This window comes from Calonectris borealis, chromosome 3 (assembly GCF_964195595.1).
Source record: "Calonectris borealis chromosome 3, bCalBor7.hap1.2, whole genome shotgun sequence".
Classification (NCBI taxonomy): Eukaryota; Metazoa; Chordata; class Aves; order Procellariiformes; family Procellariidae; genus Calonectris; species Calonectris borealis.
Window position 1 is genome coordinate 43761785 of NC_134314.1, and position 288358 is coordinate 44050142.

The 288358-nt window shown below is 37.5% G+C and overlaps 1 protein-coding gene across 4 annotated transcripts; it reads right to left on the reverse strand.

Moving 5' to 3' along the window:
* Positions 1–55536: 55536 nt before the first annotated feature.
* Positions 55537–217085, reverse strand: EPHA7 (EPH receptor A7). 4 transcript variants are annotated; one of them, XM_075145509.1, is made up of 17 exons: positions 216722–217080; positions 212285–212349; positions 207140–207809; positions 160673–160828; positions 159460–159795; positions 95015–95139; positions 91415–91583; positions 87257–87365; positions 86507–86562; positions 82478–82603; positions 78046–78231; positions 77419–77480; positions 76162–76371; positions 74947–75096; positions 70775–70968; positions 69512–69667; positions 55580–55775 (listed from the first exon to the last, which is right to left on the reverse strand). In XM_075145509.1, the coding sequence occupies exons 1-17, from the start codon at positions 216816–216818 to the stop codon at positions 55580–55582; spliced, it is 3063 nt and encodes a 1020-aa protein (XP_075001610.1). In that variant the 5' UTR covers positions 216819–217080. The 4 variants fall into 4 exon arrangements, with proteins under 4 accessions (XP_075001609.1, XP_075001610.1, XP_075001608.1 ...); XM_075145507.1 differs by lacking the exon at positions 55580–55775 and adding an exon at positions 67489–68333 and having other exon boundaries at positions 82478–82591; XM_075145506.1 differs by lacking the exon at positions 55580–55775 and adding an exon at positions 67489–68333.
* Between the last annotated feature and the right edge of the window lie 71273 nt (positions 217086–288358).

The window sequence follows — 288358 nt, forward strand, 5'->3', positions numbered from 1 at the left end:
TTTTGAAATTCCTTACAAAATTCATCAGTATCAACAGTAGGCAGCTACTTTAACATTAGAAAAATGGCTTTTCCCAGTGAACAATTAATCCTAAAATAAAATGAAAAGTTTGTGAAGTCTGTAACAGGTTATTCATAATGCAGTTTAAAAGTTTAAAAGTCCTTGCCACTGATAACCTACAAGGTTTAAATTTGCAGTGTGCTCTTATAGGTTATTAAGATGCAGTCCTGCTGGCATTTACATATTGTTGTTTTTTAATCCTCATATAGCACTTGGAGTGAGAAAAGAAATTTTAAAGGGGAAATAACCTACATGTTAGTTTGAGACTGACAGCAGAGCAGGTTGGAATTATGTCTGGGCCAATGTAAACCGTTACATAGAAATTGTAAGTTACCTGTCCTCTCCATGCTTCAGAGGTGTTTTCAGGACAATATATAATTCTGTCTGGCTTGATTCTTACTCAAATACATTTTGCGCTTGAGGCAGGGTAGGGGCAGAGAATTTGGGAAGTGACAGAGAGTAATAGTCCAGTTCACCTTATTTTTACTTCCTTGCAGCAACTTCCACATTTCCAGTTAAAAACATGAAAGTTGAAAGCAAATAAATGAAGAAAAGAAAATTTCCACGGAAATCAGATTTTTTTTTACTCCAAGATGTCCTTAAGTCAAAACCCACTTTTTCATTACAGACCAGCTTAAAGGGGTAAAATAATAATAATAAAAAAGATCATTCTAACTGGGCAAATTGGGTTTAACCAACATAATAAATGTTTTTTACTTTTCTTTTAACACAGTTATCATAATAGAAAAAAAATTAAAATCTCTTTGCATCATCTGAGTAGACATCTGTTGCACAGACTCTGAAGTCAAAGAATTTCAAAGCTTTTATTTGCATGCTAAATTTTCCTTTTTCCTAGAAAGTCCATGAACTTGAAAAGATGGGAAAATTATTTTAAAAGAGCATTTTTAAAAAAAATCTTTCCTAAAACAATTCACCATTAGTCATATTAGCACACCAATACGTTAAAATGACTGTCTGTGAATCTTTCCTACAAACTGTTCTGAAAGGAAAAAAAAGTTATTTAGATCATTCTCATTACCATCATCTAAACCACAATAACACGTTGAATAACACCAAACCATTCTTCCTAACTGCATGCAAACAAATAACAAAGAAATTCTCCCCGCTGCAAAGAACTTGCAATCTCATTATAAGACGATAGACAACAGATGGATGCAACAAACAGATGGAGGAAGAATAAGGTAGCAATGAGATGATTATAATCAGCATGATAAGCAGTGATGCATACCAGCAAACCGGCTGCCTAGCTATTATCTATGTGTGTGTGCATGCATGTAAAATTAACATAAATACCATTTGCGTTATATTAATTAATTCAAAATGTCTGATATTGCCAGTTTAGAACAACAAGGAATGCAGACTCAGGCAGTGAGACCTTGATGACCCTCAGGTAACATTGGGAAAAAGTATTAGAGATGCCCGATGATACTAGCTGATGAAAGGGTAGAAAGGACTTTCAGTCAGTAACTGGTTTGCTGAACTTTTGCAAAGTGATCATTTCCATGTTACTGGAAATTATAAGGTGAGGAAGGGAGGTCGGATCAGGAAGATTCATCCTTCTAAGTTTTGTGTTTGGTTTCTTTCCAAATCTAAGCAAAGAAAATGAGTACTAGAGATAGGTGAATGTGTCTTGGATAGGAGATATGCTATGTGAGCAGGCACAGTTTGAATGGTTTTATTGCTAAACATCTGAAGCCATTTTGTTAGCTGTTAAAACAGAATTTTGAACAGATTATTCTACTCAGAATGGCAGAATTATTTTGGAAGACAGTGGAATAGCCTTGGGAAGTATTTGATCCATGTTCTCTCTCAAAAAAAAAAATTTTAAAAAGTCTTCTAACATTTAAGACCTGAGCTTCCACAAATATTCAGATGGCAAATACTAGTGGAGAAATATGGTTGTATCTCATTCTCTTTGTTGTTGCAAAGGGAGATGTCTAAGGGTGAAAATATAAATTTAAATGTAAATTTATATTTAAATTTATATGAAGCAGATAATTCTGCATAGTCATTTGATTTCTGTGTGTTACACAAATAATTGTCAGGAACAGTGAGCTGCAGCCACCTCTGGCCTCATGACAGCTTTACTATCACAGGATGGCTGAGCTTCAAGAAATGTTATGGAAATGGCAAAGTTCTGCAAACTGCAGCACATATTTTTGTAATTAATTAAACAGTGAAAAACTACATCTACAGTGTACTACAAAAATTATTTGCAAAAGATGTTCCTTGATGAAGTAGACTATATTCTTCCCAGTGTGGCATTCAAGGAATAACTTGAAGGGTGTTACTTTTACCTTTTTTTTAAATTCCTATACAAACATTAACAATATGCAATAATGTGGATTTGAAACAGATCTTCTGGTGATGAAAATATTGCATTTGCATTTCCAAGGGGATGACAATGAACAGAAGAAGGGCTACTTTTAATTTTTCACGCAATTTTAATTCTGACTGCTTAAACAAGTATATATTTCTCATGGGTACTTCAGGACTCCGAGTGTTGATGTTGTTAAAATTCATTCCTTTTCTTAAATTAAGCCAGTTTTTTCATTAAAAAAAAAAAAAAAGACTATGAGGAATTGGATTTCTAATCCATTACAAACCAATTAAAGTAAATTTTTCAAATGGATTGTTGTTAACATTCTTTTATTAATGCAATTTATTGCTGGCAATATTGTGGGGTTTTCGTAAGAGCCTTTATTCAAAAATTATCATTTTTTCTACAGTGTATTTCATTTTACCTGTAGATATAGGTATAACTGTGATTTTAATAGCCATAACTACAAAGAAATAATTACTTTCAAACAAAGGGATTCTTTAAAGACATGTCACTTTAATAAAGTCTTCACAGATTAACATGACGGGGACATGTGAACACCTACTAAAAGCACAAAGGTATTAAGAAAGCTTTCTGTAAAAAAAACCTACATAGTTTCTTCCTTTACACATGCAAATGAATGTAAGTCAGTCATCCTGCCACTGTTATTTGACTTCATTGAATTAAATAGATAATTATGCATACCCTAGCAGCCACTGATCTGAAGGAGGGCAAGCAGGAAGTTACAAAAGGTGGTCCAGACCTACCTGAACGCTGTGAATGGTTCTTTGCCTATGACAGAATTGTATCCATTGGAGTCTTCTGAAAATGTCCATAGCACTTCTGTAGACATGTAGGTTAATTAAGCAGGTTCTTTAATGAAGCTTTCAGTTTCTTGCTGATACATTTACTAGACTACTATGCTTGATGGCTTTGAGATCCAGATGTCAGTCATTATTCAGGTGAAGTGAAAAGATCATTAAAAGTATTAAAAGTTAAGAAGATGTTAATGTCAAAATTTTGTAATATTCATGCAATTTCACTAAAATGAAAATTACTTATTTTTTGATGTAGTGGTATCCGAAGTAATAGGCTATATTAGAAAACAGCAGCTTGTCTTTTATTTGAAAAATTAAAACACTTTTACTACTTCATTGCTTTGAAATTTTACTTTCCGTGTTTTCAATATTTTTGTCCTTTTATAACAGTAAATATTAATATTACTTTTAAAAATTCCTCTTGTGTCCTAAACCCAGAGAAAATAATCTAAGAACTAATACCAAAAAAAAAAAAGAAAAAGAAAGAAGGAAGGAAGAACTATAAACAGGAAAAGAAACTGAATAACTGTAAGGATGAAAAAATATGCTAGAAAGACATTTGCTAGGGACATTCCTGAATATTCAATTTTGTAGAAATATTATACAAGAGACTATTGTAATATGCAGTTCTTTAATTCCAGCTGCTGCTAGGGTTTGAATATGCATTGCTGAAACAGATGATTGCCTTCTCTATGAAGGGAATACAATGCTATAAAACATTCCACCGTTTCCAGATTATGTTGAAGGAGGAAGAGTATTTTTAGTTGAAGCAATATACCTTTCTACCATTCAGGGATGTTGTAAGAAGTACTGAGTTTTTCACCTATTCTCTACCTATCTAGTTCATGCCACCAGAGGAAATAAATCCCAACTCATTCCAGATCAAGGAACGGAAGTGGAAAGGAACAACGTCTTTGCTCACAATGTCTCTGGCATATATTTATGGATGAAGATCTTAGATTCATTTCCTTGTGACTCTGCTGAGAAACAGAGTAGAATCATGGATGCCCTTTAGTAAGCAACACACATCCTTTCTGGAGTTATACACTCACAGATTCTTCATAACTTTGCTTGTTATTATGCTAAATTTCATAAATTAAACAAAATATTTCATTGATTATTTCCAGTATTCACAAAAGTCTAGTATCAGCCGCAGTTAATTCAAACTTGACTTTCTGTTTCATATCTCTTGAAAAATTCTCATCTTTTGTATCTCTGAAGAAAGAGAAGAGATAGAAGGTCATGAGAAAGTTACCAAGATTTTCACGTGTTTTCTCTTTCAGATTTTAAAACTTGTTTTACAGATTACTGACATTTTAAAAATTCATCAGCTTTAAACAGCAAATTAGCTCAATTGGAAATATTTGATAGCTTACAGGTTTGCTGACTACATTGCTTATATTTCATGTTTCTGACTGTTTGATATAAATCTAACACAATCAGATCACCTAAAGAGTCTATTAATTACCATGGCTGTCATACTGCAAAGAAGAAAAAGTACCAAATGAAAGGGAGCAATTGCAGATATTCAAACATCAGTGAAAAATGTCTTGCAATATTCAACCAGGGCTACAGGGGTTTGTTTTGGTTTTGCTTTCTAAAGACAGCACTAAAACTGCTGTAAAATGTTAATCTGATGAACATTTGGTTTAGTGATATAAGCCACAGCTATTGTAGAGTTAGGACATTAAGATGATAGACCATTTCATGGACACTTAGAATGGAAGCTAGAACAACAGTTTTGAGTGCTATATATCCAATTATGTTTTCCCTCTCTATTTCTTTTATTGTTCCTAATGACCTACTCACAGTCTATTGGTATTCCACAGTGATATCAGAAAATTCTTCTCCTTTCCCTCTATCTTTTGAATTTTTGAGGATTTTACTTATTCCAGACTAATTTGAAATATAAATCCAGTTTGACTATTCTGAGCAAGTAGCATCATGAATTTTCTTTTGTTATGGTCTGTCAACAGTAAGCATATGATTATAATAAAAAATGGAAGAACAGGTACACAAACAACAAAACATATCCCATCTGTTGTCAGGTCTGAACACTGTCAGCTTAAAAAGATACTTAGACAGTACTGAGAGTCATGACACCTAACAGTTAAATGTCTCAAATTCTTAGCATCGAGTTAGGCTCTCAAGCTGCCTATATATTGTAGGATTGTTGCTGGGTACCTAAGAATGAAACGTACAGCTGATGCTACATCAAGCAGAGAAAAGACCAGGTGAGACAAGAAGGCCACATCTATAATTCTGTCTTTGCTGGACTCTTCTTGTAGCTGTAGCCTTTGGTAAGACACCCATGGGAAACTGAAAATCCCTTCTGAAAATGTAGATCTCTTCTCAGCTTAGACATTTAAATCATGCCACTGAGCAGAGTTGACCAACACTTACTTTTTATGGCAAAATAGTAAGAGAAAAGAAGGGAATGGCTGAGTGACAACTAGTGCCTGATAGGTGAGTATAGAGAAAACCTGCTGTGAGAGCAGAGAGTTGAAATATTACATGCTTCTTGGCCCGAGGAAGTGCAACCAGCTGCAGAAGGATGAGTTAGTATAGGCTACCTAGCTCACCATACCCTGTGCACTGCCTGCTAAAACTCTCTAGCCAAGGAAGAAAAGGTCACAGGAGACAGTGAGAAGGACATAGCTCTACATCCCCACAAACAGGACTCTCACGTCAGAGACGGGAGACCTCTCAGATGTCAGAAATGCTCCTTCACCAAAGAAACCTGAGACTAAAAAGACGTGTCTTGCCTGTGCATGCATCGTGCTGCAGATATCGCAAGGCAGGGGCACTAGTGGCACGGAGTGTCCCTGCCCAGCCCCTCTCAAGGGCTCCTCCCACCCTGCCCATGGCCCAGGACCCCGTTTCAGCCACCCTGGGCCATCAACCCCTGCCCCAACAATGCCGCAGCAGGGCCAGTCTCCAGCTCCCCACAGCCCTGCCCTGCCCGGCCATGGGCCCTGTCGAGTCAGGCCCATCTTCAGTCTCACATCGCAGCCTGGCCTCGGCCCATCCCCGTCCCCAAGGAGGTGCCCAGTGACCACGGCTGTGGCTGCTCTGGTGCCCCCAGCTGCCCTGCTCCTGGCTGGGGTGGTGGGACAGGTCCTGGTATCCCCTGGGGAGATCCCAACCACCACGGGGCCCTGATGGGGAGCACATCTGGACTAGGTTATACTTTAAGTGAAACAGCTGTCAAACACCAACTGGGCTTGGAATGTCTCTAAAACTGGATATTGGTAACTATTTTTAATGTCATTTTGCACTGTTTTGAAAGCGAAAGTTGAGAATTTGTAACCTCATATGCCAAGAAAGGAACTGACCTACTCCTCCTTCCCGGAGGAGGGTGCCAGTTGCTAGAAAGGTACACAGAGCTCCTACACTGACATCGGGCTTCCTGCTCTGGACTTCTCCTTTTGGTGAATTTGACCATGGCTGGCTATGTTTTGTATTGCTGGAGTGCATTAATCCAGGTAGCCCAGGGAGCATGCTGGGCACAAGGCTGAAGAGCTTGTAGATCTAGGGCAGCTTAAGCGGCTGGTGAGCACCTAGATACTCCCATCAGATAAGAGGCAAATGCTTCGGGGCCTGATTTGTAGCAGAATCTTAAGTGCCTAAGCAATTTGTGAGCGAAAATATGCTCCCTGAACAGGATAAGTGTTGGTCTTACAGACTTAGAGATCTAAATCTTGTTTTGGATCTTGCCCTCAATTCATACCTTTAAAATGCTAAATGGTCTGTATCCAGGATAGCTGTTCTTCAAGAGGCACATCACTGCTGACAACTCTAATCCTCATGTCCAGACAAAAATCTCCAAAGAGAAAACTTTCCTCTCCTAGAGAGACATAACTTTAACAGAACTGATCATGTTAATTACTGTAATTATTCTTCAAAAGGAGTTTACTAGAACAACTTCCCATGGGAAAGAAAACCCACTTTGTCAACCTTCTCTATCTTAACATAAATACACATAGTGATAACGTAGTTAATAAATGGGAAAAATGTTCCCACATAGTTTTGTTTTTGAGAAGCAGATGGCGAAACAAAGGTGATTTCTAACTTAGTGCACTTACACAAGTTTCTCAGATATTGTACTAAGTCTGCACAACTGCCTAAGTAGGATACAACAGCTCCAGTGATTTATCTGTACTGAAGAGTGTACGCAGCGTATCTGGTAAATGTATTTGTATATAGCCAGGTGTAAGGATGTATAGGAATAACTCCCTGGATGAGACTGGCAAATTAGTGGAGTTAGGGTCACAGAGGACGTTGGGTAACCTTTCAGAAAGTTAATTGTTTCAACAACTACTGAGTCCTGTGGATGCCTTTGGAAAGTTGGTAGGTCCTAGGATCATTTCAGGTGTGAGTAAGAGGGCGGGACTTAGTCAAATCCAGGTGACAGGCAAACTGTCAAAGCAGTGGTGTAAGGCATAGAAACATAGAGAATGGAGTAGAGGAAGGAAATAAACCTCTGCAGTGTTTATTCCTTGGAATATAATCCAAACAATTATAGGAAATGAAACTTCAAGCCTTTCAGTACTTGTTTATTGCTGTTATTGGTGACAAGATAGAAGCTGGAAGGAGCAGAAGAATCAGTAAAGGAAAACATTACTAGCTGAGATATTTGTTTAAATTAAAGGTGTGAAAATATATCTAAAAAAGAATTATCTTTCATGTACATTCTAGGTAGTTTATATCTTTGCTAGAGAAGAAAGCTTTTCTTGAAGCAATCTTTCCTTAGTGTCCTGGTTTTGACTGGGATGGAGTTGATTTTCTTCCTATTAACTGGTATAGTTCTGTGTTTTGGATGTAGTGTGAGAATAATGTTGATAACACACTGATGTTTTGGTTGTTGCTAGGTATTGTTTACGCTAGTCAAGGACTTTTCATCTTCCCATGCCCTGCCAGATGTGCAGGGGGCTGGGAGGGAGCGTGGCCAGGACAGCTGGCCCAGCTGGCCAATGGGCTATTCCATACCATATGACGTCATGCTCAGCATATAAGGCTGGGTGAAGAAGAAGGAGGGGGGGCATTCGGAGTGATGGCGTTTGTCTTCCCAAGTAACCGTTACACGTGATGGAGCCCTGCTTTCCTGGAGATGGCTGAACACCTGCCTGCCGATGGAAGTAGTGAATGAATTCCTTGTTTTGCTTTGCTTGCGTGCGCGGCTTTTGCTTTCCCTATTAAACTGTCTTTATCTCAACCCACAGGTTTTTCTCACTTTTACCCTTCTGATTCTCTCCTCCATCCCCTCCGGCGGGGGGGTGAGCGAGCGGCTGCGTGGTGCTCAGTGGCCGGCTGGGGTTAAACCACGACACTTAGACATAACCATGCCTTCTCTGTCACCCTTTTAGAGAGAGCCTCAGCAAAAGAAAAGTTTGCTTCTGAACCTCCTAACATATTCTTCACCTTTATTTAAAAAAAAAAAAAAATCACCAACAAAAAAAACCCCAAAACACCAGGACCTGAAATTCTTAAAGAACACACAAGGATTTTTTTTTATAGTAATAACCTCATGTGTAAATGCAGGCTAGTGTGCAAAAAGCCCATTAAGAAGCTGAGTGCTAAGAAGATTTGTGATCGACTCCATTTACCCCTGAAGGATAGATGATTCTCCACAGAATACATTGACCCCTTCCAGGCTCCAGAAGCTCATTCAGCGGTCTTAAACATGTCTGTTTGGAAGTTCCTTCCCACCAATATAGCTTAGGAGCTGAGGGGGAAAAGGCAAGGCATCTTTGTCTAAGGCTTCGATGCACTTAGACTTACCACAATTATTTTCCTATTTAGTTTGTTCAGTTGTTGGATAGCTCAGTAGGTAAAGCCAAGGATTAAAAAGCAAGAAAGAAAATAAGAGGTGGTCTGAGATAGGCTGAGCTGTAGTCTAAACAAGGAGAGAGTGACTGTGCATTATCTTCATGTGAATGGAGATTCCTGGGATAATGCTTATGGCTCTTAACTGCAAAAAAAAGACTTTGCCAATAACCACCTATTGTCCTGCTTTTGTCAAGACTGAAATAAGAGAAGACGGGCTTTTCAGGTCTGGTGTGTGAGGATGGCAGGGTGGAATGCAGTTGGATTCCAGCTGAGTGTTTGATGTCTTCATTTTTGAGGCCTCTTCTGAAAAAGAGCTGGCAGGAAAGTGTGGCCTTACATAGAAAAAGGGCAAGTCCTGGAGCAAGAAGCTTCCCTAGTAATGAGTAGACATCCAATTCTATTATAATAATGTGCTTTCATTGCCACAGTGGAGCTAATAGAGTTGTGGTGACTTCACACCTGCTGCAGCCTGGAAAAAAAAAAAAAAGTCACCATGAAATCTCCCAGAAGGCTACTGCTGTCTACAGGCAAGAGTGCAAGAGACAGATAAAGTGTCTGACAATGACATATTGCTTTAAGACTGCAGTGAAATGACCAGAATGCTGTAGTATAATCTCCAACTTCCCTGCCTCTGAAAAATCAAAAAAAGGCAAGAAATGATACATACCATTCTTTTTCCTGATTATCTGCAGAAGCACTAGTACTCCATCTGAGAAGTTTAATTGGGATTTAAACTCCTCAAGATCGTGTATGCCTACTCAATTCCATATCTGTTTTTATTACTATTAGAAGAGAACCGTTATAGTCTCAGAGTTTACATTCACTTTCAAATGACAATTTCTTTTAAAAAATGTCAAGATCAACGAAAATGTTTCCAATGGTATAGGACTGCATTATTGTTTTTCTCCAGATTCCACTGATAAAGACGAGCTTGGTTTTCTTAAACAGCAAGATGCCATCTTTTTGACAGATACAGTATGTAGTTATGTCACAGCATTATGATGAACCTTATAGGGAAGACACAGCAGGGTCAGAGAATTTCTACATTCCCAGCACAGTTTCCATGAAAGGAATGTTTACATGACCCACAGCGCAAAGTTTAAATATATGCAGCAGTTTTGCTGTTAACTCCTTGAACTTGCTTGCTGAGCAGCCTGTGACCAGCAAAATTCTACTTGACTTGTTACGGTGTTAGTGTTAACATTTTCCTGTCTTGTCAGCTGTTTTGGACATCTGCTGTGCTCTATAAAATGTCTGCACAGGGATGGTTGGGGGGTTTTGTTTGGTCTGTTTGAGCGGCTGAGGAACTTAAATATTAGTCTGTCCTTTTGTTTATGTTGGTTGAGGGTAGATAAGAGAAGAGCCAATGAAAATGAGTAAGATTCTTGCTTGACAAGTGTTGTATTTGCCTTTTGTGACTCCTTTTCAATTCTGTAACATATATGTGCACAAAGCACGGGATACGTATGATCTAATGTTTTGTTAACATGTGGTTTTACAGCACTGATTCAGAACTTATTTTAGTGATACAGGTTTTCATAATCACAGTTAATATCTTTTGGCTTAGATAGGATTGTTTTATGCATCAGGAACCTGCTATACACTGGAGAAATTAAACTGGCTAAAATGCCTTGAATACTTACAGAGCACTTTACGTTATTCTCAATGAGGCATAATTAAAGCAAGAAGGCAGAGTAGATAGGATACTAACCAGTGACTGGTTGAAATTTATGCACAGAACATAGGCCAGACCCAATTGTGTTTGCTCATCATGCTACAAAATCTTATTTTCCCCTCAGTCATTCTGAGAATATTCTATCATAGTTTATATCCATAGTCTTTAAAGCAATTTTACAAGGGATATTATTGTTCCTAGTCTACAAATGGAAAAACTGAGGTACAGAGAAAGGCAATTATTTCCCAAGTCCGAATGGAGCAATTCAAGACTAAGTCTGAAGTGTTAGCCACAGTAGGATCAAGTCCATATTCACTGACTGGTTTAAAACTGGTTAAAGCATTAGAAGCCACATAAACACAAAGATGAGTGTGGGCTTCGAAACTGCCAATAAATCACAGCTGTAAGCTTACAATAGCTTCTTTATTGCTGTGATTAAACTATTAGAGGTGCCTGTGCTACCCTGTTTTAAAGCTAACTTGATTATGCTTATAACATATTACCCTTGCTTTTGTGGCTGATATTCCAATTCCTATCCACGGCAGAATGGTGCTTCCTTAGGAGCTCTAATTAGATTGCAAGTTTTGAAGGACTTTCTGAACAAAACTCAAAACTCTGGGGAACTGCCCATCACAGCCCTAATTTTGTGTCAATGTCCGAAACTTCCAAGTGTTTTTTAAAAGACAGACTGATTAAGATTGCAAATAACTAACAGAGCATACTTGAAGATTAAAACGTTATGGCTTTGATTTATTAACATTTCTCAGTTGAAGCATTTGACTTTGCTTAGAGGCTTCTTTCTTTTTTTTTTTAACTTGTTGGCCTGCAGTTAAATTCAAGCATGTTTCATGCATTTGCAAAGACTGATATGATTAGAGTTGTATTCACAGTGTGATGTCTAGTGTCTTGGATGTGCCTATTAAAGAAGGGTTACTTTTCAAAATGTGATCTCTGTTACCTCTTTAAAATAATTTGTTTTCAAACATGAAGTAAATTCTTCCCATTTCTTTTTCCTTTGCATGAGCGTATATGGCAATTATCTCAAACAAGAGAGGCTAAATGTATTTTTTTCCCCTTTTTGCATTGACTGTGTTTGAAATGTCTTCATTAGTAGCAGAGAAACTGCAACTTAGCTATACAAATATACTGTGTTGATCCTTCTCTTCAAACATAAATTTAACTAGGATTGTCTCCTTAGTTATTGGGAACTCTCTCTATATGCATATTATTACTTCATTGCAGACTTGAGATCTTCAACAACTTAAAATAAATTAAAAAAAATATGCTCTATGACTCACCTTTTTAAGCATTCTGCACTAAATCAGCCATATCTGAAGTCATGAAAATTAAATAAACATTTGTCCATCTGAATGCAAATTCTGAATGAATGTCAACGTATACCTTCCTTCTTCCCCACAGTAAAAATGGTAAGGTAGCAACTCAGTCATGCAGTCAAGTTGAGATATTGACAAGATAGGCTGAAAGCTCAGCAGTCAGATATGAGGGAAATGAGGCGGAGGATAAATCTCAGTCTTAACTGTGCTGCATGAATTAGCTTAGCAACAGAAGGGAGGGACTGGGTATTCTTTATGACAAAAATGTCAGAGATGGTCAAAGGAATGCTGCCAAGGAGCATTCCTACGGACGGCGCAGCACAACAGCAGCGACACCAAGACAACTGCCTGGCCAGTTGCTAAAGGTGAACAGAAAGCACAACGGGAAAACGAACATTTTTCACAATCACTTTTGAAAGAAAAGCATAAATGTTATTCTTGCCCTGCAATATTTCCTGCCACACACCTGTCTCAGACCTGCCAAATTACCTGGATTCACCCTGTGCTCACTTAGATTTGTTCGTTTAGATCTCTGGTATTTCAGGGACTGTTAATCCTGGAAACTCACAGGGAATCTCGGGTTTTGATCTCTCCACCCTTTCAGCATGTCCCACAGATGGATATGACAGCTGTTTGCATCTGACAGATTAAATCTGGTAACTGAACTTGCTGTGTGTGCACTCAGCCAGTCCTTGAACCAGAACCCTGGAGGTGTAGAGAAAGCAGGTTTACCAAGTGAGTCAAAAGGGAGCCTTCCACTAATAGCTGTGCTAAGCTTCTCTCAGTTTGAAGTCAGTTATTTGCAAGTCTTACAGCAGTTCTTTGACAAGGGAGATTTTTTTCCTGTGATGAAACAAGAAACAGAGCTGTTGTTAATAAGAAGAGAGATGCTACACTTTGCCACACCGAAATTATGTGCCTGTTTTATTGCAGCAGGCTCATGGCTGTGAATGATGTCATTAGTACCTCACTATAGAAATGTGACTTGTAACAGGACTTGAGAGGAAGAAAGGAGTTTGAGGGGTTGCTTTTTTCCCCCCATTTAATTAAATTGACTGAGTCATTATAGAATTTTAAAACAAGACAAAGAGCTTCTGTCTTTGTCATCTGATAAAATCTGGTCAAGGCTCGTAGAAGCCCAAACTATTCACTACAGAGGTGCAGCTATCTACCTTAATTGCAGCAGTATTGGGGCTGAGAAGAAATTAATAATTTTAAAAAATAAAACCTACTGTTAATTCCCTGAAATTGTCCATTCAGGCAGGTTTCAACATTTGTTGACGGTTGGACTCGATGATCTTAGAGGTCTTTTCCAACCTGTATGATTCTATGATTCTATGATTCTATGATCTCTGTCATAGCTTTTAAGGAAAATGTTTCCTCTGACCTAGGAATAAATAACAATGTTTTGACTAACACTATTGGGTTATCCACCGTATTCTCACATTTTACATGCACTGAAAAGCATCTGAAATATGACTGTGCTGCTTAAAATATTCCAAGAAAAATACATACTCAATTCCAGTCAAAGCTAAGTTCCCTTTTTTTTTCTTCGGCCTCACCTGCCTGACAAGGAAGCTACGTATTAGAGAAAAGTTAGGAAACTTAACCCAAATGATTTCTGTCTGTGCATTCTTCTGGTAACTAATGCAAACTCAGGACAGGCATACCTGAACAATGCAGCTGCGGCAGCCGTGTAGTCCTGAGCCTAGCTTCTCCTTAAGGGACTTGCTCTGCCTCACAAAATCTGCAGGAATTAATTTATGCTTCTAAACAGATTTCTGGCAACAAATAAGGTGGACTTTTGTGACTATTTTGATGTTTTCCACCTATCCGCTTAGGAATGCTTTGAGTTTTATGTTGCATAATGCCTAAACACTAAACTGGTGAATAGACTAATTTTTTTTCTTCTTTTTTTTTTTTTTTTAAACTGATATAAAAAAAAAAAAGGAAATAGAAAATGCTGCTCTCTAAGGGTTTATAGCCACATACAGCATTGGTAAGGTTGATGTTAGAAAACTGTGTGTGCAATTCCAGTATTCACACCTCTGAAAGGAGGTTAAAATTTGGAGATGAAGTAGCTTAATCCATAGAAATTATTTGCAGTCTAGAGAAAATGTCTTACAGTGAGAGATATAAAGGGTTTAATGTGTTGATTTTTTTTTTCAAATGGATTTTTTATCTTACAGATATAATCATAGATGGAAAATATAGGGTACTGAGGGTTTTAAAATCTAGTAAAGCAAGCCATAACAAGATTTATGGTTGCAAGAAGAAGCCAGAAAAATTCAGATTAGGAATAAAGCATTTTTTAAAAACAAGTGGCCATGATTAATGAATGGAACAACCCAGCAGAGAAATGAATTCTCTGTCTCTCAACATCTTCAAATCAAGAGAGGACGCTTTTTTGGAAGCTATGATTTTACTAAATACAAAGCATGTTTTAGTCAAACAAGGACTGTTGGCTTCAGTACAGGGGTAAAGGGTGAAATTTAATGGCCTATAATAAATGAGTAAGGCTAGATGGTCCAATGTTCCCTCTGGCCTAATTTTTATTAACCTCTTATTCTCTTATATGTGTGTTCAAGGAAAAAAAAAAGGTTAAGATATCATCTAGAAGTTGTTCTATTTTTTATTTTATTTCAAACATCTTCTTGAACTAGATGAACATCTTTTTCTTCTTTTAAAAAAAATGTATATATGCACTTTATTTCAGTAGATAAAATAGAACAAAACTGAGTTTTGGTTTCCCCAAGCCAAAAACAAATTCAGAAAAATCCTGCAACTCTTTGCTGACATATAATGTCATTCTATCTGCAATCTACAGAAAATTATTGTCTGTAACAATAAAGACAGTCATAATACAAGCAAAGTTGGTTTTTTTTTATTTTGTGAAATGCTAGATGCTTGTTCTTCTCGTTATTGCATTAGTCTTCCAGTGTACATTGAACATCAGATCACAGTTTGAGCTACAGCTGACTTGCCACATCATTAGGTTTGCTAAACCTCCACTGTGTTTGTAAGCATAGTCACTGTGCAGAGGATTCAAAAAGATGAAGACAAAGCATGATGGCCGGGATTTTGTAAAGTACATTATGGCATTGGCCTAACTGTCATTCATTTGAAATCAGTTGAAGTTGTGCTATTGATATCATAGGTAGTATCTTCAGGCTGCTATCAAATGCTTTTAATAAAAAAAAAAAAACAGCAGTTCTGCAGCATCTTTCTTATTTTTGAACTGTATAGTATTAAATGACAATAATGTATCAGAGGGAAACTATGACTAACTGTAAATGAGAACATTTATTGAATTAAAAGGAACTAGTGATATGATGGCAAGCACAAATATAAACCTTTAATTCCACACTGCCTCTCTGAGACTGAAACTACTATTACTGTAAGCATCAGAACAGTGTCTCCTTTTTCCCTGAATTTTAAGTGGAAGGAGACTAAGAAGTTAGCACTGCTAATTCAAAAACACCTTACCTTTTTCTCTCCTCTCTATTGTTCTCCTATACAGTCAGCAGGAAAGATAATAACATGGAAGCTTGTCAACATGACAAGAAATCCAAATGCTTTTAAAGACAGTTAATAACTGATGATACAAGTCAAGATAAACATTGCCCTGTTCCTCTCAACTTTGGGTTATAGATAACTCTTATTAGATGCTTACTATCCCACACAGCTCTGGCTTTCACCTGTTTTCTAGGCCAGGCATTTTTTCCTGTGCTCCTCTATTAATTTTCTGATGTCACAGTAAAATTCTTGGAGCATTGGATTAATCTTTCTTGCCAAGTTTAATAAGAAGCAATTATTGCCAACGAGTAAAAAATGTTCTATGTTCATGAACATGCTTTTTTCTTCTCTCATCTTGCTAAATGAATGTGTGCTTTTTCCGGCAGTTCTGGTCCCAGGTCATCCCAATAAAGATTGTGATATAAAAGTGAGAAATTTAAGAATAAAATGTATACAAAATCCTTATCAACAACAATAAAATTCAACAAGAAGAAGAAAAAAAATTGAGCTACTTGTATCTATTTTTAAGGTGTAATGAAGGGTGACATTTTAATGCTTTGCAGTTCACTTACACAGGTAAAGATGTTCTGATCAGCTGTGGCTCGATAGGGCATAAAGGCATAAAAAGAAATTACTCTGCAGAGAAATAGATAATGTGCAATCTATTTAGGAAGAGCAATCAGTTGGGTAAGGCCTTGATCGTTGATTATAATTCAGCTAAAATCTAATTTAAATATTTCATTTGAGGGGCAAAATTATTCTCTCAAGGTTTTTCTGTGAAATGAATTTTTTGGACGTGCCCAAATCACCTAAGAGTCTAAATCTTTTGGTTTATGTTACTAAACAACCTACATGCCTCTGAAAATATTACCCAGGGATATTAAGTAAGTGCCTTTTCTGTATTTGTTATGCATTTCAGTTCAGCTTCTTTTTCTTTAATATGACCATACTGAGAGCTGAGTACTGAATTCTATAAGCCTTTTATTATTGCCAGGGCCAATATAAGAGAGATTTAATAGCACTTGGAAACCAATTTTTATATATGTGGCAGCATAAAAGAACAGATTTTTTACAGAAAAGGCAGCATGTTTAAAATAAAATACAAACAATAAGAATACATTATAATGGAATGTCTGGAGGGAATGATGCTTCCTTTTGATCAGTTTTTAGATGAGGTTATCCTCTAAATCACAAAGGAAAATATCTGAATTATTATTCTGTGGTTCTTTTTCACTAGCTTCATGGTCAGATTTAAATATTCCAACCTCTTGTCAGCACTTCAGCTGAACACTTCTGTTACATCTGGAAACATCAAGGATGATGATCATTTGCTTACATGTCCTATCAAGAGAAAAAATGTCAGACGTTTCCCTGCGTCTGGGGTGAGGGACACGGAGGAGCTATGTGTACTACTTTCTGTTGATGATGTTGGGCTGGGATTAATGATAAATGATTAATGAACAGATTAGTCAAGCATCCATTGGGAATGGGGTAAATGCATTTGGAGCAGAAAGATAGTGTAGGTGACTCCTCAAGGTTCTTTCTAGATCTATCTTCTATTGTTCTATGATAACACGTAAGTCCTTCCTCACTTTTTGTTTTAGGCTTTTGTCTAAGGGGACGTTTCTATTCAAGGTCATTTCTCTAGAATGATATGCCCCATGATTAATTGCTCTAAAATAGTACTAAGCTGGCTAAAAGTGGAAGTATACAGGCCAAAATTTCAGCTACAAAGTAAAGTGCTTCTGCTCACTTCCCTGGAGCTGCTGCAGTTCATAGCAGCTGAGTATATGGATCCCTTACTTCAACTTTCACCTCCAAAATGTAGTGAGCTCATTCTCAATATTTCAAGTGCCAGTGTGGATGAATTCCAACACTGGAAGCACATTTGAACTGGCAAATGGTAAATGGCTGCCATCAGGCATAAGCACTTGTTATATCAATGCTTTGGCACATTATTTATGGAAGACTTATTCTAATGAATTCCATCCACACCCACCAGATGTGCAATCCAGGATTATGCCAGCTGTTTACCAGAGTACTTGATGTCCAATAATATTATGAGTATAACACGACATTCAATTTTAATGTTGCTGAATAAGGAAACTTTGTCTTAATATCTTTGTAGAAAATGAAAAAACAATGTTCTCACATATCCTGATTCAAAATGTTAGTGGAATGTAAGCTGGTCCAGCCCTTAAGCAAACACATGTGTTTCTGTGCATACGGCCAACCCCAATTGAATCTGCACAAGGCTCTCTGGTATTCATAACAAATAAACCTTATACACAAAGTCTGTGGAACAATAAAACACCAAACAAATGATAAAGGAATCTGATTAGCTAAATAAACTATCTGTTTATTTAAAAGTATTTGCAGGAACCAAAGCACAATTTCTAATAACATTTAATGATTTTGATTCACATTGAGAAGATTTCCTGTGTGGTATCTCTGACAAATTCAGGCTTTACCAAACATATGTGAAAACAGCAGAAATGAGTTCTGCTTTTTTTTATTATGTTATACTTACAGAAATAAGCTTTCCTTATTTTTTCTTTTTTTGTTTTGTTTTGTTTTGTTTTGTTTTGTTTTGTTTTGTTTTGTGTGGAACTATACCCTACTTGAAATGGTATGCCATTGCAGAACACCGAAATAATTTAATATTAATCATTCAACATCTTGGGCAGAAGCATTTAATTTTCAGGTTCATAACTTGTAACGCATTGGCTTCATGGTTATTGTATTTACAAATATAATAATTTACCAATGGGAAGAATGATTCATTCTTTTAAGATCTATTTAAAGCTGGGAAGGTAACAAAGACTTCTTGAAAGCGTTATGCTTTCTAGGATGATAAATATTTGTGATAACCTGTTTGGCTTTATAACTACATAAGACATTGACATATCAAATTAGGAAGAAATACAATGTGCTGATAACAACCCAAATATACGTATATGTTAAATCTTCACAACCTTTTTTTTGCAAAAAAAATTGTTTATATGTCTTTATTTAGATAATGAAAACCACAAAGAATTCACACAAGAACTGCTCTCACAGAAAAAAAAATCAAAGTGTTGTGTCAGTTTACTATACTGTTTTCGTAAAAGAGATTTTATTTTAATTAACTATGAGGTAGGCCTTTTAAAAATTCCTTTTCCTTCAAACTGCTCATCAAATGAGGACATACTAGGTCTTAATCTCAGAAAATAGAGTCACACAATTCATCTTTTTGTGGTTCAAATATCACTAGATGTGCTAACATTTCCTGTACAGGACTTTGATTTGTTAAATTATCTACTCCTCTGAACACATATTGTTAATAAGAAAGAGTAACTCTGCTGCTGATGTGACTGCATTGAAAATTCTAGTTTTTGACATTCCAGCTTGCTATTCCTGGATGTAAAGCATCACACAATGATGTAACAACATAGCCATATGCTGGGTATACATGTACTGTTGTTGTTCAAAGATAGGGCATGAAGACAGTTATAAAATATTACTTTGTTTATCTTTTCTTATAGAATAGTAGTAATACTTGTAATCTATTTTTCTAGTCCTCTTTATTTCCCCTGTGGGCCTGATTCTATATCAGGCCCATAGGTTGGTATCCTGAAAACAGCTTCAGATTAACATTTCTGTGTTGTAGTATACCATTCCTAGGCTTTCATCTGTAACAGCTTTGTTAGAAATCCTGCATTTCAATGGTGTGTGATAGATGGACAATACCTGGCAATGCGTATTAATGTCTTTTATTCTGCTTCTGGTTGCAAATATATATGTGGAAAAAAATGAGAGACATGAAAAATATCTTTCATTATCAAAACAGAATTTCCTCACCCCACTTTGAATGAGCTTTATTCATCAGTTTTTCCCCATTGTTTCATTGGCACTTCTGGTCCAAAACTTACTGAAGTCAGTAGGTTTTGAACTGGTTCCTAATGTTCCAAGGTCATGAACATCTTTTCTATTTTTGAATCTCATTAGAAAAAGAGTATTGTATATTAAAAAATATCTTCACAAAAAAAAAAAAAAAGGATTGGAGGTAAATGTAAATCCACTCATCTGAAAATTTAGTGAAACCATACACTATACTTCATTCTCCAACATTACCAACCTAGAACATGCAGTTACTTCTACCATATACGTACCTGCTTTTCAGTCATAATTGAATAATCATGTATGTTCAATTTCTGCAAAGCACTTTGAAAGATAACATCAATGCTTTCAGGCTTATTGGAGAATGTTATGACTTCCCCACTTTGCTGAGTAAGGAGCACTGTGCATTTCCTAAGGAAACATCCAAAAATATGGATGTGTGTACGATGTTAATAGAATAACATTTGCATTTAACAGTGAATGCATTTTTATTGCTTGGGTTTTGGTTAACCAGAACAAGATGAGGCCCAGGATAATAAAGTCTGAATTAAAAAGTGAGAGCAGGTTGAATAACATCTTGCTGGTAGGTTTTGAGAACAGAAACTGAGTGAATGAAGATTGGGGGGAGGGGGGAAGAGGAAGGGAATCTGGTTTGCAAGGTATTTCCTATTACTATTTTTGGTGAACCCATGTAATGCGTTCCTGATTGTCTCCATCTATTTCAACAGGTTGCCTGGAGACAACTTAACCCGTTGTAAAGACCTGTATACGATCTGTGTCCAAACACAAAAGCCTCAAGCTCACTCCAAACTCTCCAAGAATACTGGCAGACAGTCCTTCTTTGCTAATCATACCATATGCAGGTGAAAAGTTGCCAAGAGTCAGACCAGACCAGAAGTATCTCCCAGTCAATTATGTGATTTCACAGCACTTATTTTTAGAAGCCAAATTTTAATAAACAAATTGTTTTGCCTTTTGTCCCCATCGACTTTTCTCCGTCTTAACAATGCAAAAACTATCCCTTTCCTAAAACTTCTCTCTTTGGACACATCTCCAAACCTCTGACATGTAATAGCAACTCATTATTCATTCTTGTTTCATTGGCAAGTACATCTGCTGGCAGCAGCCAGAGAAAACTGGAGCTTCTGTCCTCATAAACTTTCCAAGTGTCTGCTAGAAAGACAGCATACTCTCCCATATCTAGATATTACCAATCATATCTAAGAATATAACACAAAAATAATGAGTGCAACAACAAAGAGGAGGAAATGATGTACCTTATGTGACCTTAGCTAAAATGTTGTTCTGTCGTCTTCTTGAAGGGATTACAAAAAGTAATGCAATTTAATAGGCTTGGGAATTTTTTTGCCACTTCACGGTGGAGACAAAGTTGACTTAACAGGTTAGGTGTATCACTAGGTGCATTTTAACTAGACATGAAATTGTTGTGATCTATAGAAAAACATCTAGCCTTTCAACAGTAAGAAATATAGTGTGGACATAAATTTAGTGCACTTGAAACCTGAAAGCAGGCTCACAGCTTTATGGCACATTATATAGATACAACCAGTGCTTCTAGGAATTGTCACCAGGACATTGTTTATATGTGCTTTTATCTAGCTTTTATCTGTTTTTTTTATAATGCCTTTATCTTTGTATATACATGTATGTGTGTGGTATGTGTACAAAGAGGAAGAAAGAGAGAAAGAACATGTTCTAAGCTTACACAGTTACAGTGAAGCCTCATAATCTTTCATTAATATCTCATCACTTGCATCTTTCCCAAATGTAGTTGTGTACAAAGAAAAAAAAAAAAAAAGGAAAGCAGAAAAGCAGCAAGAAAGCAAGCAAGCAGGCACACTGTGATAATTTTTATAACAACTTAGAGAATACTCTCTCCTCCATAAAAATGAAACAATAATTTGATAGAAAATACATGCCTGTTGACACCTAACATTTCCAGGGAAGTATTTATTGTATAGTCACTGTGAAACAGAGACAAAACCTACATTTGTGTATTCATTTGCTCTGTCATGAGAGTGAGATGCAGCTTACTATAGAAAAGAAACATTTTCTGGCCATTTATTTAGATTGTATTATGCCTCCTTTGTATGCAACCCAGTCATATAAATACCATAATTCTACAGTTAAAGTATTGCCAATATGTATGAATTGTGTCACCTCTAAAGAAGAAGGTTAATCTTTTTTAGAAGAAGGAATGTATTAAGTCCTCCATGAAGCCAGTGTTAAACACAAAAAGCAAAGTAATACACCTGCAAGTAGCCTCCTAAGCATGGGGCTGGATCAGGGCTAAGTTGATGCTCTTTCTAGACTTAACCAACACCCACTCACGAGTGGGATATGTGTGGTCATTCACAAATTAACATAGATTCCTCTTCACTATCTTTTCCTTTTTTTCTCATGTAGGGGGAAAGAGTTTTACAGATTTGTAGAGGTTTACAAGTTTACAGGTGAAGAGGATTGCAGATTTTTCTCTACCGTTCAACCTCTCGGAACCATTCTCACCTCTTTCATTAAATGTTCAGCTGATTAGAGAAATATTTAATTGATTTAGGAATGGATCAGTAAGGAAGCACTTCTTTATTTATTTATTATTTTAGTTGCTGGCTGATACAAAATTAAAAAAAAAGAAGTCTGAAAGTGATTCAAAAGGAAAAATATTTCTCTTGTGTGGTGAAATTTAAAGCTTAAAAAAAGTCCTTTATCATGCAGGTTGACACTCAGACTGCCTAATTCCCTCTAATCTGATACTCAGATAGAATTTAAAGCATTTATGTCTAAGACTGATACATTCCACCTGAGCTGGTGGCATGAAAATCTGGACACCTTTGGTTTGGAAGATAAAGTTCATAATGTGCTTAAATCTAAGTTCTAACATATGTTTGAAAGTAGCACCTGGTTCCCACCTAACCCCCTTTATGATTCACAGATGGGCTGGGAAGCAACTACTCATTTGGAATTCCCAATACGAAGATATGGTTTAGCAAGACAATAAACTCAGACAGTCTAGAGTTTTAATTAAAAGCTACAGCCAGGTGAAGAATCTTACTGCAATTAATTCTGATAATTCAAATGCTTACACAGAAATATATGGACGCCGATACTAGAGCTTCACCACTGTAAGGGGTGTCAGAGGTACAGCTCCTGCAACCAGGAGAGGGACTTAAGTACCAAATAACAGGCGAGGCAGGACCAGCTTCATCTACATCTCCCTGTTGAACCTGAGCTACTCTGGGTGAAAGACTGCAAGAATTAGTGATTCAGAGTGCAAGACAAAGAGTGTGGCTGATACTCTAATCCTTAAGGCATGCTCCGGGTTAGGGACACCTGGACTCCAATCCATTCCCAAAGAACATTTATAGATTTTAAAGAATGGGTCTGGAATGTAAGAAAATAATGATTCCCTAAATAGATGTTAGAATTTAAGTCACTACTTTCCATCCTTACTCCACTAAATTGATCTCTCTTATGTTTTCACAGTCATGTCCGGATTTATGCCTTGGCTACTGTGCAGAAGAAAGTTATTGTAAAAGAATTATCTCCTGGGTTTTCTCCTCCCGCTGCTGGTTTTAAAAGAAAATGGCAGCCACTTCTGCATTCTCTGTAGTGCAGGTTTCCTAATATAGGTGTGCAGTGGACTGAAGTGAAGAAAAAAATTGCTTTCTAGATTTTGATTGGGTTTAAGACGTAAAGCTGCTCTGGCACATAAAAGTAGAACTTATGCTGGGAATGCAGCGGCATCTGAGGAATGTTCACTTCAAGCACTAACGTGTCTATATACTTTGGCACTCTGACAGTCAGGTATCGGTTGAATGTGGGTTTTCAGGATCATAAATTTGGACCTAGACACACCATTCCCACTTTATAGACTTTTTCATGTCTTACCTTATGAAAATGTTGCTCACAGCTGTAAGGAAAAAATATATATCTTTCCCTGATATTTATATCACTGTATTATTAACAATGTTGATTAAAGTGATCCTCTAGTTTGAATTTTAAACCCTTTCTTTTAATTAATTAAACACCCTTTTTGTTTCAAGTCATATAATGTTTCTATCTTGGATAAATATCATGTTGTCTTATATATTGATTTACAAGAAGATATTGCTGACCATCTCCAATTTTGTTGTTGAACATTATTATGAAGTCAAATCTGAAAATAGTTCAATTACTTGAAATAAATAGTCCAATTTCGTGTTTAATACACTACTGTGCCGATGTCTTTGATGAAAAGTGTTTTGCTTTCTCTGAAAGAAAAATGCATAATCCCAAATCTGCAATCACTGAAAATTACTACAATTCCATTTAATGCACTTAGTTTCAAAGTTGAAAAAATGAGAGAGATTCCTTTTGACAGGTTCTGTTCTAAATTAAAAGACTCATTCCAATTTAGAAAACATGAGCATTCCTTCAGAAGGAAAGGAAGAGCTCAGAGAAAAAGCCCGACATATCATGCTATAATGCACCATTGTCTTAATACCATCAAAATAACACCAGAAGCCACTCGAGGATTCTCTGCTGAGCTGTAGAGGCTTGTTCACCAACCCCTAGACATTTAAATGGAAGAAAGACATCCCCTGTAAGACCAGCTAAAAGGCTGTGACTTATTCTTCCTTTCATCTGACAGACTTGTCTTGGACATAAAATGCAGTAATGGATCTGAAAAATAACAGAAAGCTGCTGAAAATTACATTTATACATATATATTATGTGTGTGTGTGTATATATATATATGTGGAAGCTGGATCAGGTATCACACTGAACTGCCCCTCTGCCTGCCTCACCCTAGCTACTGAGCTAGATTTTGGTGAATAGTGCTATGTGTTTTCTTGAAGATCTTGTTTGTGCAAATACAAAGGGACAGATGGAACAGGTTTATCAAATACATGAACTGAAAGTAAACTAAACCATTGGGCTGGTTCTTTCACCTCAGACAAAACTTGGTCTTTGCTGTCAACCAAGTGAGATGATGTTGAAGCCAATGTTTCAAGCAAATCAGTCAGCAGACAGTCCGCAGCTTCCTAGTCATGCTTCCTTCATCAACCTATATCCCATCATTCTGCCCTTGGCTTGGCTAGTTTTTTTGCTACAGGCTGGGAGTAAGGGAAGTTCTAGATATACAGCTTCTGCTTTACAGCCTGGAAGCAGTCAAATAGCCTGGGGAAGTCTGTGGGGAAAAGCACTATGGTTTCTTATTTCACTGCAAGCCATGATACAGCTATGCACTTTGGACCTTAAATGATAAGTGTGTCACATACATTTGTAAGCATGCCTTCACAGCTCACTTGAGAAGTTAAAAGCTGCTTGACGCCTGTATATGGGATACCCTTTTTTCATTATTTGTACCATTGGCCTGAATCCAGTTCCCTAGTGCTATCTTTCTTTTCCCTTCCTGACTATTGGGCAGATATTTTCAGATCATGTCTTCTGATGGCATACTAGTCTTGCAGTTCATTTTAACGCTGAATGCTTAGGAATCCTTGCCCATACAAGCAGTTAAAAGTGTGATAAGAGAGAGAATGGGGACAAAACATGGGACTACTCACTCCCACAATGCCACCTGCTTGTTTTAGTGCTATGAAATTGCTTTTTACCTGTTTTTTTCAAATAATTCTGTGGTGATCTTATAATGGAATAATATTCTTAAGTCCCTTCAGACTTGGAAATAATTGTCGGCTGTGAGGTTTTTTAATGAAACTTAACCAGTCTAGAAGTCTATGTTCTTTTCTTTTTTTTTTTTTTCCTCCCAGTCACATTTTTATAAGAGTAAGACTTAGGAGCGGTGATAGAGAAAACTTTTATTTTTTATGAGAAGGTAAGAGAAGAATAAATTGAATGGATTACCTTTGCAAACAGATGTCTGATTACAATCGATGCTCTGGGACTATCACTAGTGTTAAGACCAATAAACAATTTGCTAATACCAAGTTCTAACTCTCTAGCTGCTAATTTTAAGTAGAAAAATTATTTTTATTCTTAATATGCTTTTCTTTCACTTATGTGCTTTTGATATCCTTTGCTGAGTGAAAAGGTAAAATTGTGCTCCATTTAAGTCTAAATAGGTAATTTTACTGTATTTTTTATCCTTCACTCAGTATTTATAGCTTAATTTTCACTTTAATTATTTTTTTCATATTTGAATAAAAGAAGAAGTAAAATAAATTCCAATATTAAGACTAGAGTTATATTATATGATCCTAAAGGAAAAAAATTTATTTAGATCTCACATTTTTTTACCATGTGACCATATGCCTTTTGACTGCAGCTAGGTTTTTTTTTTTTTTAATATCTTTTCAGTTAGCTAGATTTGTACTGTAGGGAAAAATACTAAAAGAAACACATTAACAACACTCTTCAAATTTAGGTTCTTCAATTTTTCAATGCCTCTCATGAAATCTGAGTATATACTGAGCTTCCAGTAAATCAGTGACAGGGTAACCTGTGAACACCAAAAAAAAAAAAAGAAAAAGAAAATAAAAAAGAAAAAGAAAAAGAAAAAAAAAAAAAAGAAAAGCCCTTGCCTTGAATAATCTGTTCCCAGTAACATAGAAACCAATTTTATATCCTTTATTGTCTCCCTGTCTGTCTTCACCTTTAAAAACAGGAATAATGAAATAAAACATAAAAATAACAACAAAAAAAAATTACTTGCAGAAACTAGAAGGTGTTATTTATATTTAGAATAAGAAATACTGTTGTACATAGATTGTAGACTTTTTAATTATATCTGCACATGGGTGTCAGGAAGATTAGTTAGCTGATGGTTGTAAAGCTCTATACAATTGTTGAGTGTTATCTAATTATTCCTAGTCATAGAGAGCCTGATGAATTTCTGGTTTTTAAAAAAATGTGAAAGATTTGTTAATGAGTCAGCTATCTATCCTAGCAGAGAGACTGGAAGTTAGACCTATAGAAGAATGGTTTTCTGACACACTTTTAATGGACTGGGAAGGACAACATACCTCAAAAAGGGAATGCATAGCCAGGGAAGGCATTGTGGTGGAGACAAAGAAGGACAAAATCATGGAGCTGTTCCTCAGAATAACAATGCACATTGCCATTGCCCTCCCTGCCCTGCACTCCTGCCATCGTTGGTGGGAATGCCACTGTGCATGATGACAGCTGCAAAATGGGCAAAAGAGCCGACAGCCAACTGAAAGAGTCCAGGATACTTTCCTGCAGACAAGAATCCAGAACCATTTGAGAAGCCGTATTTTTGCTCCTCCCTGGCTTCCATCCACTGCTGCAGGAAAGCACGTGTCTCCCATGGATCCGGTGTTAGATCTACCAGCACATATAAATGTCTCAGCTGTAAGAGAGTAATAGTGTACTACATGTCCAATGCCTTTGCATGGGCTGGCAGATATGACAGGAGACCTATGGATTATTGTCTTCCTGGATGGATACTAGGTATTCCAGTGCTCCTAAAGTGCCTCCAGGCACCTGTGTTTTAGCAATACCTAAGAATCTAATCTAAACTTAGCAGAATCATTCAGCTCCACTAAGTGAACTGACAAGATTTCCACTGAGTGTAATACAATCTTGTGCTCTACAGGTGATATAGAGACCTTAAGATAGACACCTAGATTTAGGTGTCTTAGTCTCAAACTGAATCCCACCCAAATTGTTTCTTCCTTCACTAAATGATGGCATTGGATATCCAGTACATAGATACTCACACAGATACGTATTGTTTGTCTCATCTTTGTTGTTGAATCATGATAAAAAAATAAGTGTTATTAATAGAGCTCCCCTATGCAGCTTTTTCCTGCTGGCTGCTGGCAGAGCTGTCCTGCACAGCATTTTCTGTTTAGCTGACCACCTAATGTTTCTGTGTAATCTCCAAATCTGCTAGGTAATATAGTTCTTGGCTGCCCTGTGTGAATCTTTTCTTGGTTGAACACCAGGACATGCATGAAGTCAAAGGATCTCACAATGGGTTCCTGGGCACCAGCCATGCTAGCTTCTCTGCTTAATGTATTTTATTTTTTTTTATTCTTTGTGGAAAATTATCAGCTGTAGCAACCTTTAGTAAGAGTCAAGTTGCTTGCAAAAATGCTGTCATATTCTTAGGTATTAAAAATATTTCCAGAGGTTCCATTTTCCTGTTTTTGTCCACTGTTATTTTGTCAGCTCTTCTGAGCTTTGACTTGCCTATTGGGGCTGCTTTCAAAGTACCTATACGCTTCAATTATTCAGACAATATTTTGTAGAATTCTGGCTTCTAATGATTCTTCTCCAGACATGCCTGAGCATGATGGCAATCTTTGGCTAATTATAAGACTATATATCTAAAACTATTTGGGAGGATACAGCTGCCAGAATCGGTAAGTCCTATATTATTCAGTCATGTAATATATTATAAATGACTCTCCTGGCCATCCTCCAACATTAAAAAAACCATAACCTGGACATAAAAATTTGTAAGCAAAGGAACTACATCAAAAGATAAATAGGCTAAAGTGGATGTGAAGTGCAAGAGAAGGGAGAGTCTGGAGGTCTGACAAAAGTTGAATAGTTAGGAATATGTTTGTACATACCTTAGAACAAACAAATTCATTCCAAGGTGCCCATGCTCCTCCTCCAGTATATAAACTCTTTTTAAAAAATAATTAGAAAAAAAAGTTATGTGTGATAGCAAGACACTGACTGTCTAAAGAAGACTTAAACATTTTAAAATATATCCCTAATCATCCTATCAGTCTTCACACATATAAAGTCTTCTTATTTTTGTTGTTGTGTATGTGTAAATAGGAAGGAAATAATCATCTCATTTATTTTTGAAAATAGATCATAAACAATCATCTTTTATGTGCAGTAGAAGAGGAGATGATGTACAGGTGAGGCAGAGGAATCTACCAGAAACAAAGATACAGATAAAGAATGATGTGTAGAGAGAGAAATGTAGAAATGCTGAGAAAGTGAAAGAACAGAGGAATTTTTTTTTCTCTTTTGCTAACTGAAAAAAACCTCAACCTCGAGTTAATTAGAAGAGGGCCACAACATCTAATAGCCAAAAACTCCCAAGTTCCAAACCTACATCTGAAAATTGCTGTAGCAGTAGGCAATTCACTTTACCTCTCTGAGTTTTCCCATATGTAATTTGAAGATAAGTATTTATTTGCCTCATAAGAGCTGTATGAGGAAAATAAGTAAATATGTGTGTGTAGTTTGATGTTGAAAAGTATTTTGATGTTTAAACAGGATTTGTTTATTTTGTCTTATATGTCTCAAATGTTTTTACTGCAGTTGGTGTAAACACAGTTGTGGTGTCAGATATTCTGATCCAAAACTGTCCCACAGGAACTTTTAACTGAGATTTAAATTAACCAAAGGGGATCAAACATTGTCCTCTGAATGTAATAATCTCCGCCTTGTAGAATTATGGAAAAGTAATTTAAAAGCTGAATATAAGGATGCCACACCATGTTTCCCAGTTCATTCTTGCATGTAACATTTCATGCAAATCAGATTATGTTGTTTGACTTAAAAATTACTGGGCCAGATTCTCAGCTGAACTGAAATCAATGGAGTGGAGCTGATTTACACAAGCTGTGGGTCTGATCCATGACATTTATTTAACTTATTCAGATGTCCAAAAAAAAAAGAAAGAGAACTTTCTTTCAATGTAATCTTTTTCTTTTTCCCCTTCAAACTAACATTATAGCTGTGGTTCATGGTAAGCAACATTAAACTGACGAGATCCATGCGAAACTACAAAGGGCTGGAGTTTGACTTCAGGCATAACTCTGAAGAGTGTGCCCACCTCCCACCACAACCACAGGAGGCATTGTAGCTCACAGACCCAATTCCTCCCCTGTTTCCTTTTACATCCTAGGAGTTAATAACTTATTTCTGGTGAGGCTCAACACCGAATATTTATGGTCCCACTGTGAGTTGGCTCAGTTATTTTGGCTAGGGAAAAGGGGAAGTGAACCACTGCTATGATTGTCTTCCATTTCACATAAAGCAACCTGGCCTCATACAAGGCCTGTCAGGTCCAGCAGGAAAGAGCAATATAGATAACAATGCAATCTATATGCTTTGGAACTGCAGCAACAGTAAATGAATAAGTAAGGCATGGTAATTTCTTCAACTTCACCATGCTCTCATCATATATCACTAGTTGAGAACCAGGCCAAGGAATAGTGTATAAAAGTCAGTTGAAAAAAGAGAATTTGATCCTGACTGTTCTTCAGTTTCTCTGGGTTTTCTTATTGTCTTCAGATTCTACTGAAATTGAAGGATCATTATCATAGAGATTTTGGAAGGAAATTGCAAATTAGGGTCCTAGAATTTTAATTCTATTTCCAAATTTGCTTACATAATTACTGTGACTTTCATAGAATCATATCATAGAATCATAGAATGGTTTGGGTTGGAAGGGACCTTAAAGATCATCGAGTTTCACCCCCCTGCCATGGGCAGAGACACCTTCCACTAGACCAGGTTGCTCAAAACCCCATCCAACCTGGCCTTGAACACTTCCAGGCATGGGGCATCCACAACTTCTCTGGGCAACCTATTCCCGTGCCTCACCACCCTCATAATGAAGAATTTCTTCCTTATATCTAATCTAAATCGACCCTCTTTCAGTTTAAAGCCTTGTCCTATCACTACATGTCGTTGTAAAAAGTCCCTCTCCAGCTTTCCTGTAGGCCCCCTTCAGGTACTGGAAGGCTGCTATAAGGTCTTCCCGGAGCCTTCTCTTCTCCAGGCTGAACAACCCCAATTCTCTCAACCTGTCTTCACAGGACAGGTGCTCCAGCCCTCTGATCGTCTTTGTGGCCCTCCTCTGGAGTCGGTCCAACAGGTCCATGTCCTTCTTATATTGGGAGCCCCAGAGCTGAACACAGTACTCCAGTTGGGGTCTCACAAGAGCAGAGTAGAGGGGGAAAATCACCTCCCTCGACCTGCTGGTCATGCTTATTTTGATGCAACCCAGGATATGGTTAATTATTATAATTCAATGGAAGAAACAGGGAGATCCGTATTAGTTAGGTGGGTTACAGAGATAGCAAAAAAACCTCTTTTTGGTTTCTGGAAAATGAATAAATTCTTCATTGGATACATGTATTTTTACCTCACTTACCTGACCCACCTCCATTGGGATATCTTAATTATAAAAAATCACTTTTAATAAAATGTTTGTCACCCAAACTTTTCCTGGCTTTATTTTTTCTTTTCTTTTATTTTTTTTTCTTTTTTTCTGTGGGGCCTCTCTTTCTCTACATTAGTCTATGTTGTTGTAGCTAACAGCTAGAGACAAGTTCAACAGCTGGTGTAAGCAAATTTTATTTTGTGGAACATCATGTAAGTATTGTTCTTGCTTTGCTTCTGTATAAAAGTTACATGGCAATAACTCCTTTATTAAATTGTAGTGAGGAGCACGTACATTTGTTCATCAGATGGCAGTGAAAAGCAGGAGGGACCCCAAATCCATTAACTGAAGAACTGAATGTATAAAATTTACTCAGAAACTGCTCATGTTGTTTGGATCTATTTAAAAGGAACACTTACAGAAGCAGATACTTCTAGCTCAGGAGAAGTGAAACTTAATGAAACAAATATAAGATGCAGAGATAGGAGTTCATGAATTCTAATCCATGTCTTGAGATAAATTGAAGAAAATTAGACAGATGTCTGGCCAGACCTCATTTGGAAAATACATTTTTGAAGATTCTGGGGTTTCTTGTACTTTGCCATATTTGAATTAAGACAACTAGAAAATCTGTTGTTCCAAATCACTTAACATGTCCGCATGACCGCTCTACAAAATCTTAGCATTTCTTCATTTTATTATCATGGGAAAACTCTGCTGGGAAGTACTTCTTACTAGTTTTACCCTGAAAAAGGAGATTGCACTGGCAAGGAAATCAATATATATGGGTATGAATCTTCCAATAAATCTGTTGGAATAGAGAACAATTTGCATATATATTTTCAATTGAGAGCTATGGAGTTCACACAGCTAAATTAAATACTTCTGGAATGTATTTGTAAACAAAAAAAATTTTCTTATGACCTGTATGTCAAGTAGTGGTTTAAATGTAATTATTTACAATTTAAATGTAATAAAATGTGATTGCTACCTCTGGAGTTTCTTTTCCCTGAAATATAATTTTTATTCTGCTAGACCATGAACAGAACAGATGCAGCACTCAGAAAGGACGATTTCTGGACTGTGTCTGAACCGGGCGACTCACAAGTGCATGTGAGTTCATGGTGCGTGTTCTGGCCATGTCACACACCTGCTTTCTATATCCTGGCTGTTGCAAGAAAGAAACCCGGATATACAAGACCTTGGTATGTTCTAAGCAGGTCCTTATGGAGACAGGCAGCCTGATCCATCAGGAAAGTTTCCATGATTGTTCCTGTAATTTGGAGATGAATGAAAATCTCAAATCCACCAGAGACAGACATAGAATAGTTAGTTCTAGTTGTTCAGATTTGCTGTGAAACACCAATTAAGTAGTTGTAACCTCTTCATGTCTCCAAGTTCAATCCAGAAATCAGAATAGCAGTAATGGTTTTCTCTCCATTTTGTGTTTTCTCCATATTTAAATTGTTACCTTAAGGTTTTTGTATCCGGAAGAGTGTGCATATATGTGTGTGTGTGTGTGCGTGCGTGCGTGTGTGTGTGCACATGTGCATGCATAGGGCTAGGACAATAGTGCTGCAGCACACCTTTTTAGCAATAGAAATAGATATAAATATTTATTAGTATGAGAAATAAATAATTTTTGTCCAATTGTAAAAATTTTTTATGGACTGACTGTTGCTACTCTGGCCACATTAGCTAGATCCATGTTAGCAAGCTGAACTTGGCATAAACTTGTGCAGTGATGCTCAATCATGCATATAGATTTCTTAAAGGCCTTGTAAAGATTCATCCTTACACATTCGTGGAACCATATACTCTTCTAAGGGCACTGTCTTTGCTTTAGACAAAAACAGTAGAAAAAGACTCTTTATTAACTTGTTTGTCTTTGGAAACAATTTTCCATCACAGTTGCAAAAATAGTAAATGACTGTATTCATACCATGTTCTAGAAGTGTCAAATATAAGCATTACAGATACTTTTGTACCCCAAGTCAAATAAAGAATGAGAATTTTGGATCGTCTTGGCTAATATTTGCATACCTGGCCAGCTCTACTGTCAGTGAAAAGAAAAACATTCAAAACCTAATTTAAGCAAACAGCAAACAGCTTACTTTGGGAGTCTAACTTAAATATCATTCTTGTTCTCTCCATTGACTCTAGAGTCAGTAGATAAGCCAAGCTGAAAGACTTTTTTCCCAGAATCTGTCATCATGATGCTTAACTGAAACACCTCTGGAAGACTAAATATCGCCTACAATACATTTTTTTTCCTGCATAAAGGGCTTTCTGAGTTTTGTTTGAACTTATTTCTTAATAATCTGCTTATGGTGTGACTCATATTAGCTGGCACACTAACAAATGCCCAGTTCTTGAGATTTAATTTTCCCAGGCAAATCACTGGTATGCACAAGAAATAACAGTACATTTATTTTTTTATTTATAGTAAAGTAAAAATTCCATTCAATACAGAATAATTTGCATTTAACTAAAAATGTTTAAAAATGTGTAAATGCCACTGCCATATCTCTTCTTAATTTTAATGTTAAAATCTTATCTTTAGGAGAATCATGTAGCTCTTTTGCCCTTATTTTTGTAGAGTACATAATATTGTTTGCTACTGAAAAAGAAAAGCTGGATGGTTGATCCAGCTGTTAAATCATGTCTACAATGTATCATAAACAGCCAAAAGATATAAAGCAAGAATCTAATTGACCAATACTTGGGTAGTGTGTGACATTATGTAGCTGTTTTAGCTGGCTTTGTAACATCACAGAAATCTATAACTTCATACTTCATGAGTCAGAATCAATAAACTTGCCATTACAGACTCCAAAATCAATCTTGCCTTACATGCCCCCCCCCCCTTTACTTCCTCCTCTTTTCCTTCTGCTTCCCAGCAAAACAAAACAAACTGCTGTGAGAATTTATAATCTTTTGAGTTAAGTAAAACAGATGAATTAGGAATGTGGATGCTATGGGCAAGGTCACTTACCATCCTCTTCGGGGCTGAGTGTTGAAACAAACACTTCAGAGCCAGCACCTGCACCCAAGCTGCTATTCCACTATAGCCACAGTCCCTCATTCGTCTCTCATTTTTTCAGGTTATTGTGACTTAAGTTTAACATTATCAGCCTTAGGCAAATGAAGACTTCAAGCAGAATTGAGAAGCCAAGCCCTAATTTATCCTGTAATGTCTGCAATTCCTCTGTTCTTTCAGAGAACTCATTTTACAATCCTGATCTCCAATATTGTGATTATATCTTTGCCATCCTACTCTACTTTTTACCTCCTCAGTTCAGGATTCCAACCTTGTAGGTGCTACACTTCATCTACTTACCTCTTTAACCATGTATCCAGATGTCTTAAAGCCTCTACCATACAAATGTCATTGATCTTCCCTAGGAATTTCATAAGCTCAGTCATTGAAAAAGCAATGTAGGGCACTGCTGTCATTCTAAAAATGTTACTACAGCAGTTGTGTCATGAGAATAATTTTTGTAATGTTTTTTTGACCTTGTAGCACATGCTAGATGATTTGAAATCCTTACCCTTTCAGTAAGGAAGAGTAAGCTCCTTCAGATATCCTACAGAGAAAGAGGCCGTTCATGGGAACAGCATCCCTGGATCTTTGGAGGTCCAAGAAATCACTTACCTCCATATTCTTAAGGTTTGTCCTGGTTAATAGAGAAAAAGGGAAAGAAAAAAAAATGTGAATATTACCAACATGTAAACGTCCAAAATGATGGTAAAAACTGTCCCTATGTTCCTTTCAAAGGAACACTCAGTGCAAAACTAGTTATTTTGTTACCAATGACTTGTCTTGCCATTTAAATGTCTGAAGGAGTCATCTCCAAAGAAGTGCATGAACCATATATGAAAACAGTTTTAACAGGTGGAAGTATGGTAAAAAAAATAACCTGTTTGAATAGGATAGGCCAAAATCTCAAAAGCAGACAAGAAAGGTGATATGATCTTTGATTTGGTTTATTTATAAAGTATGTCATTTCAGTATTCTTCATCAAGGCAATTCTGCTAATGGATTTAAGATTTTATCTTGCAAAATGAATATATAAATAGTATGTTTTGCACATCATATAGTTCCTGGCACTAACTGAACCCCAACAATCTGAATACTAATCTCTCTGAGCACAGATTTCCTGTATTTTCCTCATTATTTATTTATGTCTCCAAATAGTCCAGACACCGCTTAGGATGTGGTTTAATAACCCAGGCTCATGCTGTTGAGCTATTAGTGCTCTTGTAGAGAGCATTTTTTGGCATTTATTTTGCTGTGTCAACCCACTGGAGCACTTAACAAAGGTTGGTAAATGAGAAGTTTGAGAAGGGAAGGAGAACAGTTAGCAGGTGTCATGCATTTGCAGAGCTGCACTTGCTACATTGAACATGTAATCTGAGAAAGATATTGGCTTAAAATGGCAGAGAAGAATGAAAAGATTATGATGTATAGCACAATTATTTTTTCTTGGTTTTTTTTTCACAGGTCTGGCATCATTTTTGCCCATTTATAGGAAGGGCAGAGCAGTTCCTCCACACAAGATGCCATGTCATCCTTAATTGGCTTCTCTGATCTTTCTGAAAAGGGGATGTGGATTCTTTCCAAGATTAATAACTGTGCATCTGTTAGTATAACAGTGAGGCAGATTTGTGATCAATAGACCTACACATGTATTTGAAGAGATCAGTGGCACTGAATGAATCTAATCATGTAATTACAAAAAATGGGCCATTCTACAAGTCATCTGTGTCTCTTTATTTTGATGGTATTTGATTCTGCTATATATTTTAAATGCCCAGAGTATCACTATTTCCTTTCCTTTCCTTTCCTTTCCTTTCCTTTCCTTTCCTTTCCTTTCCTTTCCTTTCCTTTCCTTTCCTTTCCTTTCCTTTCCTTTCCTTTCCTTTCCTTTCCTTTCCTTTCCTTTCCTTTCCTTTCCTTTCCTTTCCTTTCCTTTCCTTTCCTTTCCTTTCCTTTCCTTCCCTTCCCTTCCCTTCCCTTCCCTTCCCTTCCCTTCCCTTCCCTTCCCTTCCCTTCCCTTCCCTTTCCTTTCCTTTCCTTTCCTTTCCTTTCCTTTCCTTTCCTTTCCTTTCCTTTCCTTTCCTTTCCTTTCCTTTCCTTTCCTTTCCTTTCCTTTCCTTTCCTTTCCTTTCCTTTCCTTTCCCCTTTCCTTTCCCCTTTCCTTTCCCCTTTCCTTTCCCCTTTCCTTTCCTTTCCTCTCCTCTTTCCTTTCCTTTCCTTACTATACCTTACCATACCTTACCTTACCTTAATGAGGACATTTCCCAAAACTATTTCTTAACAAGAAAGGACAACTGCTGAAAGATCAGTCATAAATCATGACTTCCTATAGCTGAACAGACAATTGAAAGAAAATTGCAGAGCATTTAATGAATTTTTGAAATTATTTCTACTGTTTGATAGAAAGATTGCCTTGAGAATGGCTCCATCTCTTATAATTTCTGGATTGACTCACTTTCCTTCCTCTAATTGTCCACCAACAGTAGTACTGGTGTGACAGATGTACTCGATCCCTTAACCAGACTGGTGGTGGTTTGGTGCAGGCTCTGGAAGAAGTAAAGGTCTGAGTCATAGCCAGGCCATGAACTCCTCTAGTTTCAATCTATTCTCTGAGAACCCACAAAGGAGCTGAGTGGCATTGTGAGCATCGATGCATATGAGCTTGGAACACCGATCATGTGATCGACACATGAATAGCAGATGGCTTTTCCAAGACTCATTTATCAAGGAACAAAGAAAGTTGTGGATACATGGAGTCTCATGCATACCTTTCCCATCGCATGTAATTTAACTACAAGCCAACCACTTTATTCCATAAATATGACAGCCTAGGTAAGCTTTCTTTGAGCTTTCCCTGCTAGGCAACGTGGCTGCATGGCGGTGATCTCCCCTAGAGCTGGGACACCTCTCAAGGTTGCTCCTCAAGGCAGAGAGACCTTTTACCAATGGCAAATCTTTAGTAAGTGGCCGATATCATGCATAACCTTGCAGTATGGTAACTTTGATTTTGTCTTGTTAACTTCGATTGCATGCTGAATGTTAATGAAACATTACATAAATTTTGCATATATAATCCCTTAGCCACAAACCATTGACCAAGTCTGAGACTAGGTTAGGACTTAGCCACACCTAACCTCCATCAGGAGTTTAGAAAGCAAGGGGGTCCACTCTGAACCTCATGATTCAATGGGAGGGTCCTCCTTGTCCTTTTGCATCCCTGGTCTCTCTGTGAATCATTCCAACTAGAGTGTAACTCAGTTTTCCTTTGTATGTTTCTTCCATGCAGTAATTAATAGAGTGAACCTTGCCATTGAACTTTGGTAAGTCACACTTTTACAACATCATATAAAACCCACTTTTGCTAATACCTTTGACAGTGATTCTTTAAGCAATCTAAATCACTCACCCACAACAACTGGGGTTGCTACACAGATTTCTAAAAGTGAAAACAATATTGATAAATGTTTCTGACGTGTTTTGAGCTTTTTTTATTGTGGCAACATCTGAAAATAAGAGGAAGTATGATGCCAGTCAAATTAAATGAAAGATCTCTAATTAATTGCAATAAAACATGGAGGGGAGCTTGGACCAACCAGTCCTCAGTAGACCACAAGCAGGTTCTCCTTTAACCACTTTGGAAACTCTTCAGATTATAGAACGTTTTTAGTACAGACCATGTTTATTCTATTTTTAGTTCTGCCATCAAATACTGGTAATGCAAGCATAGAAAAGGAAGGAACAGTGTAAAAGTGTACATTTTAACAACAATGTATGCAACAATATTAACTTTAAAAACTTTAAAAACAAAAGGCTTGTTCTCTTATGTATGATACAATGGTGTCTATGCAGATAAAATTGCCACTGAAGTACACTGCCTGAGAAACAACTGCAGAGAACTTCACAGCCAACTCACACCTATACTACCATTTGGTATGAATCATACCTTTCTTGCACAGGAGAGGAAAGTGCTGATAATAAGATAAGGTTTTGCCCTAATTTTCTAGGGATGAACTACTTGTCTACATTGGATTAAAAATCTGAGCTCAAAGAGAATGAAAGGAACTCGTAGGTCTCAGTATTTCCCCTTCACACCAAAACACAAACCATCACCCGTTGTTGTCACCAGCCTTTAATAACTTTAGATCTTTTTCCAGTCTGTTAGGAATGTGAGAAAAAGCCTCTGAAAACACATCTCCAACCTTACATACATGTGGTAAAGGCAATGAACCAACACAGCTAAGCAATAGGTATTTTGTTTCTTTCAGGAGACCTATAGGTTTTGTGAAAAAAAATTATCTTCATCCCACTTTGCACAGAAGGAAGAGGTAATTATGCTTTTCAGTCAATGAATGCAAGAGAAACTGCATATGTATATGAATTCTGATGTTCCTTGTGAGTTATTTTGGCCATGGAAAAGGGTAAATTTAGACCCAAATGAACATGCTATGCCACTAACAGCGATTTATCTGCTTGCAAGGAACAATAATAATTCAAAGGAGGTGAAGAACAGGTCTAGCTGAGCATTCTGGAGGTGTTATCGCTAATTAAATAATAGTACTAAGGTAGAGATATTTGTCAGATTAGAAAAAGGTAAACCTACTGACATAACACCAATAAGAAAAGGGTCAATGAGATAAGTAAAGCTGAATTATAAGACAGTTGTTTGGTTTTTTCCCCAGTACTACACAGGGAGGCTTTTCAGTAAAGGCTAATCTTTATCATCTTTTCACAGCACAAGGAATCTTTTATTTTTATGCCAGCTCTATGATACTTTGTACCAAGGTTTGATAAAGCCTTAACTACTTTCAAGAACAGCAAGCATTTGGCCTCTGTGCATTGGTTTTTTGACCCTTTGTGGTGGCCTGCTTTTAACTTGTAGCCACGGTTCTTCAGAACAGTGTATCAGTTTTCTTATGTTTGGGGTAGAATCTTGATGAGAGTGAAGTTTCATCACTTCTCCCTGAGGATCTGGCTTTTTTCAAAATGTAAGTTATAAGGCTTCATACGTTGTCCCTGGCAGGATGTTTTCTAAGCAGAATGTCACGATTTGCAATATGAAAACAGTTTCCCACCTGCTGAAATTGCAGTGGTGAAGACATGAAAAATATTTCACTTGTCACAGAAAACGTATAGAGAGATTTTCTTTGCCAGTGGTAGGTTCAGATTTGTAAGCATATGAGTAACTGTTGCTGACCTTCCCTAGACTGCTCAGGAACTTAAAGGTCAACATGGGTTTATGTGCTACACAGAGTAGCTGACACCTACCAAGGTAACTATAGTGACTTATTTTTCACTTGATACCTACAACTTGTACTGATACCTACAGCTTGTACTCTCCTTTTTTTTTCAGAACAGCATCCCTGCACAATTTTATGAAAAGAGGAATGGTTTCTCTTTCTGATTCTCATCTGGGAGGAGTTAATATTTTTGTTCTTCCCCCTGCATCATTTTGTTGAATGAGCCATTAAAATGACATGCAAGAGCTTGAAGTTAGAAGTGCTCTAAATAATGTATGTCCAGTGATATTGCTCTGCACAGCTGCCTGGGAGATATAAGCTTGATTTCACATCCCAATCTCATATTCCTGCCCATTTAAACAGAAAACCCATGAATAGTAACTAGTAATTAATAACCCTCTTCAACTTGTCATCTCCCTCAATCCCTGAGAGAGATATTGCTTCCCCGATCAGCACAATAGAAATTGTAAGGAAATAACAATGCAGTTGTGGATGGTATTATCTTTTCTGTGGTGTTCCTTAGCAGCAAGTTATTGCTGGAAGTCTAAGAAAAACCTTTGACCATAAAATGAGTTAATATGTCCTCCCTCCAGCATTCTTAGGACCCCGTTTGGGTCTGAAGAGCTATTACAGAAGAAAACTCTGCATATTTTTCCCCAAGGAAGCAGGTTTTGTGAGCCATTTATAAGAATGACAGACCAGGTTTTGATCTGCCTCATTGATCTGTCCATTCTTAAGTTCCAGTATTAAATATTGGTCCTCAGCACCAATGGCTGTGGTATCGTGCAACAACTAGGTCATCGTAGGAGAAACTCTATTCCAGAATATAAAATAGACCCAGAATAGACCCAACGCTTCCTGTCCCTCTGGAATGGTAAGATCAAAACTGCAAATATGTCACTGCCTGCACTGCTTTTCTGGAGCCCACCAAATCCAAAGGAAAGTTTGAATTTTTATTGCTAGTTCACTACCAAGTACCTTGTGACATTGAATGATTATTCTTCATAAATAGATGTAAGCATATTTGAACATTCCAATGTGATTATTACTTTTTTAAAGGAAAAAAAAACTTTGTTGTATATATAGATAGAGATTGCTATATATATTGGGTTTTATATATAAATATTTATTTTTGTGTATACAGATCATAAGATGCTGGTTTATGTTATCATTAGGCTCATTCTTATTGCATTGCCTGCCCCACAACTGGATTTTCAACAGATTTCTCTGCTGAACGTTTTGAGCCATATACTACTGGGATTCCATATGTATACAGCAGTCTGCCAATGCACAGTGAATTGCAAATTTGGGAATTTAATAAGAGCATAATGAAATTACAGGAAATATTTCATGAAAAAGACTCACTTTTTAAGAACCATACCATGCCCACAATATTTTACATTTTTGTGAAAATGATTATTTGAGTATGAAAATACATCATGCTGTAACATTTTGAACAATTCTGACTGTGAAAAGAGTATGAGTTGAACAGTTAATCCTAAATTTAGCAATAATATATAGATTTTTGGCAAAAACTGGAGCAAAGAAAAACAGTGTACCTTTAAGAAAATTTATCACTTCTGTCTTATTTTTCATTACAAGGTCTCAAAGTGCTTTATAAACATCAATTAAATCACACTTGTCTCCTCATCTACTTCAAATGAGTAAACTGAAGTTCAGAGAGATTAAAGGGTTTCTCTATAATAAAATAGTTAATCAGGGGAAGAGCTGAAAATAGAATTCAAGAGTTTGGATGAGAAGACCATATTATGCGAAATTTTCATAATGAAATAAAAAATGTCTTAAATATCAAGGAGATTGTTTGTTATAAATATATAATTAGATCTAATCTAGTGAAAACAACGTTTACATGCTAGTGGGAACAAAATTTATCTTTGTGATGGAAGTATTCAAATCATATTTGGGACTGTTTTCCAGTAATAATATTCCTGTCTGTGGGTGAAAATAGATTCTTGAAAATTGTTTGTACATCAAAGAACAAGTGAGAATTTATGGTTTTATATATCCGTATCTATGTATGTGTATACCAATATATTTATATTTATATATACATATAGCCAATAAAATCATGTTATTATAGCTACAAATACAGGAAGAACAATGGGACTGAAAATGTTACCAGACAATGACAATTTTCATGCAAAACGACACAAAATCAAAATGGTAAATTTAATCCAGCTGTAATCTTGACCTTGAACCCAGAGACAGAAACCAATAAGCTGCATTATTTCAACTGAACACTTATTTCAGTTGTCAGATACGTGAGCAGTTGTTTTGTAATAGCTATGATTTCTTTTTAGAAAGAGCATTAGTTCTGCAAGTAATGGCAAGTAATGGCCAAAATTAAAACAATGAAAAATATTTAGGTTATTTATTGTTTTCTATACTGACAACAGCAAGATCCACTGGAACCTTTGGTGAACTTAGAACTAAGGTTTCAGCATTTCACAAGGTTCGTGATGTTTTTGTTCTTGGAGATTTATTTGGCTGTATTATATCTGGCACTATCTGGTGAACAACTAACAACATAGCACAGCGGTGACTGCACGCTGCTGTCTCTGTTCTCACTGTGAGCTGGGCAAAGATTCCTATTTTATGTATCCTTAACGATTTGTTCTAGTGGTGAAAAAAAAAATCTACTAAACTTGTCACACACTGACAACCGCAAAAATAATATTCAAGAAATGTTTCTGTCTTGTTAGTTTTGGAAAGTTATCTGAGAAGTTAGATGTGTAAAGCAGACGTCTCGCTGATTGTTTGGGCTTATCTCATCGAGGCCTCCCAGAGTCAGCTCAGCACGCAAGTGTCAATGGCCTTAGCTGCAGATACCGGGTAAGGATTTCAGTGTGTTATATTGCAATCTCCCTTACACCTTGTCATTTCTATCTTTCACACATTTTGCTTGTTTCATATCTCAGTAAAATTTCAGCTTCCCAGGCAACTGCCAGCTGCTGCTGCAATACGGCTGGCACCTTCACCCTGATCCCGCCACAGTCAATGAAAAGTTTCTCATTGGTTCCACCAAGATCTGGATCAAGGTTTTTGTGTGGAAAAAAGCTCATTCAAGATTGTCTTCTGTAATAATCCCAGTAAATTCCTCTGCCATCCTCTTGGTCAGATGGCAAGCTTAAAATCAAATTCCTGTTTGCCAGACCCAAACAGCTGAACACAAGCCATTTCTGATGCACCTGCAAAACTCAGCAAAAGTCAGTAACATTACATTACTAGGATAAGGGAATAAACAGATGTTTTTTGGTTTCGCTTTTCTTTGCTGCTGCCTGCAAGTCTTTGTCTATTTAATCAACTACTTATTACTATGGGTTATTTGATAATATCCAGAGGGAAAAGTTGGTGTGTTCAAGGGTCTCAGGTGAGCCTTGTTCTATAGGAGGCAGAAAATATATTTATATACACACGCATATATAATACTTCTTCTGTGACAGTCCTTCCATTTGCAAAGAACAGGGAGGTAACTTTCTTTATAAGAAAGTATTGGGAATTCTCATTCTGAAATTTACTATTTCTGTCATTCATGTGGGTGGAATTCATCTCATCTAACCTTCAGCCTGCAAGCTTAGCCACGTCACCTGGGGTTTATCTATAGCCATGAGAAAGAAAAGCGATGCATCTAATTCTAAAACAAGCAACTCAGGTAAGTGAGCAATTCTAAAACAGGCAACTCAGATTCACCTTCTAATGAACCTTGTCTTTCTGCATTAATTATAGTACCTAAATAATTAATTTAGGCCAGACACATAGATTCTCTGTCCCACTATTAATTTTTTCTTCAAAGAGAAATAAGACCTATTCTAAAGACAAACTTCAATAAATCTGTGAATGCATAAATTTATGTATATGACTAAAAGTATATGTAAACATAAAATATATAATATATAAACACATACATAGGTGTGCAAATACACATAAACACACATTTACGTAGTTTTATATACATATATACACATATATCATACCCATACCTCCTGTGTCTATATATGTGTGATCAGTTTTTTTAGATGGCTTTCTATAGCCAGTCATTCTGTTTCCCTAAATGTTAGTAAGTAACCTATTCACCTGTCCTTGTAGCCTCCTAAGTATTTAATTAAGAAAATTACATCAATGATTAAGAAAGGAAAGTGGTCATTCCGAATTTGTTTCCTTTTTTATTTGGTCTTCCTTAAAAAAAAACAAAAAAACCCTTCACATTTTGTATAGTTGTCTGTTTGCTTGTCACTATATTGTATTAAAAAAAAAAAGATTTAAAATCTTGGAAGGTTTTCCTTTCAAATATCTAATATTCAACACATTTTAAAAAATTATTTTCTTCTTTTTATAGTGATAACTGTAGTGATAATAGCGTCACTAGATTCATTTTGATGACACCAGTGTTCTTAAACAACCACAATAAGGTCTTAAAGTTCATCTTTTGTTAAGAAAATTCTCATGACAGAAACAGCTCATTAGTAGGATGATAGAGAGGGACAGGAAATGCACAGTAAGATAGCAGTCATCTTTACTTTCAAATTGATATTATTTTTGTACCAGAGAAAATGATTCAATTGAAAATTATTTTATGCAGTGGTTTTTCATTTTCAGTTATGTATTTGAGTTAGATTTGAAGCCGACAAAGCAAAGAGCTACTGAGACACTGCAGTTAAAATCTCCCATAAATGTATTTAAATTCGGAGAGTCTGGCATCCTTTTTTGCCTTGCATTTTTCCTCCAGATAAATGCTAACCTTTTACGAGATTGTTATCATTATCAGTAATTGTTAACAATAATATTGTTAATACTAATTAGCAAAAATGCTCCTATGCCTAGAGAAAAAATAAGCATAGCTAAAAACACAGGCGAGGTGCTTGTTAGGAAACTGATCAAACAAGTTTAATTATGACCTCCAGATAAAGGGGGGCCATTAAATTATCACAGATAAGACAGACTCTCAGTCACTGTCTGATGATAAATCACAGCTAACAACAGCAAGGAAATCAGAGCTTGAACTGCTAATCCTTTTGAGGTTTGTGATGAGCACCAGTTCCCCTACTGTTTTGCATCTATTTATATTGCACTCCGAACCCCCAAATGGCCTCTGCTTATCTGCAGCTCTAGATAATTTATGCCTATTGGTGTGTCACCTCACAGCAGAGGCTGTTATCAGGAAAGAGGAGTTTTAGGAAATCTGATCCCCTGAAATGCTAATCCTCTGGAGATTACTGCACATAAACAAGTTTTCTGCTGTGATTTACTTTTGTTTATTGGTAGCAGAGATTAGCACTTTACTATTGCCATTTCAGACAGCTGCTTAGTTTGGGAATAAAGTGATCATTTCTTGTGCAGGATTTTCACATATGAAGCTGTCCTGGGTCTAGCAGTCAAAAGGCAAGATAGTAATTTTTATTTATACGTCATCTCTTAAAAAGGTTTGTAAATATTTTTACTACATGAAAGGTTGATCTTAAATGCCTCATTCCTTAGACCCTAATCCAGAAAAGCACCTACATTTCTGTGTAATTTTAATCATGTGGGTGATCATAGTAACTTTGATGGGATATTCTTGTACTTATATTCTAGGTGTGCTTAAGCGCTTTGCTGGATCAGGCCCCAGCAATGAGATGCTCTCTGATTTCATTCAGCTATGATGGCTACTTTCTATGCTGAAATGGTTACTGATGAGAAAGGATATATGATTAGGAATTCTATTAAAAAGCTTTTTCCCTATCTTAATGCTGTTGAACTGCTAAGAAATCTTGTCTTTTAGCATTTGATGGGGTTATTTGGCTGGTAGTTAAATGTCGTGCTTCTTACTGCTACAGACTATTCCTAAATGAATAACTACCAAAACCATCAAATTCAAACATGCCTATTAGTGTAGCATAATGAAAGCTTGAACTGCAGGCACATAATGCTGCTGAAAATAAGTGGACTAAACACATAGTTGCTAAGAGTTTCCAATTTCCTTTTTTGTTGTTGTACTCAAGTTCAATAGTCAGACTGGATGAGATCACACCAAGTGACATGACTGATTACTAATTAGCCAAGCGTTCTGATGGTAGCTGTTGGTGGCAGCTACCGAGATACAGTACTATGAGTCAGAGAGATAAGGAGAGACAAGAAATTACGTTGACCTTGAGATTTCATTACATTTAATGTCACCTAATAGCACCTGATATTTTTAATCCTGGTTACATTCTCCTCGCAAATCCATTCCCACTGGCAATCATGATTAAAAAAAAAAGAAAAATATGATTTTCAGAACTTCTGCACTGTTTTCTGCCTTGGGAATACTTCAGTATAAAAATGCATATGAGGGCAGCCTGGAAAGTGGGGAAAGTATTCCCCCCTATTTTCAAGGGTGGCAGAGGGACTATTTCATTATTTTAAAGTACACATTATATAATTTTGAGGTTTTCTCCTGGGTCCGTTGGGGGAATGCAGTTAGTCAGCAATTCTGTTAATCTTCTCCAAAAACATGGGAGTGGGGGCGTAGAAAAAAAAGATGTTCTGAAAATAAAAGCAAAAGATGAACACACAGATAGGCAAGCAACAATGCAGATTACATCTCTGAGTGCTTGTTTTTTCTTGGATTTCAGAAAATTACATCTTTATACACATGAAAGTTTCTGTGTAATTTCAATTGAGATGTCATGCAAAGGCAAAGTTTTCCTTAAAAAGTTGTTTGATTCTGAACATGCCTCTAGTTCCTGAGTAGAGAAACAAAGATAAGATCTTTTGACTGGCCTCTGTACATCTATTTGTGTATGTGTGCTTGAATATCTGTGTGCACCCATGGGTAGGTAGAGAAAATTTCTGGTAAACTTAGAGAAAGACCTTTTTAGCTTTTGCCTAAGAATTTGGTCTAGATCTACCTAAAGGTTTATGCACAGCTTTGGTGATAATTAGGATATGATGACACAAGTATCTAAATCCTTCATTTTCTTTTTTTCTATTCAGCCATCAAAATGGATGTACAATTGTTGATCACCATACAGATAAAATATTATATTGAATGGACTAGTGTGACAATTCCTACACTTTTATTTGGCAGGAGGGATAATATTAATATGTTGTACTAGCTTTAGACTTAATTTGATTCATCTACAAGAGTCTGCTCTTTTCTTTTGCGGTGAGCCTTGCCTATTGTTTCTATAAGTTATGCTTAAACTGTGTTTTCAACAGACATTAAAAAACTACAGCATTAAGTTTTCAGAAAGAATGTGCTCCATATATTTTTACAGATTAATTGGAAAATTCTTGATAATATAAATACTTTACAGTAAGAAAATTGTAGATCTTCTTAAATTGCGTAAAGAAATTTCTGCTGGCTCTAGTTATTGAGATACAATTTTGAAATGGTGTTATTGTTCTGGAGATAGTTATTTCAACAGTGGACTACAGCAGGGTTTGAAACATTCTTGGCCAAATTAGCATTAATTATGGTTGACAACAGTGTGTCTTCTTTTAAGTTTCACTTAGCTGAAATATTTAATGAAGCATAGAACCAACTCCTTGTATTTATTAGAAAACGTGCCTCCAAACCGATCATCTCAATTTGTTTTACTTGATACTTCAGCTTTGATAAGAATTTCTGTCCACAGGTTAAAAGTTCATTTCTAATATTAAAGTGGGGAGAATTCCCTGGCTACTCATCTACACCAATGCACGCAGCATGGGCAACAAACAGGAGGACCTGGAAGCCATTGTGCAGCAGGGAAACTATGATATAGTTGCCATCATGGAAACATGGTGGGAAGACTCGCATATTGTGGGAGTGCTGCAATGGATGGCTATAAACTCTTCAGAAGGCATATGCAAGGAAGGAGAGGCGGTGCGGTAACCCTGTATGTTAAGGAGTGTTATGACTGTCTAGAACTTAATAATGGTGACTATAGGGTTGAGTGTTTATGGGCAAGAATCAGGGGAAAGGCCAAAAAGGCAGATATCATGGTGGGAGTCTGTTGCAGACCACCCAACCAGGATGAAGAGGCAGATGAAATATTCCATAAGCAGCTGCGAGAAGAATCACAATCACTAGCCTTTGTTCTTATGGGGGGCTTCAACTTACCAGATGTCCACTGGAAATACAATACAGCAGAGAGGAAACAGTCTAGGAGCTTCCTGGAGTGTGTGGAAGATGATAACTTCCTGACACAGCTGGTGAGTGAGCCAGCTAGGGAAGGTGCCCCTCTGGACCTGTTGTCATGAACAGAGAAGGACTTGTGGGTGATGTGATGGTTGGAGGCTGTCTTGGGCATAGCGATCACAAAATGATAGAGTTTTTGATTCCTGGAGAAGTAAGGAGGGGGGGTCAGCAGAGGGCAGAATTTGGCCTGTTTAGGAGCCTGGTTGACAGAGTGCCTTGGGAGGCAGTCCTGAAGGGCAAAGGAGTCCGGGAAGGCTGGACATTCTTCAAGAAGGAAATCTTAAAGGCGCAGGAGCAGGCCATCCCCATGTGCCAAGAGATGAGCCGGTGGGGAAGAAGACCAGCCTGGCTGAACAGAGAGCTTTGGCTGGAACTCAGGGTTAAAAAGAAAGTTTATGACCTTTGGAAGAAGGGGCAGGCAACTTGGGAGGACTACAAGGATGTTGTGAGGTTATGCAGGGAGAAAATTAGAAGGGCCAAAGACCACCTAGAACTTAATCTGGCTACTGCTGTAAAAGACAATTAAAAATGTTTCTATAAACACATCAGCAACAAAAGGAAGGCTAAGGAGAATCTCCTTCCTTTATTGGATGCGGAGGGGAAACATAGTGACAAAGAATGAGGAAGAGGCTGAGGTACTTAATGTCTTCTTTGCCTCAGTCTTTAACAGTAAGACCAGTTGTTCTCGGGGTACCCAGCACCCTGAGCTGGAAGACAGGGATGGGGAGAGGAATGAAGACCCCATAATCCAAGGGAAAATGGTTAGCGACCTGTTACACCACTTAGACACACACAAGTCTATGGGGCCGGATGGGATCTACCCAAGGGTACTGAGGGAGCTGGCAGAAGTGCTCACCAAGCCACTTTCGATCCTTTATCAGCAGTCCTGGCTAACCGGGGAGGTACCAGTTGACTGGAGGCCAGCAAATGTGACGTCCATCTACAAGAAGGGCCAGAAGGAGGATCCAGGGAACTACAGGTCTGTCAGTCTGACCTCAGTGCCAGGGAAGGTTATGAAGCAGATCATCTTGACTGCCATCGCGCTGCCTGTACAGGACAACTAGGTGATCAGGCCCAGTCAGCATGGGTTTATGAGAGGCAGATCCTGCTTGACTAACCTGATCTCCTTCTACAACAAGGTGACCCGCTTAGTGGATGAGAGAAAGGCTGTGGATGTTGGCTGCCTAGACTTTAGAAAAGCCTTTGACACCGTTTCCCACAGCATTCTCCTGGAGAAACTGGCTGCTCATGGCTTGGATGGGCATACCCTTCGCAGGGTAAAAAACTGGATGGCTGTGCCCAAAGAGTGGTGGTGAAAGGAGTTAAATCCAGTTGGCGGCCAGTCACAAGTGATGCTCCCCAGGGCTCAGTATTGGGGCGAGTTCTGTTTAATATTTTGGACGAGGGGATTAAGTGCACCCTCAGTAAGTTTGCAAATGACACCAAATTGGGCGGGAGTGTTGATCTGCTTGAGGGTAGGAAGGCTCTGCAGAGGGACCTGGACAGGCTGGATTGATAGGCCGAGGCCAACTGTATGAGGTTCAACAAGGCCAAGTGCCGGGTCCTGCACTTGGGTGACAACAACCCCATGCAATGCTACAGGCTTGGGGAAGAGTGGCTGGAAAGCTGCCTGGCAGAAAAGGGCCTGGGGGTATTGGTCAACAGCCAGCTGAATATGAGCTGACAGTGTGCCCAGGTGGCCAAGAAGGCCAACGGCATCCTGGCCTGTATCAGAAATAGTGTGGCCAGCAGGAGCAGGCAGGTGATCGTGCCCCTGTACTCGGGACTGGTGAGGTTGCACCTCGAATACTGTGTTCAGTTTTGGGCCCCTCACTACGAGAAGGACATGGAGGTGCTGGAGCATGTCCAGAGAAGGGCAATGAAGCTGGTGAAGGGTCTGGAGAACAAGTCTTATGAGGAGTGGCTGAGGGAACTGGAGTTGTTTAGTCTGGAGAAAAAGAGGCTCAGGGGAGACCTCATCACTCTCTACAACTACCTGAAAGGAGGTTGTAGCAAGGTGGGTGTCGGTCTCTTCTCCCAAGTAACAAGTGATAGGATGAGAGGAAACGACCTCAAGTTGCACCAGGGGAGGTTTAGATTGGATATTAGGAAAAAATTTCATCACGGAAAGCGTTGTCAAGCATTGGAACAGGCTGCCCAGGGAAGTGGTCGAGTCACCATCCCTGGAGGTGTTTAAAAGACATGTAGTTGTGGTGCTTAAGGACATGGTTTAGGGGTGGACTTGGCAGTGTTAGGTTTACAGTTGGACTCGATGATCTTAAAGGTCTTTTCCAACCTTAACAGTTCTATGATTCTATGATTCTATGATTCTATGATTCTATTCTATGAAAGTGCAGACGGTATGTGTATGCATTTGTAAGAAAGAGAGAGCTTCAGCATAAAATAAATCAAGACCCTAAGTGTCAAAGAAAAGTCACTAACTTAGGCTGTTCCTTTTATTTTAAAGACATCCTTTTTATATTCCTGCAGTTTTATAATAAACTGAGAATTCCTGTATTTCAGAGGTTTGGAAATCAGTACTTTAAAAAAACGTTAGATTCCATAAATGATTTCAAGTTGAGTTCCCAAACTCTTGGAAACCTTAGTACAAAGTTATGTTACAGGAAAAGTTTTGCTTTTACAGAACTAGAGAAGATGATTCTTTTTTTTTTTTTTTTTCTCCAAAGCATCAATCATTTCTCAGTTCCTAAAATTCTGGGGGTTTGGATTAGGACAAAAGATTGAACCAAATCCATCTTTCAATAATGTAAGTATAGTTTACATTCAAAATGCAACTAAAAAGACAGAAAAATCTTAAGTAAACATGGGGCCAACAACCAATGAAGTGATGCAAGAACAAGTCCAAGTGAAGGTAAAAGAAGGGCTAGAGACTGTACTGAAAAAGGGTGTGGACATCCAGTCTTTGATCCCAGTCTACGTAGAAAGAAAAGAGCTAGAAAGGGCTGGTGACATGGGCTGTGAACAAGGACTGAGCATTCCTAAAGGACCTGGTGTGAACACACAATGGCAGAACTGGCAAAAAAGTTCATCAACTTAAAGTTATTACTTAGAATTTTTGGGCCAAGTTTAAAGCCACAGCCTTTCTACCTGTTCCTTCCTTTGTGTCACCAAGTATATTAGATCTCCCAGAAATAGCTTTACTGTTATTTGGCATCAGTGCATAAAAATCCACTTTTTTTGGCATTTTGGCGTTCTATATAAAAAGAGCTGTAGCTGCCCAGTACATACCAGGAAAGACTGGCTGACCTGGGATTTGTTATGAATTTTCCTCTAATCCCAGATTTCTGTTTTATTTTATTGCTGCCTGCCATTGTTACTCAATTAATATCTGTCAATTAAAATGCAGAATCCATTAAAGTTAACATCAGCAATACAAAAAAATGCTGAAGCAGCAGAGAGACTGGGCCAACATATATGTCTAATAAACTGATAAAGTAAGAAATTAATTATAAATGTGGGAACTAGCCTATATCATTATAGATACTTATAGATGATAGAGATAGAGATAGCAGTCATTCAGGGCTTATTAATTTTTAAAACATTGCATGGCAGTTTGATTTGATAGTTTGTGGAGTCTCTTAATTTTTGGCTTATTCGTTCCCAAAGTTCTACTGATTCAGAGAAAGATTTACAGGCATTTACACTGTAATGGAACAGATGGAAATTCATAGCACTTTCTCTAGGAACATCACAAATCTCCTCTGACAGCTAGATCTCTTTTGTCACTGGTCAGCTGAGTATAGCTATAGCTTTTGAAAGAATTACTTTTATAACTACAGAAAAATAAACACAGTACTACATATTTCTGTGGGTTTTTTTAATACAGGCAAGTGGAGATGTTTCTAAAAACCAAATAAATAAATAAAAAAGCTCTTCATTCCTCCTCTCAAGTATCCAAGATGCAACTCAGCTTGAGAAACTCTAAATGTCAGTCATCGCCCACTTATATTGCCCACTTATTTCCCTCACTATGTAAGATTTCTCATATGTTATGAATACTAATATCTCATAGGGTCTACTCACCTGTCTACAACAACATACTCTCAGTATTCACATAAGGTAACATGGGTCATGGCATAATCCTTGTGTAGACAGAGAATAGGTTTTGGAGAATTACTAAAACGCCATTTCAGTGAAGTTAACGCATGGAACAAACAGAAGTGATTCCTTTTTACACAAGCAAGTTTAGCAGATTTGCTAAGTCATTCTCACTGCTTTCACTGGTATTGTAACACAGACCCCATCTTGGACCTGCAATGAAACAGATGTGGCTAAATGCAACTTTGGGTGCTCACACTGACAGGGTAGTTCACTCAGCTGTTGCCTAAACCTGAAAGTTCAATATTTACCAGGATAGAGAGAAAGAGTGGAATTGGCATTGTAGTTTGATGCTAGAGCTCACTGCAGGGAATAGTGGGATAAACAAGAAGAATAGCTACTGTGGGAGAGATGCTGAAAGTCTCACCTCGCAACACCCTGTAGTCCCATGAGTAAGGCAGTGTTGAAAAATACACCAATATCAGTACACCATTCACTTGTTTTATTTCCCCCATCTGGCTATTTCTCCAGTTCACTCAGACTGTTCCCTGCTCGGTATGCCAGAGTTGGTGGAAGCTGTTGCTAAACACCCAGCTGTCCTCTTTCAGTGTAGAGGGATGTGCCTAATCTGGGTTTATAGCTTCTGCGGGAAGGCAGGACACCTAAGAGGCCAAAGGCTATTCCTAAATGCACTTTATGGATCTAGCCCTTAGCAGTTTTTCACTCTGAAGGTTGTATAACCACTCTGTCAGAATCAGTAGGCAATAAGACGGTCTAAATTCTACTTTTAAGGTTTCCAATTAATAAAACATAAATGACAATAGCTTGAAGGTTTCCCTCCTCCATCCTGAAAAATGCAGAAGTGAATTATAGTAACTGGATATTAATTGTGTGCAAAGATTCCTGGACTGAGGCATGAATTAAAACAAAGGATTTAAGCAAAAGTACTTTTATTAGTAGTAAAGGGAAATGTGATATCTAAGAACTGTCAGATGAGAAAGTTTGATACAAAATGATTTTTAAAAGTTAAATCAGAAGCTGCCTGTAAGGAACTGCAAAAAGATTTCACAATTTTAATGCCATTGGCAATAAAGTGGTGATGAAATTTGATAAAGTAGAAAGAAATGCACAAGGGAAAAATAAGTCTAACTATACACACATAGGCAGGGACTACAAATTAACTGTTGTTTGAGAAGAAAAAAATAATGAATTAATATTAGACAGCTCTCTGAAAACATCAAGTCAAGCACTCAGTATCAAGTAAAAATGTGAAACAGGATATGTGGATGATTAAGAAAGAAACTGTAAACAAAATATAAAACATATATATCACTGTATAAATACACTGTATCGCTATATCACTGTATAAATACATCGTACACTCTTATGTTGAATAATTCATGCAGCCCTGGTCATTCTATTTCAGAAGAAAGAAGAGCAAGACAGAGAAAGAAAGAGAGACAGAAGGAGGAAGTAAATTCACAGAATCTAGGACAAATTCAGACTATTAAACATAGTGCATCCCCTGATTTAGGAAGCATTTGAACTGTACATATTGGATACAGAACCCTGAAGATGTCTGGAAGTCAACAGCTGAAGGTGTCCCTAATCTGTAGGGGACAGTGGAGGCCTCATAACAACACGACTGTACCCCTACCAAGGCAGGACACCTGCCAGGTACACAGGGCTACGTGGACTTGTGGTTTGAGTCAGTGCAGCTATTCTTACTTTATGCACAACGAAGTGTTTTCTTGGAAAAGCTGATAGATAACAATAGGAAAAGATTGGCAGGAAAAGTATAGGCAAGGTTAAAAAAAAAAAAAAATTATAGGCAAAATAACCATGTTCTCCTTTACTCTCAGGATACGTTGTAATACTCTTTTTTTTTTCAGCCTTTTTCTTTTAACACCACGTGGCTACTGAGGTAGCTGGTATTAAATCCCTTCCCAAATCATGCATCCAGTTCAGTGTCTGAACTCAGAAGGTAGGTCAAACTGCAGTTTTCAGAGGTTACGCCACCTTTCCCAATTGAAATTATCTTTTTTTTTTTTGGTAGCAGAGGGTGGGAAGGTGCCACTGAGCGGAATCCTCTCTCAAGGCTAAAAGATAGGTACACACATCTTCCATATCTGCTATCATGCCAGAAGCAGGGGCAAAATTATGCAAAATCTGGAGCTTGGCTAAATATAATTAGTAGAAATATTAACTATGTTTTGATATTGCTTTATGCTGAGTCTATTATTGCAAAAAGTTGTATGCAAGTGATTTAATGAGTTCTTTCAAATATGTAAAAATGATATGTAAAAAATTCTGTATTATGGGGAGATATTATGATACTGCTTTGCAATCTCTATTTTTTAATGATACATGGACTGTTATAAAACTTTGAGCTACATTTGATTGCAAGAGGAATTTAAGCAGGTAGATTTTGTAAGTTGACACCATGGCTATATAATTTGAATCCAGTATTATTTCAATAACGGTGGAAAGAAATTACTGAGGTGGGCCTGATTCTTCAAGCACTGCTGAGCATTGTGTTAACTCTCTATATCTGGTATGTTCTTTAGTAGCTGAAGTTTCTACATTGACAGAGTAGGTCCTGTAAACCTCATTGGTAAAATGGTACTCTGAGGTGACAAGAGTTTAATTAACTTAAGCAAAGTTCAAATTGAAGACAATTAAAAAAAAATGTGCTTGGCCACTGCTGTCATTTGAGAATCCAGTAACCCACCATTTACCAAAATCTTCAAGCAAATGATGGACAAACCCAACCAGTTAAGGATTTTTGGTAATATTTCAGCTATGACTTTCAATTGTCTCCTCCTCACCTAGATGAACTATTTGAATCCTATCCAGAGTCACCAAGATATTCTTAAATGAGGCCATTGTCTCCACTAGACAATACTTAGATCATTCCACTGCTAGAAGAGACTAAAAATGGGCATCATATTGATAAGGTGTCACAACAACCAACTTGATATCACTCTGGTGTACATTCAAGATGAATGACTCATGCAAAGCTGTGTTATCCTGAAGGAGAAGAAAAATTTATCCAGTGCTGTCCTCTAAAACTTGTAAGAAAAAAGACAATGTGTAAGTACCTATAGTACCCTAAACATCAATACTTTGCGGTCAGAAGTACCAAGCAAAAAAGGTCTATATATGCCAAAGTAATAGAATATTCCATTACCAGCAGCAGTCTCTCAACTGTCATACCAGTACATCTGCCAAGCCATAACTATGTCTAAAAACAATTTCACTGGAGACAGAAAGATCTGAGCCTTTCCAGTGTGCTTTCTGATAAACTTTCCCAGGCAAAATGGAAGAGCTGTGAGGAGGAATTAAATGGAGACATAGTCTGCAAAAAAGTGACTTTTTGTAAGCAGATCTAGTTAATAATTCTTAAAGAAGTTGGCAAAATGCCTTTTCTCAGGGAGACATAGAAACTGGTTTTGCTCTTTGCAGCCTAATCATTAGACATGTCTGATCACCGAAGCAGAGGAGAAGGAAGTGAGGAAGAGATTAGACTGGCCACTTTGCAGCTTTCTTACTCCTGAAGAATTCTTACCTTGGAAATCAGGGTGGTTTAAAATGTCTGACAGACTGAAAATTTTCCAGTTTCCTTCTAAAAACAACACCAATTTTCTAGAAGAAAAAAAAAGAAAAACCCAATCCAATATAATTAAAATAATTCCCAATTTTATCAGAAATTTGCATGAAAAGTTATAAAATGTATTTTTTTCAACGAGCAAAATCTCCCTTATGTTTTTCTGTAATACTGACATGATTATTTTCGGCTTTAAAAGAAACTGCTCAAATATTTTCCTTCCCTGTTTCCATTTCACTGTGAATGTTATCATTTCTGCTTCTTTCTGATCTACAATGAAAGGACATTTTAAAATGTCCTGGATTGGCTGGAGTGTTATAACTCTGCTGAGTATTTCTCAGCAAGGCCTATTTGTAAGCAGTGGCAAAGGCTCCCATTGATTTCTCTGTATGAGAAAGACTAACAGGATGTTCTCTGCCTCTTGCTACCAGCAGCAGCATCAGTAGGAGTAAATCTGTATCATCCCAGCTTAAACTTCTTCCCCAGCAGGGTCTTTGGAAATGTTTGATTTAGCTGCTTCTCCTTCTCCTTTGCTCTTCTATATACATATTTTGTATATAAGAGGGGAGCTAGAAAGAAGATGGGGAAGCAGGGTTATATTAGTGTGAGGAGCTTCCAGGGCAGGCTTCCAGGGCAGTTTTGCTGGCTCTTCTCTCCCTAGCAGCATCGCCATGTCCTGCTTCGCCATCCTCCTGAAATCATCATGCTCTTCAGATGCGGTCTTTCATTCTTGGTATTAGACATAATCCTCAGTTTGTCAGGTGTGTGTTCTGGCCTTTCCCATACACCTCTGTTTACTCTTCCTCCTGTTGCCAGTCTGTTCCTCCCTTCTTCTCCATTCCTTTCCATGCTTCTTTTCTACATTTCCATTCTCTAATCCCAACTACAGTCCTTATGCGCTTTAAAAAAATGCCTCATAGCGTTCACTGTGCCTCCAAACCAATCTCATGATCTTATGGTTATAACTCTTGTTTTGCTTCCCCTTTCTGCTTCCTTTGTCTCCTGCCATTATGTCATTTCTATTCAGGCTGTCATCTCTTCTGGAAAGGGATTTTTCTTGTTCTCTGTTTTGCAAAGCACCTGGCATGTTTTTGATTCTGTCAAACAAATAATAACAACAGATATGAAAATGGCAGTGCAGCAGAATCCTGATATCAGGAAGTAATAGAGGCAAATTACACTATCATTGTCATTGCCATGTATACACCACTACTTGACAAAAATTCTCATCGACTAGCTAGGTAAACATCAATAAACTCAAAGATTCCCAAGCAAACACCTCTAACACGAAGGAAATGTAGTTGTGTTTCACGCTGGATCTCAATGAGCCATAGTGTTATACTTGACAATTTCAGTATTGGAAATAAAGGAAATAAATGAATGAGGTGCAGTTTTTCAGATGGGTTTTTGGGTATAAAATTAAGGGAGAAGATGTAGATAACTCTTTAAAACAGAGAAGCAGGAAAAAGGTGGAATGGGTGTGTTCAATTTAAACTCTGCTTAATTAAAAAAGAATACACATGGTAGGTAGATTCTAGCATGTAAACTAATAAAGTAGGCTCTCCTTTAGCCTAACTGATATTATCAAAAGTTCTCAGTATTGCTGAAGAATCTTATAAAACATTTTAACTGACTTGTCTCAGTCATTACATGATGTTAGGCATCCCAGGACAATGTTTATGTTACTTGTGTTGCCAAAAAAAACCCGAGAGCTTAAAAAAGAAAAGGAAAGAAAAAGATGTGGATTTTACTGTACATTTAGTGACAGGCTAGCCATATGAAATCTCTAAAACAATATAGCTTTAGGACTAATGGATATAGGCCAGGACTGAGTAGAAATTATTTTATATATGGTTAGCAATCTCTTAACTAAATTATTTGAAAATTCTTGAGAGAAAAGCAATTTATTATAGACATTGAGACAAGCCAATGTAACACTAATACTAAAGAAAAATAAACCAACAGAGGAATGTCCCCCTGCCATACCAACCAATATTCTTATAGCTGATTCCAAAGTAGTATCTGTCATTCCAGCACATGGCTTAGATTATTTAACAGTGTGAATCAAAGGGAAGATACTCATTCAAGAGAAGAGCATTATTAATACATTGTAGCATGCCATACATCTCTGTCACCAAACTGGACAAAATGGGAGCAGATGTTTTATGATAAGCTGAGAAGAGGATCTGACAATATTAATAGCCATAAAGTCTGAGGCTTAGTTAAAAAAAAAAAAGAAAAGCTAGAGGAAGCGATCTGATGGAGGGACAGAATGTTTTTTTCTGTCTCTAGTGTAGTGTCCCAGGGACTAATTTTACATGAAGGGAAGGTATTAACTAAGCTAAATCTTGCTTCTATTAGGTTTTTTTGCACCTGCCCTTTGGAACCCTAGTAATGCAAGGAATGCATGAGAAAAGAATGCAGCAAAAAGGAACTCCGAGGAGAAATCCTTTCCAAAAGGAAGACTTTTCTGACTCTGATAGTTTCTTTTTACGATTTTGAAGGCAAGTCAGTCTTTGAATTGGTAAAAATGATTGACATGTGAATTTATTCAAAGCTAAAGGCAAATGGTAGTCACAAATAGCACTTACATGCATAGGTATTTAAAACCTCAGGTTACATTTATATTGGCTCTGTCTCCACTGACATTTTTTGGTCAGCACCAGGACGAAGGTCTCTGGATCAAGAGATTCATGAGACAGTGTACGTATACCTGGGACTGTGGCATGGCTTTACTCTGGGCCGCACCTGGTTCTCACTGCCAAGTACTGGTTTCACCAGAGCAGAGACCAGGTGCAAGCTAACAAGTACGAAACATCAACAAATGGGAGATGAGGATCCCTGTGTGACACATGGCAAATCGATTTGATAATTTCCTTGCATCTGTATAACCTAGCTATTCATTATCATAATGCTTCATTTCCAGCTGCCCTGCTGTCCAATGTAATTCCAGGCCTGAATTAGCTACTCTATCTCCCTGGGAAGAGATGGAAACCTAAAACAGTTTGGAGAAACTGAAGGCCAGTCAAAGACAGTGGATAAACCAGCTGACAAGCCCTGCTGAGGTGAGGATAGGGCTTCAGTTCTTGGTTGGGATATCTATATGGTCAGATTTAGTACTCATTTACCCAATCTCTGATGCATGCCGAGGCCATACCTGTAGTCAATAATGGGACAAAACAAGCACATGCACAAGTTACCACCCACACCGTAACTTCCACAGAAAGGAAACACAATGAGAACTATTCTCAGAGGGTCCTGGATATGCCATCATGTATCCAGCAGTAAATCTGGATGCGTCCTGAGGAAACTGTTTTCAGGAATTCACATCCCAAACCTTCTCTGAAAGTAGATGCCTAAATTCATCCTTTCAACAGGAAACACATGTAAAAGAAGGATCAAAGAGATCATATGCATTTTATCTAAGAGTTGAGCAATGGCAGAATGATATGGGAAAGTGCGGTGCCTGCACACCAAGATATTAGCTCTTCTGGGACATGACAGGCCACTCAACCTCCTCCATGAAAAAACTCCGTTGTAGTCAGAACAACAGTCTCCTCATTCCCAGAGAAGTGTTCTAAACACTAATTTCACAGTAAGAGGGAGAGGATTTCTGGAAGGGAAAGGTGCTTCAGGAAGGGAAGAAATTGTACAGTGCAGGAAGGAATTTCAGAGGTAATTTTGGATTAGGCTTAGCCTAGCCAACCTTTTCCCAGTCAAGCAGCTGCAGCTCAAAGTGTTTGCCAATTCTGCCTTCCCACACACAGAGGTTGAAAGTATCATGTTGGCCTTCTTGTACCACCTTCCCACAGCCCAAATCTGTAGTCAGTCTTACTCTTTCTATGCCTTTCTCACCCAAGTGATGTGTAAAATTTCCATGTGTTCTCAGAAAAGAAGTAGGCCATTCATCAAATCACAAAAAAATAAGGTGAGCTTTCCTGGAAACAGAGGTAAAAAGATGCCAGATACATTTCCATCAACTATGTATCCTGAACTATGGGTAGCGATGATTCAACTGTCAATAAGCATGAGGGGAGTCAGTCTGTTGGATTGCTCTGGCATTTATGCTAAACAGAGAGAGAGAGTGAGTTCAGTAACAGCTGGATGTCACCTCTGTGAGATATGTCCACATTTTCAGCAAATGGCTTCTACCAATTTACATCATATTCATCTGCTTAATAGTGCTCACTGACCTTAGCTAACAAGGACTTACATCACCAAAAGGCCTTAAATACAAAAACAATAGCAACAACACAATAGAACTTATGGTTTAAGCACTACCAAATATAATATTCTGTTTTGCAAAAGTATGCTGCGATGGCTCAATGACAGACGTGCAGATGCATAACTGCTTGCTAAAATACGTGATTTCTGTTTCTTTGGTATCTAAAACGAAGCACTGTTAATTTAGAACTGAAAATTCAACCTTAAATATCATGCAACCACTTGTAAAAGCATTATGAAATATATAATATCCATTCCTCTAGGATTTTAAATCTAAATAACTTGATAGTATCTAATGTTAAAAAAAAAGATAAATTCTGCTTTACACAATCCTATTTCAAAACACAAGTGTAAAAATGGTATTAGTTGCTTTGAAGGCTTACTTTATAAGGATTTTTTTTTTCCTTTTCCACAATTATTAAGATACTTTGCTATACTGAAAGATAATATTTCTAGGGAATATCTTCATTCTTTTTCAGCAAATAATTCAGAAGCAGATAACACAGGTAAAACATTAGTTTCCATATGATTTTCATTAATCCAGCTATATTTATTTCATAAAATCCATAAGAAATAGGTTTATAATAGTATAAAAGACTGAGAAGAGACTTTTCTCCCATTCATTACAGGGAGTATAAAATCACAGAAGGTAACTCTTTCCTCCCACTGCCCTGAAATAGTCCCCTCACCAGGTGTTTTGATTTCTGCCGTGCAGCTCCCTCTTAGATTATATTGCCAATAGAAAGATTTGGATATTATTTTAAACATACTCCATTAGCTTGTATCATTGGTGTTACTGGGCAGTTCACATGTAAGCCTGGCTGATTCAGCTCTTCTGTATTCACACCCCACCCCACCCCCCCATACACACACTTTGCTTTGTTTTGTTTTGTTTTTACCAACACTAATGACTTCTGCACTTCAAGTGCAGATCACTTGGAGTGATCTCCCTGTTTGTTGATTGTAGATAGACATTGCATTTGTTGTTGCTGGGGTCTAAATGTTCCTTCTTCACTGTCATCTTCTACTTACCTCCCAGTGAAGCATGGATGCTGCTAGGTAAGTATTAATGACTAATGGCAGCTGGGGAGAAATGGAAGTAGAGCATAGCGCAAAAAAGCCTCAAAAGCCAGAGGCACCTCTGCACAAGGAAACAACACGGACACCTGCAGAGGGACTTGGGTGTTGTGATACTCAAGTAACTACCACAGGAAAGATACTGTCTGGGGGACTGGAATGTACACCTCCACGTTAGGCAAGCAGTTTCATGACAGATGAGGCAGCTTATGACTGAGATTTGCAGCAGACAGCACACAGTCTATCTGGGATGCTTTTGGCAGCAAGTAGGAAGCATCAGAGAGGATTTGTCTCTTGCACAAGTTTAGGTAATGTAGGCATTGAGACAATTATTTCTCTTGAAAAGAGCACTACAAAGAAATGCCTGAAAGCTTTTTTTTTTTTCCCCTCTTCCCTGCCTTCCTTCCTGCTTTTGGCAGTGGATAAACTGGAGTGTGTAGGGAATTTATGTAGTAAGGTGCAGCCTTTCTCTCCACAATAGCAATCAATCACTTGTTGGTAGTACTGAGGTCCAGTAATATTAAAGGAAAATCCTTATTAGGAATCACTCTCAGTACCTTGCTGGCCCAATTTCTTCCTGTAGGCATATTGGCCTGGATTTGAATCTAACCCTGTCTTCTTCTCCAGCAGCCCATGAGGGTACAAACACTGACTACTGGGGAAGAAGACACTGCTATTTTGTATAGAGTAATGTAAGGGAGGACTTAAGGGTCTACTTCAGTAAAAGAGCCAGGAGAGAGACCTGGGATGAAATGGGCTGAGGGCAAGGGCTCTGCACCGCAAAGATCCTGAAGGAGAATCACAAAGATTGCCCAAAGCCACCCACAGGTCCACCACCTCCTCTCAGCCTCTCCTTTCCCATCCAGAGAGTCCCCTCACTCCACCCAATCCCATTCTCCTCTTCTGTTGTCTGGATCCATCTTACTGTTCCACTGACCCCACATGGAAGCACCAGTGCTGCCAAGACCAGACTGAATAAATGGTGAAGTCTTGGTCTAATTCTGTTACAGAATCAGTATCTTATTTGTTTATTCTTATGGACTCACAGATTTTGCATTTGTGGTCTAGTTTCAGTGAGAGTGACAGAGGATATCTGCTACCCAGAAAGCTCTGTACTTTGCTAATTAGAGTGTTTTACAGGGTGTGAAAGCTGCACACACAGACTTCCCATAGACCCACCTCTTTCACTTTCTGAACAAAATCCTAACCACCACTTAAAAACTGCCATTTCTGAGTGGCCTTCAGGAGGTATCTGAATGATTTTACTAAGTTTATTCCAGGCAAATCAGATTTCTCATGTAGTTTGCTATGTGCAACCTCAGTGGGAAAACACATTTAATTTACGACTATGACTGAAAAGAACACCCTGGAGAGAACCAATCTGAGATTCCTGCACCTTCTTACTCTTAAGCTACATGTGCATTCTTGGCATAGGCTGGTTGGTCCCTGAGGAAAAGAAATTGAAACCTGTTTTCCAGCAGACATCTTAAAAATGGACATGCAGCCCTTCAGGAAGCCAGTGGAAGCTGGCATAGTAAGACAGGTTGAATGATAGTCAAGAAATTGCCTGAGTAATTTTCCTACAGTCATGAAAAGCGAGGGATCAACGTGGATACATTCTATCTATCATTCTTCAGTCTAGCCTCTTTCAAGCCAGATTTGGGTGTCCTAGTAAAACTAACAGATGTTTTTTTTTCTCAGTAAGATGGCATCTTTGGAGCAGGAAGTTTGTTTCTTAATGTAAAAGATAAACTCATGGTTTTCTTGGTAAATCTAAGGAAATAATCAGAAGATAATTTCTACTGCACTTGATAGACCTTACAGACCCCTTAGCATTCCTTCCTTTTTTTTTTTCTTTGGCACAAAAGAGGAAGGCTTTAGTTATGGACTTGGGGCTGTAATGTCTCCAGTTTATAAATTACTTGAAATACTCAGAGTCATGGAACTCTAATACCAGTAGCACACATAAGTCTTTGGGCATAGCTGTGGCTTAAGCACTGAGTATGTTTTTCAGTGTTAGCCATATTATGATTCATCAGATGACCTCTAAGTTGTAGTTTTTCATTATTAGTATCAATTATTATTAGCAGCACAGCTCTACAATTGGTTATTTGGTTCACTTAAATACAGAAGCCTTGGTCCATGGATGAATAGATTTTCTGTTCCTGATTTAGCTCTTCTGGCACTAAGCATTATGTCTTGTTTTGTCCAAGATTCATTTGGCTGGCTACAGAAGTTTCGCATGGCTGTATCGCATCTTTTTTGAAGTCTATCAAGACATCAACTATTTTTTGACTTGTGGTTCTTTTTTGGTCACTCTAATTAGACATTAATTTCACCCAATTTGTATAGTATCAGTGCTAAAATCTGCTATCATTACCCTAGACTTAAAGAAAACTACTCTAAAACCTTCTGAGAGTAAATATCATCAGAGTTCATGTTTTATTTTCAGGTTTTTAGTGTAAAATTCTCCTTTCATGTCTCTTTCAAGTCGCTTGAATGAGCTGTGTATTACCAGTTGCTTTCCCATCTGTCTCAATTTACTCTTTTTGACAAATTCCAATCTGGCCTGAGGAAAAATCAGAGTACTGAAACCACTCCACGCTAGATTATTAGGTATATTTTATTAACAGTGCCTCTTTACTTAAACAAAAAATCTCAACACTCCTTAATTCCCCTGCCAGCAATGTCTTGCAGAGCCCTGTGACTTAGACTCACACATTCTGAATGGCTTCACACCCCTCTCTTTCCATTCACTCCCATCTTCTGACTTTTCACCAGGTACAAAAGTGAGGGTTTTCCTCTTTAACCCTTAACCTTTCATAATCTCACTGGACACAACCTACACGGTCTGTACAGCATATAAACTCCACATGATTCCTTTCACTTTCAAGCTGCCTGACCCTTACCCACCCTGAAAATGCACTGAGAATTTCATGGGTATTATAGACACACTAATTTTGTCCCTTAGTCTGTTCCAACAGACTTTACTCTAAATGCGTGTGTTAATTATCCTAACTTAAAAATCTCGCAAACCCAAATCCAGAGAGGAAAAAACTCCCACAAATGTAGCTTGCATTTTGCCACTACTCTTCTGTCAGGATATTGCAGATTTTATGCCTATGGTTTAATCTCTTATATTTTTCAAATTCCTATATGGAATGTGTTACAAAATGGTGAGCCCAGTCATACTTTGGGTTTCACAGTTCATTTGTTGGATTGTGTTTTTCTTTCTTTGTTTTCATGTTTTTTTTCCCAAACTTTTGTGTTCCCTCCCCCATCCCTCCCCAATCCTTTTTGCAGGAAATGTAGTTACAAAACTGCCTATTCCCAAGTAAATAGAAGGCTGCACTATGCAAACAATAAAGATCTCTGTTTAAAAGTAATTGTTGGCTAGGTTTGACAACCCTTAAGGGAATAGGAGAGAAAATATACGCTGCTGCCCAGAATTTCTTGTTTTACTAGAAATTAGTTTGAGGCTAAGACTTTTGAGTAGTCTTGCGAATCCCAAATCTACCATCTGCAAGTCCATTCCAACTTAGTGGGGGAAAAAATTCGCCTGTTTCTACATATCAGTTAATTCATCAGAACAACAATCTTAACAGGTCCTGAACATGCAGAAACCCTGCTGTGCTAGTTGCTCAGCAAATCATAGCACCAACTGCCTGAATAACCCTGCAGCACCTGCTGCCAGAATTACTGCTAGGCAAGAATTTGTATCGTACTTTTCTTAAACTGGGCTTTTCATCCTTTCTGGGAACTGTTCTCTTCCACAAGCACCCCAAATGTCACTTGTTTAAAATAAAACAAACAAACAAACCAACCAACAAAACCCACCAAAAAACCAAATGCATATGATGAACATATCAGTTTCTAACTGTATGCAGGGAAGTAATGCATTAAGGATGTGTTAGATCTAACATGGCACATGTATATTTTTAAAAGGTGAAATGACCCTTTTTTGGCTGAGTTGGCCTTCACTCCTTGCACACAGCCAGTGGACTGCTTCATGCCATTACCGGGCAACAGAATGCCGGCTGAACCCGTCCCTGCGGCAGGGTGTCTAGGCATGGCTTGATATTATGGCTGTAGTGACATTATCACCATCTCAGTAGTAACCCGAAAGTCGCGGAATGTAAAACATTCTCAAAATTGCTATATATTAATTATTTAGAAAGTTAAGGACAAATTATTATTTTTTTATTTCAACTACTAACCAATAAATGTAAAAAAATACCAACCACAAAACAAAAATAAACCCCTTCATCCCCCACATTAAAGCAATAATTTTTGCAACATTCAAAACAGTGGAAACTATTTACCGTATATTACTATTAGTGAAGAAAAGCAAATTTAATTTAAAATCGTTTTTTCAAACTCCCTCAGTGGATGCCAGATACCTCCAGCTTAAACAAATATGAAAAACTCATTTTAAATGGAGAATAATACAGACAGAGCTCAATTATTGAGATATTAAGGGCAACATTCAATTTGAGATACATTTAAGCATCTTTGCCTCCTGGAGATTTTTACATGACAAGGCTTTAGATAAACATGGTTTTGCAAACAGCAACTATCATATCTGATCACATAACCTCTGGACTGAAGCAGTATGTCAGCAAATATTTCTGATTATTTAAAATATTAAATAACTGTAATTTACTAGGCAGGTCTTCCTCAGAACAATCACAAATTTTTTCAAGAATTAATACCCATATACAAAAAGCATTTCGATGATCTGTTACAAATCTTTGAATAATAAAAAAAAAATCACCTCTCTCTGTAATAAAGCCCAGTTTAAATACATTCCAGGACATACTAGTAGTGGAGGAGCTGCCTTTCTACAACACTCAGCTTGCGGGGGAAACTGTAGCAGCCAAGGACATATAGGGTAGGAATCACCTCACCTAACTTTAACTATCTAGACATTAGATGCCTAATTTAAGCTAATCATCTGGGTTCCCTCTACAGGTAATGGAGATAAGCATTCCCAGAGGGAGATTCATCCTGCTTGTCTTAGGCATCTCTCTTTTAGATGCTTGTAGATGGATAAAGTCAAGAAAGATCAGCCTCACTGACAGCCTGATAATCTGTCTTTAGCGATGCACAATTTCCAAATTCAATGAAGTTAAGCCAGAACTGAGATAATTTCTTTGTTTCATCATTTAGGCTTTAATTCTCGCTCTGACCCAACATTTTCTTCAGTTTCTCCCATGAACATCAACTTTCTCTGGCACTTTATTTTTCTTACACTGGACTATTTTTTCCTGCAACCAACGTCAATATGTTGCTGCTCTACCAGTTACAAATCCATTTACATGCATGTGCTCTAAATTGCAGTAATGCTCGGAACAGATAGATACGATAGGAGTATTGATAGCGATTGTGCTTTCTGGGTCTACTCTACCACTTTCAAATGTGTAAAAATCTGTGGCAACATTAAGGCAGTCAAGGTATATAGATGAATGCTAAAATATATTTACTATTCAAAGAAGATGGCTTAAATTAAACAAGGAAAAATACGGAAGAAATACCATTAGGGCCCTCACTTTTACATGTGTGAGCCCAGGTCACCACACATGCTTCGAGGCCTCTGTGCTTCAGAATATTGAACAAGTCCTAAAGGCGAAGCCTGGCCTCAACTCTTTTGCATTTAGGGTTTGTGGGTTCTCAGCAATACCAGCATTGCTGCATCGCACCTTTAATCACCAAGCCCTTAGAAACAATAGCCAAGATTTGTAAGGAAGCAGGTGTCTGAACTTAGACTCCTAAATTCATAGCTGCGTGCCTAAAGCAGCAGCAAAACTGACAAGCACCCTGTGCAGTTGCCCACAGATGCTCACCCCACTAGTGAGGCACTTAGCATTTGTCATAACACAAAATGGATGTTTATTAATTAAGAGTGTTCCAATGGCTACACGAAGCGCCTTGGCTGAGTGCTTGCGTGCACTAATTTCAACATCGGGCATGCCGTCTACTCTGCGTCTTACTTCTACAGCATTTCTAGAAAATTAATTTTAATAGTTAAAAAACCATCTTGAGCCGGATACATGAAAATAACTCCATTTCTACTGAATGACAATCTAATACGAAATAAGAATATTCACCTTTTTTTCTTACTCTGCCCAAATCCAGGCAATAAATTAGGCTCCTCAGCATGACTGTAAAGTGCTGTGAATTGTATAAACAATCATATATGGACACTGAAAAATAAACCTTATGCACATTGCATTATAGTTCCAAAAATATATTTACAGTCTATTACAAAGATTACAAATGGAAGTGTCTATGTAACGGGATTATGCTAGTTAAAAGCTTTTTACAGATTTTCTTCAACAAAGGCGGGGGGACAAAAATTAGTATAACCAAACTGATTTTTCTAATGAAACAAATAAATAAAATGACAAATATAACACTGTACAGTGATCTAAAAAGGGGGAGAAAAAAGGAGGGGGAAAATGATGCATTTAAGTTTTTGATAACTATCTTTGGTCCTAAATGTGGGAGAACATATTATGTAGCACTGAGTATACATGTTTGTTTGTGATGCTCTGCAAGTAAAATAGAAAAATATAGTGCATTTTCAATGTATTCAGAGCTCACTACACATAAATGTGTGTACAAAACAAGACAGTATAAATAAAATTTACAAGTTTTACAAAGGAACATTTACAGGGTTTTTCTTTTGTTTTTATTTTTTTTGTGTGGATGCCCACGTTATCAAACAAGACCAATTTATGACTGATCCCCGGGATCTTTCTCTACCAAAATCAATAGAAGCAGCCCAATTCTCTTTGGAAGTACAGCATTTCATTGCTGGGGTAGTTCACAATTTTCAGATTTTTTTTAGAGCATTTCTCTCTGGTTCATATACATTCCTGCAATATCTGTAAAGACACTGTTCATTATTGCTTATGGTAGTTAAATATTTTAATCAAACAAAATTCATATATAAGTAAATGGTGTAAAAAGATATTCCATTGAGCAACTACTCTTGCATCTGTGTTCCTGATGAATGACTGTTGTGTCTGTGTGAGCACACACACGCATATTTGTTCAGAGTAGCAAAAGCTTGTAAAAACTTGAAAATTTTGAACTGCCCCTTGCCTCATGCTCTACAGTTCTCATATAAAATCTATGTCCTTATTCTGACAGCTGGACTGTATTCGACTTAAACTCATATAAAATATATGCCAGCTATTTCTTTCAGATTTGCTAAAAGCAGAGTATTGAAAAAAAATGTGATGTGCTCAGATTAAATGGTTTAGGTAACACTGGAGAACTGCACCCGTGTTCTGAGACATGCCTACAATCACTTGTCCATTCAATGCAGTGTCTCAGCAGGTTTACAGTTGTAGATCTACATCTTAGAATATATCTCACTTTCACTCTAGTCCATTAAAATCATCTTGCAAACAATTTGCTAAAAGTGCCTAGAACTACTTAGGGGTCATTATTGCTTTTCTTTTTTCTTTTCTTTTTTTTTTTTTTTCTCTTTTATTTTCTTTTAAAAGATAGTATATGTGTAACCTTAAAAAATTCTTTAAAAAATATCAGAGCTCTTGGCAACTTGCATTTTCCTGACTCCCTGCCAATTAGCTAGCCATGTCAATACGGTGCTGATTTAACAAAAGTAAATGGCACAAAAGGATACCAAAGTTTGGACAGATATACATTGCTTGGTCATGCTTCTTAAATCTCTAGGAACTCAAATAATCCTTCAGAGGTACCCAGTGTAGTAATGTGTCATAGAATTAGCACTAAAAATGTCCAAAGATATAAACATCATACTAAAAGAAAGTCTTTATGAAGAATAAACACAAATTATTAAAAAAAAGATTCAGAAATCACAGATTTAAGGAAAATATTTTGTTGAATTCAACAATAATATCATGATTTTATCTGACAAATATATTCTTTTTTAAATTTTTATGTACATTTAAAAAGTCTATTAGATAAAAAGGAGGTTAGAGAGCTCAAGGTGTTTGTATGTTTATTCAGGTAGTACTTTGTTTATTGTCACTGCTGTTTTCCTTGCCACCACTGGTGGATCCTAATTCCCTTTTCATAAATTCTGGTGGCACTTAGGAGTTCAAGTCTGTAGGTGCTTCTTGTAGCTCTTCTATTCACTGCAGGAAGGACCCAGGAAATCAAGTGTCTTCTAGCAGCACTTCATATATACTGAAGGCCAGTGCTGTTCTCTCAGTCTGTCACCTCCCTCATAAGGGAGAAATGTCTATCACACTTGGATGCCAGTGCCGTGTAAATGTAGCATTTGTGCTCTCATAGTCTGAATGCTGCTCATGATTTTCTTTTGATGACCAACCAACGTGATCCCTAAACTCATCACATCCCTGGGGAAGATAAATGCGTACATTGTTAATTTTTCAACTTAGACTGCTATTTTATGGTATTCAACTGTGAGTCAAAGCTAGTGGCCTGGGCTGCAGGTTTCTAACATTGAAGCTACACTGGAACCTCAGCTCAGTACTGTGAAGTTCATATAGGAGCTGTTCAACTTCTCAGCGACGAGTGCAATTACATGGCAAGTGTCATGTAATTACACTGCATGTGTCTCCACATCTGAGAATGAGGCCAGTATGTTTTGCACTACGATAATCTTTTATTGTGGCTTTTAAGGACACCCAAAGAAAGAGACACTTCTCCTGTAAAATACTTCGGGTGGCTTTCAGGACAAAGTTATGTATAAATACAAGATTTTGGGGATCACATTCTGCTTCCTAAAGAGATGCCTAGAGAAACCCTTTGCATATTGACCCATACCCATCATGCAAATGAAAGAGGAGCAGCTGTTTCAATTCCACTGCTGCTAGTGCTATGGTCCTAGTAGAAGCTTGTGGGCTCTGATGACAGTTCCCAAGCTATCGGCTGAGACCCCTAGTGACACCAGGCAGATAAGAGTAGGGTTGCTTGAGAATATTGTTTAGAAACTTCTTTAGAAAAACACTGCTCTCTGTAAGAGGAATTACATGTGTCTGGCAACCACCAGGACAAGAACATTGTTTGCAGGGTGCCAAGAAGACCTGTTTAAGATGGCAGCACCAATACAGGCCATGCTTGCCTTCAGAAAATTGTTTTGCTTCTATAGACTTTTATCCTGATGCAAAGTCATTTCTTGCAGGACACAGACAGCCCCCAGCCAATTAGAAGAAAATTCCACATCTTCCTAGTACACGTCTGGAAAAAGGTACCAATTAGGTAGTGGAGGCAAAGTGGTTCTTTTCCTATACATACATATTTTGAAATGGGCCACATTCTCCCTCAAATTCTAGCCCCTTGATGTTATTTCAAGTGGTCTCAAAAGCAGGGAAAAAAGTGATGCCACACATAGGTAGCAGGATATTTGCCCTTTCATGGATGCTCTAGTACAACATCATCAGCTGCTAAACCGGCTGGCTTAACCCCAAGTACCATGTTTGTACTCAGGGTAAAGTTTTGGAGTTGAACATTGTGTATTATTTTACCTAGAAATTCCCTAAATGCAAGTTAAACATGCCCAGTACTAACTTACTCAATAGTCATCCTGGCAACTGATTCAAGAGAGTTGTAGCCTGCTGCTGTGAAATTATCCTTATATCTTTCCATCTTAATAGCTTGTAACCATTCGCCTACGGAGCAGAAAGTGGTAAAATCGGGAGTGTTCTGGTCCAGAAGAGGGCTAATTGGTCTACGGAGAAGGAAAAAGGAAAGTAAGTTGTTTCCAAAGAGAGTAAAACATCAGGGAGTATTTAGCAAGGTGAGAGTCAAATAAGTTTGGGGTATTAAAAATGTCAAGAGTAGAAAGTAATAGGCCTTTACACACAGTTTAGATTATTCTGCAAATAGCTCTTGACTACTCTGTAGCTCACAATATGTATTTCCTAAGTTTATTCACGTAAAAGATGAAAGGTCAGAGTGAGCAAAATCAGCCTAATGGACTATTACCAACAGAAAATCAACCTTATTACCTAGCATGACAGTAGCTGCAACTAAAGTTGCTGAGTAAAATAAAGATGCTATTCTTTTAAGCATCTTAGAAAATACAGTAGTAGCTATTCCCATTGTTCAATTGGATGGGACAAAACAAAGACAAGGAAAGAGCAGAGACACAAAGTAAGTTGCTTAAGGTCACACAGCAAATCAGTCAGTAGAAGAATCGGGAGCAGAACACAGGTCAGTTGATTCCCTAGTGCAGTGATCTAGCTAGCGGATCAAAAGATTACCATGATTAAATAATTCACCTGAAATTTATGAAGAAGCCATTAAAAGCTACACCATGAAACACAATGAGATGCAATCACTGAAAGGAGTTAAAGCCAGGAAATGAAAGAGAAAAATCTAGAGTGTAGCAATGTCAAAGTACGTTGGCCAAGCATGAGTATTATTACTTTTTCTACCGTAGCAGTTCCTACGGCAAGGGATGCATCATATAAAACTACAGTAGATGATGATCCTTGCCCTCCAGACTTTGAAATTTTAAGAAACAAGGAAAAGAAAGACTGCTAGTGGTGAAAGTGTGGAAAGAGTGATGAGCAGGCAGAAGTTTACTGAGAATTGTATTAGTTCCATGATATTTACTTTCTTTATTTCGGTTATTTTTTAAGAAAGTCCTTTTTGGCTTTGTTCAGCATGGTAAAAAAGAAGGACAAATGAGGACGGGAAGAACAGGGAACAGGAGGAAGGAGGAACTGAGAGACACATGGAGTAAGTGTGAACTGGAACCAGCCACCAAGCAGAACATCCAGAACCCAGCCACGCGCACCATCATACGAATGCACACTAAAGCTTTTCTTACCTGCTACAGGTTCCCAGTGGGGTTTTCAAGCTGTTTGGGTTTCTAATCATTTTGTCCAGAATACCAACTATCTGCTCAAACTTTGGCCTTTCACCACGTTCCTTCTGCCAACAATCTAGCATCAGCTGGTGCAGTCCTGCTGGGCAATCCATGGGTGCTGGCAAACGATAGCCTTCTTCAATTGCTTTTATAACCTAGTAGCCAACATAGTTAATCATTTTTCATCGAGGGATATTTAAGAAATATATATTGCTACCCAGTTCAAGAAATAAAAGAAGAAAAAAAGAATCAATAAACTAAAATTTGCCATCAGCATTGCAAAAATATGAGTCTGTTGTTTTGACACTAGCCTTCATGTTTTCAAATAATTTCCCCGACTTTATCTTTGGGCTTATTAAGCATATGCTATATGTGCAGAACATAGCTATATTACCTAGTCAAGTGAGCAGCAGGGAACAACAATTAAATTCACCAAGGGAGCAACAGATAGATTGATAAATGGAGCTATTTCAGAAAGCATTATTACTTGCCCCAAGGCTTTTATGAAAGAGTGTGTGGTAGAAGCATCTCACTTGTAAATGGATAGGGATCTGTGCATACACATATACAATACAAAAAGTCTGAAGAGATTATGAAAGGATCCAAGAAAAATGTTTAGCAGACAGAAATTGTTAGGGAAAAAAGTTGTATTCTATGTCTAGCCACGTTACATTAATGATAAAGTAGCAGAAATGTGCCACGTGAGAGAGGAAGACCTGGCTGAATGTTTTTTTAATATATCACCTAAACAGAAAGTTAGACTTAATAAATGATGCTGCTAGATGATGATATGATCAAAGGAGAGCAAAAATGTCTGAACTAAAAATTACATCCACCCGTTGACTTCCTTAGCCAAGTCAACTCCATTTCAATTTAAGTAAAAAATAAAAATGGGTAAAGTAAAATCACAGGAAACTGCTGTAAAGCTTGAGGGTAGGATAAGAAAGCACATCAGAAAGCAAGGCAGATAAGAAAGGCTTGTGAAAGAGGGCTAAAACACCGTTCATGGGGGATTTCAAGTATACTGACATTGACTGACATAGCAGCATTAGAATTGCTAAGGAAAGGTGCTTGTTCCAGAAGGGTAGTGCATAGGACTGTCTTCTCCCTTGGTTTGTACAGAAAGCAAGACCAGAAGCCGTTCTGGATTTAGCCCTAGGAAGTAGATCTGGTATGATAAATAATGTTGGTGAATACCCAGGGTTCAGTGAAAATAATAACCTCAGATAGAAAATATTCCATAGGTTGTGTGAGAAAATGCAAAAGCAGTGGACTGCAAAGGAGACAGAACTGCAAAGAATACAAAATGACCTTCAAAAAGCTGGCTGAAATCCCTGATTTTATCAAAACCTTTTGCAGAAAAGAAATTTTGTGAAAAGAAGAGGCATAGCCCAGTGGTAGGGCACTTACTGCAGGTTTGTGTCACAGAATGTCCTTCCGACCTCAGGGAAGTTGCCTCATCTCCCTGGGACTCAGCTTTCTATGTGCACATTTAGAATGACAGTACTGTCCTACAACTCAGAAATGACTGAAAAATATTCAATTCCTGCAGTAACATCCACACCTTGAAGAATGAGTGCAGTGACCTTTTAGAGACAGTGAAGTTATCTGTCAGACAGGGTGGGGAGAGAGGATTTCTGCAGAAGAACAGAGAAATTGGAAGAAAAATACTGTACAGGAAAGAAAACATTAAAAGTAAAATTTAAGGTCTTTTAGATCAATATCAATAGGAAAAATAAAAGAACAGCTCCTTATGCTTAGAAGTAGCAGTGGAAGAAAAATGAAAAATAAGCTACAGTGTGTATAGGACAACTGGTGTGTTATGAAAAGCAGTGTAGAAATTTCTGACCTAAAAGGTAAAAGGTATTAAACCCTTTGTGCATACTACATATCATTTACTACAAACGAAGCAGTTGCTTAAGAGGTCAGAACGCAGAGACGATCAATGAGGAATGAAAAAGTAGATAACACCAACAGCAACACAACCACCAAAATATCTAAGACTCAGAAGCGGCAAACCATCCAGATAAGACTATATCCAAGAGTGTAAGGGATAGTGAAAACATGAATGAAAGGATCACGAACAGGACTTTTCTACGTTCACTACAATCTGCAGAGAAACCTGAAGAGAGGTGGGAATCAAGATGATGATATTATTTTTAAAAGGTTTTGGGGATACTGCAGAATCAGCTTCTTTGATGTGTATTCTGAGCAAGAAGGATGAAACTGGGAAATATAAAATAACGAGTTAGCTAGAGATGGATGGAATTGCTGGGAATATCCAAAACATTGAAAAAACATTGTAAAATATTGATAAGTCTAGCAGGGGAATAGGGTAAAGTGCAGCAGCTTGAGAGTTACTGTTACCAGCAAGGATTAAGCTGAGGGAAGCCCACTGCTCAGAGAAGTTGGGGGGACTCTATGTATATCATCTGTGCTCAGCCCGCTGTGCCTCTGCAGGAACTTGTAGGATGAGTGTTCTTCTGGTGCACCCTAGCTCCAGGTTGCTGCTAAAAGGAGGACTTTTGCTTAAAAAGAGATCGCAACACAATAGATCCTCCATCAATCTAAAATAATGACTTAACGGAAGAGGGGCAGAATTAAAGAAATGCCATCTGAAGATCCAAAGTCAGGGAGACATATTTTTTAGGAGATCTCATCTGGTCTATGACTACACCCACATGCACTTTTAGGCAAAATTATACACTTAAGATATATAAACTGCCTGGATGTATATGCAAAATTAGAAGACACACATTTAGCATTTTTTATTCCAGTTAAATACTCCCATTGGTAACTGTGAAGGAAAATAAATAACTAATCATAAGATGATTCTAAATTTTTGCATCATAGATTTATCTATGGGATTGGTAGGATGTGTATAAGTTTTGCTATGTTTCAGGACACGCTTGAAGATCACAGCACACAAGAATATTTGAAATTATTTTACCAAGCAATTGATGCATCTTTTAACTATGTGTTATTGAAGATTATTATGTAAGATGCTAAAAAGAGATGAAACTGCAAGAAGTGGTAATTAGTTGTTTTATGAAAAAGGTTCATTCATGCGCTTTAGCTGAAGTTTTCAATAGAGGGAATACTTTTCAAAATCCAACAAGAAGCATGAAGATACCAGCATTTCTCCCCTATTTAGAAGTTTTTCCTTATTGTTCCCTGAAAGATAGGTAAGGTTTGCCTTTGAGGTATCTTATATTCCTGTCAGACTTCTTTTATGTTTGAATCTAGTACAGAAGGAAGGTGTCAAAAGAAATGAAACTCTACTGGGTGTCTAGGGAATGTAAATATTTCTCTTTCTCTGCCCCAAGGACTTGTTTGCCCATATTTTGACAGTCCATGAAATCTTTGACACTGAGACCTGTCAAATATTAACAACTTTGCACTGTGCCAAACTGACTCATCATTTACACTTTTATCTTTTTTTTTCAACTTTGATGTCGATCATTCAATCAAAAAATAAAATAATAATAAAAAAACCACTCAAGCCCCCAACCTGAAGAACTTTAAATGACATTTTTTCTGACATCTTTCTCACCTGCATGGCTTTTTCCTGTGTACTTTCTCTATTAATAGATACTCTTGTCATAAATCAAGATTAACACCCATCTGTTCTATTACTGCTGACCTGTTGCTCTGGGTCATATTTTATGCAAACAAGGGTATTGTTAAATCAGCATAATTAACTTGAAAAAGCCAAAGTAGGTCATTAACTGCCACTCAGATTTTTAACAACTTTTTTCAACAGTTTAATCATTGCTCTGAGGTCAGAAACCTCAGAATTATTTTTTATTGGAAAAAAATTAATTCCTTCTATGCTTAAGTGTAATAAAGTGAAGAGCACATATTACTATTTTTGATGTTCTAATTTTACTTGATACTTGGGACAAAAACCTACAACACCCACATGGCAGAAGAACGATTTAGAGAATTAGGTAAAAAGTGAAAGCTCTGTAACTTTTTCATTTTGTGAGAACCCTACAGTATTTTGATAAATCTTATTTCTAAACCAACATTTTATGCATGTATAGTGAAACACGTATGTATGTGTTTACAATATGTATTTTTTGTTTTTCTAACACACACACACGCTCACAAACAGACAAAGTATAACCTACATCTTGATTTGACATGTCCCAGTAAGGCCGTTCTCCATAAGACATTACTTCCCACATAACTATTCCATAACTCCACACATCACTGGCTGATGTAAATTTGCGGTACTGGATGGCCTCTGGAGCTGTCCATCTCACTGGAATTTTTCCACCCTATGAAAAAAGAAAGAAAAGAAGAAAGTTTTCTTTTTTCTCCACAAAATTGCTCCATCATCTTCTACAGAGTGCATTTATAATTATTTCCATCAACATCAAAAGTGGCACTTATATCATCTACTATGGTTGACCGATTGCAGAATTTTCAAAGGAGTCTAAGGAAGTTTAGGCTCTTAAAACACTTGGACCATAGAAACTTAGATACCTGTCTAAGCTAAGTTGGATGCATTTCTCTGGAAGTGCTTACCTCTCAACTGATTTTATGGGGCTACTTAGATGTCTGATTTACATTAGTCATTTAACTCCTGGCTGGCTGAAGCTAGGTGAGGGGAATCTCCTCCTGTGCATATAAATCCCGTTGACTTGTCATACGGTTCCTCTGAAATCTTGGTCTGACATTTTTAAACCAGAATCCCACTTAGAGCCCAGCGGCAGGAGTGACAGCCGTGAACGCTGGTGCAGTTTCCTGGATCCCTGTGCCTGTCGGAGCAGATTCCAGGGGCCCCTCCTTCCCTCAGCATGAGAAAATAGGTACAGCAAGGCCCCACGGGTGGGAAAGTGGAGCTGGCTTAACAAAAGAATAAAGAGCATAGTGTGCCCGATGAATGCTTATTTAAGAAAAGCGTCCCACCCAAAAGCAAGGGAAAATACAGGAGTTGAGCTTTGTCACAGTCTAGCCTCAAGCTAGTCAACTTTTTGGTGAGATAAAATCTAGTCTGAAAAACAGTAATAGCCTACAAATATTTTAATTGACTCATAGTAAATGAGATGATTAAAATTTTTATGGGTAAAACTTCCGTATTTGTTCAAACAGAAAATCATGAGGAAAGGAATAATGAAGATACTGTGCAAAATTTTTAGAACTTTACCAAATAAAAATGTATGTTCTTACAAAAATATCAGTCCCTAATTACAGCCAGATTTCTGCAGAGACTCTTTTCCTTTTGACTAGTTAACATTTCTCAAGCAATTAATCTATTGCTCTTATCTATACTCTCTAGAAGATATGCTCTTCTTAATAACCACATCTCAAAACTACTAAAACCCATCGATTTCTCTTACGGTAGTAGTGTAGACGGCCTCTGGATCATCTTCTATAACTCTGGAAAGGCCAAAGTCTGACACTTTACAAACAAGGTTGCTGTTGACAAGAATATTGCGTGCTGCAAGATCCCTGTGTACATATCCCATATCGGCCAAATATCTCATTCCAGCAGCAATTCCTCTCAACATTCCCACTAGCTGAATGACTGTAAATTGCCCATCATGTTTCTGGAGGGAAGAAAGGAGCAGCAATTCTTGTTAGTATAGCTGAGAAGAGAAATAAGAATTAGTTTTATAACTTTAGCTTTCTACTTATTTATTACTTCTGTGGCAATTCATCCTGGGGCAAAGAAACTCACTTCAAACACAAGTTTTATTTTCTTCAGAGATAAAGTAGAACATCCAGTTAAGAAATGTGTAAGTAGTTAATGTACTAGAAGTAACAAAACTTGCTAATCACTATAAATTTCTGGCTAAGTCATGGCAAGCCTCTTCTAAGAGAGATCACCTGATGCACAGCCCTTCATCTCTCAGCATAATTATCTGTATCAAGAAAATATGAACTATCTCATTTTGGAACCCTAGCCACTGATAATTTTATTCATAGCTTGGAGTTTATCAAACAAACATAATCTTTCTCTTCTCCACAGAGTGTTTATACATCATTTCACACTGTCTTGTACACCTGGTAAGGAGTCAGAATTGGCCAGTTCAGAACACACACTCAAAAAATGCTAAATTGTTGTGAACTTGCATTGCTTTTTCCTTTGTTCTCTTAAACACGACCATAATTTAGGGATTCTTGTATGCTGATTTCCACCATGCTGACCCAATAAAATTCTGCTCCCAAAAGTCAGAAGATTGGGCTTCAGGTGTCAGTGGTTTCAACTTCAGCTGGTGGCGATAATAAAACCCGTCATGTCTATGCCACATTAAATCACTTAAATTCCTAGAATGTTCCCATGTGATCCTGCCTGATCCTCTCATTTCTGATATGATTTTGCTGAAATGATGTAGAGAACTGCTAGTATTTGTCAAGCTCCATTTCAGCATGAAAACCATTTTAATTATATGAATATCATGCATGTATACATATATACACACAGATATATAAAACCATATTTTTAAAAGTGACAATATAAAATATAATATAATATAATATAATATAATATAATATAATATAATATAATATAATATAATATAATATAATATAATATAATATAATATATATGTCATTTAAAATATGTTTATATATGTTTTCATTTTGGTACTCACCCTAAGAAATGCATCTAAGGCCCCATTCTCCATGTATTCTATTACAATCATGACTGGTTTCCCTGAAAGAAAAGAAGACAGATTTTGTTTGAGAAACTGTAAAACAAATGGAGTGCCTTTTTTTGATAAAACACATGTTATTCCTTTGAAGGACTGAACCATTGAGACAACGAACATTTCTGAGGCCTCCAGCACTGTTACTGAGCTCTAATAAGTTCTTAAATGTCTGCATGGAACATGGTCAGGATTCGCAAAATTAAACCATACAAATCAAAATGTCAGTGTGTTCTTCTAACTCCTGCTGTGTGAACAGGACTCTGGAATAATGACACTTCAGATAATATGAAAGGACATAAGAAACCTTATCTCCCTGCATGGTCTTTGAGGCTAAATGAAACTAGAAAAATAATATATTTCAAAGTACTTCATCTTTTAATCATGCGTGCATCTTAATTTTTTCCTCAGGTTGTAGCATAAAGTAAGTATTGCTTTAGTTAGTTACGCATCAGGAGAAAATCCATTAGGAGTGTGCAGCCTGTTTATAATTTGAATCTTTGACCATGAATAAGCTAAAGTAATTTCTGCCATTATGCTGTTATTTGACTGACAGATCGAGCCACTGCTTACCTCTAGTAACGACCCCTTCTAAGTGAACAACGTTGGGGTGGTCAAACTGTCCCATGATGCTCGCTTCACACAGGAAATCTCTCCTTTGCTTTTCAGTGTAGCCAACTTTCAGAGTTTTTATGGCTACTGCAACATCTCTCTTGCCAGGAAGCTTTAGACGCCCACTGCACACCTCACCAAACTCTCCTAAAATGAAGTAGATCAGTGCTGAATTACTCCGACTATAATATCAGTATTCTTTCTAGGCTGTGATTCTAGCCACTTAAGCATGTGTTTAAATTTAACATGTGAATGTTCATATTTGAAATGGATTACTTAGGAACACAAAGACAGGCATGTGTTTTAAATGAATTGCTGACTAAGTACCTTACGAAGTAAACACTTCATGTTAAGCCAATCTACAGGACTGTTATTTGAATCTTTTAAAAGACTTGTTATTAATTTGTTACATTTTTTCAAAAACAGGAAATAAAAATGAAGTAGCTTTCATAAGAAAATACTATTACAGAAATAGTAATACCATTTCTAAGTGAAAATGTCATTCTGTTATACATGGTTTCCTTGCTATCTTTAGATGTGATGGGGTTTTTTCTTTTAAAAGGCAGCTTTTTTAATTTAACATCGTTATGGTGTTAAATGAAGCACTACATTATTACCTTCAAGCAGGATAATTTACTTTGCAGATTATGAAATGAAAGGTGTGACTTATAATAATTTTGTTACATTAAACAAACAAGAGCAAATGCTGGAAGTTTGTAGAAGGCTTCTAAACTAACAGACAATTGGAACTTGAAGAAGCATGTGGAAAAAATGGCCAAACAGCCAGCAAGAATACCAAAAAAAAGCCTCAACAACCATAATCTGGGAGACAAGTAATTGGACTCCATTGGACAGGAAAGAGGATGGAATCATGCAAGATGTGGAGCTGAATGGCAAAATATCTATCTCACTATTATTGAGATTGTGAAAGAGTCAAGGATTGTCCCTTGCCTCAGAGCTGTGTCATCAGAGAAAGAGAAACCCCCTATTCTGTAGCCAGGAAGAAAAATCTCTTGGGATATATAGGAGAAAAGGGTAGTGACATATCTTATCCTGAACAAAAGGGAACATCTCTTTAAAAAGAGAAAGATTAATCACAAAAACATTTAATGATCTGGTAGTTTGCAAATTTATCTGGAGTATGGAGATATAGATCCAAGTCCCTCCTCCAAATCAAATCAAGCCTGAAATTTCTCTCCTGCATACCTGTGGAGTGCCTTAACATTAAGCTATTGAGTATACACAAGTATGCAGGCACACCTACATCCAAGACAAGTTTTAAGGCGAGTGCTGAAAAAAATGATTGAATTAGGAAAGACTAACACAGAGTTTGATTAGAGAATCCTTTTGGGACATAGGCTGAGGTCCTGAGAAACCTGGTGGGATCAGGACTTAAGTGCACATATGCACTGGCAAGGTGTCTGGCTGGCAGTGAAGAGAGAAGTATGCCTGGAAATGGGGCTGAATGCCTAAAGAGGTAGAAATTGAAGTGTCCTAATGGATGAGTTCTGAGAAATCTTTTTTAGGACACCATCACTGTTCCAACACTACTGTTCTCCTGTCACCCCCAACAGCGGAGCTTAAAGAAAGAAAAAAGCAGTGCCTGGGCCTCAGCTTCACGGTTCTCCAGCCAGAAGGGTAGAACTTTGGCCAGACCTTAGTATTTCCTACCGACTTGTTTGGGCAAATCTCCACTCAGCATGGCTGGTTTTACGAATCTCATAGGAGATGACTGCATACAGAATCAAATTTCTCCCTCCTGTTCTACCCTAGCTGAAATAAGGTTAGCTCCAATCAACTCCATATACCTCTGTTAACACCATGCTGTACTTGAGCTAATTGACCAGACAGAGTACAACTGTTCCTGCCTGCACAGGTGAGGTGTTAGCCTCAACCATCCTTGGGCACTGGAGTTGTGGTCTGAATATCTATCATCTCATAGCTATGAATACCACGAGGCATAGCTGTTACATACATAACAACTAGCTGCTCATGCCCTTCTCTTGGTGCCTTAACCTCCCTCCTGCACTTCATTAGGAATACGGATGATTATAAATGAATTCACCACTCACCTCACTCACAGCTCCTAAGTTCCACAAGAACTTACTAAAGGATAACAATTTTCTCTAGCAGTACCTTCCAAAATTGTTTTTGTTCCAGGCCGACAACAAGATGTGAGTATGTGTGTGTGTGTGTGTGTAAGTGATACTTCAGAGCCAGGTAATTAGGATACTTGGCATGGGAGACACTAAGGCTTAACTCCTTTCCAGTTCTCTGTGATCTGATTTTGACTGATTTCCAAAAGCAGATCACTCACACTCAGGCAAACCAGAAACTTGAACTTGTATGTTATGCGTTTCAGGCCAGGATGCTAGCCAATGAACTACTTTTATTCCCCAGAAAATAGTATATTCAGCTGAAATGATGCCCAAAAAGGATCCAGAAAATATGACAAGATTGGGAATACTGCACAGCCACACAGCCACTAGCTCAGCATGTCAACAAGGAAGAGGCTGAAACAAAGGATGTGTGGTATGAACAAGGGCTCAACATAGTGGACACCATATTCTGTAGCTGACAGGTGGCCGCAGCGGGATGGTAATGAAAATGTTGGCAAGGAAAGCACATATCCCTCATGCAAATTGAGCACAAGCATACTCGCGCCCTGTTTGTCTGAGAGAGACATGGCACTATTCAATAGTTGATGCGGCCAGCACTGCTGATGTATATTGAGACGGCTAAGTAGCCTTCCTGGTGCTGTCACTAGTAAAAATTCTATATTCTTCTTTGATGTATGAGTTTCAGCTGCTTCTTCGGGACTTTAACATTCTGTTGTTCGTGGACTGCATTTCATTTCACTCCTATTTGCTATCTACATCAACAGGTTAAAGCCATAGCTAAACCCCATACGCAATACGCTTTCACCATAGGCCTTCTAATTAACTTTCTTCAGAATGACTACCAACACACATTAGTCTTTTTGCTATCAGTTATATTTGCTAAAATGAAGAATAAATTCTTCTGCAGTCAACAAAACTATCATTCTGGAATTACTTTGTCATAACAGTGAAAATACGTTTTAAACTATATACTTTTTGCAGCTGAATTGTTTTCAGCATTTTGCTCAGAAAGCATTGGCAAAATCCAACTAAACATATCTTTGTGCTCTGAACTGTTGCTATGCTGATAGTTTTTTAACTCAAAGCAAAAGATAAAGCTCAGTAATTTTTCTACGCTAATCTTGAATTTAAATCTTGTGTATTGTGTATTTATTAGAAGAGATGCTGCCATTCTAGCATCACAAAAATTACTAGTTAGCAAGGGCTGGATTCTTATGCTCTTACTCATCTGAAGGAATAATTTGCTCAGCAGTATTGTTAATTTCAATGGTACTATTCCTTGATTAAGACATGATTCAACATGAGTGAGGTTACTTTAAAGAGGCATTGTGAATTCTAAGTGTAAAGATTTTTTTACAAGTAAACCAGTTTATTTTAGAGATATTTCTTCTTCTCTTTTTAAATAGTATCTCAGTATGTAATTTACAGTGCATGCCAAACTACAGGGTGATTTTAAAAGTATTCTACTAATACTTTTATAAAACAACAGGAAAGCAAAAGAACACTTCCTCCAGGAATCCAAAGTATTTGATATTTTTCTTACCCAGGGAAACTTAATTTCACTACATGGAGTAGTGCAATAAAAATGTCACATATCTTATTAATGCAAACAAATGAAACTGCCTTTTTAGAGCATGAAACACCATGGCTTAAGTAGGTGGTAGACAGTTCAAGAGGAGAAAAGCAATGTAATGCTGGTGCAATTACAATCAGTCATGAGAAGTTAAACAATAACTTTTTGTATTCATAAAATATCAAAAAGAAAAATGGTAGAACAAAAAGCAGCCCTAGGGAAGATTTTGTTATACAGAAACAAGACCTTCCCAGTCTCTATTTAAGATTTTGTGCTGCAGCCAGTTTTCCTTACTCACATGAACAAAAATTCAGAGGTCAAAAAGCCCTCTTGCAAAAGGAAAGTGAGCAGAATTTGCACTCATGCCTAACGCCTTTACTCTGACAGTAAATAACAGGCAGCAAAACTGCTCCCCTCTCCCCAATTACATTTTTAACAGCAGATACAGAATTAGAAACCCACAAGCTTTCAATGTCAAGCAAGACTCTTCATTTACTTATTTATTTGGTTTTTGTTGGTTTTTTTCCCCGCTTGTTTTTACATTTTAGAAGCGAGTGCAGCTTCATTGCTCTTAACCACTCTGGCAAATGCAAAAAGTTCTTCTATACTTGAGGTATAATTATTTGCCTGTCATTATGATGTATGAGTTTCGATCCTGGCTAAATGGAACAGTTGAATCAGGAAGCCACGGCAGCCTTACCTGCACCAATCACACGCTCAATTTTAATACAAGAGGCATCTAGCTCCTTGGCGAATTGATGGACAGCTCTATTTGGGTCCTCGTAGGTTTCAGGGTCAATGTAGGTTTTGGTGCCTGGAAATTTAACTGTAATGATGTAAGAAAGCATGACTGTGATGAAGCAAAGGCACTTATTGTGCAGTCAGCCCAGGAATTTCATTATGCAGAGTGCTCCTTGGAAGAGTGAACCTGCTTCCACACTGCCTGAGTCAGAGCCGCTCTGAGAGGCAACCTTAGTTTTAGGCATCATCTGCAAGCATGCTGACACAAGTACACAATCCCGTCTCTAAAAATGACTAACATTAGCATCTGCATCTCCACCTTGAAGTGAAAGAAGTAATAAATATTAAATAGTGCTCAATGGAATAAAATGCAAGGGCTGAGTGGGAGCAAAAATAAAGCAGGGGAAGGGGTGTAAGAGCAGCAGAGGAGGTGAATCTTTCTTTTCAGTGTAAGGACAGTTTAACCTCTTTTCCCAGGTTGCGTAAAAAGCATTTCTTTACGTTATCTCTGTCTTCTAGTGGGATTTGAAAGGCTCCTCCACCTACTTCAATTTGCTTAAACTATTGAATATAATATTATTTAGAGACTGTGGCAATAGCCAAGCTAAACTATTCACAGCACTTAGAATTTATATCCTTAGGTATGTTTCTTGCACTAGAATATGAACATGAGAAACACTTGTAATCAACTTGTAAAGGCACAGGAAGGGAAAGTGGGCTCTGTGGCACAATTATTCCCTTTCTCAAGCATTTAAGTGAATCATATGCAGCAACTTGGTTTCTGTTCCCTCTTTCTCAAGTACTTAGTGCAACTTAGGCAGTGTAGCGCTCTGGCCAGCATGTAGTTTTTTCCCTTAGTTTGCTGCTGATTCAGGAAAATTATTATCTTCCCTTCTGGTGAAAGTAGAGCAACCGTGGAAATCTATTAACCAAGCAATTTTTATGAAATAAATTTGGCTCACAAGGATTACAGTCCTGAACTTTAATTAAATCAGTGAATTAAAACTCAATATGAAAATGCAAGAATGTTCCTCTACTAATTGATATATTGATATACAAGAATAGGATCAAAAGTCAATACAAACCATAAATAATTTATAGTTGCTTTGTAATCTTTTAACTGAACATAAAATATTTTAAATTTGAAAATATATTGGAAAATAGCTTAGTAATCATGTGTATTTACATTTCAGATGGTATTACTAATCAAAAAAACCCTAAACCCTCATAAAAAGGAAAAAGCTAGAGAAATTGTTTAAGGAATGTAATGAATTTACATCCAGAGAATTTGAAATTTTGCCCAGATGTTGTATCTGCCATATTACGTATTTAAATTCTTCCAATTGTATTGATAATGCTGCAAATTTTTAAAATCATAAATATTTATTTCTTAAAACCAAAAAGGACCAGGGAAATGAGAAGAAAGCAATAGGTTAACCTCCCATAATAGTGCTTTCAGGCAGGGAGATGGAGAAAGAGCCATCCTCTTGTGTTTGTGATAAGGGGCCTGAATTGGAGGTAACCTTGCGAATCTCAAATGGGCCTCTGATGGTTCTTTATTCAAGCTGTCATAAAACATTTTGACAGGCCAAGGCTATCCTGGCATACCAACGTGAAATAGTGCTGGCCTGGATTTGAAGACATTGTTAAGGAGAAAATGGTAGGAGGAAACCAAATATAAATCTGAATTGTTTGACTAAACTCCTCTATTGTGTTTGTATCTTTAAGTGTAGCACTTGAGGTCACAGAGAGTTGAGGGAGACCGAAATGAAATATATGATACTCTATTAAATACAGTGCTTTAAAACCTGCTTTTAAAAAACGGTTACTTGTAAGTTTTTGTGTTAGGAAGGAGTTTGTTGTAAGTCACGTTTTTGAAAATCCAATCTGGTACCTCAGCACGGAAGAAGGTTGTCTAGATGTTATGGAGCAAAAGGACCCCAAACTGATATTCACATCTCTGTGACCAAGCTGGTGACTAAGCACTGGGTTCCATCTCATTCTGTACATGGTTACCAAACAAAATTAAACTAAACCTTCAATCAACAGACAATGAAAAACTAGCTTGGCAAAACAGTGATTTATATTTGGTGTTATGATTTTAAAAAGACTGTGTATGCTAACTGTTCTGACTGATTTACTGGATAAGCAGATTTCTTGAAAGTAAAATGAGGGAAACGAGCACTTATAAAGGCTCACCATTTCTGGATCAACTATTAATCATTAAGCAGAAGCTTTCATATTAATTCATTTACACTTTCACTGAAACAAAATACGTCACAGATAATGGAGACGAGGAAATGAATTATTTAGCTACCATATTCCTATTGTTTATATACTGAAATACAAGAATACATAGTTGATCTTTTCCTTCAAGGACATAATGGGTATTTTAAAAGTGAAAGCAGTAGCTCTTCTGAAGACGTGAAAAGCTTATAATGCATCTATGAGAGGCAAATTTCAAATCCATCACTCCCAGAATAGTAACATTTAAGTAACATTAGATTTTTGATGAATTCTTTAAAATCAGTTGCATTGCAAAGTGCACGATAAATAATTCTTATCTCATTATTATTTTCCGCCTTTCTTGCACAGATTATGAATTGATCGACTAAAGCCGCAATGATGTCACTACTTAGTTTAATACTCACTGCATTTAAACAAAATTATTTAGGTAGCAATGCATCTAAATTCAGGCAGCATGAACAAATACCAGCTGATCTGTTTTTTTCAGGGCAGAAAGGTGAAACGGAAACCTTGATCTGATTTTGAGTGGAGCTTTGGCTAGAACTACTCATTTAAAGAGGCGTGCATTGAGAAGATGCTACAAATTTGTGACTAGTGGCTACTTCATTCTGCATGTGATAATAGCTCATGATTTTAACATATAAATAAAATAAAGTAAAATAAGATAAACCATATGGCTTAAAAAAAAAAAAATCTGATGGATTTAGGCTACAGCTGCAACTATTGGTAGACAACAAAGGCTACATACAGCACAGCATGACTAAATGGTAAGTTCTATTGATATAAGAGTTATCACGTATGGGAGATGACTGGAAACCCAGGCATTGTTTTGTGTCAGAACCTATATTCAATTTAATTCTATTATGTGATTTTGCAATTTTGGATGCTCAAAATCAATTTGCTACTTAGTTTTACCATACTTTCTGAGTTAATGATTGATTCTAAAAGAAATTCAAACATTTTTAATTTCTCATGTCAAGATGATGCTACAACTGAAATGAGAAAGGGCCAAAATAAGAAAGTTTTTTAAACAGTATTTTGGTAAAACTGAAACTATTCTTGCATAAGCCTTCCTTTCCCCTTAAATTTTCTGTTGTCATTAACCCAAGAAAGATGTATTTTATTGAATTTTCCCAGGGTTCTAGAATAAGTTCAGATGGTAGCTGTGATTTTAACAAAAAAGGTTTTAGGTACCACTCTTAGTTAGGCAAGTGATTCTAGAACAGAAAAGAGTAAAGAAGTAGCTGACCTTTCCTTTCACATTAAATATTCTATTTTTAAGGACTTTATGTTTTGTAAATATTGATGATACAGTATTCACAATAGCAGAAAACAGCTTTTGAGCAGAACAGCTTCATTGTTAGGGTGATGCATTGACCCACACTTTCTTAATCTGGAGTTTGCCTGAGGTAAAGATCATATAGCCACTTAGCCAAAGGTCTCTCAAATACTGCACCTCAGAGGGATCATTAGGATGGTGTGAAACATGTATTCAAAGCAACCAAAAGGAAAAAAAAATGCAGAATGAAAACAACAGTGTATCACACACATGTATAGAAATAAAACCATCTGTGTGAGCACTGTTGACTTTAATCTGCATTCTTTTTGTGTAGGTCATGCTATTTACACAGCATTTTTGAATTTCTTATGGCTTTGTCTTTCATGGAGTGTTGTTTTAGTATTGTCTACACTATTGCAGTTGGGAATTTTTGAAAGGGGGGGAAAAAAGCAAAACACTTACAATGAAAGTAAAGTTCTTCATCCCCTTCTTGATCAGCTTTGCTATAGCCACAATGCCTGAAAAGAAAGACGCCAGTTTTACTGGTAAATAATGATTTACTTCCTCACATGTAAAGTCCTGACAACATCAGTTCTGCAGGCTGGGATTTTCAGGCACTGAGCACCTAACTCCTGTAGGCCCTTTGAAAGTTTCAGCTATAATTCTCTTGAGGGCAGAGTTTTAAATAAATCATGAACAGTTGCAATCAAAAGGCTTTTGTATCAAATACCAGTTGGGACAGGTCCTAAAGAGAAAATTCTACTTCTGGTGAAAAGCTTCTACGGATAAAACAGAGGATTAAAGAACTTGAAAGTAGAACACAGTTTTACATGAGGGTATTCTTAAACTTACTGCTGTGCCTCTTTTTCTTGCATGTAAAGTCATTTAAAGGCTGATCAGATAAAGTGTCAGACTTCTCCACGTGAGAAAACTGAACAGAAAGAGGGACTTTGAGGAGTACAGGTAAAGAATCTGCTGGGGGTTCCTTTTACAGCACATTTACATAGGACAAAAAGAGCATCTTGATTTAAGTGTGTCTTGCCAAAGTAAGAGGACGAACTCTATAATTGATAATGGGATTTAAGTGAAAATTGTCCTTACTTAAAATGACTTCTGTTTCAGCTTTGCAAATTACCACCCCTGATTAGACTATGTCTCAGGAGTTCACAAGAGTGGGGTCAGATGCGCTTATGCTTATGCAAGGTGCAATACCTTCGCCCGATGATGAATCCAAACACCATGAAGACCAGAATGATGGTTCCTGCCACAGCAACCACAGCTATGATAATAACAGGATTCTGTTCACTGGAAACAGCTGTGGCTACAAACAGAGCACAGAGCAGAGATTAGTTTAAAATTATTCCCTACAAAGGAACTGCAAAAAATTACGTCAACCTTCATGAATTGCAGACTGTTAGTTTACCTTTTCAGTTAAACTGAAACTATTAAATTGATAAAGTTAGTCTGAAGAAGGGCCTCCATTGGAAATTCATCCAAAGGCTGGATGAGTTAATGATCGTCTACAGAGAATATAAAGAAGCTATGCTGGAATTGACTTAGTCAAAGTGGTACAGCCATTAGCTGAAAGCCAGCACCAGCCACTTCCACTCCCTCCTACTGCTGCGCTGCCTTCTGTTTTGCTCAGTGGTTGCCTCCTTCCTAAAAGGGAAGTCCTGGGTATCCCTGTAAGGGGGGACGGTAGGAGAATAATCCCTGAAGAGCTCTGCTCCTAGCCTCCCCCCTAAAACCTGTAACTTTGATGGTACCCAAGGAAATAGTGTCTTAACTATAAGAATGTTTGAGATGAAACACTATCTATTAACACAGATTTCCTGGTTAGCATATTTCTATCTCTTACTGCTATTAATCATTGTAAGTCGTTATTATTCTCATTTGTTTCTGTTAGCAACGAAAAGGTGCTTCCACATATACAAAATGGAATTCTCCATGCTTCAGAGAATTTACGTGCTAAAATATCCACACATTATTGCTCTCTTTATTCAGATATGTCAATGCTATTTATATATGCAAATGTATGCATGTCACATTAATGTAAACTGAGGATGTAAATACTTAGCCCGAGAAACCTCAAGGTTTGTTAAACACATTTCTCGTCCGACCTCTAATGAGGGTGGCCATATACTCAGTCGCATTAAATGAGTACTGCTCTGCTGAACTCTATGGAGCTATGCTGGTTTGTAACAGTGAGGATCTAGCCCAGGAGACTGAGAATAAAGGAGGAGACATCAGGCAGTGATGCTGAGCAAGGCACTGTGAAAGTGTGTCATCTGGAAGTAGCAGAGAGATAAAAGAGGAAAAAAAAAAGGAAACCCAACTGATATAGCTGATTAACTAAATTGTAGATGGTATGTTAATATGGTTAACTGATGGTAGTGGTAACTGAAGAGGAATGTCTACATGAGGATTTTATGGATTCCACAGAATCAGGTTCCTGTTGCAGACTTCAGAGGTTCCTATAGAAACAAACAAACCCCTTCAATTACAAAAAGCACAGGGTCATCTTTAGATCCACTGGCTACAAGTCACTTAACATAACTTTTAAATACTTCAGTGAATCAAAAGATAAAATTACCACTTAAGTGGTAATATAAATAAAAAATAAATCTATGGATTTATATTTTCTTCCTGAGGGACTTCTGCCTCTAATAACCAGCAACGATTCCAACAAAAAAAATACAATGATTAAAGTACTTTGATCTGTGGCAAACACAGCATAGAATAGAAATATCCTGCCTTTATAAAGCATTTTTCTTCATAATTTTGAAATTTTTACATAAATATGTATGCAATGCCAACGTGTATGATATCTGCAAATACAGGTATAAAATATGCATATTTTATATATCAGATAATATTAATATAATGGACATAGCTCCTCAAATATTGAAAAGTGGCCATGCAGTTTCTATTACAATTCAGAAACCGGAGCATAATAAAAAAATCTACTTAATCAACAGCACCAACCAAAAGGTGCCAACCAGTTGAAGTGCCAGGAGAAATTCAGGTAGGCAACATGACTAGCTGACTGTGATGGTCACTATATATACTTACATATACATATGTGTGTGTATATATATATACTCTCATGAAATATATATTCTTAAAATACTTTGACATATTTAAAAGCTGCATTCAGAAATCCACTGGAAAAATGAGAAGCCAACGCCTCTTAACTGTAGCATAACACTGGTTTACTACTCACCGGTACTTCACTTGAGGTATATTTCCTAAAAATGACCCAAAAAAGGTCTTCCTTTAAAATGTTAAGAAAAGACTAATTTGATTAGCCTGCAAGTTCTGATAAAACTACAAATAAAATATGAGAAGAAAATATTTTTGTGTAAAACAATTCTAGAAGAATTTAATGGAATTTACTTTTTACTAACAATTTAATTAATTCTGAAAACCATATATGGAAAATTGTGGATGCTTATTCTTGATGGGAATTACATTCTATAATGTCCTGTCAAGATAATGGAAAATATGCCACTTTTAAAATTTTCTTTAATGAAAGCATAGGATATTTTGCATGGCATGTGAAAACACAAAGCTGGCCTGTGATAAGCGAAAAATCTGCTGTGCATACTGGACAAGTATGTTGCTGGTTTATATGTTGTTTTTCATCACCTGAGTCAGAAAAAGGGTACACGAGCATGGTCAGTGATGCATTTATTCTAGGATTTCCTAATCTTCCATATGTCAACCAAACCCCAGTCAAGACTGTTTACTTCTGAAATTATCTTTGCTAATCTTAGCAGCTACCAGTATGCTTACATTCAGTATATAAAAACTACTCAGGTAATTAAGGAAATGTTGGGGAAATATTTTGGTCGACAAATTTTAAACCACTGTGGACAATAAACTAGCTAATTAGCAGAAATTTATGACAGATTATGACTTCCAATTTGTTTTCCAGAAATCTACTCAAAATAAGAAATTACTTCTGGCTGTACCTCAGGTTCCCATTCTGCAAAATGGGGATTCTGCTACTGACTCTTTCTAAAGCAGAACTCTATGGATGGAAAGCATGCTACCAGACACAGAGCTAATAATATTAGTAATAACAGTTTATTGCTGCTATTATGATAATTACTATCTCAATTATGTCTATTAGACATGTGCTATTATTCATTATTGATAGTTTTCGTATTCTGTGTGGAATCAAGGTGGTATCAAGACTTAACTACTGTGTTTTAAGAATACCCACAAATTGTTCAGGCAACATCTGGCTGCAATTAATAAGATGCAATAGTGTGTGTCCGCACCTTAGATATGCTGCACAAAGCGCAGAAAGCAGAGTTGGCATCTATACCCTTTGAACCTGTAGGCTATGTATCCTCAGCTCCAAATCTGACTGACTTGCTGTCAGGCAAGTCGACCTGAAGCAAATGACCCAAAACAGAGTAACCAAATTTGGGTCTGCAACGGAGCAGTGAAGCTGCCAGGGACACAGGCAGTTCCCAGCTCATGGCTGCCAGGTCTTAGTGATGCTAGAGTTTCTTTCTGAAGACCCAAAATGTGGAAGATTTTCTCTAAGCATGCATGCATATATCTACATTGGTGAGGAAAAAAGGTATCAGTGTGACAAATAAGTGCACAAGATTGGTTTCAGCATCAAGGAAAGAACAAGCTCTCCCAAAATGTTATCGCTCTGCTGAGATGTCACAGCCAGATTCTCTGGTGTACTGGACTGAGAGAGTTTGTACTTCAGTTTCATACTTTCCATTGTGAGGGGTTTTGAGAGGTTGTTTTTTCTTTACACAGCTTACAACTTATTACATGAGCCTTAAGGAAACCTAGTATCTTTGAGAACTCTGTTTCTTTACTAAACCAAGTTGAAACTAGCCAATGAACTCAAAAGACACTAAGGATGGACGTACAGCTTAAGCAAAACACAGACACAAACAAAACTATAAAGAGTTTTTTCAGGAAATCAAACGGAGAAAATGGCCTGGAGAAGCCTCTGTGGGTTGAAATCTCCTCTTCCCTCCTCTCCCCAGTTACAGAAGAATCTAGGAGAGTTCTTCAGCTCACCAATACTCACTTCTCTTGTGGGAGGAAAGAGGTGTGTATTTGAATGAAAAACAAATTTCTTTGTGTTAGGAGGACATCAGAAAAGAAGAACCTGACATGTTACAAAACTTCTCCAGCTAATTATGAGTGTAATTCGTAGTTCCATGGTAAAAGAACTAATTGAAGTTCATCCTTCAAATACGGTGACAAAAATCCACCTTCATGTGGAACTTCATTCTTTCTAGTTTTAATAATATTGCCTATGACTCTTTCCTTTCTTGCTTTACTTACTACTTCTACTGAAAGTGTTAATTTCCTATAAATCTAATTGTTTACCTGTGGCTTCTTCTAGTGTGGCAACATCCAGTCTTGGGCTGTAATTTCCATAACCAGCAGCAGTAAAAGCACGGATCTGGAAAACATACACTGTTCCTGGCTTTAAGTTATTAATAGAAGCTGAAGTGGACTTGGTTTTCACTGTTGAATAGGTCCTCTCCCTTTGATCCTGGAAACAATAAGACAAAAGATTAAATGACATTTACAGGTCAGATTTTATCATGGTTGCACATCAGCAACTGACAGCCAGCCTGGGTAGTTTATTTCAATTTGTTGAATGCTTTTTTTCCAAACATAAGAAATAAAGTGTACTCTGTGGAGTATTACAAAACACTGTCAATGCAACAAGGAGCTCTAAGTGTAACATAAAATTCAAATGGGATGCTTATGTTGTTACTCATAAAACATCCAGACATAAAATGATTGCTTCTTTGGCTCTGATTACATTTTGTGAAATTTTGGTGAGAAAATAGCTTGACCACAGCTTTCCACGGGCATCTGCGGGGTCTAAACAGTTCAAAGACAGGAAAATCTGTTCTTTCATGGTCAAAACACCTTCCCGTGTTACCTTCCAATACCTTTTAAAAATACAATACTGCCAATGTATAACTGGCTGGATTTTGCACCAAATTCTGAAGTCCTTAACTCTGTTTTCACTTAGTTTTTTTCTCTGGCTTTTAGTCTTTTTTTCAGGTTTTGACTCTATGGCATCAAGAAGAGCCCAGGGAAAGAAGCTCAGTATGACACCCCCAAATTTGAAGCTGTAACATTACAAACCCTATGAGTAATAACTCACTTTCAAATACTATAAAAGCTGTGTCACAGATCCTTACAGTATTCAAAAAGTTCTACTTATTCATCACATTTACTGATCCAGATTATCTTTCAGCATAGATATGTGCAGTCCTGTTGATTTTCGGTGGCAGATGCAACCCTGATTTGAAGGGCAGAAGAGATGAATTAACCAACCATCTGAATGCACCACATGACCAGAGAAGCATGAGCCGTACGAGGCAGTGCTAATGAGATGGATACAGAGGGAAGGAATAAATCTGTAACTCATTTCAACAGCACTTTGCCAGCTAAAAATGATGGAAAGCCTTCCCCTTCGCAGTCAGTAAAGCAGCAAAGGCATTTGCTGAAATACAGGGTTAAATACAACATACATGATTTCTTTTCTGAGATTCAGTAATGGCTTCTCCTGGGTCTTGCCCAGTCTGTCATTTGAGCAAGCCCACCGGCTCGGCTAGCAACGATTTTTCCTATCTTCTCCAAGAGGGTTTAAATCATCTGTAAGTGAGGACCATGGTGGAATGTATGTTGGTATGTGAGAAAGAACAGGAATGCTTGAGAGATAGAAACAAGTGTAAGGAAACCGTAAACAGTCAGATTCGGGACTGTAAGCCACAGTGGAATTTCAGGGTTTGGGTTTTGATGCATAAATAAGGCTTATTTGAATTGCCAACAGTTCTTGCATTCAAAATAAATAAATAACAAAGAAATAAAAATAACCTGCGCTAGAAATCTCACAGGACAGGCTTACTTGGGAGATTTCAGGCAGTTTCCATTCCAGCCCTAGCCAGAAGTGAGAGGTGAAAAAAACACTTATCAGAATATTTCAGAACCACAAAAATGTTTGATTTAAGTTGGCTCTAAAAGGAGCTGAAAGTTCAAATCTTTTTTTTTTTTCTTTTAAATTAATGGAACAAAACTTAAACTGCCTCTCTCGTTCTGGGCAAGAAGCTTATGAAGTAATTTTCAAGCTGAACTGCATTATTTTGGAAGGAAGGCAAGCATGTAAGTATTTGTGTTGAAATTGTCTCACTGAATTAAAGGTATATAGTTCAGTTTATTTGTGACTGTTCATAGGATGAGCTTCTTATTCTCCTTTATTAATTTCACTGTAATAAGTATAATACTGGTAGGTTTCATTCCATTACAAAAGAAGTTTAACGTCAGTTCTTGTCTTTGCAAACATAAGAAACTGGCAATGAAATTCTGCTGTTTATGTGAAGTAACATGAATATACAGGGAAAATAATAAAATTCACATTCTAAAAGTTATCATTTTATGAAAAGTCTATTATCTTGAGCATTTTTCTGTCATTTTCTACTACCCATTTAAATTATTTATTTTATTGTTTTATAGATTAGAAATTACTCTGCATATTAAAAAAATCCAAGTTTTTTGGTTTGTAGTTTGGTTTTTTAAGTTTTTTTTTTGCGTGGAGAACAGTTTGCCTTTGGTAAATATGTAAACTTTTTTTTTTAATCTATGGACTTTATTTGTGTGTCTGCACACACACGCATGCTTGAGGAACAAAAATTACCTGCTAAAATTAGTAAAATTCCCTTAAAAGAATTGTTTAGCTATCTGTACATATCTAGTAAATTTTGTTATGAGTCATTACAATGAACAACTTAAACTGGGAGTTAGCATCAACAAATAAACATTCCTTTCCCAAATCATATAAAGATCTTTTGATAAGTATATTTGTGTAATTCAGCACTGAAAATTAGATGTGACACTTGATATTAGATCCAATCTGGTCTGAATTTACCTAATTTTATGTTACCTAGTAAGCTGACATGCTCTTTTTGATATAGTGGTGCTATTACCTTGTTTGCAGAGATGAAATGTCTTCACAAGTGATCACAAAGGAGCTCCTTTGTTCATTTCTTTGCATTTTAATTCTTTCCTTTTCCTCCCAGAATGTTTTATAAAAATTAGGAATATGTTACGTGCTACAGTAAATTTCCCAGAAAATCTGGAGAAGCCACACAGTCTGGGTCCCATGACAAACATGTAGCTGCACAACCTGCCTTCACTCTGCTTTCATCCAGCTTACGGTTGCATGTGGCCTTACTTATATGCTTGTCAGAATTTTTTTATTCTGGAGTACTTCAAAGTTATCATGAACGAAACCCTGGACACATTGAAATGAATGGCAAAACTCTGACTGACATCAATAAGATTGCAATTTCACTCTACCAGAAACAGAGATCACTTCATTTACTATTGAAAAGCAGCCCTCAATTCATTATTGTGTTGAGAGAACAAGTGAAAAATAAATCTCACAATGTTGGGACTTTTTAAAAGGACAAATAAAGAATATTTAGCAGCTGAAACTGTAGGAGGTGCTTTGGAAGTTTTCAGACATCAAGTCAAAGCAGCCCAGCTCATAAGGAAATACCAAATGCAGTCAAGAGTTGTATTTGATATATCATCTCAAGACTGGCATTGCAGTGACACAGAAGGAAATGAAACAAGCTTTATACACAATGTAGAAGAGACAGGAAAATGACAAATATCATGGTAAAATATCCAAGTCCAACTTAACAAAAAAAAAAAAAAAGCGGAAAAAAGGCAGGTTTCAAGTGGATATTTCATTTTTAGGATACCAAAATACAATATATGGGACATATGATAGCAATAATAATTGCAGGGATTTGCTAGTTATTAAAAATGAGCAAGATCACTGTGACTTTGAAGAGACAGGATAGTTGATAGCTGATGGCTTTAACATTGTTCCACAACACAGCAAGCCAACACGAAGCAAACAGCACATTGTTGCGCATTACAGATAATCTTAGCACTTACTTTCTCATAATACTTGATTTCATATTCAGTAATGACTCCATTGGGATGTTCTGGTTCCTGCCAGGAAAGCTCCACGCTCCTCTGCAGCACTCTCTCTTTCATTACTCCACTAACTTGCGAGGGAGCTGTTTGGACAAGATATGTCAATAAATAAAAAGCAAATTTGTTGGATGCCTAAAATCAAATGTCATTACTGATCCGCCCCATGCTGAGCCACTTTCATTAAGGTAAAAGAAAGCGTCTTTTCATAGCTTACAATTCAAAGCTAATGAATATTCAAGCAGGACCCTATTACTGTTCATAAACTTATGGAAATCGAATTAAAGTGCAAAGAGCAAAAAGTGTCATTGTTCAAGTTAGTGCAAAACCGAGATTGATGGGATAGGAATAACAATTAAGCAAATTAATTCTGATTGAGAAAGCAAGGTAGATTTTTAGATTGATATGTAATAAACTAAGAGTCTAAATATTTATTGCATATGTTTCTGAAATGTGCATAAAAAGAAAAATAATGTTTTAGAAAGAAAATCACATTTTAGGTTGATTTCATATAACTGATTCTAACTCTGTTTAAAAAATAATCTGTCACACTATCAGATTACGGTATGACTTGGTGATGGAAACAACTGTGTTAAGAGACTAAACCCCCTCTTTTTCATTAGTTCGAATCTTTCCAGGACGTTCTTTCTTTAGAGCTGAAGTTTCCATATTTCGTCGGCATTTTTTGAAAGTGTGAGACAATTTAAGAAATAGATCTTATGAAATGAAGGGGACACTGTCTTCCTCTGCCTCACTCTACAGAGACATACATACATGCACACTTGCACACGTGCACACATACACACAGTTTCCTAATAAACATCACCCACAAACAAGCACCTTTTGAAATTAAAAAAAAAAACAATGTACAAGCATTGTAGAGCCATTGACTCTCATTTAAAAATGTTTAAGAGAGAATGTAATAGAATGTGAGAGACTGAAAAACTAACTTGCTTTATCAGTTTATCTCATGTTTATCAAAAAAGAAAGATGGCAGATTTTCTTCTTGCATGCACTTCCAAAGGAGGCCCAACATCACACTTTTCCTCAAATATACATCCTGCCTATATGGATGTAGCACAGAAGTCCTGTAAAGCCATAGCTCTTTAAAAACCAACTATGGCATTGGAACCATGCAGAAATTGATCTTGTTCTCTTTCAATTCAATGGAAATAATTCAAGGGTGTAACACTGCTCATGCAAAAGATAGATAAAGAAAGGACTTGATCTTCAGCCCCCTGCAGTTAAAAGCAAAATGACATTTACGTGTACAGGAACTTGGTCATATTCTGAGAGCAGATTCAGACACAGGAAAGGAAATGAAAATTAGAGATAAATTTATTTATATCTTTTCAAGTATAGAATCTAGTAGTGATTCTATACTTGAATGTTTATTTGAACAAAAATTCTGAAAAATTGAAATCTTTTTCTAGGTAAAAAAAAGAACCACCTTATTTCAGAACTGTATATAAAGCTTTCACTTTGTAAAATGATGTACAGTCTTCAGATAAAACAGGGTTCTTATCTCACGAAACAAGCAGGTGAACTTCATTTTCTCTTTTACCATTCACCTGGAGTTTAATTAGAATAATTCCCATTCTAGTATTCTTTAGCACACACACTTTCCTCTATTTAATTTAAAAAAAAAAACATACAGAATGGACACTCCTGTAGCATTAAAGATAAAAATATAACGACAAAGTAAAAAGATCTACAGCACAATCAAGACAATAATCCTCTAAAAAACTTAAAATTTGATTAACTTCTTATTTTAGTTGTGAAGTTTCTAGCCTTTTTTATTATAACATGTATATTCATGTAGGTTTTTAAATTAAATTTATTTACATTTCATTAGAGGCTCCAAGAGTCCATGAAAATTAAGGATTGAAGCCATGCATGATAATTTTCATTATGAACTATTATGTTGTATATAACCAATATAATCAAAGTTGAAGACCCCTTAATGTAGGCTGCCTAACTGATAAAATCACAAAATTGTATAATGCAAATACCATGGGTTGATACACCATTCCAAAGCCAGGATCTCTCTTTCACTCTTCTTGTATTCTCTTTCTAAAAGCTTAGAGTATTTTCACTCTCTGATTAGTGAAATATATTCTTTTTCGTAGCTAAGAGTCTGGAATGCAGCAAACTAATTTACTCTAAGTTTTCTTTGTCGTGATTAACTAGTTGTCTTCTTTGTCTTAATAAGTACCACAGCATCCTAGCTGAATTTCAGAGAGGTCGTTATGTTTCATGTATGATGTTCTATCTCATCCAGATAAATGTTTTCCAATTGCTAATTTTACATTTTTAGATGTCAAAAATTGTTAATGTTCATACTTATCATGAAACAATTTTATATTACCTAGGTCACTGGAGTTTGATCTCAACATTTGCTGCCTTTTGGTTTAGCTTATCAAATTTTTTCATTCCGTTGGTCATAGCATTCATTTTTTTAAAGCAGTGAAGCAAAATGAACTTGCTTCCTTGGGTATTAGTTAACTGTGTACATGGGGAAGGAACAGCAATGCAGAGAAGGAGGAACAGAGAAGGGGTAAGATTTTAATCAGGGAAGTGAAATATACTATGTGAGATTCCTATTAACATCTGTGCAAAGTACACCACAAACAGGCATATTCCATTCTTAAGGAATTTCCATTCAAAACAAAATCTCAGTCATTTATCAACATTGCAAGACAGCATTCAAAAGTCTTAAATAAATGCATTCTTAAATATATTTCCCGTCAGTTAATATTCTTTTCATTCAAGAATGGTCAGATTAAAAGCTGGTTTTGGTTTTGGGGTTTTTTGGTTGCGTTTTGTTTTTTTTTTCCCTCTAACTAAAAACGTTGTGCTACTTTTCACTGGTAGAACCACATGAGGAAGAAGAGAAAGTCCAACCCTGCAAACTGCATATGTTGGTAGGTCTGAAGATAATTATGTTGTATATAATCCCCATACCACATGATATTCCTAAAATGCAGTAAGTTACCTAAGCTTATTTTGTGTCCCCACATTTGTTGGGGGAAGAAGAGAATCATGAAATCGGTTGAAACCAGGGTATCTTCCTCTGGCAAGGTACACCAGTCTGTTGTTACTGCAAGGAAATCTCTGTGAACTAGAGCAATGACGTAAACCAATCTATTGACGTTGGAGGTTAGATGTATATGCTATCTTTGTCCTGCCTTTTGGGTTGCATTTCTTGATCTGTGCTTAATGAGAGTGTACAGGTCAGAAGCATTTTGTTCTTTATTCTAGTATAATCATTTCCTCCGTATTCTCTCTGTGCCTTTCTTACAGACTGTTTTGCATTCATGTTTTATTTGTTCTGGCTTCCCGACACCTCGTTTTAAACCTTTAGCCCACTTCTCATTGCCTATCCTTGTTAATTAATTAACAACCTATTTATGGTCTTCAAACAACTATGTTTGAGCGAGCTTCAAAATGAGTTAAAGCATACAATTCATCCCTAAATACAAGATAAAATATGGTATTAAATCACAAAAAAGGTAAATCTGTAAAAACAGAAATAAAAATATCATTTTTGTTCCCATTGGTAGCTAAACCACTGCTACTGCTACTACTACTAAAGATAAAAACTGTTTCACCTATTTTTTTCTTTTAGTAATCTAGCTCTTGCCACTGCATCTATAACAAAGTTGTTCGTGATGAAGACACTTCTTACAGCATTTGTAGACAACCAAGTACCCAGTCCTGAATGACTTGAGCATGCATAATCCCTACTGTATCACTTCAAGTTGCAAAGAAGCATCACTTGTCAGAATCATTATTTCCATAATATATTACACCGGGGGATACAGGCTGTTCAAAACACCATTTGCTATCAACTTTCTTTCTGATATACCTCATCTCTTCTTTTTCTCCTTCCTGCTGACACAACATCCAATGCATCAAACACATACAACCTCTCAGGGCTAACAGGCAGATGCACCTACACATGCTGCATAAGAAAATACTTTGAGAATGACAGGCCGTCAGCACACTCATTCACCTTTTTTAAATGCTTCATATATACCATTCAGCAAAAGGAAAAATTGATTTTTCACCAGGTTTCAACATCACAGCCACAGAGAAATATAACTCTGCTGGGCTTTACTGATAAAGCCTTCAAGTTATATAGATTTCAAGCTGGTCATCATTTTCAGATCAAGTTATAGAAAAAGTTAAAACTGAGGTGTCAAAAAGAGCAGGATATTCCAAGGAAATATTCTGCTCCAGAGAGAATATTGCAACTGGTAGACTCATGTGTTACATCTATACTGCTAAGCCAGGCATATGGTATATTATTAATATGTGCAAATATTTATGTACAGAAAACTATACTGATTCTTTTGGAAGGCATTGCTTTTAGTCCAGAGTTCTCTGAAAATGTTATAACATAATATTGCTCATGCCTTCAGTCTCTATGCTTAGCTATTCTTTGGTTCTCATGCCTAACATTTCCCTTGATCCACAGTGTACTTTCCAAAAGATAAAGACAGATGCAAAATTAAATCTTTTGCACTTTGTATCAGAAAAAAAGAAAAAAACAAAAAAACCAAAAAGAAGTACAACATACTAAAACAAAACAATAAAAACTGAAAAATGAAAACATGTGAAGCTGGACTTTCACATATAAGAGGAACTAGGCATAATGCACCAATTGCTAGCACAAAATCATGTGTAACGTCTTTTTATGGAAAAAAGATAACTCAGCAAAAGAAACATACCTAGTCATTTCTCTGAGATTTCTTAAAGTTCTGCATCTTGAATGTGTTTCAGTTCCATCAACAGCATCAGTCATGGAGACCTTTAATTTGATACTTTTAAAAAATTCTCCCTAAAAGCAGCACACTCTAGATGTTTAGTAGTTCATGTGTATAAAACAAACTATTAAAAATCCTCAGAAATAAGGGTTTCAATCCTGCAGTCCCACTTCATGCAGAAAGTTTCACAAACGAACATGAGTAAATGCTCTGAGTGCAGGACCAAATTCCCTATCAATAAATGCTACCAAATCTATGTTTGCAACTCCAGTTTCATCATTTGTTATACAAAGACTAATGAATGAATGGGCTATCAGCCTTCCTAAACTATTTTTCATATTTATTTTATAATAGCAATAATGTGATTAAGCCAATCTGAGCTTTGCCTTGTACTTGCTGAAATCAACAGTAACACTCTCACTTTCATAGCGTTGGACCATTACAGCACTTCCCGAAGGACAAAAACTCTTGGCTTTCATATCGCAAAGATATGCAGCAATCACTTAAAACCACCGGCTTTTCGTACAGCAGCAAAGAGATCAATTTTTACATCCCTGTAAAGCTGTATCTTAGGGCCCAACCTAAGTTTTACATTACAAGAAGCATTAACACTATTTTTCTGCAACAATGTTCTACAGCAGTTGGAGGGTGTTTTGAGTATTCAGCCTGAAGGGGACATTGCTAACAGATGCAAACCATGGAAAAATGGAGATATCGGCATCCCAACAGTTATAACCTACTCTATTATTTCTTTTTAAAATGTCTTCGCTGTCTCCTTTCTTGGCAGAAATCTTTAGATAGCTGAGTTGCTTTGACTCTACATCTATTTTAAGTGAGAGTGGAATCTGGCATCTGACCAACAACACATGCAAAATGAACCCATGTATATATGTATGAAAATAGTAGCAGAAAATTATACTGTTGTTAGCTCTTAACTGGTTGTTCAGGAAGAGAATACAAAACTCCCTATACTCTATTAACAGTCCTGCACTGAGATTACCCTAATGGCACCCTTCTGCACTGGCTTGCGTACTAATTTGCTCCCAAGAGAAAGTGTGTAAATGAAGTCATAACCTGGCCTCCCACCATGTTCTGGTTTGCTCTGAAGGGAAACTTAGGCATCAGAATTGCAGAAATTACTAAGAGTGGTAGGCAAACAGATTATACACCTTGAGGAATTGCAGCTACTGCTGTCAGGGGCCTGGAGTCAGTATGTGGCACCACTGGTTTTTATGCTGGTCTGAAGCAAGTACCTTGACAAGGGTTTGCAGGTATTGGGCAAATGTTAAGACTTTACTGTGTAGATATTTCCCTTATTTGTTTACTCTATTTCCCACTGTCCTGGTTTCGGCTGGGATAGAGTTAATTTTCTTCCTAGTAGCTGGTATAGTACTGTGTTTTGATTTGGGATAAGAATAATGTTGATAACACACTGATGTTTTAGTTGTGGCTGAGCAGTGCTTACACTAAGTCAAGGACTTTTCAGCTTCTCATACTGCCCTGCCAGCGAGGAGGCTGGGGGTGCACAAGAAGCTGGGAGGGGACATAACCAGGACAGCTGACCCAAACTGGCCAAAGGGATATTCCATAGCATGTGACGTCATGCTGAACAAAAACTGGGGGGAGTTGGCCAGGAGGGGCGAGGGGCGGATGCTGCTTAGGAACTGGCTGGGTATCGGTCAGCGAGTGGTGAGTAATTGCATTGTGCATCACTTGTTTTGCATATTCTTTTGTCATTATTATTATTTTCCCTTCTTTTTCTGTCCTATTAAATTGTTTTTATTTCAGCCCACGAGTTTTACCTTTTTTCCGATTCTCTTCCCCATCCCATTGGGGGGAGTCAGTGAGCGGCTCTGTGGTGTTTAGCTGCCTGCTGGGTAAAACCACGACACCCATAAATATACAAAGGCTTTGTGAGGAGGGGAGAGAGGGGGAAATATATATATATAAAAATTTTAGAGCACCGTAATATGGCACTGCTACTCAAGCCATGACAGAGCTATCTGCCACAGCTTGTCCTTTGAATTCTTGGGGAAAAAACCCTATATTTCTCTTCATGTTTACACTAATATATACAATAATTTTCATGTTATTTTGTATGATAGTTCATGCAGGGAAAAAAAAAAAAAACAGAAAAGAATACTATAGCTGTTAAACTGAACATTATTAAATGGATAGATGGAAATTCATAAGACTTCCTTTTCTCTCCCCTCAGTTAAGTCTCCACATGACAAAGCAGCCCATGATAAAAGGTTATTGAGTACCACTGTATTATGCCATTAGTACCCATTGCTTTGGATCAATGACAGTGAAATTCCCCACTGTGTTTACAAGCTGCAGCATTCAAAAAGAGACCCAAATAAATCAGATATTTTACACTAACAATATCCTACAGAGAAGCCATTTTAACTTCCTCTCTGACACGCTTTACTTTCTGTCTCATCAATATAACACAGTGTGCTTACAATGCTCTGTAACCCATGAGCAGAGGCACACACAGCTCTCTGGGCCACTTGGGGATGTCCTGAGTACATGGTAACAGGCAATGTAGTCAAGTAATACTTGACTGCATTACTCCATTTTATTTTTTGCCATTGCTTTCCTGTTGAGAAACTCTCAAATTACCTGCTGATCTACAGAGAAGAACAGAAGCAGTAGTTACGCAAATACTTCTGCAAATCAATTAATAAATGTAAGTCAAAAAATGAGGAAAAACAATAAATACATTCTGTTCTAAGAAAGCTTATGCTTAAATAGCATTCTTACCAAATATGTAGTGATTTACTAATTGTCCATATTTTTTATATATCTGATGCATTTAAAATAGTTAATGGTTTGGTAATTCCTTCATCAAGCTCAAAACTCACGAGCTGGATCAATTTTATATGCTGTCTACTCTGGCAAAATTTCGGGGAGAGAAACCGATAAAAAGAAGGAAAAAGAACTTACCAGAAAGAAATGAAACAGTTTAGAAAGATCAGGGCTGACAGTTTGTCTATCATGTTTTGGTTTTTTTTCTGGTCAGAGTCTACATCTAGACCCATATTGTGAACTCCCCTGTTTCTCCTGCCTGACATTTGGTACAAATATTATTGTCATGTCTGTATCCCATTTCTTCCAAAACTGGCGACTTGGGCATCAATCAGTGCTGAACGGATGCTGAGTTGCGTAACAAGTGACAACATCGACTCCCAAGGTATCCACAACTCTTGCTTTGTGAATAAGTTTTGACATGTTAGGCACAAGCCTGATTCTTACAAATGTGTTAGAGTAACAAACCAGCCTTACAAATAACAGAGAGGGGCTTTTGTTCTCCTGAAGCATTTGTTTTCCTTTGCAGAAGAAATATTTCTATGTTAATTAGATTTTTCTTTTGTCTTGCCTTTTTTTGTGATTCATCTTTCATAACTCTTTTTTTTTTTTTTTTAGCAGAAACATCTGCCACCAGCCTTGCAGTAAGTCCTTGGCACACAGGTATTATTCTTCATTAAAGAAAACAAAACACCACAAAACTCCCAAAGATGAGGATACTCTTTTCCCTGGTGGGCTACTCAGACACATTATGTTCTCCTTCTGTCTCCAGTCATCTCTGCTGGCAAGTGTCAATTACAGACACAGGTTTTAGGGAACAGAAGGATAAAGCACAATTTACAAATACCTTCCTCTGGAAGCAGACAGGTGTAATGACTGAGACTGTTTGCTGTAATTGAATTTCATGCTGTCATCTATTCAGTCACAAAAAGATGTCAGCTTCAAGGATGCTACTCATGAGGAAAAACCAAAAACCCTTAATACATTCTCATTGCTACTGTATAGCTAATATTGCCACACTAGTTTGACCTGTCTAAAAGTAAAAGTTGCTTTTGCTGGAGGATATGAGGTGATTAGGACTGTGGCTTTGGAGGCCTATGGACTAGTACGGTTATGTTTATTTAGCGTAGGATGTGCAAGAGACAATTGAATGAATTCCAGCCTCATAACAAAGCATTTTGTTTCAGATATAGCCAACAAAAATGTAGAAACAAAGTGCCATGCCAAAGAAATAAAAACAGTTGATCAAATATTAACAGAAAAGCATATAAATATTCTATAAAGATGTCAGGACAAAACAGTAATTATCACTGTGCCAAAGGTTTGATCAAACTGACACTTTCAAAGACATAATTGTTCAGTGGGGAAAAAATATTACTCTACTAACATTCCTAAGATGTGTACAACTTCTGTTCCAGCCTTCCAAATTCCTGTGAAATGCATTACAATGGCACTGCTAACGATGGGCATATTTCTGAAAGCAGCATGGGTGGTATTCCCAGGGAATGCAGGAAGAATTCCTTGCAAAAATGGCTCACTTTTTTTTTTTTCATGTTATGAGTCTATACTTCTCTCAAAGAGCATTAAATCTTTAGAATTTAAGGAGGTAGATAAATATACATCTGTGAATCTCTGCTACAGTGATAAATATCAGAAGTAACAAGCCTGAAGTTAGTGTCTATGCGCAGGAGTGAAAGTCATGTCCATGAGAGGAAGGTCAGGCACAGCAGTCAGCCTATGACTCCCTTGGTCAAGGCTTGTGGAAGAAGCAGATTTGCTGATCAGAGTGAGGTCACTGCTGTGGAGAACTGCCACTGACATAAATACAATATTCAAAATTTCCTTTGAAGTTTAAAAATTCACTTACATTCCAATAACTGAGAAAAAATCCATTTGATACAATGTTGATTGTCCCAAATGAAGTAATTTTGGGAGTATGCACAAGCTGTTAAAAAAATACTGTCATACAAAAGCAGAAGGAAAACCCATTACCTTAGGGGGAACATACTTTGTAAAGTGAACCTAGTTGATTGATTTGAATATACAACATAAATGAACACCTGCCTATTAAACAGCAATAATTACTTTAGAGATAATGCACATATTTACTTAATAATAAAATACACAAAATTTGTATGAAAATATCTTCAGTTTGTTTATATTTTCTCTTTTTTGAAACCAATAATACTAAAACTTGTAACAGGAAGAACACATTTCTAGGATTTATGCAACTATATATGATAAATTGGCATGATTTTTAAAAAATGTATCCTTATCATCCATTACACAAACGGCAAATTCTAAACATAATTTCCAAAAGACCTTAAATATTCTTGACTATGAGTAGACATTGGTTCCTAAATCCCCCTATTTCTTAAAATAACCTTAGATTTGGGGGTATTTTTTTGTTATTTGAGAACATGCTATGGTTCAATGCTTCTCCAGTGCCTGCTCACCGGAAAACCTTGCACAAAGACTTGTCTGGTGCAGAAACATATTAAACTGGAAAGGCATCAATCATTTAATGAAAGAATTTACTACGTGGTTTTAAAAGCTGTACAGAATCATCATCTTTTTATAGACTTTCTAGTGGCTGAATGCTATGAGGCTCTAAGGGAAACCCAAGTCCTATATCCAAAGGTTAACTTCTTGGAGATTTAGATTACGAAAATGTCAATTGCACAAATTATAAACCCATTTAGCTTTCTGATTAGTTCCACTTTTAGCATAGCATTTAGGGCTCAATTCTGACCTCTCATCAATTATATTTTAGTTTAGCTGCATTGATTTTATCTAAGTTATCCTTGCTTTATATCAATAGAAATAAGATCAGAATCAGGTCCTAAGGGTAAAGTAATTAAAAATGTAATTACCACAACTGATCATGCAACGTAGCTACATCATTAATTGGTTACATTTTTTTTTTTAACAAAAAGATTAAAATTTCTTTGCCAATTTCACAGAGATAGGTTTTTGCTCTTTTATTTCAGAAATAGTTCTGGATGGGATCCAGACAATCTAACTTAGGCACCTGGGTGCACCTACCCTTTAGGCGACTACAGCGCTCCTAAATTAAGTGATTAAGTTCCCCCAAATAGCTTTGCTGCCTGTGACAGAGAGGTAAGTGCATTGGAAAGATCCAGAAAGAGATCCTGCCTGTTTAAAGTGAGACCCATAAATCTGAAAACATCTTCATTTTAAGGCCTCTGAAAAACTTTCTCCACTGACTACATAGTGAATTTAGGCACTGATTTTAGGAGAAACAGATGACCTAGTACACCAAATAAACCTGACACGTAACATTTACATACTTTTTAGGTGAGGTAGACCCCATCTTCCTCACACACTATCTGGAATTTCTTCCTATCTCCTAAATTTTCCTTGTGAATTTAAGGAGGTGTATTCCTTGATCCTTAAAGCACCTTAAGGTAATTAGTCTGGAGTCTGCTCTCATGCAGAGAGACTTACCTCTCATGCAAATCTTGTAGGATCCAGGTTTCTACATACAATAGTATAAGTCTAATTCTTGATGAGCTTAGAAGTATTTTAGCAAGCTGCTAGCTAAATACTGTAACGACTTACATAAGTCCAACTTCACAATTGTAGGGAATCAATTTAATGCTGAAAATATTCCTAAGTAGAATTGAAGTGTGAACTAACATTTTTATAAGAAAAAAAAACCACAAAACAACAAAATCAGAACAACAGCTTCTGGGTCTGATTCTCTTTCAATTTTTAACGGTGTGAATAAGTAGTGACTGCACTGTCTCCTTTCATCCTGGATGTTGAACTTTAATCAATATCCAGGATGAAGGAGATGAAAATGGAGCTCTTCGCAGTAACAGAAAACCATGAAACGTTTAGTCAGAAAGGTTAAATCTAAAAAAAAGATACAAAGATAGTTCTGTTTTATTGAAGAATTACTCAATATATTGAAAAAATAAGCAAAATTAAGCAAAGTAAGCATCCTTGAATAGTTTATTACAGTTCTATTTATCCTAAATAATAAACTTCAGATCTGATTCTCTATTCCTTCACTCATAGTGAAGGTATTGGGAGAATGCAGGGTTGGTCTCTCTTTCAGACTGCATGCAACATATGCTGTCCTATTACATAAAAGTATGGAAAAATGGTGTCTACTCATCTTACGAGTCCTTCCAGATTGTGAAGGATACAGTAAAAGACAGTAAAACTGGAATGTCACAAAAGAAATTAAACTTGATTCATAAACACAGCACTATCCTGTGTTTTAAAGAAAATTACTATTTTCCCACACAGACTGTGTAGACCATTTTTCAATTATTATTTTTCTGAGAGGCTCCAAGTCTACAGTAGAAATTATTGCTACCTACATGTATATATAGTGCAAAAGTTGTATTCCCCACCAACATCAAAAGACTTAAATTTAGTGATTCCAAGGCACATCACCAGTAGAGCAACTCAACTGACATAAGTGAGGACAGTGTACAATATTGTTCATATTTAGATTAGCCAAACAATACGACATCATTTAGACCAATAGTGTATTAAATACCAGAATGTGCAAAATTGCACAGTATGTAAACAGAAACAGAAATAGGACTATATCCTCTGAATATCAGTCTATAGCTTTATTAATTTGAAAAAGCTCCAGTGTGATTATTTATACTCATGAATGTATTATAATACACATATTAAGATGGATATACATCAGAATCATGAACATCTATAGCTTGTTTCCTTAAAATATATGGTCTCAGCACTGCTTACTGTATGAAATGAAAAAAAAAAAATTATTGGTGCTGGAATTTGCCATGATAATAAATATACCGAATGTTCATTACTTTCCCTTAAATGTGCAGGTAAAACCCCTGCCTTATAAAACAGCTATGCTAAAACACTTAGAAACACCTCTCATGATCACTGAATGATAAAAATACTCAATCTCCTCATTACCTAGATATGAGTTTCTGTAGCTCTTCACGTGAGCCCCACTGAAAAAGGTGGAATAGTGGAGAGGTTACTTAACTAATCAAAGCTGTACTGCACACATGCTCAGGGATAATAAAAAAAAGCAAAAAAAAAAATTTGCCCTTTGTTCTGATTAGCCAACAGTGGTTGAATTAGTCATAAAATAAAGCTGGCAATGATAAGGGCATGTCTTATTTTAAATTTCTACTTGAAGGGTTTTTCTTTTTTTAACCTTGTAATTTCTCTACTCCAAACTAAATTAAAGGGTTATGAAATAGGCATGTAAAGTCAGATAATATAAAGAATCATGGCACTTTTATAATAACATTTGTATCCCACAGGAACCAAACAGAGCTTCATACATGCAGTATGTGTGCAGATTAAATAGGATAGATACCTTCAAACGGACATGATTGGAAACTGATTTTAGGAGTGGAGCACCCAACAGGCTTATCTTTATTAAAAGAGCATTTACCATATACTGGCTGCACACACTGCAATGTTTAAGGCAGTGTACAATTTGTCAATAAATACAATTCTCCTTACCTGAACACAAATTTCACCCTTTCCCCAAGTGTGCAATAGCTGCCTGGACTGATCCCATCTAATTTTGCACCTGAGATATTAAAATACGAGTCTAGCCTGGTTCTTTCAGTTAGTGGAGAAAGAGATCCTGATGGTCATTTAGATCTTAAGGTAAGCAAGTCTTAGGTGGGCCTTTAAGTCAGATTTTGTTGCTCCAGGTGTGTCCTGAGGTGGAATCTACATTACTTGACTGGTAGGACTGGTTTTTCATGCTACATCTTTTGTAGGGTTTGGGGTTTTTTTTTTTATTATTTTATTACCATTATTTAGTTTTAAATGATTAGTCTAATATTTGTTTTCTGTGACAGAAATAGAGCGATGCTAATTTCTGGTATTTGTATCAAATTATTACCCATAGCTGGGAAGTAGCCTCCCTAATTTAAACTCTTGAGTCTACGCAGTAGATGCCTAATGAAAAACTCTCCCAAGAAGAAATCTAATCAAGACCCTAAAAGGCCTCCAGAGACACATCCTATCTGGTACAGCTCAGGCATCCAGCTAAGAAGGCAGGACTTCCCTCTGAGGGACCTCAGAGTCATCTGCCACTCTTCAAGAGGTAAACGAGGCATGTCCTTTAAGGAGTCTGGTTTACTCGGAGCTTAAAATTTGTGTTGATACGCAATACACAGCAAAGTTTGGCAGATGGAGTCTACCACCTACCCACCTTTCTGCTGCAGTCATTAACTTTTCTCCAGGCTCCCTAGAAACCACTCTCACCCCCTAGATACAAACAGACTTTTGAGTTTCTGCAATTAATTTCCACAAGATGCCTGCATCTGCCTCATTGAGTTTAACATGAAGAAAGCAACATCTGGAAAAATTCCAGCCCAGCCCTGACTGTATAACAGCAAGTGAAGTGCCATGACTGGTCTTGAGTATTGGCTCAGTACTTCCAGAAGGTCAGGAATGCAAGCAGCTGGCTAGAGTTTAAAGGAAGCTTAACTGTTGGAAAAAAACAAAAAACATTTTAATGACTTACCAGAGTCTCAGAGCAGGTTAAGCTGTCTGCATAGATACAAACAATGACAATAAAAATGTTAGACTAAAGAAATTCTCTTTACCTATAGAATATCAATGTTTATCAGAGGAACTTTATCTTGCTCTCAACAAGTTGAATCATGCAAAAACAAGATCAATAAGGGAGGATGTCTTTAAAGCTTCACTGTTGCATAATGGAAATTACTTTGAAGAGCTGGCTGTGTGTTCATGGAGAGTTAGCAAACTGTCCCTGCAGGCGCTGGTGACATTAGGCAGCTCAAAATACAGTATTTCACTTGAAGAATATCTGACTCATTCTATTGGCATAAACATCACATGTTTAGTATTAACCGCTTTTACAACCTGCTTTATAAATATATTTTGCTTCCCCTTCCAATGGCTGTCTTCTCCTTTCTTTTGTTGCAAATATTTTTGCTTGTTACTTTTGCCTCTGACAGTTTGATGGTTATTACCTTAAGACATTGCAGGTGTTCTTTAGTTCTTTTCAAAGGTACCTAAAGCCTTCAGCACATTAACAGGTGACTAATTTTTAATGATACACCTAAAAGAATAAAGCTCAAAGGCAGAAAATACAAATAAAAATAAAATGGCGACGGGAGCACCTAGTGTTTTTTAAATATCCAGTGGTATTATTTTTAAGCTGAAATGAAGAATAGTCTAATCACTGGCACTTTATAACATGGCATTGCAACACTCAGATTACAACAAATGGAACACACTGCTCTCTTAATTAGGCTATTAATCAGCAGAGTGAAAGGTGGATCAACGGTGTACCATTTGCTCCAGATACAGATTTCCAGATTGTCGCTGGTTATCCAGACAGTGGCAGATTTGCAGGAATGCTATTTTTGCTTAAACAGCACCCTTTGCCCCAGTCATTCAGGGACTGAGAGTAAATCTCCCTTCTTTCTTTTGTCTCCGCAGCAAAGTCCCTTTGCCAGGAATCAGGACTTTGGAAAAGAATAATTTCATTTGAGAACCAAATTTATGAGTTTGAGGTTCAGAAATGTCCACTGGCCTGCATCAACTTTTCCTGAATAAAGCCACAGTCTTTTCTGAATGGAAGTTGAGATGGGCAAGCCTCTCTTCTTCTTTCCAAAATAATGCAGACAAGAGAAGAAGAAAGGTCAGCCTTCCTTCTGTATATCTTTTATCCTATTATCTCTTTGCTATGAATGCCTGATAAGATTGATCTGAATTTTCTTCTCTACAGACTTCCTGTCCTCATTCCACCTTCTCTTGTTCTGTCTGTATTGAAAAGTAAAAATAATGACAAAGTGCTTTTAGTATTGACTCAACTATCATTTATGTTATGTTTCATGCACTTAAATGCACTCAAAGATTTAAAATAAAGTTGTGGAGTTTGAATAACAAAATGGTAGAGCTTAATGAAACCTAAATTCCACAGAATTTGCAGTATGAAATGGGGACAAAGACTTTAAATGTCTCTACAGTAGAAGAACCAAAAAGCATGGAAAAGGCAAACTTCTTAAATATAGCAAAATAGAGTCATTGTAAGGAAGGCTATATCAAGCCACTTGAAGCATGGGTATGAGAGGTGACCCAAATTTACCTATAGTTTAGAGCAGTCTCAGGAAATTATACTTGTAGGTCTCCTCTAATATTACTACAGAAAACTTTTACTTAACTGTAACTTAACTGAAACTTACCTAACTTAAACTTTTATTTACTACAGAAAATCTTACTACAGAAGACTTTTCTCTGTGACCTTTGCCCATGGCAAATGAAAAAGAGGATTAAAAGTTATGTAAGTAAAACAGGGATGTACTGGTGTTGAGTGGCTCGTTTAAGAGACAACTATGTTTGAACAGAGATTGTCCAAATTGGACTCTTTTACATCCTATGATTATCTTTCATCCTTTTAATTGTAAATGGTGAATTCACTTTAAAATAATAAATAGGACATGGTACCACTCCCCATCCCTCTCAGTTTTGGCACAATGACCTAAATCTTCTATAGATAGAATCTATACTACTAGCCTGTATCCACCAAGGGACTGGAAGGTAGGTGGTGTGTACCACTTGAGAGAGAGGCCCCAAGAGCAGAATGCTGCCAAGGGCTGGAAAAACAAATTATGTCTTTTAATCACTGGAATCATCCAGCCTTGTGTTAAATCACAGATATAAATTAAAAAAAAAAAAAAAAGAAAAGAAAATTACGTGACTAGAATAAAACAGAGATATTAATGAAATCCATTTTTGTCCTCATTCTTTTCCTTCTGACTTTTTTGTCATAGTATTCAAACACAGTTTTCTTCTAAATAAAACTTGTGTGTCTTTTTTTGCTTTTTTCCAAATTCTCAAGATTTTTTTTTCAAGTCAATTCTTTTGAAATTGCCAGCCTTAACAATGGTTTATTTAATGCACTCCGTAAAACTATTTCTCTCTTAGACATATACTTTTATATATCGACATGGTGTTTCCATCTTTCTTTTTAACTTTCTAAGTTTATTTTACTGTTTTCATTCTTCCACAACCCTGATGTAAACCACCACCTCACCTACGTACCTATCAGGATACACCTTTTTAACACAAACTCTCTGCACAATGAAGGCTGTGCTATGGGCTTTTTTCCAAGACATATCACCTGGCACTTTTTTTGTTTGTTTGGTTTATTTATTTTCTGGCCTATCGGATTCACTGCAACATCAGCTGTGAATAGAAGCTAATACACCTGCTTTGTTTTAACTGCTCACCAGTTAAATAATTCTGCTCACCAAAACCAATCAATACTACAAATGACTTGTGTGTTAATGACATAAAAGAAACAAAAAAGTGTTAAACTGATGACCCTATAATTATCACATCTTTATTGAGGCAATGGCAGCATATTTATAAATGCTGTTGGACTTTTGTATTGCCAGGACATTGATTTTTGCCAATTAATGAATCTTTGTATCCTGAGAGAGTATTATTCATTCTTGAGCTAGATACAGATCTCGGATTACACATCGAGATGTTCTTGGGAAAATACTGTTTCATTTTAATGTTCTTTTATTTGTGAGAAATAGTGAACTGAATTTGCTGGGACAATTATAATCCCCAAACCCACCAAAAAATAAATATCACAAAACAAACAAACAAACAAACACACAAACAAAATCCATCAAAGTGATGCCGATCATAAAATAAATCACTACATTATGTTTCCCTGACAAAAAAAATGGTAATGCCTATGTGAAGGCAAGCCTGAGTTTTGCAATACAGGTTTTACAGTAACCATATGCTACCATAGCAAGTATTAATATATTTTAAACTGGTTCTCTCATTTAATGATCTAAATTTTCTTAGTCATAATCATAGTTAAAATACATATTGTTAACACAATCATTATTGTTATTAGCATTTACTGAAATGTTCTATGAAATATCACTTTTGAAGCATGTTGATTAAAAAAAGTAGTAACAGTAATACAGCCTTCTTAGATGTTATAGATTTCCGTCTAAAATGGAGCTGAGGAACTGAAGTACCTTAAGCATCAGCATCTGCACCAGTGACTGGAAGGTGTTTGGGTGCCTCATTCTCTGATGGTGACTTTGGACCAGAAAACCCAGGTTCATCATCATGCAATTTTAGGCACTAAGTGGCATACCAAAGTTAAAAATAAAGTCTCCAAGATTCCTGAGAGTAAAGACACATTCCAATCTAACATCCCTATGTCTTGCTGTTGGATTTAGGAGAGTTAAAAGAAAAAACTTTCTCACTAGCATACAGACTTCTGGATAGGTGTTAAACTGAAAAGGATTAAAACTAGGCCTGAGACCTTAACTAGAAAGTGTATGTGACTGAACTGACACAGGTATATTGTCCCAGGAGGGTCCAGAAAAGCAGTTTTTTGATCAAAATATGATCTACTGTGCAATTCCAATCTTTGGTTGGCCAAAGCTTGTCACAAAGGTCAGCAAAGCTAGGGTGTGGGATAAAACAAAGCAAAACACGACACTGAACAACAACCTAACAAAAAGATATTTCAGATAGGAATTAACAGCGTTTACCTCCTCAATTTTTTTACTTCCTTAATCCTTCATTCTTAACTGTGGAAATGGTGGCATCCCTTTCTAAAACAAGGTGAGAGGAAAATTCAGGGCACTCAATTCACAGCGCCGTTCCTGCTAAAAGCTGGGTCTGTTCAAGTGTAAACATCAATCTAGTGATATATGCTAACAAAATGCAGGAAAACAAGATCATGAGCTCGCTGTATATCTCTTCCAAATAGGTTTCTCCTCTGTATATCTAGGACTTGGCCACAGCTCAAGGAGAAAATGCTCCTGCCACTCAAAGGAAGCTGTCTCAGAAATGTCATTCCAACATTTACTGCTTGCATGATTTCAGCTTACACAATGCTGAATATTAAATGCTCGGGTTTTGCTTATTAATTATACCCATTTATTCTTGCCATTTCCTTTTACAGGTTAAAGCCAATTCATAGTAAAATCACTACATGTCCTGCATTGCAGAGAAAACTTGTAACATGTTTTAGCAACTACTAGTACTGCCTGTGAGAATTACTCTGTAAAAGAAAGGACGAGAGGACGCTGAGCATGAGGAGCCGGAGTATCTCAGGAATCAGCGAGTGGGTGGGTGAGATGCCCTGACACTTTCATACCACAGCTGTGTATGAAATACCTTCCCTCAGTTACAGTCATTACAACTCTCTTTATTCACCAAAAATGAATCTTGCTCTTGAGATACAGAAGAGACTTTCCGAGGCAGAAGAAAAAGTGGCTGCCATAATTTTATTATAAAAGTGATGACTTAAGGGATACTTTTTCTGCTCCTTTTTTTTAGTATAGACCTTTGCCACGGGGATATAAGGTTAGTTTTTTAGCTGAAACAAATCAGTTGAATGCCACGGAACGCTATAACTTAATTTCTATCTATGTATTACATCTGTAAATTGTTTCATTTTTCTGCACAGTAAACAAAATTAAGCCCACTATTATACAACTTCCTTGAATGACTAATTCAGACCAGAATTTAAGTTCACATGTTCTGATGTTACACATAAGATTTGTTTTTCTTCATTACAATATGAATAAAAATTTTTAAAAAAATACAGTAATATAACTTAAACCTCTTTAGAACTAACTCAGTGTGGTTAATAAGGCACACATCTGTTACATACGTATAAATTGAAACACTAGGGTATTCTTTGAAAAAAATAAAATTCTGCACTAATGTAAGTCAAATGTTTCATAACACTAAAATTAAAAAATCAACACTATAGAAGATAGTCATATAGCAATGAATATCTATTCTAATATATATTATATTATTGTCTCTATATCATATAACTTGGAATAGTAATGCATATATAATATATGTAATGAATAATATATCTTTAAAATACAGGAATGAATAGCCTAGTTACAAACACATTGACAAAAATCTCTATTAATCACTTATTTGTTTTATTTACTTACTTATTTATTTGGTTTTAGCCCCCCCCCCCCCAAAAAAAAAAAAAAACAAAAACCCAACAAAAGCAAGCATACCATTCAATCCTTTGCAATATAACTGTTTTCAGCAAAGTTCTCATTGTCATGAGAATATTTCCCTGGTAATTATTTCTACTATTGTAATATTAGACCTATTTCTAATATTAGAACTGTTTTTTTAAAAAAACAAACAATCAAAAATGACTAGCATAATGACTTGTTTAGAAAGCACAAATATATTTTTCTGTTTTTTACTGTAAGGTTTTTAACCTGAAGTCTGGTTAAATGTGTACTTCATCAGTCTTCCAGAAAAGTGTATTTTAACTACTCTAGAACACAAAAATGTGCTAGATTAAACTTTTCCAAGTCCCAGAAATTTCACATAAGACCTACATCAAATTCACCTCAAATGTCACCGCAGACACTCAACTAACTTTTGACTGCTTTTCCTAATCTAAAGTTCAACAGCTGTGTAACGTTTTCTCTGTCATGCCTAATAAAAAAAAAATTGTCTATGGCAGAGATTTAGGAAAGACGACATGGGAAATGGGTGTTGAACCAGCAGATGAAGATTTTCATTTAAAACAGCGGAAAGAAATTTGAAGAATCCTTATTGTTTCCCAGACAGAACCATTGTAAATTGGCATAATAAATGAGCATGTCCTAATTACTCAGGAAGTCCAGAAATTAGAATCATAAAGCTGTCTTTCAAAGTAAGGACATTTGTCTACTTCATCACACAGTACGTTGGAACGAGTGGTAAACAGGACATTAGCATTTCACCTTGTCCGTGGTAAAGCATGCCATTGTTACTTAGAGTAAAAGCTTTTTGGGTTAGAGAACGCATTTTCATATGTGTATCTAATGACTAATGTAGTCAGTCTGAAGTCTGATGGGAGCCTTTCAACAGTATTCTAACAGAAAAGAAAAAACATTTTGCAAAAAAACCCTGATAATGACACTTTCAGCTAGTTTGGTAGCAAAGTTTTATATGGCCCTGCAGATGAGAGATAATTTTAAGTATACTTCCAAAAATAAGGTGAAAAATCCAGTGATTCCATGGATTTAATAAGGCACATTCATAGCAGAAAAATAACAGAATTATATCTACTTTCCCTTGCTTTATACATCACTCCTTGCCATTCTCCTCCTTTATCAGAAATAGCTGTATGAAACAAGATAGGCTACCTCTATTTCCATCTTGGTTAGCAGGAGTCAGTCCTGCAGAAAAATCATGAAGTTGATTTGTGACATCACAAATAATGTTCAGTGTAAGAGGTCTTATCACAGATTTTGGAGTAAAGATTCTTTGAACAATAAGCCAGGAAAAGATGGGTCACAAGCAGAAAAAAGCATAACAATATCTAGAAAAATATGAAAATGGAGCAGCAAATGGGATAAAGAATCATTTAAAGCTAGTTCCAATGAAGGCATGATTTCCAAAACTGCGTACCACAAGTATGCTATGAGAATTCATATTCAATTTCTCTGAATATTTATAATGTACTGTCAGAATTCCCCTTCTTATTCTACCATTAATAATCAACAATGTCAGTGGTATGCGCAGACAGCCATAGTACCAGTAGCGCATTGGCAATGGCAATAGCATGGAATAAATATTTTAATATTACAGTAATGATTGTTTCCAGTAGCTCCTAAAGTGTGTTTAATATTATATAAGCAATATAAAGGGCATGGTAACATATGTGCCATATTTAAAATTTTCCATTTTCCTGTGTTTGCCAGAATTCATCAACGTGAATGTTCATGAACATCTACATAACACTTAATAAGGCATAAAAGGTACATGCAAAATGTGTACTGTCTAAAGACTTGTGATTATGCCAGATCAAAATTGAATTTCACCAGAATATTAGAAAGAAAAAAAAAATCAATAATCACTATTTCCTTGCCAAAATTTTAACTCACTATTCTTGGTTATTTTGCTGCAAGTGTGGTTCAAATAAAGACGCATATATATGTAAGTCATAAAAAAAATATTCCACTCTTTCACTTTTCACTTAATACAAAAGATTAACATTTTATTTCAAAAGTCCAGTTTTCTTCTTCCACAAACTACTAGGCAAAAAACCAGAAGTTTCACCAGTCTGAAAAATTTTAGCCAAATATTAAGAGCTGGAGTGGAAATGCTTAAGCAACTATAAGCCTAACTGACTTTGCTCTATCTTGGTTCTGTCTCTACCCACATCTAGGCTAGGATTATCATGAAACTAAATATGTTTAAGGCAGCTTTGGCTTCATAAAATCAGTTTTACCTGAAGCTGCTTGGCATTGATCTTGCAGCAACAAGTGATTTAAGCTTTTATCGTTTGAGGAGTATGTAAGTCTATGGTCATACTTAATTGTAAACACAGCAATTAGGTACAGAAAGAAAATCTTTCTTCTTAGTACAGAGAGTATAGAAAAAGAAAAAAAAAACACCTTTTTTTTTAAAAAAGAAATATTAAAAATAAACCTTAATTTTCATTAACTGGACCTAGTTATACTTGACAATGAGTCAAGTGTATGTAAAATTATATAAAACATTGTAAATCACAGGTAAAAATGATAACGTTCGTTAGCTAATGAGCTTTACTTTCTGATCTGCAGAGTTGTTGAAAGGAGAGGTATTTTAGAGCAAACAAAAGTCCACCATATGGTGCAAGGAAAGATGCATATAATTAACCCTTAACAAGGGAAGCACTGCATGCTATTGGTTTATGAATTCTCTTTACATTAGCTAGATTTCAAATGCCGGCAGTCTTAAACAAAGAGAAATCTGGAAGTGCCCCAGCAGTCCTCCTAAGGAGCACTGTGGCTCCAACGCCTCTCTGCGGATCCACGTCTCCCTTCCTCCTTCCAGGCTTTGAGGTTGGGGTGAAAGATTCGGATTTTTACGTCTGTCAAAACTTCTGTGCAAATGCTTTGCTTTGACTCCGTAGCGTAGACGAGTGGAAAAGAGGAGCACAGTGAAGAACGGGAATGCTTAATCAGCCTTTTGAGCATGCTGCAGTACAGTTGTCTGCCTGCTTCCATGTGCAAACAGGGGGCAGGAACGGAAGCCCCAGATCCTGGGCTGCCAAGTGGGCCACGCTCCTGTTCCCTGCCTTCTTCTGGTAACACACGTATCGAAGGCATGTGTGCTCTTAGACCAGAATACAGTTGTTTGCATGGGAACACAGAGGGGATTAAATCATCACTCTTACTCCTTACCTTAGGATGACATCTAGGGTACAGCACAACATTGGGAAAACAAAAACAAAGAGTTTTTTACAATACAAATGCAAATACAAATGCATTATTGTGTCTTCACTTTACTTAGACACTTCAAATACGATAGATTTTCAGGATTTCTTGAGCTTCCAATATTACAAGAAAGACTCTAAGAGAAATCTGTATGTGTCAAGGTATCAGAATTAAAATATCTGCAGTAACATTAAATGTGTAAACTTTGCTAGGCATGTCCAGATTATAAGTGCAAATGAAATGTCATGCTAGTCAACTCCAGCAAACACTGTACAATTACTGCTATAAAAAGATACACATAATTTCTTACTAGTTTTCTGGTGTCTACCATCAGGGATATGCTTTCTGGAAAGCAGGTTATGCACTTTGACAGATGGGAAGGACAACACTTTTTTTAAAGAGAATGAAGATTCTTTGTATTCATATGAAAATGTTGAAAACCTCTTTGTCGCTCTTAAATTTCAGCATTTTTCCTTATGAAAGTTGAAGAGAATTTTTTTAGTGGGATAGGATCTCATTTCAGACAGCATAAATGGACAAAGTGAGAGGAGATTTCTAAAGATATTGTCTTAAAAGAGAGACAAGAAAACAGGATTGAAGGCACAAAGGAAGTTGAAGGGGTGCAAGTATACAATATATTCTTTATCTTCCATGAAATAGTCACTGTTTTGAAACCTTTGAGGCTTAATCACTAATGAGTGATGTGCCATATGATAACTCAAAGCTCCATCTACCTGGGGTCTACCGACACCAAACCTTTATTCCTCCTGAAAACTACAACCTATTTCTCAATGGCTCACTGAACTAACTCACGTACACTCTTCATCACCTGCTCTGGCAAGCGCGAGAGCTTTGAATAAACCCAAAGAAAGACCTATCGAAGCACTGCCCTTTATTAGCAGGAAGCTTTAGAAAGAAAAATGTAACTTCCATTACCCCTTCGAACTAAATCAAAATTAATCCACTTTGTTTTGAAGCTGAAGGAAAACAAAAAAAATATGGGGGGAAAGGGAAGGATGGAGAAGGAAAAAGGGGCAATGGAAGAGGGGGAAGAGAGATGAAGGAAGAGAGAGGTGGAATCAGCAAAGATCGTAGCTGGGAAATGCTGGCCTGCAGATTAATCTAGCCCAATCTGCAATAAATTCAGGATGTGATCTGTTCCAGCCTCAACAATGAAATCAGTTTGAATGTTACTTTATAAATCATTCAGTCATTCTTTAACAAGATGAACGTCTGGCAAGATTTTTTCCTCCCCTGCCTCCTGGAAGAGATTACATTTTGAAAAGCTTTAATTTCTGAAAGTCTTCAATATGCTAAAGTATGGGCTGCTCCAAAAAGCAGATTTAGCTCTGTATTTCAACAAATAAATCGAGAGTGAATACACAAAGAGAAAGATGATTTACACTCACCATCTCTCCCAGATTAGTGTAGGCAAAAAATAAATGGAACAAATAAATAAATAAACTCCAAACCACCCTTTTTCTACATAAACCTTGTTACTTTGCTGAAATGCTAATTCTAATACAAACTATCACAGAGATTGTTGAATTAGAGCTTTGCTACTCATGCTTCCAGGAATGAGCGATGCTTTACAGCCAAATTCACCCTGATACAACTCTGGGTTATACTAGATTTGATTCCGAGCTACCGTGAATCAATCATTTACCTGAAATGAGTCACAAAGCCAGAGAAAGGGTTTTCTGCTTTTGTTTTTTTTCTTTGTTGCCATTTTCTTCCTGAAGGATACTACTGATAGAAAATAAATCATATATTTAGAAGTTATCCCATTCTAAACAAATATTTTCATTTTCTTATGATGAAATTGTTTAATCTGATGCAAGAAATAGGTAGGAGAGGTAAACATATTTTTAACCAGCCCACCTGTCAGTGAATACCTTGACAAGCTTCAGTTCTGTAAATTCCGAAAGCCTATGCTTAAACGTTCAGCCAATTAAAGTCAATGAGATTTAAGAATATACTGACTTTTCCTTACATATTTTGTTTAAAATGGGTATTTTGTGGGATCAAGTCCCAAATAAATAACCCACCCATAGCCAACTGCCTGCTTTAAATCTATTCCACTACATTCCCATACTCTCACTACATTTAAGATGTATGAACACAAAGCAGATATATTTGTCCTTTATATTTGAATCCTTTGCAGGCGAAGGATTAAAAACTGTATTTTTACTATGTAATAAACATTAGGGAAATTGTGCTCAGGCAAATTCTCAGTTAAGTTACTTTGGGTTTATACATGGATGTCAGAGCACTTGGTGGAAAGATCTCTGCCTGGCGTTTCTAGGCTCTGCTGCAATCTTCCTTTCAGAGTCCATTCCTTGCAGTTTTCTTCATGTCTCATCAGTTTCATACACGCTCTGTGTTCTCATGCACACAGAGGGAACAGTATGGAGGAAATCCATCTAGAAATGAATAAACCTGTTGCCACATTAACTTCAAGGTGAATTTTCATGTGGTTTGTCCTTCCTTAGCTCTCGCTTTCAAGCCTGGGGCGTTGGAAGGAAGAAGAGCGGAGTCATGGAGGCATTTTTACATGCAAATTCTTGGGAAGAAAGGATTAGGCCAAACCAATATGACTATTAGCTTTTCATTAAATAGTTTCACATTTATAAATCCTACCTAAGAAATGAAGGATTCTGTATAATTTCCTATATAACCTGGGCGTACCACTCTTATTTTGGCAAGATCTGTTTTGTAGAGAAAGACAGTCAATCCTACAAGAATCCTATATATGATCAAGGATTCATAGATAAGACGCATATTTATCCATTTCAGGTCTTAATATCTGTCTATATGAGGTCCCAGATGCTTCAAATTATTTATATCAAATTAGTGGACTGTTCCTGCTCTCACAGTCAGCTTTTTAATTATTTTGAAAACTTCATCTCTACGTGTTCTCAAGGTGCCTCAATATGTTTAAAGACACAAAACCACAACCACAACAAAAAAAACCCACAACCCAAAACTGGTCTTAAACCATTGAGGCTTGTAAAGAGTTGTCTTGATTTAAATCAAACCTATTTTGATTCCGTTCAGCTGAAGTTACACTAAGAAAGCTTCTTTTATAATAGCCGCAAAGGGATGTATACAGATATATAAATACTCATCAACATAAGTATTAGTTGTAAGAACTGATCTGTGCCATGAAAATCTTATGGGTTAGTCTTGTATCTTTGGGATTTCTGGGTTTACACTCCACAAATCTGTGATCAAAGTAATTCTCTTCTTTTCCTTTTCCTTGACTATGCAGATTTTTTAGATGTGAAATTGCATCAAGTACAATACTTTAAATATGGTTTGGAAATACCCTTTAAGAAAATATGGAATGTGTTGTCTAAGTTCTCATGACAAACTCCCAGAGGATATGACTGGTAATTTTGAGGGTTTTAGCTTTTTTTAAGCTCTAATCAAACCTGCAGGGGCTGTCCTCTGTGCCATGGTGTTGTCAATAGATTCCAGCAGCATGACATGGTCTGTCCCTAACAAGATATGTAACAAAGTCCTGGTATCATAAGGCTCCATGATTGTTACTGTCAGTAATGTTTTGAGTTTAATTCAATAGTTAAAATATTGTACCTAGCAAGTTTTATTAAATCAACTCTATGAATTTTTATAACATGAAATTACCCTTCCGCAGTTCTCGTCTTATGGGTTTTTATTCTAAGTAACCTGAAGAAACCAAAAGTCATAACTGACATTCAGACTCAGGAGGGAATAAGTACAGACACAGGAACATTCCTGAAGTAGCAGGCTATCATTTTATTAATTCAGTATACACGGCATGTAAGAAGACCCTGTCTAGAGATAACAGGGCTACCACCCCTGAGAACTGCTTGACTGAGTCCATTTAAAGATTCAGACCAATCTTTAAATTCTCTCATCTTTCTTCTTGAGGGGAATAGAAGATATTCAAAAAGGAATTCAGTTGTCAAAATCCTTTGTTCTGTGCTTCTCACAGGAAAAAGCTCAACTATTAAAATACCAGGTCGGCTCTTGAAGATGAGTCTTCAGTTGTTTGCACACAACAGACATGAGTCACAAGCTGAACTAACTAAACACTTACACAGATCTGGTTATTCACTTCTAATTAACTGTTCTTCACCCCTCCTCTTCAATGTCCCAGAATGTTATGAGGAATGAAATACAAATTCGCCAAACTTCTCCTGACTCTGACTATCATTCCCTCTTTAGCCTCAGGAAACAGGGATTGGTCATAGCTGCAACATCCCAAACAAGGTTTCTGCATTACAAGAAATGTGAATGGGACAAAGAAGAGCCACAGAGACATTTAAAAAGTTCAGATTATCAAATAGAGAAAGTGACACCCATATATCAGCTCCCTGTGGCACTCCATGAAATGCATAACTCCTTTGCAGCAGAAAGTGCATGCTCCTTGTCTTCCTCCACCAAGCTCTTCTTCAAAGACCACTCAGCTTCCCTTCTCATAATGCAGGTTCAGATACTATACCAAAACCAAAATTGTTAAAAATTTCTGCACTATTAGTTCAAAAAGCTGCACATAATGCAAACATTTGAAGAAGCAAGCATGTTGTTCCATCCCTTAAATTGCTACATTTGTATAGGAAGGATGGATGGTTGTGTATCAGAAAAAAACTTCCTTATTACAACTGCAGTCCTCTGATATTTGAGCATAATGTTCTCAGGATATTGTTGGGAATAAAGTTATTTTCCTGTGATGGCCAACAAAAATTATCTATGGAGTAAATAGACTTTAAAGGAAGAAAAGAATTAGAAAGCACAGAAAAAGACTATTAAATATACTACTCTGATGCTGGGAAGGGGAAAAAAACCCAAGGAACATTTAAGATCCTCCTTATAAGAAAATAGATATATTGAGTTTGTTTTAGTTTGGGGTTAGAGGAAATAAAATTCTTTAACGGAGGTATTCCTTAAACTTGTCTTTTCTATTATGTCATACCAAATGTAAATTGATGGTGTTATCTGAAGTTTAAATCTATGTGAAAGTGACCCTTGAGGCATATGTGCTCTTTTCCATCTGCGAATCTATTTCCCCTGGCAAGCCCTGGTTTCCTCTGCCAGCTAAGGACCGTCCGTTCTGCTGAGATTCCCTTCTTTACTCTCTTGCAAACTATCTGGTAAAAAGACTTATTTGACACTTATTCCAGGGCTTTGTTTATTTCTCATTATTATTACTAATTTGGTTTTGCCTTTCCTTAGTCGTCTTCTCTCTTAAATTGACAGAGATTCTCCCTCCATCCTAAAACTAAACAGGAGTAAAGGAAGAAAAAATGAGGAAGCTCACATCAAATACTGTTTTTCCATCTCTGGAATGGAACTTGTCTGCCACTTTGGAAGGAGCAAGTATTTTAGCTGGAGAACTTAGACTGAGGAGTAGCTGAGATCATAGCCCAGAGCCCCAAAACAGTGGTAACGCTTGTATACTCAGCTAAAATTAACACAGACAGGAGACGACAACTGCAATTATGGTTACTTATGGGACAAAGCTCAAGTGCAAGGGTTGAAACAGTGCATCAAAAAAAAAAAAAAAAAAAAGAAAAATTGGATATCCAAGTGAAATTTCTTATAGAGGCTGGAACTCCAGAGAAGCTAAAATGCCTGCTCAAAAGATGGTGAACCAGATACTGGCCCAAAACAACCAAAACTATATCATCTCCCGATTGCTGCTGATACAAGACTTAAACACACCAGGTCTTTGAGTTTCTCCACCCTCTCTTTTATTTCTGGAGAAACCTTCCTCTAGATGGGGAGTTGTTCAAAAAGAAGCCTCAGAAGCTTCTATTGCAACCATATAGTTTCCATGGAGTGAACATTTTATATTCTTTTTGGCAGAAGGCATGAATTTGCCTTTCTTGCTGTCATGTTCACATAGCCGGACCAATAACAAGCTTACCAATCTTTGGTTAGTTCTTTATCATAAACTATTTCTTTTGAAATGCTGAACATCTGAATAAAAAATAGACTTATTTTACTCTACTTTTTTTTTTTCAATGATGTCCTCTATTGACTCGATGATCTTAGAAGTCTTTTCCAACCTTAATCATTCTAAAATCCAGGCAATATTGATGTTTCTGATCACAATGGATAAATATTTTAAGAAATGCCACTTTCATTGAGAGTCACAGTTTGATTTACATATTCTGATTTGGGAAGCTCTCCATCCCTAAAGGGACAGGCAAACATGTCTGTTTACCTGACACACTTCCTAGATCCTTTCTGTCCTTCCTTTATCTGGTAATATGTTGTTCAATTTTTGGAATTTCTAGCAGTCAGTAAATAAATCTTACCTGACAAGTCATCGCACTTCTATGACCGGAATGAGATCTCTGGGTCACAAAGCTTAATGCTCTGTTAACTACATTGTACATAACATTATGCAGTCAGGATATCAAGACGAAAAATATTAGGGTGTTTGTTGCTTTTTTGACCGGAAGATTGTTTCTAGAATGAGATGCATGCATCATTAACTCATGAGCATTTCTTATCTGCCTTTCTCTTGCTAAACAAGCTAGGTATTTTCATTTCTCCTCACCTAGGTGAGGCAAAATGCATACATCTAACATCCCTAAAATGTTTAGGGAGGAGTCACTAAACAATCTGTTAGGTAGGAGAGAAATTTGAGCGGGAGAGAAATGTCACCGGGGAAGCCTGACACCAGAAGTGCTGCAGTGAAGGGGTAGGAGGTAGAAGTGACAATGGGAGGGCAAGGAAGTGAAGGACGCAGTATAATGCCAAATCTGAACTCTATCTTCTTTATGAGACCCAAACCCCTGTGATATAGCCCAAACAGAAGTATTCTTACAAAGCTGCTTTCAGAACAACCCACTGATAGACATAGTTCTGCTGAAGGCAAGTTTAAAGTAACACATCTCAAAGAAGTGAAGGCAGTCTCACTCCTTTTCTCTTCTTACTGCCTTGGGTTATTGCAACACAGGCTTTTCCAAAGGTGCAGAGAGGTGGAATATATCCAGGCAAATTATAGTTCCCTTTTTCTGCACAGCATGCCAGCTGCAGAGCTGAAGTGACCAGGATGCTCCTGAAGTCTGTTCAAGCTCTTAGAGTTTCCCTTGGAGAATCTGCCGTATGAGTAGAACAAACATCTGCCAACATCAATGCAGTGATAGAGGGGATAATGCTGCTTTGGCTGTGCACATAACTTTTTTCTTGCTGATCTTGGCCTGGTCCTGGCTGCCAGGTGGCTCTTGATCCACTATTTGAAGGATAAAATAGATAGACTATTCAGAACAGGTGAGAAAAAAGATAGAGATAAAATTAAGAAAGGAAAATAGCAATAGAGATGAAGGGATTTTTGCTGAAAGAAAGTGTATGGCATTTCCAGGTGTCTACCCAAAATATGAAGCATCTGTCAGCCAGATTGCCTTCCCATTTCTAACAGTTTAGGTGAATACAGTCTATGTGTGTAGTTTAACCAGACAATGGCATACATAAGACGAGAGGAAATGGTCTCAAGTTGGGCCAAGGGAGGTTTAGATTGGACATTAGGAAAAATTTCTTTACTGAAAGAGTGGTCAAGCCTTGGAACAGGCTGCCCAGGGAAGTGGTTGGGTCACCATCCCTGGAAGTATTTAAAAAACGTGTAGATGAGGCGCTTAGGGACATGGTTTAGTGGGCATGGTGGTGTTGAGTTGGTGGTTGGACTCGATGATCTTAGAGGTCTTTTCCAACCTTAATGATTCTATGATTCTATGATTCTAAGAAAAAGTAATTACATAATAAATTAGCCACAAAGCTCACATTAAGTAATCAGTATGATTAAATGATTAAGGAACAAAACTTGGAGTTCAGATGATTGGATTCTTTTCTACAGTCTGCCAATGATTTCCTTTCAAATCTTCAGTAACACTTGTTATCTCCCCATCAGAAATTTCTACTGCAACACTGGATAATAATTCTTACCCTTATTTATGATGCATATGAAGATTAGAAAATAATCAGTACATCGTATTTTCCTAGGGATTTTCCTTTACTTAGGACATGAACCCTACAAGGCATATCTCTGTGAAAACATTATGTAATTATTGCATTAAACAAAAAGGTCATTCACTGACCCAACTCTGTCTATTTAATAACAACATTTCTGCAAAGATAAGGCTATTACTGCTATTTGTATTTAGCAACAGTCTGTAAGGCAGTAAGATTATCCTTGCCTCTCTACACTCACCAGCAATTTTTCTTCTCCCAGAGATGACAACCATGAAAAAGACTTGCTTTGTAATACAAGACATCCTTCTGATTTATTTATTATTATTTAGCTTTTGAAAAAACTGTATTAGCTATAGGTTCTATCATGACTAATAGATAATAAATACATACATCTGAAAGCATGAGATTTGTTTAATTCATTATATTTCAACAGACTGATTTTCTAATTGCAGCAGCAGCAGATAGGAGCAGCTGGTTCCAGAAACTGCAAATGAATGAATCCATCATGCTACGATTGGTAGGTTGTGAAAAGGCTGTTTATTATTATAAAAATCTTTGTTTATCAAAACAAAGCAAACTATACTAACCAGGGTGCAGAAGAAGCTTCCTTCAATTTTGTCCCAACTTACTCAAACAACCATTAACCTTTCATTTTATGTAGATGGATGTATTTTACATTACAACTGAGTGTGCTGACATGTACAACAACAGTAAGAGATATTGTGTTTGAAATCCAGTCCAATAAAATTACTATGAGAAAATCAACGTTCATCATCAAGTGAATGACTACGACCAGGAATGAAGGAACAAGACATAGGAACACCAGTTTAAAATACCTTTAAAATTACTTTTTCTTTCTGTACAACAAAAATAAACACAGCAAAGACTTTCCATTTTTACATTATTGATGCCTATTTCTTCTTCACAACATATAAAAGGAGGAAAACAAGTTGGTTTGAGTTGGCAAACAGAGAGAAGTGATGAAGAATGAAAAAAAACATAACAAACAAAATGGTAATCTGAAAGATCAAATTTACTAAAACTATCTATGACTGGCTTCCCAAAACACAAGCAAACACACTGCAAACCAGCCACAGGCTTGCCTTTATAAACCAGTGAAAATGTGAAGGCAGCCATACTCAGTAACACTAATCTGCACTTGCCTGTAACTCCTGCATTCAAAAGAAGTATACTCAAACTCTGGTTGCTTTGAAGAAAGCAGCGGATATGGAGACAACAGTGTCTCAAGGTTCAAGCAACAGGAGAAAAATATGCAGTCTTTGTTTTATTGGCAACATGTTCAGATACACATTAAGATTTTTAATTATCAGACTATTTCCTTTATCCACTGACTTTCACTGTTTTTTTCCAGGTAGAGCCAATTGTTGTATCATTAATGTCCCCATAGCAATGGTGAGTCAAGTATATTAGTATACATTTGTAAAAGTAAAATAAATTGCTATGTCTTCACTAGGACTACAAAATCCGTTGCAATAATATTTTTTATGTAAAGCATTTTCTTCCTCAGAGCACATTCATATTCATTTCTTTATACATTGCTATATTAAATTTTAATTTTCAGCTCCTAATCATAACAGACATATTATGCAAGGACTTTCATTGTTTCTCTGTTTTTTATAACAGCTGAACCTTCCACCACTCTAGTCTGTTTTTCTCAGTAGCAGTCCAATATTTCCACCTATTTATAGAACCCAAGCGAAATATGACCGTTTTCCTAATTTAGGTAATTCTTATTGTCTCTGTTATCCACTATTTTGGAATACACTTCTGATTTTGATACCTTACTGAAAAGGCTAAATACTGCTGGCATACTGTATACAAAAACTGCATGAAGAAAGATATGGTCCTAAATCCCAGACATGTATTTTCTTATCTATTTATACTTTAATATTGACCACCAGTTGTTAGTGAAAACTGCATCTGGATTTAGCGCGAAGTCCGTCTGCTAAATTTCAGTTTGATGTATGCCATGATCTGCCATGAAAATAAAGACATACAGCTGAGACAAGAAAATTCCTTTTTTTTTCACACCTGCCCTTAAAAAATACTGGTTTATTAAATGCTGGGTTTCACTAGAAATTAAGAGCAAGTGTGTTTTTAATATAGTGAAATTTTAGTAAAAGTATACATTAATTTTAGTGAAAACGTATGTTTGTTGTAATTTTCCCATTGAAAAAGGAGTTTCAAAAGATGAGCTTTGTATTTCTACGCTATACCCTGGGGATGAACACCAGTTATATTAGCTTTTTTAAAAGGAGTGCAGCCATTAGTGTATAAAGCATTTTCATCAAGTTCATTATACAAGGTAAGAACACATCCCCTAAATTTTCATTATAATTAGATGTCATATAATATAATTTTCATAATTAGGTGCTACGATGGCTATATGTTCTTGAAAAATAAACATAAAGCTCAAACTGAAAAATAATAAGAAGAAAAATGGTGGGATATCCTTTCCAGTTATCAGATTTATCTCTAATATACTAAACTGCATAAATGCCAGTCTAAAAATATTTTTTGACCAAAGCTTGCATACTTGTAGTAATGCTTAGTGCTCTAGAATCAGTATGGTCCAACACAATTAGTGAAGCCCTGAGACAGCATTAAAAAGCTAAAAGTTGAGATAAGAATAAGCTTACTGACTCATATGTCCCCAAAAGAATCCAGACATAGCTAGGAGAGTAATCCTGTTTGTAAGGGGTTCCACATGTCTCCGCACACTGTATTACAGAAACGGTATTTTCCATCCTGTGAAATTAGCAAGAGCCAAATATGTGTAACAAACTCATTGCCTTATAAAACGCCATGGCTGTTTATCTCATAAAGTACTATTGTTTCATCATCATTAAGCTTGCATAATTATAACTTCATTTTATGCTATTGCCCTGCCATTGGGTGAGTGCATTGGAGTGCATGAGTGCATATGTGCTTCAAAAATGGACATCACTGTCCTTTAAAACAGGACATCACCAATTTGAACGTTCGACTAATTTTTTTCAGGTACAGTCTATGATTGAAACATCTTTAAATGCTGCTACATAATTATTTTATTATGCAACTTTCCAATAAGGAAGAAACACGGCACTTGAATTCTGTACAAGCTTGTATTTTTAAGAAGCCCAGTTCAGTAAAATGTAGCATTAGGATGCCTCTCTGGCTCTTTTTCATGTTTCCCAGGCTGGACTATGATGGAAATTGGAATGGGCTCCAGGACATGACAGCTGAGGGGGACTTCCTGCATTATAGCAGACTCCAAGGATGCCCTAAGGTAAGCGAAACTGCTCAGAGTTTGCACAATGCTGCATACTGTTATTTTGCTATTGAAGGCACCGTTACATTTTAGTACACTGTGCATTCAGAACCCACCGGCAAAGAGGTGACAGGCATCACTGGTCATCTAGTAAAGCAGTTTGGTTCCCTTTAGAATGTAATTTATAATGCAGCCATTTTATGTGCGCGGAGAGATACTTTTCTCTGCTACCTGTGTAATGACAACAAACAGTCTGCTTCAGAACACCACATGCCAAAAATGAGGCAGAAATTCTTTGCCACCTACAGGATAGAAATACACATGAATAAATCTCACTTCCTGTATCTTAGCCCATCTGTACGGGAACGCCACTGGAACAGATCTCTACTGCGCCAGGGATATCGAATGCTGTGTATTATGGAGATGAGAGAAACACACTCCATTTGTCTTCAGTCCAAGATGCATCTACGATATTTGGGAAAATGTTGCACAGGGGGAACAATTGTACTGGGAAAAACAATCATACAGGGAAGAAAAAAATAATTATGAAACTGTTCATCCTTTTAAAAAACTAATCCCAGAAATACTGTTGAAATCAGGGGTCCAAATTCATCCCTGATATAAATGTATGCAATATTATTAACCTAAACAGAGTAATATCCCACATTGTCATAAGACTGCTGCGTGGCCTGGGCCACAGAAAGAGTACACTTGTCACTTGCTCATATTAAGATTATCCTAAGGAGCTTTAAGCTGAAATCCTTGTTTGAAATGAAGTTTTCAGTGTCTGAATCTGTCTTCTTCCTTTAGACTCCCTGGCAGAGGGACTCTCCCCCACTGTTTGTACAGTGCCTAGCACAATGGGACATCGAACCTCATCGTGTGCATTAGACACAACTGTAAAATCATTATCATCTACACATATCTGTTCTGTTTCTTTGGTTCCTCACTATTATTCATGTGCCCTCTTCTCTCTCAAACTTCCAGCTGAATGTTCTCACGTGTGAAACAAGAGACTACGTTGGTAAATATGAACTATGCAAATTCTGAAATCTGCCAGCAAAGCATACATGATAATTAAACATCAGCAGGTGTGTGTTATTTGCTAAGTAGGCCTTAAACATCAATACGTTCTGGACTATGTTCTGCACTCCTCAGGCTATTTATTTAAGCATAGTAATAGCAAATGTTTACCTATTTTGACATATTTTTTTAATTTTAGTTTCAAACGTTTAACTTCCTGCTGGATTAAAATTATTCTTTTGAGGCCAAAGTACTAGAAATTAAAGAAATTTGCTCCTAGCTGATCTGATGAAGTACCATCTCAGCTTCCAGTCATTCCTGCTTTTTAGCATCTTTGAGCCTGACATCAGTTTTGGATGCAGCTAAATGCCAACTATCCCGATAAACATGTACACTACCAGCTGTGGCTCCATCTGCTCAGCTAAACATTTTCACACCAAATCTGCCGGGGAAAAAAAAATATTGTTTTTGGAGTTGGTTTGTAACAACTGAAATATTAAAATCTTAACTCCAGGTGGCCCTTCACTTTTCTATTCCTCTGATGAATATATTTAGAAGCAACAAAACCATCTATTTATAGTCTGCCTCAAAACCACAAAATCCAGTGGAAGGAATTTGGTGCAAAAAGAACAGATAAACAAAACACAAACCCAGAGCTGATAAACCTTCACTTTGTCTCTTGCAGAGCCCCTGCAAATGCCTACGTGACTGCGTGCCCTGACTGATGCGCAGGGGCAGCTATAAATAGCTCCCGGCCCCTCTGCCCCACCCCGGAGGCAGGCGAGGCTGGTGTGTTTGTCAGCCTGCTCCCAAAGCGCTGGAGTTGCAAACCCAGAGTTGAAATTGGTACTTCAGCAAACTGCTATGACAGCTGCAGTGTTTCAGAGCCTTTTATGAAAACAAGAGATGCCACTTTTTTGTGAGCAGGGATACCTGTAGGAGCAGTGAAGTGAACATCCTACCGGAGTCCTGGATGTACTACCAGTCTGAATTGACTTCCACGTGTACAACGCACTCTGAAATGATAGCTGTGTACATGCCTTTGTATCAGATAGAGGTCTAGCCCACTACTGTTAATCTCCTCTTTTTGCATTTGAACATTCAGAATTGAAAGTCCTCAAGAAAAGGCAAAGCAACACGGTGAACATGGCTCTTGCTTAAACTGCCAAAATCATGTTAGAAAGTTCAGCGTGGTAATGAGAGGGCACTAGGAACAGTACCTGCCACTGCGCTAGGGCAATAACCCTAATATACCAAGTCTGAACAAGGACCGAGGTTTAAATCGCACTAAGCAAGTGCTTTTCACTTTCCACTCCCCTGCTGGGAACCCAACAGAAGGTGTGGGGCAGCCCCAATTCTGTCAGCGTGAAAGCCTGAGCCGCTGTTGTGAAGCAGGGGGAGCACAATGGCTGAGCAGGAGGAAAAGACTAATCCTAGCCACAAGAAGCTCAAGTATTTTTTCCCTGCTATACCTGCTAGGGGCTGTAAATTGCTCCTTCCGAGAGTCCTCAACTGCACATGCCAAAGTCCTGAGATAATCTCACACCTTCATGAACGGCACTTTGAAAATAATGGATACAAGTCTATTTAACTTGAAAGACCAGCTGATTCAGACCGGCGTTTGTTTTGTACAGTGTCATCTTAAAAGCAAAAAGAGAACAACTTCCCACTCCAGTTAGGGCTTTTAAACAGTTGCAGTGACATAAAAAGTAAACCGCAAAATAATGGATGAATAGACTATGTACTGTGGTTTAAAATTCAAAGACATCCTAATGGAAACTCAAGAGAGATGAAAAATTGGGATGCTTCCGTAACTTATGTTAATGAAAGCCAAGAGTAATTTTATTGAAGTGAATGGAGTAATGCCAAAATTTTCATACTAAAGAAACATCAGACCCATTTAGCTCCGAAGTACTCCGTGACAACTGAATACATTTCTATTTTAGAAAGTTAAATTGTATTTTGGATATTACACCTTCTTCTATTCTGTTATATATGTTCCTTATAAAAATAGAAGAAAAAAATCTTGCTACATCTAATAATTTCTTCTAATTAAAAAAATGTCACCCAGGAATGTGCTTTAAGTAGATGTGGCAAGCAATTAACAATTTAGACTCCACATCAAAGACTTCTGAGCCTTTTTGATACAGCTTTCTCATTATTTCCTTCTGAGTTTATTCTTCGTACCAAAGAGTCTAGTACATAGGAAACCCAGAAAGTTTTTCCAACTGCTGAAATTGAGAAAGTTGCTAAAACACTCATGAGAAAGGTATCCAAATTCTGCATAAAGATTTAGGTTTGTACATTTTATCCTTTCTGGTTCACTCAGCAATGCCTTGTCCATCTGCATGAATACGAATGTATCAGCAGAAAAGCAGTTTGGGCTAGAAAAATGTATTGTATTATATTATATTGAATAAATTTATCACCTAACAGTTCTTACTAATGAACACGTTACAATCTAATACTTAGTGCTGTTGTATCTAACAAGTTAATACAATTAAACTGTGAAGAAAAAAAAAATCTTTCTTTCTTTCCTTTCACATTTTTGACTCAAGAAACATTACACAGAATCTCAGTAATAACCCAAATTGTGAGAGACATGAGTTCCAGAAATAAGCCAAATGTTATGAAGTTATGTGCAGAGGCACGTGTACATAACCCACTTTACTATCTTCTATATTTTGAAGTTCTCCAAAAGAAGTACTATTAGCATCAGTCAGAGAATCACAAAGAGTGGAGCATGTTTTTGTAAAATAAACAAAATTATGAAGAATTTAAAAAATAAGATCAATATCCAGAATTGCACACAGATAAATGGGGTTTTCTATTGTTTAGTAGCCAGCATCTCTGGCTACTGGCTAACAGGAAGGAATAGTATTTTAAAAAATAATTATATGTTATAACATTTATTTCATTATTTTAGTATTTAGCTTCAGTGTAGATATTGCAGTTATCTATGTCTGTAATTTACAACAGAATAAAAAGTAGTCTAGCAGCTTCTTTAGAAGAAAAGTTTATGAGCCATATAATCTAGCAAGTTCTTGTAATAATGACTTCCCATCTATATATTCATCTGTTATAATTTGGTATATTTTCACTGTAGTCCTTTGAGCTATAGTAGTTCATAAAGGTAGGGATCTTTATAAACACAGAAGCATATAAATATAATATATATCCCTTATCCTTTCTCAAGGAGTAGAGGAAAGAGTAACTGAAGATCTAAGCTGGAAAGCGCCTTTTTGTTCTATTGCAGCTGTTTCTGTGTACCTGTATCAAGATAGAGGCAAGTCCAAGAAATTTGCATCACACAGAGAAATAAGGCAATATTTTGATAGTCATCAGATTCCTTGGGAATTAACTCAGAGACTTTGATGCAAACTGTACTGCTGTATGCTCTCTCCTACAGATAAGCCTTATATTTACTGTGAAGGAATCTACTGGAGAACTTCCAGCAGTGAAGCTATCAAGCACTGGGGCTTGAGATAGCCTTTTAGATATCTGGGTCCAGGCCAGAGAGTCTTGAAGATAAGAGTGGAGACTGAAGTTAAGCCTAATTCTCTGAAAAGCCAATGTAAGGCAGTCTGATGTGCTCATGGTAGTCTGAGTTGCCGCAACCTTTTGTATTAGATAACCTTCCCTACTCAGTAAGAGCTTTATGCTCAGGTATACTGTGTGGCTAGCATCCAAGGGAGAAGCAGTAAATGCATGAATAACTGCAGCCAGTTCAACATCCAGCAGGATGAGGTAGACTCTTTCACCCAAAGAGGAAAGATGAATAGTTTTATTTACCAGATGTCACTCTGTGGCAGCTTTAGTGTCAACACAGAATACAGAAGTACTCCTAAATTACGGAATGCACGGATCAAAAATGATGTATAACTTTCACCAGAAGCTACTATACTGGGCCTGGAAACTCACGGACTTGTCATTTTCTTCTTGCTAGTACCATCTCTGCCTCATTTGGGTTCCGTTTCAACCAACTATTCTTCACCTCTGTGCTGTTTTCTCGCAATCAGTTGCCACTACAGTGAAACTGGAATAGTTACAGGTCTCAAAGTACAAAAAGAAATGTATATGATCTGCATATTTCTCGAGCATATCATGCGATTTGTTCACACAGTAGCTGACTTAGATGCCAAAAAGAGCTAGCAATAAAACTGATTCTTGAAGGACACCGGAATGAAGAATAGAAAGGCAGTCTGCCCTGACTACTTGTTGACTGTGTTTGTCTGGGAAGAAAAGACAACCATTTTAGTGTATTACTTTGGATCCCGCTACCTCTCTCAAGCAAGAAAGTACTATCTCATGATCAACCGTGTTAAATGATTCAGATATGTCTAAAGTGATGAAAACAGATGTCTGTCTTCTCTCCACTGACAGGAGCAGATTACCTATTACACATGCCACTAAAGCCATTTCAGGCCCTAGTTTAAATTCAGATTGTGCTGGATCTAGAATTTTGTCTTAATTTAGTTAATGCAGTTGGCCTTTGTCTAGCTTTTCTATGAGCCTGCAAAGAGTTTCACAATTATTCTGTGTCTGTATGTGGGGACAGACAAAGAAAGATGATTATAGTTAGCTCTAGGGTGAAATGTGGAAACTGTTACAGAGCACATGCTACGCAAAGGTTTGGGACAGGAAATGAAGAGCTAATCCAACTGAAGCTACAGGGCGAATGACAGGGATGTGAGACATAATTAGTCAAACTGGAATCTGCTCAGGACACTGAGGTTAACACCTCTCCTCTTGCAAATCGTGCCAAGGCTACAGCTGACAGGACTTCAGGTTTTTTATTTCATTTGAAAAGCAACGAATCCAATTGCAAAATTCTTTTTCCCACAAGGGACAATGGGTTCGGCATAATACAGTGAAAAAGAACTGTCTTCTGATCATCCTTAGCACTTCTTTCAACATCTGGATTCTCATGCAGGTATCCCATTCAAGTAATAATACTCCCCAGTATAACCCTACTTGGTTTGATAGGTGAAGAGAAACAGCTTAAAGAAGTATAGCTACAGTGACCGTGAGTCAAACATTCGTGTAATTTAACCTTGCCAAGTAACTAACAAACTAAGTAACAACACACAGTGAACTAAACACTGGAGAATATATCCTGGGAAATTTCTAAGGTTAAACAAGAGTGCTAAGTAGATGAATGCAGGTTATTAAAACCAATATAAATGTACACACTCTCACACATATAAAAGAATCAATTTTATGATGTTCAAAAGCTGTACAAAAACTACTATGTCTTTGTGGGATTTTGCTGATCTTTCAAGAATGACAGATCAATCTGTTAAAGGAAGAAAAATGGATTGAAAACCCACAATGTTTTAAAAAGCAATACCTTTCAGAGCTTTACTTTTTTGATAAATTAACCATGATCAGCAATGGAGAAATCCATTGTCTTTTTATCTAAGCTTAAAATAATAAAATATAATTAAAAAAAGATGTACATAAGCAATTCACACCAATGACCAAATTTTTCAGAAGTAGCCTCTACTTTTCAATTACTTTGTTTTTGTAACTCAAATCATGATTTTCAGAGATGCTAATTGCCTGCAAGTCCAGTAGCACTTCAGTTATGCAGTAAATTTTCCTGCCAAGGAAGCTGGCAGGTGTCTGCTTTGTTGTGTCCCTGAAGCCTGACTGAGCAACTTGGTGCAAGGTGAACTTGTGTCCTATCGCCACATCTTCCTTCCTGAGGCTTTGAAAGGAACAGTTCCCCCCAGTAATCACTACTGAAAATCAGGCCATGGGCATTAGTCAGTGGGCATCCAGCACCTGAAGCATTCAGAGAAACCACATTTTAAAACCTTGGTCGTATTTCTATGTCATCAGGCAATTATGTCATTACTTACAATCTGTAACCTCACAGACCCTCCTCCAGGGGTTTCATGCCACAGAGCAAGTTAATGATGCGTTGCAAAGTACCTCCTTATACTGGGATTCAAAACTTCATTTTAGCACCTTGATTATGAATGACATGCTTTTTGTTTCACTGCCAGTAAGGTGCCGAGTCATTAGCAGCGCAACATATGAAAACAGAAGCTTTTCAGATGTTAGATATGTAACATTAACAAAGCTAGATAAACACAATCTTCCAAAGAGTCCCTTAAACTTAGCCACTACATAAGACTATACTGTTGTTATCTGTAGCAGAAAAGCCTTTTAGCATCTAGTTTTTGTGCAACACAGAGTAAGGCAAAACTTTTTTAAAATGCATCATAAGAATCAGTTACTATTAAGGATCATAAATTTGTCTTCTGGGTTTGAACCATTGATAGCATAATATAAAAATTTTTTTAAAAATCTGATTTGAACTCATTTAACTGTAGTACCAATGTAAAGCAATATTTTGGAGTACTCCTTTTACTGACTAAAACATAACAACAAGATTTGTCCTCCCACTAATACAAAAAAAGTGTTTTGATTAAAAAATGGTGAAGTCAGAATACAGTCAAATGTATTTTTAGTATCAATGATGCATAATTTACAGATCCTAAAAGGTTAACAAATGCAACATTCATTTAAAAGTAAACAAACTGGGGATAAGTCTTTGCTCGCCTTCTAAATTTACGCTATCCAATGAAACAACACTTACGCTATGCTTTATCAGTCTTGACATCAATATTAAAACAGCTATATAAACTGCCATAATTGTTTATACATCCCTTCCAGCCATTTCAATGTGAACAGTGTCCTCCTTGTTTCTTACCCTACATGCAGCTATTTCATCATCTCCAGTTCACATATCAATTACCAGACTTCTGCAATCTCAACAAAGATTTTTCTTTTCTATGTCCAACCTCTCTTAAGCAATAAAAAATACCACCATCAAATTACAGGTGAAATGTTTCTGAGAAACCGGAGAACATAACAAAATACAAAGTATTTTCCTAATTAAGAAGGTAAGAGTGGAAGGGTACTTTGGGATTACTGTATCCAGTCACCTGCCATCTCAGGCAACCACGTGATGTCATTCCTTCCAAAAGAATGACCAGGCTCTGTCTCAAAATCAGATTATGTCTCCCACTACTCCCATCAAAAGGCTGCTCCAGAATCTCACTGGTCTGATGGCTAGAAAACTTGTAATTTCCAGCCTAAATATCTCATGTTACAAAATCAACCATTTGTTTTCACATCAGTAGTAGCCATTCCGTCAAGTTGGCATTTCATTTGTGATTTTTTCCCCACATTCCCTCCCAGTGTATTTCTGAATACTAGTGAAATTTGCGGCAGTAAGGAGTCTCTGTCATTCCTATTGAATCTCTGTCATGTGAAAGAAAGGCAATAGGAGAGGAAGAAATCAGTCACTACACATAAACATGACTCTGTGGCCTAAAAATTAGGATATTCCTAGAGAAGTGGAAAAAGCACAGTTAAACTCATCAGTTAAAGAAGGGAACTGAACCTGACTCTCCCATTTCACAGGCTATGGCGTAACACCAGAGCAGCATTTCTGATCCATAGCACCCCATTTTAACAGAAGGCTGAGCCTGTTCTTTTCTCAAAGAAAATCATGAATACTGGCACACTCACCTCTGGACAGGTTTTCTGGCTCTCAATCCCATATACACTCCAGTGCCAAATTAAAGGACGAAGGAAAGGAGCTATGTTTTCAGCTAACCAGGTCCAACAACTTTTCTTCCAGAACGTTTCTCCTGAACCCTTCTTCTGAGGCACTTGACCTTCTATTAGCAGAAGGTGAAATTTCTGTTCTTGATCCCTCCTAATAATGGGGTACTGATAAGATTTCCTGATCCTCTCTGTGCTCAAAACCACACTATTCCATCATTCCATCATTTCCTTTACCTGTTGAGAATAAGGGGAAACTGTTCTCATGCTTTCTTAACACTGGTATCTGGATGCAGGACCCAGCACTCAGGTCCTTTCAAGGACTTTGTATCTTTTATTTTTCACCTGTATAATGGATCTAATTAGCACTTTTTAATGTAGAATTAAACTACCTGTTTGAGGTTTCTCCAGGCTCACATGTGATCATGGGGCTGAAGCAATACAATGAGGGTCATCTTTGATGGAGTCCACATTGTACTCATATTGAAGACTAAGTTTTATTTTCCAAGTGGCCACTCTTGGACTTTTCAGAAGCAAATAATTTTGTTAAACTCTAAAATATAGATGACTTCATACTTATTAAAAAGAAAACAAACCTAATTTTCTTAAACTGAATCTAAAGTATAAATGGTTCATGACTATTTTAAAAAACTGATCTGCAGTTCATTGTCATTAATCATACAGCCATTAGCAAGCTTCTAGTTTCAAACTTTTTTTTTTTAAGATCAGTTGAGGACAACAAAGCAATAACAACAGTACAGCGCCTAATGCCGCAAACATGAAGAATTTGCTTCCAACTGTTGTAGAAGTCTGAGCTGCTTCTGTTTCGTTTTTTATCACAGTTAATCTCTGCAGATATTACACTATATAAAATCTGTACCACAGCCATATTTATCTTGAGCTTTTGTGTTATATGTATGTTCATGACAAAAACAAACAACAAAAAAACCCAAATCAAAATTCCCCAAGATGTTTCATGGGATGAGGACATAAGAGTGGATTTCATTTAATTCACAACCAGTTACCAAAATCTAACTACTTCCATATTTTGTAGTACGAGATCTGTCTGGTAGTACTTCAAATTTATAAACTCCAACAAAAATTAAGTATTTTATCCACTGTAACACTTGTAATCACGTTACCTTACTACTTTTTTTTTTTTCCTTCTTCACACCCCTCCCCCAAAATAGATTTAATAATACAATTCGCTCTGGTCACCTGACAGGATCATTTCCTGAAAGGTTAAAATATATTTTAGAATGGTAATTTCAGGTGTTCCTACTATGAAATTACATTTGAGACAACTCAATGCAATAATCTATAAATCTGTATAACAGATCTGTGACCAGATTTTCTAACACTAGCTTGCATTTCAGTGCAATCTGTGGGCAACAGAAACTGTGAGCAGTTTTATGTCCAGACTTTATAGAGTACAATAAAACAATTAGTATTCTAACTCAAAATGGATACAAATTACAAGCAAAAAAATGAAAACCCTCAGAGAATTCCCTTGGGAAAAAAATTTAAAAGGTGTAACAAAAGATTCTCTGAGTTTTTTAATATTTTGCATATGTGCAAATAATAATTACTGATGTCTATGAAGTCATTAATAATATAGTCAAACAAAAAAAATTGTTTGAACAGATTTTTCTTAAAAAATTCAAAAATTATATCACCTACTCACTTCAAGGTTAAAAGAGTAATGCAAATTCATATGGGTCCCTGATAATAGAGGTAGGATTAACATATTTTCACCTTCTCTAATAGAACTGCTTTGGTACAAAATACATTGTTCTGCACTGTCATGATGTATGGCTCATATTTAGAAATCTGACAGTTTAGGAGTGCATTATGGTATTCCATTAAACTGAATACATTTTTGTGCTGCACAGGAAAAGACAGAGAGGCCACAATTCCTGTCTTCTTTTTCAAAAATAATGGCTTTTCTCACTACAGTAGTAAAAATTTTAGAAAATGTGGTATTTACTGGACTGGTAAATTCTATTCTCTGCGTTTGAAAAACCATGAGGAAGATATAACTCTTTATTTCATATAAATCCTAACTGTTTTACAAGAACATGAACTATATTAACTGATAGAGGTGTCACATAAAACCCTCATTTATAACTGCAATAACAGCAATTTTGAAAAGCTTTGGAATTTGACCTGTAAGTGGACTGTGATGTTTCAACTTCTGAGTGATATTAATGACTTAAGTAATTGTAAAATGCCAGCAACACTGGCGATGCACTGTTATTTCACAGAACAACGCTGTCACTGAGACAAGAAAGAAGGGAAAGAGAAGAGGCAAGAAGATGGGCTTGAGAAGGGAAAGGAAAGAGGACTAGAAAAACACCAGTGAAACTTCAGGTTAGGACATACATGTGCAAGGACTCCTTATTCCCATGCTGACAGGACAATGCAAAGTTGTCTACAAACCTCTGGAATGTAGACAAGGCATTCACTTAAGAGCTTCATCTATTCTTAATACACATTTGGGGTTGTACCATTACAAACCCAGCTATATCATAGATGTTATTAGCCCATTGTCCAAATGCGTGAAATTTCCTTCACCTCAACAAGAATCTAGAGGATGCTTTTAAAATAGTTTATCAGTTGACTGTTTTCTTCAGTAGTACACATTTTACCTTCCCTTCAGTCTTTTACCTAAGGTTTTCAAAATCAAGATGAATAAAGAAATGGCTTTCTGAAGATCCCTGTTTCCCCTAGTGAGAATCATTTAAGTTACTCAATCATGAAGACAAGCAAAATGGTAGTGCTTGGACAGAACAGGGGAATATACCACTGAGTGAGAGTCCTTTCATCACAGGACCCAAAAAGGTTGCACTCTCAAAGCTTCAGCTGAGCATTTCAGCTTCTCTCTTCCCTTATGGTTGGGTCAACAAAAGGTAATGTGGAGCAAGAAGGTGGCAAAGGATCACAGCATCACACTGCAAATGTATGAGGCAGGATGGTGGCTTTGAGAAAGTGTTGAAGAGGAACCAGGAGGCCAAGGCTTGATGGTTCTGCCTTTGCTCACCATCATTTGGAGCTGTGCGAAATTGTCCTCAGTGTTTGTACCTAAAACTTACTCCGTGATTACCTCTTTATTAATGGTTTGAATTTGCTGAAGGTCTGTGGTTTTATTTCTGGACCATAAATGACTTTAACTATATTTCAAATCAAAATAAAAGTAACAAAATTGGTCCCCAAAGCTTAGTATCCTCTGTTGTTCTTTACACCTACTTTTGTGTGATCTTAGAAGACCACCAGATTTAAAATTGCCTGCCCTGGAGCCATTAGAACAGAAGCTAAAAAAAACTTATGCCCATATGTCTGAACAACCTATTGAGCTTTAATGATGTTGTAATGTGGCAGAAAGGTGACACCTAAGTTTTAGAACACTTCCAATATAAAACAAACCTAAGATCTTTCCACACAAAAGATAAAGAGTAATGGTGCTGGTCTCCATAAAATTATTCCTCTCATTTAGAGTAGCGGGGTGAGAAAAAACATGAGCCGTGAAAAAGCACTTTGTGACCAATGTGACCAATCTTACTATTTTACAGTACTGGGTGAACAGCTTATTATCTGCAACAAGAACCAGATCTTCCCAGGTGCAATTAGGGAATGGAGGAATGCATCAGTGTTACAGTTTAAAAACCGCTGTATTAAAGACCTGCTTTGTCCCATGGGAGACTTACCTAGAACACTGCAGAAAGATTCACAAAGGTTAGGTTGCCAAAAAAATGTCACAATGATTAGTGATTAAAAGCAAAGTTCCAGCAAGAACAAACTATTTCAGAAAGGTCACAATCTCAGGATTTTTTTTAATAAGCAAATGTATTATCAAAACATCCTTAAGGGCTAACCCTGCTACCTGCCTCACTGTCTGAGAACTTTAAGATTCCTGGTGAGATTTGTTTCTCTTTCATATCCAACACTGGCAGTTACACAGTGCATCCAGCAGAGCTGCAGGACACCCAAGCTTTCTTAAAAAGTTGGTGATATACTGGACTAGTCGTGTTTACAATCTCTTTTGCATTACAGTTCTCAGGGAAAATATAGTGGGATAAAAAAAGTCTGTTAAGGGTGGTTTACAGGAATTCCAGTCGAGAAGAATTTGGTCGTTACTGAACAAAGACGACCAACAGCTCTAGATTAACATGAAAACAAGGGCTTAATTCTATTATACATTTTAACAAGAAAAGCAAAAAAAAAAACCACAGGAAGACAGATAACTTTAACCTATCTTAGTACTTATATAGCCACTAGCAAAATAGTATCTAAACGCCTCACAGTCACTAATGGATTTTTCTTCACAATGCTCCTTTGATGCAAAGAAGTCCTATTATCCTCATTCTTCTCATGAAGAACAGCGTCATGGAGAGATTAAGTCATTTATCCCAAGTAACACAAGATGCCTATGGGAATGACTATGTAATTTATCATGGATCTCCAGAGCCCCTGTCCAGTGCCTGAACCAGTAGACCATTCTCTTCTTAAGGGACAAGAGCTGCTGTACAGTACCTTAAATGACCTTTCAAAATGGCTATTTTTTTACATGTTTTTTGCTCTATCACCATTCTAAAGAAAGTTGTTAAAGCAACAGAGTTTGAGAAAGCTTAATTAAGCACCCTGTATCTTGTCTCAACATCAGCTGTGAAACTTTGGAACATAAATACTTTTCAGACCAAATATTACATTTCTCTTCAAAGTCAGCAGCAAAGTTAAAGCTCAGCAGCTTACAGCTGGCAAAGATCTTTCATGCTCTGCAAATGACCATACTTTAATACAGTCCTTTACAGGTTTTTTTCAAGACTTTTTATATTCCTGTGACTGAAAACAGCTACTATATTAGCAATGTATAAGTCTGAATATATGGCAGAAGTCATTCGGTAAGTACCAAAATACGTTCTTTCCTGGCAAACTGCAAACAGAACTGAAAAGATCAGTTTATCATTTGGTAAAGCTGCTTAAAAACAAAAGGAAGTAAATTGTTTTCTTTTTATATTCAATGAATGGTTTCAGATTGAATGTAATTCAAGCTGCAGGAGCACCCATGAGACTGGCAGTCTAACACACTGGGTCAGTATCTGCCTCTAAAGATTCAAATTAATTAAAATATGATATTTAAAGAAAAAACTACTACAGTTCTGTCTTTAGCCAGAGAATAAGTACAATTCACATCAGCAACCTAAAATTCTCCAGCCACTATGTTCACCTGAAGGGATCATGACCAGGAGTGAAAAGTTTACTAGGTCATGCTCCTTTAATGTTACCTTCTCTTTTGGGTGACTGCCAAAAGCACCGCTTATGATGATGTTTATGAAAAAGAAAATGAACTGAGATCGTCATTTAAATTCCACACAGTTCACAAACAACTTTCATATGGTAACAATTTTTGATCACTGTTTGGGTTGACTGAATTTGAATTGGTGACCTAAAGGTGAAAGATTCTGCATTCCAGGATCAATCTCCATGCTGTTCATTGTTCCCATTTTCTGAAGTTCAAAGTGGTAGAAGCGAGAGTTACATGGTTAAACACAGTTGCCTCCACTTTTCATCCAGTTAAATATTTTCAGATTTTTTCCCTTAAAATTATCCTAAGCATAAACCACAATTATACCAAATTTTCTCATGTATGGAGAACTTCTGATTAAAAAAAAAATACCTCCATTAAATAAGAAATTAATCTTCTGGCAGATAATCGAATTTTGATATTAAAGAAGTCCTGCAAACAGTAAATCAAAAACAGTGTTACAAGTTCAATTATGACTTCGTAAAACTGTCTGCTTATTTCAAGGGTTTTTAGTTAAGAGTATCAAACAGCCTGCTTTGGCTAACTTCAAAATTATGACAACAAAGAAAAATCCTATGATCTTAAGATTTCATAATTTCCTTCACAAATCTTCATACTTTCTTAATTCCTTTAAAAAAGTTTTTTCTAATCCAACAATTCTGTTCTATGCTGAAAACATGAAACTTAACACACACATTCTTATCAGCTTCAGTGATAAAGTGAGTAAATTTATTTCCAGGAAATGGACTTGTGAAAATTCTCAAGGAATTCTCAGCTGTATCTGAGGTAAGATGTTTCTGTCAAAACCTTTGTAAAATTTAACCTGTTAAAATTTTTCTTTGGGGAATGGGAAAGGAATTGAGAGGAAATAGAGAAGAAAAAACACTTTCAGAAAAATTACAAAGGAATTTCCAAAATAGACATAGTGTGTCTAAAGTGTAGGAAACTGAATGAAAGATTCGCATTATGCCATTATTTATTTTTACCCACTGAGATAGCATTTTGGTTTGGCTTTCCAAATATCTTAACTCTTTACCATTTTTAATGAGACAGGCATAAGAAAAAAGAATAACGTCCCCTACAAATCTATTACCCTGTTATTTAATCTGCTCATTCATCAGTATATTTTTAAAGGTCTATCTTTCACCCACAGAGCAATGAAATACAAAACTGAATACAATTGCAAATCCCTAATCTGATATTGGGAGGAGGACTTCTAATTTATCCTCTGAATGCATCAGCTCTACAAAGTAACTCTTTGGCATACAGAGTTCATACTGTAAAATCTATACATTATTCAAGAGCAAAAAATTATTATTTTCGGTACCTAGTTTCACAACCTGGTAACTATTTCTTCAGAGACTGATTGACTTTTATGATATGTGCTATTTTAATTATTTTTGTATCAGCCACCATTTTCTACCATTGCCCTTTCCTGCTTTACATTGTACAAATCTCAACTATGTCAACCAAAGCAACTAGACCACAACAACCTTACAAACACATTAAGAAAAAAAAGAAGAAAAAAAAAAAGAAAAAAAGAGGGACCCAAAATTTGTTTCATGGCCTATTTGGTTTAACAACAGACTCAATGCCCATTCAAGCACATATAATTCAGAAGGCCTGCCTGCCAGCAATAAAGACTGAAATTGGATACTTCGTGAGATTAATTACCTAGATAGGGCATGATAATGCTAGTCAAATGGGAAGGTAATTAAAGTGCACCTTCCATGAAAATTATTCATTGCTGATGGATCAGGTGACAGATAAATCAAAAGGCACTTAAAAAAGCTACAGGTTAACTTGTGGAAGGTCGTTCCTCCCTGGAAGTCGTGGTAACCGCGGCTGCTTGTTCCCATCATAAGACAAAAGGTGGGAGGGTAACGCAGCCTCTGAGAAAGAGGAACCCGGAGAAAAGTTATCAGCATTGTGCCTGCAGACAAAGGGTCAGCTAGAGTGGAACCGGTCGGCTGGCAGCCTTCGGATTACTAGATCTCTCTGCTTGTATGTCATAAAGGGGTATTGCAACCGTAAAAGGCGGCAAGTGATGAATTAATAAGTTGACTAGTCCCCCGGGTGCAATCCTTATAGGCGGAGGACATGCTGCGGTAATCAAACAGGGTTATAAATTGTGTACATTGAATGGCACAAAATGCGTCTCACTTCATCACCGTTAAGTCAAGACTTCCTGAATTTGTCATTAACTCTTTAGCTTCAATATATTTATTTAAAGAGTAAAAGTAAGAGAAAGAGCTTACAATAACAAAAGGGCAACTGATACTACCCAGCGGGATATACAGTCTAATGGAGATCACTGACTCTTACTTTCTACAGCTACAGGGGTCAAACTGCATTCCTTTTACACCAAAGCTCCCCTTGAGATGTACTGATAAAGTTCAAAACATTCGACTAAATGCATTTCTGAATGCAGAAAAAGAAACCAGGATCAAGTCATTTTTTACAGCTAGCTTATGCAAATTCCTAAGTATTCATTCCCTACTTGAAAAAAATTGAGCTATTTACATGGGTAAGCATTTCCCAGATGCCAGATTTTTACAGAAAATTTCAAAACGACCTTATGTTGGATGTAACATCTGATTATTAAAATGCATGAAAATGGATAGTTGAATAATTACCACCTTCTCTCAATGGGTTTTTTTATGTGTGCTAACTCTCTAAGTTATGATATTAGGATAATTCTGACTGTTCGGTGGAAGTTAAATGGAAAGCAACTTTGTGCCACCCTTTTTGCCTTTAATAATAGTAAATAGCCATTTTCAAGGGCTTAGATACCTACCAGGGTTAAAGGAAAACTTGCCACTGACTTTGAATCAGAGCATAAATAGGCAAGAAGATTTTTTTTTTTTAAATCTTTTACTTAATTTCTTCTCCCAAAAATATACTTAAGGTTTTCCCACATTTTGAAACAACAGTTCTGCATGTTTTATAAATAACTTCAAAACTGTTTTCTGCATCCTCTGAATGTTTTTCCCTTCCCTAGGCTTCATAGTGAGTACAGGAAATGAAATTTTAAGTAAGTACTGAAAAGTGACGTAAACTTCAAAAATATGAGCTACAAACTGAAGGCCTTTTTGTGTGCCCAGTGGAAAGCATAACCCTTTTTCAAAACAGAATTTATGACATCGACCATGACTGTTCCCAGTCCAGGGGAGAACTTCTATATTCACAGAAGTTTATGCGATCATGTGACAAAAAGAGGCATGGTACTAGTTTACCAACTTCACTGCATTTGGCAGCTGTGTCATTTCCCCCAGAAAAGGAGTTGTGCTGATTTTGTGCATAGTTTTATCACTTTGAGATTAGCCTATTAGAATATTTTCCAAGAAGTCAATTTTTATAGACCTCCTAACTATAAATACAGCTCAGCAAACTTAGTAAACTTTAGTAAACTGTGGTAGAGTTGAGATGGAGTATGAACATATGCTTGCCCATACCATTAATTCGTTAGCATGGATAGACAGTTGGGCATAGTTGTGGCAATCTCAATGTGGACACGCTCTTTTGGGAGATAAAGAAGTTTAACTTTGCAAGCGTGAGCCCTGACAAGCCAGGAACAGAGGATGGACCCTGATCCCTTTCGTGTAGGCATAGCTTTGGTAAACAGGGACATACATTAGCTTCTTTAGAGTCCCACTGCCTGTCTGCTATCATCCAAGTGGAGTTTAAGCTATTGATTTACATCTACAGATTGCTAAATGGGATGAGACTTGCCTGTCTGAGAGATCACCAGTATCCTTTACCCCTGCTGTAGTCAGCAGAGGTGTGAAAGGTAGTTTCTTTTTTGGCATCTAGAAATTACTCTCCAAAGCATCATGAATGTGATAACATTCTGAGAGCCTGGGGTACCTGCTAGGGCAAAGGTTGAGAAATGGCTCCCAGGAGGATGGTGAAGGAGTTCACTTGCTCTATTTATTGCTCATTGAAGGTTATCTGTTTGTAATTGTTCTGTGCCGCTGCATGGCTGATTTAATTTATTGCTTATACAAAAGTATGTAACACTGATGAGTGGTCACCCCTGCATTACTGTAGGCCAGACAAACTGTAAGGCACCTGCAACCCTCCTAATGGGGACTTAACTAGCATTAAAATAAAAAGAAAGCATAGAATAAGTATTTTACATATTTAAAACATTTTTAACATTAATGCTATAAACTGCAATCAAGTGAAATATCCCTCTTTTTAAGACACACCTGTATATGCATATCCTCAGTAAGCACCCTAGTTATTTCAGTCAATGGTAAAAGGCTTCAAAGAGTCTTAATAACATGAATTACTAATACGACTAGCAAATTATTTTAAGGAGTTTTAAAATCCTGAAGACAAAAATTATTTTTAAATTTGCTTGCTTGTTTAGTATTTTCTTGAAAAGAAATAGAAGCATGTAAATATTTAATGTTAACATTGTGGCAGAAACTAACATTTGCATATGTGGGGGTGGGAGGAAGAGGGCATTTAGGTCATCAACTTTTGGCAGTTAATTTAGGTGGCTAAATAGGGAAGGTAATCTAAAGCTTCCTCTGTAATTAAGGATGAGTCAATGCACAATTCCTAAATTTGGCTCCTGTTCCAAATCACTCCCTAAAGAAACCTATCAATCTCCACTGACTACAACAATGTAAATATCCACCAAAGATTTAAATGCTAACGTTTAATGCCAACATCAAAGAGCAGAATGTTTAGCCCTAAAATGCTTCATGTGATTAACTCTACACAATATAAAGAGCAATGACACTTTTCCCTCTTCATTACCAGTTAAGCTGCAATACAAAAAATCAGAATTAAGGGTGAAATTTTGATCTCAGCTACACAAGGGAATATTTGGAATAATTCCACAGGAGATCCACAGAGACAGATCATTAGAGTATTGGCTCTGAAATATTAACATCCAATTCCTCATTTCACAGCCATGATTAGAGGCTCTATGAACTTAAATAGATTCTTTAGTGAAGTAAATGGCATTTCTCCACATAAGCATCGGGGTTTACTAGCTCTGAATCCAGCCTGCTGACTCAGCCACTACTGCCTGAAAGGAGCTTGGGTGCTACGGGAAAAAATGAGTGCTCTGTGGTGCATTAGGAAATGGGGTACTCAAAAAAGAGAAATCCTTAGATGACAGACAGACAGAAAAGGTCAAAAGGAGAGACAGTAAATAGATCCATCAGCAGGTATCAGATGGGAGATACAGAAACTGAAGGGTCTGCTGCTGCAAACGCATACATGTGAGAGGTAACCCTGGATTCAATGGATAATTATGTACAACAAGCTGTTGAAATGTAGGTAAAAGTTTAGGAGGGTCACCTTTAAAAAGAAAAGTTAAGAATCACAGTGACAGGACTTTGTCCCTAGAGTCTTAACCTCACTTCAGAGGAAGTGAGATCTGGCTTAAAAATTCTGAAAATTACACTAACAGGCTAGAAGAAAGCGAGATGAAAAAGAGATTAAGCTACATGTATGCATGTGTGTGCACGCGCATGTGTGTGCACAGCTCTCCCTCTCTTTTCCTTTCTCTGTGCCTGTATATGGCAGAAACCAGATGGAAGTAAGATATGAAACATCCCACTCTGCACTTCTAAGATTTCTTTTATTAATGTTAGAAAAATACCAGCAGTTCTGTGAATAATTTTTCTTTCGGTTTTCTGTGTTTGTGCGCATGTGGATTCTCTTATATCTGATACATGATTTAGCTCATTCAGTAAGGTACAGGTTTTCATGGGCCTGTTGACTTCATGTAGGAGTTTAAGATTTCTACCTCTCTGTCAAACATAGTTAAAACTGGTCAAAAAATGTTGACAGAGGACAAAGGAGCTGAAAGAAAATTGTCTGAAGAGATACACATTTAGCACACTCACATAGTCTTGTATGTCTAGAAAACGGAGCTAAATATAACCTTTGGTTAATTAGCATTAATACTGAAATGGCCTGAGTCATATGACTTATGTTGCCTGCTGTGTAGGTTATCCTGAAAATGTAAATGTACAGATGAAAAAGCAGCAAGTTTAAACTACAGCTGTCATTAAAGCCTGCTTTATTTTGTGGGTTGCTATCACAAACAAACTACTTTATGGAAACATAAAATGCAGCTTGATATAAGCTTGCATTTAGGACATTTATATTGGTCCTACAATAAGAAGATTTCAGCGTCGTTATCGTGAGCATGATTTAGTTGACTTATGTTCGCATGCAGACACCGTTATGTAACACTTAGCTCAGACAAATGGCTCTGTTCTTGATCTTCCCTATTCTACTGTAGTTAATGACCAAATATTGTTAAAAATTGGGACACTAATTATCTGATGTCGACATGTTATGGATAATTAAGAATTGTTCACTCTGAAGCCATGCTAATTGTTTTTCACAGGTCTCCTTCTCTCGTCCTTGTGTCCTCAACAAGGCAAGCAGCTACAGGTTTATGCGTACATCTCTGTCACATATTTTGTCACAGAACATACATCATCCTTTCTGGCTCATCCCCAATTAATTTTGCTGGCTTGCAGCAATTATCTCTCCCTTTGTGACTGACCTCCTGGTAAATGGAGTGCATGATAGCTGGGCAATTTTTTCCTGCGTATTTTACCACTTAATTGATCCTTGTTGGCTGTCCACAATAGAATATACTAAACTTAAGTCATAAAATGGTTGAAATTGAGAGAAAGTGGTTACCATGTTTTAGCAATTGTAGTTGACGGCTGTAAAAATCAGATCTTGATAATGTTCTCTCATTTACCCTATTACTTGGATCAGTTGGTTAAAGCTGTTAATGATCCTCTTGGATCAATGTCTTTTGCTTGTAGCTGTAATTTACTGCATTGGTGGATTAGTACAGATGTTTTCATAGATAGCTCTGCATCATTCCACCAGATTGCTGTCTGCATCAAATTTGCTTCCATTCATCACTAACGAAGCAAAGAAAAAGATAATCAGCATCTCATATCTTAACATTAACTATTGAACTCAGGATAACACTTTTATTGTCAATTTGCAGCCTTCAACCATGGCTTCCTCAGTAAATTGCCCTGAGAATTTCCTCTAGAAATAGATCCAATTTTATATTTTGACTATGTATATTTTGACTATAACAGGGAAAGACTACAGAAATGCCAAACTGTACAAAACAATTTGTACACTAAAGAGTAGTAGATATAACTGTTCAATTAGGAATATGCCCTCTGGAGTCAGGGCTGGTTCTATCACATCCAAGGCAGAAGAAACTACATAGGGCAGCAAAATTGTCCAGACTTATTAATTACCCAGACTATTCCAGCACCTGAAAAATCTGATGCTACCCATGGAGCTGTCACAGTGGGTAAGTCAGCAATGGCTACTGCTATTAGGGAAGATGTCTCCCCTTCTTATTATCCCAGTAGCATCAGGAAGATCAAGCCCAGCTCTTCACAGACCTTTATTTTGCCCTGACTTTCCAACCCATCTCAGCTATCTTCACCTTATCTACCAGAAGTGAACCATTCATTCTTGGGCCATTAATACTCCCTAAATTGCTAGACGGCCATGGGCCAGAAAGGGAAGATTTGCATTTTTCACCTGAGGCCGTTTAGCCAAAACTCCATTTTTCCTTCTAAAAAAGCAGGCTTGCTGGCACACGCAAATAAAAAATAAGTAACTGAATAAAATATGGTCCGTTCCAAAAGAGCAGCAGCAGAATCTCTGACTCTATTTCTGAGCAAACTTGAAATACACTGTCTTAAAATGCTGGACAAATCTACATGACACCTCTTTCTAGACAGTTAATTATAAGACTGAACTTCATCCCTAAGCGGTGGACTTGAACCTTGCTTTAAGCAAGCTCTTGATTCAAGACGTTCTTCATCCCTTCCTGCAGTGCATTTTTGACATACTAACTACACTAGCTGTGATAGACTTACCACGAAGGTCTTCCAGCTAAATAGGCACTAGTGTGAGCAATCTCTCCCATCTAGAAGTTGCACATTTAGTTATTCTACCATTTAAGCTTAATGGAGAAACTTCTTTAGCTCTCCCTGTATAAGCTATCTCCTCTCTTTTAAAGATTTCCACAGGAGTCATTACAGTAGGCTGGCTCCACGCCATGCTGTCATCAAATGCTTCACTCTATAGAGATGTTAAATAATTTTTTAATTTACTACATACAACCTCAATTAGGATTTCACATTTGGTGGCACTTATGCACTTGCAATAGTGCCTTTCAGTAATGATGTTCGTTTCTCATTGAAAAAGCACATGTGCACTTAGAGGGTTTTGTTTGTTCTAATGACAATGGTACTGGAATTCTTCAAAAGATCTGAAACAAACCATCAAATATTAGGAAATTCAGGGACAACACTTCTAACGTCTTATTTTCTACAAATATGACATAGTCTTTTTCTTTGAATTTTGTTCTTTCTAGGCAAAATAACAAAGAAATGAAACACTTTAACAATAAATTACACTGTACTGAAGTAAGATCTCAGACCTCATGAGCACAGTGAGTTTTGGCTAGATTAGTTCAAACACTATGTATTATTCTGTCCTACCGATATCAATATTTCACAGTTTTGTTCATTGAAGGAGTTCAAAACTGTTTTGTAAACACTGAAACCCAAATCTTCCTTGTGTTTTTATGAGGCTAGCTATGTGTTGTTATTAGCTACAAATAAGAAACAGGAAGCTCAACCAAACAAACGAAAGATATAATTGAGAAATTTTATGACAGAATCAGAACAGGCCTTTCTTTTTGTCAGTTTCCCCACTGTATTTCTTTTACTCTTAGGTCTCAATATAGCCATGACAGTGTTTCATCTAAAATGATTTCCTGTGGAAATTCTGAAGTTTCTGGACAAATATTTGCCTACAGTTCATAATCATCATCATGACATTATTTTGGTAAGAGAATGATACACGTGGCCAATATACCAAAAAATAACATTGAGTTCATGAGATCCTACTGATGGTGTTCAGCACTTATCTAGATTCTGCATCCAGTCACCATTTCACAGTTCACAGGAAGCAGAAAAAGGAAGATCTGGAGATACAGTTCTGCTGCCAAAATCAAAGGTCTATGGAATTATTCTTTCTTTGCACATGAGTTAATTAGCTACACTAGACTGTGTATCACCATGTATAAATGTATCAAGCGATTTCTTGTCTTTGTACTGCAGGTATCTTGAAGGTCTTTGAGGTTGGCCAGGTCTTTGCAGAACTATGTATAAGAGTCTCCAAAAGGTATAATAAAGCTCAAAGAGTACTATTTAGTTTCTACTCTTTTCAAAAAGATTTATAGCCATGAGAAATAATCTAACCATGTATGAAGTGAAAGAAGCCAGGTATATTTATGAGGGGCTAAAAACCCACTCAGCAGATGTCACAAGTAGAGCTCTTCTGTTTTACAAACCTTTCTGGGATTGGTCACATATATTCTTTTCAAGGTCAGGATTAATTTTTCATGACTATTTTTAAGAAGTCAATTGGTGTAACTCGTAAACATTGAGGAGATGTCCGGCCTGCGTTTGTAACATTAGAAGAAAAAGTGGCTCCTAGTGCTTTGTGTCACATTAGCAAACCAATCTCTCCTTTCTTTGTCTAAATTGTACTTTATGACACTCATTTTCTTCCTCAAGTACATAGTTATTTGTTGCATAGCTGGTGAAATTATGCTTCAGTAGTGTACATTTGATTGTGGTGACATAACTGGCTATTTCAATAGCTCAGGGCACAGAAAGTTAACAGCCCTGTGGCTGTCATGCTTCTTCTAGCAGGTTGCTACCAAACATTTAACATACAGAGAAGCTTAATCTGATCATTTCTAATTCAGAACTTTGGTTCTGTGAAGCTGAAGCTTTACTTTGTGTAGCTACACTACAGCGTAGCTTCCCACTATTTTTATTTCTAAATATTGTAAAATTCACGTAGTCCCTACTAGAAAAACTTACTTAGTTTCTTAGCAAAAATGATTAAATCTATTTCTAAAAAACTTTTTATGATAAAGCTGGACAGGCAAGAGTTTTGATACCTATTTGCAAAAAAAACAAAATCATATTTTTAGTATACAAAAAAAAAAAATTTCAAATGACATTCAGCCACAAACTGATGTGCAAAAACCTTCTACAGTCAGAATCAAAATGTGATATGAAGTTAAAGTTTCCTTTCAGGATGACAGAGTGCCCATTGCTTTGGTTCCTGTGTCTTCTGATAGAGCATAAGGTTCAAATCCTGCTCCTATTGAAGTCAATGACAAAACTTCCATTGACTTCAGCGGTGCAGGATCAGACCCTAAGCAACACAGCTAACATCTGCTTTCTTGTTTTCTCTCTTATCTTTCAGTGAAAAATATTAGAACAAATTAGAACTAAATATTAGAAAAAATGAATTACTATCAATTGGCTATTCTGTGATAAGTTTTCTAATATAACATATTGCTTGTCATTTCAAATTTATATATAAATATATATCTTCTGTAAATGTATGTAAAATATTATCAAAACTGTCAAATATCATATATGCCATACCATATTAAATCCTATATAGAGGATTCCTTCTTTGTGAAAATCCTATAAAAAAATTTAACATTTAGCAATCTTACAATAATGCCCCAACAGAGCAATTCTACAGTATCTCTATAACCTTGTGGATTTCACTGCATTAAATATGACCTGATACAATCAGTGAATGAACAAACTGCATTCCCTGATCTGATGGTATTTGCTATACAGAGACTGGAATTTTTATCAAGTTTTTATCCGTCAGTTTAATTCAGGCATAAATTCAGTTACCGCCTCCTGTCAAAATATCTGTGATATTAGTCCAGGGTAATGTGATTACAGATCAATAGGTAGTCTTAGCACCACAGAAATAACCCAATCCATTTTTTAAATGTACTGAAAAGATATGTAAAAACCTAGAAGAATAATAACTACCACATGTAATTAATTTCTACTCTAGTTTTCTCCTTTTCAGTTGGTGGCCATGGAGTGCAGAACGCTTATAGAACTATGCTGTCTGCCTACTGGTCTAGAAAAACATTAAAACAGATTAAAATGTATCTTAAATATTATTAAGAATAAGCACTAACATCTTTGTAGTTCCCATTAAATAAACTAAGCAAAATGGTAACCCAAAGTACAAGATCATAACGTATAATATTTCTAAAAACCACAGCTTAATGAAAGCGGTTAGGGAATATTAGTTTTGAAAAGTGACTTTTTATATAAAATAATTCTCCCAGCTCAACAAGTGGAACATGTTTGGTAAAAAGAAAAGAAAAACATTATTTTTATAATGGGAATTCTTTTTACATGAAGCATTGTTTTTAAATATATATACAGATGATGTAGCTGTATCAATATGGGAAAGCTGATCTGCAGTTGAAAGCTAGAAGATGAAGCATAGGTCAACAAGTAGTCACTAGCAGGAAATATCAAATGAAACCTGAAGCTAAAGGAAGTCCATTGAAATGGGAAAACATAGAAGCAATGTTAAGCTGAACACTGAAGCTATTTGTAATAAGCTGTCATGTATCACCAGAAGTGAACGCTGGATGGAAGGCGTAGATGAAGGTAGATTAAAACAACTCGGCGGCAGAATGGGAAGACACCAAAATGGTCTGGGGAAAGGAGAGAAGTGAGAATAGGACTAGAACGGTGAGGTCAAAGCGACTGGGAAAGCCACAGGCATAAATCTTCTTGACTGCTGTCTCTGCTGGGGGACAGCTCATTGCTGAAGAAAAGTCAGGCTTAAGTGAGACTGACAGGGAACAGAAAACAAATAGATGGTCAATAGTGCAGAGACTATGAAAGAGGAGACTTTAAAAAATGAGTAGAGATAATTGAGAGCTGGGGAAAACACGAAGAGAAGCAAAGAAGAGAAAAACGATGAGCAGCAACGAAAGGAGAATGTAGAGTAGGGGAGAATGCAGTGTCTCCCCCGTTCAGAAAGATTTCAGAGGTACCTAAGAAAGGCAGAATCCATCACACAGCTTTAGATAAGGGATGGTTTGTTTCCTTTATGCATTCAATCATTTCTTCTTGCCATGTAAATCAACGGTACTGCTGCTAATAGTCATGATTTTATAGCATGTAATGTTTTTTCTGTTCAAGTTGCTGGGATAATGCAACTTTGAAAAATTCAGTTCCCTTTTGTTTTTTTTAACTGTGAATTTTGGGATCTGTTTTTTGTAGGAAAAGGTCTGAAAATTGAACTCTAAGATGTAAAAAAGAGGAAAAGCAAATCAACATATACAAAATAAACTATTACTAAAAAACATTTTTTCAAGAGTAAGCCTTGATTATGGAACTGAAGCAGAGTATTTTAACCCCTTCAAATTGTCAGCATTAAGTGCATCTGAAGGCGCAGCATGACCTAAGAGTGCTGTGGGGCACCTTTCTCTTGCTGTGAAGAAGCAGCGAGCATTAGCAAGTGCTCCCTGCATAAGAACTGAGAGTACATTTAAAACAGGTATTGGCATTGCATTTTAACTTTTGTTTGTCATGTTTGGTTACAGTAATAAGACATGATGAGTGTCCCTTTGGATATGATTTTTTCTTTCCAATGACTATAAAGACAACTCAAACTGGCTCAGGCCAGATACTTAAATTTTCTCAAACCCTGATAAATGTTGGGATTCATGCAACCTATCTTAAGTTTTCTCAAAGTCAGGCTACGTTGGGTGAATATTACCCTTTATCAGAGACCAGTCCATTGTCCATTCAGATAAATTCCAGAGGAAAGGATGTAGAAAGATAGTTTTAAAAACACACTATCTTTGCAAAAGTGTCAGCAGAAAAACTATACAATTGTTATTGAAACACATATTTTTTTTAGAGGTTTGAAAGTGCATCAATGCCAAAATCCAACAAATATTAATCTGCTGTGAAACCTACCCGATTCCATTAGCCTTTTGATTGTTGTACGGAAAAAACGTAAAATTTGGAAAAGAATTTGATGGATCAGAAGGAACTACCAGTACCGTCAAAAGGTGAATATCTTATTAGGGAAGTGGTAAATTTTATCTTTGGTAAACAACCATTCAATAAGCTTGCAAAGGTAGCGTTTGTCAGCTGTTTGCCAGCTGCAGCTCTTCAGTACATTCACCTATTGTAACTGGAGCTTAGTCACATTTAGATCTGAATTCTAGAAGGATGCAAGGGTTCACATAGATCAGCTTGCAATATTGGGATGACATCCTGTATTCTTTACATGATACTGGATAGGCAAGATACGAAACAAGATGGTTTACTCCTGGGGGACTTAGTGCACTTAATCTTTTACCTCAGTTCTTTCATGCTTTTGTCAAAAAACAAAACAAAGCAAAACAAAAAGCCTCATGGTTCTTGGCTGCAGCATAAAAAATATGCCATATGACAACTGATAGCCTAGTCACAAAGTCTTTTTAACACAAGGAATGAATAGTGATGTGTCATATGTATATATGTGAGCAATGTGAAATGCTACCTACCCACTTGCAGTCATTTTATTGTGTTATTTCCACAAATATAAATAGTTTTTTATCAACCACCTGGTTCTTTTCTGCGACATGTTCTTTTTGTCTCATCAGAATCTTGTTATATGTGGGTGAAGAAACACTGAATATATTCCATAACCATATTATTTTATCAATAATTTCCTGTTATCATTACACAATGATTTGGATTTTGTGAATATGGCCACAAAGGATCAATTCAATTAAACCAAAACTACAAAGGGAAAATCTCACTGCAAGCCTCTGTGCAACTGGTGAACCCAGTAATTATACATAGCCACCTATTGTGCTAGCATAATAACATGCGAAGAAGGTTTAGTTAGACACATTTACACACATAAAAAGCAATATGGGCATAGAAAAAGTAATTTTTTGCCAAAAGTATAGAACAGACACACAGTAACAAATGAGAGCTGCATGAATCCTAGTTTACTTGGCTATAAATAAATCCAACATTTTCTTTCTCTCCATGGTAAAATAAAACAGGAGCACAGAAGCATAACAGTCTCCTTTGAGCAACCAGTCTCTTTCTGTTCAATTATAGTCATCAATCTGTTCCACATAAAAAATATTTTCCTCCTTGAGAAACCAATGAAATCAGTATTAGGATCCAAAACATGCTGTTGCAAAAATAATGTAAAAGAGGTCTTTCCTTTTGGTCAATCCATTTGTTCTGAAACACTGTATTTTCTTTAACATGAATTTTGTAATTCGGGTGAAAAAAAATGCTGCATGCATATGGCACTTTTAATCAGAAAATCTTGAAGAGCTTGGTGAGGAAAGGTAAGGGTTACCTTCATTTTACAGAGAAAACTGCAACAAAGAGAGCCTAAAGCCTTTTATTTTTCCCCCCCCAAAATCTGTTTCCTATGTATATTCCTTTTACATACCCAACTGGAAGCCTTTAAATCCTGATATTCAGAAGTGCTAAACAGACAAAGCTTCAGTTGTACGAGTACCCTCCCTCTCAACAGTGACGGTGTCAGATTCTGTAGCACTGGGAAACGCTCGCCTGTGCATAATCCCACAGCAAACTGGAGAGCAGGGAAGGAACAGAGTCAGGTCTCCTGTTTCCTGCTGCATGCTCTTACAAAACCTACCTAGGAGGGTGAAGGTTTTTCCATTACTTGAAATCACTAGGTAAAGTCTAGATGTTGTGTCTTATATATGCAAGCTATAGTTTCACTAACATTTCTGGGCTTGACGTGAGGATAATTTCATAAAATCATATAGCTTGTGTTACTTATAAGATAACACAGGATAACCATATTATGTCTTCTGGCCTGAAAAACCCTATAAATCTACGACTATGAGAACAAAGAGAATTAACTATAATGAATTATCTTGGGGGTAACACAACAAACTTCTGATTAAGGTTTTTTCATCTTCCTGAGATGTGATACTAGCCACCAAATTGTACTGTCTCTTCCTTTACCCCGTGAGCCACCATCAACGCACATAAAGTAAAGCCAATTTGATTTAGCTAAATGGGAAAAAGTCCAAATCCTCTTCTTCATGTGGTAGTTCTGTACAGACATCTACAGAGAGCAGAACACTGTCCACCTGTGCACGGCTGAAGAATTATGGAGAATTATTTTAAAGATGAAAAATCAAGGTGCCAAAATAATACAATCTGTGGTGCAAAAATAGTTTCAGGGTAAGTCCTCTGTGCTCAAAATCTCATCATAAACTCCAAGAACTGCACGAGCAGAGAGACCAGTCCTTTCAGTCACAGGGTTGGTTCCAAAATAATGCAAAATGTGTATCCAGAAAAGCACTATGGGGAAATTAAATATCCCATAAATATTCCAGCCTAACTTTAACAACTATATAAACCATCCTAGGTTTGGGGGGAGGGAAGGTTTTGAAGTAAATTTCTTGTCCTTTTTTTTTTTTTTTTTTTTTTTTGGAGATGACCATCTCTAAAGTGCAAAATAACTATAGCTTTTCCTATTTGTTCATTGCCCCTGTACGGTGCGTTTGTCCTCAGTTCAAAGCATTACTGTAGGGGATCATTTCTACTGCACTAAAAAAGAATAGCTTGATCACAGTCATTAAAATTTCCTCCAAGATGTAAGTATGAAGTATCCTTTAAAAGATTGGTTAGCTGTTCTTACAGCATGCATCAGTGATTCACTTCATATTTTCTTTTAAGGCATTTTTTCGGAAGCCAGATCTTGCAATTAATGTTCAGTTTAAGGTCTTTTGTTCAATATATAAAAGGTTAGTTTTAGTATCCTCTCTTAACGCCCACAGTGCACTATTGTAGATTCAGAGGCCTATAATTTTTATCAACAAGAAACTCGTCATTTCAGAAACCTAAATCAGAGAATTCTTTTTTTTTCACTCAGCATGCAGACAACTAAAGCCCTTTTTTCCCCTGGGGTGATAGGCTAGTTTGATTTTATTTTCCCTGACATTTCACCTGTCAGATTATGATAAGCAGAAGAAACAAAGAATAATCATCACATTCTCACTGAATCTCATAATCAAATATCTGGAAATATAAGATAAATTAGAAACATTATCCTGAGGGAAAACATGAACACTGAAAACACCATCAGATATCCAAATCATCTTCCAGTGACCTAGGACTCCCATACAGGTTTAAAAAATTCAGAAAGGAAGCCTGCACAGGACTGTCACATCTACTTTTTTTTCCTTCACATACTAGGGAACGACCTACAATGACATAAGAAGAAAAAAAAGTTGCAGAGTTAAGAAAATCTATTTAATAATAAAGCGGTATGTCTTCTTTAAGTCTTTCATGAATGCTTTCTGAAAGCAATCCTGAGGCCAAGAAACAGGACAGGTTATCATGAAATAGTATAAGCTCAAATTAACTAGTTGGCAAAGTGGAAAGATTAATGAGCCAAAGCACACCAAACATGCTCCTGATTTACTGCATCTGTAGTTTGCATGTTCCCAATTTCTCTCAGTCTCACAGTGTTGAGATTCATATGTGATGAAAACTTACCTGCTTGACCGGTGGTAATACTGACAGCTGCAAAAAGCCTCTGGGAACGACTCAAGTCAGAAACCCCATTCACAGCTTCAACTTCAAACGTGTAGTTAGCATGAGCTAGCAGGTCCATGACAGTGACATAGTTATCTACTAATCCAGTTTGCTGGGGCATATATCCAATGTTACTCCCACAGGGAACACATTCGCCCTGCTCCCAGCTGCACCTCTTGCACAAAACGCGGTAGGTCACATCATTTCTTCCCCCGTTGTCAGCAGGAGGACTCCACTCCAAACTCACGGTAGTCTGGTTGATATTGAAAATGAGGTTCTGTGGTGCAGACGGAGGTCCTATGTAACACACAAAAAAGTCCAGGGTAATTGCACAGAACCAGGGTGGGACATGTAGCTAGCATTTTAATTACTGAGACAGAAAATAGTTGAAGCATTTTCCTTCACATAAACATTTCATTATTTTTACTACGAGCTGCATAAAAGCTTCCTTGAACTCACTTGGCAAGAGCTTTATTTATTTTCCATTAAGGCATCAGAATAACAATTGTCTGTATATTTACTGCAACTGACTTTAGCCGTTTCTCCTCTGTGCAATTAAAAAGATTGGTTAATGTACCTTAAAGGTTGTCTTTTATAGTTTTCCCAAGTATGGGATTTGTTCTTCTCTTCTAAACGTACTGCACCAACTGCATCTAGTCCTTTGTTATCGGCTCTGATATGATTTACAGAGATATTTGGTGCCGCTTTGGATTTAGGAGACTTCCACTATTCGAACGACCAATCTGTGTAGGCTAGTCTATTTGCAGTTAGAAGGTTAAGTCAGATCCAATTACAGTTCAATCAAAGCTCAGATCCGCACAGGTTACTTTTCATTTTTCATGGTCCCCATTTTGGTATTATATCACATCAAGCACATTGTCTACAACAATTTTACAGCCATGGGAAAACTATGCCTGTATTCTATGTATTACAATGAGTTACACACTTACCCAACATGCAGCTTTTTCCAATGTTATATCAAGCAAACATGAGAATTATATTTATGCTGATTCTATATTCAGTCAACTTTTTTCCTCTCTGCCTTTCAATTTCATTTACTGTTGTAAATGTACTTTTCAAATATAGGCAAAGCCAACCAAAACTGCTAGTTACAAGTGGCTGCACGTGGTTGGTTAAGCAACATCCTTTACTCTTAAATTCATGACTGACTCACTTGTGCATGAGACATATGGTGGGTCAGAAGGTGCTCTATAATAGCTATCTTCACAATCGCATCTTGAAGATCCTTCCTTGTCAGAGAAGCTGTGAGTAGGGCAGCGGGAGCACTGCAGATCTTGTGAGGAGGATTTGTAGAACCCACGGCCACAAGCTAAAGCAGAACAAAACAAATCAAGGTTTAGATTTGCGTGGACTATGCTGATCTTTTTTCAATCTCTGTCACATAAGGTACACATTCCTGTAAACGTCTAAACTATCCATTCTATTATGTTGGCGCAAGCCAAAAGAAATCACAATTTCTTTTTCTTCAGTTGATGCTGTTAATGGTTTTGTGGCATTTTTATGAATTCAAGCATACACTACAAATACCTCAGCAGTTGGCAGCACAATATTTTAACACAGAGGGACACAGAAATATAACAAGTATCTGTTTTTCACCAAAGAAGAGTACAATAATGGTGTGAAACAGCTGGATGCCTGCAATAGGCCTAAACAAGGGAAAAACAGTCTGGAGAAGATCTCATTTAAGCCAATGAAGTGTTTCTGGTATCTGAAATAGTTGATTTGGAATTAATGGAGCAAAGGCTATTCTTCCCTGATCTGAGAAACCCAAAGAAGCTGTAACCCACTGGTGAACCCTGATCCCGAGGAAAGAATGAGGCGTGAACACTTGTTGGACAGACGATGCTGGTAGGAACAACCAGAAAGAGGAGAGGGCGGATAGCGTAAGCTGCAAAATTGTTTTTTCCAGTTTCACAGAGAAAGACAACTAGGCTGAAATGAATTTACTAAAACTTTCAAGGGAAACTTAAAAGATAGATAGTTGAAAATATGCATATAAGATCATTTCATACTTTGGTTTGCCTGCTGTGAACCCATGGAAGTAAAAAATGTGCTGTGTCCCAAAACTGATGTTTAGAAATACTTTTATTGGCTATTGCCACAGTTCCCAAAGCAGAAACACCCATAGAACACACCTATAATGATCCTTACAAGCAGAGAACTGCAACCTACACAGCCAGCTTAAGAATGGATAAACTATGAGAGCTGTAGGGGATGAGGAAGAAGGAAGTGGGGATCAGACAATGCTAAAACTGGAAACAGATTAAGAGTCCATTTCAGCACTGAGGTTATGGGCAAACTTACAAACACTGTCAACACGAAAAACAGAACACAGAGGTCCTCTAGAACTTTCTAATAAAGCAGAGGCTTTTTCAATCACACTATTTTATTCTTTTTTTTCCAACCCTAACAGACTGTCTAACCTTCTTAAGCCGTCACCTGTACGCAAAGAAAAGGGACAGGGGGTGAAACTTAGTATTCGGTATCAAAATATTAAAGCTAGTTAAATAGTCATTCTGAATTCAGAGAGAGAGAATTTACTTTGGTTATATTCATATTTGCTTGGATATTTTCTCAGAACAGAAATGCAAAGTATTCAAAGACACTGATATTTGGAACAGTTATTTCAGTTGTTGGTTATTGCAGTAATGGAAAGAGCATGAAAACAATAAGCTTTATCCAAATCTCACTGAAGTCAATGAGGAGTGTCTTTGACTTTAACAGCCTTTGGACTGGACTCACAATGTAGCTACAGCAACATAACTCTTATTAATTTTATGCAACTGAGAGAAAAAAATGGTGGTAATACTTAAGATAGCAGTAGATTAAAGTTGATGAATTAGGTAAATCAACAGTGGATCATACCAGTATAAAATGATAGCATATTCTGGCCCTCTGTTATTCTTTATCAATATACTAACTTTCTAAAGAAAAATATGCCTGAAGGACAGAAATTGCCATAACATTTAGAGTTTGCCATGCTGAAAAAAACAGTGGATGGAAGCTAAATTACCTGGCAGATAAAATTATCATGCAAAACATGTATCCTTTGACTTTGACAAAGGGGCACGAGTTTGCATTAGAAGAAAATCTAGCCCTGCTTGTAAAACATGCTATAGTTTAGTTCTACCACAGTAGCTGTTATATATGCTATTTAGAAAAGAAGACAGGAGGAACTTCAGAGAAACACTTTTGATAAACATGACCCATGAATTCATAGTTGTGGCAAATTTAACTGAGAATTACCCTTTTAACTTCATTTAAAATTGTTTCAGAATTTCCTGACCAAAGACAAAGAGCACAAAAGCTGAACTGATTTGTATGCGTGTACCTTAAGACATATATTTAAACTTCTGTCTGCTCTTTCAGCACTTGCAATTGAAATGTAGCTAAAATTACCAAATAATAGTTTCCTGCCTTTCTTAAATAGTCATGTTCCTCTTACACAGAGCAAAACACTGGACAAATACACTGGGTCTTCCAGCACGCAGTCCTCTGCAAAGCAAAGAGCAACTTAAAAGGCAGAGATCCCTACTGTGTTTCCAGTCTGTCCTTCTCAGCAGGGAACATTACAAAGCAAAGACGCAGAGGGTAAAATAGAGATTTCAGACAGAAATAACAAAACGTAAACAGAAAACCCCTTTTCATTTTTTTTCTGATGACTTGATCAAGACATTTATATGCTTAGTCACTTACTATTTAAAGTAAGTGTGCATTTCTTTATTAGAGTTCAAAGGATCTGCATGTCTGTGACTGGTTTACGTGACTGAAAGCCATTTATTCTTCCGCACAGCATACCACAGGCAGAAGGTTCAGGCACTCGTACCATGCTACAATTCCATTAGCTTTTTTTCCTATAAGAGGCTTGTGACAACATTTAATAACCATCCCTTCAACTTATACACCCCATAAATATAAGGGGCAGAGTATTCCAGCATTGAAATTTTGAACAATATGAAAAGAGTGCTTTTAAAAAGGATTTTTAAAAACTTTATAGTTCTTTAGAAAGGAGGGTACGCAAGGGTACATATCATAATTAAAAGTACTCATTGGAGGAATACAACTAAATTATTTTCCCATTTTTCTTCATAAATTTAAATTTGTCACAAAAATTTGTTTTTTCAGCCTAGAAGTGGAATACTTCTATTGCTCAAAAATTGGGGAGCTATGAATCTTTATCTGTTTTTAACATGTATCATTGTCCTTGCCAAGAAACTTACAACAGAAACCTCTACCAAGACAGGGTGTTGCATCGACCACTTACGAAGGTGTGATAACTTGCCAGTGAGCTATTACAGATCACAGGTGGGAAAGAACGGTTCAAAAATACTTTTTGACTCCTTTTTTTCCCCTCTTTTGTCCTATCTTGCCAAATTGCCATGGTGAATTTTTTTATATTACAAGTAATTTAAATACATTGTTTTGTTCTACACTATTTTAAATCCACCTGTTTTGATCCAATTTAGTTCTTTATGTAATATTTTTAAGATCACAAGGACAGGTGGTATAAAATCCCCACTGCCACTACCTCCATAAGCAACATTAAAAAAATGCTAATTATTAAAAAAAAAACCACATTAGCCAAACATTACTCGGAGCTCTGTACATGCAAATCTAAAGATGATAAATACAGGTATTGTTCCACAAAAGTATCTTATGGCAAAGCTTGAGGCAACTCAAATTGCATTTGATCGCATGCATTTTAATATTTCAATTCATTAGTGCAGGAGAGCACTCATCTGCAGCACTTCTTCCCTATAAAGGGAGCCTATATTGTAAATCAAGGTACAGAACTCAAGCAATGGTGGGAGATATGCAGGCAGCACTCTGGCGAGGTAGCATTCTGATGTTGTAGCCACAATCCTCATTATTGTTGATCTGCATAAAATGTGAACTCATTTGATCTTTCTCAAGCACGTTAAGATCCAGGAGTACTTTTGCTACTGAAGGGCTTCTGGGATACTGGAAAAGAAGGGGAGTGGGGGGGAAAGGGAAGAAAGCCAGCACAAAATAAATTCACTTCTATTCACTGTGGTGTGTCATTTACAGCTGCTAATTTAATAGAACAGCTCTTCCCAGATGAAGCTCCCATTTTGTTCAAGCAGCTGCTCCAAAGCCTTACATGTTCCAGAAAAGGTTTCAAACCAAGAGCAGTCAACTTCACTGACAGCACAAAGACACAGAATAACACCTACCAGCCTAACCTAAACCAGTTTTCAAATAACGCAAAAATTAGTTACTAATTCTTTCCTCACATATTACAAAATCAACAATAAATATAGAAAAAGCTATGCTTCAGCCAAGGCACAATACTTTGCTTAATATCTTAGCCTCTGTTAGGGACTGACCACCAGCGACCCCCCCAGGGCTACCCAGCACCTTGGATTTGTTTACTTGTCTGCAATAGCCATGGCTGCTCCTCGGAGAAAATCTTCCCACCTCCTCCGCAAAGCAAAGAGATTTCTCTTGGGAAGCTGGCAGAGTTCCACCGTGAAATACAGAGACGATGTGAACGGCCCTCGGACGAGGAGCCTCCTTACGCTGTGGAGCCGGGGTTTGAAACTGAGCAGGGCATTGTCGTTTCATATTTAGACTTCCTTTTCCTGGAAGCCCTAGATACACTAGGTACACTATTCTGTCTGTATACAATGAAAGACCCCACTGAAGATGACGCTAGCAGTCTTTCTTGGCTTGGACTAAGTTGCTTTCTTCTTGTACATCCAGTAGCACTCAGCTGAAACAAGGACGTATCGTGACAGTAGGGTCTGGTACACGGCTGGGCAAAGTTGCAGCATCAGTGCACGGTACTCGCTCGAATACATGTTTAGCGTATGCCACTGCAGTCAGTGCAATTGCAAACATTTGAGCCAATGTGTTTGGTATCATTTAAGGGCCTATACAAATACTGTAAGTAATGGCATATTGCAAAGCCACAAGTAAATACTGAGGAATTAACACACACTACTAAGAACTATGATGCCACATCTGTGGCACAACAAGGCATTAGCTGTTGTAACTAGAGGTGCTGACTGCAGTTTATGTAGAAAAATAGCAGCGTCTCTGCTGTGAGCTCATCACATGCCTTAGTGGCCTGGTAGAGATCAAATAATGTATATTTTTCTTTTCATATTTATAAAAAATGGAGGGGGGAACAAAGGCAGATGTAGACAGCAGCAAACAGCAGTCTGGAGTCCCACTTGTGGGACAGGAAAAAGGAAAAAAGGGACATGTTAAGAACTGTTCATCTTTATGTAACCTTTTGACTATAAACACTATGGAGATTCATTTTGCTTCTAGGGGAGCTAGCAAACTTAAACTGGGAGGGATGATGGAAATATGGTAAGGGCTATGAGTGACATGTGTAACAACCAATGTTTATATAACCAAAGGAGAAAGAGTAAACAGTTGTGGGGCAGTGACATATTAAGCAAGAATATTATTTGCTACGACAATAATACAAACAAATTAAAAAAAAGAAATCTCCATTTGTAGAAGCGCAAGGCTTCCAGGTGTCATATCAGCTTAAGACTGAAAGGGCACGCAATTGTTTCAGCATGTTAGACACTCGATTGAACATGGCTTTTGATAATAATTTTTGAGTTCATACGAAAATAATGAAACATAATGAGTTGCAAGGAGGGGGCTGCACTAATTACTGTTTGATCCCATTATAAAAAGTAGACTTGTGTGAGGGGAGAAAAATAGAGATGACATACTGTGCTTGCAGAGCAAGAGAGCTTGTCTGTTTATTCTGGTTTGCTCACCATTCCCTGAGTTTGCTGCCAGGAGTAAGTTTTAGTGGCATACATGCCATAGTTTCATGCACACTGAGGAAGACGAAACTAACACTTAAAAACCAATACTTTTTCAAAGTCAGTGTCAAAGGATGGCAAAGGAGTAATCACAGAGTTTCAACAACAGCATATTACTTACAAACTTGGGGTAAGAGCCTGGTTCCACTGAGAACCACGGCAAAATGACAGCCCACCTCAAGAGAGCTGAGTTTTTCCCCTCGGTTCCTCACTCGTGTTCACTTGAATAAAGTTGGCTATATGTTAAAGTGATCCTGTACGTTGTATTTTTTCCTACAGGCAGTGGCTAGATTTTTTTTTTATATCTATGTGGACATAAGCCTCCATTCTTGTGATTTGTTTTGTGTTATCTTAACCAACTCCCTACCTTTCTACCTTCCCCAAGCCTGCGAACATTAAAGACAATTCAGCTAACCCCCTTTTCACAGAAATTATGTATACACAAGGAGTTTGTGCAGATGTTTCCTGGATGAAGTTACGCAGCTGCAAAGACTTTATTAATTATAAAATGCAAAATGGATTGTTCTGTAATTGAAACTCTCTGGGGCTCTGATACGTTTGAAAATTAACATACATACATGTATGGTCAGGACATAGATGAATGCTGTTAGATTATTTATTACAGATGGATATTTTAGCTAATGCAGAAAAAAGGCTGGTCTTTCTCCACTGGAGCTTTCAAATATTTGCTTCATATTAATGTCTGTGGTTCCATAACTCAGGACTGAAAGCACAGCTTGCAGAAACAGTACTCCCATTGCCAGTGTTGCTGACCTCACCTACGATGGACAGGTCCAGAATCTTTATTTTAATCCTATTGACAGTGCCTCAGTGGGAGTAATTATAATAGTCGGCCACAAATCCAGACCTCCTGTCACTGATATATTAGGGTTTTTCACAACGAAAATGAGCAGCAGACAAGGAGGATGAAAACAACATGGGGTAGTGATTATAGCAAGATTTGTCAACTCCCTTCTGTATTAACCTGCTACAAACATGGGACAATTTGGCATGGGAGACATCAGAAATACAAAATGTTTGATCTTCCACAGTATCAGAAATAAAATTTTGAAAATAATTTGGGGGGCGTTGTTCTCTTACGAGATACTTGGCTGATAGATCACAACATCAGCCACAGGCACTTTTTAGCCAATGCATCTGAAAAGTTTAGATAAACTGAAAAAAGACCATTATAAAACAATTCCCAAATGTGGATTTCAGTGTGAAATATTAGACATAAGAAATCCAGTAACAAAAGGAGACTTTATAACCTCTGATCCCCTTTTCCAATAATTTGTGTACATTCAAGTCATGACTATGTTTGAAACTGTAAATTACTTTTATAGTGAGAGATGGCATCTGTTATGCCTTTTCTGGCACCTAATATATATTGTTTTATAAGGAGCTTAGACTGTAGTATTTTATTTGTCTAACTACTATGCAATGATAAATGTCTAGCTGAAAAAGATGTTTATTTTAGCTTGATTTTTAAACTGCAATAGCATCTAAAGATTATTCATGTTTCAGCCAAGGAATTATGTTGTATGGTTTAGCCAGAGTAAACTCAAGATTCTTAATGGTGCCTCAGCTATAGTGTGAATGACATATCTAAATAGGGCTGTCCCGTGGCTGCATACCATCATCCACCGAATGTTTGCTGTTGTCTGTCAGGAATCCCTCAGACCTCGTATTCATTTCCCAAGCCTAATATGTCCTTGTTGTCCAAAGTCCTGTTAATGTCTTTTGAGAGATGTTCACATACTGCTGTTCACACCAACAGAGATCCAGAAATAGAATGCTTGCTAAGTAATAGTAACTTATTTCGATTTTTCCACAGAATCAAGTGAAACCTTTACCTCTTTACAAATCTGCTTTAAAAAAAAAAAAAAAACTGTCATCATGTGTGCCTTTTTAACTTATCCAGTTGCAAAGAAACATAGGCACAAAGAAATACTCTAGTGTTTTCCTAGGTAATTTATACACAAGGACAAGGTAATCAGGTTGAAGAATATATCCCACAAATTAAAGAATACCCAATGTCACTATACTGTAACAGCAAAACTACTTTGAATCTAATGATTCTGAATAAGTACATAAAAGAGTACATTTAAATGGCAATTAAAGAAACTCTAGCATAGTCTGAGCAGAATTAATTAACTGGATAAGTTAAAAGTTGTGCAGTGAGGCTATGACATAATGTTTCTCTACATTTTCAGTTTGCAAGGACTTGGGAATATGCCTCTTATTAACTTTCTTGGGAACAAATACAAAGCCACCATGAAAATTTGGGGGAAATTAACACGTGAGAGATACAAAGACACAAAAATGCAGACAGATGCAACTCTATTACTGAACAGAGTTCAAAACTGAAAGGTGGGTTAGAGAAATGAAAGGAGAAAAGATATCCTGGCTTTCCTGTTCATTCTTTTCCTTTTTTTTTTTTTTTCCCTTTTCTTCTATCATGCCCTTCCCTCAAGATTACGTTTGCAAGGTGCTCGAGTACCTTCTATGCAGAGTTGAGTGGCAGCTCGACTGATTAGCCAGATTGGGAGCAAACGCTCCACACTTTGCAGGACATGGTGTAGGTTTGTCACAAAAAAATAAATCCATGCCTGAAGTTTTGGCAGCAGTAGAAATTTTTACTGTCTTCCTCAGAAGGTTCTCAAGCAGTCGTAAAATTAATGGAAAAATGCACTTGATTTGCTCATAGCTTCTGCATCTTTGGATTTTGATTTTTGTTTCTTCCTCTTTTACTGACTTGGTAATATTTAATTATGAACTTTTTTAATTTTTACTAAAAAAATCTGCTAAAACTACAGTGACTAAGAATTCCGCAAATCTAAGACCACCAACTAACTTACGTTATGGAAGTTAATGATGTTCTGATAGGAAAGTTGTATGATTATCTAACTGAGCGGAATAACATCCGCTAACATCCCTTAGATGCATCAGCAGACAACAGACATTGCTTCAATGAAAAGAAATTGGCTATGCAAACTACAGTGTAAGTGGTGCTTTTTTTTCTAAACAGATGTATGAAAAATTTATGCTAAATCTGTCACATTCCCGTATTAATGTCTTTGTCTTTTTTTTTTTTAACTTGTACAAAATTCAACTCTAACAGCCGTAAGAAAAGAAAAAAAAAATACTGCTGCTGAAATTAATACAATAGATAGTTTTCATGAGCTTTTTCTTTAACTTTTTTCTTCCCTGTTCTTGGGGAAGTAGCTCAAACAATGAAGCACCAAAAAACTCCTTATAGTCCACAATTTAGCTAGCTTGCTTTATACAGTGTTGCCACTTAAATAATAAACTGAGCTTACTGAGTTCAGTAGGGACTTTGACAGTGGCCAATGCTATGACTCAACTCCTCTGACATCATACAGGTTCTGTACAGCCATACCCTATCTGTCCATACACAAATGAACCCTTTGAGGTGTTTAATGCGCATTTGGGCTTTGTGATTGCCAACATGTCTTAGGGAAGGTTTCCTGTTGTTTTCTACAGAGAACAAAATACATCAAAAAAGCTCCAAACAATAATGAAAATAACATAGTTCTAGGGGGATTATTTTGGGTTTGCTTGTTTTCTAAATAAAAATACAATAAAATCTGATGATTGATAAATCATTTGGAAAATATAAAAATAATTTGAAAAAAAATCTTTGAATTTAAAGCCAACGAGATTCCCATGGTCTTCTTACCTGATCTTCCAATGTAGCAAAGGCCTTTGGATTTAATGAAAAAAACCTTTAATCTTGAATACTGTGTTCAGTTTTGGGCCCCTCACTACAATAAAGACATTGAGGTGCTGGAGCACATCCAAAGAAAAGCAGCGAAGCTGGTGAAGGGTCTGGAGAACAAGTCCTATGAGGAGCGGCTGAGGGAACTGGGGTTGTTTAGCCTGGAGAAAAGGAGGCTGAGGGGAGATCTCATCGCGCTCTACCACCACCTGAAAGGAGGTTGTAGCGAGGTAGGTGTCGGTCTCTTTTGCTAAGTAACAAGTGATAGGATGAGAGTAAACGACCCCAAGTTGCACCAGGGGAGGTTTAGACTGGATAATAGGAAAAATTTCTTTACAGAAAGGGTTGTCAAGCATTGGAACAGGCTGCTCAAGGAAGTGGTTGAGTCACTATCCCTAGAGGTGTTTAAAAGACATGTAGACATGGCACTTAGGGACATGGTTTAGTGGTGGACTTGGTAGTCTTAGGTTTACAGTTGGACTTGATCTTAGAGGTCTTTTCCAACCTAAATGATTCTATGATTCTATGATTCTATGATATTAAAGGTAGAAATGTATAGTGGAATCTGAAAGTACTGGTTACTAGGCAGGACCTGTTATTTTTTCCTCTTTCACTGATTTTTTTAAGCAACTCCATTATTTTAGAATCTTTTAGCCTCATTACCTCAAATCAAACAAACAAAAAAAGACCGTCTCACTCTAAACAGCAACCTCACTACACAGCATCGCTGCAACACAACTATGAGACAACGACCTTTTATACGGAGCAGTGGAATTGTCCCCTGATATGAGCATCTCTGACGCCTATTAAGCCCCCCAAAGGCTCTCATCTCCCTTGCCAAATGAACAGTCATAGTCTTGCCAATTTGGCTGTCAGGGTCCTCCGATCAGGAAGTCACTGTGTTTTTCACCAAACCCCACAAACGCAGTTTCCAAATATCTGCAATAACCCTCTTGCTCTCTGGCTGCCCCTTTTCTCCCTTCCTGGGAGCAACACCAAGAAAATTCCAGGAGGAGAAACATGAACTGGTGAAGGGAAAACTAGTGATAGCTTTTCTGGTGGAGTTGCTTGTAAATTATCATCAGAAGGAGAGTGGGAATAGGGGTAAGTTTCGGTCTATCATAGACATGCCAACCAGATCTGCCAGCCAAAGAGATCTAGGTATGCAGAGACTCAAGTTTCCAACTTGCTTCTCATCCTTCAGAGCCGTTCCTCAGCGGACAAGTCCTGTGGCCATGGGGGACAGACAGCTTACGCTGCCCCATGAATAGCAGATGCCTGCAGCTAGGCACTTCTCAGGCTGCCTACAGACTGGATCTGCCCCTCTGAGACTTTCCAGGAGAGTCTGTACCTTGATCTACCTGCCTGACATCAACCATGGGCAGGCATGGGTGGGACAGTGTTGGCTAAGGCCAGCTGGAGGATACCAGGCCAAGTTTTCCTTCCCAGGATACCATGAAGTTCACCTAACACTTGTCTCTAAAAGCCTGGACACTCAGCCAGTCTGGTTTTGCTCAAAGGCTCAAGACCGATATCCAAAATACAATGTAGATGCACCTATGCTGGCAAAGAAGTTCCCCAACAGCAATCTACTTCCGCAAGACATGAAAAGTACTTCATTATACAGGCACGATCATTCACATGTCACTAAAGCCTTATTTACAAAACCTTCTGACGTACTACTGTAAAACTAATGTTGTGCTGTTAGTTTTATTGGTTCCTCAATCCAGTTCACTGTAGAGCCACTAAATGTCTGTGAAGGCACAATACAGGAGCAGGGGCTGAGAAATGGTGGAACCACTTCTTTCAGCTGCAATGCTTAATCAATGCGTCAATAAAATATAAAGTTAGTAAAAATATAACCTGAGTAGCTTCTTATACTTCTGTGGAGAGAACAGTACTAGGTTTACTCATTCTGTCTATCTTTATGCAATAGATTCCCTCTTCACACAGATGACTCCCTCCTGATGTCCCAAATCCTGCCTTACAACAACTGTCCACATACAAATATAATGGGAGAGTTTCCTGTGAAGGCCTCAGATAATCTGAAATACTTTCATTAAATTGTTTTGTCCCCTGTGAAATAACGGAGGTCTTTTGCGGGAGTCTTAGATCATACGGTTCAAGGATAAAGTTCTCTGTAAAGGAAGTGGTGCAAATAGATCTGTTGCGGTAGACTTCCTGAAGCTTTGAGGCAATCAACTTGATGTGGATGTTTAATTTAATTTAACTGTAATGGTGCTTAATAATTGGCTGGCAAAAAATAAATCTGGAGGGCTTACTCATAAAATAGAACAGAAGCAGGCATCTCTATAAGCTTTCCAATTGAAATGAAATTAAAATAACTTAATAACACATTTTTGTTTCCTTTGGACAATGACCTACCATTACCATTCCAGGCCTCAATCCAGAAGAAATTTTTCACAGGTTTCTGTAACACATTCCTCAAGACCATCATTATACAGCAGGCAAATCCATCCAAACAAAAGACTAGCTTCTAAGAACCCGCAAGAGAGAAATTACTCCAGTTCTGCACAACGGTGCTACAGAATCTAAAAATAACTTCAGTTGCATATCCTGGTCTCAGATATTCCTACATTTAATGTTGACTGTCCTAATCACTCAGAAAAATACGCTCATGCCTATCAATCCGTTGCAGTGCTTTTGAAGGAACTTTAATGCAAAAAAAGCAACTATTCTCCACAGTTACATTTGGCTTGGAATGGGAAGAAATAGAAATACTTCCGGAAAGGAAACAAAAAGTACACTCTAATTTTTTTAAGAAGGGATTCCCTTCCAGGTTCTCTGAAGCCAACAAAATTTTTAGTAGTGCATAGACTGGAAATCTAAACTGTCTTTGTAAGTATTTAACTATAATCTTTCAAAATAAAAATGTATTTAACCTCTTTATCTAAAGATTAGAGTATCAGTTTATTAAGAGATTACAAACACATAGCTCCCCTTTAATAAAAAAAAAAAAAATATATATATAAGGGAGACGCATTACCATAGTAATTCACTGATATGAAACTGAACTGGAATAAAACATGAAGAAACTTTTTCTGGGTTTGCTGGGTAAGTCTGTGGTAAGAAAAAACATGGCTAACTCTGACAGATTTATCTGCTACAAGTTTTTATGAGAAAACTTCCCAGAGTCACACAATGCTTTAATTCCAAATAGTACGGCATGGGTTGTGATACTGTGAAATGAAGTTGTCTTTACTAATTGCATACTCTGAGCAGAAGTGTGTTTTATAGCAGAGAGTGTATCAAATCTGCCTGGCTGATCCTTATGATTTGGAAATGTCACTTTCTACTAAGCACAGAGAAAATAGGGAGGGGCGATAAAGCCGCTCAAAGATAGCAGCCATGCAAAAAGATAAAGAACACGCTGAGGAAAAGCAGACAACAGATTGCAGAGACAGAACAATCACAGATGGAGGCCAGGTGGGTGGGTCAAACAATTTTTTTTAAAAAGGTTTATTTTCATATTTAAACAGTACCCTGTTGTGTAAATGTTCAGCAAAGAACTGATAAGAAAATGGATTTGTAAGTGCATTTGAACAAACAACATGTCTTATAGTCAAGAGGGGCTTAGTCGTATATAATTAAGGGATAATGTGCATGGTTGAAGAGCGTATGATACAACAAGCATTTTCTGCAAGTGATTAAATGCCACTGCAAAACAAAGGAGCCAGATACCCGAGGAAGCTTTACGGAGCCAGCATGGAGTAATCTTAAAACATGAACTTTCTTTTTGTTAGAGAAGACAAGAGGATATTCATCTAACCATACAAAAGATTTTTTTCACTGAAAACACTGTGAACTTCCACGCTGCTTCTGCCACCTAATCAAGCTCTTTAACCAAGATTATCACACTTTCTGTTTCAGTGTACACTACTATTACCTTTAATCCTTTAAACCCCTTAAGAGAACAGCTCTGTGCACATACAATGCCCAGGTTCACTGGAACTGTGTGCAATCATAGTTCTCTGCAAAATCCGGAAAACTTAGTGGCATTACTCAGTTGATCAATTACAGCCCTGAGGGCTTGATCCAAACACACCTATGTATTGGGTGTCTTGGACAATGGCTGACCTGAATCATGCAATAAGGCAAATGAGGAAGATCAAAGGTCCACCTAGACCACTGGCTTGTTTCTGGCCATGACCTATGCCAGATGCTTATAAAAGGAAAGAAAGACCAGGGCAGAGGCAGAGGGGACCCGCACCCAGCAACCAGGCACTAAGCAATCATGAGCTATCAGCCATCTCCATCTCTTTGCTTAATAACCCCTGACAAACTTTTCTTTCCTGAATTTATCAAATTATTTTCATAAACTATCAGAGTTCATCCAAGTGATTTTTTACCTGAACATTAAAGCATGTTTTATTTCTTATAAGAAAGTATACATAGTGCATGTTTCTGCACAATTCCTTACATAGCTGTAGCTTGTACAGATACAGCCACACCAACACTGAATCTGGGTAATGCTGACAGTAACGCCACAACAGCAGACAACTCTGTGTGGCTTTCAAAAGCCCAAGAAGATGAGTAAATAGCACGTTCCAAACACCGACCATTACAGGGGCTATGCGCAGGTGTCACTGACTACATAGCCAGCTCAGATATGTCATAGCAGAGACTGCAGTATAGACACATGAACAATCTCCATTGCATCTTGCCAGCTGTCAGGTATATTTCCAAGAATACCGATATTCCAAGGCATTTACAAAACTTTTACGGATTTGGAAACTTAGAATTCCTATTTGTGTTTTTTATTATCATTATTTATTTGTGTCTTTGGTTTCAACTTTTAAAAACTGAAAGGGAATAGAAAGAATGCTAATATAACATGAATGCATCCAGATTAGCACTTTTGTTTGGATTCAGAGTGCACTTTTGAAGTGATTTCCCGGTCTTCCCTGCTTACCATGTTTTGGTTCACATTAGAGTAATCTCAGAGCACGTGAACTGGTTTGCTTTTAGAGGAAAATAGCCAGAAGATGTGCTCCAAGAGTGAAGCTAATGCACTCCAACCACAATTGGATCAGACTCTTCCTGCCCCAAATAAACGCTCCAGAAATGTATTTAGTATGGACATCAAGTCTTCAGCACTAACTGGTTTACAGATTCACTCCTATTGTTCCATGCTCCTTGCTAGTGACACCATCATGAGGGGAAAACATGAATTCTTTATTTGGAGAAGCTTTAATTGTTGGCTTTGATTGACAAATCAGTACATAAATTATCTAACAGATGTAGAACTGACTCAGTGTCCTAATTGTGAACAATTTGTAACTCAAATCATTTTTTTCTGTGCAAGTAATTCTTCAAACAACTCTGTGTAGCTTGTTAGAAAGACAAATTTATAGATGTTGGTTCCTCAGTGCACAAGAAACTGCACAATTCTTTGAAAAAGAGCAAAATACTGAAAGAGAAACAATGAAGGAAGCAAGTTCTTATAGTCACAAACAAAAAAAGAAAACAGAAAAAAAAGAAAAACAAAGAAAATAAAAGCTGGTTTATAGAAGTGGGGGGAGAAAAAGCAAATTTATATAAAGTTCAATAACAGGCAAAGGGGCCCAGTTCGCCCTCGCATAATAGGTATGCAGGTCCCAGAAGAAATACTGTCCATGTTAGGGAAGTGCCCTCACAGCCCATGGCAGAATTCAGTTTTCCACTTAGGGTGGAATTTAAGACTTTCAATTACGCAGCTCTATTCAAAAATCATTCATTCATTCTCAAAAGGATGGACTGCCAAGGAAGAAATAAAACATATCTCAAGAAGGCGTGAAAGTCATGGCAATGGCCAGGGGACAGCAGATACTGCCACTGATAGAAAGCATTCCCTGGTATCTCCCTGGCTTCTAATACATTTCAGTTCTGCTATATTACCCAAAAATATACTGGTCCTCTATACCACTGTCCTCCTTCCCCATTCTGGCAATTTTCTGCGTTAAATATTAACATTTTTTCTGAATGATAAAAACACAAATATAATTAAACTTTAATTAAAGTTAATTTTATAAGAAGAACAAAGATGGAACAAATTCAGAGAGTAGAGTGGCTGTGGAGGTCCACTAGGAGTCAAGGAACAGGGCTGAGCAACGGGAAACAAAACAGGCACACAGTCCTCACTCGGGGCTCAGTTCCTCCCCTTCCCTTCCCAACTTTTTCTCATTGCTTAGCCAGACGAATTTCCATTACACAACCCAGCTCCTTATCACCAGCAAGCACACTAGTCCAACAGACCTACTGATCTCGAATGGTTCTCCTCTGAGACAGTGACAGGAAAGCTACACAAAGGAAAACTGTTGGCCAACTCTGACACTGGATGTAAATACAAAGTCAGATTGGGACCTAGGCGTCCTGAGTCTGCCTTGAGGACTTCAGCGGGAAAAAAGGGGCTGTTGCGAGGGAAACATGAACAGAAACTGCAGCAATGTGATACAGAGCAGGAATATTTTTAGAGAAGTAGTCCAAATTAATCCCTTGATCTCCACTGCCTAGCTGACAACAGGCCACAGATTAAATATGCAGGATGTGCTTTCTCCCCAGATTACAACACCTAAATTTCAGTGTCAAAATGTTAGTGCTTGCATGTGTAATGAGTAGCTAAGTTCTCGCTGGAGTCTATGGAGACCCAGGGCTCAATTCTGAGCTGCCTAAACGCAATTGCCTAGTCCAGTCTGGGAAAGGCTCTCCTGCCAGGTCCCCAGCCAATGGCTCAAAAGAGTGCAGGTCTTCTGTGACTCCTGTATCACGTCTGCCAGCCCACACAGATGTCTTGTATACTATACACCACCTCAAACAAGACCAGACAAACAATGTCTATGAACCCAGCCCCAGCCTCTTGCAAATGGTCAATGGAACGGCTCTCCGGGCGACAGCTTCAAAATAAATCCTGCTCTCAGTTACTTGTCCTGGCATGCCAACATATAAAGCATCCAGTCATAAGAATTACCAGTAATCCTCAAATGGCACCCAACTGCATAGCCTTATAAAATACCTCCTGTTTTCATATGCAAGCAGTTTATCTAGATCCTATGATAGGTGGATAGTGATGAGAAATGAGAACAGTAGATTATCCACAATTTTCTATCAGATCTGCCTCCATCAAGTACCAAATAGATCCATACACATAGCGTTGTAGAGCTTTTTATAGCTTGTCACACAAAATCTCAGTGACTGAACTGAAATGAGTAATGTATGCCTACAGGGAAAGAGATATCAAGCTGAGGCTGGCATATCTGAGCCTTAGAGTAGAGAACTGGTATACCGTAACTAGTTATCTAAATTCAAAATAAAATAGTGGTAAAGTTAAGTTGTTTATGATTATGTTAGGCTATTACGACATTTATGTGGAAGATGATGAAAATTAATTTGGTATGAATGCAAATGTTATCTGGCAATTTACTGCATTACAGCAGCAGTATAGATAGAACACACATCTGAACAATCTTAATTCTACACGAACAACGTGAGCGTGTCTATGTTTGTGGGCATGTGTGTACACATGTGCATGCTTCACGAGCATTCATATTTCAATGATATAATCCTCTCTACTGGCCTATTATGCATCCAAAAATGAATGGTAGGAGTAGCAAATAGTTTGGGTGAAGCCAAGAACAAGTAAACATTCTCAGTTATTGGTGACTGCGGAAAGCTGAGTTATTAAAGACTTCATCAAATATACATTGATTCTTAAAAGAAGGGAGAAACCCTCTATTTGTCTTTCCGTATCTCATCTTTCTTCAAACTTTGGAACAAACTAACATATGACATCACTGAAATAGCAGATGCAAAAGCCATATATTGGGCTTTTTGCCACTATATGCATGAAGCTACAACAAGCATTAATTATGGACTCTTCTGGGGGATCTAGGAATCCCTAATTAACATTCTACTTCCCACTCTGCAAAGGGTGCCAACCCCTTTGCCCAGCCACTAATTCTCATGTGGAATTAACATGGCACTTTTGTGCATTTTTGTGCCCTTTTGGTTTTCTTGTCCTATAAGGCCCATAAGTGGTCAAAACTCTATTCTGCATTTAACCTGCAGCTTTTAAGATATTTGATAATTGCTGATAACTTTGTCAAAATAAAACAAAATGCTGTTCAGAGCAAGGAGGTCTAAGATGCAAAAGGAATGCAAAGCTCATTGGAATCTTCCTCAAATGCAGGGAGGGGTTTTGACTATGTGTACCCACACATTTGATGTGTCACACAAGGTGACTTTATTGTACATATTTGCAAGAACGAGCCCAAATGTATATTATCACTGCAGGCATAGTGTTTTTCAACCCCTAAGATTCCCAACAAGTACCTCTTGGACTTAAACCAATATATCGTCCTATCTGTCCTCTGCACTTAGGCTTTTCCAGCAGTACCAGAGGTTTCAAACAGCCCGTACTTACTGCTGGATTTTCACTCATCCTCCTTCAGTCCTGAACATAGCACGTATTGTGGATTAGCAATCAAAAAAATTGTTTCATCAAAGTCTGAAAATGGGAGCTAGTGGAAAAAGAAATGGAATTTAATGCGAAAATAGGTAATGCTAGGATTGCTGTACTGATTGCTTTTTTCTTTTTTTCTTTTTTTTCTTTTTTTTTTTTTAAATACTGAATTCACTTATAGCCTCTGCTTTTTATTTGCAATGAAGCTGCTATAAAATTTTCTGTCAGCCGTAGCTGGTTTGCAGAATTAAGGGCTACTGCTGTACAATTTGGAAATACAGATTCTTGACCTTTTCCATGATGATGTTTCTACAACATCCTTTGGCAGCAAAGCCCATAGTCTAATCGATTGTAAAGAAATTGTCCTAAAACTTAATATAAATTGTTCCTGACAGTGCTTAAGCACATAGCATTTTTATTTACGTCCACTGACATATGAAAATAAAATACTCCTTTTCTCTTTGTAACACTCTGTAACAGGTTGTCAGACTTAAGATTTTGTGTAGAAATAAGAGTTCATGTGTTCGGCCCTGCTTAAACAAACCAAAACAAAACAACTCCCCAAACGCCCAAAAAATCTCACAACCTTAAGAATGAAGAAACAAATGCCAATGCTGGTAGATGAGTAGCTCCCTCCAATACAAAAAAGTGAAGCACCTCTTTCAGATGAGAAAATATGAAGAGAACAGGGGACAAAGGAAAACCTCAGACAGACTCAGAATGCAAGAAGATTAGGTAGGGTTTATGTGGTTTTACTAGTAAATCAAATCCAGTAACACAGAACTTGAGGAAGGGATTGACTTTTGGTATTATCCCAGTCTATATTGTTCAGCCAAAGATTCGACAGGTATATAGTCCATTTACATGCAGCTCTTTGCATATGCAGCAAAATTTATGTCTCCTACTCAAGTTTTATACCAGTTCTGTTAAACTTAGAAGATTGATTGCACTGCTGTTCTCACGAAGGTCAAACAGGTGATGCAAACACTTCTGTTGCTTTTAGTTCCTAAATTTCTGGAGAGTTACCTTAATTCTGTAGTTTTTAGGTTTACTTTATTAAGGCTGTAGCCATGCTTAAATACTTCAGTGGGATGGGAAAAGGTAATTTTTCTGCATAAAAGAGTAACATAACATTTGGCAACCCATACATCTGCATTATCTCCTTAATTTTCTCTTTGCATCAAAAACAGATTAACACTGCAGTCATTTTCTTTATTCTCCATTTCTTTAAAGAAAATTATTTTACATTTTCAATGAACTGGGGTAAATTTTCCATTGACGTACTTATTGCTTGAAAGATGATCACAGTAAGTCATCGTCATGATAAGTCATCTTATCTCTTCTCGCTTCTCATTTTTATATCCGAGAATCTGTATACTGTTCTTCAAGGCTTTCCACCATCTTACTGCCTCGTCTTCTTCAGCATGACTTCCTGGCACTGAGTACAGCGAACCTGTCTGCCAATTTTAAATGACTATTCCCTCACTAGGGAACATAACATACTTTTTCACTGGGTCTGTCTTCATCATAGGCCCTTACTCTGAAGTGACTGAGTTGACAACAATATATGTACAATGTCCTTATGTCACATCATGAAAAGTGTTTAAAAAGAGAAGTTTAGTCGTCCTTTTCGTACATTGTTCGAGCTAGTTGCATTTGTCTAAATATGAGCAAAACTCAAAATACTGGCTTTTCAACATTAATTTATTCAAATGTCTGTAAGCTAACGTCCATTTTTTTTATCTTTTTCTTTGCAATGATAACCATCAAAGTAGAAGTAGATTTCATAGGAAGAGCTGCAGGAAGGTGAATACCCTACTCTGTTTCAATTTTCATTAGTTATGATGAGATGCAGTACAGCCTGAAAATTTAATTTTTATGGCTTCTGTTCTGTTCTAAACAGACTATAAAGTAGAAGTGGAAGTGGACCAAATCCACACCTGATTTTATTTCATTTCGAGATTTCATTCTACTCCTCTGTTAACTACAATAGGTATTTGGCCAGTTTTGCAGGTTAAGCAGTCGTCTTCATAGAAGAAAATTACCCACATTGGCACTTAACAGCTTTGTGACCATAGCCAACTCACTTCATTTCTCTTGTTTTCTCTATCTTCTCTGGTCAAATAATGACAATAGGAGCAAAGGGGGATACATTCCCATTCAGTGTACAGACAGTAGCACCTCAGAATCAATGTTATTAGACATTAATACACTGAACAGCAACAACAGCCTTCAGTAAAATCTGTGCAATTTCACGAGAATTTAAACTGCTCAAAGGAAAATATCACTAGGATAGAGAATACTTTCTAACAGCCAATAGAATTAAATGGAAGAACTGACTCTCTTCTCTACACCTCCACCAAAACAGGCATGAAATGATAAAGTGGAAAAGAGCCTTGCTGTCAGCCATAGGATATACCTAACAGACAGGCACACTGAAGATAAACACTTTATTCCTGCATCTTTTTTCTTGTGGATTTAAGGAGAGGGTTGTGGAGGTAAGAGGGCAGATAGACAAGGGGCTTTTATTGATTTTGTGTGCTATACTTGCTCTTGCTACTTATTAAGAGCTGTGGAAATTGCCCATAGCTATCTTTTTCCATGTTTTTTCTGGCTGCAATACGTGTCGCTCCTGTATTTGTTCATGTCCTGGAAAAGCAGTCCCTCCAAGGACCACTGCTACAACAGCAGCAGACACCCAAGTCATATAAATGAAGACGGTAAGAGATGTGTAAACACTTCGCAATATTCCGAATTCTCCTATTAATCAACACCACAGTCACTTAAAGAGGTGAAGACCTTCAACCCACAATACCTATAGTTAAGAACATCCAAAAGCACCTGATGGCAAGAGAGATCCCATAGGATCAGACTGTAAAAGACTGCCTTGTTTTTACTGTGGGTCTTTTTTTCAACCAGTCTTTTTCAAGACTCATTGCAACTTTCCTTTAAGAATTGCAATGGTGTCAACAACAGCGGCAGCAGAGACAGCAGCTTTCCAAGCATCTGTCGTATCAGCGCTAGGGCCATCAGCATAAACAGATTGTGCTAGAGACAGTTGTCCCATGTGAATCAGTAAGACACAGCCAATTCTCTCCATTCTGCACCGATCACTGATGAAAAGGATTTTCTTTGAATTGAAGAATAAATGGTAGAAGTTCCTTGTACGTACAAAAAAAACTCGGCATGTTTTATGCCTTTCTTTCCCTGAATTTCTCCTGATAAAATGCACACTCCAATCTGATAAATATTCCCTGAGGAGCACCATGCATTCTGCCTGTCCAGACACATAGGGAAAAAAAATAAATAAATTTAAAAAATCAACCTATGGATGACTAAATATTGATGAATATGGTGTGAATTCTGAAGCAGGTTCTCCCCTCCTCTGTCTTCCACTTTCTAATTTACAGAGTCTGCAGTATTTAGAGTCACAATGTCAACCAAAGTCAGAAGAAATAGAATTCTAGAAAGCATTACAACCATCATTAGCACTCTCTATCCCGACTACTTATCAGACGCATATAAATCTTGATGCCTATGTGACTCACTATGATGAAATTAAATGACAGCAAACAGAGCAAATGCGTGTCTACTGTTTTTATCTCTAACCTAGTCAGACAGTCATCAATATATTTGAGCTACAGCAATATACTCTGTAATATTTCAGAATATTGTTACATTTTATTAACCCAAATATCTTTAGTATTTACTCCTAGTATACCTCCATAGTTTCCTAACAGATAACCCCTCTCAGCACTGACTGGATGATCCAACATTTCATATAACAGCCTCACATGCTCCCTTTTCTAAAAAGAAAAATATGTAATTTCTTTTCAAATATACATTTAATTTATGCCTAATATGGTGCAAGGAGAACTAAAATCAGCATGCACAAAGGCAAGAAAGCAAAGCAGTTAGAGTCAATAAGAATGTTAAAGCATGTGGTATTCCTGTTCATAACTGCATGTATTGTAAAAGCACAGAAGCTGTATGTTCACACCAAATCAATCCTCCATTTACCCTCAGACATTTTAATCTGTTTCCTTAAAAGGACAGGTGCTGATAAAGATTTGAAACAGAGACTGAATTAAGAAAATGACAGGAAAAAAGAATCCCTGCTGCTACAAAACAGCACTCTCTCCGGGACTGCATTTCTTGAATATTCTCCTTCAAGGAGAGGAGTGTATCATTTTTTATATTTAGCCAGGGAAGGTGACAGATTGAAATCAGAGTTGCAAAAAACAAGGCAGGTAGTGTGAAATCTAAGGAGGTACAGAATTGAGAACTTAAAAAGAGGAAAGGGGTTAAAATTCTTTTTCATCTTTAGAAAATCAGCACATTATTCCAACTGAGCTAACATGCTCAACTGTACTGCAGGATTACAAGGAAGCTGAAGACAAAGGTTTCATTCACAAGTCTACCCTTTTACAAGAGATAACCTCCTGCGCAGATGTAAAGTCAAGTCACGTCTTATTAAGTTCACTTCTCCTGTGACAGTGGACGACAATTTTGGAACCAGAATAGAAAGAAAAACCTTGATCCTGTATCAGTCAGTGTCCTGCACATTGTTCAGATCAAAATTCAGTATAGCAAAGTGGTGCATGTAGATATCATTACAATTATGCTAAAAATGATGAAGGAACTGATAAACTTCCTTTTCATTTTCACCACTACTAATAAAAATACCAACTCCTTCTAAAAGCAAGTTGTGAAATACCTTTAAACATCACTGATTTTCCACCATTTATTTTCTTTTATTGCAGGACATGTTTAAAATAAATTATCTATGTTGCTTAGAAATGTACCTCCTCTTGATGTCTGTCTTACTCACAATGCTTCTGCTCTGTGACATCACAATTAGCTGTCATGGAAATGAATATGAGATAATAAGCAGAATACTTTGGGTCAACTCCTGGTCCAATTAAACTAAGATTCATGCCATTCACTTCAGCAAGGCCAAAATTTCACCTTTTAACTTCCGCCAACGAAAACCCAGTGGGAATAGCTGAACAGAACATGGCATCCAGTTTTTATGCAACATTTGATAAATAAATTCAGCAGGTTTGGCATTCGTTTTCATGGAAACAAGGATGAACCTATCTCATGCAAATAAGCTGTGGGGGCATTGGAATATTTTGTAGAAAGTGATGTTTTCCACACAAAGCTTATGATTTTAGGAACTTACTGGTTGTCCCAGTAGCCAGATTAAAAGGGGTCATTCTTCAAATAGGCAGAAAGTTATTTTGTTTGTCCCTGAATTACACATCATTTTGTTTTGTTCTGAATTTCTAGCAATGATGTGCTGTGAAATTATATTAACTCTTTGTGCTTACTGAGGCACCAAGGAGGAGTATGAGACTTTTGATCATGTTAGGGTTTATCTTCTACTACATCGCTTCATTTTGCAAGTTTGTCAAACTATGTTTAATCATTATTTCAAATGGAAAATAATAATGTAAAATTACTATACCCATATGATACACTAATTAACACCCACCTCAGAACTGTAGCAAGAGGGAAAAAAAAAAAGTGAAATGTAAGACAGAAAGCTGACGCTATAAATATTTTTAATCTGTTTCTGGCCTGATATGTTAATATTGCTCATTTATCACAGAAAAGTAGCATGTGTGCTGACCTAGCACTGCAACTTTTTGCAAATGCACAATAGCCAGCTACTAATGGCTTTGAATGCTGTTAGTGCATTGTGGTGAGAATAAATGTATCAATGAGTTTTTAATGACTTTAAATGGGATGCCTCTGTGCAGCAGCAAGGACAGGCACAAACATAATACATTGTGTTTTATTAATAAAAGAACAACCATTTTTTCCTCCATCGAGATGATCCCCTTCAGGCCTGAAGTGCACTGTAGGTGATAGCTTTGCGACAGAAATAGAAAGACATTCTCTTAGTCCTAAAAGAATACTCCCTAGAACGCATTACTTTCTTCCTTTGGAGCAAGCAGATTACTTTGGACTCTCACACAGCCCCAAACAAATAGCCCACATCTGAAAAACACATCTCAACAAAAAACTTTGAATTCCCTGCCAAATGAACGATGGGCACACATAAAGGTTAACAACAGGAGGTCGATCTCTACTTATTTGCACTGGAGACTTTAAAATATGACCATTTCCATTTTCCTTTTTTGATTAGCCCTTATCACTTATTATCTTCTTTTAGTACCCTTAAGTACACAGCATTTGTCAAACATCAGAAGTGTTTGACAGCTTACCCTTTAAAAAATTCAAGAAAATAAAACTGAAATATATTTCTGCAGGAGCTGATACTGTACAGCAGCAAGTAGGCATAAAGCTCGTGATAATACTGCAAGAGCTGGTAAGAGGCACTTTGCACAATGAGGCAAATTCAAACTTATTTTATTGTCCAACATAACTTTAGTGAATTCCCGCACTTTATTTTTTAGCACAGAATTAAAAGTTACCCTCTCGATTTCTCCCCAGTGTTGCAAAGGAATTCAGTGAATGATGGAATATCACCAGGATAGCGCATTTTAGTTAATACAGCAGAGAAGGAGTTGATCATTCCAGGAAGGTTAGATGTCATAACATAAATGAGCAGCAGCAGCAAGGCTGTAAACTTCTAGGGCTGTATACCGAGTGCGCTGTGCATTACTTAAGCAGCAGTAAAAAATTACATGCAAAGTAGAAAATGCAGCGGAATACAGTTCTGAAATAATGAGATTGGTATTGCATATCCAACAATTTATTCCCATTTAGCAGTCAGTGGTAAAGAGACCAGACATGGCAACTCATAGCTAAACATCTGATTTGCAAGCTGAGGATCACTGCGGTCTTCACATGCAGTTGTTCCTGATTAAATCCATGCAAACAGAATCAGGCTTGCTCCTGTTTAGTTTAAATCGCTTTTAGGCCTAGATTCCCCTTCATATGCTTGTTCTCCACCAACAATTCCTTTTTTATCCTGCACTCTTTGGCATGGAGGAACAGGTGTAGGATATGTCATTGCTCTTAACCTAAATTTCGCCCATAGGGAGACTCCAATTACACAGACGTTGGAATGCAAGTCCTGTGCTCCCTGATGCGCTGCACAGGGAGCACGCAGGGAGCTGTGAAAGAGCCAGGCCTCATGTGCTCAACGTCCTCTGCAGCCTGGCCATTGAGGGTATTTTACCCACACAGGTTGTAGCAAGATTTCAGTCCAAAAGGGCCTCTAGAAACAGTCACACGGGAGAGAGACAGCAATCCATGCTTATGGTCTGCTTGGTGAATTCTGCAGCAAATACACCTAGTTTGCAAGAAAAAGGATGTTTTTGCTATTCACCAGCCATACAAATTCGGTCTTACTTACGGACTTTCAAAGCCCCACGGGGCTTCTCTCCTCCCCATTCCTCATCAGTGGTAACAGTGTTCCCACAAATAAAATTATGTCCCCAATTACACCTATGCAACAAATATACATTCTCCCACACTTTGAGACACTTTGCCTGTAATGGTTTTATACAGGTAAAAGCTACTCAAAGTAATTATGATTATGGTATCACAACTTCCTCAGCAGTCCTGTCGCTGGTGTATCAGATGAACTAGGATCCTTGGCTTACTCTTTTGAGATACATTGATTCAATAAGACTGAAAAAGCATGTTTTAAAAAAACAGCAAAAGAATCCCAAACTGATCTGACTGAATATGAAAAAAGAACTTTGCGGTTGTTTTAACTGTGGGTTTTACATGTGGACTTCAGAATCAAATATGCTTGAGCGTATAAAGTTGCCAATTCCTCTATTTATTTTTTTTATTCTTAATCCTAAGGCAGTTGATAATCTTTTAAATTCCAGTTCTAAGAATCACATGGTTTTGTTGTTATTGTTGTTTCTGAACGACAATCTAAACTCTAGCTCGAGGAAAAAAAAAGCTTCCAGTCCTTGCAGTTGTGGAAAATAGTTTGAAAAGATGACCCAACTACATTTCAGAGACTGAACAGATGCATACACAGAGATTAAAGAATAATGATGATTTCAGACATTCCTGGTTTTCATAGAATCATAGAATGGTTTGGGTCCCATGGGCAGGGACACCTTCCACTAGACCAGGTTGCTCAAAGCCCCATCCAACCTGGCCTTGACCACTTCCAGGGATGGGGCATCCACAACTTCTCTGGGCAACCTGTTCCAGTGCCTCACCATGCTCATAGTGAAGAATTTCTTCCTCATATCTAATCTAAATCTACCCTCTTTCAGTTTAAAGCCATTACCCCTTGTCCTATCAGTACATGCCCTTGTAAAAAGTGGGGACCCAATTAATTTCAGCTACGTGAGCTATGCAAGCCTGTCTAAAGATTAAAAAGTTAAAAGAAAAAAAAAAAAAGGCAGTAAATTCTCAGATTCAGAACCCTTCTTCTACTGAACTCATCTTTTCATTTCCAGTTTTGCAGGTGCTTAGGGATGGTAGAGAGAGAAAAGAGACATTCCAACTTGCTTAATGAGAAGCACGGAGCTCAATCGCCTTAGGTCCAGATCACAAATTTAAATTATATCTTTTTTTTTCTCAAGTGATATCACACAGTTCCTGCCTCTCTTGCTGTGTGGAAAAAACACAGTGAAGCCTTTTGTATGGGTAATACAAAAATCTAACCTTTGTCACACCCGCTGCCATTTGAGAAGAAAGAGAAGGGAAGGGAGGGAAGCAGGGAGGAGGAAGAACGCACCTTATTCTCCTCCACTAAATAAGAATATGGCCGCACTTACAAATGAGCCCTTTTTTTATTATTTATGAAAGGTATTTCCACAACATTGACTGTTGAAATTTAATCTATTAGAACAGGGTTTTTTTTTGTGTGTGAAAGGCACTTTGAAAACTGTTATGAAAAAAATAAAACAAAAGCAGGAAGTAGGCCTTAGCTCTTATGAAAGACAATCTCCCAGTCCCTTCAAGGGGACAAGGTCAGGCCTCACCTTTATTCTCATGCATTTGCATTATTGACTTTATGAAACAAAGGCAAAACCCTAAGTAAAGAACTCGTTGTGCAAACCAAGGATGCCTGTGTGATCCTGTGTCATTAGCGATGGCAGCTCCCAGCCACGCACCACACGCTGGCTGAGACACTGGCTATTTGCACAGCATTCAGACACCACTTTGCTATGGAATGCAAACCATTAAATTATATGCCTACCACAGTGATGAAAACGCCTGCTTTACACTTGTATTCACCTGTTGACACATCTACTGCTGGCACTCCAAAGTACAGGGTAGAGGCTAAGCATCATCTCCATCCCCAAGCTCAGCCCCGGCCCAAAATCGTGCCCTCAGATTGCATCTCCTCACCTGTCTGCAGTCCGTCCTCATCAACATACCCTCCCCTTCCCTCTCCTCAAGGATATATGCCCAGGCTTCAGTCTGACAGCAGGTGCTTTAAGCAGTTCAATGCCTTGTGTGGGTGGAGTAAATTATATTACTGATTTAACAAAAAAAAAAAAAAAGCCAAATGGATAGCCTTGTTAGTATACAAAAGGATAAAGTGGTACACTTAATTGAGAGTTTTTTTCCCCATATGGCAAATTTTGTTTGTTGTAAAATCACATATTTCATTACTGGTAGATTATTTACAGTATTTCCGATCTGTCCAACAAAATGGTACATGGTTTAACTGTTCTCTTTGAGGTGATTCTTTATGAGTCATATAATCCATTTTTCTACTGATTAGGGAAGATGACTCAGTACTAAATATGCTGTTTCCTCATACAATTGATTTTTTTGTGCCTTTTTCTTCCAATATTATTTTCTCCAACACAGTGTTGCTGGTTAGTCTTCCATTAGGATAAATCATCTGCAGATATGCTAGAGATTTCACACTACAGCTTCAAAGACCTTTTCTAGAAACTCCAGAGAACAAAGCAATTTTTCATACCTAATTCCATTCTTCTCTTCCCCACTGATCTGACTGTCGAAGAAAATCACAGCTACGCTGACGAACCAATACAGAATGAACTCGGATCCATACAGACTCGGATCCATTTCTGCAGAGGCCCAGAGTCCAGAGGTGAAAAATATCTATTATGCTAAACAACAGAACCAGCCAAAAAAATCTGCTGTTGAAGACCTCACCCCTTATGGATGAGATTAATCAGGAGCAAAATCAACCTAGCTCCAGGCGAGAACATCAGATTCCCAGTACCTGCCAGGTTTCCTGCATGAGAGCAGCCGGACACAGCGACAATGTCACCAGGAAACCCGCTGTTGGCACTGCCAGGCTTATTCCTGCCTTCAGACAGCAAGAGGGACACCACCAGCCACCTCCCCGCACCCCCGCAGCTCACAGCTGGCTGTGTCACTACCCCCCCAATGAATCTTCTGCTGACATTTAGTCCAAAGCATCTTTTGTTTTGTTCTATTTTGTCTAAAGGGAAAAAAAAAACAACAGAACAACCCACAAACAAACAGGAAAGTACATTAAACCAAACACTTTCAATTTACATTATTTTTGGATCACTTCCTCAGCGGCCTGGCCATGGAAAGCTAGCATTTTGCAAACTTTCAACTAAAACAGGAACAATATTCAATACAGACAGGATGAAATGAATCAATCTGTCCATGGCTTAATTCACAAAGGCAAATTTCTCTTTCACGGCCTCGTCCCAGAAATGGGAAACAAACTTCTGTACTTCAGTACCCATTTCTGCTGGAGGAGAGGGCAGAATTGGGTCAGTTTGGTGGGTTTTTTTGGCATTCTACACTTTTCATAGGATAAAGCCTGACAGACTATCAAAACTGAGCCAGAAATGAATCGATTTACAGCAGTGTAGTAAAATCAAAATGTGACTCAATCTGGTTATTACTCAATATAACTTACAGAAGAAATGGGTCTTTGTAAAGTATTAAACAAATTAATTTGCTTGCTTAGCAGACTTAGGGCTTGTTAAAGGCCCACTAAGGTGCCTCATTGCTTTCAATGCTCTCTGGCTCATTGCTCTTTCCACACTGTTCAGTAGCTGGCTTTAATTCCGGATTTCAGAAATTTTCTTCTAACTTCAGGTAATTTCAGAATGATTGTAGAGTGGACTGAATATAGGATTTGGTGGGGGGTGTGGGGAGAAAATCTGAGTTAATCTATCTGGACAAATTAGTCCTATCAGATGCCCCATTAAAATCAGTCCAAACTGAAAGTAGCCTTTTAATCATCTGAGCTACATGACTGAGCCATCATATGTCACAGCCAGCACACAAATAACCAGAAGCTAATGAAATATGGTGCTGTACTTCAAACAAAATCAATCAGCGATTTCTTAAAATTTCATCCAGAAACCTAGTGAATTTATTTCTCTCTCTCTCTTTTTAAATCCCATCTGATACGAGTTAGTATCAAGCAAAGGCATACAGAGAAATCTCTAGTAGATGAGTTGCTAAGTAAATCAGTTAGTACAGGAAACATGTTCACATCTTTAACAGGTACAAACAAACACAACTGATGGCAAGAACACAATCAATAAGATAGATAGTTTCCAAAAATCCTAGGACTGTTTATCTTAAGATCAGATCTGAGTGATTTCAATTAGATGCAGATCTGTTCTGGTATTTCTCATCTTTACCAGCGTGTCAGATAATTGCCTCCCAAGCAACTCGGGTGATCAGGCTTTCCCAGTTCAACCATTAACTCATTCTTTGACCAAAAAAAAAAAAAAAAAAGCCATGGCACTTTGAGTTCTTTTTCAAAAGGACAGTTATGGATTGCAGCCTGAAAGGTGCTAACTATACTACAATCATCATTCAAATATATTTTTAAAACCAATACTGAGGCATAATAGAGAGTTTTCTAGTTTTCTGTTACCTGCTGCTGTGTTCTGTATACAGCAGGGAAAAACATGGTTGTGCGAAGTTCACTGCTGAAAATTTTGATTAATAATGACTACTCATCCTGCATCTGCACTTTATTACCATAAGCCATTATGTTCAGCTCTCATAAGGTAAGCACATGTGAGCCAGAATTACAGCTAATTTACAAGGAAAAAACCCAAATCAAACCACTTTTCACCTCCCATGCGTGGTACATGCTTATGTGCTTCCTCGAATCAGAACCGCAGGCTGCTGAGAAACACCACTGTGACTTAAAAAGAGCCATAGTGTGTCACCCCAGAGTTACAACAGATATTTCACACTGGCTTTTACACAAGAGGAGTGCGGATGCGTTATGTTCATAAAAGTCTGTGGAAGGTTTGGGGATCTATCTGGATGAAGTGCACTGTATAAATACACAGTTATCATCAGTACGCTTCTGTCTTAGATAAACTTCTGGCAAAGTGGAACCTATGAAAAATGTTAACTTTCTGTAATTAAAACAATATTAGAATAATCATGTTTCACCATGACAAAATATTACTGGAGACAAAGGAAGACCTTAACCATTGCTTGTAATAGGCCTTTCGAAATAAAAACCATACCCATGAAAGGGATAACTTTTTTTACTGATATATTTCCTTTCATGAAGGTATGTTGCAAAATAAACGCTATTCTTCACTGTGTTCTAAAAATGTCTGCTTTGCGCTATTTAAACTATTTTAATTACTCACTGTTTTATCAGCATAAATAAAATTTGCTCACTGACCCATATATTTCTTATCTAAGTGAACCGAGCTACTTCTCCCAGATCATTTAGTGCAGGTTAGCCAGGCTTTGTGAGCAGCGTATAATGATATGCAAACTAAAACCATAACTATGTCAATTTAAGGTCAGAATGGCCTATTTGTGGTTATTATGGAAATCAGTTTAAATGCGAGGTGGCTAAACAATGCGTCTTTGCGTACTGGCTCAGCAAAAAACCACAAACAACCTGCCAACATCTGCTTTTTGAAGTGTCAGATAACATTATTTCCAGGATGACATCAAGGGCCTTCATTGGCTATGCATAAGGTCAGTGAATATTAACTTCATTTACACTTGGCTGAGAATTGGCTGGTGCCAACAATAGAGGTTTAGATCCTCTGCTGAGCAGGGTTAAAAACTGACAGAAAGCTGCCATTGAGGAAGATGGATGATCGTACTAGCTGACCCTATTCCTCCCCAAGTGTCACAGCTTCGGCCTCTTTTCTATCTCCGCAACAAAAGACCCTCTCTGAGCTTCCCAGTGGCCTTCAGCTTTATTGGTGCTAACAGGCCCAGACATTTTCATCGATTGGATTCTCTACCTCTTAAACACAAGAGCTTGCCCTCCCTGGCTAGCCAAACCTTGGCACAGATGTCTTTTTTTGTAATTGCTTCTCTGCTGTCTGTTGGGAAGGATGCAATCGGACAGGCGAACATCATGTCAACACAGAAAACGCTTCACCATTTATCTCAGTTTCCCAATGGCATTTTAAGGAAAGTGATACGCTGTTTGCCTGGGGGGGTTTAACCCTTCAATGGCTCCAAGTGTCCATAAATGCGGAAAAAGAAGTTGCTGTAATGCTGCTGTAATAAAATTCCAGTGTATTTGTCCTGCATATACTTCACAAATGATGAACTTGTTTTTTCAATCAAACTATTTGAAGTACACATCTCTAAATGCACAGAAATCAGTTTAGTGTTGTTACTGTGTACACTTCTATGTCAGACTCTCAAGAGGATTTTCAGTCAAGTTCAAAGTATACATTTTATAAATAATAAGGCTTGAATAGCTAATAATGTAAACATCTGTAGAATTCCTAGTCTATTTAAATCTGAGGCCACAAACTTAATAAAAAACACAAAAATACATTAGGAGCTTAAATGGATTAGAACATTCCTATTACACGGAATGAAAACAATCAGACATCTTCTAACATTTGAATGACAGAATGACTGGAGAAAGGATATAAAGGAAACGTAACAGAGCTGTATAGAATGCTTTGGGGTTGAAGAAAAACAAAACTGATATTCTTTTATCTTTTTTTTTTTTAACATCTGCTACTGGATATTGCTGGCAAAAGAGTAATAGATTTGACAAGCCACTTGTTCGATCCAACACAGCAATTCCTGTCTTTCTGCATACACCATGGAAACACCCAGCCTCCTATCATAATTTAGATATTTCCCCAGATTCTGGGCTGCGCTGCATGTGCTCTGTGCCAGACTGATTGTGCAAAGGCACCCTTAAAGGCAGTATAGCTAGCCAGAGGACTGGTCTCCCACCGAGGTGCAATCAACAGGACTGTAACAACCTATGCCTAACATCGGTTTATAGCCAGAAGCAAAGGAGCACGGATTGAACGCCCCTATTAAAACCCATGGCTCAAGTTATCTAGCAGGGGCTGGCACAACTCTCAGAACTAAGGATGATCTAAAAACCACGCATATAAAAGCTGACAAAAAAGAATGGACGGGGGAGCAGCAAAATGATTTTTTACAGAGCTGTGGGTTTTGTAGTAAATATGGAGTAATTCTCTCAGATATTAAGGTAGAAATGCCAAATACAGTGGAGGTCACAAAGGTGGGAAAAAAAATATAATCCAACCTGGCAGTCCAGCCTATAGAGGTGAATGGATGTATCAGCCACCTAAACTACCTCTCTGCCATGACATAGTATGGCAGGATGGATCAAATTATTTCAGTTTTACAATAATGCTTGTAGTTATAATTGAGGGAGGGAGTTGGGGGAAGTGGGGGGTCATCAAATAAAAAGGCAAACATCTGCTGGGGGAGAGGGAAAAATGGCACCATTTTCAAACTAGCCACGATCAAAAAGTAAGTTTACCTCAGGCATAAAAACAGTAGAAAAGAAAACCCGGTCATAATTCAGCCATAAAACGAAAAGATGTACTATGAAAAAATATGTGTGAAAGTAGCTGAAGTGATTTTTGAAAATACAGCAATACATATTTCTTGGAATGAGATGTTTATTGCATACAGCCTACCACAATGTAAAATAACGCAATTGTGCAATTGTACACCAAGACTCATGATGACTTTTTTTTTCTTTTTTTTACACTACTGGTAGGGAATATTGCCACGATAATGAGGAAAACACACATTTTTCATATTTGTAGTAACTCCTATTAAACAAACTGCTTTTAGCAAGGGCTGCAAGACTGGGCCCTTGCTCTTTGTGTTAATAACAGATGGTTATGACATGGGGCCAATTCCTATTTTTCTCACTCTCACAAGTAGTCCCAAGGGACTAATTATTTTTTTTTATGAATAAAGCAAGCAAGATTTTACACAAGGGAGAATATGCAGTTTTGCAACAAAAATGTTTGTGGTCCCCTTTTCCACTGGGTAAAAGCAGGGAGCTCTGCCTCTTTGGAGCGCCCTGCCAGCCCCAAAGGAAGCATTAAGGAACTCCAGTTGCAGGTACTTGGAAGAAACAGGGAGAGGCAGAACTGGCACGTAAGTATGAAATGATGACAGCTCTCAACAGATTTCCCCAATGCTTCAGAAACCGCTATCAGGGATGGAGATTGGCAAGGGATTCCCAGCAGCACGCTACTTCCATCTGGACGGGGTGGAACTACAGTGTCTCCCAAAGCAGATAGCTGTGGGGATTTTAAAGAGGACAAGACGGATCCATTTGTTAACCTACAGAGACATGTAATACAGCACAGGATTTTTCCCCCCACAGATAATCACAGGAAAAGGGCTCCAGTCAGAAGATATTCTCCTCGTCCATCACCTTAATGCACAGCCCTCCATCTCTTTTAGTTAACAAATCCAAGTCAACCATGATACATTTGGAAGCATATTCTGAAAATTAAAATGAAGAAAAATGATGAGAAATAAGCACCTGTGAAGCAAGTGCTTATCATACGCTGAAGGTGACCAGGCTGTTCACCTATACAGGAAAGTATCACCTCTCTATATGGGCTATACGGTCCATAAACCACCATACTGCGTTTCTTTAGCTAACTACTACCACTGTTGTACGATCAGGCGCCCACCACAAGAAGCAGGAGGAGCTGAGCCGCTGTTCCCACAGGACACAGGCTACCCAGCCTAGGGCAAGTGTAATTTGTATGTGACACACAAAGGGCTTGTTATAGCCTCCTTGAAAAGGAGGTGTGAGGGTGCCACAAGCTGGATCTTCATTTCACTGAATGTAAATACACTACTGACTCAGGGAAATGGAGACAACTGGAGACTGCAGATACTTAAAACTCACTTCTGAAGAGATTGTAGAGATTGCAAGATTGAAAAGCCTCTTCCATCTCTGCATTTCAATGTAATATAAATTAGGGTTTGGGGATTTTCTTCCTCCTAAAGAAGAAATTATATTAGTATATATCCATTGGGTAAGTACGTATAGCACTTTATAAAGCAATATCCAAAAATATTGTTTCAATCAGACTGCTTAAGCACCTCAGCCACTCACAGCTAGAAACAGCACGATTGCACGTTATCCATGTTTACTAGACCAAACTAGAATCTTCTTAACTGACGACCATGGTGCTAGAAAGCTAAGGTTTAACTTACAAATCAAGTGAATCTAGGATACATGGAAGGATATCCTCCCTTTAGAAAGAAGGACAGCTCAAGCAAAAGATCTTTTTGTGTACGTGGAGCTGATCTGTAATGTTTTTATGTGTTCAGATGACCTGAGCAGCCTGTTTCTGCATAGTCCCAGAACACGTCCATCAATCAATGTCAACATTCTTCCAAGCTCCACTTTGACTGGCAACTGACAGTCAGTTATCTCCTGAATGTTAATTAATAATGAATACCCTTGTCACTGCTTAAATACACAAAATGTCTTTAAATGGTGGAATTTTAAAAATGGGGTTTGTTTTGTGAGAACAGGGATTGTATTTTCATTTAGTCTTTGTATTAAGGAGAGAAATAAAATTCTCCACTTAAAGCTTGCACATCATTTGTACTATCAACATGTGTTTTATTTTCTGAAAAACACTCATCTCTACTTGTGTCATGCAATTTTCAATCTTATACTCCTGGATACATGATTTTTACAAAGGTAATACACAATACAGTGACTGTGTAGCTCTACATATGACAGAAAATCTTTAAGATAAAAGATCAAAAGTAGTTATGTCATTGTCTCCTCCCCTGTCACACTCGCCCAGGAAAAAGAAAAAGTGTGTTTTAAAAAGATGTTACTTCTCTCCCTCGTTTACTGGCATTATTCACTAGCAATTCCACTGACCAGACTTTTTTAATAATAGGCCAAATAGAGATTTATTTCAATTGACAAACTAAAACAGACAGACAAGCATACACATCATAAAGCCAAAGATTTCCCCTTTTTAATCAGAAAATTAAGTGATATACAACGATGAGTGAAAGTGAACAGCAGAGACAGTCACAGATCACAGATTGACTATTCTATTCGATTTGCACCGGGGGACATGATTTTCAATCCTGCTTATGATTTTAAGCACATGATACTTTCACACTTCCCAGCAGCAGGCTGCAGATTAAATCTGGCTGAGACTTCCATAGGGGAGATAATTAGGTGACAATGTGGAGCCTTGGAATTTGCTAACAGTTAAAACAATGTCCATTTTCTTTAGGTATTATTTGGGGGGACTTTATCAGCACTTCTTTTTCTAGTTACTGTCAATAAAACTGTCCACATTTTGAAAGTTGTCCATTTGTCTGTACAAACATATTGTCCTTACACAATCAGCACAAAACAACGTCACAATTATAATATACTCATGAAAAAAAATAATGAATGTTAATTTTCACTGAAGAGCTACTGGTATAGAACAAAATTTTTCAGTAAGTTGGACAAAAATGAAAATGGAGAGTTACCTAATTTATTTACTATGCAAATAAATTGATCAAGGAAAAATATGGTGACATTTTGAAACATGAGAAATCAAACATCCAAGATTCAGTGTTTGATTTCAGCTAAGAGACTTTATCATGGGTCTGATCCAAGACAACAAAATTTTTCAGTAAGTTGGACAAAAATGAAAATGGAGAGTTACCTAATTTATTTACTATGCAAATAAATTGATCAAGGAAAAATATGTTGACATTTTGAAACATGAGAAATCAAACATCCAAGATTCAGTGTTTGATTTCAGCTAAGAGACTTTATCATGGGTCTGATCCAAGACAATAAAATCAAGTAAGAAAACTGTCTCTTCAATAGGATTCCAATCACATTCCAAAATTATCTCTATTCAGCAATTTAAAAAGAAATACCAAAGATGATCTTAAAATTTTTTTTTAAATCTGTTTCATGCAATCTTTTTTTTCCTAATTACATTTTCTTATTTGATATTTGAAGACTTTAAACAAAACTATAGTCTAACAGAGAAAAAGAAAAAAGATCAATGTCTCCATGTGCTTTGACATATAAACAAATCATCCTTATCAACAAATGAAAAAATCAGTAGAACATTTTCTCCAGTTCTATCATTCACCTCAGAAATACATACATATATATATAGTGCAAATAAATTGATCAAGACAAAAATATGTTAACATTTTGAAACACGAGAGCTCAAACATGCAAGATCAAATGTTTTATATTTTATATGTGTGTGTGTGTGTGGGCGCGCACACGTTTTATATACTAAATATATACATATATATATATAAAAGAAAGTTCAGAACCTAAGAGACTGGAACCCATCGTTCCATATGAATGGTTCTAACTGCTAGACTATGGGAAGAGCAAGTTTCAGCAGGGGCTACTAAAACCTTCTAACAGTGACTGCATGTTGGTTAATGGGCATGCCCTATTTGAAGCAAGAGACCTGAGTTTAAATTCTCCTCAGCAAGAAAAATAATTGACCTAAGCCTGGAAAACTTGAGTTGAATTAGATCATGTAAATATGATCAGTGATCACAGCCACACATTGCCCACTCGGACCACGTTCTGCAGACAAATTTTTGAACATGTAATTTGTTCCAGCACCAACAGGGCTGAGCTGTTTGGCACACAAACTGCCAAACTTTTAGGAATACAATAAACTTTACTTTTAGAATCTCAATTGCCAACATTCTTCAAGCATTTTAATGGTAGCTAAGCAAGGGCTCCAAGATTTTAAATTAGAGATTTAATGAGATTCTCAACACCAACTATGTGCCTCTGTGGACACAAATGGATTGATTCAAATAGGCACCACATAGACATTCATGAAATGTATCATTTGTTCTCAAAATCTACCCGTACAATAGTTTAGTGTAGAAAAACATGGTACATTCAGGAAGTTCAAAGAATACTATGCTTACTGTTCATAAATCAAGACTGGCTAGTAAGCTGAGAAACTGAGGGATTTGGAGGTTTGGAGGCCACAGGCACTACCAACTTTTCAGGTGGAGTGGATCAGGTCATTAATCCAAGCTCCAGACAACTCCTGAGTTTTTCCTTGATGGTCCATCAGAACTGGATGGAGACCTCTGACATCCTGCCCCTCTCCTACACAGGGGTTTAGGCTTACAGAGAGAAATATGCACATGTACACTATGTCGTAAGACTAGAACAAAAGCATATACATGGTCCTTTGAGAAAAATAAGCTCTATCAAGCAGGACATTGCAATTTAGTCACATCATGAGGACATATCGATTAAGGTGAAAGGAACATACGGCAGGTCACATGCATATGGCTACAATGAGGCCCACCATATTAGTCACCTGCCAGAAGATCTCTGAGTATCACTTTGAAGGGCCACCCTAGTTCAATCCACTATGTTCAATCTACTGGAAAAATGAACATCAGTCATCTAGGCTGGGTGATATTTCACATTCACTAAATGTAAGGAAAGAATAATAACAAGTTATATCCATTAATTATGCTAGAGATTATATATCTCATGTACGATCAGTGGAATTTCAGAGTCCTGTTTATATTTGGAACTCTGGGCTTCTCTGTACACATTTATACCAACACAATACCTACAATTCAGAAAAGCACACCTAATGAAACATGCATTTAAATACGTTTCATCAACATAAAAGCTTTAGGTTTATGTATATGCTTACAGTTACTTAAAACTTTAACACTTTCCTCAGTAGGAAAATATTAACACACGATGTTACTCTCATCCCGAAGTTAACGGGATTCTTGCCATTAAGTTCTAGCAATGATGCCTCAGCCCGCAGTCCTACAGTTTTCTGTGTTAGGCATTACTTCCTTTAAATAGTCATAAACTTGTTTACTGGGAAGTAGAAGCCCCATTTTTACACTTTCTACAGCATGTTTATTTATGGTAATACATACTACCAAAAATTTTTTTGTTCAAAACAAAAAAATCAGTAGCCAACCAGCAAGCCAGGGCTCTAGACTTGCATCAGCTTCTCAAAATTGGACCCTTAACTTATTTCACAATTACAGCAAGATATAATCTTTGCATTTAGGCATATTAAATACATTGTGAAATAATAGCAGTAATTACATTTCTTAATTATGTACTTCCTTTTTATCCATCAATCACATATTTGAGGTATGTCAGGTGTCATAAAATGCTAATAATTAGACTTTTATTAGAAAAATGCTTGATACTATTATTGCAGGAGAGCCATGTCTTGCCAAGGGTCACATGTAACTAATCCAAACCATAAAAATTAAGAAGTTGAAGTATCAATTCACCTTGGGTAAAAAAACCCTGATGTTTCTTACAGATGTGAGCAACTTTATCCTCCTTAGGATAGGCAGCGGGGTCACCCAGCTAAATAAAGCTATACAGGTACGTGCACTGACAGGATCAGGACTCTCGAAGTATAATATTTGAGCCCAATTCTTATCTCACACAAGTTTTATACTTGGTTGCCTTTGCTACTCTGAATTATGCTTATAAATTAGCTTAATATTAAGCCAAATTCCCTAAAATGCACATAGCTTCTGAAATATAATTTTTCCTAAAAGGAAAATCTCTTCTTAATGGAGAAAAATAGAAGTAAGGAAAAAAGCATTAAATACTGAACAGTCACTCTACAGTATGTTGGTATGTTGTGTTTATTAGGGAGACCTGATGAAGTCAGAAACAGTCATTAATGGAAAAGCACACGAGAATAATCCTTCACCAGAGACACCCTGGTGAAAACACTGGACATACTGCTGATATGTCTGAGCACAAGAAATTGAATATGAGATTCCCACAGAAAAGAAAGTTTCTGCTGTGAACTATTAACTAGGATACTATTCATTTTTACATATAACATATTTTTCATTAATATTAGAGACAAGAGAACTCACTGTGACAGATAACAAATAACAGAAAGATTAGGAAGTGCACAGGGATAAAAGCTTCTCTAAGTAAGGAGAAGGTGGTTCATAAAAATGTCTTAAATGTATTTGCTATTGCTGCTGTTTTTTCAATAATGCAAGGTGATAGAAGAAATTACATATATCATCCTGTAAAGAGAGGTTACTTTTTATTAAATTAAAGATGGATAATGCTGAATTTAACAGTGAACCTGCCTTTTTTTTCTCTCTTTTTTTTTTTTCTGCTTGATGCCAGAACACTCTGTGAAAGCTTACAGCAGAAAACATTTGCATATTTTTCCTGTCATGTGAACCATGTTTGGCTTTTAATAAGCTCCCTGAACATACTTTCCTAATTCTTTTAAGGAAACCCCTTACAACTTGTTTTATTCTTAACTTGGTTCCAGCCTTAAGTTTTTATTATTTACAAAGTAGTATTTATAGTATTTCCATGGGGGAAAAAAACCAACACAATCATGATATAAAGGAAGTATATGTATTGAGTACACTTCGAAAGATCCATTTTGTCTTTACAGTTATTAATTTGAAAATGTTTTACTTGTTTTCATTTCAAAAAGTGTTAATCCATAAGCTGTGCACAACTTATTGTTTTTAATAACTAGATTAGCATTGCAGACAGAGCGTGCACAGTACAGGGAAAACACCGAGATTTAACACTGAGAAATCAAGAAGGAACATTTAATTTTTACACTGTAGTTCAAGTCATAATAAGCATGATACTAACTGAAAACCCACATAAAAAGAAAACTATCTCCACAGTTTCCCATGTAAAAACAGACAGATATTCTTAAAGATTTAATACTGCTTAATATATAGGAACTGCTGGAGAGCAAGCAGCAAATATTTTCGTAACAGAGGAATTTTGGGATGCAGCAAAATTCAAAAGCTAATCCAGTTAAGCAGACATTTTGTTCACATAATTTTTATTTTTTTTCAACTTCAGTACCGAACATGCATCTCTCTGTATATCCCAATTCTCGAATAAGAACCTCCACTTCACTCCTTTGCTTAAAGCTCTTTGTTTTCAGAGAACAATTTCTACCTTGAACTGCAGTTCGCTTGAACAACTTTGAACAGCATTTCACCATCTATATAACACGTCTTACAGATACATAAAGCAGATTAGTTAAACACTTATTAACGTGTTCCTCTCTTTTCTGTGATCAGTTCTTCCATTAAATGATCTCTACTTTCAGTTTCTCTGTAACCTACTAATTCTCCTTTTTTCAGTTTCTGGAACCTTGTTTTCTGGTTGGGGAGTTTGGGGAGTTTTTTGTTTGTTTTTTTTCTTGAAAAGTTAAGAGTCATATTTAATGGAATGCATGTACACTTGAGATTCCCCTAACAAGGTTTATATGTGTCTCTTTTCCCATTTGTACTCAGAAATGAAAGAATATTGAATTTTATTTTAGTGGCTTAATTCTCAGAGGTTAACAGAAACCCTGGACAAAAAAAAAAAAGGATTCCCAAGCAAGCCAGTTGCTTTTTCATCTAGGAAAATCTTTTATACTTAGAAAACTATAACAAAACTATTGCATGCCTATTGTACCTTTCACAAAAGATTTCTGGGCAGAAAAGTTTGTTTCAGAAGCAGGATGTAGGGTTTTGGGCAACAGACTTGACATGATGAGATTCCATTTCTAAATACCAACTAAAGCCTCATTTAGAACAAACAGAAGATAGACTTTATGGCTAAGGAGTTAACAGCCCAGCTGGTGAGCAACCGTAGCTAATTCAGCAGTGGCATCCCAGACCCGTAAAAAGACAGCTTTAGTGCTTCCTCTGTAACTAAAGGAGAAATTACTAAGATTCTGTTAGATTTCATTGCTGGCTTTGTTTTGTTTTCAAAATCTGTGCACAGCAGTGAATCTGACAAAAAGAAAAAAAAAACTACAACAAATTTAGTTTAAGGAACTGATATTCAGCAAAGTTCTAGCAAAATGCAAAAAATAAATTCCTGGAGACAACAGAATCTGGGAAGAAGAATAGAATGGGGTGGGGCGGGGAAGAAGAGAGGCTGGAGAAGGGAAAGAGCTCTACATTCAACTACATTATCCAACAATTTCACTTCTAGAATCTGGGCTCCTGACTGCCCACCTGCATGTGCTATTTCACTCCCGTCAGCTCTTCTGGAGCAAAACAACTAGTTCCTTGGAAACTAAACCCAGTTTAGTAGCTCTGCAGTTAATTCATTGTAGGGATCCCTGTGATGGCATTATGGATGAGAACTAGCTGGTTTCGGTTCTTCATTGCACACTTGAGAGAGGATGCTGTATCACCAAAACTATGATGGCCTATAACCATCCTAATCAAACTAATTCAGACACTTCAGGCAAAGGAACACTACAAAAAAATAATTGTATCTTAGGGCCAAAAGGCAGCCCAGAGGAGACTGGCAACAAATGCTATGAAGCACGAAGGCACCAGTTTCTTCAGGCGATGGCTAGCCCTGACCACTAAGAACACAAGCCATTTTTTATGACTTAATTTGGAAACCACTCTGCAAAGAGGATGTGTTTAACAGTAGACATAGCTCCTCTCCCCTTCTCTTCTCTGTGTTGACACATCCAAAAGGCTGAAGGACATGAATAAAGTAGGTCAAAGAAGCCCAAATGACTTAGGCTGACTGACAAATTTGTAAAAATCATCCTCCTTATGAACACTAGACTGTTCTGAAAGAAAGATATAGCAAGAAAATATATCTTTCTGCCACATTTCTCTGACAAGAAGGGCAATCAGAAGACTCCAGGGTGAAAAAAAGCCAAGACATTCAACTTTCTAGAAACTCCAAAGGGGCCTGGAAGCAGAAATCACAGCTCTGCATTTCATAGTAGAAACGCCTTCAGTATTCTTGACTACCTAGCTAGAAGGTCTTACTTTCACCTTAAAAGTATCTGGTTTATTTTTCTGAACCCTGCTAGGATCCTTTGGAAAGATACTTACATGTTTTTTTTTTTTAAATTCAATAGTTCCTACGCAGCTGTATCTGGGACCAGTGATATCAGATCACACTGACCTTTCTTTAAAAAGGGACAGAAAAATTATTTTATATGTTAGGGGATAAAAACCGAAGGAAGTAGACACTCTCCTGTTGAACTTCCACTGGCTTTAGAGAAAATTACAACACTCAGAGATATCCTTATTCTCTGCTGTGGTTCAATTTGCTGAGAATAATTACATTCTCTTCCCTAGAGTAATTTTGGAGGCAAATGGCAGAAAGGTAACTCTTCTTCAAAAAAGGAAACATTTAGACTCTTAATGATATAAATGTCATTGAGAAAGTTTTCTACCATTTTGCCCCTTCTCCACAAAGCAAAACATTTTCAAGTTGAAAATGCAGGAACGTCAACATAGGTTACTCAAGCTGCAGGTCACCCACATCTTTTGGGACACCCTACCTGGGCTGAACCCTACACCCAATTCACAATATGCGCAACTTGGGCTTTTAAAAGCATGGTAACATTTTTTTTAATGACAACTTATTCACATTCCCCCCTTAACATTGCCCTCTACTAGTAAACTTGTGGCACATCAGCTCTTAAGTGGAGTAATATTAAAAAACAAAAACAAAAAATGAAACAAACAAAAAAACATGACGACACATACTTTACCACAAATATGCCAAGCATAAGGCAAATTCGGTTTCTGGATCTGTTACCAAGTAATATTTCACAAAGTCAAGAGATAAAAGTTTGTCCCAAGAAGAAAAAAAGAAGGAACAGATGCAGCTTGCAGTCTGGCACAGTGTACAGCACATGACAAAGTTTGGAAAGAAAAGCCTGTAGCTCCCTTTTTACCTCACCAAGACAAAATGTACAAATAGCTATAATCCCCTCCCCATTTTGGGGCCAATAAAACAACTGTTCATGCATATGGTATTATAAAATGTTTAACAGTAAAATGCACCCATTTGGCTTTCCCTAGAATTCTGAACTTTTTGACTTCGTGCCAAATCGTCTATGTAATTTCTCAGTTCAGTCATATTAAGAGATGCTTCCTACCTTCTGAAATATCACTCTACTGCTCCGATTGAATAAATTTAATTCTCTCCCTCCCCACCCCCAACTAACATAAAACAGATGGAAAATACATTACACTAGAAGTTCTCAAAGAATTATTTTCTCCTTCAAATACCAATCACTGATCACAGTGTGGTCCTTACATGCACAACATATCGACTGGACTCCACTGTGAGAAAAAAATCAAAGACCTATTGGCAGTCCACTACAGTTAGTGAGAACTTTATTGGGTTTTTGCGGTTGTTTTTTTTTCTGCCAGAACAGATGCAATATATGTTGTTAGAAGAACTGAATATTTCTAAGTACCTTTCTGGTAGGTTTGCTAGGTACCTTTCAAGACAATCCTTTAAAATGTACAACTTCCACACCTAAGCCTAGTGTCACACACCAGCAGACATAAGATCTACACTGAGGAGATAGTGTCCTTGCACATAAGCAAAAGAATCTGCAATTCAAAGTTCAGAGGCTCACCTAGTTTTCTCATGTTTGTTTCACCCAGCTTTAAGATTTTGCTTTAAATGACGATTGTGAGCTCTCTGGAATTTGCCTCTCTTATGTATGTGTGTTATCACAATAGATTACTGAGGTGGCATGGACTCCTTGGCACACCTATAGTGAGAAGTAATCAGTGTACATCCAAAAAAAGATTAATTCAGCTTGAAAGATCGAGCACTGAAGAAGGAACACATGGGAGCTCATTTTCCAGGTTATGTGTTTCACCGCTCATGATTGTTTTCTTCCTTATCCTTCCCAGCAGTTGCTTACATTCATGCAACAAAAAAATCTTCTGGCAACACATCCAGTGCAGAGTTGTGTATAAATCAAAACTCAATTGTTTTAGTATCTGAACTCAATAAATTTCACACACAGGAGAGAAGCTGTATGCAAAAGGAACACATTCTTCAATCACAGCCAGCCAATCAAGCTAGCGTAACACAAATGAAAATCCCCACTGAGTTACAGGCTGAAGAGCTATTTGGAACTACAATGTGGCCATCTACTCCTACCTTTGCTACAACGCAGCCAGATAAGGTATTATTCTGTATCTTTAAAAGACCTTCCTATTGTGTTAAGTTAATTCAGCTGAGCTTTAGCAAGTGTGAGAGAGGAATCACAGACTTCTGCCCATCCTGACAGAGCACAATGCTTTCTGCCATGAGTAGTCCCAAAGAAGTCACACAGCATGCCAGGTACAAAGTATTTGCAGAAGTGAGCCCTCAGACAGGGCTATAAAAGCTCTGGGTTAAGGAAGCACACGCCAACTTGCTTCTGCTTGATCTGTTACACAGCTTGACAGTAACAGATAGCCAGTTGCATTAGTGTCAATGTTCAGATACGTTTCTCTCAATATCTGTCACAAAAAACAGACGCGGTATCAGCGTGCCAGCTGTATTATCGGTCACTACATAGTTGATCATACTTAATAACATCCTCGAGCACAGACACGGCTAACAAGTATCACAGACGGCAATTACTATTGTGCACCACAGTCACCCAGATCGTTCTGACTCCGAGCTGCCAACGGCGCGCGTTCGGCGAGTGCCTGCCTCCCAACTTTTCCCTCTCAAATACATTAACTTGCCTCAATATGGAGCCAGAGTTTGTTTTGAAACTCTTAACAGGATCACTGAAAGAAAAGAGGAAAAATACCATAAATGATCCTCTGGACTGTTTCCAGAGTAGCGTATTCTCTTAGCGATTGCCTTGGAAGCAAGCCAAAAAAGGGAAGTGTTCTTGCAAATGAGCACGCTACTATACTCAAGTACAAGTTATCATTTAATTCTTTTGTCAACATCAGCGCAGTTAGAAATTAAGAAGGCTGGTTAATAAACAGGTTACTTGAATTCCAGTTACCAAACACCAATTTCTTCTCTATCCGTCCCCCCCATGCTCATTCAGCTCCTGTCCCCCACCCACTTCCCAACATACACTGCTTTCTTTTTTTGCATACTTTGTCTCCTTTACTGAAAGTCAAATAAAATTAGTGTATTAATTACATCAACCATGACTAGGTCTGCAATCAAGAGCAACTTAACTAAGAAAAGGAAAAAAGTCAGTCGCTCCAAAAAAATATTTGAAAACCTCAGAACAGGCTTCTATGGGACACAGTGCTTAATATTTTTAATAGGGTTTTAATACAGTCTACTGAATGGTTTTGTGCAGGCAGTTTTTCATATTATGATTACTCCTAATGAGATCACCCTCCTCATCCCTTCCCAATAGAACAATGAAAGATTTGTGCAAGGCTACAAAGGCATCAGATCAACTCCACTCACTTCACCTTGTACCGAATTTCCTCATAAAATCTCATCAAGAAACACAATTTTTTTTTTCCTGAGGACAAATTATTAATAATGAGATCTATTTATTTTTCTTTTAGGGGGTCGTAATCCTCTGTAGAGGATTTTGAAGTCCTCACACAGACATGTCAGACTCAGTGACTGCTGCCAGCTTTGTTTTTGAGATGCTGTAGGTTTCTCCTCTTCACAGATTTGTGGGTTTTTTTTCCCAGGTTTTGACTTACAACATTTCTCATCAACAAATGTCTGTCCATCTTATGGTAAAAATATGGTAATATATAACTCCTTGTGTCATCTTATGATAAAAATGATAGACCTTGTGTTAAATGTACATGAAAATACCCGTCTTCAAAAAAACTGCCTATTCGCTTGATTTTACTGTAAGCAAAGACAATGAAATATCCTTTCTCATGCTAAGCTGAAGCATCTTACACATGTAGCCTCAGTAACAGCAATGCTAAGGATAAGTATTATTCTAAGAATATGGGTAACTGAACCAGTCTGAATGAGAAAGCACAGTAGTCTCTGATTTGCTAGTATTTTAAACTCCACCATGATACCCTGGCAAGCCAGAAGTTTAGAGTTAGTTTTATGCAAAAACATATTGTAGAAAGGAAAACATACTTTACTCTGAAAACTTGATATTCTGTTTGAAAGATCTAAAATGATACCCTTTTGTCTGAATTTGCACACACTTACGACACAATCCTCTAACTCAGTTTTTATTGCGTGTGTATTCTTCCCATTACTAACCACACCTCGTTCTTCCTCAGTTTTAGTTTCCTTGTAATTCTGTCAGAGACCATGTGAAAGAACAAATTGTTTAACTACTCATATCCAAGATTATTAATACAATGTTCTGTGATAGGTATGACTTGCTCAGCAAGAGGTACAAGGAACATAACCTTAACCAGTTTAAAATGCTAATCCTGAATCTATATTTATGCTTCATACATTATGTTTCATACATTTTAAATTTTAAAATGCAGTATGCAACTGCTGATTCCCCTATCCAGAAGAGCTGACTGCTTTGGATTAGCCAGTGTGAAGTTTACAGATTGAGGATCCAAAAACTCTAAAAGCAGACTGATGACGTATTTCTCTTGGGGGGGGGCGGAGCTGGTAGAACGTGACCTATTAATGTACATACTACAACAAGTTGCATGTTTACTTACGTTCACATGTGTCTCCTTTTTGCTGGTATCCCGCTTTGCAGATACATTTTCCAATAGGCACTAACCATTCTCCCTCTGCGCTGCAGTGCATCTTCGGCGAGTTCTCCGCCTCCTCCTCTGCACTGCTGACACAAGTTCCCCGTACTTCAACTAAAGAGGAAAACTCTGAGCCAGTCACTGTGTCAGGAAAAATAGCTAAGTTCTCAATGATGGACCAGCACTTCTTGTAGTAGACTTTGACAGAGACCAAAGCAATACAGGCCCCTACATCCTGAAACGCAAGATAGAATCCTTTTTTGGACAAAGGTCCAATTTCTCTCACCTCTGTGTTAAGTTTCATTTTTCTCTCCCCAAGATCACCCTGGGTAAAACTTTCATCTGCTGCAATAGTGTCTATTTTTACATATTGGTTTTCTCGGATATTCCTGCCAGTGTCGTAGTCTGTTTCATAATAATACAAGTTAAAAGTTTCTTTACAAGTCCCCAGAACTCCAGGAAGACTGTTACAATCCCTCAGAGTGAATTTCAGTTCTACAAAAATCCTTTGTGCATTGCTTTTTGCAATCCAGTTAGTCCGAAGCCAGTTGTTTTGGTTTGATTCCATCACCTGGCATACCTGGTATGTTCGTATAGGAGTGTAGTTTTCATCCAGTCCACTAATTTCTTCCCACTAAAACAATAACAAACAGTTAGTAATACAAAACAAGTACACCACCAGATGTAACTGTTGTGCATTTTAAAAGGCTTCACACAACTCAAGTCTCCTCCTTTTTTACAGTATGGCTTCATAAAAAGTAGGTTACTGTTAAAATACTCTTAAGCACCCAAATGAAGAAAATACATCTTAATGCAGCTGCAGGCTCTCTCTCTCTCCACGTCTTTCCCACATATAAATAACTTCTAAAAATCATTGTTACATCATGGGCACAGTTGTAAAGGGGAAGCTTCAGAGAAGGCTGTTCAACGTACCAAGTTCTGATTACACACTGGGCTCTCCCACATTTCATTAAGGTCATGACAGTTTTGGGTAAGCAAAGACCAAAAGGAGGGAGGCAGCTTCGCTTCCAGAGAAACCTAAAATCAGTAAAGCCTTAGAAACTGAAATTGCCTGGTGTTACAGTACATAAAGCTTGTGTACATAAAACTTCCAGTTAATGTTTCAGTTGTACAGAAAGCATGGGACCGGGTCCTGAAACTTGTGAGTCGTACAATTTTCACTCCTATATGCTGAAAGTGGCATAGAAAGAGAGGGCAAGAGAAAACAGACAGAATTAAAAATCTGAAAGCAAGAAAACATTTTGGTTGTCCCCTTTTTGTTCAGTCCACCTTCTGTTCTACTTACAAACCAAAGAAGGTAAGCAGGAGCTCCTCACCTCACATTTTGTTCAGTGGCTGCATCCATGTTAAAAGGAGCAAACTTCATTTAGTTGGGAGTTCAAATGAACCATGAGATTACATACGTAATTAAGAACAACCCACATGACTGAAAGTTCACTGGTTCAAAGCCTGTTTTTTGTTGTTGTTCCCTCTTTAGGATAACAACTATGTAACAAACTGGTAAGCCTCTAACAGCCCCACAGTCTTTAACAGCCTTTGGTGGCGTGGGAATTTGCACCTCCGGCAATGGCAAACCTTCCACTGAAATCAACCAGGCAGATCTGCCCAGGTGTAACCAAAACAGTATCTGTCTCAGCTTTTTTCACATTTCTTGTAACATTTAATTCACTGCAGAAACTGCAGCTGTAATAAATTAGGGGGGTTTTTTTTGAGCTATCTTCACCCGATGATACAGGCAACCATGACTTCTCCGTATGGCACTTAGCCCTCTGGCCCTGTGTCAATAATGCACTTAAGCTCACGCTTAAGATCAATGACAGTACTTATGAGCTTAATGGTAAGCATGTGGTTAAGTGCTTTGTGGGACTAGCATACTCGGCACCTCTGCAGGATGGAGCATCCACTGACATTCCTTATACCGGTAACCAAGCGTGGAAGGCATTGGTTTCCCAGACTAGGAGCCCCGCAGTATACAGTACTTTGCAAGCCTATTTGACAGCAAATGAGATCATTTTAATGTTGGTCTACTGCTCCAAGAAAAAGCAGATGTGGCTGAATTGATGCTGGAAGTTATCACCACAAAATATATCACGGCTGCACATGCTGAAATGCACAGAAGTTGTAAATATCGAAGCGCATTTCAAAGACCTACAGTTAATGTAGACGTGGTATTTATGGTATTATATATGCATATGGTATTGAATTATTGAAATATATTATTAAATGCTCATGGAGTTAACTGAACTGATTGCATATGGAACTGTATTAATATCAGAACAGAAGAAAGTCTATCTTCATAATAGATTTGTTATATCTGAATGAGTGAGATTTTTTGCCCCCTGTGTAAGAACTACTACCAACAAGGAAAGGAAAAAAAGGGGCCCTGAACTGAAGATTTTGGCTCTGCCACATTGAAAAGAAACAAAACAAAACAAAACAAACAAAAAAACCCAACACCCATAACCCAAAGAAACCCAAAACCACACAAAGATGACAAAAAAGGCAGGAAGACTAAAATTTTACTGATTTTTATACTCTCCATTTCATGTAAGGTAGTGTTGGATTTTTTTTTGTTTTGGGTTGGTTTGGGTTTTTTGTTTGTTTTATTTTTTATCTTGTGTACGCAGTCCTCCTTCAAAACACCAAGCCAGATTCTGGAATGAGATATTCTAGTTAGACGACGTATCGTGTCTTTGAAGTGAAAGTAACTCTAATGTACCACACAACAGAATCTGACTCTTCAGGTTTTGATGTGGACTGCTCCATCAAAACAAATCCCCATCCCCCACCCTCCCCCAAAAAAAACCACACAGAAAGCAAAACAAAAAAAACAACAAACAAACAAAATATATTTAACAAAATCAAACCATTTTTCGTAATACAACACAAATGAGCCTTCCTGGAGTCAAAAACCCACTACACGAGGCTAGCTAGTATTAGAGAGATTCTTATGCTACAGTCAAGGAAAACAATACAAAACACTAAATTCAGATAAGTCCTACTTTACGTTATCCCTAGTATTAAATGCTGTTAAAGTCTATGCTATTAAAGTCTAGCTTTCCGTATTTTCCGAAAGCCATGGAATACAATTTTGCTAAAAAATTAAGGAAATAGGACTTATGATTCAATTCTGTAATCACAGAGCTATTATTTCAAGCAGTCCGTTGGTGGTGTACCTGCTTCTCTGCGGGAAAAAAAAAATACATCAGTACTTCAGGATATGTTTTCACCTATGCCATCTGAGGTCGTGTTTCATTAAAGTCTTTCTAAAGTGATCAGTTCCGTGATAGCTTTTACAGCAAGAAAATTCAACTTTTCTTTGTCCTGCTGCAACATATGGTGATACACATGCAATTCTATTTGAATGTGTCCTGTTCTATTGGTTTCAATATATGGTATTTTAACTTCTTAGTTATCTTAACAATGTTTGAGATCATTGTTAGATGTAACATTTGCAGCTGAATGAGGCATTTAACGAGTGTCTGGCTGATATATTCCATACTGTGATGATGCAGTAGTTTCTCTTACGAAGAAGTTTTTCTGTGTTTATTCCCATAAAGTCTTTATTGCATAGTAGAAAAATCAGTAATTAAAACTAGAAAAACATTTATCTTCAAAATTACATTATTTAAATGGTACTTTTACGTTAATATACAGGCAACTATTTCTGAACATTCTCATGCATATGAATCCGGTCATTAGTTTTGATTCACTTTTAATTCCTGATTGAAATTGGCTTCTACCTCTAAAAGTCGCCTTTTACTATTTGTTGAATTTGATTCTACTTTCATCTTTAAGTATGCTGACATGTATAACATGTGTTGACATGTCTTTCATTATCTACAGGTTAGCCTAATATAATTGCAACTAAGCTAATCTTTCAAACACCTCTGGTAAAGGCTTCAATCAATGCAAAACGCTAATGCCAAGGTTATTAGCCATCATACGCGTTGAGCTCGCATTACATTCTTTCTGAAGTCCTTAGATTCGTTTCCAGTTTATGCTTGTATTGATTTTACGATCTTGCTTTTAAAGAAAGACACTTTCAGATTTTCATTCTTCTTATTTAAAGGATTTGTTACACTTTTATATCCCCGCTCACACTTCACGCTCTTCTGGCTCCAGATTTCTTAATGCGCTGAAGATTAAGGGCCTGATCCCCAAGTCCTTGTTCATGCAAGGAGTTGCAATGGATTCAGCAAGACTGCTTCCATGAGTAAGAACTGTCCATATAATGTATGATTTGTCAGACCGAGTTAAGGTAGGACTGAGCTAAGGTAGGACAATATACCCATTATATCTTTCTGAAAATGCTCTTCTTCAAGGCTTGAGGACAAAGGGGTTTTATATCACTTTTAATTCAGACTGAAAGCAGCATTTCTCAACTTTACATATATAATAAATAAGACAATAGCACCGATGTTTCTAAACTTCTCATTTTTTATAATGATGTACTTTAAAATGGTACATTTCATGGAGTACCATGAGATTAATTTGTAAGCAAGCTGGAGATGGCCTTAACCACAGAATTCATGCCTAGTTCCAGATATCAAGCTCCTCAAGACTTGGGGATGTTTCAAGTTTGGAATGTCATTTCAAACACATCTGCAGTATAAATGTTTTTATTTTAGAGCACTTCAATCTGTGCTATTCAATTACAAAGAAAACATCGTAAACAAATTTATGATCACCCATTATACAGAAAATTAAAAACATATTTTTAGAAAGTTTCCACACAGAAGTAAATCTGCTGTTTCTAAAGGAAGAAGGAAAAAGTGATTTAAAATACTGTGTTATAAATATACAGAGCTTTCTGGTACAGCACAAAGGATTACACTACAAAACATAAAGCTACCGAGAACATTTAGGTGAGTTTCTAAAGAGACTCTTACTTTTAATTAGCTTGTGCATTTGTTCACCGTAACCTGAGGTATGCTTCTTTCCATTATAAAAATGAAAAAGCCGTAAACACTTGGTACGATTACTGAGACAAATGTGAGGGGGAGCTAGTTTAAAGCAAGTCTTTCAATTGCTTTGGTAAAATAACTACTCATCTTTAGGAACTTAATTTTTGCCTGGAGTACTTACCCCATTGGGAGGAGAGGAAATCCATTCCAACTCTGTCTGTTGTGCTTTAGAGTCCAGCAATATTACTAAAAAAGAAAACAAAAAAGAATTTCCACTGTTTGTTAAATATGAGTGGGAATATAAAACCAAAGAACAAGGTCTGAATTAAAAAAAGTAATAAAAAGAACAGAATTTTTGTACAAATTAATATTTTTTCTTCATATTATTAAAAAAATGTCTGCCACAACTATGCATTTATGTGCAAATAGATGATTAAATGATTATGTACCATCCACATAGAAGCAGACATATATTAATCTTAACAATTTCATTGCTTAAATCAAAGTGTATTGTTTTTCTTAGTGCTCTAAAGTGTTACTAATCAGTCATTAAGATGCATGCTCCCTTCATCTCCTTTGTCATAAGAAGGACATTTCCATATGCTGGCTATTACAATGAGCTTAAAGCAAACAAATACACACCAACATTTCAACACTTTTCCAAACTGATTTAGACAAGACTAGTCTATACCTTACCGGGAGTTGCACTGCAAAAGCAATGGTCTTTTTGAGTTCGAAAGAAAAAAATATGTCCTTTAGGTGATAAAGCAGTAATTCTATAAACAAATGACAAGCAGGAATACGGAAGACTCTGCAATTACCTCACACTTTGCATGCTCAAAATACTATATACACAAAATCAGACTAATTCACCTTATGGTAATGGCTTACTAAAATCTTCATGTCATTATACCCCAGTGACACTTCTATACAAAAAGACATCAGTTCTAGTAGCACCGCAATTATTTTCAGCTAATTGTAACCCCGTCTCCGAAAGTGGTTAATCACAGCCTAATAAACCAACTCTTATATATTTTACAGTACATATTGGAGGTTATATTACTGATGTTCTGTTACCTCCAAACATATATTTCTATATATGTCTTATATTTCAATTATAGCTATAAGCTTCTTTCTTAGCATATTATTATAAGTTTCTGTAAATCTTTCAAATGGTATATATGTTAATCTGTGATGTCCAAAAAAAAAAAAAAAGTGAAATAATTTGCTGTAATACCTTCTTTCAAACAGCAAAAGCTGTAAAGTGATCAACTATATATCTAGGTCTGGTACACTTTGAAGATTCCTTCTTCAAAGCTGCACATTTAACTTCATACTTCTATTTGATTAAATAAAAGGTAACATTTCTAATTTAAATCTGTTCAGTATATTTTTATCTATAAAGCTATTTATAACTTTACACACAGCATTTAAGTACTGATATTTCAAGGCATGATTTAAGGCTGTAACTTGAAGCAACTTTTGTCAGGTCTTTTGAAATGGTTATAAATCTGGCTTCGGCCCTTTCTCCTAGAAGAATTTAACACAAAATTTCAGTGAATTACTAGAAAGATGAGATGACTAAAAAAGTTATTTAAAGGTTCATACAGTAATATCTGGAATGTTAGCTGAACACAAAACAGTAGGTTCCAGGCCTGTATTTCAGTAATAAAGTGAAACTACTCATTAAGGAAGTTTGATAGTCTCTCTCTAGAAAGATTATCTGCTTATTTCATTAAGGTTGGATTCAAGGGGCTTTACTTTGTAACACTTTCTATAGAAAAACAGGTGGTGGATGTGGTGGTTTTTTAAACAAGAACATTTTTAACCGTCCTGGGAAAAAAGGTACCACGAAAAATTTAACCATTTCAGCACCAGCACAACGTCCCATGGCTGCAATTCATTACACTTTTTATTTGGCAGCAATTCTCCATCACATAGCAACGGGTGGGCGCATCCCAGAAAGAAAAGACAACAAGCAAACATAAAACCCTGCTCTGCAAACACCCCTTGCAAAGAAAACGTGGCGTTTCCGCGCGGCACCGAAAGTTACTGGGGAAGAGCTTCCCAGGCCGGCGGCCGGTGCGCTGCTCCCGGCCGGAGCCCCGTGGCCGCCAGGGCTGGTCGCGCCGCTCTGGGCAGCGAGGCGGACGGGCGCCGCGCACCCCGCCAGCGCCGCGCGGGGATACGCAGCCCCCCGCGCGCCGCGCACACCGAGACCCCGGGCGCGGTCCCTCCGCGGGGGCGCAGCGGGCCGCGCTCCGCGCGGGGGGGGGGGAGACGCCGCTCAGTGCCCCTCTCCGCGGCGCGGCGGGACGGAGAGAGAAAGGAGGCGTAAAACCGGCGGGCGAAGTGCGGGGGCGCGGCTGCGGGGAGGGGGGCTCCGCGGGGCGCTGCGCAGGCGGGGAGCGGCGGCCTCTCGCCTCCGCGGGGAGCCGCAGCCGCGCACCTACCCCGGGCGCGGGGCTTGGCGGCCGGGCAGCAGCGCAGCACCGGTACCGCGGTCGCCCCCGCCACACCCCCCAGCCCGGCAGCCGCCGGTTTGGGGAGGGAGCGCTCGGGACGGCAGCCCCGCAACGGAGCCCCGAGGTCTCGTAGCCACGGGGCGGAGAGATAGGACCTCCCCCCCGGGGGGGAGCGGCCCGTAGAGCCCCCGCGTCTGCGCTCGCCCCGAGGGTCCCGGCCGCGGCGCTGGCAGAGGGCTCCGCAGGTAACGTCACCCCCTCGCTTGGAGAGCCAGGCGGACCCGGCCCCGCTCCTCTCCAGCATCTTGCCGCGGCTTTTATTTAGCTACAGAAAGGAAACTCGGAAAACTTTTCAGCTTCTCACCCCCCCATCCCTCTTCGCACCCAGCGGGGAGTGGTGGGAAACCACGCGGGGCTGCTGCCGCCACCGGCCCTTCGGCGAGGCCGAGGGTGAAGCTGCAAAGTTACTTCTTTTTTTTCCCCCTCGCTCTTTCTTCCGCGGGAGTTTCCTGCGCTTGGAGCAGGTAGCCGCTATCAATCCCTGTCTGCCGCTCGCCCCCTCCTGACCCTCCTTTGGCTGGGTTGATTTTCCCCAAACATACACACATTATACACACACACTCTTATATGTATAGATCCATATATGTACACATCTACAGACGTACTACACACACAAACACGAGGCAGGCTACCGCCGGGAGGCACCGGCGCAGCCCCGGTCGCGGCGCAATCCGCAGGGCAGAGCGGGGCAGGCAGCCCGCACCCTCCCTCCCTCCCTGCCTGCCTGCCTCCCTCCCTCCCTGCCTGCCTGCCTTCCTCCCTCCCTGCCTGCCCGACCATTCTCCGCTCCCCAACCCACGGCCACGCGTTAGTACTCCCCATGTGGGGGTGTCTGTGCTTTACAGCCCCTCCAAATAAACTTTCGAAATGCTGCTAAGGACAGGCTCTCTCCTCTTCCCCTCTCTAACCTCACCATCGCCGCCTTCTCTTAAGGGCAGAGGACATTTTAATTGAAGGATTTTTTTAAGCTCCAGTTACAGGCTCCAAATGGTATTTTACTGCATGCCAACGGTTTGGTGAAAAATATTGACGTATCCAGCTGCGGGGGGGGAAAATCCCCAAATGCATACATATGCAGAGACAGCGAAAAAGCCCCTGACTCCCCCTTCCCTGTCGTCCCCCACCCTCGAAGATGGAGACGGACCTTCGCCTTTGGCTGTCAAACGCGAGCAGGGCACTCTTTTAGATCATTTCGGATTTTCTCAGCGTGAGAAAAGAGATTCCCAGATGGACTTTGTGAATTGATTTTGTACACCTCCGTCAGCCTCTGATATAAAACTGCCTGTTTTCTCTCTGTGCGTGGGGGAAACAAAGGTCCGGGGTTCGCCTTACACAGATACCAGTGTTGGATTGATGGGAATCGGGAAGCCCCGTTGTGATACACAGATGGTGTAAAACATCCATCCCTAAACCTCTCCCTCTCTCCAGCAATGCCGGGGGAGAGCGCACACGTTGCAGAGACACGCCGCCAGGCTGTATGTACCCTCTAAATGCATGCCCAGCCTACATGGCCGGGAGGTGCAAAACTGCACCCCAGTGCTCCTTCCCACGGTCTGTGCACGGCCCCGCGGGGCCGGAGCTCTGCAGGCCCCCGACGGGCAGTGGCGCGGAGCTGCCCCGCAGCCTCAGCCCCACGCCGTGCCGTGCCTCTCCCGAAACGTCCCGAAACCCGAAACTCGGCCCCCAGCCTCTCCAGACCCCGCCCGGGGAGCAGCGAGGTAACCCGCCCTCCCCGCACCTCGTCGGGAGGATGAAGGCTGCCACAGGAGAGTAAGGGTCCCCTGCACGCATCCCCGGCCCGGGGGCTGCCTCCCTAGCCCCGTGCCTTTCCATCACGTGCAAATGCCTCGCAAACCTCATTCCTGAGAGCAAAGGCAGTTGTCCCGGTCTCTCACACACGCACACCCCCAGTGAATGCCTTGCTTTTTCCTCCCTCCCGCCTCAATTAAAAAAATGTCCTTTTTTTCTTTTTTTTTTTTTTTTTAAGCGGGGGCTGACAAGCAGCTCGCAGGGGCAGGCACTAAGCCACCGCACAGACTTCGTGTACAAAAGCAATAAATAAGGCCAAAGTTTTGTTTTTCGCATCACCTTACCTTCTTTTGCAGCCTGTGCCTCCCCCGTGTGTGCAAACCGGAACAGCCAGACGGAGCACAAAATAATCCAAGAAGGGAGCCTACTTTGGAAAACCATGGTGCAGGAGCGGGGTGATTTTATATTTCTAGCTATATATTTCTAGACACTGCCGCTGCCGCCGCTTGGTGGGTGCTAGAGGACGGTGGAGAATTTGCTCTGTAGTCTCTGGCTCGGCGCTCCCTCCCTCCCTCCTGGCTGCCTTTCTCCTCCTCCTTCTCCTTCTCCTTCTCCTCCTCCTTCTCCTTCTTCTCCTCCACCTCCTCCTCCGCGGCGCTGCCCGGCTCCCGCACCGGGCCGGCCGCCCGCCAGCCCCGACTGCAGCCCGGCCGCCCGCGCCGCGCTCCGATAATATCAATTAGGGCGAGGGGGCGGGACAGCAGCGGCAGGGCGGCCTGTCCCTCAACCTGACTGACAGCCACCGTCGGCCAAACAGCAGCGATTCTTGGCGCCCGGCGGGCCGAGCCGGCGCCTGAGTCGTCGCGGCCGGGGGGGCGGGGTCGACGATGCCGCCCAATGAGCGTGCGGCGGTGTCGGGTTGCCGCCGGTGCCGGGGAGCCGCGGGCTGTGCGCGGGGCGACGGCGGCGGGATGGAGGGGCCGAGCCGGGAGCGGGGCGCTGGGCCCGGCCGGCACCCGGGGGCTGCTCCGCACGCCTGGAGGCCGCCGGCCGGCTTGTCCTCCGAGCGAGCGGGGCGGCCGGCCCCCCCGCCCCCGGGGCTCCGTGCACTCGCCCTGTGCCGCGGCTGCTGGGGCAGGGAGCGAGGGGCGGCCCGGCCCCAGCCTGAGTCGCCGCCGGCGGGTCCCGGCGCTGCCTCCGGCGCGGTGCCCGGCCGTGGCCGGGCTGAGCGCGCACCTGGGCTGCTGCCACCGAACGGGAAACTTCCGCAGGAGGTGCGGGATGGTGCCCGAGCCGCTCCTCTGCCAGAAGTCAAGTTCCTGGGGGCTGACAGCACCTGGGCGCCCTTCCCTGGGTCTGACGGGGGTTTTCCGTCCTCCGATGTTCCCGACATAGGAAGAAGAGGCTAATGGCATTATAGGTCTTATTTGGGGGCGGTTGCTTCCCCCCCTCCCCGTCGGGTGTAACCTGAAGCGAGGGCAATCCGCTAATAGACCATTTAAATAGGAGGGGGAGAGAAGGAAAAAAAAAAAAAAAAGAAAAAAAGCAAAATCCGAGGGAGAGAGGAACTTGCCAAATCTCTTGTGCCACCGCTGACCCTCCGGGCCGGGAGTGCTTTTCCCGGGGATCTGTCATGCCCCGACCCCTCCGGTTTTCGCTTCCCAAATCCCAGCCTTGCTCTTTCAACGGGTGAAACCACAGAGCGACACACAAACTCACCCTTCCCTGGGGGAGGCTGCAGAGCGCGGGTGGTGCCACGGGCACGGCGTCGCCGGCGGCCTCGGTGGGAGCGCTCCTCTGCCCGGCCGCGGCGGGGCAGGGGCAGAGGCCGGGGCCGCGCAGCCCCCGCGGCGGGAGGCGGCGGCCCCGGCTGGGCTCCCCGCTCCGCGCCCCCTGCGGGGCCTCTGCCCGGCCCTTACCTCTAACGCTGCCCTGCGCACCTTCTCGGGGCTGATGCTCTGCGGCGCGGAGCTGGTTTTGAACGGCTCCGCTGAAAGTGCATCGCCGTGTCCTTTCGGAGGATAGAAGCGCGATGTAAACGGAATAAGTGATTATTGTTGGAAGCAGGCGAAGACAGCGGAGCGCAGGGGGTGTAATTGCAATTCGGTGGCAAGATTGTGCGAGAATCTGAAACAATCCTTGCGCACATGGGGACGCTGAGACAGAAAATGTTATGCCGTAAATGGAAATTTAACTGTGGGAGGGTTGCATATGGGATCTTTAGGTAGATAAAGCAAAATTAGAGTTAAAAATTATTATTATTAATAATAATAGTAATATGCTCAGCATTGTCGGATAAACAGCCACCATACCCCTGGCGTTGAACACTTTCCCTGTGGTCTCCCGTTACTTCTGAGAATGGTGTGGAGGTAGCCTGAAAAATACACTGTGTTCCTTTCACTTGCTGAATAATTAATACTCATGGCTTAGAATATGACACTTTATGCATTTCATTCAGAATGCTCTTTTGATACTCTGGATACCATGATGAGCATAGGCAAAGTACGCGCTCTTGATTCTCTCGTCCTCTCTCATCTGTCATTCCCATCCTTACACGTGCGTACTCAAAAAGAGGAGCTGTACCGAACAGTGAGTTTGCTTATCTTCTTTTAAAAAAACTATTTTGTTTTAAATACTTACATGCAGGTATTTTGTAACTTTCTTGCAAGTTTTCATAGGTAAAGTTAGTTTTCATGTGGCATATGTTGTAACAGTGATTAAAGCAGATGTAGGAAGTCCTTAACCTAGTTAGTCCTCTACAATTTCCTAGCATAAAGTGCAGAAATTTCACTACAACATCATTAACCCAAAAAGACAATTTTTAACCTACAGAATGTATTTACAAAAAAGTGATTTGTATTGAGGCTTTGAATAACTGTGTTCATAAAAATGCAGGAACTTACTAAATTAACAAATCGACAGGAGAAAGGCTCAAATATCCATGTCCTGCATATAGTATTAGGCCAGACACTTATTTTCATTATCACCTGCATTTATACAGGCTATATTGTACTATATTGTACAATCTAATATTGTATGTGTATAATATGGCTATAGGGCCTGTACAGGTATAAGGATACTTAAAATTATGTAAATATATTAACCACACAAAGGATATATGTGCACATGACTGAATGTAAAAAGAAATTAAGTAAGAGGTTTAAAAAAAAAGGTGTATATCTCTCTTCCTGATCAACTCATTTTAAATGCCCTGTCTTCCTGATAATGGTAAATTGAGCTAAAGATGACATATATGTATTGCTTCCTTGAAACATTTGTGGATGTATTCACAGTTACACCAAAACAATCCATATATATTGAGAGGGTATATTACAGTGTGTTTTTTTTTTAATTTGTGCTTCTTATACATTAAGTCTTTGTAAAATTGATTCAGAATCTGAAATCCTTTTCAGTGAATTTGTTTTTTTCCTTTTCCTTTGCTTCTTTGTAGTGTTTTCTAATACTTCATTGTGTTCTGTAGGATGCACAGCCTATATTGCATCTCATCCAGCTGAGCGTTGGATCTTCTGCGAACAAAAACAGAAAAGATAGATTTTACAACTGAACCAAAATACTCAAGCTAAATGGACCACAACCCCCAGATTTGGTATCAAAATCTCTGAGAGAAGAAGAAAAAAAAAAAGAAAGAAAGAAAAAAAAAGGCAACTGGGAACTTCATTCAACTCGATGTGTTACAATTCAGACACCATCAAAGTAAATGGTTAACTGGAACAGAACAATGTAATCAAAGATACTAATGTTGCTTTTTTGCTTTATTCTGTTTTGTCCTTTTTTCTTACTCAAAATCTGTAGGCCAGATTCTGCCTTTTATTTAAACTTTTTTATAGTTAGAATGGCTTTCTTGATATTACCTAGCTTCCCTATACTGATACTAGCTTGATACTAGCCGAGCTTCCCTATATTGAATTGCAATGGTCTAAGCAGATTTTGGAGAAATATTTGAAGAGTTTTCTCCTTAAAATTGGCTAACCCTCCACCACATAACTCAATCCGAAATTGTGATACAAGAAATATGGGATGAATTCTAAGGCTATACAAGCGTATGTAAGGAAATGAGCATGGTTTGAAAGTAGTTACAAAATTCTGTTTTCACAAATTCCCTTTTTGCAGAATTCAAACATTCTTTCTTGGCTAGTCTGTGCAGGGCCGAAGCAAAATGTCAATAGTTTCAAAAAGGTGTTTTTTGTGTATGTCAGACACAGTTTATGAAAATTATATTGAATCTTGGTTCTGTCCACACAAGAATGATCCTTAAAACTGGTTTTGACCAAAAACATTTGAACTGTGTTTTTCAGTAGTAAAAGTAGAAATTAGGCTTAAGTAATAGAAGAAGATTTTTTAAACCCTGAATTTGGTCATTTGAGGTCATAATCTAAGCAATACCTAAGCAATGCTTTACCTATGCACAAGATTTTCTATGAAATATGCAGTGCACATTTTTGTAGAATTTTTGTCAAATTTTTGTAGAATTTATAACGTAAAAATGCAGTGGGTTCATGACATTTGACTTTTAAGTAATATGCATATAATAAATCATTATATGAGACTTTGCGTTTAGTCTTCCAGTTGTAATGGCACTTACATTCCAAATCTGGACCAGAGATGAATTTTCCATACGGTGTCAATTTCAGATCTTCTGGTGGATTTATAAGTCAGAGTAGCTCTATTATAATAAAGAAGACAATGCATTAAATAAATATTATTGGTTCATAAAGAAATTGTAGAGAATTGGGACTGGCTTGTCTGAAAACCATGCTCATTCAGAAAGTCCTTTCTATAGGTGAAATTTCAGTTTGGTTTTTTTTTTTTTAATTATTTTATTAGCACAAATCGAAAATAGTGCTATAAAGCTTCACACTTTAAAGTCTTCACATACATCAGAATGGTAATAACAATTCACCGTCAAATTTTCTCTTGGGGGATTTGAAGTTATACACTGTGCTAAGTAGATACTTAGATTCTGTTTTTCAAATCTATGAATTTTCAACACACTTTAAAAACACTGTCCAGAAATAGAGATAAGATGGTGTGTCATCTTGCCATTTAATGGGAATGAAACACATTCTATAGAACAACATAAATTAAATTCACGTTAAATACATATGTGAACATGAAATGCCTCTGCCTTTCCTGAGGAACAGTAGCAATGAGTTGTATGGCGTCCAAAAATACGCTGCATCTGGGTCCTGTAAGACTGCTTCCACTGATAAATCTGAATTTGAAAACTGTTTTACTGAGGAACAAGAGCCTTTGGAGAATATACTGTCTCTGTGTTGATTACTCTTCAGAGTCTACTAGTATATCACATTGTGCTGTGGACCTTTCCCTGAGAAGCCCGAGCAGGGCAAGCCAGTGCCATCATCCTGCAATAGTATCTGGAGATACTCTGAAAGGAGATAATTTCCATTGCTCACCTATGAATTAACAGAATGCCTTTGTGCCCGGGTGCAACAAGAAGTAACCGCACACATAAGCACATTGTTGACTTCAGTGCTCTATAAGATTCAAAGTTTCAATTTTCCTAAGATGTTTGTCATACTAAAAATTGCAGACAGAAGAGCCTGATCGTAAGGGTAGCTAATTCTTATTCTAGTTAATTAGTTGTAAGTAGTAGATAAACTGTAGCAATATGCTCCAGTGAGGTTAGTATCTTCCTGTTCTTCCTCAGTACAAGTGACATCTGATCACTTCCATCTGTGACAGTCCTAGATTCTTCTATCAGCCCAGCTGAGGTGAAAAATCAGACCCAGTAGATTTCCTGTTTCCATATATTACCTCCTCTTACAGTCAGTCTCAATCTCTCAATTTCCTTATGGTCCTGTGAAAGAGCACAGAAGGGAAAAAAAAAATTAAAAATCTCTCGTCTCAATCTCCCTTCTGTGTTAGGAGGTAGGAGGGGGAAGGATAAAAGAACAGATGCAATAACCTTTATTTAGTTCTGAAAGATAAACTACAGATTGCAATGGCAGGAGTTCCAGTGGTTTCACCTCTAGATCCAGGAAGCGTAGTGATGTGGAGCATCACTACTGACAGGAAAGCTGCCAAAGTGTATGGGAGAAGGTGTTCCTTGAAGTAGAATAATTTAAGAATTCCATCCCTCAGGAGTACAACCCTCTGCAGATTTTTCTCTTTGCCATCTTTCACATATTCTCATACTCTGTCAAGTTTCCATGCGCATACACTGCCACTTCTATCCTCGTCTGTAGATATACCTCCCCCCCAGAACTGATCTCTCATTATCCACTGCAGGTAAACCAGATTTCTGACAAGTAATACACATACCAATTTTTGGAAGTTTGGTTTATCCTGAGATAATTGATGCTTAGCAGATATGTTAAAACACAAGACCTTACGTACTTTATCTCCTTCAAATGCGAAAGTTCATGTGATAGTGAGTTTCATGGGTAAGTAATGCTTTATTCAGAACACATTTACTTTTGGCTTGAATTTGCCAACTGTAGTTTCCGGATGTGATTTCTTTAGTATTTACTGTAGTGTGACAAAGGTTAATAGAAGTACCTAACAAACTGTCTTTATATAGTCAACTCTGGTTTATCTAGAGTAATAATCTTGTAATACAAATGCAGGGATGATGCAAATCCTCTGTAAAATTAAGCTACATGACTGTATAATGAAGAAAAAGGGTTTTGCTGTATTCGACCCTAAAGGGCAAGCTAACACCTTCCTGAATCAGTAAATGCAGACTGAGAAATAAACCATAGTATTGCAGCACTGCCTCTGGACCCCTCCTGTGCCTCATGCAACCAGATTAGCTATCTCTGTCCCCACAACAATGTGCACCACAAAATGGGTAATTTCACCCCAGTCACCACTGTGCTCTTTTCTTTTAATTATTATTATTTCACGTACATTTACGAAGTAATTTCTTAGTTGTCTCCTGTCTAAAGCCTCTATTCGGATAATGTTTTCCTCTTGTAAGCAGTTCCATTGATCTAGGTGAGAGTTAGATGCTACTCAAGCTGAATGAGAGTGATACTCCTAGGTAAACACTAAGTATCTTTAAAGCTCCTTCAGATAGAAAACACTTCATTTCAAGAAATCCTTTATTTGTCCTTTTGTACATGTTTTTCTTGAGGAGGTGATTTGAACTGTAAGCAGTAAGCAGAGTTAACTGATGCGATGGGGTGCTTTTTTGTACATCAATTTTTTTTAAGACAATAACTTTGATTTTTAAATTTTTTTTGTTGGTGTAGGTTTTTTTGGGGTTTTTGTTTGTTTGTTTGAGGTTGGGTTTTTTTGGTTTTGTTTGTTTGTTTGGTTTTTTCCCCAATGATGGCACAATAAGCAGTTGTCACTGAGCTGTAATGTTACCAGTGATGTCTAGGTCTTTCTCTTAAGTGGTTGCAATAAATTTAAAGCCCATCAACGTGATTGAATAGTTCTTTTTTTTTTTCCTCCTCTTCTTCTTTCTAGTGAATAACATGGCAGCTGTCTACGGTAATTCATCTGTCATTGCGTTGCCCAGTTGCTTAGAGGTAGGGTTTCTAATCCACTGCATAACCTTTCTTAATCCTGGCTAACCTGATTAATCTTTTGCCACATCAATGTCTATGACTTCTACAATAGGTAATAAATACATTAAACTGTGCTACTCATAGTACATATCTTGGAGCATCCTGTAATTTGCTTGTTTTAATGATGAAATCAACCATTTATTTGTTAATGCACTTTGTTTTCCATCTCATAGCCAGACTGTAATTCTTGACAGATGTCTACCTCGTACTCTGTAATTATTTAGGTCTTAACAGTCATCTTCAGGGAGACTCAACAAACTATCTTGTATCATTTTATTTGAATTTTTTTTTTCCCTTTTTAATAATACAATCCAAAACTTTAAAATAGAAGGCAACTGTAATACATGAATTAACAACATCTTCTATTTCCCTTTGCTTTTTAATTTTGTTCTTTATCCCATTTTCAAATATAACCAGATATTCAAATAACATTACATGAAAGGAAATTAATTAGTATTGCTGGCAGACTGACCCTTAAAAACAAAAAAATCAGATTTATGCTGTCTGTGAGGTAATATGGTTTTGTATTTTTTTCACATATTTTATTAGAACACAAACTGCCAGGCAAATTTCTATAATTGCTGTATTACAATAGTAAGCCCCACAGTAAGAAATCAACTTACCTAATTGAACTTCCAGTGTTAAGAAAAAAAAAAAAAAGGTGGTCTTCCAGATCAGGGCATCTGCCAAGGACATTTCAGCAGAAATCATCTTCCTGAATTCTAGGAGAAAAATTCTACGCTAGTTTTTCCTTCCTCAGTGTTAACATAAATCTTCCTAATCATCCCATATGGGTAGTGGGAGTTTGTTTTTCCCCAAAATGGGCACGGAGTTCTCAGTGAATGTTGCTACACAAAAAAAAAAAAAAAACCAACAAAACCATAATGAGCCTCTTACGATTTACAGTCAAGGGGCATGGCAGGCTGAGAGAGCGTTAAGTCACCTTCGAGTCCTTCTGATCTGGTAAGCTGAAAATGCCCTTGGTGTATCCAGAAGTGCTCTGGGGGCCTGTAAAATAACGGCACACTCCTAAGGCTGCCTGGTGCACTGCAGGACCAGTTTCAGTCTCGGCCTTCTGCAGCCCTGTCCCAAACCACTCTTCCTTCCCCCGGCTTGCCCCCAGCTTTGCCCCTTGCTATGATTTGCAAGATGGTGCGTTGAAGGCTGTCTTCTAGCATGCCTACGCAAAGGCTTTCCTCTCTCAGACAGAAACAGTGATTGTAGGGCTTTAATGCTATTCCAGCCCCTTTGTCCTGCCATATAATGTGCCTCACATATAACCAGCTGTAGCATAATTAAGCTAGATTTTAGGTGCTTAATCAGGCTCAGCAAAATAACATAGTTTGTCACATTCCTTCCAGCTGAAATCAGTACATAGCTTTAAGTCTGCGCTGCCTCTACTGTACCTGTGAGTAACTGCTGTCAGCTGGCAAGAGCTTCATCTGAATTCGGATTCACTAGATTAATTTGAAATACTTTTCTTTCAAAACAAGTGCTGTACTGTATCTGTTCAGACTGAGACTTTTCAGTACATTTATTTGTCAAATATGCATATGTATGTGTCTACATACATAATTTCCTCATAAATTCAATAGTTGTAGATAAATGGAATATAGAGATAATATAGTTCCATGCACGCCATACTGTGTACAGAGGGCCAGTCCCTCATCTCTTGTGCATTGACATAATTGCAACAACATTATGCTAGTTGGGGATTTTTGGCAAGAATTCAAGCCAGTTACATAATTCATTACAGCATATTCTAACCTACTGAAATCTATGCATATTTTTAGGCATAGCTTGTGCAGTCCCAGTGATTTCTGCTTGTGAATTCCCTTTAGACGTGCCCTCACATTCCTCCTGGATATGCTCCGGTCACTGTGGCACTTTGAGAGTCACTGCTGCAGTTCCTCCACCTATGCAGTTCTCATAGAAGTCATTGCAGGATTTAGATGCGCGTAAGTAACAGGGCTGGATGTTGGTCAAAGCATGGTAGATTCTGAGCTCTTCTCATAGTCCTCTGCACATGCTTCTGATTACTAAGTGCTGTGAGTCTGAGCCGTACCTGCTGTGAGCCCCTGGAGTTAATGTCTTTATGCATGTTAAGATTTCTACCTTATGATGAGTTATACCATTTAAATCTTTCAAATTGTGTTTATATAGATATAAAAAAAATCTGCAATATCTGGATAATATTAAATTTTTTTTGGAACAAGAATTCTGCAGGTTTTTGTGGGAATGGAGAGCTCTCTCTCCACCTCATCTCCCATTAGTTTCCGACCAGTCTGTTTTTGCTAGGAGGCTGGGATTTGTTCCTAAGGAAATCTGCCATGCAGTTGAGACAGTAGCCTACCGTGGGATTGCAGATGTTAGAATTGCCTCCTTCTGCACATCCTCTTTGAGATCTAGTACCGCCGGTCCCTGTGAAGCACCCTCTGTCACCTAAGGGCACGGCAGGTCTACATGACTCCACTTGCTCGCTGTTCTGGCTCTGTTTCAAGACTGTGCTGGAGAAATGAGAGGAGTGAGGGAAGATGAAGAGTACAGCTTGCCTCCACTTCCTCCCTGCTGAACTGAGGAGAGGGACAGCTCAAGGAAGGGGATTAGCAGGAGTAAAGCCACAAAAGGGGGAGGCTGCTGTGCAGAGGGAGGTACCAGGTTATCACTGTGGATACTGTGGTAGTCACCTAACACTTTTGTTACTGTTTGGTGTAGTTTCTGATGATGCCATCGAGTATGGCGTAATATCCATGCCTTACCTTCTTTTCTCACCTTCAGTTTTGCTATTCATAGGGAATTATCCAATTCTCAGAAAGGTGTAACTTTGATTTCAAAAGGTGTCTGTCTGTATCCAAGTGATAGGAAGCCAGAAGAGTTCGTAGGGAGTCTAAAATAGCAAGATTATTTTAAAATGACATTTGCTTATGATTTTAACGGGCATGTCTCTCTGGGACGCAGATATGGGTGATAACCCCACTTAGCTGACAGTTAGGTCACTTTAATCAGGCTACTTCTATAACTGCTTCTTTCTACCTGCAACTGCATCGCTCTCCAAAGGAATTCCACACAGTTATGGCCAGTGTAGAGGCAGGGCTGATTCGGCAGTGCTTTGCTCAGCTGCATTAAGTTGTTTTGCTATATGGAAAGCATTTAATTAGTTCACATCAAAGTTACACCACCTTCAGTGACAGGAAAAATTAGTGTGTAGCAGTATGAGCTGAATCAATGTAAACTGATACAAAACTCTGGAAACCTAGCTTTCAATGGACTGCTTAATGCAGCTCAGAAAAGCAAATCCCAGCACAGGATAGCACACAAAGTGAAAAAAATGAATGAAAACTGCATAATTAAATGCCTTCATCTGGAAATTTCATTGCAATATTCAGAAACTTTACAAATTCTTCTAATTCATCATACTTTGTTTATTACTAATAAATTAATGCGCTGATGGAAGGAATTCATTACCCTCTCTACACACTTCACTAGTTGCAGGTCATTTATTAATCTGTGTTATCTGGTAAGACTAAAACCAGCTGTAATTACATTGTTAAACATTGATTAATAAGCAGCCCACATCACTAGTATACGCAAAAAGCAAGATAAAAAATCTTTTTAAAGATTTAGAGTAAAATTTTAACATTCCTTTGGGAATAAGGAATCTGGATCTTCATCAATATTCATTTTTCTAAGATTCCATTTGCTTGTACAGCTGTATCTCTAAACACCTTTTGGAAACAGATTAACAAGCAAATTCAATTACACTAGAGTAAACGAACTGCATTCACAAAGCAGTATTAATACACTAAGTGAAACATATAGAATGAAACTTTTTTTTTTAAATAGTCTTCAGCTAACCAATCTTTTTTGTTTTGTATTCTTAGTTCAATCATGTAATTAGGCATACATCTATTTTAAATCCATTTGTATTTTACAGATTTTAAAACAATATAGCAATTTGAAACACATTATTAAAAACACTGCAGATTTCTAGACCCTGCTTTTGTAGGTTTTCAATAAAATCAGTTTGATTGAAGTGACACAGAGGAAATTATTACATGTCAGAAGCTTGGATTATCATTAAGGGTAAATAAGCAGAATGTCTCTGGCACTTGACAAAATTGAGGAACTTATTTTTATGATATAGTTCTATGGGACATAAAGCAGATGGAAAGAAGATGCTTTTAGAAAAGATGTTTTAAGACTGTCCTCAATTAATCATAAATGACAAATCTTATTATAGCAGCACTATTGCTAAGGGTCTGTCAGTATTTCCATTACAAACCTATATTTCAAAGATTTATAAATGGGTTATAAAAATTAAGTCTGGGATTAAATTTGGTGTTCACACTGTTCACTATAGGATCACATTTTCCTCACAAAACTTTAAGGAAATGCGTTTTACCTTTTTGAGTTGGAAGGCTGCAAAGGGACCAGAAGTGAGACGTTTGGGATGACTTGTTTGTTTGTATAACTTTAAAAGAGGACACAATTTAATAGATCTGGAGAACTATGACTCAATGGCATAAAGGGTCTAGCTATTTTTTTTTTCTTTTGTCCCTGAAAGGATCACCCATTTTAGTCTAAGTTCAGCTTGTAATAGGGCTGCTGAAATTCTCTCCTCAGCCTTCTAACTCCTTTGGGTTACTTCTTCCAATTTTCATACTAATCGGGGATTTGACACCTTTTTTCCAACTCACCCAAATTTATGCTAGCCCTGAATATGTTCCGCTACTGGGATCGCATAAGACTTTGAAGCAGAGTGTCTACTATTTCTGCAGAACTGATGATCTGAACTAAAGTTAGCAGTTCTTGATGGTTTGATTAAATTAACTTTTTTCATCTGTGTTCCTTTTGGAAGTTGAAGTTATTTTATACAGTGCAAAATAAGTATTGCTAGAAAGTCCAACAAGCGTAAAGCTCAGAAGTGCTGTGGTTCCTCAGTATTACGGCTCAGGAAGGTAGATGTCCTGTTAAGCTTTTGAAGTCTGACAGAGATGGTGAGAATTCCTTAAGGGCATTTTGGGCAGGATCAGAACCATGTTGTGAGACCCATGAGTGCATACTCACTACTCAAGGATGTTAGAGGTGATGCAGTAGTCCTTTGCTACTGTTCCCTACCTGTGAGACAGGACTCCACCACATATGGAGAACACGATAAAGCTATCCCAGTTTTCTGGGATCTGGCAGTGTTTTTTACCCACCTTGGCCAAAGATGTCTTGGTAAGTCACATCTGTGACTGTTGTCTGGCACTGATTGTCTGGTAGAGGAGATTCCGTATCCCACTGTCGTGGTTTAACCCCAGCCAGCAACTAAGCCCCACACAGCCACTCGCTCACTCCCCCCTGGTGGGATGGGGGAGAGGATCAGAAGGGTAAAAGTGAGAAAACTCGTGGGTTGAGAGAAAGACAGTTTAATAGGAAAAGCAAAAGCCGCGCACGCCAGCAAAGCAAAGCAAGGAATTCATTCACTACTTCCCATCGCAGGCGGGTGTTCAGCCATCTCCAGGAAAGCAGGGCTCCATCACGCGTAACGGTGACTTGGAAAGACAAACACCACCACTCCGAATGTCCCCCCCTTCCTTCTTCCCTCAGTGTTATACACTGAGCATGACGTCATATGGTATGGAATACCCCATTGGTCAGTTGGGTCAGCTGTCCTGGCTATGCTCCCTCCCAGCTTCTTCTGCGCCTGGCAGAGCATGGGAAGCTGAAAAGTCCTTGACGTACAGTAAACACTACTTAGCAACAACTAAAACATCAGTGTGTTATCAACATTCTTCTCATACTAAATCCAAAACACAGCACTATACCAGCTACTAGGAAGAAAATTAACTCTATCCCAGCTGAAACCAGGAGACCCAATCCTCAGCTAGCTGAACCACCAGATCAGGCAGCCACATCCAGACTGCCCATGGGGAATTGCACCTGCCCATGCCCACAATTTTTTTTAGGAAAGTGCTAGCTGGTCTGGCCAGATTCTGCTCTAACAGCACAAATAATCAGTGTTTGACAACATTATCCAATGCTGTTTTATTTACTAATACAGATACAGACTTTGAGGCCATTCAAACTGACAAGACAGCCAGAGTTTGGTTTGGACTGATCTGAAATCTGCAATCAAGGTGAAGTTTGCCAGTAGCAAGTGGGGGAATCCAGCTTCAGAGGGCCAGACCTTCAAGTTGACAAAGGTCCCGTTACCTGTAGAGCTGGTAGCCTTGAATGACTGGTGCATAGACATGCGCTGATATCTGCACATCATATACCTAACAAATTCCTGCCATATTAGCAGGCAAAGACACTGTTTCAGGAGAGCTACAGTATTCCTCTGGCTGTCCTGCATGTGCTTTCATAAGAGAAGAATAAGATACTCTTTCATCCACTACTGAAAAATTGTGTTCTTTTTGTAGTAGGAGCCTTGGAATAGGCGCACGCTAAAGATCCCTGCCTGCTACCTAGCAAATGAACCTACCGAGTACTGCAAGTGAACCCGGCAGTCCTTTCAGTGACTGAATAAGAGGCTGCCCCCTGTGATTTATGTGTACGACAATATGGCAAGTTCTTCCACTAAACACACCCCTCGCTTCCTCTTGCATGGCAAGCTTGGCTGGCTGATGAGAAATAGGAACCCTAGAGCCAAAATTCAAGCTGAATTACCAAGAAACTAGATTTGAATAGGTAGTAAAATAAAAAAAGAATGCTTACAGAAGGAAGATATTAAAAATACAATGACATTATTATTGACGGCATTATTATTGTTGTGCTGAAAATTACAAACCTGTTGTTTTCGTTCTTCAGAAGAACAAAATGTATGATCTTGTGTTTTACTTTATTTAGGAAACAGTATTTGTGAGAGCTAAAGACTAGGCTGATATCTTGGTTTATTTGGACAGCTGAGGTTTAAGGTATTGAGAAGAAATAGAAAATAAAACTTTCTATTTTGTTCAGGGGTAAGTTACTTAATATTTCAGTTTCTCTGCAAGTGGAGAGTAGTTATGTTGTGTTATTTTTTTCTCATTTGCTGTTTGATTGTCTTATACAACATTGGCCATGCTGAGGACAGTAGTAACTAAAATAGGACGTTATCATCTGAGAATATAAAAACTAAATCGAAAAGGGGTGAAAGCAAATAAAATGGTAATAAGGGAAAGTGGGTCGAGTGAAAAGACAAATAAGTATTTAATAGAATTTTCTTTAACAAGTATTCTCTTTTTTTCCCAGACATTTAAACAGTGGTATTTTATTAAGAAAATAAACTTACTGAACATCTGTAAAAGATAAAATTGGAGTACAGGCCTGTCTGCAGTATGTGTTTTGGGGGGTAACCAGAAGTAGAGTGATCAAACAAAAGATTTTCATAAACATTCACAGGTAAATGTATGCTAAGTTGTGATGGCTGATGATTTCTGAGACTGGAAGATGTGATATGTGAAAAATGCAAAGATTATTTGTGCAGATCCTTACTGATTTCAAAAGTTATATATAATTTAACACATACAAGTATTCCTAAAAAGAGGAGTATTTCCCTTTATTCTGTTGTTTCAACTGTGTCTGCCATGGACTAGAATCAATACAGTGGGACTTAGATGACCAGCCGCTTACTGACAATATTGACTAATAGAAGTAACTTCATAACACGGGTGAGGTTCACACACATCACTTCTGGCCTGAAAGTTATTGATCCATCCAAACTTTAACAAAAGCAGTCAGTGATTCATTAGTCAAAACACACCTAAATGTTTGTTAACCAATAGTCTAATCAGTGGAAATGAAGAGGAATTACTGAGCAATGTTCCTCCTAAGCATCACAGCCGCTTAATGACTCACCCGTAAATGTTATTAAAAAGGTCATTTGGCTCATTCTTTCACTGCAGAGTTCATTTCAATATACTGCATTTGAATTACTCTGATTAGCCTAGCTTGACTGAAGCTGTGTATTACATAGTAGTAGCATGTGAGCTGTCAGGGCTGGCCCAGTACTCGGTGTCTGTGATAGTAGGTCTTTGGGGATGGAACGTAAGCACACCCAAAATATTGATGGAGAAATTGCTTCTTTCCTATAGACATACAGAGAAAATTACAAGACCCTGGAGATTCAGCAGACTTGGCCACATTTGACTGTGTTGTCCCCAGCCTGGTTGTATGAGTAGCTGCTGAGTTGTGTTTGTTTGAATCTTTGTCTGTATTATTTCTCAGGCTCGCTGCCTCAAACTGAAAGCATCAATGAACATATGTTAAAGGATTTCTTGCCTATGAATAGGACTAAAGTTAGGAGCATAACTGGAATGGAAACAGCCCTATAGGGTAGCTTGGGATGGTAGGAAAGCATGGTATCAATTTGTGAGAATTTCTGGTTTCAGCTGACTCTGATGCATAACTAGCAGGCTGTGCTTGATTTGCCACTCTTCTCCCATATGCACACTTGTGCATATCTGTGGATACAGTGCTGTATGGTGCAGGCTGAAGGCAGTTCAAAAAAAAAAAAAAAGAGAGAAGGAGAAGCTCTGATGTGCCTTTGAAGAAAATACAGAAGATTCTCTGATTGTACCTTCTGTTGCATGTTTTGAACAACAAAAAATCTTTAAATCGCCACAGCTTTTCCATGCGTCTCACCATGTAACTGAAAATGTTACAGTATAAACTCTGCTGAGTTGATTACCTCACATTGTCTGATTTTCTGCTAGTATCATAGCCCGTCCTCTGGAAGAGACCATGGGACCTAAGCACAAACATAGCTTTTGTATCTTATAGTGGTATATTTCTAGGGAACCTGGTACTCTGCAGGATTTTCTGTCTCCTAAGCCACCTGGCTGATGATTGTGCATAAAAATGAAGCTTTACTTTGTGCTGAAAATTCCACATTTTTGGTTTTCTCATATTTTCTGTAGGAAAACGCAAAAGTAAAAATGAAAATATTTTTATATTTGAAGCATTTTGATGGTGGTGGTTTTTGATTTTCTTTCAAAGAGAAATGAGAAAAATAAAATCAGATTTTTTTTTTTTCAGAGAAACACCTTAGGTAGAAACTGTTTATCTGCTTATTTATTAATTTTTATAAAGAAGTTTTATCCCCCAAAAAACCCCTAACTAACTCTAATTATATATTGAGCATTATTATGGGGAAAATATTGCAAAAAGAATGGCTAAATAGGTATAAAGTTGATTTGAAAAGTGAGGCAACGTCACCAAATGTATGTGTAACTTCTAGGTATGGCAGAAAACAAACAAAAGCTACATTCACACTAATAAAAAAAACAGGCCATGGCCTATTCTTTACTCCTGAAATCAAGTGGCTCAATATGGCTTGCATCTCCTCCCTCCTAAGAGAAGGTGTCCTTACTGACTCCAACAGTCCTGGCCACCTGGTCACCCAGACTGTGCCCCAGCGTAGCCTGAGCTGGTGCGGCCCCATCTCAAAGCCCCGGCTGGCAATTACGAGTGTGGATGGGATAGGGTATAGATGATCACAGCTCCCTGCTTAAAGCCATGCCCTGGCCCTGCTTAGTTTCTTAGAAAAGATGTAGCAAAGGGACTAGCTTTCTGCTAAAATTTTGGCAGGAGCTTAATTTACCTGCTGGTCTTGATCCTCGGTGATTAGAGAGCTTTTCTCACGTTGGGGAGCCTCACTGCTGATAAGGAGAGCACAGGAAAGAGCTTTTGGCCTGAAATAGGAGTGGTCTGTTTTGAATGATCATTTTTAATAGGGTGTGAATCACCACCATGTCATCAAGAATATAGCAAAAATGCATGAGAAAATTCTGTCAATAGAACGCTATTTCCATGGCCTATTTTGTATCATTGCAAATTGCATTTGCTGTAATAAGTTACAAATGTAATCTATTATAAGTTAACATCAGGATTGAGACAAGTCACATTAAAAATGTATAATACACACAATTTTGTTTCCCCTGATAAATGTAAAGTTTGCTAGGCTTAACTCCCCTCATTAGTATGTGACAGTGCCAGGAGACACTTCGATCCAAAAGGCTAGATATACATGCTGTATGCCATAAATGCATTTTAGTTTTAATAACAATCCAAGAGGTTCAGCATATTGCTTAATAAAAGATCAGTGCAGTAATATGCTTAACCACCCTGTGTTGCTTTCTTTCCGTTTGTGAGAAAAGAGAGTTCAGGAGCTGCACGGCAGTGAATAGCAAAATGACTAATTGACAGGCAAAATGAAGGTTTCCCGAAGGGTTTTTTCCCCCTCCCCGCCCTCAGGGCTTTCTTTGTTGGTAGAATGCTGTTAACTCTTTTGTTTAAGGTTTCTTACCTTTAAGCAGGCTTGTGGAAGAGCTTTTCATATTTTTTAGCAGTAGATTTACTTGCTGAGTAAATATAGCTGATGAAAGAAAAGCTGGTGATCCATAAAAGACCAGGCTGCAGGGATCCTCATTAATCTTCCAATAGTTTTTGCTGTCATTCCTCTTTAAAGATCCTTGCCTTGTAAAGTGTTTGTGGAAAAAGTAGGAACACTTTTGCCTTCCACTAAGCAACGATTTCCAGCCAGATCCCAACAAAAGCCCGCACTCCCTTTCAAATAGTTTTAACTTCAGCCGTGTCATTGGGCAGGGTTCTCAGCTATGGATGGGAAAACACTGTTTAACTGTGTTTTACAAAAGAAGGACAAAGAAAAAGCCAGAGAAAAATAGTTTTCTTGTTATCTGCTGATGGTAATGTGACTATATCATTAAATGGATAAGATAGGTGGGATACAATCATAAAATAAAAAAAAAAAAATTGAATACATTCAACCTTAAATAAGAGACTGTCCTTTGGAAATCTTGACTTCTCTTACAGAAATAGTGAAGCATATGGCATGAAATTGAGAAAGTTAATATAATTAGCTGTGATGGATTATGGCAGGATCATGAGAACATTAGGACAGAGGCCTACAGTTTAGAAGGTATTCCAAATTTGGGATCGCTGAGCTAATGATCACTGAGCAGCGCTCAAAGCATGGTCTGCTTCTCCTGAGGATGATTAAACTGACTTGTGTTCAGATTGCACTTTCTATTAGCACTGTCCAGCATTTTAGACCATCTATCAGATATGCCACCAGTAAGTCTTTTGCGCAAGGACGAAGTCATAGGGAATAATTCAAGCTCTTTCAGGGACAAGAAACAAGGGAATCAAAGGGGTTTAAAAGCTCCTATGGTTCAAAACGTAAGAAAGAATACAAACCACCAAAATGCTACCAGTCTGCATCAGACTAAGGGGAAATAATTTTTGCTAAGGGGAGGGTAAGAGAGTTACAATCTTAGATATTATCTCCACATTTTCACTTGGACAGTGGAAAGTCACCAAGACAGAACATATTTTTGGTCCTCTTTCAGCTACATTTGGCACACTTATTTTCAGAACTAGGTGAAAGTATTTTAGTGGATCATTTTTCTAAAAAAAAGTAAAACCTTAGAGCATTGGAAAACATTTGAACTTGGATTAAGTTTAACAAATAGTTTTTGCTGAAGCAAAAAAATGTAAAAAAAGAAAAAAAGGACAAAAAGAGACATAATAGTCCAGTTCAGCATTTCTGACACAAATTTTTTTTGGTGTAAGCACCATTCAGAAAATCAAGAAGTCCCCCTACGGCAGAAGTGGTGATACTTGGTTCTGGTAATCCCACTGCTGAATCTCTCTCTGGGACCTGGGAGGCCAAGGTTTTGATGTATTATCTCTTTGAATTGAAGCAGAAACACAAACTCTGTGGATACTGGCAATCCATTGCTCTTCCTCCAGTCTTCCACATTACAGCTTTTCTGTTTTGTGTATAGCACTGAAATTATCATCTAGGCACATGTTAAAATTTAAAAGCAACTTTTATGTGGCTTAGTTTTAGACAGCTAAACATTAGTAATTTTTTTTAAACCAACTTCTAGGATCTTTCTGTAGTCAATGTCAGGTCAGAAAAGCAGTCTTAAGACCTATCTAAGGGTTAGTTTGAGCTGTGAATCTTTCTCTGCTGATGGTAAAGGAAGTTTAGATTATTACCTAAGACTAGTCTTTATGGAAGTAAGCCATGGTTGGGTGATACGAATCCCTGCTGGGGTGTCTCCTCTTTTAGCAGGTCCTAGACTTACTTCCATTTTTTCTCTGTGGCCTAGTGAATAGCTAATTATTTATACAATGGGCAACAATTAAAAAAAAGCCATAGAAAACACAGCTCTAAGTGACTGAGAAACTTACATTCTTCTAGGACAATGAAGACAGTAGGAGGAAAACACTACCAAGTGCCCTAAAGGAAATATTTGTGCTTCTAGAACAAACCAAGTGTTAATTTGTCTCTGAAATTTGATTGTACTATCATTGAATTAACTATACAAACTATCTAACGTTATCCTCAATGCTATAAAATAAGGTTATATAAGAAACATAGCAGCATAATCATGTATTCAAGAGTTGCTTAATAGATTTATCTGCCTTTGGCAACATATAAAATAATGATGGTCTTTTCTATTATTGGGCCTCAAAGTGATCTGGAAACTAAAATTTCACTTTTCCTATGGAAAAGGAATCAAATGAGTCAGCAATATATTTCGGGTTGTACAAGCAAGCCTTCAACAGCTACAGACACGGCTCAGTGGCAGACTGACTTATTCAATGTATAGGTCAGCCTTAGACAGATGGCTAGTCCCCGAGAAAGCCTTCAACAGTGAGTACCAGGACTGCCTCGGGCAAGCTCTCTTCATGGAAATGAGCTCACCTCTTCCTCCATTCCCAAATTCCTAATTCCTGGAAACACCTGTTCCTTAACCTGGGGCTGCTTAGCTCAGGAGAGTTATTTCAGCTCGTTCCTTTGTAGCCTTGGCTTTGTATATATGTCTCTGCCTGTTGGGGACAGATGGAGGGACCTTTCCGTCAGGGAAGAAGGCGTTGGCTGTCTGTGGTGAGTTTGGGGGCTGTTTGTAAAGAACAAAACACACAGGCTCTGATTGTAATTGAAAGTTGTTCCCACAATGCCAATAACATTAATCCTGTAGCAGAATAAACAAGCCCAGATACTGGCATTAACTGCTATTTGTAACAAGTATCATTATTGTGGAGCAGAACCTCCATGGTAAGGCACTGCATGATCACAAGTGAAAGTCTGTGCCTCAAAGACCTATAGTCTATAGTCTAGAACCAAGGAACAGCAAATAGTACCCACTGGTTTCATTTTAAAGGAATGAATGGGCTCAGAAAACCAAGTACGTTAACATAATCCAGTCACTAACAAGCAGTTAATGTTTAGGAAAGACATAACAAGACCTAAGTCTTGATTTATATTATAAAAATCGCCAGAGCAATAAGGCCTTTACATTATTTAAAGCTCTTTGAGCCAGGAAAGAAAAAACAAAACAAAACAACAAACCAAACCTCCAAACAACAAAAAATAACCCAACCCCACACCAAAAATAAAGAAAATGATGGCCTTTTTCACTGTTCGTTCTGAGGTATACCAAATAGGACCCACAGGAAATTCAGGCTAAGTGTTACGTTGTGTGAACAAGACTGGTCTACTCTAGAGGAAGCTAGCTTTGAGCTGGGTGGACGTGAGGCACTTTGCACAACTTGGCTTGCAGATCGTGTATTGCTCTCTGGGGTGAATACCTTCAGCAAGTTAGATGTAGCCTGATTCTCTTATGGTGGAAAACATAGTACTACCTCTGCTGGTGAATTTTGAATTAATCAGTGTAATAATTCCTATTTTCCTGTTTTAAAAAGACACAAATGAAAAGAGATGGGATACTAAAGTTGAGTGTTATAGATCTTTTAGAGGTCTGTCTTCACAAGATGTTTTCAATAGGATCAGTCAGTTCCAATATCACAGTTTGTGCTCCAGACTTTCATCAGCTACTCCGGGGATGTTGTGTGACTGATCTGGCCAGGTCCACCTCCTTCATTGCTCTTGCTGAGGCTAGGCTGAAACATCTGGGACATTCCACTTCTGCTGCCATTGTGGTTGTTTTCAGGATTGAAAAGGAGAAAGGAAGAGAGTGAGAAAAGGAAAGACAGCAATAAGAAGAATCTGAGGAAAACACAGAAATATGCTGAAAGAATGAAAGAGGACGAATATCTCTTTTTTACTGTATTTGTAACTGTGTGGACCACTGGTCAGGTGTCCTTAGTGTGGACATCCTGCTGATCATGAGTGCTTAATGGAAGAATCTTGATGACAATGATGATAACAATAACAATAACAATAACAACAACAACAACAACAACAACAACAACAACAACAACAGCAATAGTATCTTTTTTTTTTTTCCAGACTCACTACTGAGTCCATTTGACAGGAAAAGATTTTATTTTCAAAGCTTTGAGAAGTGAGGTTACAGGTGGGATATACTATCCCAGATTACTTCATTCAATATTTAGACACTTTTTTTTGTAATATTAGTTTTGGTTCATTGATTGTTCAGTCTTATAACTTTTGTGTTTAATAAGCCCAATCTTCACATATATGCTGAGCTTTATTAAAATTCCTTGTCATTTGAATAAATTATTTTTTCTCCACTTTCACACCACCTCCCTCAAACAGTGAGTATATTGTTTTATGAATTTTTGACCACTTTGAACCACTGAACTCACCATTACGGAAAATGTTCAAGCTTGGATTTTTACAATAGGAAAATAAGGAAGCAATAAGGCATGTTGGTCAGCATTGCAGGCAGTTGGCTCAGCACTAGCAGCCGGACAGTTGGGAAGTGTTTTGAAGGCATCAGGGAAAAGGAGCGTTTTAAGATTTAAAGGGAGATAGTGAATTAGGATTGCAGATGTTCACAAGGATACCTTTCCAAATGTGAGTTAAAAAAAAAAAAGAAAAAAAAACATAAAGGACCTGACAGAAAAATTAAACAACTGCATTTAAAAGAATAAAAATGGCTAAGATAAGCCATGAAAGGCCCTTCCTTGAATGTGAAAGCAGGTAGCCAGAGTTCAGTGCAAGAAAGAAGGGAAAGCCAAGAGAAAGACGCAAAGGGATGGGTTAAGTTGGTCAAAATGCCAAGCTGTCAAAAAGATCTTTACGGAACCATTCTGAATGTATTGAAAGAGAAAGATTACCTGTCTTAGGGCCTGGAAGAAGGATGTTATGCTAACTGAAATGCCGATGACGGGAACCAGCTGAAATAGATTGAAAGGATAGAAAAGGCTACAACCAAGAGGTATTTCAAAAGATTTAGACACAGTCTGGAAACAAAGATCTAGGGAAAAGTCTAAATTGTCCTAGAAGTATCTATTAATCTTCATTAACTATTAAGGAAGACTAAATGACTGCTCAGCTTTAATTGTTCATACCGGTGTCTGTGATGGCTAGGTGATAGATCTGATTGACAGATAGCTCTTTGGTTGATTTTTTCAACAGAAAGGAAAAAATGGAGGAAGTCTTTAAGAGGAAGAACAAGATCCTATTTTAGCCATATGGTGTTTGAGCTTATGACTAGATATCTTCAAGAACGTATGAGAGATGAAACAGTATTTTGATTTGTACAGGAGAAGACAGGTTTGGCCAAAGTAGAACTGTGATTTGTCATAGCAGAGAAAGAATAAAATCAGTTTGTATCTGAAAATAAAATTACCTATAGAGAGAGAATGAAAGAGAAAAAGAAGGTAATCTAGAACACAGTGTGGTTTCTCCTTTGACGAATGTACTGAAAAGACAGTCGTTAGAAGCTGGAGAGGATCCAGGAAAGCATCGCAGAAGCTAAGTGAGACAAGATTTAAGAAAAGGTCAGTAACAGATTAAGATAGAACAGAGTCTGGCAAAAAGAGTAATTAGAAACTGTAGTAAGAATTGTTTCACTGTACATAAGAGGAAAGGCTGGAAAATAGAGAGTTTAGGTTAGAGAAAAAAATTAAGAAAGATTTTACAAGTAGTGATCATTAACTCAAAAGCACAAGAAAGTGAAGGTGGTTTTTTTTTGGAATGTTGGAAACATTAATGTTTGTGTCATTAGGAGAAAAACAAAATGGAATTGAGAGCTTGTGGGTAACAGGAAGGAATAAAAATGAATGATAGGCTTATGGGATTGGAGAGTACCTATGATTCAAAAGGTGAACAGAAGAAAGGGGCTTCTTCTGAGACAGGATAGTGGAAAGAAGGGTAGGTAGGAAGTCATGTAGTATATTATCAGATGATATTCAGTATGGATACTGGTTCAAAATTATGTGTATATATTTATTTTTTTCTTCAAACACAGATTACCTTAAAATATTCTCTTGGGTCCTAACGATTTTCTTGTGTGGTACCATGAAGTATTTTTGAGAAATTCTACAAAAAGAGAAAAAAAAAAACAACCCTAACTTTTACTTTCCACTCATTTATATATAACACATAGCCAGGTAATTCTTAAGAAAAAGATTTATTCATAGCAATGTGCTAAAACATTTCTCAGAGTGCTGTGGCTGCACTGAGAATGTATGCTACTGACACAGAAGTAGCTAGGAATATTGGAGTATATAACATTTCTTGAAATCATCTCTTTAATCTTCACCCACAACTTTATTGAGCTTAGATTTACATATTAGAAAACAGTGAGGCACAGCAATGGTTAAGGGGATTCTGCACAAACTGGGCTTTCCCCATGAGAAGCAACGTGCACACCTATATTTCTGGGCTGCATTCTCAATCACTTTTGGAGCAAAGTATAGCAAAGTGCTCCTCAGGACTGGGAATGAATCCCGCCTCACCATCTGTTACTAATTTTGGAGCTGAAGACCCCATGCATTATTAAATCACTAAGTTAAAAAAGTTGTGTTAAGCTGGTGTTAACTTAACCCACTACAGTCAGGAATGTTAAAGTTCAGACTAGATTTGGGACAGGGTGTCAGTGGTGAATAGATTCCTAACTTTATATATAACCTGACTTAGATTTCTTTGGGGCAGAAGATGCTATATTTTATAAAGAATTGCTTCTCACTTGTTGTGAGACTTGTTGTGACTCTGTACTGAAGTGGTCTTAAACAGTAGTGTTTTGTATTCAGTCTTTGCCGTAATACCTTCGTACAGTGAAACAGCTAAACAATGAATTACCGGTTAAGGGTATGCCCTCAGCTGTGTCTGATATACGGTGCTATCTGAGCTGTGTCTTTGTGATGTGATGGCTTTAAAAGGCTATCCGTTGCTTTACGCAGGTCAGCATTGGCCCTGCACTACACTCTTCATCTTTTTGTAAGCACCTCAACAGGGCTGCAGAGACAACACTGCAGGAGATGACAATTTCAACTTTATTTGGTGAAGAGCTCCATAGTATGGCAATAGTCCAGAGCATTGCCTGGGACTGAGTCCTTCATTCTGAAGTTCTCTAACTTAGTATAAATGGAGGTATGCTTTCAGCCTGAGTAATTTATAGGTTTACTTTCTTTCTCTGCAGGATTTCCCAGAAGAAATACTGGGAAAGCACTGGGCTTGCTGCACCTGAGGTATACAGATGGCCTGCATGTGCGCATAAAATCAGATGCATCGACCTGCCCATATGTAGCCGATATGTTTGTGCTGCTCCTCCAACTGAGCTGCCAGGCATCTGGAATTCTCAAAAAAATGTCCAAAATACTCGAATTCCACCTGGACACCACTTCCGGGAGGAAAAAGAGGACATGTCAGGAAAAACCTGGACATATGGCAGCCCTAGTACAATCAGAATAGTTAACTATGAAAGCAGCCCATTAAAATAAATTGTGTGTTTTGTATTCTCCGTCTTGTGCTGGAAATGTAGCATACCTGACAATGGGATTTTAGGGTAATTCTTTATTGTTTATTTTATCTCTTTTATCACGGAAATTAAAAATAGACGTAGGGATGTCCTGTTACAATGCATTGGGTTTGCAGGTTCTTCAGTGTCGATGTTTTATATAACATGGAGTTACATTTTTCATGGTCTTCTCAAGGGTCATTATCACATGTAGTATGAACGTGTATGCACAATAATTTAAAATAGCTGTAGGGAATCTGCGGCTCCTATTGCAGTTACAAAGCAAGCTCACTGAACACTTTTCCAACATCAGTATCTTTTATGTTTTATATATACGAAAAGCAATCACTACTTTTGTTACTTTGCAGCATTAAGGTAATGGCTCCTTTGAACATGGACACACTGTGTTGTAATAATAGTACAGATTGCATATTATGAATCTGCAGTACTCAATGCAAAGTAAACATCTCAGTGGCAAGTAGCTTCTGAGAATGCGCAATAGTTGCTTTAAAACCACAGCATCTTGCCCAATTTAAATTACTTAAACTGATTATTCTACGTTCCAGGCTAATTGCCTGCAAAATTTCATTATAAAAATCACAGCTGTTTTCTGCTGCATGTGTACATGGGATTTTGTTTGTTTGGTTGTTTTTTATTCATTTGAAAAAAGAGAAATATGTGTCTGAAACACAAATTTTTTGTTCAGTTTTCAGAACCACATTTATTATAAAATGTTTAGCACAGAATCAGTTTAAGCCTATTAAACCTTATAGCCTAACCTTCCATCCACACCGCCTCTCTGTATAGACCCTTGCCAACATATTGCTGTGGAATATGCGCCTGTACATCAATGCCTGAAGACACATATGGCTTCAAAGCATACCGACTCAATCTGGGCATAATTTATATAAAAAATGGACAATGTCTCTTCTTATTTGCATATAAAGAACCACAGACATCTTCAGATATGAATCAGAAAATCCATTTGACATCAGTGGAAGTACATGCACTAAAACTAGCATATGGTCCACAGTTTGTGGAAAACAAGTGTTCTGCCCATGCTTTTCTTAAGAGACACACACACACACACAAAGCACAGGGCCTATGCTTTGTACTTCCGCCAGCTGCAAAATGTAATAAATTTAATTAGCAAATGTCTTTTTCATGTTCTTTATTTTAAACTAGATCTCTACTCAGAAAGACTTAGTTTTGTTTTAACTGAGCATTCAGAGAGAATAATAACTAACATTTTGCATAGAATAAACTGCTGACAAAGAAATTAATTCACCAGAGCAAAATATGACTGATGCCTTAAAAGTCCAGTTCAGTTTCCTGTATAGACAAGGGCAAAAGTTGCTGCTTACATGAATGCCATTAGCTGCAATAGCAATAATGGTGATCATGGTATGTGAGCAAGATAAGTCTGGGAGTCGTGCCTTATATAGTAATTGCATCCAATCAATGAATCACTTATTTCTGTGCCATCTCTCCAACTGCAGGCAGTGTCAGCTCCCTCCATAAAAGGCTAAGAGTATTCACACTGTAACTGCAGTTACCACTCACCCAGTGACTGGAGAGGGTGTTCTGTAGACACTAGTGACTTTTCAAAAACACCTGCGTAACTCAGAAGTTTGAAAGTGGCTTAGACACTTAGGAAAGTCAATAGAAATTATGCACCTCAGAGCCAGATTTTTAAAGGCTACTTTCTTCTTCTTGATTACAGGAATTAGGAACCTAAATACCTTTACAAATCTGGCACAAGAGGCTAAATCACATTTGAAAGTCAATAGGAATTAAACTCCTAAGTGCCTAAATCAAATGAGAAAAAGACGTGTTTTAGGAGTGAGAATCTTTATAATCGTATTCCTGCTAGTGTAACTGCAAATTATGGGTTCAATTATTCCACTTAGGCACAGCTCAGAGGAAGAAAGTGGTATGAAGTTGCAATGCCCCAGAGGAAAGCAACCATTCCTAAACTCTTTCAGGAGATGCAGCATACTGCTTCATGAATTTTAGGCTTGTGAGAGAAAGAAATCATGGTTTTATTTTAAGCTGTTTTCTTTAGACCATTAGAATAAGGACTAATGATTCTATTGGTTCTTTATTTCTATTTATAAAATGATGCAATTTTTTTTTAAAATATACTGTTTGTTGTTTCTTACAGTTCTGAAAACTAATATAATACTTAACAAAAATAGAGCAATATATTTTCTTTGAGTCCAAGAACTTACAATGTAGAGACCAAATCACATCATTATTTGAATGCTCATGTGTGTGCTTCAATGAAGTAAATTAGTAGGATTGAGAAGTAACATTCTACTCAGTACGAGTACTCATTACGAACAAATGTGGCAAAATATGGCCATAAGTAAATGGAGACAAGTAAGATAATATATGAAACAAGAACATAAAGAAGTGAACGGAAGAAGAGAAAATACCAACAAGAAGGTAAAAAAGATTTTTGGTAACGCCTTGAAAGACAAATAAGTATACATCTCACTGGCACAGAATTATTTTGTTTATAATTTTGCCATAGTTCCATAGGAGAGTTAGCCTACCACTACCAATAAGACAGTGATTATATGCAAAGGTCATCTCTTTTCACATTAATCAAGGAGTTAACAGTGATTGAGATAATTCAGGAAAATCCTAGAATAAGAAAGGGGTAATTATTCAAAGAAGGGAAGAAAATAAACAGGAAACATCATGTATTGCAAAAATGAATAACGAGACTCCAAAATGAATACCACACTCGTTTCTAGCCTTATCACAGCTGGGGGAAAAAAAAAAAAAGAAATGTTCCATCTGAGCTATCAGTACCACATACAATAACCTAAGGACTTTTTAACTCCTCATTTGGAAGACAAATTATGGGAACAGATGATGGTATATAAAGCAAAATATGTAAAGGAGGCCTATAAAATCATACACTGTATAGCAAAAGTAAATCAGGAGCTGCTATTCACCAAGTCTCACAATGCAGCAGTTAGGGACAATCTAATGAAATTATCAAATAGCAAATGTAGAGCAAAGAAAAGGAAGACTGTTTTCCATACAAAATATTGTTACATTGCATAACTTTTTGCTATATACAGTTGTAGAGCTGAAGTGTAGGGTTGGTCAAAATGAAAAAGAGGTCAATTGACAGTATTAATTCTGTTAGCATAGATGTTAAATCTGAAAATCTCTAACTTTGATGACTTCCAGAATCCAGGTAGCAGGTAGAAGAAGCAACTTATGGAGAAAAGAGGAAAATAAGAGCACCAGAAGAAAGATTATTTCTATCTTATTCTTATGTTCTTCCCTTGACATAAATTAGCAGCTGGTGCTCCTCTTCGTTCTTTTTCTTATGGATGGATTCATGCCCGCCCAAAAAACCCACATCCTGTTCCCAAAGGGAAGACAGATAGAGGGAAAAAAACCCTCTGGAGTGAGAAAAAGTGTGGTGGTGGTGGAAATAATAAATAGAAAAGGGAGGAGGGCAACAATTAAAAGGTCACAAACATAAGGGCAGGGAAACAGCAGGAGACACCAAGCAGAGTACCCCAAAAGTATTCATCATTCCTTGAAACTATCATCCAAGGACAGGTGGGCACTGCCTGCTGATGCAATGTGTGGAGATGTGACAGGACAAGGCAACAGGAATAGAGTCTGCAGTTGTCCCCTTTCCCCATACAGCTTCCTTTTCCTGGTGCCAGGAATGGCCAGGGCCAACAGGAAGGTGATGAGGAGATGCGAGGGCATGACGGGGCCTCAAGCCTCACAGATACAAAGAAAATGAAAAGGAGAAAAAGATAACATCAACAAGGGGTTCTTGAGGAGGTGGAAGAGGGACTGCAGCTGGTGTACATGGTGTATATTTGCACCAGGGTCTCCCTCTCACTGCAGGAAATACAGGGGACACCAAGAACTGCTCCATATCCATAAACATGTCCACGTGAGGACAATTTTCCATTCATTCACAGTAAAATGTGGAGCATGCTGCCCCACAGGCATATTTTACCAACTTGATAGTTAAAAAGCCTATCCATTAGTGTCTAGATGAGGCACAAAAGCGAGGAAACAGAGTGAAAGAATTATGTGTGTGAGGAAGTGTTTTCACAGTGCAGTTTAGAGACTGAGCAGTTACATCTCATGAGGCCTGCTCGTGTGGGGTTGTGCTGTGCTCACGCTGTCTGGAAAGGTGTATAAGGGCAGAAACCCAATAAGGAGACCTGTGTAGCCAAAAGTCACATGTGCCTGGAGGCCACTCTCTTACAAGGCTTGCCTGAGGGAGGAGGGGATCAAGGGATTCAAGGTGGCCCTCATCTTCTGCAGCAGAAGATGGGAAATGCTGTATGTCAGACATCAGGCAGTATGGTCCCATGCATACCCACTGACTGTAGTTCAGGAGGTCTCCAATCTTGCTGACACCATTCTTCCACATGCCAAAGGGATCTCTACCACCTACACATGTAGGTAAGGGTAGCGCAGCAGAAGTTCAGCAAGATTCCCCTTTTTGGTGGCAATAGGGAACATAGTTACTCCAAAGAGCTTATAGGTCCTGTTGGCATATGCTGTTGGGAACATCGATGTCAGTTAGATAAAGCCTCAGTCTAAGCCTGGCAGTTCTTATATTTTTGCTTGAAGTCCTCTCACCCTACTTTACCCTTTCATAAAATAGGTCCAGGCTCCCTTTGTAGCCAGTGTAGGGAGAGGCACCTTCAGAGTGCCCCTGGAAATGGCTGCTTTCTCTCCGATGCTAAGGTGGATGAACCTAGGCCCCTGTGAGAAGACTGTGTATGAAGAAGCAGTTCCTGTCATATCGAACACTGAAGGAAAGAAGTTCTTATTGCCTGACTCGGTGCTGACCGGCTATAAGAGTAGCTTTCATAATGCAGGATCTAGCTGTCAGATTGTAGTCATAAAAATAAGCTTTCTTCCGCATTTGGTATAAAGAAACATTTATTATCCTTTCAGGCTCCTCTTTTGCAGGTTATGGAACAATAGACAATTTAAACTCTATTTGTATTGCTCTATTAGTACAATAAAGCCACCCTCTGAGAATTTCCAGTATTGCAATGCTTCCACAGTGAGTACTGCATTTCCCATACAAAATAAATCAGAAGTCATGTAATGCTGCAACAGAGTCCTGTCAATACAAGAATACAAGGGGATTTATGAGGTGCCGGCCTTCTGATTCCACAACACAAGGTAAGTCAAATAACCCTGAGGTTTGATTTAAAAGCAGTGACCCTCAAAGTTTGCTGCTTAAATATTATAAAAACTTGCTGCTAATTATCAGGGCCATTACTGTCAACAAATCATGGCTTATAAAACTGAACCTGAGACTGTATACTATCCTATTTATAAATAGAAGATTTATAGTTGCAATCCATATCCTGGCAAATCCTTTCGTCTGTAAAATGACAGGTGTGATTTTACCATGTCACTTACCTATTAAGCTTAGTGAAATTCCAGGGCTGAATTCCTTCATATTTCTTTTAACAAGAGAAAGACATTTCAAATATTTTTTTTTCCCAGTGTAATGAGCTATCCACATTAATTGAGAAAATATTGCATGTGGATTCCACAGTTGTAAATGGAAAAGTAATTAGTATTTGAAAATCATATGGCTTCAGTCCTTGTAGTTTTAAATACTTAATTGAGTGTTGATCTTGCAAACATTTGTGTATGTGAGTACTGTGATTAAAGTTAACAATGCATCTACAGCTTGGTAGATTGGATCTTTTTGTGATATATCCAAGCATTTCCTATTGTAGATTATGGGATACATACAAAAAGGTTAGTTTGTAAAATCAATTGCTTTCAGTAGCTGCTCGTTAAGAGATCTCAAGGTATAATCAGTCACGAAAGAACTTGTTTTCTTTCAGAAACTTATAAAAGGAGATTTGTAAGTTGTATTCCTAAATCATGTAAGTATTTTCCTCTATTCAGATTGCTCATGAAAGTTCCATTAAGCATCTGAATTTACCAGTTATTAAACATACTTATGTTTTCAATTTCTAACTTAAAAAAACCAGCCATAAAAGATATGAGAATTCTTTTTCCTTTGAGAATTTTAACATTTCCCTCCAAATGAATGATCACATATCATTGAAGAACTAAATTGCTCCCTCTCATTCATTACACATGTTACTTACAATTATTTTTTTTTTCTATTATTATTTTGCTTTTCTATGTAGAGCAAACAAGATTTCAAATGGTATGGTATAATGAATTAATCTTTTCTGTTAGTCTATGGTACACAAGACTGCCATTGTAGTTGGAATACATTGATGTTTCTGTCAACTTGCTTTTGTCTCCTTCTCCCATATCATGACTTCCAAATACTATAAGCAATAAATTATGTTTCTGATTGCAATAAATAAGAATCATAAAATTCTAAGGGAGCATCAGGATTTTTCAAGTACGTGTTTATTCACTTAGTAAATCAGACTTTTCTATGGCTTTTTAAAAATGTATATAAAGAAATCATTCATCATTTGATAAGAAATGCAAAAATATATCCTGTTCTTGAGAGAATTTGAGTCCCTTTCTTCCACATAGAATGTACTTTAGTACAGATTATTGGATTAGGGACTGTAACCAAGAGGTAAAAATTGTTAACATTAAAGGAAAACATCTCTTTTGTTCTTGAAATAGTTCATTTTTTTTAATAGAGGAGAAGTTCAGTAACCTTTCAGCTCTGCATTAAACAGAGTTCCAAAAGTATTTATACATGTAATTCCCTTTAGTTCTAATTAAAACATATAATTATGTGTGCAAGACTTTCCCATGTGCCACCTAGTGAACTGTCTATGATAGCAAGTTTCCAGTCTAGGGAGAATGTTATATGCAAAGGACAGCATGGAAAAAAAAAAAATAAAAGAGAAAACATAATGAAGCTATTAGAAAAAAAAAAAAGAATGGGCTTTTCTGGTTAATGAAGAGAGATCTTGGTGGGGTATTTGTTTTTTTGGGGAAGTATTCAGTAAGTATTTAAAGAAAAAAACAGTAGTTTTTACTTAGTGGTATGATTGATTTCTGTTGGGTAGCTATCAGTGGACTCTTGACAGCTCCACACCACTGACAGATACATATCCATTTTTCTTCACTTCTTACTCAGCAGCTGCACCCAGCTATGGTGTTCATCAGATCCCTCTGGAGCCAGTTCAATACACAAAGTTTGCAGGAAACTCTCCCAAATAAGAAAGACAGAAATGTAGAAAGGAAGAAAGAAAAGAAAGAGAGAAAAGCAATAAAGAAGGGAGGGGGGAAAGAGAGAAAGAGAGAAAGAGAATGAGAAAGGGAAGGTCCTCCGAGAGTATATTTTCCTTTGTTGACTAGAGAGGGATCCAAACAATTGACTAACAATAGATAACTAATTGGTAGACAGCTGAAAAAATAAGAGATAAATTTCAGTCTTAGTGGAATAGTGTTCAAAACAGAAGCAAGATAAAAGAAGTGAGATTACATCCATTATTTTGCATTGCAATAAACCACATGATCATTTCTTCTGGGGCTCCTTGTTCTATATAGCGAGGTAAAAAGATTGCAATGGGCCACATAGCCCCGTAGAAAGATAGCAGACAGGCACACTATTTGAATCCTTCCCCACATCCTGACTCAAAGTATCTTTGTCAAATGACAACATTACACTCAGCTTCCTTATGTAAAAATCTCTTCTTCCTGTACTAGGGGTAGTCTCCATTCCTGTACTGCTACACTGTCTCTTCCTTCCTCCATAGCCTCCACTCCCGAAATCTGTGGGACTTCTCATAGGACTTGGTGTACTCAGCCACCTCTCTCAAACTGCCTCTTATCCCTGTTTATCATCTACCCTTTCTTCTGATCCTACACGAAGCACTAATCTGCTTCTATACTATGGATTAAATTTCCTGAAACTAGTCTTTTTTTTTTTATTTGCAGTCCTTTGGATTGCTCTGCCTCTGTTCCACCTTCATCGCTGGTGATGTAAAGCTTCTCTCTATGCATTTTAGCAGGAAATCTTTCACTATACCAGTTAATGCACTTCCTCCAGGGACACTTCCAGTAACAATGAGATTCATGGGTAATACTGTTTCCAGCCCTTCTGCTGGGAATGGCTGTGGCTTCTTCACAAAAGACATATCTAGTTTATGGTCCCAGGATTCCCAAACTCTGTAGCAAAGGAATGATTTTCCCATTAACCCCACATAATGTGCCTATTTTCTCACGCTGATTGGTGTTTTCATTGACTCAACTGGCAGTTGTTTTCATTGCCAATTTGAAGTCAAAGCTTTACAAAATATTTATGCTTAGATTTCTATCTTAATCCTTAAATTTAATCCTATAACATTCTGTTTAGTTCTGGCTAATACGCAAAGATAGTTGAGCCATGTAGTATTTACAGAATCAATTTATTTAACTTAATATTTATTAAATATGCATATTTTACTGTTTTTCAAACTCCTCTACTTGAGACTTTCTTCCAAATTTGATTAAATTGTTGCTTAAGAAAACTGCTCCAATTTTTCTCCTTTTTTTTTCTGCACTTTTTTGAGGAGTAACTGGAACTGAAAATAGTACTCTAAAGTGCACTGATGTACTGCTAAGCAATGCAGCATAATTGCCTAGCTTGTTTAACGTGACACTCCTAATAATACAACCCCAGATAACATTTACAGAATTTGAAATATGTCATGTTGTTGACTCATTTAATTCATCATCTGCTAAAGTACCTAGATCCTTCTCTCTAACTGTGAAGTTACTGATTCTCATATTTTATATGTGTGCATCTGGTTGTTTCTTCTTATCAAGAATACTTCATGTAAGCTCATTGCATTCTGTATTCTTTTTCAGGAATTATATCCTATTTATCATCATTATAGTTATTTTTTATTATTGGTAGGACAGTCATATCCAGAATCCCTGGTCATGGTTATCAGGCTTTTTCATACTCTATACTGATGAGGTAGACACAGGCTCTGCCATTTACACCTGTCTTGTACCACCATGATATTTTGATTACTTTCAGCACTGTATTTATCTACAAATGCAATTAACATATTCCCAACTTTAGCCTCCAAGTCATTAATGAAAATATTGAATGATATTGAAGCCAGAATAGATCCCTGAGAGACCCAGCTTAATATCTTCTGCCAAGCTGATGTTGAGTCATTAATACCAGAGTGGAAGACTAATTTGTACTGACTAATTTACTGGATGAGCCTTATTTTTTCATGTTTACTGATTGCTAGTGAGAAGATAATTTTTAAATGAATATTCCAGTTTTACTGTAGAAATCTCTGATTACCACTTTTCTCTTGAAATACGAGAAATTACATGGCAATGTATGCTTTAATTTGTGTACACTGACATCACTATTTAGGACCTGTATACACAGAAGAGTCACAGAGCAAGAATCAAGCATGGGGATTATATCTGCTCTTCATTAATTGCTGCTATGGATATGTACAATGATTTCTCTGCCTGGGACCAGCTATTTACTATTCAAAATAGTGTAGCTACTACACACATTATCTGTAGTTTTCACTAATGCTGTGTCTATACTAGTGAATTATATGTGCATGAGAACACTTTTGGGTGCTGAGGCCAACTGGCATGATGCTGCCCACATCTCTGGTAGCAAACTCTCTTAGCTCCAGAGTGTTGCTTGTAAACTGTTTATTGGAAATGAGCTAGCCTGTACAAGCCCATGAACTATCTCTGTGCATGGTCTGAACCGTGCTAGTTGGCATGAGCCAAATTAGTGCCAAGGAACATTTAAGCATTTACTCGTATAGACAATTGTGTTCCAGCACCTGGAAACACTCCCAGACATGACTGAATTTAATATGATAGATATAGTTTAAAGGTCTACACTGAATGTTTGTGTGGCATTCTGATGCGTTTTAACTTCACATACTATTATGCTGTTAATTATTTCTCTTAACTTTCCTAACTGTCTATGTGTAGGTACATGTAGTACCTATTTGATTCTGTTCTCCAGCACAGCTTCCAGCATTAGTTTTCCCTTGGCGCACAGTCCTTGTGGAAAATCAGGTCATTTGGTGGCCAATGACTCACTTCATGCTTTTCAGCCCATGTCATTGCCTTTTCTGTGAAGTCTTTTACTAGGACTGAAGATGGAGGAGATCAGCTATTGCTAGACACACAAGAAACCCAATAAGTACTCAATATTTTCTGGTGAATCTAGAAAGCAATTAGGTATCTGTACCACCGAAGAGATAGAGATTGTTGTTATCACTTCAAAGAGTGATTCATGGAAGTATCCCAAACCTAGAACAAACACCTTTTCAGTGTTTGAAGGCTGGTCCATTCTTAATCTTCATGAGAAACACATTCCATATTTTAACTTGGTCAACCTGACATTTTGATCCAACAAACCATGATAGATTCAACCAAGTTAAAAAACCTGTTTCAGTATATTCATGAATGACATCCTGAACCTCATTCTAGTTTGCGTCTCTAATACTGTGTAATTTAATGTGTTAAGATCTTCCCATAACTCATAGCAAGACATATACACAACACACACACACACACACACAAGCCCCTAATCTTGTACATCTTATTTGATGGTTGCTGTTTACTACTTGTAAATGCAAACTCCTTCTCCTTACAAAAAATGTGAGAGATGCTGATGGGGTTTAACAAAAGAGAAAAATAAGAAAAAAAAGTTTTGAAGGAAAAGGTTATTCAACAGATAGTGGAAGTAGCAAAGCTGCCTTTCCTTTGAATTTTGTCCTGTGAATTTTATTCTTTCTTCTTGCCACAAACAGTATTTCCCTCCTCCCCAGCTTCATTTAGATGTTTTTTTGTTACTTGCTATAGGTGGTTTGATGTTTTGTTTGTGATGATTGCTTGCCAATATACAGATGCTGAATGGCCAGATGTCTGATTCCTCTCAAAGGAGGTAAAGGGATAAGCTGTATTTGCTTTTCCCTCAGGGGAGACAATAATTTGGGGTTCTTTCCTCTATTCAGATTCCAATTATCATATGGACTTTGAAAAGTTAACTTCTTTATTAAATTGGTTGAAGCTGGTCAGTGACTTCAGAAGTTATTTGTAGGACAGACAGCATGGTAGCATAGGCCTTAGTACACCAAGAAACCAGACTAAAATGATACATCTGGAATAGATATCAGAACTTCTGCTTATATATTCATGTTATATTTTTTATAGATTTCAGCAACATTCAGTTCATACAGTACAATAATTTCCAACTAATCAACCTTAAATTTCTCAGTTTTATGTGTTCTGACGTACAAATCTTGTTATATGATTCTTTTAATGTTTTTCAGGATGTTTTACATTATTAGATCTTGACCAAGAAATATTTATGTGAAATGGCTCTAAGCCAATAATATGTCTTTTGTTTAATAAAAATGCACTGTGAACAGTTTAAGAGGTGTCTGTGTTTAATGGTGATTAAAACATTGACTGTTCCTTTCTACAGCCAAGTTGCTGTCTAGCTTGAGGTGCTAAATAACAGAGGGTAAATTTTGTGGTCTCTGCTAAGCCTGAAAGTGGAAACACTAGAGAAATTGCATGTGCAAGGGGTCTCAGAGCAGGACATAGAAAATGGCTTAGTGTGTAAATGAAGTAATAAGAGCAACAAGTCCAAAGCATATTTAGGTGATCGAGGGTGCTGAATCACAGGACAATTAAACTCAGGTGGCTGAAGTGTCTTGGAGCACCCTGCCTTACCCTTTTCCCTGTGGCTGCTGTCCCCATGGACAGCTGGCTCCGTATGAGGCTGCTCCTGAACGGCATCATTTTACAGCTGGCCTTTTGCCATACTATGCCATTGGTAAACTGTTCAAGAAATAGTATTAGAGTTGGACCAGCCTTCCCAGCTGTGAGTGACCACCTCTGCAAGAGGCAAGGTGAATAATAGCAGGAAATAGCTGTTTCAGCCAGACAAGTTTAATCTACTTGCGCTCCTGTCAACTCCATGATGGAGTGAGGTGAGATTCAAGGTAAAATTTAAGGTGAGATGTTGAGCAGTCTTCACTCTAGCTTTTACCTTGCTTGAATTTTGGGAGTACAAAGCCCTTATCAGTCACAGGAAAGTCATTTTTTGAATCTTACTTGCTTACCTTTTCCAGTTAAAAAATGGCAAAGTTCTAAGTCCTGCTAGCCTTAGGGAGTAGCCCTTTCACATCTCAGGGCTCTACTATTACAGAAGTAATTTTTGAGGCAGTGGGTCTTCTTCAGCAAGTAATGACTATTCATTTGCACAATCCCTTCTGAGACAAGATGTTAATATATATATATCTAAAAATTTGTCTAGCAGCATTAGTACAATCCAAGGAGTGATCTTCTACAACATCCTGAAGTGAACTAAGTAAATAAGGTATTTCTGCTCTTGTAGCATGATCTAAATACCACTAAAATTGCTGACAGGCTCTGAAATTATAATGACAAGCCTTGAATCAGTTTATTACTAAAGAGCTTCATAAGTTTTTGTGGGCCTAGTGCCCCCCTCTCCAATCAGAAATCCCAGTTATAGATTTCAGGTTAGTATTACGTTTTTAAAGCTGTAAGATTCCAGACAGAGGGGAAGAAAATTCTAGCTTGATTTATGCACGTTTCCTATGCATGCATTTTGTATACTTTCTATATTGTGCAGATATTTTTCTCAACATTCAGCCTTTGAAACAGATTGGTTGTTTTTTTTTTTTTAATTAATATGAGAAATGTTAGTATAGGACCACTTTTCTGATTGATTTTTTTTTTTATAATTCACTGGAAAAAGTAATTTTTTTTTTTTTTTTTTGGTCTTATGGACAAACTGAGACCCTAGGTAACTGGGATTTTTCCATTTGCTCATATAGAAAATGATAAATTTTGAACACAAGGTCCAATCAGATCCACAGTTTAAGGTTACAAAAATTTGAACTCTACAGGTTTTGGTTAAATAGAGAAAAAAACCCCACTTAAACAACTGACCAGTGTTTTCTCAGCTGGGAACTGTCTGGGGGGTGAGGGACAGAAGTTCAGTCAGCAGGAGAAGGCAGGGGGTAAGAAGAATGAAGCACACTTCATTCTTTCTTATCTTCAAACATGCTTCCTCCCCAAAGCCTGCTTTGGCTGGGGGCCAGGGAAGGAAGCTGGGTGGTAACGGGGGGTGTAGCTAGGAAAACCGTCTCTCTGTACCTTCCACTAGGTGAGAGGGAAAATAAAGATATTCTTGGAGTGGGACAAAAGAAATGAGAGACACGCAGTGTCTCAGACATGGGATGGATGGGTGACTATTTTCAGAGCAGGAATTACAGAGATATTTGAAGGGAGAAAGTTGATAGGAGAGAAAGAGGAAACTAAGGAGCACCTGTGCTTTAACCAAGTCCACTACTGACAGCAGCCCTGCCAGCATAGCATCATGGTCTTCACCGCCTACCTCATTTTTCTGTGGGGATGTTTCCACAACAGTATCCAAATCTCCTTGGAGTTTTCTTTTCTCACCAGATTTCTTTGTAACTAATTGCAACTAAGGTGTCCTGACAAAAGCGTGTTGTTTCTGTGGGGCTAGTGGCTTGGCCAGCTGTCCCCTATTTCATGCCAGGGGAGAACTGATCTCCTCAAATCCTTCCAGACCTCATATCCAAAGCTGTAGTTGCAGTGTCTGAAGAGGAACTAGAACGAGATTGGTGCCCCTGGATATCTTTTCAGATGATATGTAAACCTGAAAAGCCATTTTCTATCAAAAACTGGGACAAAGCAGATCCCATGGTCTGCATGCCTACGAAACTCTCCAGTGTTATCTTTCTGAACACTTATTTATCACAGGAACAGTAGGAAGCTCTAACTCAATGCAAGATTTTATAGCACTTGAAAGGACTCTTAATCAGTGACTCATTTGTAATTTGATTTTATTATGCTTAAAGATACTATAAATACAAATTTAGGGACTGAGGCTGCAAGTCTTTATTCATGCAAATAGCCCCATTGCACTCAGAAAGACTATTTCTGTGATTACAGAATGAGCTCTTAGGTTATTGGGAAGCTACACAGCTGTTAATCAGACAATATCATTTTCATAATAGTTATTCAGAAAAAGGATCTATAGCTGTGTCAAAGGAAAAGAAAAAAAGATTCAAACAGTAGGTGTGTATGAGAAAAATTACAATCATAGAATAAAAACATTTGTTTTATTACAACATATAAATAAACTTTGGTGTATCTCAATTGCCCTTCACATGCAAATCTATCTTAGAATTTATTTTGATTTTTCAAACAAGAATCCCTATGCAGATTCAAACAGTCTACTTCTGTTTAATCTTCTATAAGAGGAACTTTCTTAATTTTGTCCTGGATATAGGAATTTATTTTTAGTGCTTGCCTGTCAGTAAAGCCAGGTCTACATTAAAGAGTTACTGAAAGCACCAGTGCCAATCTTGGTGTCTGGCATGATTACAGCACCAGCCTTGGTAACTGGCATGATTACAGTGGCAGAGGCTCTTCTGGTGTAGACAGTACTCAGATATGTAGCTTTTGGCTAAATGCTCTGTAAGTGATGTCTTTAGCACAGTGGGTGAATTGGTTAGTGAGGTTTCAATAATTCTTTTTCTTAGGTGTCAAAAATTTTTTTTCCTTTATCATAATTCACCCTTTTAATACAGAATATATTCAAGACCAAAATGTATATTCATTTGATTCATTTTTAGATGTGTAGAAGTTAGATGCTTACACGTACTTAGGTTACACCTATACTGGTAAATCACAGAAGACCAGGATGTGGGTCTTACTGCTGGCATGCAATCATCCACAGCGTCCAGCTGTAAGCACAGATACTGGCACAGTTTTTTCCCATGCCAACTGTTTCTTTCCCAGACAATATCCAAGTGCTGCTGGGGGCCAGGTACCATTCCAGTAGCAGTTTGGGTGCAGCCCCCCTGTTTTGGCAGGCAAGAGGTTGTGTTAATTGAATAGAGGACTCAAAACTGTGCCATACTGGTTGGGCTCAGGCCAGAAAATAGTCCATGTCCTTTTTTTTTACTGATATACATGTAGTCTTAACCTCCTTATCCAGTCTCTCTCTCATCTCAATAGAGAGAGATAGGCATTGCCAGTAGCTGGTTCAAGCTGACTTAATATCACTGTCTTAATTAGAAAGATTACATGACCCATTGACTTTAGAAGGATCCTTATTGATTAAGCTAGAGTAGATGTTACTTTAGTCAAAGTTCGGTGAACTAAGTCTTAGTCTGAGTCCCTGGTGAAGGCAGACCATGAAGGAAGAATGTTTTCCAGCTGAAATCTCAGTAGCAGCAGGCCAAGGAGCTGCAGAATGAAGATGAAGAAAGTGCCAAAGGAGACGTTCATGCTGCAGTATGCTATAGAGAGACTGCAAGATTTCGTGGGAAGCTGTGAGGCAATTGAAATCTGAGAGGTAATTAATAGGCTTGGAGGAAATAAAAATAAGTAACTATTTATGTCTAGATAATTGTATATTATTAGGGCTCCCACTTATAGAGAAGTGGGCATATTTAAAATACTATTTGGACATATTTTCATGAGGTTTTAACTGCAACTTGTTTGCACTGTCCTTAGACATGAATAAGATTATGTGCTAGCTGAGGTACGGCTTTTGAAAAATTAAATGTAATATGTCATTTCAGTCTCTTGTTATTTTGCAGTGTTAGAAGTGGATTGTTGTGTGGTTGTAAAAGGTGGAAATGTTCATTTTTCCAATGGGATATTGAACTTGCATCTTACTTTTAAAATCCCAAAATATCAGACTACTGAGGCACTGAATCCGACACATCGCCTTTCACCTGCACTACATTATCCCTAACATAAACATGCATGGATCCACAACACAAGCCCTCATGCAGAAGACTCGCAGCATGTGAGATTCATGTTGTTTGTACACTCTCTCTAGGGCTACTCCCTTCTGTATTCATATTTCACATGTCAGACTTAAAGGACAGACTTCTCAAATCACCTGACAACAGTGAATGACTGGTAAGTAAGCATATAGCTTGTAATTCATGCAAAAGTGTTTTTATGGTGACAGCAAATCTTTACGTGTCCTTTCTGAAGGAGTGTTGTTGACATGGAACCATCAAGATTTGTGGATGACTCTGTGTGCAGTGATTGACAAAGTGCTTAGGCTGCTATTAGTAAATGTAGCTCCTCAATGACTGCACAGGTATTATCAGAAATACATTAATATTATGACATATTGCTGTCCGCTCTTAAAGTTATGATGTGCCTGGCAGTTGCAGGATAGCAGCAGAGTTGTTTCTTCCCTAAGTAATATAGTTAAGAGTTGTTTCTCATAGATGTCACTCAACCCCAGGCTAGGGGTGGTAACAGGACATCTTGTACAATGTGGAAAGTGATCATAATGGCTTGGATTCACCTTAGAACTAGCACACATTGGATAGGAGGGCAAAGATATGCAATGCTTGCTATGCATGTATTTAACTGAGCAATAGAGCCTCCAACCTACTCTGAAGGCTGTGAAGGCACAGTCCGCACTATTAATCTCGACGGCAACTTCTTCTGTAATATGCTTTTCTGAAGCAGTCTGTAGCAGTCACAATTCTGTATCCTCATAGTAGCTGGAAAGCATCTGGAGTCTCTTAAAAATGTTTCAGAGTAAGGAAATTAATGAGATAAATGTAAGAGTTCTACACAAGCTATTCATGTACTCAGCAAAAATGAAGGTGGCACATACTTAGTTGGAACACCTGAATTAAATCCTTTGAGATATAAGAGCATGCTCATAGCTGATTGCTACATTTAACATAATTAGAAATCACTAGGGCTTTTTGCCTATGGTTGGCAGTTTAAACTACATGCATTTGCACTAGAAACAAGGCAAAATTTTTTAACAGTGACAGTGTCAGAATAATCTATGGAGTAACTGACTAGTGCACTAACTGTCTCAATTTTATGGTAGATGCTGCATGACTGAATTTTCAAAGCAAGGCTTTTTTTAAACTGCAGAAACTTCAGAAGTTACTGAGTTTTTATAGCCAAGTAACAGGTTTCTTGTCTATTGCAGTATGTTGCTATATATAAATTTATTTTTCTGCAAATACTATATATGGTCTGAGAATCATCTTTAAATGACCTGATTTAGCTTTGTTGACCATTAGCACTTTTCAGACTACAGTTACTACCTGCTGTCCTAGTTCAAAAATTCAAATTCATGGAAGACTCCTACCATAAGGCCAGACTGGATAATCTCAATGGTTCTTTATGATATAATAATCTGTGAATATCAGTGTTGAGGACAGAAAAGCTAGGATAAAGTTCAAGAACATAATTAGGGGGCAGTTTTTCAAGTAGCCTTCTTTCCAAGAAAACTCTGTCCTAATTAATGATCCCTTTGTATAAATGTTAACAAAAATTCCTACCCCTGAGCTAATGGATTTGATCCACTTGAAAGATAGATGAACAGCTATGAAAAGGATGTCTGAACATACAGAATTTAAAAGATTCTCTACAGACGTGGAAAATGGATCAGTTGGAAAGCAAATTAATTTGGACAAGGGAACCAAGGATCCTGATAGTTACCATGTACTGAAAAGTAGATGGATACTCTTTAGGGTGAAGCAGCTACTTTCATTCTTGAAGAGTCCCCATGCAGAATCAGTGCAAAGTAGGAACCATGCTGTAAACAGGAATAAAAATTATCTGCTTTCTTTCAGTTTGCAATTCGGAAGAGTTTACTCAGTTTACTTCCTAAAGAATATTTTAAACATAATTACTTGTTCTTTTTCTCAGAAATCTTGGTTTTCTTAAGAATTCTGTTGCAGGAATAATTTCACATAAACATTCTCAAAAAAATAGAGGCAAATAAATCCGAAGGAGAAATAATGAAATAAAAAAATGTTGTTACTTTCATATTATTCTTGGCTTTAGGTCAGGGCTATAAGTGAAGGTGTGAATTACATCGTTGACAGGTGAGAACCTAAAAGACAAATGTGGGTGGTTAAAAGACCAAGCTCATGATGGTAAAAATAGTTTCGTGACTAGTATCTTGAGTGCCTGTACAATAGTGGGTGGACAGATACATACCATTTCAGATCCACCATTGCAGCATGTGGATCAGTTAACTGTGTTTTCCGTTTGTTTGGGTTTGATATCTAAGCATTTCTTTCTGAAATATGAAGCCTCCTTCTAAAAATCTGTACACATGTTTATCAGCTTCAAGCTGAAGAGTCTAAATTCTGCCATCATTTGATGTTCTGAACACCCACTATAATTTATATTTTTAAAAGTTTATTATATTTCATCTGGCTTTTTCTATGTCTTTTGTGCAGGGACTGTAAGAAAATATTCCCATACATAAAATTCAAGAAAATTCACTGAGATAATAACACATAGTGAAATGCATATGCATCTTTGTTTAAACCATAGTATCTCAAAGCACTTTGCAAACACCAACTGAGCCTTGTAGAACACATCAGAAACTTAAGAGTTTTACCATCTTATTTTACAGAGGTGGAAATTGAAAGTTTTACTCATGAGTTCTAGTGCACAAGTGAATACACAAGTGAATACACACAGTGAATGCCAGTGGCCATTGGATGTGTTTGCTTCTGCCTGGTGCCTGGGTGAAATGGCAGCAATAGAAGCCATGGTACATGGGCAAGAAACAGGGGAAGCTAGAGTAAGCTCCAGTAGGTCCCCTTGTATGGATAATTGAAAGACTAGGACTGTTCTGCACACCATGAAAGATACCAAATTGTGCTCCAAGCTGACAATATGAAGAATTCTATCCCTTTCTCCTAACTGAGGATAAAGTCCAGGAGATTATATGACCTTTTTCCTCTTCCTTAATCTCACCGTTTTCCTGAAGACAATACAAATTTTAGTGGATTTGATCTGGACTTGGACTGAGCTGAGTCGCCATTCATAATGCCTCAAGCATCTCTTTTTCTAAGGCATCCTACAGCTAGACTTGTACCCTCAACTATATCAGATGCTTACCCTACCTTGCCACCAGCTGTCCTTGGACTGAGGTAGCTGGAGGAGAAGCAGGGATTTGAACGTGTCTTAGTACATAGCCAGAGGCCTCTTCTGTGAAACATTTTAAATAGGTTATAGAATTTTGTATAGGTTATAGAATATAATTGTACATGTCTTTCTATTGTAAATAGCCAGTTCCTAAACATGAATCCTTCAAAAGCATTATTAATCAGCAGAACAGGCAAAAGTAGTATATTTTAATAACACCTTAGCTTAGATAAGACAGCTATATCAACAACAACTAGGTCTTGATATCAGGAGTTTCATCATAACGCTCAGCAGCAAATACATTGTCCTACACTTGGGAACCATTAATTTTGTACTCTGACACACTTTGTAATTTACCTGTTTAGGGAATTATGCGTCACGTTTCTTTACTAATGAGCATTCAGAAATGGTGGGAACAAACATATAGTCTTTTGCTTTTCTGTTTCTTTGTTTCTGAAAAGCAAAATGTGATGTCTGAAGCGTGAAGGGCCCGTAAAGATCATCCAGGCATGACAAAAATTTATACTGGTGGTATAGTATGCATATCTTCCCATATCTGCATGAACAAAGATGGCAGGTTCACCAAAGCAGTTAATTTCTAACTAACTACTTTATTAGTGACATGGAGTGAGTAACTATGAAAATATCAAGTGCTTGTACGGTGCTAGAACTGCCTAGCTGAAGAAGCAGCAGAAAAACAAAATCCAAAAAGTAGTCTTGCATTAGAAATCACAGATTACATTCTTCAGAACAAAGTAGTTAAGGTTTAAATCATAATTATGTTTTATTTTGGGCCTTTCTCATTTTATTTCAGGTCATTTTCTGACCATCGCTCTATTTCTGTATTCTGTTTACATATGGGGTTAGATGCAAAATATTTCTTGTCCTAAAGTGCTGAGTAGCATTGTTTTATGATGGAGAACAGATGGGTTCTTCAGTCTTTATCTCCTTCTCTCACAGAGATATTGTGACGTAAGTTAACTAATATTTGTAAGGCAATTTAAGATAATTTCATGAGAGTTACACAGCTAGCGCAGAAATAAAACACTGGATCTGGATCCCTCACATTTGCTGAACTTCAGAACCATGTCGTGGGTGTGATGAGCACAGTTTGTGACTAGGAACAGTGATGAGCATTTCCAAAGGACAATTTATCCTCCCTATCTCAGAGACCAAATTTAGGAGGGGATGTGTCATAAGATAATCTCTTCATCTCAATGTACTTCTCATCATTTATTGTAGGAAGAACATATGGAACTATCTTAGAGTAGCCTGACTTTCTCAATAACTAATGTTAGGTGAGATGAATATGATGTTATGGATTAAATCTGCATGTTTTCACTGATTTTAATGGAGTAACGCAGAACTGTGGAATCCAAGGTTTTTATCCAGGAGGAGGAAAAGCTCAAATTAAAAATGGAAATGCACTTGGAAATTGCAAGTTACAGCTTACCAGAATTTTAAAGGAAGATAAAAATATAAGTACATTAGCAGTAAGAGGAATTGGTCAATTAGTCAGCAGGTTGGAAAGCTAGTAGGAAAAAGCACTGAGAACACTAGAAGTGCCATTGTCTTTTGTACTTTTTTTATTAAGTTTAACTGTGGTGTATGACTAACAATAGGCACCAATCATATAAGGGTGAAAATTCAAGTTGTAATAGGAAAAATTTTATGTTAAAGTCTTCTTAGATAAACAAGAGTCTGAATCGACTTTGCTTTTAGGGAATTGGCTGAAATAATTTCAGACTAGTTAATAGTCATCTTCAGGAAATGAAGAAGGACAACTGAAACATCAGAGAACTCGTTAAAGATGTGGTGCCTAACCTCAGGTGGTAAGATTAAATGTGTATACTGAATTTCAGGCTTTGGAATAAAAATCAAACAATCTATTTGTAAGCATTTAGAAGATAATAAGGCAGTAAGTAAAAGCCAACATAGATTTGTTAAGAACAATCATGTTAAATCAATACAATTTCCAAGTATTCCTTATGGAATAGAGAAAATTGAAATATGTAGTTTTTCTTGGTTGTTCTAAGGTTCCTAATACAGTTTTAGTTGACATCATAATCAAAATAGGTTAAATATGGCATAGATGAACCTATTGTAAAGTGGGTGGACAGAGCACCAGAAAAGAAAGTATAGTTATGTGCTGTTCACTGTCAAAGACTTTATGAAGCTGGGTTGTGCAGATGTCTGTTCTGGTTCTGATACCATTTCTGTTTTTAGCAATAATTGGGAGTGCATTTATTTAATGATAACAAGCTGGAGAAGTTACAAGTACTTCGGAGGGAAGGAATATAATTCAAAATGACCATGGTAAGCTGCATAAATATTTGAAAAACAGGAAAAAAAATAGTAAGAAAGAGAGCAAGATACTACATTTAATGAGAATAATGCATCTGCAACATGTGGAATGATTGTCTAGATAGTTCTGTAGAATGTAATCCAGGAGATACTTTAATTCTTAAACAGATCATCAGTCAACAACGTCACACGGCTGCGAAAAATAACATTTTTTTGTGATACATAAATAGGAAAGTTACATCTAAGAAATAAAATAATCCTTCCACTGCCCACAAATGATCTTAATTAGACACAATCCAGAGGACTGTGAGAATGATCAGAAGCTTAGAAAGGACAAGGAAAAAAATCTGAAAGGAGTGAATCATTAAGTCTTGATACGAGAGGAGGAATGACAACAGACAAATATGTAATAAAATTGCTTAGGGAAATAGCCTGTTGTCTGTACCTACAGGGATTAAAAGGTGAAGAATTGATTTGAGTAGCAAGGGTAATTTAGCTTATATATCTCGAAGGATGGAGACCCTACAACCTCACCTCTGGTAAGCCTGGTCCAATGTTTGACCACCCTCACTATAAAAAAGTTTGGGTTTTTTTTTTAATTTTAAGTGAAATTTCTTGTATTTAAGTTTGTGCACTTTGACCTTCCCCCAGATGTTTAAGTTCTTTCACTGGATATATTTTGCTATATTTTTCTGCTATATTTTGCTCCATAAATTATTACTTGTTTGGAGGAAATGCAAAACTTCTAGCAACCATGGACAGAAGACTGACAGAACTTTATGATTTTGTAATAAAATATCTACCAGAAATCCTGTTCCACAAAGTAAATTGAAAAGTATTATGTGATATTTTAGTCCCATCTTTCCATTTAAAGTCATTGAGAGCCGAATACTTAATACAGTTTTCACTGGCTAGCAAATTTATACTTTAATATTCCTTTGATTTGTGTGTATGAAAAGGTTATAATACTTCAAATTTAAACTATAATAAGGGAGGGTATTCTTTTGTACATGATGAAATAAGATATTAAACTATAAATACTCTTGAAATGTGCATTATTTTCCCCTTGATAATAAAGTTTGTATTTTCTTCTTCTTAAACAACGTTCAACCAAAAAGTCCAATAAGAAGAGGTGCTTTTTAGACTGAAGTAAAAGGTGAGCATATGCACAAATGCTCATTCCTCTTTATGTTCTCATTCTTCCTTAAAAATGAAGCAAAACTTAAAAAACGTAAAACTTAAAATGTACAATGCAACTTAAAATGTACAAAACTTAAAATGTACAAAATGTACAATATCTGATTAAAAATCACATAAATATTGAAACTTGTTTGTAATGAATTAATGGTCTTTAAAATTTATAAGTTTTAAAATATATTGATTACCTTAATTTTTTTAAATACTGAAATGTTTGTGATATAGTTTTTCTATGGGTCCAGTAGAATTAAAAAATATTGAATTTATACATTTTTTATTGCCAAAGAGCATCTGATTTGAATCAATCTGAAGCAGAAATATTAAATATTTGAATTCATAAGATGTTGCCAAGCTAAGAGACAAATTAATGTAACTGAAATTTTAGGCCAAGACCACTTGATTGAGTTATCTTCCGTGTAAATTGAAAACAATTCAGAGGTCCTTTTTACATCTCTTTTGTTAGTTGTTCCTCAACATGCAACAATTCAGATGTCCCTCTTTTCATTAAAATCTAGATTTCCCCATTTTTCTTTTTAAAAACCTGTTTCATAAACAAAAGGTTTTGATTCTTAGAAGGAACATGGCAATAAATTCCTTGTTAGGTTGCTTACAATTTGCTTTTCTGATTAAACCTCCTTGAACAAACTGCAAGCGTACTCTTAACATGCTGTTAGTTCAGAATGCAAATCATTTCCACACTCATTATCTTTGCCTCATACTTCTATCTCCTTCAGAAAAACTTCCATTCATTTCTTTCTGTATGTTTGTGTTTTTACAATGATTAGGCTAAATGATGGTCTCTGTCCTGGTCACAACTAGTTGTAACACCTTGCCTATTTGAACTCAATTTACTTCATCTAATGAAGAGGGGGTAATTAGGCAACATTTGGTGCCTCAGTCCTTTGCTGGATCTAATCTCATATTAATGCTAATGATTAATAAAATACTATACTGTCTTGCATACAGAAGGCCTGCAGAATGCTTAAGCAGTCAAAGATTTAGACAAGATTAAGTGTTTTATCTACTGCTTTTTTTACGGGAGTCCTTTGCCTCACTTGGGTATATACCCATGTACTTTAAATTGTGGCGTTTAAGGTGTGAGTCATAGATTTACTCTTATCTTTCAAGTATGGAGTTATTAGACTGTGAGTGTCTCAAAAGGGGGAAAAGAATAAAATTTATGGAACACTTGTACCTGAAATTAGATCTGTTCATCTAATGCATCCTTGAATAATTTATTTTGCAAAAAATGGTGAAATTCATCAGATAATCTGATCTGCAATGAATAACTCAATTACCTTGACATGACATAGTATTACATGAGGTTCCAGTTGCTATAGTAAGGCTACAGAAAGAAAAAATGCATAACTACCCACCTGCCGGTTCTGCAGGAAAGGAATGAATTTTGGAGTTTACCTTCAGGAAAGGTGGTTACATGTCTGGAACAATTGCTCTGTGCATCAGAGTAAAAAAGTTTTCAGATGATTTCATCCCATTTGACTTCTGCATACTGCTGTGGTAAGGACAACTTCTCTGATGAGAAACCTGACACCTCTTATCACTAGTGGGTGTCTAACTCAGCAGCAGAAACAGATGGAGTCAGGGAAATCACAGCATCTGTCACATAGACAGCTATGAAATGCATAAACATTTTTTGTGAAGGTGAAAATTGGCAGATTAGTCTTCTGGTTGTAATACAAAACCATGAGAACTGGGCTACAAAACTAGCTCCTGGATGAATCGTTCTCATAAGTGAAAGTCACCAGTTTCCTCACCTACACGTACATTCATCGTGTTCTAGATTGGGGCTAAGTACAAGACAGTCAATTAGCTGTGGCTAGAGTAGATAGCTGTTGGGGAGGTGGGTGGATAATTCTGATAAGTCCAGAGAACAGCAAGTGAGATGGTCTGATGTGCTGGAAGATGGAGACTGTCCAGAAGGTGCTTTTCTGGATATCACTAACACCGAGGGCTTCTGATTGTGCTACTGTTAATGTAATTCCTAGGCTTTTCCAGAAGCAAGAGATGTTCGGTAGGGAACAGAGACTGTAGACATCGTATCACAGTGGACCACATGGCTGGGAAAAACGACGCCTACGTCTAGCTTTAACTGCATAAACATTCTGGCAAAATCTGTGAATGTCAAACAAGATAAAGGAGTTTGTTTGTAAAATTCTGCTCCTGATGTCTACTATTTTGGGAGCTGACTCAACTCATGATTTTCAGTGCTTTGATACACTGGGATATAATGCTTTCTAATGGACATCAGCAGGTAACAGTGGAAAAAAGTAATTCAAAGAAGACAGCATCGATACAACTGTCCAAATTAAGTAAGATAGATTTGAAAAAAATTCTGAGATTAGAAAAAAAAAAGAAAAAAAAACCAAGAAAATGAAATATATTAGAAGGGTGTTTGAAATCAGAACCACTTGGGGGCCTTGTCTGCAAATAAGCCAAGCAATGTAGGAAAAAGTTACTTAATTTGGCTGAGGTGAATGAATTAACTGCCAGGAGTCAACACTAGTAAGCCAGATATAAAAATTGGAGAATGACTAGGGATTCAGGTGATAATAAATTATTTTACCTAGGCAATGGGTAACCTATTTTCTTTAGGAGTCAAATCAAACTGGGAACTTGATGATTAACAAAATATTAATTGTCGAATGCTGTATGTAATTGAAAATGTAAGAATTGCTTTTTAATTTTAGCCATTTGCACATCATTCACTGTCACTGAAAAATAGTGTCCTTCTCATAGAGAGCTAGCATACTGAAACCAGTATGTTTTCTGTCATGTCAGAACACACAATGTCCATTTCTACAGCCAACTGTCATGTTATGAGGTGATCAGTGTGGTATCATAAAAACCATAATTATTTAATTGTCCTTCATCACTCCATCTCACAATTCAAAAATGGCTTTCAGCTGTGTGTACAGCAGCATAAAGCTGGGGCTCAATCAGTCTTCTAGTTATTTGGTACACTGCAAAAAAAAATGAAAATAAAGTACTTCAAAAGGGAAAATCATTAGGAGCTTGGTGAGTTTTCTGTCCTTTCCTTTAAACCTTTGGAATGATTGGAACTGTAATGTTTAAATAAAATTCAGTGTAATAAAGTAAGGAAATCAGATGTCTGGCAGTCACTTACTACCAAACATCCCAGTTATTCTTCATGGAATTATCTGAGGCATTAACTCCATCTAAGAAGTGAAATTTGAAGTACTGGACTTCTCCTAAGATTTATGTCACGTCAAATCTGTGGAATAATTGAGATTAATTTTTAAAGCTTGTTGGCATCCAATCTTACATGCTATCAACCACTATCGAGTTTCTTGCATTAAGTAATATTTCTTATATTGTTATTTCTGTCAGTTGAGACTGAGGGTAGGAATACACCAGTGAAGTAACACAAGATAGGGAATCTCAAGACAAAAGACTGGAGATAAATGCCTCAGGGCAACAGTGTACAAATAAAGGACTATTCTGGGAAGAGATTACCTTGCCTCAGGATTAAATTCCCTTGGACTGGAAATGAAGTTTCTTGGTTTAAGGCAGATTTATCTCAGCTCAATAGTCTTTATTATGTAGCCAGGATTGTGTCTTTAAATTAGCTGGGATTTCTCCATGCTATCCTATTTATATGCTTATGCCCTTACTTTGCAAATTATATTTCTCACTTTCCAAATATATCCAGTTATTTAATTAGTAATTTTGTATCCACTTCTAAAATGTCAGTCTGAAATTACATAAAAGGTAATTCTCTGTACTTAGTATTTAACTGTTTCTTAAACAAAATGTTATCAATATTCATTGTGAATGTTATTTCTGCATTAATGACAGTGTGAATATCACGTCTTTTTGCTTTTAGTAAATTAGTCTTTTATTCAAAATACATATTTTCTGCTCACTCATTCTTCAATCTCAAATGTAATGGGATACAAAGGTAAAGTCTACATTATATGAAATCAAGACTATGTTTTATTTGGATGACCTTTCTAAAATGAAAATCATTAAATTTAAGTAGTGTTTGTTGTCCTTTACTGTATTTTGATAATTAACAGTTGACTAAAAATTCGTGCAAAATCTGAGCCCTCTGAAAATATTGACTGCTGAAAGAGCTGATATAGTTTTCTTGGAACAAGTATCCTCTGCTTGTAAGTCTGCCAGGACCTGAAATAATTAAGTAGAAATTTAGTGCCTTCACTAAAAGATGAACTATAATTGAATAAAGATCAGATAATAGATGCTGAAAATATTGATATAGCTTTACATTTAAACTTGACAATTCTTTCCCTGATATCTGAAAATTACAAAATCTGCATAAGACTGCTAAGAGCACTTACCACATTTAAGAACAGTTTCTGAGCATTGTGGTCATCTTTCAGTAACCCTTACCCGATGGATTTTGCTTTTTACTTGTAAGAATCAGTTAGTGCACCTTGCAATACACTAGGTGGGAACACGGCAGGTTAAATCCAGTAAAAGGGGAGTTAAGCACAGGCTTTTTCTGTTACTAGACTGTATGACTTTTTTTTCTGATCCTTTGCTGCTTTTTCTTATCTTCTGATTTGACACTTGTCCTGGTTTCGGCTGGGATAGGGTTAAATTTCTTCCTAGTGCTGTGTTTTGGATTTAGTACCAGGAGAATGTTGATAACACACTGATGTTTTCAGTTGTTGCTAAGTGCCCTCCTAGTCCAAGGACAGCTCCCGTGCCTACTGACTGAGCTAGGTACACAAGATGGGAGGGAACATAATCAGGACAGCCAGCCCAGCTGGCTAATGGGGTATTCCATACCATGTGACGTCATGCTCAGTATATGAAGGGTAGGCGTGATCCAGGAAGTACCGATCGCTACTTGGTTATCGGTCAGCGCGGGTGGTGAGCAATTGCATTGTGCATCACTCATTTTGTATATTCTATCATTATCATTATCAATATTATTTTCCCTTTTTTTTCCTGTTCTATTAAACTGTCTTTATCTCAGCCCACGAGTTTTTCTCACTCTTACCCTTCCGATTCTCTCCCCGTCCCGCTGGGGGTGGGGGGAGTGAGTGAGCGGCTGCGTGGTATTTGGCTGCCTGCCAGGTTAAACCACGACAACACTTCAGTGCTGGAGTTCACTTAAAGCACTGTCGTTATCTAAGGACTCTAGTGCTTCCACATTCATCTTTAGAACTTCTGTATTGGTTGGTAGGTCTATTTCTCTTTTTGTAACACTATGGCATATTCAAGAGTATGGCACAACATGGAAAAGAAGATCTCCAAGCAAAGAAAGCAAAGAATACGTAGCCAGATGTCTGAAATTGAATTTGACTCTATGAGTTATTTGACACATTGAAATCAACTTAAACTTCTAAAGAAACTCAAAGTCCAGAATTGTTACCACAGAGTCACAGAATGGTTGAGGTTGGAAGAGACATCTGGAGGTTCCTGGAGGTCATCTCCTTTCCTGGGTCAAAGAATCCTTTTCTAACCCATTCGATTAGCTGCCTAAACGCATGGTACCTTCCCATTTGACCTGAAATTTCTGCAACATCTGTTTTTTTGAACAGACTGAAAGCTTCATTCTTATAGATGTGTACTTATCATTGCCTACACCTCCCTGGGATCCAGAGACTGAAAAGAGTGGTGCAGATATCCTATCAGAGCATATTTGACAAGACCAGGCCCTTTGGAACAATATTTGTTGTTATGGAAGTGATTGACATCTTTTGAATAATAGGCTGGAAATACAACCAGAACATTTAAGATACATGCTCTTTTTTTTTTTGCACTGCCACATGATAAAAAATTAGAGTAGTTAAAATATTTAAATTAAGAGAAACAAAATAAAAATTATTGGCAATCTTCTCATGTTTTCATCTGCTTGGTAGGACTTTATATTTATGTCAGAAATACCAATTCTCCCTATTTCCCTGCTCTATCCCAATTTGAGATTTTCTCCAAGTTGAAGGCCCTAGCTGCGGTGCATACATTTTCCCAGTTGAATGACAGGAAGCAGAGCAGAGTGAATAACACTCTTCCATTTCATTGTCAATATGTCTATTTGCATCAGAATGATTTGAACATGAAACACAATTTCAAAAGATGAAAATTTCCACCTTTATTGGGTGAGAGCAAATGTAAAACTTCTCTAATTAGTTAATTCTGTGTTCTGAAAACATGCTCAGTGAAAAAAACCAAGGGAAATCTTTTCTTCTTATTGTTTTTAATTAAGACCTCTAGTTTTGTAATTGAACAAACAAAAGAGACTATAATTATGTCTACATGGAAGCTAAAATGCTCTACCAGGAAATGGCCACTCTCAGGCTGGCTAATTCTCATGCTCTTTCCCAGAACACTGATTACTGGACATTACTTGAGACAGCTTTTGGAGTTATATATCCTTTTCATCTGACCAGTTTAGCAATTCTTGCATTCCTATTTATTTTCTCCTAAGAATATGACATTTTGCACATACCTAGAATGCAATGCAACCTTCAGACTATTTGTTGAAGGAAATTATACTTATTGCAAATGTATTTAAGCTGATGATAAAAGTATTTTAAGCTGGTGGTACTTTGCACACGTAGGTCTTGCTAACAGATCAGAAATTAAGAGAGAGAAGAGAAGCCAGTTTGTAAACCTCACCCTCATGCAAGTGAGCCATTACTCGCATGAATGATCACTGAGTTTTCACTCTCGCTGCATCACAGAATTGCTTGTGAAAACTCATTATTTTGTAATCAGAAGGCAGGGACATAGGGTAAACTTATGCTATAAGCATACCCTCAATGTAAGATTTGTCATATGCCAATATATGGAAATACTCCACTCATACAGTCTTACCTCAGTTCAGATTTATTTTCATATGGCATTTAGCCACAATGAACGGGGTTTGTTTGACGTACTTGAGGTATTAAGGATCACATTCTAATTCCAGCTGAGTATTTCTGTGAATGTCTAAACATATGGCTTTGTGGTTGTGTTGGAAATTTTCAAGAAACGTGGAGGTGTGTGTTTGAAGTTGGAAGCTGACCCATAACACTGTGTAGTACAGTTAACAGGTTTCCTTTTTTTTTTCCTTCTGTAATGGTGCATGCAGATGAACAGTTTTATCTTTTCGCACTGGTTAAGTAATTAGAAAATGTATTTCAGAATAATGATCTCAGCCAGATATCTGTTAACCCCTTTTCCTTTAGATACTCTCTTAATGCCATTCACAAGGATATTTGTGGAACACAAAGTGGCACGCATATTTTAGTTTTCTGGGGGGAAATACAACCTATTGCAACAAATGTATTTTTTCTCCTCTAAATACTCCTCAGGCAGTGTGATCTTACCTGGCTCTGAAAGAGACATTTTGCGACGGGGTGAAGGTCAAGAGAAGAATGCAAGTGAGCTGGGGGAAATAAAGAAGGAGAGGATATTTATGGATAAGCTGAGGGAGCAGTGCCTGCTAAGCATAAAATATCTATGGGAATTCAAGTTCTGATTGTAGGATGTCTGTGCGAGGATTAGTTCCCATCCTTCCTTTACTCGTGGCAGCACAAACTCAAGAGCTTTGCTGCTAATGGCTTCTCCGGCATTTAACTTAAGTGACTGTCCCTAGGCTCACTCCTTCTTCAAGCTGACAGCCTCTCAACCTGCTTAATACCATGCTGTATTCATGAGAAGGCACTCCTGGGGCCTTGTAACCTGCTATGTAAGCTCTGTTCCTATTCGTGCTGTTCTCAGGACCTCAGTGCTTCCCTCTGTGTTCCTCCATTTCCCTCCAAGCGATGCAGCAGAAAAAGCTTTTGACTAATTCCATTAAAGCTATTGAAATAACATACAGAAATGCAAATAAATGTAGGTGAATCACAGCAAGAGTGGTTCTCTTTCCCTTAAAGGGAGTATGCTATTTTTATTAGTAGACTTACCATATTTTTTTGAGAAAAAATATTGATATTCAATTAGAAAAATGATAGTTTTACCTATATGCACAGAAAAGAACATACATTTAATAATAAGCAACCACCTGTTGGGTGCTTTAAATTAGCAGTTAGTCCAGTCTCAGAGGAGGTCGTCTTACAGTCACATGACAGCTATGTTAGTCTCTGCTTTGTTCCTGAAAACAGCTTAGTACCCCTCATGTTGCTTCATTATGCCAGCTCTTCTTTTTTCCCTGTATGCTAAAAAAGGATTTTTTTACTTCATGAATCATTCATATTGCAGAGTAATAATTCATGTTAGTCAGTTCATAATCTTCTGTGCTTACACTAATTCAGAAAGGTATATTTAATTTTTCCTGAGACCTCTTCAGTTCTGCTCTTGCAGAGTTCAGTATTATTGGACCTTCTTGCTGTTTCTTGGCCTTTAACATTCAAATAGTTTTCCCCTAAGCTTTTCCCTTTTAGGTTTATCCCTGCATCTCAGGAATGCCCTGCCTTTCAGTTCTGAGCTCATTTAACTGCTGATTATAGCTATTGTCTCAAATTTCTTTTTGCCAAGTTGATCTGGACTACTTCCAAACCAGTTCCTGTAATTTTCATGCACTGAAGCTGCTGTCTGAAATGCCTCTAACAGTGTCTTGCAACCCATACTCCTTTTCCTCCTTTCTCCCTGCTGTTTTTCAACATTCTTGCTCAATCTTTCCTTAAACTGGATGTCCTTTTGATATTTTTAAATCCTTTGTCTTTTGTCTGACTGTCTCTAAGCATTTCTTCATTGTTTGTTTCTGTGGACTACTTTCTTCATTATGCATTACATTCTCCAAGCATCCTACACATTGCCAGCTTGTTTCTTTATCTCCTTTTTTTTGGAGGTGGGGAGCAGGGTGATCTCAGGTAATGATAATGTTAAGAAAAGACCTCCCATTTTCATCCCAAAGATTTGCAGTTCATATTTTAGGCTTCTTATGTCTCATCCGTTGTTCAAGACTGCATGGATTTAATCGTATGGATTTAATTTCTAAATCTGTGTTCTTCTTCTTTAGCAGTTTCCTGTTCTTATTGACGTCAACATTATCACTCTGCAGCTGGTACCTACAACAGAAGGACTGTTTGGTCTCCCATCTCTCTCTTAACCACGATCCATGCTCATAAGTTTTGCAAGCTGAACTATCTTAATTAAAAAATGTGGAAAAAATTGCATACCTCACAAAACTATACAGTCTAGACATTCATAAAATAAGGCAAATATAATAGCCAAAAATAATTTTGCCTAAGTAAGGCATTTTATTCAGGAAGTGACTATGGCTTTTTTTGAAGAAAAGTTCTATTGTGTGCTGGCTGAGAGTGCTTGCCAGAATTGCTCTAGTGTTATGTGTTTACTAGCAAATTCAGTACTGTCATGCATTTTGTGTTAATATTTCTAAATTTGATATTTTGTTTTATGTTCATCCAGTCAAAAAATTCTTGTTCAGGCTACCAGCTCCCATTGGAGTAGATCTCTCCTATTGGTCCCTGCAAAATGATAATTATCCACGGTGGCTCTTTTTTTCAATTTCATTGTTCAAATTTTGCTTCTGTTAACCAAATTCAGTAATGTCATAGAAATTTATTTAGTGGATTTATTTATTTAGTGGATCAGTGTCACTCAAAGCTGTGGCTGATAATATGGTCAATTCAACTCAAACCAGTAACCTGATGCAGCATTCCTGTTCCTCCGTCCCCCCATGCTTTGTGTGATCTCTGTATCTCTCAAGACTTGTTTTCCTTGCCAACTGCCATGTATAAAATTAGTTTGAGGTAAAATACAAACCCAACATCACACCAAGACAAAATGAAAGCACATGCCAAGACAGAAGAATCACAAACAAAAGATTAATGGGACAAACGCTGTGGAGGAGATCAAGCTGGCTTTACAGGTTCGTCAACCAACCTCAAGTTCAAAGGTCACTGCTTCTGTGGCCATCCTCACAAGGGTATTGGTCATAAAAGAAACTACAATAAGATCACCTTAGTGTAAATATCAGTGGACAATGTGAGGAAGAACAGTCAATCTGTTCAGTAAGTGGCATGTTCTTCTTTCAAAGAGAAATTTGCTTAAGGAGTTAAGTTGCTAGAAAATGTGCTTCACAATCTGATCTTTGGGATTTTTTTTCACAATTTCTTCTACAATTGAACTAACACTAAACTGAAATAAAAATCAAGGTTGATAGTAATTATTGTGCACCAGACTTACTACATGTTCAAAACAAAAGCTGGCATAAAGCTGCACTATGTTGTATTTTTATTTGTTTGTTAGTTTCTTTCACCAAGAGTAATAAAAAGCATCCCCTCCACCACAAAAAAAAAAAAAGAAAAAAAAGAAAAAAAGAAAACCCTTGTTACTTCTTTTGATTTGTGAGAATGGAATGCATATGTCACATAAGAAACTCCCAGTGAAAAAATTCCAGTGAAAATAAAATTTCCATCTACTACATTATGTCCCAACATAAAAGCCAGGTTCAGGAAACTCTCTCAAGCTGGGGAAACATCTGAATTCAGGTAATACTTCTACACCTGCAAGTTCTAGTTACAGACCAGAACCAATCTATGAACTAGGTATTTATATTACTTTATAGGATTACCTTTGAGGTAAGGTAACCTAATACCTAACATTTTGCACTGGGACACAAGGGCTATGACTATACCAATAAATTAACAGACCCAGGCACTTCAGCACTGTCCTGTGATCATCAGTTCTACTTAAAAGCATGCCATGCACCTCGGCTTAATTTCTGCTACACACCAACAAGCACTGGTAATGCTTGAGCACCGTCCGGGAAATAGCATGGTCCATGGATCTTTCCCAAAAGGTCACATAGACTGGCTGATAAGATGGATTAGTTGTGAAGATGTGCTCTGTTCCATGCCACTCACACTTAGGGATAGGTAATGGACCTTGGACATTTTATTAACTAATATATTTGCAACTAAATTTCTGACTTTGATATTCTAGTTTGGCCTCTTAGGTGACTTTGCACAGAACAGTTCACTTGTTTAACCCTCTTTTTGGTTCCCTAGGACTGCTAAGTAGTACCGGCACATTGAGATCTCCTGATTTTAATCACACAGAAAATAAGTGAAGGGTGGATTCCTTTTAACTCATAACTTACGAGGCCAGGAAAATTTTTACTTCATAGCACCAAAGGAAAATTTGTCTTCTCTACTTACTTTCACTTTAAAATTGTATTTCAAATTGTATTTCAAAATTGTATTTGAAATTGTATCCTCTCCAGTTACTGTTTTGTTTATTTTAATGGGTGAGAGATAATAACTGTGGGTTTTGGTTTGAAATGGGAAAGACGAGTATTTGATAAACAACAGTGAAGGTAGGAGATCAGCTTCTGGTTTCCATTATCCATTTTTGTATTTTTGAAGTTTTTGTTGTCAATATTTCCATGACCAAAGTAAAGCATTTCACTAAAGCATGGTGAAAAGATTTGTGAAAATGCTTCCACTGTGATTTACATGTAAAAGTTTTACAGCTTCATCTGCTGGTGGTATTTGTGAGAAGAACCTTTCTCCCAAATAAATGGCAAAATGCTTTGCTTCTGGAGTGAGATCATCTCCTTAAGATCTACACAGCCACTGGGAATTCAAAGGAGTCACAGATGTAGCATTTAGGTGACGTAAAAGTTCCCTAATTAGAGAAACAAAAGTTAGATGCATGCACCCAACAGCCTTCCTTTTGCTCTCTTCTGGAGAAGACATATAAAAGAAAATGCCTAATCTCTACTAACTCATGTGAATCCGTCCATGGCAAAAATGCAAACCCATGCTAAGCCTCATTGGATGACTGAGACACCAGACTACAGAGGGAAGAATAATATCTTCTTAATCAGTGCAAAGAATTGCATGAAAAACAATGTGGTATGTACAAATATCTTTCACTGAAACGGTTCATTAAACTTGATACACACAAAAGCTGATGTATTCTATACTCATCCTCTAAATAAATATAAGTAATTGCAATCTAATTTTCTGACTGAATTTCACGCTATTAACTATTTATGTCACAATAATAATGTAGGTGGGACATAAGAATTTCTTAAACTGAAAACTTGAGAGTCCAGTTATGTTTTTAACTGGCTTTTCCAATGAAGGACACTTCAGGAACATGCTTCATTGTGCATACATTTGTTTCTCTTTCCAGCAACTTTTTACTGAAAAGTCTAGCTGTCAGTTGACACTTGTAATACCCATTGCAATGTCAACTGAATTTGACAGAGGACTAGAGATCTCAGAAACATTAAATTTACAGCCAAAAGTAAGAAGCAGAAAGGAGAAAAACTATGTTGGGGATGGAGTGAAAGGTGGAAGAATTCAGGTTTTGAGGAAAAAGAGAAAAACTTTCTGATTTTATTGGGACTGCTGGAGCAGCAGATGACAACCAGAATTCTGCAACTTTCTAACTTTCGATATCTGAGCTTTAAACCTACATAATCATACTTGTAGAAATGTAATATCCTTGTACCTTGTTTTCACTCCTTCTTGTGTAGTGCACATAGTCTATTAATAAATTGTTAACTTACTTGACTTTATAATTTGTATTGAGGCATATGTTAAGGGTTAAATCTTAGCTTTAGATTCTATAAACCTACTTCTATTTTTTACAGAGATGTTCTTTTATTTCTGAGCTTTATTAATTTTTCTATTCCAAATAAATTTTGTAATATTTTTAATGGAAAGACATGCAGGACACTCTAACAATATGTATCTTGTTGGTTTTGTTTTGTTAATTCTCAGAAAACAGCAAACCATTCATTTTTTATACCTGAAAATGTTTAATACTAATAAGTGATTAATATTGCTATAGACAAAAGTTCCCTAGGAACAACCATACATCTGGTCGCAAAAGAAAAATAGAGGGCATACCTAACTCCAGTTGTAAGGAGATTTCTATGCTCAACAGAAGTGGGGGCCTCAAGAAACTGTATCCCATTTCCTCCCCAAGATTTAAATGATTAAGCCTATGTCAATTCTGGCATATATTTGCCCTATCTTTTTTTGAAGATGGCCAGTAATGGAGACTTAATAATATATCACCAGACAGGCTATTTTGTTATTAATGATATGAGAATTTTTTTACTAATGTATCACTTGATTTTTTTCCTGCTGCATGACTTCTGGTCCTTTTGGCTGTGGAGACAGAAAATTGATTTTTCCTTTCTCTTTGCAGTAGCCTGTATCTGCACACACATACACAAGTATGCTCATACATAAATATATATAACTGCATATAAATATGTATATATGCTTCCCTCCTCCCTTTCTCCTTCACTTCCTAAGCCTTACTCTTGGCTTAAAGTAAGACAGATCATTTAATATTTCCTTTCAAAGTAGTCGTGATTTTTAGATTTATGATTGGTTTTGTTTGTCTCCTCTGGCCAACATTTTGCTTGAAATGAATGCCCAATATGTCTCCTCTGGCCAACATTTTGCTTGAAATGAACGCCCAATTCTCTGCTCAGTATTCCAGCTGGACTCTTGCCAACTCTGAACAGGATTGTTTTGTACTTTTACTTGCTCATCATATTCACATACGATGTCTGCATTTTTTGCAACAGACTGATACTTTTGGCTCATTTTCAGGCTAGGATCCCCTATAGCCTACCATTTTTTTTCTGATTAACTGTTATCTAATGTTATCTCCTGAAGTTTGTTTTATTCTGTATTTGTGCAGCTGATTACCGCTGCGCTATTTGCTGTCTATTGCACCTTTCCATACATTTCCTCACTAATTGCTCCTTATTTTTGCCTCTATTTATCATGAAAGTTTTGAATTCTAATCTTGCCCTCCAAAGCACTCTCATGTTTGTGTCACCTGAAAATATAATCAAATATTAAGGAAACCATTGATCAGCATTAGGCTGAGGACAAAACCTGCACAACCTCACTCAATATATTCTTCTGTTTCAAAGTGAATTGATAGTTGCTCTTTGAGCAGGGTAGCCCAGAAATTTTGGTACAAACTTTAATTTAATTCCATACAGTACACGCGCCCCTAGTTTGCTAATGAGACTACAGCATGGAAAGCGTAAAATCAAAATGTCTGCTGCTTCTCTCTTGCTATGGAGGAACTCCTGGCAGCTCTTCAATTTCTTCCAGTGCGCTGTGCCAGTGGTCTCACACACTTGCAGATGTCTCACTTGTCTCAGCAGTCTCTAATCTCCCCTTCCTGTATCCTAGGACATGACCCTACCTCCCAGCTACTCAAATTAACTGTCTCAGCTGCCAGCCCATTGTTGACCAATTCTCATTAAGCACCTCAGCCTATTGAGAGCCGTGTCTTGACTACTGCCAGGATATGGGGGGCTGGGAGCAGGAATTGCCCAAAGTCATGGAACAACAGTGAATTGTACATGGCAAGCCTGAAAATGCTTAATTCCTCCTCCTTCACTTTAGGAAAAAACTGAAAGATCTGAAAAATGTGTGTTTCATAGACTAGATAACACGTTCATGTGGCCTGAATGGCATAAGCAAATTCTGAAGAATATGAGGATCCATTTAGAAAGCATTTTTAAATAGCGGTGGATGCAGTAATATTTGCCTGAGTGTGCATGCATCCTGAAACAATTAATCAGAGAATTGAACTCCTCTGTTTCTATTTAGCTGATTGGAATATCAACTTTGAAGCCCAGTGATGGCATGTTGGTGTTGACATTGACTATTTAGTCACTGTTCATGGAATGAAGGCAAAAGATGTGATTTAAACCACTTTGGCTTGGAAACTAAGGATTCAAAGTGTGGAAAAGAGCAAAGGAGTAGTGGACAGTAGAGGATAAGAAGAGGCTAGTGAAAAAAAGAAGCAAAGAATAAAAGCAGAAGTGGGCAGAGAAGGAGCAGATTTTTTCAGAGAGTAACAAATGTGACAAGAAAATATTTGGTCAATTAAATAAAAGCTTATCTGGGAGTTCTATGCCAACTTTCTACTGACGTCAGTGGGTGTTGTGGCCCCTGCACTGCAGACAGTACACAGTCCTGAATTTATGGCTCCTGCTACAAATAATCATATTTTGATATTGCCCAATCCAATAAGCATGTGAAACTTGTGAGCCAGTTAGGTAACAGAGCAAATGAAACTGACTTTTAAGTTAAGATGTTTAAAAACAAATGGCCATTCTCCTTACTTGCTGCGTTTAGAGCCTGTGGGGTCAACCTGGGTCATGTTCTCAGGCTGCGCTTTGCACCCATGGGGACCTGAGTGTTTTTTGGTTGAAGCTGAAATTCCCGCATGTATATTTCACTCCAGAAGGGGGAGCTTCAGCAGGCGCAATCACAGTAAAGTCAATTTGCAATGAAATATTTAAATAGATTTGGTCAAAGTGGAGGCAGAATTTGATCTGATCAGAACATAGGTAATGCTCTAACTCTTTTCTGTCACCAAGCACTATCACTAATAATTTTTTTTAAAAATAAAAACCAATAACAACTAAGTATAATCTTAAATCTTTTTGAAAACAAATATATTTAAACTTAGGCACATGTTTAAGTAAATTAGGCCCAAAACTGTAACTTCTTGCATTTTTCTAATAGCTTTCAGTGTGAGTGTTTGAAAAGAAAGAACAAACTGGCTGCTTTCCATTCGAGCTAAGTAAGGAAAAAATACATGCCTTTTTTTTATTGATAGCTTAAATAATGAATAGGGACTACAAGTTTAGATAGCTGCTAGGGCATTTTATTAATTTGAGTTTCTTGGGAGGCCAGTATAAATGCACAGTTGTTAGGAACAAACTAACCTGCAGGTGTTTTTATGTGTTTTTATGTGCACAAGTGCGTTAAATCTGAAAGAAAACAGAAAAGAGCTTGAAGACAGAAGAGGTCAAAGATACACTTATAATTAAGCCCTTGGTGAAATCCAGAAATAGGTTTTTGGGGGCAAAGTGCTGATTAAGAATATGGGAGTCAAGAAAACATAGTGAATCATTTGTGCCAAGATCAAAACATTTTGAGTTCCTACATCTCCGCCTTAGGGTAGAGATGGTCCTATAGCTTTCAGAGTAACAAGACAGCTGAAACATATAGACCTCTGCTCTTAGACACTTTGCAAAAATTCTCTAACTTCCTTGGAGAGCTTGAAAAGCTGGTAATCGGTACCTGCAGAACTATCTCAAGCAACAACAGCAATGCAGTATGTTCTGAATGTGTCCCTCTCAGTTTGGATGTTGGAATAATTTAAATATTTACTACCTAAGTCAAGCGAATTTTGAAAACTATATCCTAGAGACATTTAGAAGACAAAAAGTCCAGACATTGATTTATCCCAAATTTTATTCTTCCTGTCCACCAATTCATTACAATTTAATAGCTAGTATTTTAGTTATCAAATATAGTTGAGCATTTTCAAGAGTTGACCAGTAAGGCTTCCAGCTCTTTTTTTTCCCCAGCTAAATGGAGGCAAAAGAATATAAAAATTGTCTACAAAGTATATTTAGGAGGAGGTCATAGTATCAGGCACACTGTGACCTAGTTCAAGGATTTCAGTCTTTTAAAATTGTGATAGATTATAATACCCAGAAAGTATTCACTTACAAACTCAGACATTGATACAATTTACGATATATGCAATGGTTTAATTTACAACTCTTTCAAGCAATTCCATTTTTATAGGATTGAATATTGGCAATAAGTCAAAGAGTAGCACTTTCCAAGGTATTACTTCAAATCACATTAGATCAGTTTTGGATATTTTATGAAAAATTAGAAAATTAATAACTAAGTAAAGTAGAATTAAACAAAGAAATCATGGCTTAAGGGACTGAAAAAGTCTTTTATAAACTACATAGGGTACAGTCACTTTCTCTGGAAAAGATAATTCTAGTCAAAGGTAAGCATAAAATAGTTTTCTTTTTAGATCTCTTTCTATCCTCATTATACCTACTCATTATGTGTCCAACGTAAAGCCCATTAAAGTTGGTGTTATTCTTTCTGTTGGTTTGAATGGATGTTAGAGCACAGTCTCCCTTCCACCTTCAATGTATCACTACATCTGCATTTTATTTGCTGTTATGACATAAAATGTATCCTTAGCTTTCTGCTTCAGTTTCCAGATTCTTGATACTTTTTGCATAGTAAATTTAAGCCTCTGGGCAATAAAGTTCTTTTTCTTAGTTATTTTTTCATGGACTGCTTAGATATATTCATTGTCCCTCAGGGTTCACAGTTTGCACATTTTATATTCACCTGCATATTAAAAGGCCATTAATATTATCTATTTGCTCCAAGTGAAACCAGTAGCTTATGTTTGACTTTCAGAAAGGCATCCATTCAAAGACATCAGAGAATGCAGAAGCTGTGACTTTCCCTGCTAGTTTGTTCTCTACATAGTGCAACATGCAACAGTGCAACATAGGCACTGTTAAAACATGTCTACCTTCCATGCCTCTTACTATAAGTACGTAAAGTCACTAAACAGATATTCTACAGCTTTCAGGGAAAAAAAAAATTAAGAATAGAGGATCAGGAATCAGATGAGTAATCCAAAGATCCACCTAAGAAACATGGCTCAGGTGTGTGCCACAGTTTCAGAGTTCTTCAGATTCTATGTATTATATCCCCGGGTTTCATTCACTAAGTCTCCCCAGTGCTTAAATCAATGTACCCATACAAGAACTTTTTCAATGATCCCCTATAAAATACATAAATTATGATAGAGTAGTGCCACTTTTTAAATGCATGATAATTCTGAAAATCCAAATTAAGCATTTTGTTTGTCTGAGGAAGTTCATGGAAATACAGATTCAATGGGGAAAAAGGATCACACTTACTTAAGCAGTTAAAATCCACCAAGTTCAGTGTGATTCATAACCCAAACTTGCACACGAATGTGTGTTGTTTTCCTAGCATTAATATTATCAGGAAATGTATTTACATTTATTGGCAATGTGAAGCAAATCTGCATATTTTCAAGATTTTTAATTGATTAATTTGGAGAATCATCTATGAAGATGGTGAAAAGTACAAACATCCACTTCCAGTGCCACTGTATTTTCCAGTCACTGGTGTATTACATCAACCATTACAAGTCATCAAACCGAAAATAAAGTCAAAAAGAAAGGATGGCATTTGGAAGGAGGAAGGCAGAAGTGTTTATTAGGCTTAGAATCTAAATTTGACTGCCATTATATCAAAGAGTACAAAGTTATTCTATAATACACATATCAGAAACACGTGACAAAGAGATATATATATCTTAAAATCATACCAAAAATCAGTAAGCATCAAATGTTCTTCCAAATTCATTTTTCAAAATCAAAATGCAGATACTCTGAGCGTGTCTCACACATGCGCGCTCTCTCTCTCTCTCTTTTCCAATGATTTTACTGTCATTTTTATTCCATAAAAGATTTTAGGTAACTTTTGTAGTAACTACTGATGAAAAACAAGGAAATAAAGCAAAGATCTCTCTGACTCCAAGAATTTTTTTTTTCAAATTACTTTTTACCCACTTTATTTTTTGCACAGTAGTGATGTTAGATTAGGTATTTCAGAAACATGCATGGAATACACCTTTTCCCAGAATCCATATTGCTGGGAACTTAATATAAATGACAAACTTCTTGCCCCTTTCTCACTTTGTCCACACTCTGGCCTGTCAAACACTCACAGCTTATGGTGGTAAGACCCTGTTCAGCACCTGAGCAACTTAAACTGTAGGATCTTTTTACTCCATCAGCCCATGTGAGGTCAGAGATTAAGGAATGACCTTGTGTCCAGTTTGTTTGCCTGACTTTGGTCATATGACATTGCCAGAGGAAAACAAGATTTTTAATGTAGACAATTGTCCAATCTGTACTACTAGAAATAATAAGCTTTGGCCTGCACTAAGGGATAGCCTGTACTCAAAGGCCCTGTAGATTGAGCACACATCCAAAAAGCATGGACATGATGCCAGTTTTGTCCAAGGAAAAGGACTGATCCCTTCCTCAAATACAGGGGGACGTGATGAAACAGTAAAAAAAGGGAGGTCTGGATAGTTTAAGGTTTTTGATTGTGACCAACAGGCAAGGAATGAATGTCTGCATGTGAGATCCTACCCCCCATAATTCATCTGAAATAACTATCTAAAAATCACCTTAATATGCTGGAAAGCATAGTAGTCCTGTATCATGAGTGTTTAGACAAGGACTCTATAAAAGGTCTTAAAAAACCTGCTGAATGCCTGCAGAGCAACTCGCTATTACAAGTTTGCTAATGAACAGCTCCCAGTATTTCACATCTAGTTCTTTGTATTAAGTCTATTCAAGATCATTTAGGTAATCCTCATTCAAAGCTTCTTGGACAACCTGTTTTACAGAAAATATATTGAAATAAAAGCAACAGAAAATCTTCAAAATATGACATCATTTTCCCTTCCACCATATCCTGTATCTCAAAACCTTGCATCAATTAACTTAAATTGAACAAAAATATCTCTGCTGCCTGAAAAGTACTCATAAAGTCTTTGGAATGGAAATTATGTTTTCTGGAAGGACAGTTTAGGTCAAAAGGCACAAAACTGGGTAATAAATAACAGAAAGCAGAAAACTGGATAAAGGTGGAACACCGAGGGTCTTAGACTTATGTGAAGACAGTGGAAAGTGGACATAAAAGCCTATCACATGAAAATGTCAGCCTTTTACAGCCACTTTATATTTTCTCTGCACTGTTGCAAATAACTGATTTAGTACAGGACAACACTGAGTTGAACTTATATTATATACCCAGCTGGAAAATAACCCTGAAAATTGGTTGGACCTGATTCACCATTCCTAATTCTATTCTTTTTATATTTGCCTAAATAGCTAAAGTCCTTTAGAGAAGGACTTCACTTTCAGTAGTTTAGAAACATTTCAGTACAGACAACATACACTTTAATATTTCTAGAGCAGAACATTTTTGTTCATTGTTTTGAAAAAACTTTTTTTAAGCTTATATGATGTAAAACAGTCCACATTGCAACTAAAGACTGATATTACAAAAATGAAACTTTCAATGAATCTGAAACTAATTCAAATAATATTATAAAAACATGTTAAATATTAATTGGTAATGCAGATTTACTAGCTGAACAAAATACAGCAATTTTCTTATAATGTTATTTTGCACTATAAAATTTGGCCTGATCAGACACTTTACATATAAACAAACATGCACACATGCACACACAATTGGATGTACTATTTCTATGATTCATACTTCTTAAATTTGATAAGGACAGTGTATGGTGCATGATTGATAAGTGTGCAATTGCACTCTCAAAAAAGTTATATTGGTGATGATGAATGCAGAGGGTGCTGAAGAAAGAAAGAAAAAGAAGGAAGGAAGGAAAAAGAAGAGAAGAGAGTAGAGGAGAGGAGAGGAGAGGAGAGGAGAAGGAAAAACATCTTAGTTCTGCTGGATGACAGGAAATTCTCTTGAATACCCTTGCCGTATTATTGCTGAGCTCCACTGGAGGTGCAACAGTTACAGCAATGTTACTCAATCCCACAAGAATCAAGTGGATCAATTTACTGTTTCCACAGCTGCAGGGTATTAAATGCTGACTGCACCCAATTCTGTGATCATCGCATTGTGTTTAGCCATACACCAAGTCAAGTGTTAGATCTACTACTGGCAAAGGACCTCTCTTTCCTCTAGGCTGTTGGATGCTGATGAGTACACATCCTCTTGCTCTCCTATCTGCCCATCAACTACAAGTGCCTCTTATGGACCATTATTAACCTCTTTTAGACTTCTCTCTCGTACACATGTAAACACAGTCACACACACGTGAAAGGTGATTTCCTGTTTGGAAGCCTTGTTAAACTTTCCTTTTGTTGTTTTTTCTAAAGGTTCTTTCCTCTGAAACCTTCCAAATTTGATTAGCAGTGAGGGTAAAGGAAAATGCTTAGGCAGAAATACTGTGCTCTAAATAGACATTAATGAATAATGGAGCAAGGGATTGATACACATTCTTAACCATTCTGTCTGACTGAGAAATTGCTGAAGAGTTATGCTGAGTTTTAGGTGTCTTTTTCCTTTTTTATAAACTGCTAGAAGGGCCAAACCCCATCCTTTCAGTTATTAGCAACAATTCAGGTTGTTCATTTGATACCCAATTACTTTGGCACTCAGGAAACCCTATTCATTCTGGGCAGTTCAGTGTGAAAAGCTGACAAGGAATGTAAAGAAAAGTTGGAATAGTCGTTATCCAGCTGTGTTCCAGGCTTTATAACACCATGTAAAAATACCTGCAGCACTGGGATCAGGGCTGAATATCCCCAGATGGCTTGCTTTCTGTGTTCCTGAATATATTGATAATGGAGCATACAGCTGATTGTACGCAGCTCACTTTTTTCAGTTAAATGTTTACCTTACATTATTTCACCGATTCCCATGATCCTTCCCTTAAAGAATTTCTGGGAAACAGCATGGAGGATAGTGGGGCACATTTGTGGCTTGCTACTAGCGTGCCACCAGACTAGTGGAACTACAGAGTAAATTGCCCATATTGAAATCATTACACAAAACTCACTTGGTACATGATTTCATTTACTCTTTAAAAACTAGAGTGTGGTCAGATCACATTTGTTTTCCACTTAATTTTCTATTTCATTATCAACCATATGTTTTAATCTGTAAAAATAAAAAGGCAATCTTTAGAACAGAAACAGAGCAAGAGTTACCCACAAAGGGAAATCCTGTGACTCTTTTTATTTAAGTGTTCTCATTCATGTTTTATGGTCCTCACGGAAGGTATTTTTCTAAATGAAGAAATATGTTCTAGTACGAGAAAGGAATTGAAATGAGGGATATCTGTATTTGCCAGTTTGGGGTAAGTATATAAAGTTCTTGAGGAAGTATTCATATCACAAACTCATCAGTGCATATAGAAGCTGCTGCAACTGTCAGTATTGTGGCACCTGTATCACAGATCAAGGATAATAAGGAGCAGTTAATCATAGCCATCATCTGAATGCATGAACAATTTTTGCACTAGGAAAGATGACCATTTTGAAAAAATTTGTTGGCAGAAAAGAAATTTTCTTGGGGAAAGATGGGCATAGGAGAATGTGGCTAAGTGAAACGGCAAATTATTGTCAGAAGTGAAGAAGATAGGGCCATACTGTGCTATTGAAAGAACAGTCTGACTGCAAGATAAGCCAAGATAAAACACATCTGTGCAGTAAAGCTGCATAACATCTAGAGAAGTAGAAATAATAAGTTATGGCTACCTGACTCTTTACACTAAACTGAGCAGCTCAGAACTTTGAGGAAAGAGTCAGGGAAATTTATGTGGAAATTAGTATTTTACCTGTGTGTTAATTTTTTTTTTTTAGGTAAAAATACATTGGTTTAGACTCTTGTGTGATATGTGTGTATGAGGAATTTTGGCTGTCGTGTGCCCTTGGGTATTCAGATGGAATAGTCACAAAAGCACAGTTCTGGGAAAGGTTTGTTTAGCTTACTTGGAGGCCTTAGGAAAGGAGAATACACTGTGCTAGGCAGTGGTGTCTCAGGCGGTAAGATCACAGCTCCATTTCTACAGAAGGCTCAGAGACAAACTGTGTCACAGAATGGGTGTCATAAGGAACAGGAGGAGAATCTGCACAGACCAAGGGAAACAAAGGAACACCTGAGACACAGTAAAGGGGGAGTCATACATACAACTTTGATGAACTAGAGATTTTGTCCTGGCTGTGTGTGGAAGAGTGTATCTTACTACTAGTTTTCTAGGAAAAAAAAAAGGCATAGAAGTTGGATTGGGAGAGATAGACAAGTAAAGATGTTGATGGTACTTGAGGGGGCTGGTGTAACAAGATATGGAGTCAGGCATAGATATTTCAGTGGCATGGAAGCTTTAAAAAAAATCCCTTTTTAATGCACAAAATACCTACTGGGGACTTTTTGGGGCTGCCTTCCTCTGGATCTCTGGATACTGCACAACAGACTCGATGGACTGGTGTCCTACATAACAAATTTTATGTTCCAGTATCCTCAGCTTCGTCAATCAAGACTTCATAAAGTGGTTGACAAGTAGGGGCAAGAAGATTTTCCTCAGGCAGTATTGAAGAAATAATGCCTCATGGTCCCTTTGAATCACTGGAAATTATATCCCCATTCCTGAATGAGGAAGATCTCATGGGGAGACCTTTGCAACTTTGTAGGAGTCACTATTAACTGAGTCGGATTCAGCTGCCTGTGGGAGTGGATTTCCACTCATTCAAAACCCATTGCAGGGCCAGGGTCAATTCTCAACAGTGTTGACTCAGATTTCCCTAGGAAAAGAAGGGAAGAAGGCACCACTTGAATCAATGGCTACGTCTGCATACTTGCTAATGGAACAGCCGTTTATTACTTACTTCCAGGAAGCCATCCCTGCCACCCAATTTTGGTCGCTTACAGAGCTGGATAGCCAGAATTGCCCCCAGCAGTCCTTTGCCCATGTCAAGTATCACTCTTCCAGGCAATGCTTGGGCACAGCATGGGAGTTAGGACAGCCCACTAACAATTCCCAGTAGGGAGTTTAGAAGCAGCTACAGTATTTTGGAGGGCAGGAGAATTTAACAGTATGGACACAGGGCATTTCATGTCAGCTAACGTCAGTGCTAAAGAGTATTCCTGTCCATGTCTAACTTACAGGCATAAACACAGAAACCAAGGACTTTTCTTCTGTTTTAAAGAGACGCTATATCAGGAAATTTCTTCTATAAATGAACTTTAAATTTCTGCCATCTGAAAATTAACTGATTGTTTGACTCCTCCACTGCCTCGAAAAGCTGTTCTAGGATCCAGATGGAGTCCAGCAAGTAGGGCTCATCTCTGACTTCCAGCTTACTTCATGTTGTTCGTTACTTTATACCAGTATTTTTTTGCCTAAAGTCATTTTCCATGTAATTGGCATTTTTCCCTCCATTGTCTTTATCTCTTTACACATCTGGCATATGTATGCAGCAGTAATACCTGCACTGTGACTATGGGTGCAGATAAATGCTTAAGATGTTAGCACATAGCTGCCTGTGGAAATTTGACCTCTGTAACTGCCACTTCTCAAGGATACAAAAAATATAACATTATCATGTTTTGTAAAAATAAACTCACTCGTTCTCTTATAGAATTGGATCATATTCTTAGTCTGTGCTTATGTATGCACTTTTTAAAAGTAGAATCCTGATTTTTGTATTTTTTGAAACTTCTGAAAGTTCATGACTGATATCCATCTGTTATACATAGGAAAATAAAACTCAGTGAACATTATTACCAATGTCTATTTTATTTATATATTTAAGAGAAAAATAAATAGAGCATGAAAAATAGCTTTGCCTTTGTGAAAATAAATTTATAAATGAAATCACACTTTTAACTCACTGATAAATTCT

What these genes read in the sequence shown, in the direction of transcription:
- EPHA7 (XM_075145509.1), bottom strand. Translation starts at nt 216,818, where the DNA reads ATGGTTTTCCAAAGTAGGCTCCCTTCTTGGATTATTTTGTGCTCCGTC. An exon ending in ACCATATGTCTCATGCACAA is followed by an intron (nt 159,796 to 160,672) that starts GTGAGTCAGTCA and finishes TGTGTTACATAG; the next exon opens with GACCTCCGTCTGCACCACAG. An exon ending in TGAGCGTGTGATTGGTGCAG is followed by an intron (nt 78,232 to 82,477) that starts GTAAGGCTGCCG and finishes ACTTCATTTTAG; the next exon opens with GAGAGTTTGGTGAGGTGTGC.